Source organism: Rhinoraja longicauda, chromosome 32 (genome assembly GCF_053455715.1).
Source record: "Rhinoraja longicauda isolate Sanriku21f chromosome 32, sRhiLon1.1, whole genome shotgun sequence".
NCBI classification, from domain to species: Eukaryota; Metazoa; Chordata; class Chondrichthyes; order Rajiformes; family Arhynchobatidae; genus Rhinoraja; species Rhinoraja longicauda.
This window is the reverse complement of record NC_135984.1, coordinates 8548673-8837030: the sequence shown is the minus strand read 5'-3', so window position 1 is coordinate 8837030 and position 288358 is coordinate 8548673. Positions and strand designations below refer to the sequence as shown.

Sequence of the window (288358 nt, the reverse complement as noted above, 5' to 3'; positions counted from 1 at the left end):
TAAATTCTGATTAATCATTTAATGAAGGAATAATAATACACAAGTCAGTTAAATGTCAATTTTCAAATCTCTTACAATTCCATTGCTATGAGGGTTAGGTTTTGAGGTCCTCAGCCTGAGGTCCATATCAATAACCATATTATCTGTTAACACGGTGATTTTGTATCTACCTATACTTGCTGAGGAAGGTTATCCAGGCACAAGGTACAGAGAAACATAATGTAAATGAATGTCCATAATCTGTACACCCTGTTTTCCCATAAACCTATTGTTAGAAAGTTGCATTATCAGAAGGCTCTCTCGCCCATCCAATGTATCCCCATAATTCCAGCCCAGTAATCCTACATTCTGCACACACTTCACAGGAGTGATGCACCTCATCTCCAACGAGCTTCACGCTGGAATGGAATGGATCGTCAGGATGAGCTCCAGGACCAAGATCACCCCAGTAGCCAGAGCTGCAATATTGTGACAACACAGAGTTGTGCATGTGTTGGGTTTACTTTATTGTCACATGTACCGAGGTTCAGTGAAAAGCTTTTTGTTGTGTGCTAACCAGAGAGTCAGTTCAAACTCATTAAATATACCAGAGAACTGGCCTTCCAATTAACGTCCAAAATAAGATCCTCTACAAACGTGCCTCGCTGTTTAGCGCCAAGCACCAAACACAACAATTCGTAGCAAGGCACTAGAAAATGTCAACCACTTACCACACCTCTGGAGCCATGGTGTTCTATATTTCTAAATGCATTATGTGAATTTCCCAGCTGAACACTGATACAAAATGCCGCAGGTGTTGGGAAAAAAACTACTGAATGCACTCCACAGGTCAGGCAGCATTTGTTGAAGAGAGACAGGTGTTAACATTTCAGTTTAATGACCTTTTGTTCAGAGAAAGGAGAGCACAATTATGGATAGATGACGTTTCAAGATAGGAACTTCTTCAGACCTATCCATGTTCTCCAGAGATGTTGTCTGACTTGCTGCATTACTCCAGCACTTTGGTCTTTTTTTTTTGTAAACCAGTTTCTGTAGTTCTTCGTTTCTATGAGTTCCTACAACAGTTTGCTTTGTGGACTAAACGACGCTCATTTTGGAGCAAGCAGAAGATCTGTTCAGCACAAATCTCCAGCAGCTGTTCTCTAAAGCAGGGAGGATTTTGTCAGGAAGGTATCAACGAGAAATGCAGAAGTCTTCAGATAGGTAAATCTTCCAACAGATGATGAAATATTCACACATCTGCTGTGTTCCCAATTGTCAACGATCAACAGCCTGCATTTTACTGGATGCAAATGGTGATGGATTATAAAATTAATGCTGACCAAAGGTACAAATGGTGGTGGATTATAAAATTATTACTGACCACAGGTACTTCTTAGAAATCCTGATTATTGACCATGTTGTGGGATACATGGACCTCCATTTAAATAATTAAAGTCCTGCATTATTGTGTTCCTTTCAGGATGATCCATATTGGTTTGAAGCAATTAAGTACATTTGAGATGCAATCACATTTGGATTTAGGAAATCCAGCAGCCTAAAGAGAGCTGGAATAAACAACACTGTGATATGACACACAAACCTATTTTTCAGTGAAAGGTTTTTGGGTCATATCACAGTGTTGATGATTACAGCTCACTTTATGCTTGAGTGAGGAATCCATTTTTGGCAAGATTCCAGGGATAGCTTTTTAACTTCCATCTGAGAACGAAGATCGGGTCCCGGTTTCATTTGAAACTGACAACAACGGGGTTGAAGGGAAAGAGACACCAAACCATTTTAACTCCCCTTCCCATTCCCATACTGATCTTTCTGTCCTGGGCTTCCTTCATTGCCAGAGTGAGACTACACACAAACTGGGGCAACAACACCTCATATTACATTTGGGTAGCTTGCAACCTAATGGTATGAACACTGAATTTTCCAATTCGGCAACTAACCTCAACACCCCCTCCCCCACCCCCTTCCCTCTGCCCCACCAGGATACGCACCTATTTCTCCCATCACCCTTCCCCTTCCATCTATGTTCCTTCCTCTGGCTTTACAATTTGCACTTCTTTCATCCTTATATCACAGTTTATGTCTTTTCATCTCTGGCCTTTGACCAACCATCTGCCTATCAAAACCTCCCCTCACTTGTATCCACCTCTAACTCACAAGGCCTTGTTGTACCCCTCCTCCTTTCCAACTTTCTCCTCCCTGTTACAATCAGTCTGAAGAAGGATCCCAACCTGAAACATCATCTATCCATGTTCTCCAAAGATGCTGACTGACCCATTGAGTTACTCAGCACTTAGGGTCTTTTATTGTAAATTGGCAACTGCAGTTCCTTGTTTCTCTGTTTCACCAAACATGTTTTGTTCTTCTGGCAATGGAGGACGTGCCCGGCCTGACATACCGGCCATCTATGTTCTCACTCTCTAACTGCTCCCATTCAAGCATTCACCAGAATACCTGTTTACAGCTTATCTCCACTGTCACCCTGATTTTACCCTATCAGAATGACTCCCCCCCCCCCCCCCCACCCTCCCTGCAGTTTTACAAACTGATTTTGTCTCCGTCTCAGTTCTGACGAAGGGTGTTCCAGGTGAAATGTTAGCTGTTCCTCCTCCCATCTGTACATATGAAAATAAATTCAACTTGACTTGACTTTGAGAGATGCAGCCTGACCTGATGAGTGTTTCCAGCACTTTTTGTTTACATTTTACCTCCGACAACACTCTCATTACGGTATTAGAACATCAGCCTACAGTTTGAACTGTGGACATGCAGAACCCACTGACTCAAAGTCATTGCACTCTGACTGGCACTCGAGCCTAGTCAAGAGAGAATCCTGGCAGAAATGTTTTCAACTTGGAATGACGATGCACAGGGAGCTCTCAAAATGCAGCTGCTTAAACGGCTTGACATTGTCAATGCAAACTAACTGGTAATCTGAGAAAAAGATATTTATTCAGTTCAAGTAAACAAACTGAGATCCTTTGCTGCATCTACTTTTTCTCACCTTCTTTCAACACATCAACAAGCCTTTTTCCTGACCTGTCATTTGGAGTGGGCAACAAGGAGAGTTGTGGTGCATGGATAATGAAGGCGCGGGCAGTGCCAGATGATCAAGAAATTGACAAATGGGCCGTAATTAAATAAAATGACTTATTAAAGCAGAGCACCAAGATTGTAAACATACAGCAAGGACTGCCGTAAAAAAGATGAAAAGTACTAATGAACAAAGGGAAAGGGTGTGCCATTAACAAAGTCAGGGTAAGGACATGTTGATTGATAATAATGTTAATGGTAGCATCATTTTATTTGAGCATTTTGGTCATTACTGGTCTTGAAGTGCTTGTAATAAATGCCCCAGGGCCAGTAATGAGCATAAGACCCAGAGAAAATGATGCTGCTTGCTGTATTCATTTTCATTAAGCTGGCTTTTTTTTAAGCAGAATTCTAATATATATTAGTAATGAAAACCAACCACCAGTATATTCTACAGAACAAATCATGATAAGATATAAATATATCTAAATATCTAAAGAGCTTCAGGTATTTAACGCGTAGATTGCAGTAATGGGGATTCAAAGGACATTATAATATTTTACAGCTGGCATTTTGTAACATTAACCAAGAATTCATTAATGGAAAGCACATCACATTCTCATAACATATAATTTATACTCCTTTTTAAATGGGAAACACTTTGTGTAGTACAACATCAAACCACAGTGGATAAACGTATTTTTCATTGTACAACTCATTACCCCAGCAGAGACTGAACAAGCATCCAGGGCAATTGATTGGAGAAAGCAACGTTTCATGAACGAGCGATCCTTTTGCATTGCCACTTTATGCCCAAAAGGAGTTGAGTGTCATTAAATTAAAATGGAAGGTTGAATCAGAAGTTGGAGAGGGAGGGGGAGGGGGAGGGGGAGGGGGGAGGGGGAGAGGGAGAGGGAGAGGGAGGGGGAGAGGGAGAGGGAGGGGGAGAGAGGGGGAGAGGGAGAGAGAGAGGGAGAGGGGGAGAGGGGGAGAGAGGGAGAGAGAGAGAGAGAGAGAGAGAGAGAGAGAGAGAGAGAGAGAGAGAGAGAGAGAGAGAGAGAGAGAGAGAGAGAGAGAGAGAGAGAGAGAGAGAGAGAGAGAGAGAGAGAGAGAGAGAGAGAGAGAGATGGCTGATTAAAGATGAAATCAAATTCATGATGAGAGAGGATATGAGACTGTTTTGGTATTACAGACATTTTTCAATCATTACTGTGTGGAACTGTTGATACCTTGTTAAGTTTAAGATTATTAAACATTTAGAAGGTTAAGAGGGATATGGAATAAATGCGGGAAAATTGAACTGGCTTCTGTAGTGCATCTTGGATGGCATGCACAGACAGGTTGGGCCAAAGGGCCTGTTTCTATGCTGTACAACTTCATGATTCCATGTGCCAAGCCAGACACCATCTCACAGTCAGCTGGGAAAATCGGTGGGAAAAGTACAAAAATATAGAACTTCTTTAGAATAAGGAGCAAGCATCCTACTTGCCAAAAGAAACGTGTGATTTAAGAGGTGAGTGTCAACATAAAACTAAATGAAAAAGCACACAGGAGGCATGAAAAAGTGCAGATCCCGAGAAAGATTCAAAGATCAGCAAAAAATTATAACGTAGTAAAGGTTACAGGAAAGATATATGAAAGAAACAGCAAGGGATAACAAAATCAGCACAAAAAATGTATAAATATACATCAAAAAACTGGCTGATGGGAAACAGTCCGGTACCGATAAAAATGGATAACAATGATACTGTAAACAAAACCAAGGAATTGGTAAGAGAGCTGAATGGTTACTTTTCTCCAATATTTACATTAGGGCATGGAACTTGCAATTATCAAAATTAAAGTCAAGTCGAGTTTACTGTCGTATGTGTGATTACAGTGAAGTACAGGTACAATGAAACCCTTGCTTTATCATCACAGGCACACAGGCTGAGACAACACACATAAAATAAATTATACATGAACTTCAACAATAAACAACTCAACAGTATGAGAGAAGGACCGATTTCCAGGATGAAGTGATTTCCATCCCTGTGCTTTAAACAAAGAGGTTTTCAAAAATAATCATAATAACCAGCGGAATGCCGGCTGCTGTGCCTAGAAAACTAGATTACTCGAGGGCAGAAGCTATACGGTAGTGAAGCAGATTAGCTCACATCTGGTGTGCTGTGAACAGCTCTGTGAGGAAAAATAAAATTCCAAGAAAACGTTTTTAAATGAATGTATGTATGTATGTGTGAGAGTACAATGCATGGACTGGCAGCCCACAGTCATAACAAGTAGCCTTATACTGTTTTTCACATTTCCTCTTTCCCACATTCGCTCATGAAATGGATGAAGTTATTCAGCTCAAGAGTCGAGATGGGGCTCAGATCTCTCCCATCAAAACTACCCCCGCCCCCCCCCCCCCTCCCCCCCCTTGCTATCTCTTCCCTTTCAAGCGTTAATCAGCGATACCCTGATTTTCCCATCACCCAACTAAATGTCGAAAGAACATATCAGCGTGTCACTGGGACATGAAAGTTAATTTAATTAATTAAAATCGTTGAAAGCATTAGCGACGCAGTGGCGCTGGTTTCCGATGGGCACGGTGACAGACGCTCCACACGTCTCTGTCCTCCGTACAGCTGGCAAGCTCCTCTTGTCTCTACATCTGCGTCTTCCATCAACGCCTTCAGCATCAACGTCACAGCACAACCCTGTTCGCTGGTGTTTCTGGATGGCGGTTGCAATGACCAGCGAGCCTCATCCTTCTCGACCTGATCTTCTCGGTCAGAGGTGGAATCTCCCCGTAGAGCTGGGCGTTGGGTGGTGCGGTCCCTCCAACTGACATTTTGAACTTTTCTGAGCACTCGGGTGTAGATACCATCGAGAGACTTGGACAGTGCTCGAGTGATAAGTCCATGCCTCACACCCGTACAATAATATTGTCTCTACAGTTGCATGGAAGAATCTCAGTTTGAGACCTTTAGACATCCGAGACGTCCAGATTTTCCCCATGTTACTGAGGGCTTTCCATGCGAGCGCTTGATGTCATTCTCCGAGCTCCGCACCTGAGCTCCCAGGTACTTGAAGTCCTCCACTTTCTTGAGAGATGCACCACCACTGGTCTTAAGAGGCTCGTTTAGAAGGATGAGGGGGGGATCTTATTGAAACATATAAGATAATTAGGGGATTGGACACATTAGAGGCAGGAAACATGTTCCCAATGTTGGGGGAGTCCAGAACAAGGAGCCACAGTTTAAGAATAAGGGGTAGGCCATTTAGAACGGAGATGAGGAAGAACTTTTTCAGTCAGAGAGTGGTGAAGGTGTGGAATTCTCTGCCTCAGAAGGCGGTGGAGGCCAGTTCGTTGGATGCTTTCAAGAGAGAGCTGGATAGAGTTCTTAAGGATAGCGGAGTGAGGGGGTATGGGGAGAAGGCAGGAACGGGGTACTGATTGAGAGTGATCAGCCATGATCGCATTGAATGGCGGTGCTGGCTCGAAGGGCTGAATGGCCTACTCCTGCACCTATTGTCTATTGTCTATTGTGGTCACCACCGTTGAACGCCATGAAAGGACATCGGAGGAAACCCACACAGATACAGGGAGCATGTATAACTCCACACACTCTGCACAGGGGGGTCAGCATTGAACCTGGAGCTGCTCAGCTCCAGTAATTGGGCCACTATACTACCTTGCACCATGGATAATTTTATGGATGATTTCTTTTTTTTTTTTTACTGAATGCTGGTTTAGATCAATCCAAATAATCACCGTATAGAAAAAGACATCTGCTTTTGGTTTGGCATTTTGACCTCCAGAAATTAAAGATCAATATCCACAAAGGAATGCAGAAGTAATATCTTAATACAAAAGGTGGTGGGAAGATGGAACTCACACCCAAAGGAAGTGATTGAGCTGAAAACAATAGAACTGTGAGCCCCTGCTGCTGTTGGGGCATTGTGCAGAGTTCCCAGATTATTGGATGGCACTCCACCACACCTTTATGCCACAAAATGCTGGAGTAACTCAGCAGGTCAGGCAGCATCTCAGGAGAGAAGGAATGGGTGACGTTTCGGGTCGAGACCCATCTTCAGACTTCAGTCTGAAGAAGGGTCTCGACCTGAAACGTCACCCATTCTTTCTCTCCTGAGATGCTGCCTGACCTGCTGAGTTACTCCAGCATTTTGTGAAATAAATACCCTCGAGTTGTACCAGCATCTGCGGTTATTTTCCTACATTTTCATGCCATTTTCTTTTCCATATATTACACGGTCAGATGACAAACTGTCCCATTAAATGAGTTAAAACAAGCTGAAACAGAACAGCATTGTGGATCCCAGTTCCGACTGCAAACCTCCTCCCGTTTCTGGCATCCCACAATCCTAAGCAAACCTTGGCTCTGGCCGCATGCTCCAAACCCCCCCCGTCCACAGTCTGCACGCTCGAATCTGGACCACCTAGCTCACTTTCCGGATTAAGTAAGTAAGCCAAATAGCTAACCACCGGATTTTCTAAATACCTGGATAATGTCTTATCAGTTTTGCTGCACAGACGTATTTAGAAGGAGGTTGGACAAGTGTATGAGAGAAAGATGATTGTGGAGAATGCGAATAGATTTACGGAAAGGAAGTCAAGTGAAGGATGGATGATATTGGGGCTAAATGATTTATTTCTGTGTCACATATTAGGCTGGAAAGAGTACAGAGATTTACAAGGAGGTTGTGTGGACTCGAAGGCCTGAACTATAGGGAGAGGTTGGACAGGCTAAAACTTTATTCCTTTCAATGTAGGCGGATGTGGTAATCTTATTGAAGTGTATAAGATCATGAGGGGAATAGATACGGTGAATGCATTTTTACCCAGAGTAGGGGAATCAAAAACCAGACGACATAGGTTTACGTTGAGAGGGGAAAGATTTAATGGGAACCTGAGGGACAATTTCTTCACATAGAAGAAATTTCACATATGAAACGAGCTGCCAGAGGAGGTGGTTGAGGCAGCTACTATCACAACATTTAGAAGACATTTGGACAGGTACACGGATAGGAAAAGCATAGAGGGATATTGGCCAAATGCTAGCAGGTGGGAGTAGTGTAGGTGGGGCATCTTGGTTGGAGTGGGCAAGTTGGGCCAAAGGGCCTGTTTCCATGCTCTCTGACTCTATGGCTAATTATTCTAATGCACTTAGCCCTGTGGAAAGAATCCAGTAAGTTAAAACTACACAATTAACTGTGCAAATGCTCACGCATCAGTGAGAAAAACTATCTTTAAAACATTAAAATATGACAGTTCCAATTGTTTAAAGGATTGCAAATTTTACTTCATTCCACAAGATCAAGAAGTCGACCATCGTGAAATAGTGCAGCTTAAAGTAAATTATTCCCAATGAATTACCAACATAATTGCTTGTCTAAATTATGAAATGGCCAAACTTAAGATAGTTGACAGTAATTAATCAAAACTAAAGAGATCATCTTTCCAACGTAAATTCATGCCAGATCAGCACTAGGGGACTTGAAGCATCCCACAACAGGAAGTCATCAAGTGGTTGGGCAGCCAAACACATTTCTCATAGAGAACAAACCTGGCACACTATTAAATACCATTAAAAGGAAAGACGCAAAGCATCAGGCAGCATCAATGGGGAACAAGGATAGGTGACTTTTCAGGCCGGGCCCTGGCTTCAGACTGAGAGAGTCCTGACCCAAAACATCACCTATCCCTATTCTCTAGGGATGCAGCCTGACCCGCTAAGTTACTCCAGTATTTTTGTCTCTCCTTGGTAAACCGGCATCTGCAGTTCCTTGTCTCTACAAATACCATTCATTTAATTTATCTCTCCAAGCATTTTACAGAAAGTGAAGTAAAAATTAAAACACATGCAATCAATTAAGCCAGCTACTTCCTTATTAATACAATATCAACGAATTATTAATTTTAAAAGGAACAATTAAAAGTTCAAAATTTTACTCAATGTCAATGATATCCATAACGATAAGGTCACTTTATTCGGGGTCAGAGAGATCGTCTGCAGTCATTTTTTTTTGATACCTATATCTCATTCGATAAGACTTATTTCGTGTGAGGCAGCACTTTGACACTGCGGGTGGAACTGCCACTTCACAGCACCAGAGACCTAGGATTGATCCTGACCTCAGGTGCTGTCTGCGTGGAGTTTGCATGTTCTCCTATGACTGTGTTGGTTTCCTGCAGGTGCTCCGGTTTCCACACACATCCCAAGGAAATGTGGGTTTTAAAGGTTAATCAGTCTCTGTAAATTGCTTCCCTTCCCCCTCTGTGTCGGGAGTGGATGAGAAAGTGGGATAACATACAACTAATGTGAACAGGTGATCGATGGTCAGCATGGACTCGATGGGACGAAGGGCCTGTTTTCATGCTGTGTCTTTCAATCAATCAATCAATTTTCAGTTTTCGTAGGCAGAATATTATGTAAAAATGTGAAATCACTTATACTGTGCTGAATGCATCTGCATAAACCTCTGTGGTGAATCCTGTAGAGGAGAAGAGTATCACTCACAGAGCTTCCACCGTTAACTGTACATGTGCTGACACCAGAAGATGCTGTCAGTTCAGAGTAATGACAACAATTGCTGATAGCTTCTATGCCATTACAGCCACAAATTCGAGACCATTATTGTACTGTTTATTCCATGAGGGGGTTTTAGCACTCACCCCCATTAAATATTTTTGAATCGGACATTGTCTGCATGCCACTGAGAGGTTAATGGATTGTTCCTTATGGTGATATTAAACTGTCTTTTTAGCCCTCTATTTTACAGTGTCCTGGAGCTGAACTAAAACATCCATTTTGTCAGCTACACAGCAGGCTATCCAGTAAAGCACTAGAAGAAATTATCTTGACAATCAGCTGTGATCTACAATTAGTAGGCGTTTTAACAACTGAAATAGCACTGGGAGGACAGGGTTTGCTGTTTTATTGCTGCAGAACTGAATGTTATACAGTGATCTTGCTGATCACAGATAGCAGCAATGCTCCTCTGCTCACACACAGATGTGTGGATGTGTTAAGTGGATGGCCAGCAACGTCAGTATGCCGCGAGCGGCCACTGATCAGGTGGCTAACAAGTCATGACTACTACATGTTGGCCATCAGATGTTTCTGCATTAAGTATCAGAAGTGGCAAGAAGCCAGAACAATCAGGAACAACTGAATCTGGTGCTGAGTCTTCTCGTTTCATTTCACAGCAGTCTGGCGCCATTTGGACTCTGACTGAAACCCACGACCAGACAGTCAGCACACACGCTCCCTCCAAATGCAGCAGCTGCCAGGACAACAGTGCAAAGCAACATGCCATAGCATGCCATTTAACAGAAATGGTTCTTCACTCCTGCCCCAGAACCCCCCACCCCTCCAGAATATTGAGAGCATCTTTTTCAGAAAACCACATAAACCACGTGTTCCCTGCCTTGCCTATCTTTCTCTGGTGCCATCCTCCCAAGCCTTTTTAGGTTAGTTTAAAGATACTGCGTGGAAACAGGCCCTTCAGCCCACCGAATCCATGCTGACCATCGATCACCCATTCACACTAGTTCAATGTTATCCCACTTTCTCATCCACTCCCTACACACAAGGGGCAATTTACAGATGCCAACTAACCTACCAACCCACATGTCTTTGGGATGTGGGCGGAAACCAGAGTACCCAGCGGAAACGGGCACTGCCACAAGGAGAACGTGCAAACTCCACACAGACAGCGCCCGAGGTCAGGATGGAACCTGGGTCTCTGGTGCTGAGAGGCAGCAGCTCTACCAGCTGCACCACTGTGCCACCTTTGCTGCACATCTGGCTAAGGAGGGCACTACATGAAGATAATAAATGTTCACATTCACTCAGTGCCTCACAGTTCCCTTTCACTCATTAATCACTTATCACTTGTTACGACATCTTATTTCTATGGTCACCTAGGTGTTACCAAGGAAATTCGGTACACCGATGAATATTCATAATGAATTTCTACAGATACACAGTAAAACTATATTGACTGGTTGATTCACAGCCTTGTCCAGCAACTCAAATGCCCAAGAACAAAGGAGACTACAGAGAGTGTAGGAAAAAAACTGCAGATGCTGGTCTAAATCAAAGGTAGACACAAAATGCTGGAATAACTCAGTGGGTTGAGGCAGCATCTCGGGAGCGAAGGAATAGGTAACATTTCGGGTCGAGACCCTTCTTCAGACCCACAGTCTGAAGAAGGGTCTCGACCCGAAACGTCACCCATTCCTTCTCTACCGAGATGCTGCCTGACCCGCTGAGTTACTCCAGCATTGTGTGTCTACCTGAGACTACAGAGAGTGGTAGACGTGGCCCAGTCCACCACAAGCTTTGACCTCCCCACCATCGAAGGGATCCACAGAGGTACTGCTTCAAAAAGGCAGCCAATATCATCAAAGACCCAAAGATTCTTGATCAAAGATATCCTCACCCCTTCCATCCTCCTTTTAAATTTTGTCAAAGGGTCTCCAACCTGAAACCTTTCCTCTGTTTTCCTACAGGTGCAGCCTGAAATGCTGTCTTTTCAGCATTTTCTGTTTGGTTCAGCATAATTAGAATGTCCATGATTTTCTGATAACATGTCCCTTTGTGATGTAGGTACGGAAAAGAGGTCATTCAGGAAGGACATTCTTGCGATTGAGGGCGTGCAGCGTAGGTTTACTAGGTTAATTCATGGAATGGCAGGACTGTCGTATGTTGAAAGACTGGAGCGACTTGGCTTGTATACACTGGAATTTAGAAGGATGAAAGAGGATCTTATTGAAACATATAAGATTATTAAGGAATTGGACACTCTGGAGGCAGTAAACATGTTCCCAATGTTGGGGGAGTCCAGAACCAGGGGCCACAGTTTAAGAATAAGGGGTAGGCCATTTAGAACGGAGGTGATGAAAAACTTTTTCACTCAGAGTTGTAAATCTGTGGAATTCTCTGCCTCAGAAAGCAGTGGAGGCCAATTCTCTGGATGCTTTCAAGAGAGACTTAGATAGGGCTCTTAATGATAGCAGAGTCAGGGGGTATGGGGAGAGGGCAGGAACGGGGTACTGATTATGGATGATCAGCCATGATCACATTGAATGGCGGTGCTGGCTCGAAAGGCTGAATGGCCTACTCCTGCACCTATTGTCTATTGTCTATATTCTGACAGATCATCAAGGAATGAAAATAAATTACAGTTCAAATGTTATTTCACAGCACCTATTACATATTTTCATTTCCTAGACTGATTTGCAGTTAACAGACAATATATTACTCTGATCATTACCAAGAACATTTTCAAAATTACAGAAATTGTGTCATTGCAGCAAATAGGACCTAATCCATTTAAATAACATTTATCATTCACTTTTTTAATAGAGGTATTCATCTAATTAAATTCAAATCTTTAGACTACCTACATTAAAATAGCCAGCAGGGGACCAGCAAACGAAAACTAGGTATTGTTTCTGACTATGTAATCTTTGAAACTCTTCAAAACTGACAAATACAATCAGAGGCCTTGACATGCATAACAGTAGCAGAAGGATGGTATTCTAGTGCCCTCTGCTGAAAGAACACTGCTATCTACAAGAGAAACCATTACAGCTATTCCAGGACATCCAGAAAAGGGGAAATTGTTGAAAAAGATATTCGACGTCCTTGCAAAACTGGTAATTGTTTAAAATCAGCTTCATGCAAATAGCTTGGTTACAATAATTCTTTGCAGTGGTTACACGAGGAGCAAAGAAATGGCAGAATTATTAAGCAGGTATTTTTACTTTGACTTTACAAAGAGAATAAAAACAATTCCTTAGAAACGGCAGGAAACCAAGAGGCTAATGAACAGTAGGGATTAAAGGAAATTAGTGTTAGTAAATGAAAATGCTGGAGAAAATAATGGCGATAAATTCCCATGGAGTGAGTATCTGTATCCCAGAGGACTGTAAGGTGGATGCAATCATTGTCCTGGAGTCAGAGAGTTGCACTGTACAGAAATAGGCCCTTCGGCTCCTGGCATCCTTAGAAACATAGAAACATAAAACAATAGGTGCAGGAGTAGGCCATTCGGCCCTTCGAGCCAGCACCGCCATTCAATATGATCATGGCTGATCATCCAAATTCAGTCCCCCGTTCCTGCTTTCTCCCCATATCCCTTGATTCCGTTAGCTCTAAGAGCTAAATCTAACTCTCTCTTGAAAACATCCTTGCTGATTGTTTTAACTTCCTACACCAATCCCAATTACCCACATGGAATCAGTAGCCCATATGCTTTGGTGATTCATGTACTTGTCCAAATGCATCTTAAATCTTATGGGAGTTTCCCTCCATCACCTCTTCAGGTGGAACAGTCTGGACTCCAGCCACCCTCTGTGGGAAAAAATGTAGGATGAAAACTCCCTTAGATCTACTGTAAGCTTTCTACCCCTCACCTTAAACCTATGCCCTTTGGTCTTACATCCTTATCCCGAGAACCAGTTACACTGTCTACTCCATTCACACCACCCCCATAATTCTCTGCAGATCTATTACATTGCCTGTCAGCCTCCTCCACTATAAGAAAAACAAGTTTCTCCTTAGAAGTATAATGATCTAATTCAGGCAACATCTTTGTGAATCTCCTGCACCCTATCATCTCACAAAACTCTACAGGTTGTGGAATTTATTCATTTGTTGCTTCCAAACAGCAGGGATTCCAACTGTTTGATAAAAAGAGGGAGAGGGGAAACAGGAATAACTGACCTGACGTAAGTAATGGGGAAAATGCTAGGAAGTTAAATTTAGTTTCGAGATATAATATGGATGCATTCCATGGTCCATGCAGTCCATCGATTATCTGCTCACATTAGTTCCACATTATCCCACTTTCTCATTCATTACTCACACACTAGGATACAACTTATGGAGGTCAATTAACCTACAAACGCACATATTTTGGGAATGTGGGAGAAAATCCAAGCACTCAGAGGAAACCCACGCAGTCACAGGGAAAACATGCAAACTCCACATAGACAGCACCCGAGGTCAGGATCAAAACTGGGTTTCGTTTTAGCTTGGAGATACAGCATGGAAACAGGCCCTTCGGCTCACCGAGTCCACGCCGACCAGCACAATAGGGACACATTTCAGAAGCTAATTAACCTACAAATCTGCACGATTTGGAATGTGGGAGGAAACCATAGCACCTGGTAGGGTGGGGGGCATGCAAGAATGTGGAATTCAGATCGAGCAGCCATGATTACTTTGAATAGCAGAAGTAGGCTCAAGGAGTTGAATAGCCTAATTCTTGCATTGGTTTTTCTATGTTTATGTTTAACTTTTGCAAAATGTTTGATCTTTGTAAGCAGTGGCTATAGTGGGACTTTTATCCATGCAGCAAAAGTTCTACAAATATCATATTAAATTTGTACCCTATTCAATTCACATGAAACACAGAAATTAATTTTAAAATTATCTCTTTTCCCAAAGGCAGTCCAACCATCTATTGACAGATTGCGAGAGGTTTCTCAAGATATCTGAAGGTCGTACTAGTATAATCCAATACAACCCAGAGGGACAGTAACAATACTGAAGCGAGAGGAGGAACTAACAACTTGCGTTTATTATGCATCCCAGTGCACTTCACGTTACATAATGAGATGTGACTGTTAGGATATTATCAACAGAATGCAGGAAAATGAAATATCTAACGAGATGTTAATGAGCGCTTCACATCAGTATTCGCCAAAGAGAAGGACATGGATGATGGCGTGATTAGGGAGAGGCGTTGATATTCTAGGGCATGTCAATATTAAAAAGGAGGACATGTTGTGTGTGTTGAGAGAGTAAACATAGAACATAGAAAAATAGGTGCAGGAGTAGGCCATTCGGCCCTTCGAGCCAGCACCGCCATTCAAAATAATCATGGCTGATCATCTAAAATCAATACCCTGTTCCTGCTTTTTTCCCCACATCCCTTGATTCCTTTAGCCCTAAGAGTTAAATCTAACTCTCTCCTGAAGACGTCCAGTGAATTGGCCTCCACTGCTTTCTGTGGCAGAGAATTCCACAGATTCACAACTCTCTGGGTGAAGATTCTTTTCCTCATCTCAGTCCCAAATGGCCGACCCCCTATTTTTGAACTGTGACCCCAGGTTCTGGACTTCCCCAACGTCGGGAACATTTTTCCTACGCATAGCCTGTCCAATCCTTTAAGAATGTTATATGTTTCTATAAGATCCCCTCTCATCCTTCTAAATTCCAGTGAATACAAGCCCAGTCGAGGCCATTCTTTCATCATATGTCAGTCCCGCCATCCCGGGAATTAACCTGGTGAACCTACGCTGCACTCCCTCAATAGCAATAATGCCCTTCCTCAAATTAGGAGACCAAAATTGCACACAATACTCCAGGTGTGATCTCACCAGGGCCCTGTACAACTGCAGTAGGACCTCCTTGCTCCTAAACTCAAATCCTCTCGCAATGAAGGCCAACATGCCATTAGCTTTACACAAAAATGCTGGAGTAACTCAGCGGGACAGGAGAGGAGGAATGAGTGATGTTTCAGGTCGAGACCCTTCATCAGACTCATGCCATTAGCTTTCTTCACTGCCTGCTGTACCTGCACGCTTACTTTCAGTGACTGATGTACAAGCACACTCAGGTCTCCTCTGTCCCCTGTGACCCCTGGTTCTGGACTTCTAAAGGTGGATAAGTCCTGGGCCTGATGGAATCGACTCCTCAATACTGAAGGAGGAGATTGCTGGGGCTTTGACAGAGACCTTTTGTATCCTATTGTCTGCAGGTATTTGTATAAGAAGGGAAGTAGGAACAAACCAGGAAATTATAGGCCAAGAGGTTTACATCAATGGCAGGGAATTTATTGGAGCAGATTTTTAGGGAGGGGGTTTACAAACATTTGGAAAAACATCTGCTTATTAACGATAGTCAACGTGGCTTTAAGCCAGGGGCATCCTGAAACTTAAATTTCATTGTGTTTCTTGATGAAGTGATGAAGATGCTTAATGAGGTTAAGGCGGTGAGTGGTGTCTAAATAGACTGTGAATCATTTGACAAGCTGCCTCATTCTAAGCTGGCCCAGAACATTAAAGTCACAGGGAATCCATAGTGAGTTGACGTTGAATACAAAATTGGCCTAGTCATAGAAGACAGAGGGTGATAGTGATGTGTTTCCCTGACTGGCATTCTGTGACCAGTGGTATTCTGCAAGCATCAGAAATACCCCACATCAGTGAAAAACAGGACCATGTTAGCACTTAAAAACTTGTAACGTTGTAGTTTGCATTCAAATCCTCGTCTGCTGGCTGATATAGAAACCATAACAATCGGGCTGAAGATCCTGTGAAAAAATATCTATGTAGGTAAGTTTTGACTTACTTTACTATATTTTAAGAAAATAACTGCAGATGCTGGTACAAATCGAAGGTATTTATTCACAAAATGCTGGAGTAACTCAGCAGGTCAGGCAGCATCTCAGGAGAGAAGGAATGGGTGACGTTTCGGGTCGAGACCCTTCTTCAGACTGATGTTTACTATATTTTAATGTTTTTAATCATGAGCTATAATTTTAAGGTGCTTTAATTACAGTATATGTTTGCAGATGACAAAGCCATGGTAGGCCGGATCTCAACTGATTATGAGACGGATCACAGGAAGGAAATAAAGAGCTTAGTGGAATGATAACAATCGATCCCTCAATATTAACAAAATGAAGAAACTGGTCATGGGCTCCAGGAAGTGGGGTGGAGAACACACCCCTGGTGCTGAAGTGGAGATTGCCAAGAGCTTTCGAGGTGTAAATATCAACAATTTGGCCTGGTCCAACCCCATAGTAAGATAGCGCGCCAATGTTTCTATTTCTTCAGAAGGCTCAAGAAATTTGACAAATCTCCTGTGACGCTTAGGAATTTCTATAGAAGCACTGTAGAAGGCATCCTATCAGGATGCATCACAGCTTGGTATGGTAACTGCTCTGCCCAAGTCTGCAAGAAATTGCAGAGTTGTGAAAGCAGCCCAGTCCATCATGAAAACCGCCCGCAAACACCAGCCTTTCCCACCCACACTGTTGACTCCTTCTACACATCGCGCTGCCTCAGGAAACCTGTCAAAATAATCAAGGACCACTCACACCCCGGTCATTCGCCCTTCTTCCCTCTCCCGTTGGGCAGAAAATAAAAAAACTTTAAAGCATTCACCAACATATTCAAGAACAGGTTATTTCCTGTTGCTATTAGATTCTTGAGCATACCTCTCATGTGGTCAGGATGGATTCCTGATTTTCCAATCTTTCTCGTTGCTTTCTCCCTTCACTTTTTTTATATGCACTTCAGCGGTAATTCTGTTTCTTTATCTCCCTTGCATCTACCTTGATGTACATACGTAAGGTATGACAATAGACAATAGACAATAGACAATAGACAATAGACAATAGACAATAGACAATAGGTGCAGGAGGAGGCCATTCGGCCCTTCGAGCCAGCACCGCCATTCAATGTGATCATGGCTGATCATTCTCAAATCAGTACCCCGTTCCTGCCTTCTCCCCATACCCCCTGACTCCGCTATCCTTAAGAGCTCTATCTAGCTCTCTCTTGAATGCATTCAGATAATTGGCCTCCACTGCCTTCTGATGCAGAGAATTCCACAGATTCACTGGAATGATCTGACTGGATAGCACGCAAACAAAAAAATTCACTTTATCTCGGGACAAATGACAATAATAAACTGGTGTCAATTTCAATTTAATGTTTGAACTATTTTTAGCTTTCTCATTATTTAAATCATCAGTCGCATTTAAAAATATTACAATGACTGTTTAAAGATCCTTGAGGGCCTTGATTGGGTAGATGTTGAAGTGTTTCACTGGTAAAAGAGTCACAAACAGGGGGACATAACTGCAAGATAACGACCGGTCATTAAAACTGAGGTCACAGGGATGTCTTCGCTTCCAAAGGTGACGGATGACTGATCATTAGATATACAAAGTCAGATTGGTAAATATTTGAAAGATTGAGAAATGTTATGACGAACTGGCACGGAAAAGCAGTTGAGGCCAGCATTGATCAATCATGGTCATATTAAAGTATGGACCCATTCAGCCTTAGAGGACTAGAGACTGCAGATGCTGAAATCGTGAGCAAAATTCAAGCTGCAGGAAGAACTCAATTGGCGAATCTGTTTGATGTCTCATCTGAAAGACAACAGATCGAATGATGCAGCACTCTTTCAGCACTGTACTGGTGCCCACCTGAAACATCATCTATCCATGTTGATGGACAGTCTGAAGAAGGGTCTCGACCTGAAACGTCACCCATTCCTTCTCTCCCGAGATGCTGCCTGACCTGCTGAGTTACTCCAGCATTTTGTGAATAAATCGATTTGTACCAGCATCTGCAGTTATTTTCTTATACTATCTATCCATGTTCTCCAGAGATGCTGCCTGACCCACTGAGTTACTCCAGCACTCTGTGTCCATGTTCTCCAGAGATGCTGCCTGACCCACTGAGTTACTCCAGCACTCTGTGTTCATGTTCTCCAGAGATGCTGCCTGACCCACTGAGTTACTCCTGTACCTTGTGTCTTTTTTTTTGTAAACCAGCATCTGCAGTTTTGTGTTTCTATACTTTGTGCTCAAGTCTTTGGGTGTCATTTAAATTCATGATCCACTCAAAAGTGCGAGAGGGACTCAGCGGGTCAGGCACTGTCTGTGAATGGGTATGGATAGACAACGTTTGGGGTCGAGACCCTTCTTCAGATTGTCCTTTTCCTTTCACAGGTGCTGCCTGACATGCTGAGTTCCTCCAGAACTTTTGCTAGCTTAAGGGATAACCCATGAATACAGAGTGTCAATTATTTGGAACAGGTTAGTACAGGGAACAACTGTATCCGAGGTGATCCAGCACATTGGGAAGAATTTATATTCGCCACTGCTGAATAGTTCCTCACAAAGTAACAGCTCACGGGTGTAAACGTCACAAGAAAACAAATCACACTTGACGTGTGTACGATGGAACTGCAGATGCTGGTTTAAACCGAAGATAGACAATCACAGATAATCACACTTGACACAAGGTTGGCTGACAGTCTTACACATGCACGTGGATGAAAAATTGAAAACTAGGAGAGAGAAACTATTCATTATTCATCCCCCATGTTGAATCGGGGAACATAGGGCTAAAAAAAAAGATGTAAAATAGAACCTGCAAGAAAATATCACAGACACAGAAGAAGTAGCTTTTAAACCAAAGGATTATAAATGATTCAAGACAACATGGCCCTCTGCGTGCTTCTGGGAGAAAATGCCCTTGTTGGACCTGCAGGAGAGGTTCTGACGAAAGGAATGATGTTGAAAGACAAGGGGAAGAGGGGGGGGGAGGGATGAGCCAAGGAAAGAAATAAAGGTTGGATATTGAGGAAGTGTAATTAAAAATAGTGGAATCCTTACTGGAACTCATTGTAATACTATGTATAATGTTGCGTACGTTTTCAATTTCTTTTTCAACATTTTTGCTTGCAATATAACTTTTCAGTCCTTGAACAGCCTCAGTTTAATCCCAGTTTTTATGCTGTGTATAATTTCCAGCCATTTAGGTTGAAATCTATTTGAATAAAATTTACTTCTGATTTGGGAGTTATTTTTAAGGATCACGTAAATTATGTGCAATCATGTTTTATTTACACCATTGCTATGAATGGAATGGCACGTTTTGAAATGCTATCGAGGATATGCTTGTTTGTAAGTAAACAATTCAGATGTCAATGGCTAATCGTGGTCACAGAGCTATACAGCATGGACACAGGCCCTTTGGCCCCTTTGGCCCACCTAGCCCTTACCGACCAAGTTGCTTAACTGAGTTGGTCCCACTTGCCAGTTCCTAGCCCATATCCCTCCAAACCTTTTCTGTTCATGTACCTTGTCTAAATGTCCGTTAGATGTCATAATTATACCTGACTACCACTTCCTCTAGTAGAGCATAACATATGTGCACCACCTCTGTGTATAAAAGATGCCCCTAGGGACAATAGACAATAGGTGCAGGAGTAGGCCATTCAGCCCTTCGAGCCAGCACCGCCATTCAATGCGATCATGGCTGATCACTCTCAATCAGTACCCCGTTCCTGCCTTCTCCCCATACCCCCTCACTCTGCTATCCTTAAGAGCTCTATCCAGCTCTCTCTTGAAAGCATCCAACGAACTGGCCTCCACTGCCTTCTGAGGCAGAGAATTCTACACCTTCACCACTCTCTGACTGAAAAAGTTCTTCCTCATCTCCGTTCTAAATGGCCTACCCCTTATTCTTAAACTGTGGCCCCTTGTTCTGGACTCCCCCAACATTGGGAACATGTTTCCTGCCTCTACTGTGTCCAATCCCCTAATTATCATATGTTTCAATAAGATCCCCCCTCATCCTTCTAAATTCCAGTGTATACAAGCCTAATTGCTCCAGCCTTTCAACATACGACAGTCCTGCCATTCCGGGAATTAACCTAGTGAACCTACGCTGCACGCCCACCTACGCTGGGTCCCTGTTAAATCTTTCCCTTCTCACCTTAAACCTATTCCCTCCAGTATTTGACTTTGACTCTCCTACCCGAGAATAAAGACTGTGGCTGTTAACCTTATCTCTGCATCCCATGATTTTATATACCTCTAGTTTATATCAATCCTCAGTATCCTATGCTCCAGGGCAAAAAGGACCCAAACTATCAGGCCTCTTCTTATAGATCTACAAGGATGTTTCAAGACTTGGTAACATCCTCATACGTCTTTTTTTTGTAATATTTCCAGTTTAATATTCACAAAGCCCTAGATAAATTGGGCAAAATACAAAGTCAAATGGTGTCATTCTAAATGGACCCAGTTACCAGTGAACTAGAGAGTGATGTGTACTTTATTTATTCACAAAATGCTGGAGTAACTCAGCAGGTCAGGCAGCATCTCGGGAGAGAAGGAATGGGTGACGTTTCGGGTCGAGACCCTTCTTCAGACTTGACATTAGTCTGAAGAAGGGTCTCGACCCGAAACGTCACCCATTCCTTCTCTCCCGAGATGCTGCCTGACCTGCTGAGTTACTCCAGCATTTTGTGAATAAATACCGTTGATTTGTACCAGCATCTGCAGTTATTTTCTTATACTACGATGTGTACTTTAAAATCGCTCAGGCACTATAAAGGCTGATTGGAGAATTTTCTCTATGATGGTATCCCTTACTCAGCCTGCCATTCCCCAATCTAATAAAAGTCATTACGGTTTGACAATTTAATTTCCGGTCACATTTTTTGAACAATTATGGATAGAAAAATGGACTTGTTCTAAACATCCCATTTGGAGATTGAAAGGACAATAAAAGGTGAAGCCTTGATGCAATGCATAATCAATTTATTCTGTTTCCGTTGGGTAATGAGTGTAATCATTTATTTTTCCATGTTCCTTCAAACACAACTTCTGACAGTAGTTAATAATTTTAAGTTGGAAGTAATTTGCTATTTGGATGCTTTGCATCAACTCCTCAGAGAGTTGGCACATTTGCTGTTATGTTGGCAGTCAAAGCATTTCATTAGAATGGGAATCATTTATTCTAATAATGCTAATTGATGCTCTGATTAGAAACACTGGGGATTTGGAAAAACACAAAAACCATGAATACATTTTAAAACATGACCACAAAATTGAATTAAGATTGCAATATTCTTTTATGACTTGTTATGGGAGGGCTGAACAGTCCACAAATAAAACATTTTATTTATTTTGTTCTAAAAATTATTTTTTCATTTAAAAAGTGGTTTGCTTCAGCTTGCTCTAATCCAATTGCCAACATTGCTGGAAGTCCTGAAAACACATGACCAAAGTGAAATGTAGAAAAAACTGAAGTAAATAAATGCACAATTATGCTAGTAAAAGGATATGGCGTAGAATGCCTCGACTGCCACGATAACACTCAATCACAGAAGACATTTTCAACAATCTCGTTTCATCCTGGTGTCACTCTTTCCGGTGAACTTTGTAGAGTCACATGGATACAGGCTCTTTAGCCTGCTCAGCCTGTGTCAAGAACCCATTTACACTAATTCCCCTTTTTATTCTGCCCACATTCCCATGAATAACCCTAGATTCTGAGGTCCACCGAAACACTAGGAGCAATTCACCAGGATAAATAAACTGCTAATGCACACAACCTAGGGGCGCGGCACGGTGGCACAGCGGTAGAGTTGTTGCCTTACAGCGTTGCAACGACGGAGACCCAGGTTCGATCCCGACTACGGTGGCTGTCTGTATGGAATTTGTATGTTCTCCCCGTGACCGCTTGGGTTTTCTCCAAGATCTTCAGTTTCCTTCCACACTCCAAAGATGTACAGTATGTAGGTAAATTCCAGGAAAATAACTGCAGATGCTGGTTTAAATCGAAGGTAGACACAAAATGCTGGAGTAACTCAGCGGGTCAGGCAGCAACTCAGGAGAGAAGGAATGGGTGACGTTTCAGGTCGAGACCCTATTTCAGACTGAAACGTCACCCATTCCATCTCTTGCAGCCCAGTGGTATGAACATCGACTTCTCCAACTTTAGATAGTTCCTCTGTCCCTCCCGTCCCCTCCTCCTTCCCAGAACTCCCTCTATCTTCCTGTCTCCACCTATATCCTTCCTTTGTCCCGCCCCCCTGACATCAGTCTGAAGAAGAGTCTCGACCCGAAACGTCACCCATTCCTTCTCTCCCGAGATGTTGCCTGACCCGCAGAGGTACTCCAGCATTTTGTGTCTATGTAGGTACATTGGCTTGGTATAAGTGTAAATTGTCTCTAGTGTGTGTAGGATAGTATTAACGTGCGTGGGGATCGCTGGTTGGTGCGGACTCGGTGGGCCGAAGGGCCAGTTTCCGCGCTGTATCTCTAAAACTAAAAAACTAAACTTTGTGATGTGGGAGGACACCAAAGCACCAGGAGGAGGACCACAAAGTGACATGGAAACTCCAAGCCTGTGGTAAAGATTGAATCCTGTCACAGCAGGAACTCCAGAAGTGCCACTGTGCCACCCACATTTCATTTGTGAAATATGGTCATGGTTATTAGGCAGTGAACTGTGCACAGATAGCCACATGATAAGATTTGGCAGACCTAATTAGGAGAGAATATTAGAAAAATTGTTCAGAATGTGTGCCCTGGGATCACAGCAGACCAGGGCACACCTCACCAGACAGTTTGGGTCATACTTCCAGCAAGGTAATAGTTTCATTTTAATAGTCTGCATTCAATCCCATTTTCAAGCCTAATTGTCACTTTAAGAACTCAAAACTAACCAAATCAAAACAAGATTTTACAAAATAGACAGTTTCAATAGACAATAGACAATAGGTGCAGGAGTAGGCCATTCGGCCCTTCGAGCCAGCACCGCCATTCAATGTGATCATGACTGATCATTCTCAATCAGTACCCCGTTCCTGCCTTCTCCCCATACCCCCTGACTCCGCTATCCTTAAGAGCTCCATCTAGCTCTCTCTTGAATGCATTCAGAGAATTGGCCTCCACTGCCTTCTGAGGCAGAGAATTCCACAGATTCACAACTCTCTGACTGAAAAAGGTTTTTCCTCATCTCAGTTCTAAATGGCCTGCCCCTTATTCTTAAACTGTGGGGTAGGCCATTTAGAACTGAGATGAGGAAAAACCTTTTTCAGTCAGCGAGTTGTGAATTTGTGGAATTTTCTGCCTCAGAACATCCCCAGCATGTTGAAGAGGAAAGTAAACATTATCCAAAATCGGGTTGAACAGGTCACCTGGGAAAGCCCACAGGATCAAACTGCTGCATCGGTAAAAAAACTATCAGGTTTGTAGAAGTCAGCTGAAAGAGAGGGAGCATAATCAACTTGACTTGGGGAATGAAAACTAGGCGAAGATCTGCAGCCAAGGCACAATTTTGAATCATACATTCCTCGGAATACCATTAAAATGACAATCATTCTGCAGCCTTTGGTCCGTTTGAATATCACAGCCAAGAGGGGATATGGGATACCATTACAGTGTTTGAAAAATAAACATCTTTCAAAACTGATGGCTGATTGAGCTTGTAGGAAAGGTAACAGCACCATCTAGTGGTGAAAAATCCTGTCTGGACTTGGACATCTCTCGGCGATGCTTCGTCTTTGCTTTGTGAGTGCATGAGAAGACCATTGCCAGTAAGCTTCTCCCTACCATTCCTTGGGGAGGTTAAACAATACCGCCATCACCGCCCTCTAAAGCAACGGCCTGGAAATCAAATACCCTAACAATTAAAATGAATAATCTTTTTGGTAAAGTGTGAAATTTACAAATGATCCAGGGAAATATGAATTCTCGGGGCCAGGGAAGTAGTTTAGTGGGAATTACGCCATTAAAACCCCAGTTGCACCTCATTCAATAAACCTCCACTTTTAGTTTTTGGTTTTGGTTTAGTTTTAGAAATACAGCATGGAAACAGGCCCTTCGGCCCACCGAGTAACAATCACCCGTTCCACACGAGTTGAACAAATTGGAGGAACAGCATCTCATATTTCGCTTGAGCAGCTTACAGCCCAGTGGTATGATTAATGGTTTCTCTCACTTCAGGTAGGCCCGGCATTCCCTCTCTCTCTATCCCTCCCCCACCCAATCGCACAGGCTTCTCATTTTCACCCTACCAACAGCTTACAAGCAGGGCTGTTTTTACAGCATTATGGGCCCCTGGGCAAAGCAGTGTACTGGGGCCCCTATCGTTACTCTCCCCCACCCCCCTTTCCCTACCAGCCCCCCCCCCCCCTGTCGTGCCGGCGAAAAGCACTTAGCGATGGACTTAGGGTGCTACATTGTTGCAAAAAGCACTTACAGATCGCTGTGAGAAGCACTTAGTGACCGAAAATGTTGCGAAAAAAGCACTTATTGAACCTACATTTTTTAAGTAGTATTTATTTATTGCAAGTCACTTAACATACACAGATCAGCATGGGGCTCCTATGCTCGTGGGCCCCCGGGCAAGTGCCCATCAGGCCCATGCGTTAAGACGGCCCTGCTTACAAGGGCCTGTTTCCTTTATCATCGTTATTTTTTTGCATATCTTTCATTCATTGTTCTTTATCTCTCCACATCACCGTCTATATCTCTCGTTTCACGTATCCCTAACCAGTCTGAAGAAGGGTCTCGACCCGAAACGTCACCCATTCCTTCTCTCCAGAGATGCTGCCTGTCCCGCTGAGTTACTCCAGCTTTTTGTGTCTGTCTTCGGTTTAAACCAGCATCTGCAGTTCCTTCTTACACACAGGAGTTCTGTGTTATGCATCCAAAACCTGGATGTTTTGCATCCTACACACTTAGGGTCATTTACAGAAAACAATTATCCTACAAACCTGCACGTCTTTGGAATGTGGGAACAATCTGGAGGAAACAAAGAAAACCCACGCAGATATAAAAGTACAGATTTTTAATAGCTTTTTATGTTAAGAACTGTGCATAAAAATTAAAGTTATCACTATTTCTGTGACCTGAATTTTGTTTTTAGATGCCAGAATATAATGGTTGAAACCAGGTCATTACTTTGTACTTATTCTATCTGAATAGATGCTTATTGGTTACTAGACCAAGTGGACCCGTTGGGCCCAAACCTCTCCTGCATTGGTGCAGCACTCTGTCCTCTCCCCCCCTCCCCTCTCTCCTCAACCCCCCCTCCCCTCTCCCTTCTCCCCCACTCCCCCCTCCCTCCCTTCTCCCCTCCCCCTCCCCTCCTTTTAAACTTAAAAATGTGAATAACTTTAAAAATATAACACCGATTTCAATAAAACTACTTGCATTATCACTAAAGTGACAATGGTGAGTAAGGTGGGCCTAAAATTGTCGTGCTATCGTGTACCGTTTTGGCTGAAGTTCAGTCATAAACAAGATAACAAACGAGAGTTTTAGTATATAGATGGAGTAGACAATAGACAATAGGTGCAGGAGGAGACCATTCGGCCCTTCGAGCCAGCACCGCCATTCAATGTGATCATGGCTGATCATTCTCAATCAGTACCCCGTTCCTGCCTTCTCCCCATACCCCCTCTTATCCTTAAGAGTGTTAGCACTTAAAATCTGAACAAAGTGAGAGTGGGTGGGGACCGAATACAGGCGTCTTGGTCCAAGATGATTTAACCAATATTTGTGATATGAAATACTAGTGTCAATGCAGATAATGGATCTGGAATATGGAAGATTTTCATCTATATTGCCTGGGCAGTAACCTGGCACGTACAGTCCCCCACTGATCTAGAAGATGCTTAATTTTCAATGCAACCAAGAGAATGAAAAGTGGCAATAAAGTTGAAAATCGATGCTAGTAAAATTCCCAGCCTGCAATAAACTTTCAAATGTCAACCAGAATGGAAAGTCAAAGGGCAAAAAAAAACAGAGTTTGTTTATGTATGTCTTTTAGTTTAGTTTAGTTTAGAGATACAGCACGGAAACAGGCTCTTTCGGCCCACCGGGTCCGCGCCGACCAGCGATCCCCGCACACTAACACTATCCTACACACACTAGGGACATTTTTTATATTTACCAAGCCAATTAACCGACAAACCTGTTCTTCTTTGGAGTGTGCGAGGAAACCGAAGATCTCAGAGAAAACCCCACGCAGGTCACGGGGAGAAGGTCCAGACTCCGTACAGACCGCGCCCGGCGCTGCATTCGCTGGGAGGCAGCAACTCTACCGCCGCGCCACCGTGCCGCCCGAAAACCAGTCCTCCAGTAACCAAGCCTATTGGTTGGAAAGAAGACATTTTTTGTGGGATAACTGTACTCGTCAGACTGAAAAATTGTAGCCTGTTGGACCCTCATTCATGCCAGATGGATGGCCACAAAGGTGAAGTGTAAGAGAATGGAGAGTCAGTGTGGAACTGTAGCAAGAATCAGTGCAACAAATTAATCACTGTTTAAGCAAACAGATCTGGTGGCATGCTAACGGAGTGCTACTCAAATAGGCATGAGGTGTCAAAGCTGTGGAAGCAATGGTCGGACTTATAGACAATAGACAATAGACAATAGGTGCAGAAGTAGGCCATTCAGCCCTTCGAGCCAGCACCGCCATTCAATGCGATCATGGCTGATCACTCTCAATCAGTACCCCGTTCCTGCCTTCTCCCCATACCCCCTCACTCCGCTATCCTTAAGAGCTCTATCCAGCTCTCTCTTGAAAGCATCCAACGAACTGGCCTCCACTGCCTTCTGAGGCAGAGAATTCCACACCTTCACCACTCTCTGACTGAAAAAGTTCTTCCTCATCTCCGTTCTAAATGGCCTACCCCTTATTCTTAAACTGTGGCCCCTTGTTCTGGACTCCCCCAACATTGGGAACATGTTTCCTGCCTCTAATGTGTCCAATCCCCTAATTATCTTATATGTTTCAATAAGATCCCCCCTCATCCTTCTAAATTCCAGTGTATACAAGCCCAATCGCTCCAGCCTTTCAACATACGACAGTCCCGCCATTCCGGGAATTATCCTAGTGAACCTACGCTGCACGCCCTCCATAGCAAGAATATCTTTCCTATCTTGCACAGATACCAATATAAAATTCCTAAAGACATCCGGGTTTGTAGTTTAACTGACCTCTGCTAATCACCCCAAGTGTGTAGGGAGTGGTTGAGAAAGTAGAAACGGGTGATCAATGGTCAAGATGGACTCAGTGGGTCGATGCCCACTTCAATGCTGTATCTTTCAATCAAAAAACATTGACTGTTAATTTATTTGCACCTTTCAAACAATACATTATTGTAACTATTATTAACTAGATATTCTAACTAGAAAATTGTAAAGATTTTAAATGAAATGGTTTAAACATTCCACAGAAAAAGAACAAAAGAAAACAATGGATGTGTCATACTTAGCTTTTGTAAAACTTTATAATGACTAGACCAAAAACACAAAAAAGTTGCTGGATATGTCAGAAGGCTACATTATTACTGAACACTTTAATGAAGTTATTATAATTTTGTAAAGTGGTAAAACTTTGCACCATGTAACAAAGTATTCCTGATGACACACTATTTTTTTTTAAAACTCTGTCAAGAGCTGTCACTAGGTGTTGGATCTCCCACAGTGCAGAAAGGCACCAGTTTCACAGAGGAACAATTGTCATAAGGCTGACAGAAAGAAAATAACAGATGTTCTTGTCTGGATTTAAGAGGGTCATTAGACATGCACCTGAACCTCAAATCATCTGACAGCACAGGATGGGTTTATTGGGAGCACTTCGTCACCAGAGTTTCTGACAGTTTATTAATTACTGGAGCTTATCCTACCACGCTTGCAGATGAGCTACAAGGCTGTATTGCCCTCTGCCAACCGTCCTCTTACATTGTGGGTGGCTGAGTGGGTGCCTGAAGCTCAAACCAACATAACCCTTTGCCTTCATTGCCAAAGTACTGTCAACGTCCATCACCAGAGAAGTCTAATTATTGTGTGAAGACTAATTGTTCCCTCCATAAATAACGCAGACTACAGCCTGATTGTATTTTCTGAGAATGCAAGGTTGACAGAAGTGAAGAGGACTTGGCAAATTACTGAGGAAGCTACTCAATTAATTAAACAATAAGAAAGATCAATATGTTTGATTCTGGAGGTGCTTTGTGCATCGTATTTTTTAAAATGAGGTCCGGCTAATCACAGTTTGAATAATCTAGAATTAATCCCTTTGCAGATGAACTGGAACCACAGTCTCTGAAGAGTTGAGATTGACAATAGACAATAGACAATAGGTGCAGGAGGAGGCCATTCGGCCCTTCGAGCCGGCACCACCATTCAATGTGATCATGGCTGATCATTCTCAATCAGTACCCTGTTCCTGCCTCAAAGTGTTTAAAGTTAAAATAACAGGCTTGTACATGAATATTTTCCATGACATTAATCTCTATTTGATTGTTCTTCTCACAACTCCTGCTCTCCACATGACTAATTCTTTGCCAACACCATTGCAACTCCACCAACTGGAGTTAATATGTAGGTGCTGAGTGATGGGTCCCTTAGTATTACTCTTAATAGGTGGTCTATGGTAACATCCCTGGTATCCATATTGCTTCTCTTGAGCTGTTCCCATACACAGAATTCTGGTAAGCAGGATATAAAATGCAGTGCAACCAAAAATCAACATAATTTGGACATTCCATATTTTCAGTTTCTTATTCCAATTTCATTCAATAGGTCAAGGCAGAGTTAAATGGCTGATATCTTAAGGGGTTTATGAGTGACCATCTATTTACATCACAACTTGGCAAAAAGCTTGAAATCAATTAATTCTTTTACAGCGAATTGACTGAACCAGCTATAATCGGTGTTGCAGGAAGCAGAAGCTAAAAGCAACAAACTCAGCCATCGTCTGTGGCTCAATCAGTAGCCAAAATCCCCTTCTGTTGTGAACATACCATGAAAGGATTATGTAAGTCAAAGAGTTATATAACAAGCATCTTAAATCTGAATTATGTTAAAAAATAGTAACTGAACAAGTACCCAGCTGTATATAAAGGTTATGCGAACTGTCCTGGTGGCATTTTAGTTTACGAGAAGCATTGACGTTGAAGCCTACAATATGCCTTACACTGAGTGCACCAAAGAGTCATAGATTTTAAATTTAGATTTAGAGATACCGCGCGGAAACAGACCCTTCGGCCCACTGGGTCCGCGCCGCCCAGCGATCCCCGCACATTAACACTATCCTACACACTAGGGACAATTTTTTTACATTTGCCCAGCCAATTAACCTACATACCTGTACGTCTTTGGAGTGTGGGAGGAAACCAAAGATCTCGGAGAAAACCCACGCAGGTCACGGGGAGAACGTACAAATTCCGTACAGACGGCGCCCGTAGTCAGGATCGAACCTGAGTCTCCGGCGCTGCATTCGCTGTAAGGCAGCAACTCTACCGCTGCGCCACCGTGCCACCATAGAATCACGCAGCCCAAAAACAGGCACCAGTCCAACTGGGTCACACTGGCCAAGATGCTCCATCAAAGCTAGTCCCATTTATCCACGTTTGCCGCATATCCCTCTAAACCTTTCCTATTCATATACCTGTCCAAATGTATTTTAAATACATTAGAATTCACCCAATCTATTCCCCTCATAATTTTATACAACTCTATTCAATTACTTCTCAACCTCCTTGATTGTTGCATAGTACGACATCAACTTATTCAGTAATGGGTCCTGCACTCCGTGTTCTCCAGAGATCTGATCTGCCGAGTTAGTCCAGCACTTTGTGTCTTTTAATGAAGTAACCAGCATCTGCAGTTATTTATTTATTTATCTGAATGAACTCAGGGCATGCGTAGGTACATGAGAATGGGTATCACAAAATCCTGGAGTAACTCAGCAGGTCAGGCAGCATCTCTGGAGAGAAGGAATGGGTGACGTTTCAGGTCGAGACTCTTCTTCAGACTGAGTCTACCTTGAAGAAATTCTCCCTCAAGGTACATGAGACTGGGTTGTTGTTGGCATTATGGAGGGACAGGGCTGGCAGCTTAATATTCCAGGGTACAGGTGCTACAGGAGAGATAGACCATTGATAAACACTATGAATAAATGAGGCCCGTGCACTGATCCTCCTTAGCCCACTAGTTATAATCAGCAACACCAAAAACCTACTGTCCACTCATTATCAGTCAACTTTTTTTTTAACCATGCCAATACATTACGAGCAGTACTAAACTATTTAAGTTTGCACTTTAACTTTGAATGCATCTTTTATGGAACTTTATCAAAAGCTTTCTGTAAATCTAAATACACTTTACTGCTTCTCCCCTATCTATTCCACTAATTATATTCTCAAAAACTCTAGTTTGTCAAATATGATTTCCTTTTTGAAAATTATGTTGCATTTATATCATCTTGTTGATTTCCAAAGATCTTATTGCCGTGGCCCCAAGCATTTTCCTACCAGTGAAGTTGGTTTAACAGGTCTACAGTTCCCTGCTTTCTCTCCCGCGCTTTTTTCAAACAGATTTAGTTTGTAGATTTACAGGAAAAATCCGCATGCTGCCTGAGCTGAGCTGCCACATTTCACAAGAAGATCCAAAAAATGAAAAGCCATGGAATGTAAATGCAATACGATGCAGAAATGAATGACAGTCACCTAAATTGTACCCTTGAAGCGGGACACGAGTGTCAAGCAAAGCCAATGAAGGAGCAGGGCACGTGTCAAGCGAAGTTTTCTTTTTCTCCTCAAGCACCACACAGCTCCCCAAACCCCCAACCAGTTCAACTCCTCCTGGAACTCCGCTACCACCTGCCACTCCTCCCCATTCCAAGTTCCATGCCCGCCCCCCCCCCCCACCCCCCCCCCCACCTCCCACCCCCACCCCCCCCCCCCCACCTCCCCCCCCCCAACCGAGGGTTCACACCACGTGTGGCTCACCACCAGGGACCGGCACACCCTGGCACTTCAAACCCTTCTGCACCCTGAACAACATTGAATCAGTTCTTTATTTCCAACTATAGTGCAAACAGGCATGTTATTAATCCTCTGTCAGAGCACTAAAGACAAAGTCACCTTCTCGTGAATCATTTAAGGACATTAGAATAACCAACAATTTCCACCTTGCCTTGCACAAATCACTCTACCCAGAAGAAGCAGAATTGACCCAAGCCCTCAAAAGGAGAGAGAAAAATAATGATCACATTTATAATATATTGGGCCCAAATCTCTCCTGCATTGGTGCAGCACCCTCTCCCCCCCCCCCTCCCCCCTCCATCTCTCCCCCTCCTCCCCTTCCCACCTCCCCTCCCCTTCCCCCCTCCCTCTCTTCCCCCCCTTCCCCTCCCTGCACTTCCCCTCCCCCGTTCCCCTCCCCCACACTCCATCCCCCTCAGCCCCCGTTATCCTCCCCCCCCCTCCTTAGGAGATAGATTTAAACTTAAAAATGTGAATAACTTTAAAAATATAACACCGATTTCAATGAAACTTCTTCCATTCGCACCAAAGGGACAACGGTGAGTAAGGTGGGCCTAAAATTGTCGCGCTATCGTGTACCGTTTTGTCAGAAGTTCAGTCACAAACAAGATAACAAACGAATTTTAGTATATAGATAATAAATTTATGATAAATAATGACAATTTTCTCTCCAGAAATATAAAAGAGTACCATATGCACATGACGAGGAAAAAAAAAGTCAGAATGTTTAACTTGTTAATTAAAAAAAACCTGCAACTATTTTCTTGTCTTCGAGGCACTTTCAACCACCCATCGTCAGGACCACACCAGGTCACTAATGTCTGTATTACAATGCAGCTGCATTATTCATTGTCAGTTCATTCATCATCATTTAACAGGCTGGCTTCTGCATCGTAGTCTTGGCCCTGTGAGAACCCGACAACAGCTCTCAATAACTTTTTACTGAGTCAGTATATTTTGGTCATTGTGGATTCCTAGAAAATTCTTACTTTGCTGCAAATGTCCAAAGGTTGATTCGGTTAAAGTTTGCATTCAAGCAAATATAAAATGACTAACCAAGAATTTCTCGTGTGAGGAACGCTGTGAACAGCAGTAAGGTGTCCCCACGGAGGGAAATAAATCAGCTTTTATTCCTTCACACCCCCATTTAATTCCCTCAACAATTTTCTCCAGAATATATCAGTTAGAATGGCAGGTGAAAAGACATGGACATCTGCTATTAACTTAAATCAGGAAGGTAAGAGTCAGGCAACAAAGAATTTGTATACTTGAACCGCTGGCTTATATCACAAAAACAACAAATCATAAAATAGAATTATCATTCAAATGTTCTTTCTAATTTCAGTGCACTCGGGTTATATGAAAAGTGAAGCAACTGTTTCTGTTTCATTTTGTTCTTTTGTATTCAAACCTCGTCTGTGCAAAGCAATTCAAAGCCAAAACTAAAAATATTTTATTGCGTTTGGCCAAGCAGAAATAGATGAATAAATATTAACCCATTTTTCACAGGCTGTAACTTAATCTCGACTCTCTCTACTCTGTTATTTAGGAATGATCAAAATTTAAAATAAGCCATTTTCCTCAAAACAGTATCTCTGCTGATTCTTTACGGAAGAGCACGAGTTATTGTGAACAGAAGCTCCAGAAATGATTATTTATTTCAAAACAACAGATGACAGCTTGTTTATCATCCTTGGATCTCTGCCCTACTTCCCATCACATGACTGCTGTAGCTGTCTCCTTTCACAAGGACACCAGAAGAAATCGAAAGCAAAATCCACACACAATATTTCTGCAGAAACTAAACACAGTCACTTAAATTCTACACATGTGACTAGAGCATTCTGGGAATGAACAATAATTTAATAATTTCATATTTCCAACTCCAGCACAAACTTTTTAATGTAAAAACAAATTAAAAAGATCAGTCGGTAGATTGAACCAAATTACCTACTCATTTCTAAGGTAGCCGAACCAGAGTACCTTACAAATGGAAATCATGAATAGACTGTTGGATTATTCAGCTGCAAAAGATCCATCCAAGGACCCAAACAGTCTTTCCAGGTGAAACAGAGGTTCACCTGCACCTCCTCCAACCTCATCTATTGCATCCGCTGCTCCAGATGTCAACTTATTTACATCGGCGAAACCAAATACAGGCTCGGCGATCGCTTCGCTCAACATCTGCGTTCGGTCCGCGTTGGCCAATCTGATCTCCCGGTGGCCGAGCACTTCAACTCCCCCTCCCATTCCCAGTCTGACCTTTCTGTCATGGGCCTCCTCCAGTGGCCCACCACTGAGGCCCACCGGAAATTGGAGGAACAGCACCTCATATTTCACCTGGGCAGCTTGCAGCCCAGTGGTATGAACATCGACTTCTCCAACTTTAGATAGTTCCTCTGTCCCTCTCTTCCCCTCCCCCTTCCCAGATCTCCCCCTATCTTCCTGTCTCCACCTATATCCTTCCTTTGTCGCGCCCCCCTGACATCAGTCTAAAGAAGGGTCTCGACCCAAAATGTCACCCATTCCTTCTCTCCTGAGATGCTGCCTGACCTGCTGAGTTACTCCAGCATTTTGTGAATAAATACCTTCGATTTGTACCAGCATCTGCAGTTATTTTCTTATATAACAAAATGGGGAGATTGCTCTGGTCCCTCTTACAGCCTATGTTTGCCGAAATGCAAATGTCTACATACTCCCATTGACAGTCGCACTCCAATCACAGTCACATGCCCGAGGCAACTCACACGTCAAAGAGATCCACTCCACGGTCCCTGACTATGACTCTTGGGTGAGTCCTGAGAGGAATGGAAGGTGTGACTGAAGTGAGTGGTGGGGGTGTGGCAGCAACAGTTGGGCACACACCTGCTCCCCTGGTTCTACGGGAACAGCATAGCATGGTCTTGGCTGGTAGAGCTGCTGCCTCACATTGCCAGAGACCTGGGTTCGATCCTGGCCTTTGTGTGAGGTTTGCACGTTCTCTCTGTGACCGTGTGGGTTCCCTGCGAATGCTCTAGTTTCCTCACCTATCGCGAAGAAGCGTGGGTCCGTAGGTTAATTGTCCTCTGTTATATCGCCCCTAGTGTGTAAGGGAGCTAATTTTGAAAGTGGAATAACATAGCACTAGTGTGAACACGAGTCTGCACTGACTCAGTGGACTGAAGGCCTTGTATCTCTAAGCTTCAATAATTTCACCTGCCTCCACCGATCGGACTGCAGAACTGAGTGTGATGGCTCCAACACCTGTCCTGCTCAGCGGCTACAAATTATTTTGATGAGTTTCACCCATAAACAATTGACCCCTGATGCACATATGTGATACAGGATCAAATATATCCTCATCAGTTCTTTGAACATGTTCTGCCATTCAAGAAGTGTAAGAAAATAACTGCAGATGCTGGTACAAATCGAAGGTATTTATTTCACAAAATGCTGGAGTAACTCAGCGGGTCAGGCAGCATCTCTGGAGAGAAGGAATGGGTGACGTTTCGGGTCTCGTTTCGGGTCTCGACCCGAAACGTCACCCATTCCTTCTCTCCTGAGATGCTGCCTGACCTGCTGAGTTACTCCAGCATTTTGTGAAATAAATACCTGCCATTCAAGAAGATCATATCTGATGCACATTCTTGTACAAATTAATTGCATCAAGCATACGATAGGATATAATAAGTCAATATACATGTTGCATTGTTACCGTTTATTTATTATCATTGCACCATAATGTTTTTAGTACATTATAGAAACATAGAAAATAGGTGCAGGTGTAGGCCCATCGAGCCAGCACCGCCATTCAATATGATCATGGCTGATCTTCTAGAATTATATGTTCATTATCAAGTTTTTGACATGATTTGGCATGGACTCAACCAGTTTCTGACTTCTCATTTCTGACTTCTCATTTCAATATTACAGCTGAATTATGGCCTCGATGAGCTTCTGTCTCTTGGTACAGTTCTTTCCTTTCAGACTGTCCTTGATAATTGACCACGAATTCTCAATCGGATTCAGGTTAGATGAGTTACTAGTCCAGTCCAATTCACGTATCCCCTTCTGCTGGAAATTTTGGGTCACTAATTTTGATGTGTGGCACAGTGTAAGGTCTTGCTGGAATGTCCTAGATCCATCAGGAAGTCTTTGCCATCTCCGGCACCGTTCTTCTCTGCGATACATTGAGATTTTGAGGCGCTCTCATCATTTTGTCAACTGGGTACATCAGACCAACACCATAGCAACAAGGGTTGAAACAACCCCAGACCATCTGCTTTTCTGGATGTTTGATGAACTGGTCAATGTAGCATTTTCTCACTGGCTCCCCGACTAATCTCCAAATATGTTGGCTATGTTGGCTCTGAACCAGAAAATGGCTTTTGTCACTGAATAACACCTTGCTCCAGTCCTCACATGTCCAATTTATATATTTTAAGGCCTACTGGTATGGGTTTATCTTCATCACAGCAGTTAAAAGCTGTATTGGCCACAGGTCTTCTGGTTGTACGACTGACTTCTATGAGGTGTTGGTGCATGGTGCTTGAGCTTAGTGAGGCTCCCACTGCCTCCAAATCATTCATTACAATACAATATATCTTTATTGTCATTGTACAGGGGTACAACGAGATTGGGAATGCGCCTCCCATACGATGCAATAAATTAATTAGCTAGTCAGTATTAATTTAAACAACCCAATGAAACAAATTAGAACAGTTTTAAAACAGAACAAAGTGCAAGTAGATCTGTGCCGGTTCACTGTGCGATGTGACCATCCGGCTCAACAGGACCGGTTCATAGCAGCTATGGCCCTGGGGATGAAGCTGTTCCTGAGTCTGGAGGTGCGGGCGTAGAAGGCCTTGTATCGTCTGCCTGATGATAGAAGTTCGAACAGACTGTTGCAGGGGTGTGAAGAGTCTTTGTGGATGCTGGTGGCTTTTCTGAGGCATCGTGTGTTGTAGATGCCCTCCAAGGCTGGTAGCTGTGTTCCGATAGTCCTCTGAGCTTTTTGGACTACCCGCTGAAGGGCATTGCTTGTCTTTCCCAGATCCTCATTACTTTGCCAAATCAGCAAGGCATCATCTCTTGGAGTTGCCTCCCTGTTGTGAATGCACCTGCATGTCCTCTCAGGCAATAGTTTAGTTTAGTTTAGAGATACAGCGCGTAAACAGGCCCTTCGGCCCACCGAGTCCACACCAACCAGTGATCCCTGCACATTAACACTATTAACACTATCCTACACTAGGGACAATTTTTAAAACATTTTATACCAAGCCAATTAATCTACAAACCTGTACGCCCTTGGAGTGTGGGAGGAAACCGAAGATCTCGGAGAAAACCCACGCAGGTCACGGGGAGAACGTACAAACTCTGTACAGAGAAGCATCCATAGTCAGGATGGAACCCGAGGCTCTGGCACTGTAAGACAACAACTCCACTGCTGCGCCACCGTGCCACTCCAATAGTGATCCAATTTTGGACTCTTGCATGACAATCTCGGGAACAGAACCATGACCCACCACTGCCAACTTTGCGATCTCTCGCTGTGACATTGAGCAATGTTGATGCAAGGCTGTGATCTTTGTTTGCCTCCTTGAAGTGATATCCATTTTGTGAACTGCTTGATATTCATTTTTTTCATTTGCTTGGAGAGTTCTTCCCAAATGATGATAAACCATTGGGGGAGGTGATGCGTTACCGAAACAACACTAGTGTAAGGTTATTTTGTCCTTAGTTTATTTTGAATGCTTTTCCCAACACGTGTAATATTAGCCCTTTTGACGACTGGAAAAATAAAAAAATAGGTTTTTTTTTCAAGTTCTAGAGATTGAGGAGGAAGAGAGAGGAATCAGAATGAACACCAGTTCTGAAATGGTGTCATTGTAAAATGGGATTGTAAGCTAGCTGTAGGTACAAAATAGAGACACAATAAATTTTAGCACCTTGTGTAAAACGCAAGTATACCTTTTAACAAGATAGATTCACATGTTTTACAATTAGCTTAATTTTACATCACATGTGCAAATTCATTGATAGCAACAAAGCATTGTTGCAGATTTATGAAATGGAATCACTGACCATTTTAATCTATCCACATGTACAACATCCTGTTGTTAATCAAACCACACCAAAACATCTTCTATAGGAAAAATAACTGCAGATGCAGGTTTAAATCAAAGGCAGACACAAAATGCTGGAGTAACTGAGCGGGACAGGCAGCATCTCAGGAGAGAAGGAATGGGTGACGTTTCGGGTCGAGACCCTTCTTCAGACTGATGTCAGGGGAGGGGGCGGGACAAAGACAGGATGCAGTCGGAGACAGGAAGACTAGTGGGAGAACTGGGAATGGGGAGGGGAAGGGGAGGGGAGGGGATGGAGAGCAAAAGCAGGGACTATCTGAAGTTAGAGATGCGAGTCTGGGTTAATATAAGAAAATAACTGCAGATGCTGGTACAAATCGAAGGTATTTATTCACAAAATGCTGGAGTAACTCAGCAGGTCAGGCAGCATCTCAGGAGAGAAGGAATGGGTGACCTTTCGGGTCGAGACCCTTCTTCAGGCTGATGTCAGGGGGGCGGCACAAAGGAAACATATAGGTGGAGACAGGAAGACAGTGGGAGATCTGGGAAGGGGGAGGGGAAGAGAGGAACAGAGGAACTATCTAAAGTTGGAGAAGTCAATGTTCATACCACTGGGCTGCAAGCTACCCAGGCGAAATATGAGGTGCTGTTCCTCCAATTTCCGGTGGGACTCACTATGGCACTGGAGGAGGCCCATGACAGAAAGGTCAGACTGGGAATGGGAGGGGGAGTTGAAGTGCTCAGCCACCGGGAGATCAGATTGGTTAACGCGGACCGGGCGCAGGTGTTGAGCGAAGCGATCGCCGAGCCTGCGTTTGGTTTCGCCGATGTAAATAAGTTGACATCTGGAGCAGCGGATGCAATAGATGAGGTTGGAGGAGGTGCAGGTGAACCTCTGTCTCACCTGGAAAGACTGCTTGTGTCCTTGAATGGAGTTGAGGGGGGAGGTAAAGGTTCAGGTGTTGCATTTCGTGCGGTTGCAGGGGAAAGTGCCCGGGGATGGGGTGGTTTGGGTAGGAAGGGACGAGTGGACCAGGGAGTTATGGAGGGAACAGTCTCTGTGGAACGCAGAGAGGGGAGGGGAGGGGATGGGAAGATATGGCCAGTGGTGGGGTCCCGTTGTAGGTGACGGAAATGTTGGCGGATGTTGGGTTAAAATCTTCTAATGTGAATGATGTTTTCAACATAAACACTAGAGGGCAGGAGAGACCACCTTGCACTATTTTGAATTCAGAGCAAATCACAAAATCTCTAGTGACTTTCAGTCTGAGAATTCTGAATGGTTTGAAAGCTATCATCTTTGAGTGTACATATGTCCAGATAGGCTTAATGCAAAACCTTGATAGAGAGCTTGATTGAAAAGAAAGAATAGAATAGAGTAAGAATAGAAAGGCAGATTATTATCTGAATGGTGTCAAGTTAGGAGGAGGGGGAGTTCAACGAGATCTGGGTGTCCTAGTGCATCAGTCAATGAAAGGAAGCATGCAGGTACAGCAGGCAGTGAAGAAAGCCAATGGAATGTTGGCCTTCATAACAAGAGGAGTTGAGTATAGGAGCAAAGAGGTCCTTCTACAGTTGTACCGGGCCCTGGTGAGACCGCACCTGGAGTACTGTGTGCAGTTTTGGTCTCCAAATTTGAGGAAGGATATTCTTGCTATGGAGGGCGTGCAGCGTAGGTTCACTAGGTTAATTCCCGGAATGGCGGGCCTATCGTATGTTGAAAGGCTGGAGCGATTGGGTTTGTATACACTGGAATTTAGAAGGATGAGGGGGGATCTTATTGAAACATATAAGATAATTAGGGGATTGGACACATTAGAGGCAGGAAACATGTTCTCAATGTTGGGGGAGTCCAGAACAAGGGGCCACAGTTTAAGAATAAGGGGTAGGCCATTTAGAACGGAGATGAGGAAGAACTTTTTCAGTCAGAGAGTGGTGAAGGTGTGAATTCTCTGCCTCAGAAGGCAGTGGAGGCCAGTTCGTTGGATGCTTTCAAGAGAGAGCTGGATAGAGCTCTTAAGGATAGCGGAGTGAGGGGGTATGGGGAGAAGGCAGGAACGGGGTACTGATTGAGAGTGATCAGCCATGATCGCATTGAGCTGGCTCGAAGGGCTGAATGGCCTACTCCTGCACCTATTGTCTATTGTCTATGACTACCATAACATTAAGAATAAAGGTTCTGTGGTTCATCAAGTAAATCCTTCAAATGTCCTGTATGGTCTGTATAAAAAGCCTTTTACGTACTTTAAGTGCAATTCAGTTTCCAGTAAGTATTTTTCCAAGTTATGCACAGAAACGTCCCACAGATTGCCTGATAACAGTATAAGAAAATAACTGCAGATGCTGGTACAAATCGATTTATTCACAAAATGCTGGAGTAACTCAGCAGGTCAGGCAGCATCTCGGGAGAGAAGGAATGGGTGACGTTTCGGGTCGAGACCCTTCTTCAGATAACAGTTGCCTGATAACAGTTTTCTTTTCCCATGTGCTTGATGTCATTTATTTCCAACAAGGGCGGCACAATGGAGCAGTGGTAGAGTAGCTGCCTTACAGCGCCAGACCCAGGTTCAACCCGGACTACGGGTGCTGTCTGTATGGGGTTTTACGTTCTCCCTATGACCACATGGGTTTCCTCCATGTGCTCAAGTTTCCTCCCACACTTCAAAGACGTACAGGTTTGTAATTTAATTGGCGTAGTTGTAAAAATTGGCCCTCGTGTCTAGGATAGTGTTAGTGTACGGGGTGATCGCTGGTCGGTGCAGACTAGGTGGGCCGAAGGGCCTGTTTCCACACTGTATCTCTAAAGTCTAAAGTAAAGTCTAACGTTTTTGGATTTTTAAGTTAATTTTGATTTCAGGTTGACGATTTATTTTCACAGCAACAGAAATGAGACGGAAGTGATGTGGGGAAAAAAATTGCAAGCTGCCTATATCTCGAAAATTGATCTATCTTATCTATTGTAATTCGCCTATTGCCACAACAGGTCCATGATTGAAGCCATCTCCCTGTCCCCAGTCTCATCCCTTACATTCCAAGGACACCTACCTCAGACACCTTCATTGTCCACATCTCTGCCATCAACACCATTATTACAAATAAACTAGTTTCCAAACTCCTGGACCAAGGACTCCACATTCCTACCTCTGCAAATGGACCCTAGACATTCTGACCCAGACCACAACGAGTGGGGATAGGCGACAAAACATTCCCCATGATAATTCTCTCACCTCAGTGCTCCACAAGGTTGGATTCTCAACCTCTTAGAATACTCCATATACACTAATTGTTATTGCGTGGCCAAGTTCTGTTCAAATTCCATTTAGAAGTTTGGAGATGACCCCACCATAGTATGTCAGAGCGCAAACAATAAGGAGACGCATTAAAGGAAGGCAGTAGGGAAACTAGTAACGTGGTATCCAGACAACCTCTCCTTCATGAACACAATAGAGCTGGTGGAATACACACCCAACTCTACATCAATGGAGCTGATGTGGAGGTGGTGGAGAGTTTCATGTTCTTAGGCATAAATATCACCAACAATTTGTCCTAGTCCAATCACATTGACATTACGGCCAAGGAAGCAAACCAATCAAAACAGCACTCTGCATCAAGCACATTGCAGCTTAAAACCAAATATAGTGTTGAAGCCACCAGGCCACCAAGCCAAAATATAACACTTGGATTATCATGTTGACTGCCTGGAGAAAACTGCACTCAAAATAGATATTTACACTCAAAACTGTCTCTCTCAATGCAGATAAGTATTTTGAGTATTTTGTCAATGGAATTTAAATTGTAATTCAGGATATTTGTTGAACTGTAATCATATGGCCTGGTGATGTACAAATGCAAACTGGCCGCTTCAAGTTTCAAACTTTGCACTGTGCAAATATAGATCAGCCTGCAAAGCGTTTCAGGAAGTGGCTCATTGTCAAAAAAGGTATTGCACTGCGGTTTCCTGTTTGAAATCTAGCGATGTTCTTCTGATAAGCAATCCTTCTGTACATTGAATATATACTGCCACCTTCTTACACCCTGTACTGCCACTAAATTGTGCTCAAAGTATGGAAGCGGGCACCCCAAGCGGATCAATTTCAATGAAAACCCATGATTAAGCAGCATTCTTAACATGAGGCAATGAGAGAGTAACCAAAAGCCTAAATAAAAAAACAGGTATGAAATGCAAAGGCACAAGGGGTTGCAGATGCTGGAATCTTAAACAATAAACAAAGTTCCAGAGGAACTAAGGTGTCAAAGACCCTTCATCAAAATCCAAGATTGAGAACTTGGACCAAATGTGGCTAAAGTATCACTGTAATATATTTGTAAATAATCATGCTTTCAAGAGAGAGCTAGATAGAGCTCTTAAAGGTAGCAGAGTCAGGGGGTATGGGGAGAAGGCAGGAACGTGGTACTGATTGTGAATTATCAGCCATGATCACATTGAATGGCGGTGCTGGCTCGAAGGGCCGAATGGCTTACTCCTGCGTCTATTGTCTATTGTCTATTGTCTATACACTTTTAACAATCACACCAAAGGAGAAAGCTAATTGGCCTTTTGTGCTTTTGTTGACTCTTTGAAGAGCTATCCCACAAGCCTGTTAAACTATTTTCTGTATTCCTCATTTTGATTTATTTCTTAAAGTTATTCATGGATTCAGCTTCCCTGAACTTATCAGAAAAATAATTTCCATATCACAACAGTGAAAGTGAAAGATGTCTCTCCTTATCTTTTGCAAGATCTTCAGCCGCTGATTTTGAATTAATCACCTATCAGTCAGATTGGGAACAGTTTATCGCCCTATTAACTCGGTGTACTTAAATGTTTGTTCGCATGAAGCTCATACAGCAGACAATATAAATTATAATGATAAATATAATAATAAATCCAATGACAAGTTCAAAACAGTAAACCACTACAGAGATTGTAGTGTACCCTGTGGTGCAAAAATGAAAGTGCAAGAACGGAATAAATGAGTAAGGTAGAGTTAAGATTAAGAGTACGTGGCAGAACCTCCGGGAAGCATGTGTGATGGAGGTTGCTGGTTCAGGAGTCTGATAGCTGAGGAGAAGAACCTGTTCTTAAGTCTGGGCTTTCAAGCTCCCAGAAGGTAAAGAGAGAAAAGGGAATGGCCAGGGTAGCAGGTAGCCTTGATGATATACTGATCAGAAACTGAATAAAAGTGATCAATTCGAAATCAGCAGCAGAAGATCTAGGATGATGAGGAGAGACCACTTTCACTTTAGTTATTGGGATATGAAACTATTTTTGATAGGATTGGGGAAACCGATTCCTTGAATAGTTTTAAGAAATATGTTGGAATGAGAAAGACAGAACATAAACGTTTGCTGGCAGTGGTGGATAGCTCTTCAAAGAGGCACCAAGACCATAAAAGGTCAAACAGCCTTCCTGATGCAACACGCCGTGACGATAGACTGAATGGAAGGACTGAGCTGTGCTCACCACGCTCTGCTGGGGCAGGTAGTCAAGAACAGAGCGGTTGCCATACCATGCTAAGATGCATCCTATCAGAATATATTCAAGAGCATCCTTGTGGACATGAAGAATCCTCTCAGATGTCTAAGAAAGTTAATAAGCTGATGGCTTTCTTGTTCATCGCATCACTGCGAAGGGACCAGTTAGGTTGCTGGTAATATGAACACCTAGGAACTTGAAACTGTCAACCATCTTTACAGCAATTCTGATTATGAGGACAGAGATGTGTTCACCCCACCCTAATTTCCTTATGCCAACAACCAATGTGTTCATCTTGATGACATTAAGGGCTAGTATGTTGTTCTGACACCATGACATAAGGTTCCTGATCTCTTTGCTGTACTCCGCCTTGTCATATTTATAGACAATAGACAATAGGTGCAGGAGTAGGCCATTCGGCCCTTCGCGCCAGCACTGCCATTCACTGTGATTATGGCTGATCATCTACAATCAGTACCCCGTTCCTGCCTTCTCCCCATATCCTTTGACTCTGTTATCTTTAAGAGCTCTATCTACCTATCTACCTAAATGGGGCCCTTTCGGAATGGCAGGCAGTGACCAGTGGGGTACCGCAAGGTTCGGTGCTGGGACCCCAGCTATTTACGATATACATTAATGACTTAGACGAAGGGATTAAAAGTACCATTAGCAAATTTATCATCATATCATATATATACAGCCGGAAACAGGCCTTTTCGGCCCACCAAGTCCGTGCCGCCCAGTGATCCCCGTACATTAACACTATCCTACACCCACTAGGGACAATTTTTTTATTTTTTTTACATTTACCCAGCCAATTAACCTACATACCTGTACGTCTTGCAGATGATACTAAGTTGGGGGGTAGTGTGAATTGTGAGGAAGATGCAATAAGGCTGCAGGGTGACTTGGACAGGTTGTGTGAGTGGGCGGATACATGGCAGATGCAGTTTAATGTAGATAAGTGTGAGGTTATTCACTTTGGAAGTAAGAATAGAAAGGCAGATTATTATCTGAATGGTGTCAAGTTAGGAGGAGGGGGAGTTCAACGAGATCTGGGTGTCCTAGTGCATCAGTCAATGAAAGGAAGCATGCAGGTACAGCAGGCAGTGAAGAAAGCCAATGGAATGTTGGCCTTCGTAACAAGAGGAATTGAGTATAGGAGCAAAGAGGTCCTTCTACAGTTGTACCGGGCCCTGGTGAGACCGCACCTGGAGTACTGTGTGCAGTTTTGGTCTCCAAATTTGAGGAAGGATATTCTTGCTATGGAGGGCGTGCAGCGTAGGTTCACTAGGTTAATTCCCGGAATGGCGGGACTGTCGTATGTTGAAAGGCTGGAGCGATTGGGCTTGTATACACTGGAATTTAGAAGGATGAGGGGGGATCTTATTGAAACATATAAGATAATTAGGGGATTGGACACATTAGAGGCAGATAACATGTTCCCAATGTTGGGGGAGTCCAGAACAAGGGGCCACAGTTTAAGAATAAGGGGTAGGCCATTTAGAACGGAGATGAGGAAGAACTTTTTCAGTCAGAGGGTGGTGAAGGTGTGAAATTCTCTGCCTCAGAAGGCAGTGGAGGCCAGTTCGTTGGATGCTTTCAAGAGAGAGCTGGATAGAGCTCTTAAGGATAGCGGAGTGAGGGGGTATGGGGAGAAGGCAGGAACGGGGTACTGATTGAGAGTGATCAGCCATGATCGCATTGAATGGCGGTGCTGGCTCGAAGGGCTGAATGGCCTACTCCTGCACCTATTGTCTATTGTCTATTGAAAGCATCCAGAGAATTGGCCTCCACTGCCTTCTGAGGCAGAGAATTCCACAGATTCACAACTCTCTGGGTGAAAAAGTTTTACCTCATCTCCGATCTAAATGGCCTACCCTTTATTATATTTGTTAGTATTTCTCTCTTTCTACTCACGTTTAGAAACGTGAGTAGAAAGACTCACGTTTGACTCACGTTAGAGTTGAATACCTCTTGGGTGTTAACACTGTTCCAATGAGAACAATCTTAATTTTTCTAATGTCGCTTACTACACAAGTCTCTCATCCTTGGTAACATCCTGATAAACAACCCTCTAGGCCATTCGTTTACATACAGACAAACAAGCTTCAAAATTTTCTACCATCGCACATTGATAACCATAAAGTTTGCAACAAAAATATATTTATATATATAATAATATAATATAATAATATAATATAATAATATAATAATATAATATAATAATATAATAATATAATATAATATAATATATAATAAATATATATAAATATATTTATATCTCTGTTCGTTTACTTATTTACTTATTTATCTATTTATTCATTTCCCTATGTTCTCTAAATCTCTGTAAAGCGTCTTTGAGTATATGAAAAGTGCTATATAAATGTAATGCATTATTATTATTATTATTATTATATAAAAGCAAAGATCAGTTCTTAGTTAATGGTTTTGTATTTCAAAATATTTATGATTTTTTTCCCCTAAAACTGTGTTTTTGGGTTCTCCTATTATAAGTAAAGAATTATAAGTTCTTCTATTTTACACATTTTCCCACCAGGCTCACACTACCTAATTATAATTTGTTCCTCATAGAAACTAAAAGTTGGGTATTTCCAAAGGAGTACTGAGAAAGACGTTAAACATAATTCTAGACTTCAACGACTTTGAAACAATAAAGTTGGTCTGGAGTTTCATAAATCTCACAAGAGTGCTTGTGCACTCCGAACAATGTCATAAGAATACTAATTTCACTGATTTACCATAAAAGAGAACTATGATTTAGAATGCACCTTTAACAAAGCAAAACATCCCAAGGTGCTTCAACGGAACATCCAATTTTGAGGTGAGGAATTAGAGTTTTGGTTAAAGAGGCTGCTTTTAAGGAATATTTGAAAGAATACTTCTAAAGAGGATTCCAGAGTTTATAGATAAAGTGTTTGAATGTAGGATGGCAGAATCCTTGCAGAACGTTGGACTTCCCTGACAAAAACCTGCTCTTTATAGTTTACCTTGTTGAAGGCCTCCTCCAGTGCCATAGTGACGCCCACCGGAAATTGGAGGAACAGCACCTCATATTTCGCCTGGGCAGCTTGCAGCCCAGCGATATGAACATTGACTTCTCCAACTTTAGATAGTTCCTCTGTCCCTCTCTTTCCCTCCTCCTTCCCAGATCTCCCTCTATCTTCCTGTCTCCACCTATATCCTTCCTTTGTCCCGCCCCTTGACATCAGTCTGAAGAAGGGTCTCGACCCGAAACGCCGCCCATTCCTTCTCTCCTGAGTTGCTGCCTGACCTGCTGAGTTACTCCAGCATTTTGTGAATAAATACCTTCGATTTGTACCAGCATCTGCAGTTATTTTCTTATACTGTTCCTTTTGAAGTCAACTGGCAGACACTTAATGAGTCTGAAATTCTCCTGCTCCCCCAATGACTATTGACCACTTCCCACCAAGCAGTCGAAGCATGAGTATAAAAAGTCTCCTGGAGAACCTCCCATTGTTGCATTGAAGGAGCTTAACATTCATCTTGCCACTCTCCCTCTCCTTAAATGCCTATTATTTCCATTCCCGTTAGACCTGGGCCTGAAGTCTACCACAACATTGAAGGCTCAGTTGTTTCAAGGAAGTCGACCGCAGCTGTTTTACAGAAAATAGTTCGTAATTCAGGAAGAAATAAGAACTGCAAAACAAATACTTGTTCATTTCCAGAAGTGAAAGGTTTGCTTGCTTGCGCTCAGTAACTCATGAGATTGCATTGCGAGTTTGTTGGAATTTTTTTAACCTCCCTCTGTCACATGGAAACTGGGATGGGCTGAAGCTAAAATACAGCATGAAAACACCCGTGTCTCAATTCAATCAAGCTCACTCCTTTCGGAAGAAAATCAGGCTGTTTAATCCAGCAAGTGCAAAGTGATGTCAATGCTTCACACAGGCTTCCTCCCACGACTCCTTGTTTGGTTTGGCTTACAACTTTCTATTCCATTCTCCCTCACGCTGACCTGGCTTCCTCTTAAATGTATCTGTGCAATTCACCTCAATCGTTCCCTGTGGTAATAAGTTCTAACCAAGGTGGCTACAGAACTTCCTCCTAACTGCCATACTAGATACGTGAGGAATTATTTTATACATTTCGCCACTGCTATTAATCCAATAGCAACATCCTTTTCATCTGTGAACGGTTATTTTATACCTTCCACAGATGAAAAGGATGTTGCTATTGGATTAATAAGACTCCCATGTAATCCAGAACAAGGGGCCACCGTTTAAGAATAAGGGGTGGGCCATTTAGAACTGAGGTGAGGAAAAACTTTTTCAGTCAGAGAGTTGTGAATCTGTGGAATTCTCTGCCTCAGAAGGCAGTGGAGGCCAATTCTCTGAATGCATTCAAGAGAGAGCTAGATAGAGCTCTTAAGGATAGCGGAGTCAGGGGGTATGGGGAGAAGGCAGGAACGGGGTACTGATTGAGAATGATCAGCCATGATCATATTGAATGGCGGTGCTGGCTCGAAGGGCTGAATGGCCTCCTCCTGCACCTATTGTCTATCTTTACTCAGAAATAAGGACAATCTGTGGCATCCCACCCAACAAAAACAGCCCGACTTGATTTTTTCTTTGGGAGATTATTGGAAGTAGGAGACCTCCCCTGACCTCATCTGGAAACAATCAGACTTCTGAGTTCAATCGCAGACTTTCTCGGAGATTGAACTAAATCAGGGATTGAAAGTGTTCGTTCAGATCAGTGCAAACACTCTTCAGTTGTATCCAACTTGCTCCTCAGTGGGAATTACCTCTTTCCAACCGTCTCGCCCTAAACCACATTCGTTTCCAATACAAATTTAGTTTTGTTTAGAAACACAGCGTGGAAATAGGCCCTTCGGTCCACTGAGTGCATGCTGACCAGTGATCCCCGTAAGCTAGCAATTATCCTACACACTAGGGACAATTTACAATTTAACCTAAAAAACTTGTATGTCTTTGGAGTGTGGGAGGAACCGAAGCACCCAGGGAAAACCCACGCAGTCACGGGGAGAACGTACAAGCTCCGTACAGACAGCACCCCTAGTCAGGATCAAACCCAGGTCAGTGGCACACTACACACAACACTAACACTGCGCCACCGTGCCGCCCTTTCCATTTTAGATTAAATCAGAGGCGATTACATAATTTATCTCCACTCAAGACTCCTCTGATCTTTTCTCATCTAAATTTGTCAGCATCACCTTCTACCTTCATTCTTTAAATATATATAAACTATCCACCTCAACCACTCCCTGTAGGAGCAAGTTACACATTATCACCACTCTTTTAGATGGGTTTTCTTCTGAATTCCTTGTTGGATTTCTTAGTGACACCTTTATATTGATGTCCTCGAGTCGTGCTCTATCCTCTCAGTGGAAATGTCCTTTCTGCAACGACTCTATCAAAACCTTTAACAAAGTCATACAGCATGTAAAAAGGCCGTTCGGCCCAACCTGCCAATGCTGCTCAAGATACCACATCTGCACTAGTCCTACCTGCTCACCTTTGGCATGCCCGTTTAAACCTTTCCTATCTTTGTACCTATCAAAATTTATTTTAAATGTTGTTATCGTATCTGCCTCAACTCTGGCAGCTAGATCCATATAACCACCAACCTCTGTGAGAAAATGTCACTCGGATTCCTATTAAATCTTTCCCCTCTCACCGTAAACCTAAATCACCTGGTTCTCGGTTCCCCTATACTGGATAAAACACTGTGTTTATTCACCCTATCCCAATCATGATATTATACACCTCTACAAGATCACTCCTGAGCCTCCTTCGCTCCAAGGAATAAAGACCTAGCCTATCCATTATCTCCCCTCATATACTCTGTTATCATGCACTCATCTGCTATCTCTGCACGAATATAGACATTTCCTTTCTCTTTGTTATTGTCCTCTTATCTCTCATTTCATGAGTGTTTAGTTTATTCTTTCCTATCACCAGAATATACATTTTAAATGGTTCATGTGATTGTTCTCCATTATTATTCCAAGACTTGTTGCTCATTTTATCTTCCCAAGTTCCCCTCAGCTCTTCAAGATCAGCTTTATTAAATCTGTCAGAACAGTATTCTCATTTCTCCTTTCGTTCATCTAATAATATTTCTAAATCCATGCCTCTTGTGCCTGAGTCACAACCAAAAAGAAACAAACTTTCATTACTTATCAATCGACTGTGACTCAGTTTCTTTGCAATCATAGGTCATGGGTTGAAATCGCAGTCCACATGTGAGCACAAAAACAAGGTTGGCCTGCCATGGAGCGCAACATTGTTCATGGTTCTGCTTTCAGCTTAACTGTTAGATAGGTCCCTTTATTTCCCTAGATGGACATGAAAGAACCCACGGCACAATTTGACAAAGTAACTGGGAAGGTGGGTGGAGGTCTTCACAATGCCTTGGCCAACATTTATTCCCCCAGTCTACACACTAAATTAATGATCTGGTTGCCAATGACTCGGTTTTAAAGAAAACTTGGATGAAGGGATTAAAAGTACCATTAGCAAATTTGCAGATGATACAAAGCTGGGTGGTAGTGTGAACTGTGAGGAAGATGCTATGAGGTTGCAGGGTGACTTGGACAGGTTGTGTGAGTGGGCGGTTATCCACTTTGTGTGAGTGGGCGGTGGGTGGATAAGTGTGAGGTTATCCACTTTGGTGGTAAGAATAGGAAGGCAGAGTATTATCTGAATGGTGTCAAGTTAGGAACAGGGGACGTACAACGAGATCTGGGTGTCCTAGTGCATCAGTCACTGAAAGGAAGCATGCAGGTACAGCAGGCAGTGAAGAAAGCCAATGGAATGTTGGCCTTCATAACAAGAGGAGTTGAGTATAGGAGCAAAGAGGTCCTTCTGCAGTTGTACAGGGCCCTAGTGAGACCGCACCTGGAGTACTGTGTGCAGTTTTGGTCTCCAAATTTGAGGAAGGATATTCTTGCTATTGAGGGCGTGCAGCGTAGGTTTACTAGGTTAATTCCCGGAATGGCGGGACTATCATATGTTGAAAGACTGGAGCGACTAGGCTTGTATACACTGGAATTTAGAAGGATGAGAGGAGATCTTATCGAAACGTATAAGATTATTAAGGGGTTGGACACGTTAGAGGCAGGAAACATGTTCCCAATGTTGGGGGAGTCCAGAACAAGGGGCCACAGTTTAAGAATAAGGGGTAGGTCATTTAGAACTGACATGAGGAAAACCTTTTTCAGTCAGAGAGTTGTGAATCTGTGGAATTCTCTGCCTCAGAAGGCAGTGGAGGCCAATTCTCTGAATGCATTCAAGAGAGAGCTGGATAGAGCTCTTAAGGATAGCGGAGTCAGGTGGTATGGGGAGAAGGCAGGAACGGGGTACTGATTGAGAATTATCAGCCATGATCACATTGAATGGCGGTGCTGGCTCGAAGGGCCGAATGGCCTCCTCCTGCACCTATTGTATATTGTCTATTGTCTAAAGAAGGTTGCCACGAGCTAAATAAATACATTATTTTCATCACTATATTTCAAAAGGTACTTCATTGGACTAAAAAATTGAATATCTGGTAGTTAAGGGAGGTGCTAGAGAAATTAGTTCTTCTTCTCCACTCAAAAAGTTATTTTTAAGAAAAAAACTTTCCATATCTCCATTTTTCTAATAAAACATTTTAGCTTCTTGAAACTAATCTTCGATGTTTCTCCAGTTCTTAGAAAGAAACTCTTTGTTAAGTACATTAAGTCTTTATTAATTTGCTCAAAGAAAATTCTCAATTTATTCTATGGATGTGATTTCTCTTCCTGGAACTTTGCAAACAGTTACGTTCAAAATATTTCTCAGTTGAGGTATTTTTAACTACTACACGCAGCTTCTCCTTTTCATGTTTCTAATTGAATTGCACATCACAAGGTTGCTTTATTCCCTCAAATTTTCATTCTAGCGGGTTTTCCCATTTTCATTTCTCCCAAGTTTTGCGCTCAGTTCCTAAAACATATTCTTGTTTATCAGCAGGTCATGGAGTCAACGTTCCATTCCAGGAAATTGGGCATAGATATATCTGTTCTCACTCCAACATGGTACTGAGGTTAGTGAGTGAGGGCTGACCTTCTAGAGATGCAGGCTCTTCTCTAAACAATAGGCATGCACGATGTCCTAGCTAATATCAAGTCAGATGGTCTGGCCATTACCACATTCTGCTTGAGAAATTTCCTATGGCAGAGCAGTGATCATGTTTGAAAACTATTTCTTGATAGTACAGCATTTCATGGTAAACTGAGATCATGAAAGGTATTATGGACATTTTGGGTATGAAGTGCATGGTACAATATGAGTTCGGTAAAAGGTTAAAATGAAGGACCTCGAGGATGGTAATTTCTGGATTACTACCAGTGCCACGTGATAGCGAATGTAGCAATAGGTAGATAGGACAGATGAATGCATGGCTGACAATAGACAATAGACAATAGACAATAGGTGCAGGAGTAGGCCATTTGGCCCTTCGAGCCAGCACCGCCATTCAATGTGATCATGGCTGATCATTCTCAATCAGTACCCCGTTCCTGCTTTCTCCCCATACCCCCTGACTCCGCTATCCTTAAGAGCTCTATCTAGCTCTCTCTTGAATGTATTCAGAGAATTGGCCTCCACTGCCCTCTGGGGCAGAGAATTCCACAGATTCACAACTCTCTGACTAAAAAAGTTTTTCCTCATCTCAGTTCTAAATGGCCTACCCCTTATTCTTAAACTGTGGCCCCTGGTTCTGGACTCCCCCAACATTGGGAACATGTTTCCTGCCTCCAACGTGTCCAACCCCTTAATAATCTTATACGTTTCGATAAGATCCCCTCTCATCCTTCTAAATTCCAGTATATACAAGCCTAGTCGCTCCAGGCTGAGGAGTTGGTGCAGTGAATTTTGGACCATTTGGATCTGTTCTGCGGCCGAGTTGACCCGTCCAAGAGGGATGGATTGCACCTGAACCAGAGGGGCACCAACATCCTTGCATGGAGGTTTGCTAGTGCTACTCAGGAGGGTTTACACGAGAATGGCAAAGGGGTGAGAACCAGACCAACAGGTCAGCAAATGGAAGAGCTGATGAGAAGTGGTGGTTATGAAAAGTGTCTTAAATTATGGACAGGCGGGGAGAGGTTCATGAATATGGGAATAAAGAAGGGCTGAAGTGTGTTTACTTCAATGTAAGGAGTACTTTGGGTAAAGCTGACGAACAGAGCCTGGATCAGTGCATTTATGATGTCGTGGTCATTAATGAAACTTGGTTGCGACTGCCAGCTCAAAGTGCCTGGGTTTCCATGTTTCAAACGTGATACATAGGGAGGAAAAAGAGGTGGAGGAGTTGCTTCACTAATCAGGGAGAATATTGTGGCTTTAATAAGGGAGGACGTACTGGATTGTATGTCTACTGAGGCATTATGGGTTGAGCTAAAAAATAGGAAAGAAACAAAAAGGAAAGGATCACGATTAATTGTCTATCACAGTGCTATTTCCTGTAATAACCCTATATCCCTTTACTACTTTAATATCCAAAATCAAGAGGTCTCTGTCTTTAATGTACTCAGCATTGACCATGTAGCTGCTGGAAGAATTGTGATAGTAATCCGACTTATAATCAGTATATTGGCTAAATCAGTATGTCGGCTAAAGCTAATGTCACTATATGGCTCACTTTTCTTTTTGCAAAAGCATCCAGACACATTGTACGCAAGTGTACATCAAAATGTACAACAGGAAGCAGTCTGCTATCAAGAGGCTGCCCCCATTCATGAGTAACCCTGCAGTGATCTGCTTGAGTCTTTTTCCCTTGTGGGCTGCAAGATTGTTTAGTAAGAAGTAGACCATGTTGTGAAGCTTCATCCCACTCCTGATTTTAAACGTAGCTCTGACTCCACTACGTGGGCATCGTTTAAGGTCAGTGGTGGACAATGGTTCACACCGCCGACACTTGCATCAGTTTCAAAATTATTCTTCATGCGCTGCTGCCTTTTCTGTTTTTGTTTCCAAACCACAGACACATGTAAAACACAGTGTGGGCACTTCACTGAAGTCCGGTTTCCATGTTACGTGGGGGAAATTCTGTTAAAAAAAAATCTGAGAGCCCTCTAATTTTAGCTAGCCTCACTCATTTCCTTCCTTGTTTTGAATATTGATTGTCAAAGAATATTGGTTGAAAACCTACAGGACCCATTGCACAACCACATAGAAAAGGAATTATATATTTTTTTGTAAATATCCCCCAACTCTGGAAGGAATTAACTGGGTGTAAAAGGGGAGTGTGAAACACAGGGTTTCTTTGCTGAGTGAGGCTGGAGGAGAGGAGGAATGCTTCGGGTGCAAATGGAAGAACCATTTTAGGGGCCTGGACATTCTTGCTATTGAGGGCGTGCGGCGTAGGTTCACTAGGTTAATTCCCGGAATGGCGGGACTGTCGTATGTTGAAAGACTGGCTTGTATACGCTGGAATTTAGAAGGATGAGAAGGGATCTTATTGAAACATACAAGATTATTAATGGATTGGACACATTAGAGGCAGGAAACATGTTCCCAGTGTTGGGGGAGTCTAGAACCAGGGGCCACAGTTTAAGAATAAGGGATAGGCCGATTAGAACGGAGATGAGGAAAAACTTTTTCATTCAGAGAGTTGTAAATCTGTGGAATTCTCTGCCTCAGAAGGCAGTGAAGGCCAATTCTCTGGATGCTTTCAAGAGAGAGTTAGATAGAGCTCTTAACGATAGCGGAGTCAAGGGATATGGGGAGAAGGCAGGAACGGGGTACTGATTGTGAATGATCAGCCATGATCACATTGAATGGCGGTGCTGGCTCAAAGGGCCGAATGGCCTATTGTCTATTGACTAATGTCTATTGTCTATTGCCTGATGTTCTTTTCATCTGTAGGTATCCAGCCACCTGCTGTCCTTTCAACGAATGCTGGTCAAGTTAATCTTTTCCAAATATCCATTAGCGGAACATGCAAAACCTAACTGGGTGTAACCTAAAATACCACTGACATCCTCTAGATTTCTCTGAGATTCCTCTTGATCCTCCTAAGGTGCAGCTAATTCAGCAACAGAATTTTCAGACATGGCTGCCCACCCTCCAAAATGACTCGGTGTTTGTCCCGTTGAATCTATGCCAGGTCGAGGAGAAATCCCATCACCCTCTCTACCACATTTATTTCCTGTGACTTACTTTTTCTTTGTGTTATTGACAACTTCTTTATTGTCCGATCGCCAACCCACGCAATGGGAAATTTAGTGTGGCCAATTAACCTAGCCACCAGCAGGTCTTTGGGATGTGGAAGGAAACCAGAGCACCCATATAAAACCCACAAGGTCAATGGATTTTGCGTGCAAAAACCTGCACAAAGAACGACAAAGGTCAAGAAAAAAACAAGAGCAGCTGGAGGAATCCAGTAGGTCAGGCAGCACCTGAAAGCAAGGAAATGGACAATGGACAATTTAGGGTATGACACTTCATCTCGACCAAAAGAGTAGAGAGGGGAAGTAGCCAGTACAATGACTTGGAGGGAGAGATGATTGGTAAATAATGATAAGATGGGGGAGGCAAGGGTGAAATAGAGCAACAGAGGTGAAAGCTGCAGATCCTGGAATCTGATAGGAATAGACAATAGACAATAGACAATAGGTGCAGGAGTAGGCCATTCAGCCCTTCGAGCCAGCACCGCCATTCAATGCGATCATGGCTGATCACTATCAATCAGTACCCCGTTCCTGCCTTCTCCCCATACCCCCTCACTCCGCTATCCTTAAGAGCTCTATCCAGCTCTCTCTTGAAAGCATCCAACGAACTGGCCTCCACTGCCTTCTGAGGCAGAGAATTCCACACCTTCACCACCCTCTGACTGAAAAAGTTCTTCCTCATCTCCGTTCTAAATGGCCTACCCCTTATTCTCAAACTGTGGCCCCTTGTTCTGGACTCCCCCAACATTGGGAACATGTTATCTGCCTCTAATGTGTCCAATCCCCTAATTATCTTATATGTTTCAATAAGATCCCCCCTCATCCTTCTAAATTCCAGTGTATACAAGCCCAATCGCTCCAGCCTTTCAACATACGACAGTCCCGCCATTCCGGGAATTAATCTAGTGAACCTACGCTGCACGCCCTCCATAGCAAGAATATCCTTCCTCAAATTTGGAGACCAAAACTGCACACAGTACTCCAGGTGCGGTCTCACCAGGGCCCGGTACAACTGTAGAAGGACCTCTTTGCTCCTATACTCAACTCCTCTTGTTACGAAGGCCAACATTCCATTGGCTTTCTTCACTGCCTGCTGAACCTGCATGCTTCCTTTCATTGACTGATGCACTAGGACACCCAGATCTCGTTGAACTCCCCCTCCTCCTAACTTGACACCATTCAGATAATAATCTGCCTTTCTATTCTTACTTCCAAAGTGAATAACCTCACACTTATCTACATTAAACTGCATCTGCCATGTATCCGCCCACTCACACAACCTGTCCAGGTCACCCTGCAGCCTTATTGCATCTTCCTCACAATTCACACTACCCCCCAACTTAGTATCATCTGCAAATTTGCTAATGGTACTTTTAATCCCTTCGTCTAAGTCATTAATGTATATCGTAAATAGCTGGGGTCCCAGCACCGAACCTTGCGGTACCCCACTGGTCACTGCCTGCCATTCCGAAAGGGACCCATTTATCCCCACTCTTTGCTTTCTGTCTGTTAACCAATTTTCTATCCATGTCAGTACCCTACCCCCAATACCATGTGCCCTAATTTTGCCCACTAATCTCCTATGTGGGACCTTGTCGAAGGCTTTCTGAAAGTCGAGGTACACCACATCCACTGACTCTCCCTTGTCAATTTTCCTAGTTACATCCTCAAAAAATTCCAGTAGATTTGTCAAGCATGATTTCCCCTTCGTAAATCCATGCTGACTCGGAACGATCCCGTTACTGCTATCCAAATGCTCAGCAATTTCGTCTTTTATAATTGACTCCAGCATTTTCCCCACCACTGATGTCAGACTAACTGGTCTATAATTACCCGTTTTCTCTCTCCCTCCTTTCTTAAAAAGGGAGGGGAAGAATGACAGTGAATGGAGGGTGGTGACAGATGGGAACAACAGAGGGAGAAGAGGGTGAAAGGTTAGAAATAAGGGTCTAGAAATAAGTATCTAGTGGCTGGAGTGGGGGAGGGGGAATCAAAACAGGTTTATTTGGAGTCTGGGTGGAGAGGACAATAGACAATAGGTGCAGGAGGAGGCCATTCGGCCCTACGAGCCAGCACCACCATTCAATGTGATCATGGCTGATCATTCTCAATCAGTACCCCGTTCCTGCCTTCTCTCCATACCCCCTGACTCCGCTATCCTTAAGAGCTCTATCTAGCTCTCTCTTGAATGCATTCAGAGAATTGGCCTCCACTGCCTTCTGAGGCAGTGAATTCCACAGATTTTACAACTCTGACTGAAAAAGTTTTTCCTCATCTCCGTTCTAAATGGCCTACCCCCTATTCTTAAACTGTGGCCCCCTGTTCTGGACTCCCCCAACATTGGGAACATGTTTCCTGCCTCTAACGTGTCCAACCCCTTAATAATCTTATATATTTCGATAAGTTCCCCTCTCATCCTTCTAAATTCCACTGCATACAAGCCTAAATTCCAGTCTTTCAACATATGACAGTCCTGCCATTCCGGGAATTAACCTAGTAAACCTACGCTGCATGCCCTCAATAGCAAGAATATCCTTCCTCAAATTTGGAGACCAAAACTGCACACAGTACTCCAGGTGCAGTCTGGGTGGAGAGGGTAATAAGGTGGTGTGACGGAGGGCCGAGGTAAACAGGTGGAGAGGGTAAAGGTTAGCTGACACTGGAGAATTCAAAGGTCATGCTTCATGTTGAAGCCACCCCAGGCTGAATATGAGGTGCTCGTTACTCGGGTTTGTGTGTGGCAATGGAGGAGGCCAAGGACGTATATGTCAGGAAAGAACTGTTGTGAAAACGTCACCCATTCCTTCTCTCCAGAGATGTTGCCTGTCCCGCTGAGCTACTCCAGCATTTTGCGTCTACCTTCGAAGTATATGTCAGTGTGGGAGTGGGACGGGGAATTAAAACGGCTGGCAACTGGGAGATCTAGATGTTAACAGGGGACAGAACACAAGTTTCGGCAAAGCAATCACCTAGTCTGCATTTTCTTTTAGATTTAGATTTTTAGATTTAGAGATACAGCGCGGAAACAGGCCCTTCGGCCCACCGGGTCCGCGCCGCCCAGCGATCCCCGCACATTAACACTACCCTACACCCACTAGGGACAATTTTTTACATTTGCCCAGCCAATTAACCTACAAACCTGTACGTCTTTGGAGTGTGGGAGGAAACCGAAGATCTCGGGAAAAAAACCCACGCAGGTCACGGGGCGAACGTACAAACTCCGTACTGACGCCGCCCGTAGACGGCCGTAACTCACCGGCGCAGAGGAAGCCTCATTGGAAAGCGCCAAATGCAATAGACGAGGTTGGAGGAGATACAGGTGGGTCTCCGTCTCACCTGGAAGGCATGCTTAAGCCCCTGGATGGTGATGAAGAAGGTGTTACACATTCTACAGTTGCAGGGAAAAGTGCCTGGGGAAGGACAGGTAGGGAGAGACGAGTGAGCATGGAAGTCTCGGAGACTTCCACCAGGGAAAGCAGAAAGGGCTGGGGAGGGAAAGTTGGGTTCACGTTGTAGCTTGTGTAAATGTCAAAGAATGATGCACTGAATATGGAGGTTGGCTAGGTGAAAGGTGAGAATGAAGAGAAACTCTACTATGGGGTGGCATGGTGGCGCAGCGGTAGAGTTGCTGCCTTACAGCGAATGCAGCGCCGGAGACTCAGGTTCGATCCTGACTACGGGCGCCGTCTGTACGGAGTTTGTACGTTCTCCCCGTGACCTGCGTGGGTTTTTTCCGAGATCTTCGGTCTCCTCCCACACTCCAAAGAGGTACAGGTTTGTAGGTTAATTGACTGGGTAAATGTTTTAAAAAATTGTCCCTAGTGTGTGTAGGATAGTGTTAATGTGCGGGGATCGCTGGGCGGCGCGGACTCGGTGGGCCGAAGGGCCTGTTTCCGCGCCGTATCTCTAAAAAAATCTAAATCTACTGCTGTTCTGTCTGGGAGAAATGGGGTGAGAACAGAAGAGCGGGAAATAGAGGCGATACAAATGTGGGTTTGGTCAAACACAGTGGGGGATAGACCCGAAAAAGGAGTATCTTGCGCCTCAGATGCTACTAAAGTTTCTGAATGTGTGTTGAATATGTATGTGTGTTCGTTTCAGAACTGAGGGTACCACATGGTTTGAATTTGATATAATGATGTACCAGCCACTGATGTAGTGAGCTTTCTGCCTCAGTAAGAAACAACACAAAAAGCCCCATTAGACATTATAGTTGACAGCACTGATCCATTGCAGAAATAGTTTGTGCCAACATCCATAGGGTGCATCTGTCCTAGCTGCCTATAATTTCTTGGCAAACAGCTTAAGGGAACTTTATCATGAAGGACCTTCAATTCTTTGTGTACATTATCATGAAGACAGATGAGAAATGCTAAATATACAGCAACTGCTAGGTTCATAAAGGCCAAATAAAATGAATAACATAATAAATCCTTAGAAATGTGTTTTAAGCATAAGTGGTGGCACTAGCAATGCCTGCCTCGCCAATAGTCTGTCTGTCCCTTTCTTTCTTTGTGTTTTAATAGTATGTGTTAAATGTATGTTTTTAGTGTTCTTTAGCTTGTTTTATGTGGGGGGTGGGGGGGGGGTCAGGGGAAACTTTTTCTAATCTCTTACCTGGACGGAGATGCGTTTTTTTCCGTCCGCACTGTGGCCTAATATTGAGGAGTTGGCGGCCTTTGCTGGAGACCGACTTTTGAGAGCTCCACCGCGCGTGCCTACGGGACTTTAACATTGCGGAGCCCGCCATCCTTTGCCAGGGCTCGACCTCGGAGCTCCAACCATGGGATCGACTTCAGGAAGCAAAGCGGTACACATACCCCAGTTTGCAATGACGGTGCTGAAGTAGAGATGGTTGAAAACGTGGGTGCCTCCGGACTTAATATCGTGGAGCTCTCTGTCTAGTCAGAGCCCGACTTCGGGAACTCCAAGCCGCTGGAGCTTCGACCGGCCCGACGTGGGAGCTCCGATCGCCCCAAAGGATGGTTCGACTGCCCCGACCGCGGGAGAATGAAGAGGAAGTAGATTGGACTTTTTTGCCTTCCATCACAGTGAGGAATGTGGTGAATCCACTGCGGTGGATGCTTATGTTAACTTTTATGTAGTTGTGTGTCTTGGTTTTTTTTCCGTATGGCTGTATGGTGATTCGCATATCACTGTACCTTAACTGGTGCATGTGACAATAAAAGACCTTTGAAACCTTTGGAGGAAGTAGAGGCGTTGGTATTTATTTCACAAAATGCTGGAGTAACTCAGCAGGTCAGGCAGCATCTCAGGAGAGAAGGAATGGGTGACGTTTCAGGTCGAGACCCTTCTTCAGACTGAGACGTTGGTGTGCCTTCTTGGCCGTTGCTTCAATATGGATGGTCCAGGAAAAGTTGTTGGTGATATTGATTCCGAGGAATTAGAATTTGTATATACCCTCTACCCAAATTTCCTCAATATTTATGCTGCACATATTTTAATTTTACCATGCACGCACTGAATAACACAAGGAAAATTAGTCATGTTTTCTTAACATTGAAAATTAAATGAAAGGCATTTCATTCTTTTCAAAACAAATTACATTCAAAACGTTGTAATGTTTACGGCAGTTAATGCTTACACCACGAGGATTAAAACTAGGAAGAAGGCGTTTACTACTTATGGAGTTGTGATGTCATGGGAACCCACGTCCTGTTACTTTACTAAATACAGAAGCAGAAAGAGACCAGACAGCTATTGTTCTGTTCATAGACGAATACCATGGCTGTTCTTTCAGTACTGTGTTTTCTGGTCTTTGCTGCACTTCAAGGTAAATCAAAAGCTTTACTTAACCTCTTGGATATAAACTTGAAGTAACCTTGTTTTTAATTGTGCTGTGAAACTATTGTGTAAAATGTTTAAAGAACGCGAATTGTAGATGTACTGAGCTGACATCCTGTCTGTGGAAGTTTTACATGAAACCTTTTAGAATGAAAGCATTTGATACTCAATATTGAGAAGTTTCCAAGCTAGAGCAGATTCTCTGGAGAAATACTGTGTATAATTACTGATATTTATTCACAAAATGCTGGAGTAACTCAGCAGGTCAGGCAGCATCTCGGGAGAGAAGGAATGGGTGACGTTTCGGGTCGAGACCCTTCTTCAGACTGAGACGTTGGTGTGCCTTCTTGGCCGTTGCTGATATTTTATTGATTTCATATGCAATTCAATTATAGCCAGTGATGGTATGTTATAAAAGATCACTGATAAAACTGGGAAATCAACAAGGTTAATTGTAGTTTATCTGAATGACTGAGATAATATCCCTCAAAGAAATGCATCAAGTATTTGTAAAATCATTCAGATAGCTGAAAATGGTTTTTTTAAACATTAAATGAACAAATGCATCAATTAAAAGGTTCACAGTTGAATCTTTAGCTGGTATTCCATTTATTTATTTATTTTTAATTATATTTCATTAATGGGCATTAATGGGCATCACTGGCTTGGGCAATGTTGATGCCACTCATTGATGTCCAAACACGGAATGACTTGCCGGGTCATTTCAGAGGCCAGTTAAGAGGCAACCACATTGTGTTGGGAGTGTAGTCACATTTCGGCCAGACCAGCAGAATTGATAAGATCCAGAAACTCTAAAATAAAAAACAGAAAATGTTGGAAACACTCAACAGGTTAGGTAGAAACTATGGAGAAAAACAGAGTTGCAGCTGAAAGATATGATGAAGGAGCTTCAAACTGAAACATTCACTTTTTTCTCTCTGGCATCTTTCAGTGTTTAAATCAAAATAGTTATCTTCTTCTTCTTCTTGCGTTTGAGGCAGCAGAAGTTATGAAGCTGCTTCTGCTTCTGCTTCTGCTTCTGCTGCCTCTGTTTGTTGTCGTTCGCCTGACTGAGGCCAGTTGACCGGGCTCACCACGGGGAGGTCGGCAACGTGAGCCCCAACAGTTATCTGACTTAGTAGGAAAAAAAACTGCAGATGCTGGTTTAAATGGATGAAGGTAGACACAAAATGCTGGAGTAACTCAGCGGGTCAGGCAGCATCTCGGGAGAGAAGGAATGGGCGACGTTTCGGGTCGAGACCCTTCTAGTTGTCCGACCTCTTGGAAGCAAACTTGTGATAAAAATGTTAATTCTAGATGTATATACACCCCCAGCTGGCATGAATAGACCAGAATTCAGACCATTAATCGGGATTTCTGGTTTGTTAGTCCACTGCTATACTCACATGAGACATGGCAACACAAAAGATGTTCCGATTGGTGTATGTGCGTAAGGCAAATCAGAAACGTTAGCGGTGGTTCAAATTTCCAATTACTACCACCCTCATTAATATGTATACCAAATGAGAGTAGGATTAAATTCAGCAACCATGATGTTTCATGGAAAAATATATTGCTGGCATTCAACCCTCAGGACTTGCACTTACAGGCCTCTCCATGAGGTTCCCAAACCAATCCACAGCTCAAGGGAATGGTCCCAAATCGAAGGTATTTATTCACAAAATGTTGGAGTAACTCAGCAGGTCAGGCAGCATCTCAGGAGAGATGCCCATGCCAGTGATGCCCATATCCATTAATGAAATATAATTAAAAATAAATAAATGAAAGGAATACCAGCTAAAGATTCAAGTGCACCTCGAGGGAATGGTCCCAAAGTGAAATGCGCTAAATATAATAATCCTCATACTTTTTTGTTCAAAAACGTGAAAGCCGTGTAATAGATGGGTATTGTTTTAAACATATTAACACTTTTTTTCCATTTTACATTTTCAACAAAAACAAACGATGTTTGCCTTCAATGAAGGGGATTTATCTTTGTTGGAAAGAGCATTCAGTAACAGTTCAGCGAGATGAGATTTGGGGAGAATGACTGAGTTTACCATGTTTTTTAAATTGGTGCAGTATTTTATATTTCAATTTAATTGAAATATTTTCAATGTTTCTTCATTTGATGTGTCTTTTAAGATTATGGCAAAAGTGATCCATTTTTAAAGTCCTGCATTGAGAAGTATCTTCCACGTTTCAGACTTACATCCGGAAGCACATTTCACCTTGCATTTTCCCCCGACTTAGTCTTTGTGCTAGTTACCCCACAGGATTAATACAACAGTTCAACCAATATATCGAAGGTATTTATTCACAAATTTGAGGAAGGATATTCTTGCTATGGAGGGCGTGCAGCGTAGGTTCACTAGGTTAATTCCCGGAATGGCGGGACTGTCGTATGTTGAAAGGCTGGAGCGATTGGGCTTGTATACACTGGAATTTAGAAGGATGAGGGGGGATCTTATTGAAACATATAAGATAATTAGGGGATTGGACACATTAGAGGCAGGAAACATGTTCCCAATGTTGGGGGAGTCCAGAACAAGGGGCCACAGTTTAAGAATAAGGGGTAGGCCATTTAGAACGGAGATGAGGAAGAACTTTTTCAGTCAGAGAGTGGTGAAGGTGTGGAATTCTCTGCCTCAGAAGGCAGTGGAGGCCAGTTCGTTGGATGCTTTCAAGAGAGAGCTGGATAGAGCTCTTAAGGATAGCGCAGTGAGGGGGTATGGGGAGAAGGCAGGAACGGGGTACTGATTGAGAGTGATCAGCCATGATCGCATTGAATGGTGGTGCTGGCTCGAAGGGCTGAATGGCCTACTCCTGCACCTATTGTCTATTGTCTATTGTCTAAAATGCTGGAGTAACTCAGCAGGTCAGGCAGCATCTCAGGAGAGAAGGAATGGGTGATGTTTCGGGTCGGGACCCTTCTTCAGTCTGAAGAAGGGTCTCAACCCGAAACATCACCCATTCCTTCTCTCCTGAGATGCTGCCTGACCTGCTGAGTTACTCCAGCATTTTGTGAATAAAATACCTTCGATTTGTACCAGCATCTGCAGTTATTTTCTTACGCAACCAATATATTGAAATCGATGAATGATGTGTATTTCATGATTCCTTATTTACCTCTTTTCCTGTGAAATTAGTACCTATTCTGTAAGGACCCATCAGTTTCCATTAATTTCCTTTGTTGGCACACTGGTTGGAGTGCAATAAATGGGTGCAAGATTAAATTGATTATAACTGGTAATGGCTAACAAACTTTAATATGTATGTATGTATGCCAGATGACTTTTTATGCTTCTTGACTTACTGACGGTGGCAAGGCATTCACTTAAATAATTGTCACCTGATCATCCAGGGATTGTGAAACTTTACCTCAATATTTGGCAACAAAATCTTTAGGATATCCAAAGGTGCTTTGCAGACAACGAATAGTGTTGGAGTTTAAGGTTTATCCGTAAAATAGGAAAAAGAGCAGAACATTTAATCGTGGAGTAGCCGAATAGTGTGGTTCGAGTGTTGGTGGAAAGATAAGTAATGCCTGGAAAACCTGAGTTAGTTCCCCTTTGTCTTTTTCCTGAGATGTTTTGGGATTTTCTTTTCTCTGAAGAAAATACCTCACACCGCCATGGTTCAGTATCTCAGCTGAAAAATAGACTGTGGAGTGCAGTCACATGACCGCACTGAGCTGTCTCCCCAAACTGCATGTCATTCTGATTCAACCAAGTATGCTATTTATAGATCTATGGCAAACACAAGGGTGGAGATGAAAATTGTTTCCTAAATCTGATATATTTGTTCAGATTGTATTTTACTTTTGCAGTACTGTCTGGATGAAATTCAACTTTACTTGTGGAGCAAAACAAATGGTAGTATGTTGGGGAGAAAAGATGGCTGGATAACAAGCATCAATCTATTTTGCCCTATCTTATATTGGTCACTTCAGTTAGATACTTAGTGATGTAGTCAATCCCAACAGTATACAGAGCAGGAGATACAGTATGATTGCTCACATTTGATACAGTTACACAAACTTAAAATAAGCACAATCCTGAAGAACATAAACAATCTTAACAGTGCAGACGGTTTTATTCCTAAAGAAATGAAATGGAGAAACCATTTATTCAATCTTTAATTCAAGTTAATCAATTTACATGGTACATTAAGTGAAATTAGATTGATTTCTATGAAGCTGTAATACAAATGTTTAACTTGTATTGACAGATGTAAATATAGAGGAAACATTCTAATTCGTGGCATCATCCGACGGATTAAAGTAGATATTGTTTAATGTTTCATTGGATCTAAGCTCTCGTATAACAGTGAAAATGTTCAACTTGTCTTATTAATTAGAAAGTCATTTTTAGAATGTGTCAAAGTTCTTCCTTTAAGAACTGCAATGTCTCATTGAACAGACAGCAGGCAACATGATTCACTAAATAAGTACGAAATAAAAACAGAAAATAATGGAAACACTCAGAAGGTTAATTGCATCTGTGAAAAGCAAAACAGAGTTAATGTTTCAACTTAAAAGATCCTTCCAAGTTTTCAATCTGAAACATTAATTTTGTTTTTCTTTCCACATATACGCTTGACCTGCTGAATGTTCCCAGCAGTTTTATTTCTATAGATAATGGTTGACATAATGATGCCTAGTGCTGCCAGCAATTTTGTTTTTTGTTTGATTTTTTTATTTTCAAGATAATGATGTGGTTTCAATTTTGTTCAGTTATAGAGGAGCTATTGTTAAATTCACCATGAGTAAAATTGCTGCAAAAATAAAATTGAATAGGTTACAAATATCACTCTGTTCTCTGGTAGTTGGGCTTAACATGTCCGAAGGAAAACACTTTGTAAAAGGATGGACTTCATTCTCAGCACCTGAGATAACTAATCAGTCTTAGCTCTGAAGTCCTTCACCAACCCGACTTGCCCCCCCAGGTTCACAAAAGTTTTAATCTCCATTTTCCTTCTATTTTATGATTAACATTTAGCTGATACAGGTATGTATTGATTTTACAATGAAAATTCTATGTAATTTAGCACAGGAAAGTTTGTGTCTAAAATCCATTATGTTCAACTTCTTCCTAAATTCCAGTATCATAAGACATCAGGAAGTTTCTATCCTGTACCACCCTATACAATCGTTACATGATGACACAGGGGAAAGATTTCCTTTGATTAAAGGTCATTGACCTGAAAAATTATTTCTCTCACCACAGATGTTGGGCTTAACATGTTGAGTCTTTTCCTGGTATTTTCCTATTTATTTCAGATTTTCATCAGCTATGGTATTTTACTTAAAAAATATTTACTATCTGTTGAGTGTAACATAAACATGTTCTTTATAATCTTAACTGTTTAGCATCATTCTAATCCGTTTGGACTATCTCAAAACATTTTTCAGCCAATGAAGCACTTTTGAAGTAATGTCAATTTTGCAACATAGCGACTTACCATGTCTAACACAGAGGAGAAGGTATTTCACCAACATCTCTCCTCTGAATGTCATTATGGAGCTTTTAATTGAGTTTTATTTTTTTTATGAGGTTTATCTACATGTTTGGTTTAGATCAAATATATTGTGATTTATCTGGAAGAAAACAATGTAACAAATGTTCATTACTTTTGCATTATCAAATTTTGAACTTTTACTACAGATGGGAAGGAAGATTTATGGAAATATTACATAACTAAATATTCACACATGGTATATATAGTCAAAATTATTTAAAATACTTGTCAGAAAAATCAACAAATTCAGATTTTCCTCTCCTAGATTGGGTTATATTTTGCTGAGATGTAAAGAGTTTAATCTAATCAAGGCAGATAAGTTTGAATGTTAAGTTTTTCAAATAATTTCTCTGGCAGGTATTGGTATAAAATTGCTTCAGTCAGCTTAAATTAGTTTTTGGAGATTTTCCCCGTTCAACATTTCCTTCAAAATTAAGAAAATACTGGAAATAATTGAGTTTATAATCTTACTAGAAATACCTAAGGGAAAATCAGCAAGAACATTTTTTTTACAACAACGGAACAATATTTGTCCATGGGATCACAAAATGCTGGAGTAACTCAGCGGGTCAGGCAGCATCTCAGGAGAGAAGGAATGGGTGACATTTTGGGTCGAGACCCTTCTTAAGAGTCTCGACCCGAAACGTCACCCATTCCTTCTCTCCTGAGATGCTTTCTTCACAAAATGCTGGAGTAACTCAGCAGGTCAGGCAGCATCTCGGGAGAGAAAGAATGGGTGACGTTTCGGGTCGAGACCCTTCTCCTGAGATGCTGCCTGACCCGTAGAGTTACTCCAGCATTTTGTGAATAAATACCTTCGATTTGTACCAGCATCTGCAGTTATTTTGCTACAATATCTGTCCATGCATCAGGCCAAGATTAATCTTATTATGTTTGATCTTAAGAATTTTTCTCGCCTTTGTTCACTTGACAAAAAAAGATTATATGCTCATTAAAATTGTTAATATGAATACATTAGCTTGCTCATAAAGCATGAACGCATAAATTTGATGTATTATGTATTTGGCTAGGTTGTTTTTCTCAGAGCAAGTGTAGTATTTGAATTTGGAAATGCATTTGGGTTTCGTAGGGTAGGAGCATTTTTTACATTTATAACATTTATGAATGGGTCTTAATATACTGGGTATGAACAGGGTGGGGTGCACTGTGGCAGAACCATTGATTGGAACATCCCTTGTAGTTAACTGATATTACAGCTAAGCAATAAATCCAGTGGAACCTTTGGAAATTTATTGTTTGAGTTAATTTTATCAAAGACTCCATTGCTCCACCGTGAAGTTACTGTACGGCTTGTGGTTTACCTAGTGTTATTTATGATTCACTTACGTTAGACATTTAGCCAACAGTGAATCATCACTCGTGTTTAAAGTAGAAATGTGAATAAAGCAAGCTAAAGGCGACAGAGGTTTACTTAAGTGAAAATCTGATTAACTTTCCATAAGGGGCTTTTTAGTGAATCATGCTTTCTTGTAGTTTCCTTCACACCGGAAAGACCACTGAGGTCACAGAGTCTGGTGTGAGAGAAGAAAACACACAATACAGCAGCCAATAACATCAAAGCATTGAGTGTTACAAACCTTCTTGCACGTCTCTGTTGTCGAGGAGGTCATTGGTTGAACATTGGTCACATTAAAACTTTTCACAGGCAATCTACACCCAATACTCATACTTCCATAAAAGTCCGTTTCAGTTTTCACTTCCTCTCAATGTCTTGCAAAATTTGTACTTGGTAAAATTAGAACTTCTGCAAGTTACAGTGAATTTTGGTGCTCTGTTTAAAAACTTGGGATATCCTAAATTGATTATTCCTAAACAATCATTGGAAAATCTTCTTTCTTCTGGCATTGTTTGTAGATTAAAATAATACATAAAAACACGAAAAAAAATACCAGTTAGAAACCCACGGGCCAGCCCTGCAATTCAATAAGATCATTAAACCCACTCTGCCACCTAATCCCCAAGCCCTCTGATTTTTTTAGTATGGAGAAATGTAACATTCTCAGTCTTTCAAATTCGCAATTACTGAGGATCCAGGTGGTTAGTGGATAATTTGGAACTGCATACAGCAAAAATGAATGTTTAAAAAAATATTTTTGTTGCTGGATTATGAAAAGATTTGGAATAATCGTTTAGATTTTCAGAAACCTTAAGCAATGGGGAGGGGTGTGATGATTTCAGAACAGCTGCAGTTATCCTGTTGGTACAGCCTTCTGCAGCACCAACAGGAGAGCTTTGTCTTTGGGAATTGTTAAATGACCAAAACTCACTGTGATAAATAGCAAATCAATGCAGAACTATCTCGGCTTTCGACAATAGACAATAGACAATAGGTGCAGGAGGAGGCCATTCGGCCCTTCGAGCCAGCACCGCCATTCAATGTGATCATGGCTGATCATTCTCAATCAGTACCCCGTTCCTGCCTTCTCCCCATACCCCCTGACTCCGCTATCCTTAAGAGCTCTATCTAGCCCTTTGTAAGGAATAAAATGGTGAGATAATTTTATGATTTTTCATGAAGCAATGAATGACTGAATTTTGATTAACATTTCCTCAGAGACATGATCACGGGATAACGCATGAGTTAGATAATGGCATTATCATGAACTCTAATGACTACTGTAATATACATAAAGGGGTAGACAGAAGGATAGACAGATTATAGGTTAATTAAATATTTTCTCAGAATTGAAAGACATTTCAGGGAATCTTGCTTGAAGAATGTACTTTGACGTATCTAACCCTGTCTAAAGTCATAATATGTCGTAAATCCTCAGACCTGGGAAAAAATATGGTGTATTGAGGTGGAGACACAAAAAACTGCAGATGCTAGCATCTTGAGCAAAACACAAAGTGCTGGATGAGCAATGTGGGTCAGGCAGCATCTGTGGAGGGAGTGGACAGGTGACATTTTGGGTTGGGACCCTTGTTAGAATGAATCAAGGAAAGACAAAAAGTCACTTTCTCTGAAAATTAAGATTAATTAGTACCTTGAATGTCAGTATCTGTTCCATGTCTTCCACTACAAAATGTCATGCACTCACTCGAAACATCATTGTGAACCAAAGGAAGAAGGGGCCGAATGCTAACAACAATAAGGTGGTACACTGTGAGATGCATGCAACTGAATTCCTCATTTAATAATGTTCACAGACCATTTGTTTTTATCCTTCTAGCAAGTTCACAAAGGCTAAAGGGGAAATTTATTACTGTGCTCGAGGGAAATTCGGCAGTTCTCAATTGTACAATGAATAAATGTGAAGGATCATATATTGAATGGAAAAATCCAAAGCATCAAGTTCTATACTTTAACAAAAGAAAAGGTAAGGAAGACCTTTGCAGTCAATATACAATAGTACATTGGTCAGATCTTGAGCCAGTTCTGGGATTTATTGAGATTAGTTACCTATCTGGAAACCTCATAACAACCTTACCTCTAAAAGTCTCTCCGTTTTTTTTAATTGACACAGCAATAATAGGCTTTCTAGGAATGAATTTACACTGAATTCTATCTTGTGTGGTAATTATTGAGAGGTGTTTACCAAATGTTTGCTGATAGCTCAGGTAATGCCCAATTGTTTAACCTTATCTATCAGTTAAAAGCAATATGACCAAAAAAATCTAAATTTCCAGTGCATGTTAAATGTATTTGGTGGCTTATATATGATGGTGATCAGAGGTCAAGTCAAAGTCAAAGTCAAAGTCAACTTTATTGTCAATTTCCAGTTAGTTTACACAGACAGAAAATCGAAATACCGTTTCCCACCAATACCGTTTCCCACAATCCCGAGGAATAAAGTGCATTAAATTAAGTTAAAATTAAAAAGGCACAGCAAACAACAATCAATATAAAATATAGTCACTTCAATGAAAAAAAGATGAAGATGAATATATTACAATAAAAAAATAATGAACAGTAGTGCAAAGCCTGTCCATAGCAGTGTTAAAAAAATGTCTGGTGCTGGATGTGCGTGTGTGTGGGGTGTTAAAGTCCAGGTCCAATGGGGGCAGGGGAGAGAGGAGGGAGGGAGGGGAGAGAGTTCAGCATCCTGTATTTGGTGGCTTCTATATGATGGTGATCAGAGGTGGCATAACAAGTACTATATACTATTGAGATTGTAATTATAAATTTATTTTACCAACAGCGCTAAGGGATCACAGATACAAATTAATTGATTACTCAAACTCACGGTTAATCGTCACACTTCGCAATACCACAGTGGATGATGACGGCATCTACACCTGCTTATATTATACTCATAAAATAGTAAAGAAGCAAGTGCACCTCACTGTTTTAGGTATGTATACTGCTAAGTTAAACACTTATACAGTCGTATGGAAATAGGCCCTTCAGCCAACCTCATCCAACATTGACCATGTTGCCTAACTTACATGTAGCTAGTCCCACTTGCTGCCATTGGCCCACAATCCCTCCAAACCTTCCCTATCCATGTGTTCGTTCAAACAACCTTTAATGGTGTGATTGTACTTATCTCTACCATTTTTTTCTGTTAGCCCCTTCCATATCTGGAAACTGTTTATCTGCAAACAGACTCTCTCGAACAACTTTTGAAAATTTTAAATATCAAAATTAGTCTGGCCTCATATTCGGATTTTAAAATTAAGTTGAAAATAAGTTATTACATCTTTAATCTGAAGAAGGGTCTCGACCAGAAACGTCGCCCATTCCTTCTCTCCAGAGATGCTGCCTGTCCCGCTGAGTTACTCCAGCATTTTGTGTCTACCTTCAATTTAAACCAGCATCTGCAGTTCTTTCCTACACATTACATCTTTAATCACTGGTTGACAGAATTAAAGTCCGTGCTAAAGAATAAATGTATTTTGTATGTATCATTTCAAAACAATATGCATATTTTCTCAATGCTGCAGCACCACCTTCACCCCCTATATTGAGTATCAACAAACGTTCATTGAAAGAGAAGGTGGTCAGTTGTATCACCAAAGGAAGCAAACCAAAGCCTCAAATAACCTGGCTCCTGAACAACAGAGTGGAGTTGCATGGTGAGAACACTTTAAGCAATGCGGATTTGAATTCCTTTATGATATGTTTTTGATTTTGCATGTTTTCCATTAACATTAAGTCCAACATCTCTGTATTGGTAATGCAATGTATTGACTCATCAACACTGCATTGAACTATCAAATCATTAGATTCGTCGCTGATGTCATTAGAACAAGTTTGAACCAATCTCTTCCTGTCTCCAGAAAGTTTGTATACTACCAAACCAAGGCAGGTGTACCAATCCTAGTTAGAGTCATAGTCATACAACACAGAAATAGGTCCTTTGGCCCAACTCATCCATGCCAACCAAGATGCCCCATCTAAGCTAGTTTCATTTCCCCACAGTTGGCCCATATATCCCTCTAAACCTTTCCTATGCCCCCTTGTACCTGTGCAAGTGTTTTTTTAACTGCTGTTATAGTACCTGCCTCAACTACCTCCTCTGTCAGCTTATTGCATATACCCACCACCATCTGAGTGAAAAAGTTGCCCCTCGGGATCCTATTAAATCTTGCCCCTGCCCCCTTAAACAGATTCATCCTGTCTATTCCCCTTATGATTTTATACACCTCTATAAGATCACTCCTCAGCCTCATGCATTCCAAGGAACAAAGTCCTAGCCTGTCCAACCTCTCCTTATAGCTTAGGCCCTCCAGTCCTGGCAAATCCTCATACATCTTCTCTGCACTCTTTCCTGCTTAATTGCATCGTATCCTTCCATTGCAGGATGACCAAAACTGAACACAGTACTTCAAGTGTGGCCTATTCAATGTTTTGTACAACTGTAACATAATGTCCCAACTTCCATACTCAATATCCTGACTGATGAAGGCCAATGTACCAAAAGCCTTCTTTACCACCCTTTCTACCTGTGACAACACTTTCAGGGAACTATTATACTACTAGATTCCTCTGGTCCATGACACTTTCCAAGGCCTGCCATTCACTGTGAAGGTCCTTTAGACTTCCTAAACTGCAACATCTTGTACTTATCAGCATTAAACTCCATTAGCCATTCCTCAGCCCACTGGCCTATCTGATCAAGAGCTTTGATAACCATCTTCACTATCTACAATACCACCCACATTAGTATCATCTGCAAATGTACTAATCATGCCTTGTACATTCTCATTCAAATCGTTGATATAAATCACAAAGACCAATGAGCCCAGCACCGATCCCTGAAGCACGCCACTGGTCACAGGCCTCCAGTCTGAAAAACAACCTTCTACCACCACATTGCTTCCTTCCTTGAAGCCAAATCTGCATCCAGTTCGGCAGCTGGATCCCATGCGATCTACGCTTCCAGAGCAGCCTACCATGCAGAACCTTTTCAAAGGTCTTGCTGGTCCATATACACAATGTTTACGGCCTTGCCATCATCAACTAGTTGTTTGAATAAAAATACTGTATAATTTCAAAGAAATCTTCAATTTGCAGGGATTTTATCTGGTAACTTAAAACTATACCGATGCAGTTTTAAGTAACAACTGATATAGACGCAAATTCTCATTGGTAAAAGAAAGCCCAAATAACAAAAAAATCACACCATGGGTGGGGTCTACTACAGGTCCAACACATGGTTGCTAATAAATAGATTTTGAGTATGTTCATATTGGTTAACTGCCATTTCAGTATGTGACTGCTCTTATTGCTCTGTGCTTTTAATAACATTTATCTAACAAATCTTCTCTTTAAAAACAACATAGGGCGCACAAAATATAAACGAGAAAATAATGGTGCAAAGTATACAACAATCAGTAAATTGAAAATCAAAGGTCATAACAAGAATTCCAGAATTGATTGTTTGGTTCGACATGAAGCATTAATGAACAGAACTCTTAGAGCGACCTACAGATTTGATAACAATTGTGAGTAGAATTTTCGTTTTTATAAATGCTTTTGTGCTTTGAGGCGTATGTTTTTAAATGATAGAGACATATACTGACTACAAAAGGTAGTTGTCACTTATGGTTTAATATATTTATGAAATATTAAATATTTGCCAAATATCAAATGAGTTTTAATGAGGCTGAAGCCTGTAAATGATTTTTTTTTTGCCACAGACAATTTCTTTGGACCAACGGAATCCTACGCCCAAACTGAACGTGGTGAGTTTTAGTTTCAATCGCAGTTCTTCATCCTGTCAGTCTGACTGAACTATACTCTTTCTCTTCCACCTGTGGTAATGGGGATGTAGTTTGAAGATACATAGCTTCACATCCTCATTAAAGTGCTTATCCCACTCTGAGCTTAATGGCTCAAAGATGAAGACAACAAGAATGATGCAAGGAAAATTTCAAGCCAATCTTTTACCCTTTATTGTGACCCTAGCTGACCTTATCTTAGCTTACTTAAGCTTTTCAAAAACTCCACAAGGATGTACAAAATTATTTTTTTGCTAATTCAATTATTAGACAGGGAAAGTGCAAAAGCAGAATATTGTTAAATGAAAGCTCGATGGATCTGGTTGTCTCTGTGCATTGAATACAGAAAGCATTCAGGTCGTGTAAGTAATTAGGAAGGCAACTGGAATATTGGCCTATATTGTAAAAGAGGTGAAGAACAGAAGTAGGTAAGTCTTGAGCCAACTGCAAAGATATACTGGGCACAGTTTTGGTCCTTTTGTTTAAGGAGAGAGATAGTAACATGGAGACTGTTCAGAGAAGGTTCACCGTTTCCTGGGGAGGTTTTATGCAGAAAAATAGAGCTGATTGTGCCTTTACCTTTAAGAGTTAAGAAGCATCGGGGGTGATCTTACTGAATCAGATAAGATTCTGAGGAAATGTGAAAAAAAGGATGTTGCTCTCACCTTTTGAGGAATTAGAATTGTGGAGTATAGTTTCAGAAATAAAATGTGCTTCTTAAGATAGAGATGAATGGGAATAAATCTTTGGAATTCTCTCTTCTAGTTGTAGAGGCTGAATCATTGAATATATTTCAATAGACACTTGAACTATGGGATAATGGGAAACAGGAAAGTGAAGAGGCACCATAACCCGATTGATTACGGTGCAGGCCATAGCGTATGACATATACCTACTTCTGAGGTGCTCCACCTTGTGGTTAAACATAAGATTACCAAAAGCAAAAGTTCTACAGTAAAGAAAAAAAAAGGTTTTCTGCTCGGAGTCAGATATAAATTCCAGGAAGTACATTAATAAACTCAAAAAATTAGTCGTATGTGTCTTTTATTCAAAATCTTTTATTCAAAATCTTGTAGTCTTCCTATTGATTAGAGAATTACAGATTATCTACGAAAGGCCCATCCCCTTTCTCCAGAGATGCTGCCTGACCCGCTGAGTTACTCCAGTATTTTGTGTCTATCTTCACTGCCTTCACTCAACTGGGTTTATCAATGCACCGATGGGACATGTTAGCTAATTTTATTATGTGTACAATTCTGGTGACTGTTTATCATCCCACTTGGATTAATCCCCAAATCAAATGGTGCAGTTGCAAAAATCAAGGCCTGGTCTGCATTTACACAGCAATGTACTAGTTCGTTAACTTGATGTGTGTAAGCCTCTGCTGCGGATTTTTTTTTTTACCGACCTGTGAATAACGCTGCTTAAGCTTGACTCAGTTTGCTTCACCTTTGAATCCTTTTTTGTTTTAATGATCAGATATGGCTACAACCAGTCCAGAACCAACAGCGCACAGCGAGCAACCTGGCCTAGACAAGGAGGACTTTTACACCCGAGAAACTCCAAAAACTGAATGTGAGTATGAAGGCAATCAGCAGTTGCGCATTTGAGGAGAATGCAAAAAGAAATAAGGATTAGAAAGAATTGCTGCTGAACTTCATGACGTAAAGTGGTGGAATGCCCATCCAGGTCAAAATCATCAGCGCAGATCACAGACTGAATGTACCATAAATTATTTTATTGTGTAAACATTTCAATTACTTCGGACAGTTAAATACATACCCTGCATTTACTCCACTGATTTTAGGAATAATATCTGTAATGCCCTATACTAAATCTGCCAATTTTAAAACACTTCTAAATAAAATCTTCAACTAATCCCAGTTCTTTGCACATCTAAGGTGGTCAGATACACACCTTAACCACAAGGTGGAGCACCTCAGAAGTAGGTATATGTCATACGCTATGGCCTGCACCGTAATCAATCAGGTTATGGTGCCTCTTCACTTTCCTGTCTGTTTCCCATTATCCCATAGTTCAAGTGTCTATTGAAATATATTCAATGATTCAGCCTCTACAACATAAAGAATCCCAGTTCTTTGCACATCTAAGGTTCAGATACATAACAGTAGACACAAGAAATTGCAGATACTGGAATCTTCAGCAAAACACAAATGGCTGGAGGAACGTCTGTGGGTTTGACAACATCTGTCGAGGGTGGGAGACTCCTTGGGAGTTCCCAACATTGATTCCAACTCCATCAAATCTTATATCAGGTCAAATAAATCCCAGGAAACCATCTCCTGGTTACTAAGTACCATCTTTCCTCAACTGATGAAGTTTAGGTTGTAGACGCAGCATGGAAATGGGCCATTTGGCCCACCACGTTCACACAGACCATCAATCAACCATTCACACTAGTTCTATGTTATCCCACTTTCCCATCCACTCCTTACACACTAGGGATAATTTGCAGAGGCCAATTAACCTACAAACCTGCACGTCTTTGGGATGTGGGAGAGAAACTGTAGCACCCACCCTGTCATGGGGAGAACAAGCAAACTCCACACAGAGAGTGCCCAAGGTCAGCATCAAACCAGGGTGTCTGGCGCTGTGCGGCAGTGGCTCGATTAGCTGCACCACTGTGCCAATCCCCGTGAATTGGCATTCATTCATGGTGAACTACACTGGAAAGAAACAGTCATTGCAGCAACTATATGGAATGTATTCTGGGTGGGTTGCTTTTACGCTCATAAGCGACTTGGGAGCACTAACCTAAACTATTTAGTCGCCAGATTATTTTACAGGAAGTAGTGAGCAAACCATACGAGGGGTAAACACATTTGTCCTTGTTGACACCAATCTCACTGTGCAGATGCATCTACACATGATTGCATTAGGTGCATATAGGCAACTCCTGTTTTCAGACCAAGGATGCACTCCATCATATTGTGTGAGACTACCATCCTACTAAAGGTGATAAGACACAAAACAGATCTGACAATTCGATACTGGAGGTCCGTGAGGCACTGTGGACTGTTGGAAGTGGAAATGTTTGTTGTAACAATCTGTAACTACATCCCTCTCTCACGTGTTTCAAAAAAGCCAAGAGATCAACACTGATTTAATCAGTATGAAAAAAAACTGCAGATGCTGTTTTAAATCGAAGGTGGACACAAAATGCTGGAGTAACTCAGCGGGTCAGGCAGCACCTCGGGAGAGAAGGAATGGGTGGCCTTTCGGGAGACCTGAAACGTCACCCATTCCTTCTCTCCCGAGATGCTGCCTGACCCGCTGAGTTACTCCAGCATTTTGTGTCTACCCTAATTTAATCAGGAAAGCTAAAAGGCAAGATCTCTACTACCGGGGAGGGCAAAGCTTCAGGCACAGAGGAAGAGCGCCACCTGCAGATCCTCCAAGTCACACACCTTTACTACTTGGAAATTTATTACCATTCCTTGATCATCACTGAGTCCAACTCTGCCTTCAATAGCATTGTGCACCTTCATCCTAATATATATAAGGCGGCTCATCACCCCTTTTTCATGGACAATTAGAGATGTGATAAATATACGCCTTGCCACGATATCTAAATCCTCAAAGATATATCTATATCCAAGTTGCCTGTCAAATAAATGATATTGATGCAGGTTATACACATTCTTATTGAAATTATGTCAAATAAAATGTAAATATTCATTTTCTTCTCATTGAACAGATGATTTCCTCACATCAACAGAGGATTCAATGCTGCGTACGAATGGTAATTAATTCTGCTTAAGCTAAAAAGAGTAAATATTGGGGGATTCTCATATAAGAGATATCTAGAAAATGTACCAATTGTCCTTTATTCAATGACTGAAATAACCTAAGTCAGAAAATACCAATGCAAAATGTAGACACACAATGCTGGAGTAACTCAGCGGGTCAGGCAGCATCTCAGGAGAGAAGGAATGGGTGATGTTTTGGGTCGAGACCCTTCTTCCTAATGCAAAATGTAGGTTGTGTAGTTAAGTAATAGTATCCTTCTCCCTCAGAGAGTAGTTCATATCTGGAATGAACTGCCCAAAGAAGCTACAGTAACAGACACAGTTATGACTTTTAACAGACACCAGACATTGGCTAGGAAAGGTTTAAGGGCAATGGGCCAAATGCAGGCTAAAGGGACTAGCTTAATAAGCCAACTTGAGCAGCATGGACAAGATGGGCCAAAGGGCCTGAGTCTGTGGTGTAGCTCCATGACTCCGTGACATTCTATTCTTAAGCATTTGAAATTGCACCTGTAACTTCTACTTTACTGGACAGAAATTAGTACTGCTCTAATCTGCTTTAGAAAAGCACAACTAAAAATACAACTGTCGTTATTTAATCTTTAATCCTGTTCTTCAGGAGCAGAGTTCAAGGGAATGAAGAGATTGAAACTGAATGAAATTTGGCATAAATGGAAATAGGACACATTGATTTAAGATAAAAGTATTAGCATCATTACAGGGAACAAGGGCCAGGGAACCATCGGTTTTCAGAGGTGTGTGGAGGAAGGTTGGGTACCAGCAAAGTGATGTATGTCCTGGGGGGAAAAATCAGAATACAGGTGAAGTAAGGATGAAATCAATGGTGGCAGAGTGGGACTGTGGGATGAGGCAGGATGGTATGGATGCTTAACATCTTCAGGGGAGGAGAGATCTTATAGAGGTATACAAAATCATGAGAGGAATAGATCGGGTAGATGCACCGAGTCTTTTACCCAGCGTAGGGGAATCGAGGACCAGAGGACATAGGTTCAAGGTGAAGGGGAAAAGATTTAATAGGAATCCGAGGAATAACTTTTTCACACAAAGGGTGGTGGGTGTATGGAACAAGCTGCCAGAGGCGGTAGTTGAGGCTGGGACTATCCCATCGTTTAAGAAACAGTTGGACAGGTTCATGGGTAGGACATGTTTGGAGTGTTATGGACCAAGCGCAGGTAAGTGGGACTAGGGTAGCTGGGACATTGTTGGCCGGTGTGGGCGAGTTGGGCTGAAGGGCCCGTTTCCACACTGTATCAATCTTTAACTCTATGACCTTGGATTTGCAGAATCATGAGGAAGAGATAGGCAGCCCATCAACAGAACCCTAATTTCAACATTTTTTAACAGTACTCCAAACTGATATTCAGTCCTATTGCATGACTTTGCTCCACCTATATCCTTCCTTTGTCCCGCCCCCCCTGACATCAGTCTGAAGAAGGGTCTCGACCCGAAACGTCGCCCATTCCTTCTCTCCCGAGATGCTGCCTGACCTGCTGAGTTACTCCAGCATTTTGTGAATAAATACCTTCGATTTGTACCAGCATCTGCAGTTATTTTCTTGTACCATGACTTTGCTCAGTCATTTCCAAATCTGCACTGTCATTGCCCTTTTAATGCCACTGACTTTAATTGTTCTCTCTATTTTATTCTAATTTCTTTTCATTTGACTTCATGAGGGCATTACTCTGTCTCCTTGGTTTGATGGGCAACAAAAATGCTGGAGAGCACAGCATATCAGAAAGCAGATGGGGAATGCCTGACAAAGAGGCACAGATCCAAAACGTTGACTATTTCTCGTTCCACGGATATGGCCTAACCTGCTAACTCTTTCAAGAGTTTCCTGTTTCTTTATCCGATTTCCAACATTTGCACGATTTTTGATTTTTATTGCATACCGTATAACTGGCCTGTGGGACAGGGTGGAGGGAGTTGGGTGCATGTGCCTTGGTGATTCACATTTTTTCCTGTTTTTGCATGCTAATGTATCTCAAACAGAAATACATTTATCATGTAAAAATCGTGGGAATAATCACATTTTCAATAACTCCACCATACAAAAGCACTATGCAATGTGCCACCTCACCACTTTAATTTAACAAATGCTTTGAAACAACAGTTCTGATCATCTGAAATTGTATGCTCCTTTCTTATTAATAATTAAGAATATGCTGATGGAATTATATTACAGATGGAGAGTTCAGTTAAAGCAACAGCTAACACACGATCCTACCTTCATAAACCGCTGAAATATGAAAATGAAAGAATCAAGCATACAGACATTATTAAAAATGTTATTTCACCTCGTACATACAAAAATAATGAACGCAAACACAGGATTTGTTTGTGTAGAACATTGTTTTTATTTGGGTTAACAAATTTGAAACTTAACAAATATTCAAAGTATGATTCTTACATTATGCTTATCTTAATTGATGAAAACCTATCATTGAGAATGCAGAATAAATAGAGGGACATGGAATATTCCATAAATAAAAGAAACTGCAGTCACATTTTCCATTGAGTCATTGAGCTGTAGAGCATAAAAATGGACCCTTTGTCCCAACACATCTATGCCGACTGTATTGCCTGTCCACACAAATCCCATCCATTTTTTTAAATTAGGGCTGTATCCTTCTACTCTTTTTCAACCCACGTACCTGCCCAAGTGTCCTTTAAACATTGTTTATGCCTCTACCGCCACCTCTAGCAGCTCATTCCAGCCAACCTCCGCCCTCGGGATGAAAAACTTGTAACTGCAAAATAATTCAGAAGATAATTATTTTGTTCTGGGCTCTGTCAAAATTTAGTTTTCATATCTAAATTGAAATTGTGAACCTTCTCATTGTGTGCGGGGACAGGGAGGCTGAATATCTATTCATCGCAGCGTTTAAAGGCTATAAAGGGACAGCAGGAAAATGGTGTTGAGGTCAAGAATGGATTAGCCATCAACTTATTTCAAGAATCCAACGTTTCGAACTTTCCAGTTTGTATGCAAGATAGTTTCAGGAAGGGATTATTTATTTTGATACATTTGCTGCTTCTTTTTCAATTGACTTTTAAAATCTGGTTTTTATTTTAACCAGTGGGAAATGGCACAACATTGAATGCAAGCTCTACACCTATCATGGAGTTACCCATCACAGAAATTCAAAAAAGCACCTTCAATAGAAAAGCAGGTTCATTCATCGGTGAGTTACAAAATGCACTTCAAAATGGAAATGTATTATTTTAAAAAGCTGCCTGACCTGCTGAGTTACTCCAGCATTTTGTGAATAAATACCTTCGATTTTAAAAAGATAAATCACATGGCCACAATATATTTTAAAAATATTTTTCCTATTTTTTTCAGCATATGGTAGCACTCCACTCAATTCAAATGAAAACAGCACAGAGAGAAATGGTATGTAATCAATATTTTTTTGCAGGGATAAAATATAATTCAAAACATTTATTATGTGCATGACAAGCAGCATGCTCTGTCATTTTCAAATTGAAGTGGAACAGCAATGACAGGAATTTCTGGGAATAATCCGGAAGATGCGGGATCTTTTCATTCCAAAGAGGAAGAAAGATTCTAGGGGGAGAAAGAGGAGGCCGTGGCTGACAAGGGAAGTCGAGGACAGTATAAAACTAAAAGGGAAAGCATATAACATAGCAAAGATTAGTGGGCAGCCAGAGGATTGGGAAGTTTTTAAAGAACAACAGAGGGTAACTGAATAGACAACATGGGGAGAAAAGATGAAATACAAAGGTAAGCTAGCCAATAATATAAAAGAGGATAGCAAGAGTTTCTTCAGTTATATAAAGAGCAAGAGAGAGGCAAGAGTGGACGTTGGACCGCTGGAGAATGATGCAGAAGTGATAATGGGGAATAAAGAAATGGCAGAAGAGATGAATAACATTTTTGCATCAGTCTTCACAGTGGAAGAAGCCAGAAATGTGCCTGAAATTCAGGAGAGTCAGGGGGTTGAAGTTAGTGGAGTAGCGTGAAGCTACTTTACTTAAGTAGAAGGGTAGAATTATTTGCTTCATCTATTATCAATGACCAAAATAAAATGGACTTTTGAAAAGCAAGCACATTTACATGGGGGGAGTTGCCTCTAGTCTATGCTGAGGATTCATCTCAATTTGTTAGTTTGACAAATCCAAAAGCAAAATATTGTAGATTTTGACATTTTGAAACATACACCACTGTCGAGCCGAGTCTATCCAGTCTTTCTTCATATGAAAGTCCTGCCATCCCAGGAATCAATCTGGTGAACCTTCTCTGTACTCCCTCTATGGCAAGAATGTCTTTCCTCAGATTAGGAGACCAAAACTGTGCGCAATACTCCAGGTGTGGTCTCACCAATGCCCTGTACAACTGCAGCAGAACCTCCCTGCTCCTATACTCAAATCCCCTCGCTATGAATGCCAACATACCATTCGCTTTCTTCACTGCCTGCTGCACCTGCATGCCTACTTTCAATGACTGGTGTACCACGACACCCAGGTCTCGTTGCATCTCCCCTTCTCCTAATCGAGTCCCAGGTTCAATGCTGACGACGGGCGCTGTCTGTCTGTCAGGAGTTTCACGTTCTCCCTGTGACCTGCATGAGTTTTCTCCGGGTGCTTCAATTTTCTTCACACTCCAAAGATGTTCAGGTTTGTAGGTTAATTAGCTTAGATAAAATTGTAAATTGTGTAGAATAGTGTGGGTGTGTGGGGATTTATGGTCAGTGCAGACTCGATGGGCTTAAGGGCCCGTTTCCACGCTGTATCTCGAAACGAAATTAAACAAAATTAGTGAATTAGATAGATTTTTTACGAAAGATCAGTGTTTATGATTATCATTACTAACACTAGCTTTCCATTCCATATTTGTTTAATTACTTAAGATTAAGTTGTCTCAACTGCATTAATAAATAGTTAATCCTAATGAGCACATACCTTAAGCATAAGGACAGCTATTGTAACCCCCTTACCCCAAGCACACAATAAAGCCATGTAAGAAATCAAAACATCCATTTCATTATATAGTTTAACACTGGACTTCAGATCAAGTTATTAATTGTTTTCTCTCATGATTCAGCATAACTGAATTCTCCTCTTATAGAACATAAAAACTTCATACTATTCCATATCCAATAATCAATTATTATTTCACTTCATTATGTTCAATCTTGCATTTATGTTTCAGAAGGGATTGCATTCAATTCTACGCCTACCTGGAATAAAGCAAATACATCCATTGAAAGTGAAAATACTACATTTATAATAAAATGTAAAAACAACGTTATCCGTAAGTTTGTCTAAACTTATTCCTAAATCATGGGTAGCCTGCAATTACATTTTGGTGGGGAGGGAAGTGGGGTTGGGGGTTGCTCAAATGCAGGTGATCACCAAGGTTTGGGCTTTGGAGATTGAGTAGATCAGAAAGTTGGAGTCAAGACCATGGGGGATCCGAAGGTCAGAGTATTGGAGTAATACTCTGAGCCTTGTTGGGTAGATTACAAGGTCAGATTATTTTGAATACTGTAAGTGTAGCCAGAGCTATGAATGGCAAGTTAGAAACTGCTTTGCAAAACCTCCACTAAAGTCTCTGCATTGTTCTAAAAGGACCATGCATTACCAATAAACTCATCCCACACATGGCTGTCATAGAACTCATGACAGGTGCACAAATGTGACTCACACTGGGAAGCGGCAGTTTAATTTCTGGAGGCACAAAACATCCATGAAATGTTTAATTCAATTTGGGCAAAGTTAATTTCTAGTTGCATTGCACTGGACAAACGTTTTTGAATTTCTAAGCAAGCATTTCATACTATCCAATATATGTGACTCAGAATTTGATGTTTTATTTTGTGTTGGCCTACTTATTCTCATTGGTAGTAACGTAAAGACCAGAAAAATACTACTTGTGAGAAGTCTTCATTAATCTTGCTTATATTTCCTTCAATAGAAAATAACGGAAAACATGAGAAACAACAAATGAAGAAGAATGGAGCCCTATTACTGATACTGGTAGCTTTCCTGATTTGTGCTTTGTTCATCATCTTTCAATTATTCGTGCTAAAACTATGGAAACAGCATTTAAAGTGGAAAAAGCGTAAGCTAATTTCTTACATTATTATTAACATCTAAGATTCCCTGCTAACCCTCAGCATCAAAATACTGACTTCTTTACTGAAATAGACTTCTACTTATGGTTTCCCTGTCATATGTCTTGCTCAAAGACTCCACACTAATGTAGCTTTACCTCCCATCTTTGCGTTCTTCAAATGAGGCTTCCTTTGGGAAGGATTAACGGAGGACAGACATCTCTAACACATTGTCTTTGCACCTATTGATGCCATTTTTACATTTTTTTTTCTCATTTATTGCAGAAAAAGATGAATCTGATATAACAGGGGAAAGTAACAAATCAAATAAGTCAAGTAACGAAGAAGTTGTCCGAGCAGAAAACGATAATCAAGGTAATTTGGGGAAGAATATATCCTGGAGACCGTTTCAAACTTAACATTATTTAAGAATTATTCTATGTGCAATGCTGCTTAAGTTGATCAATTTTAAATTGGAGAATCCATCTTTGAAACTATGGAAATAGTATTAAAAATTAAAAATAATATTTATAAAAATGTTCTTAAATTCAGAAATTAGAAACAAAACCAAGATTTAATGGATGAGATACTACCAAGGTTGTAAAGCAACACAAAGTGATGATAAGGTTAAAATTCAAAAGAAGACACAAAGTGCTGAGTAACGCAGCAGGTCAGGCAGCATCCCTGGGCAGTATGAATAGATGACGTTTCGGATCAGGACCTTTCTTATAATTCAAGTGCTTCAACATTATTGAAGAAGAGTGTACCTAAATTAGTTTCAAACAATAGCAGTAGTTTATTAATAATATACACCCAGGTTATCATTTGTCCATTTCAAAAATAATCAAGTATGGAAATTACATATTAAGTGCACTGCCCTACACTTGTTGGCACTTTAGCCTTAGCAAAGATAATGAATAAATGATGACAAATTTATAATGACTAATGTTCTTGACAAAATAATTATACCTCCATTCATAATCCATACTTACTGGCAAAAAATTCTATACGATCTGCTCCGGTATAATTTACTATTTACAACTACCTTTATCAGAGTAACCAGACAGGTGAAAATCCACTCGTTTTTCAAAATTTCTTTAAATGTAGTATTCAGGTCACAACAATGTACTTCGAGTAAGTTATCTCAGCTGCTGCTTCCCATCCTTATTCCCTGTTCTCTACAGGCTGAAAGCCATGTCATGGATTTCACAAAGCTTAATGCTGGTTTTGTGAAACATATTCATGGTGCAATTAAATTCTTCCTTTGCGTCTGGGGAAAGCATTCTGAGCTGCTGTAAAACACAGATGATTTACAAATTCAACATCGGGAGTGATGGGTATAGGAACAATATGAGGCAATTAAACTGTTCTATAAGTACCACAATACTAAAGCTTGCTGGCCTAAATGAAGTCATTGCTTCAGTTTATGACTACGTCCTCCACTACTATATCCTTCCTTTGTCCCGCCCCCCTGACATCAGTCTGAAGAAGGGTCTCGACCCGAAACGTCACCCATTCCTTCTGTCCCGAGATGCTGCCTGACCTGCTGAGTTACTCCAGCATTTTGTGAATAAATACCTTCGATTTGTACCAGCATCTGCAGTTATTTTCTTATACTTAAATACTGGCTGAATATGTTTCCATGTACTGTTATCACCTGGCTTCTTGTGAATGATAGTAGCAATCAAGTCAAGTCAAGTCAGCTTTATTTGTCACATACATATACAAGATGTGCAGTGAAATAAAAGTGGCAATGCCTGCGGATTGTGCTAAAACTACAAAACAGAATAGAAAAAAAAAAAATTAATACAAAAAAAAAATTAATACAGTAAATTAAATTAGTCCTTGGTGATATGAGAGTTAACAGTCCTGATGGCCTTTGGGAAGAAACTCCGTCTCATCCTCTCTGTTTTCACAGCGTGACAGCGGAGGCGTTTGCCCGACCGTAGCAGCTGGAACAGTCTGTTGCTGGGGTGGTAGGGGTACCCCATAATGTTGCTGGCTCTGGATCTGCACCTCCTGATGTATAGGCCCTGCAGGGGGGCAAGTGTAGTTCCCATAGTGCGTTCAGCCGAACGCACTACTCTCCGCAGAGCCTTCCTGTCCTGGGGAGAGCTATTCCCAAACCAGATTATGATGTTTCCGGACAAGATGCTTTCTACAGCCCCAGAGTAGAAGCACTGAAGGATCCTCAGAGACTCTGAATTTCCTCAACTGTCTGAGGTGGTAAAGGCGCTGCCTTGCCTTACTCACCAGTGCGGCAATGTGTGTTGTCCATGTCAGATCCTCTGTGAAGTGGACTGCCAGATATTTAAAGCTGCTCACCCTATCCACAGTAATCCCATTTATCTCCCAATTGAACTCAATTTGCTCAATCACAATATTAAAACTTAAATGAGTGCTGTATTTGTCATAAAAATATAAAATGCTGGAAACACTCAGTAGGTGTGGGGGTCTGTGGGAAGAGGCCCATTGTTAATCTTTCAGATCAAAAATTAGCATGCAGCATTTTCTATTCTTATTTCAGATTTTTATCATCTTCAGTTTTTTAAATTTACATTTACTACTGAAATTATTATTTTTATTAAACATGATATGTTATAATTACAACTTTATGTTCCTTTGCAGAGTCAAATTTTCAAGTGCAATATATAGTCCATTCAAATTCCGAGGAACGAGTAAAACAGTATTGCAATGATATACCTGAAGATCAAATAAAAGAGAGCGCGGTTTAATTCATTTTATTGTCATGCAAAACAATTGAATTTTGTTGGTGTTTTTTTCATCTTTGTTACTTACCTCAACATATATTTTGAGGAAAAGTTTGTACATAAGAAAACTGAATCAGTTAACTGAATGTGAATTGGAAACGCATCTTTAAAATGTTCTTTCCAAACTGTGAAATGTATGTTTAAAAGATTTTTGTATATGAATTGCACTTATATTTATTGCTATTTGCACATTAAATACATTTTTACCCTTTTCTGAAATTTTCCTTGGAAATCAAACTGTGTATGTGTGAGGATTTTTGGTGATTCTGAGAGCAAAGTATTGTTGAATGGGAGTAGGGAACTCGGTGAGTTCATGCTTACACCTTTAACATTCCAGTTAATTTTCTTTACTGTCCCACTTTAGAGAACCAGCCACATCTCTTCTATCATTCTAGCCTTCAACGTATCATTTCTGTCTCTGCCTTTTGCCTCTCAGTACTGTCTGACTCTTCCCCAGGTTTCTTATACCACCCTGCTTTCCATCTACCCATCACTATTGTCCATTTTTTGTCTTAGTTCCAGACAATTCCTATTTCATTATTTATGCTGATGGCTAGAGAACAAGCTACTTACACTTCGGTATTGTGGGTGGAAAATGCTCCTTCATCAGCACCATCACATGGAGTCTTTGGGAGGGGGAGAAGGCAGTGGGAGAAACAATATTCACTCTGAGAAAATAATTCAGAGGTAGCAATGGATATGGAGGCGAAGAGAAGCAGTGGGAGAAAATAAAAGGATGTTCAGAGAGTTATCTGCCATTAATTAAAGAGAGGAAGAATACAGAATGTGACGTTACAGTGGTATAAAATTAATAGTAGTATATACCTGTAAATCTGGCAGTCCAGCACCATTTATATGAGCCTATATTTTATGCTTGTCTCTCTCTCTCTCGAGGGATTTCAGTAAGCACTTGCTGTATTCGTTACAAGCAAAGCCACGGCTGGCACTGATGTAGGATCCAGGAAGTGTGAGTAGTATCATAGAAAAATAGGTGCAGGAGTAGGCCATTCGGCCCTTCGAGCCAGTGCAGTAACAAAAGAATCATTAATGCAGCACAAGAACAAGGCCTTCGGCCCATAATGCCTGTGCAGCACATACCAAGATAAAGAAATCCCATCTGCCTGCACATGATTCATATACCTTCATTCCTTGCATATCTATGAGCTTACCTGAAAGCCTCTTAAATGCCACCATGTTATCTGCCTCAACCACCACCCCTGGCAGCATGTTCCAGTCATCCACCACTCTATGTAAAAAAAACTTGCCTGTCTCATCATTAAACTTTGTCATGTCCTTGCGTCTTTGACATTTCAACCTCTTGGAAAAAGAATCTGACTGTCAACCCTATCTATGCCTCATTGTTTTATATACTTTTGTCAGGTCTTCCCTTAACCTCTGGCATTCCACAGAAAACATTCCAAGATTTTCCAACCTCTTCTTCTTGTTAATGCTCTCCAATTTAAGTAGCATTCTGGTAAACCTCAACTGCACTGCCTCCAAAACCTGAGAGGGGATCTAATAGATCTCATAGCAACCTCCTCGCAGCTCACACTGCCACCCAGCTTTGTGTCATCCGCAAACTTGGAGATGTTACATTTAATTCCCTCATCTAAATCATTAATATATATTGTAAATAATTGGGGTCCCAGCACTGAGCCTTGCGGCACCCCACTAGTCACTGCCTGCCATTCTGAAAAGGACCTGTTAATTCCTACACTTTGCTTCCTGTCTGCCAACCAGTTCTCAATTCCTGTCAATACATTACCACAATACCATGTGCTCTAATTTTGCACACTAATCTGTTGGGTGGGACCTTGTTAAAGGCAAAGGCTTTTCAAAAGTTAGGAAAATTAGGGAAAACTTTTTCACCCAGAGAGTGGTGAATCTGTGGAATTCTCAGCCACAGGAGGCAGTGGAGGCTAATTCACTGGATGTTTTAAAGAGAGTTAGATTTAGCTCTTAGGGCTAACGGAATCAAGGGATATGAGGAAAAAGCAGGAACGGGCTACTGATTTTGGATGATCAGCCATGATCATATTGAATGATGGTGCTGGCCCGAAGGGCCGAATGGCCTACTCCTGCACATTTTCTGCTTCTCATATCCACCAACCACTTCCCTTTTTATATCACCTTTCCATGTAACTGCAAGAGCTGCAACCCCTGCACCTTTACCTCATTCTTTTGAACCATCCAAGGTCCAAAATTATCTTTACAGGTGGAGTAGAGATTCACCTGCATTTTTTACAATCTCGAGGACTGCATTTGGTGCATCCAGTGTGGCCTCTTCTGCATCGGAGAAACTAAATAAAGATTATGCAACTGCTTTGCGGAGCACTTTCTTCAAGTCTGCATGGGGGACCCTGGACGTCTGGTTGCCTATCCCAAAGTAAACTCAAGGACACATTTTTGACTACATCACAGCCTTCAGGACTCAATATTAAATCCAACAGCTTGTAACTAGCTTTCTCTATTTGTATCAGAACTGGGCACTTCCACGATAAGCGTCAACCTGTAATTTGAATCAGTTTCTTTTTCCACTGACACTGCTTGATTTACTGGGCATTTCTAACATTGTCCTTTCAGTTTCATTTCCCTGCGACGGCTCTCATCTGTTTTTCAGTCTTTGTTTTGTTCCTCTATTCACTGTCATTTATCATTCAGACACTTTGTAATCAGAGTATTATCATGCCAACCCTGGCCTCACCCTTTACTTTAACCATTGTTCTCCTAAACAAATTTCTCCAGCACCTGCAGGTCTATGATTTTCAATACATATATTCATTTCTTATAGTAGCTTGAGACTTGGCATTGCAGCTGATCACTACAAAGTTTTAGAATGGATGAGCGACCATTTGGTCCATTTTGCTTGTGTTAGTTCTTCAAAAGAGTTATCAATGAAGTCCCACTTGGATACTCTCATCGTATCACTGTAATTAAGAGTATACAGGATTAGGGGATGGGAAGAGGGGGAACACAAGGGGTACTATGGGTGATGTTTCAGGTCGAGGCCGTTCTTCAGACTAGTTAGGGATAAGGGAAACGAGTGATAGACGGTGATGTGGAGAGGTAGAGACCAACAAATGAAAGATGTGCAAAAAAGTAACGATGATAAACAAAACAGGCCATTGTAAGCTGTTTGAAGGGTGAAAATGAGAAGCTAGTGCGACTTGGGTAGGGGTGGGATAGAGAGGGATTGCCGGGGCTACCTGAAGTGAGAGAAACCAATATTCATACCATTGGATTGGAAGCTGCCTAAGCAAAATTAGATGTTGTTCCTCCAATTTGCATTTAGCCTCACTCAGACAATGGAGGAGACCGAGGACAGAAAGGTCTGTGTAGGAATGGGAAGAATTAAAGTGTCCAGCAACCGGGAGATCAGGTTGGTTCACGCGGGCAGAGCGAAGGTGTTCCGTGAAGTGATTGCCCAATCTGCATTTGGTCTCGCCGATGTATGAGTCCACATCTTGAACAATGGATATAGATGAGGTGCAAGTTAACCTCTGCCTATCTTGAACTCTGATCAAAGTGTGAAAACATAAACTAGTCCATTGTACTCAGGTGTAATCTGCTGCTAATGTCCTGCTTAAATACCTGTTACGGTCCATCACTCTGAGCTGCTATGTAAAATCTTGCAAGTAGAACATCCGAAAAGTAAATCCAGAGTCGAAAGAGATAATTAAAAGTTGAAATATGGATCATTCCTAAAACTGGTTTAAACAACCCGTTTGTTAATCTGCACTTTTTTTTAACCCACATACCTGCCAGATTTTGTCCATGGAGTTAAATGGTCTGATGGGACAATCAGTTATTGTTCTCTTTGTGTATCAAACTCATCAATCCTCCTTTTGGTTTAGTCAGTGAATGGCAAAGGCAGGATTAGAAGTGAAAAACCCTAAATGTGGATGTTCTTCCTGGAGTTAAAATTACAGCATTCTAAAATATTGAGATTGCAATTTACATATTGTACAATCAGGAGTATTTTAGATCATAATATCTGAAAGTCTATATGGCAAGGCTCAGTAGTCTTCAGATTTAAAGCATTTGTCACTCTGACATGGCTACCACAGTCCATTCCTCGGAGGAACTAATGGAAATCTTGAGGTGGTCTTTAACAAATAACTCAGTTTCCTGAGTATTGGCATCATATTTTCCCATCCATGTGTTACTAAAGAACTTTTTATTAAAGTGATTCTTAGTTTGGCTAATTACTGTTACATATACCGAGGTTGTGAAAAGCTTTTTGTTGGGTGCTGTCCAGTCAAAAAGACCACACAGGATTACAATCAAGCCATCCACAGTGGACAGATAAAGGGTATAATATTTAGTGCAATAGACTAAATATAAAGCAACTTAGGGTCAGGCGGCATCTCTGGAGAACAGGTGACGTTTCGGGTCAGAACCCTTCTTCGGAACTCATTTTCCTGTATCTTCTTGCAGTCATACCTTTCTATTTGATAGAACTGTGTTTGATTTTTTTCTGCTGCTTGTTGCAGAAGCATGACTCGCAGTTTATTTTACAATTCTCAAGGAACAGTAAAAACAGGTGACGGTAAGATTAACTGGGCCAAGTTAACTTAGCTTCATGTACAATCGTCTTCATTTAACAAAATAAATCCTTTCTGTTATCCGTTATATATTTACAACATAAATTTCTACTCATTTAATAGCTGGAAAAATTAAATTCAGTGAATTTGTTACGTATGTAATGGTCATCATGAAATTAATGGATAGTTCCAAGACCATTCGTCTTGAACCAAAATGTTTGAAGGAGATATGCTATACTCAATCTGCTTAACTGAAATGTGACTCCTGCAGGTTCAAAATACTTTAGCTAATTATTAATTTAGGGAAGGAAATGTAAATTGTTAACCAGTCTGTCCTATATGTGACTCCTGTAGCAATTGTGTGATTCTCTGAAATGATATAGGAAGCATCTTAGCTGCAAAACACACAATAAGTCCCAGAGACCGTCATTTTATTTCTCCAATAGTTCAGTGGTGGACACTAGTAGCTTTGTCAAAGACAGTGACAGTTAGTGAGAGTTCAGATTGCATCTTGATTTAACATTTGCACCTCTAAATATTTTTCTTGATTCCATTTTTGGAGATGTATAAAACGAAACAGTGCTAACATGAATCAGGCAAGCATTGAAGGTTTTCTTGAGAAATATAATTGAGAAAAAAAACCCTAGAAAGATGGCAAAACCACTTAAATGTTTGGATGGAAGGTAATGCATTTAGTTGTCAATTGTGCAAGAGGGGTCTTAGCAAATTAACATTGGTCACGAAAGGAAGTAGCACAAATTAGCAAGCTTATAACAAACCAAAGATTTGATTTATCTCTTGTTCAGACCCATATTACTAAAGAAGGGGGGTATATTTTGTGCAGCTTTAAACAGCCAATAATTGTTTGTGAATACAGTTAAGATTTTTTCAACTAACATTGAGACATGTTCAGATTATTTATCATGAACATTTGCCTTACTTCAATGGGAAGGTAACAAAATGTTATACTTAGGTTAGTCAGAGAAAAGAGCATCAAAGGCACAAATTGAAAAATTATTTCTGCAAACTGATGAAACATGGTTCAGTGTGAAAAATAAATCACTGGTAAAACAGGCACCTGGCCTGTTGGGCTACACAATAGTGTCAACTAAATGAATTCTTTTGGGAAAAATACTGAATTCTGCAAGAGAATAGTAGATATGTTTTTTTAATATTTTACTTTAACATTTCACCCTGAAATAGATCAGTCATGTAATGGTTAAACAGTAATTTGGCACATTCATATGGAATCAATTTGTGCCATAGCATTTTTATTTTAATTGGAAAGGGACATCTTTCCATGATGTAATCCTTTAAACCATCTAAGGATCAAAGCTGTCCTTTTTGGTAGAGGGGCACAACTGGCACAAGAGAGGATAATAAGAGACTGGGTAGGGCTAACCCTTTGCTGGAAATACTATTAAAGACAGTTTCAAACTCAAAAGTAGTTACTCAATCCAAATTGTAACCACCCTCTTAAAACTTAAGGGACAAGGTTAATTTAAAAATCTTGAAAATGATTTCAAATATCCAGACATCTTAATTTTCTAGTTTGCTACTTTTAAATTCAACCTTTAATGCAACTAATCAAATAACAGAAAATGGATTATTGTGCAAAATGACCAGTAACATGAAAATAGCAAATAGTAAACATGAATGCTCAAATTAGAGAATTAGAACTAGAAAAGTTGAGACTAGGAAGCTGCAATGTGTCTAATCAGAAGACAATACTCAAGCTTCATCCAGAACTGTACAACAGATTAGACCTCAATACCAAGTGGATAGATTTAAAATAGTATTTGCAATCTACCAAGAAAACAATGTAACATTCTGAACTAGAATTTATTTAGCCAGATGTTCACGTCTCTTTAAACTTAACACATTTAACAACAATAATGGGGGGGTTTGCATTATTACAGTACACAGCAACAGCCAGATTAGTAATACATGTGTTTTAGTCAACTTCTTCAATAGTTGGTCCAGATGTTCCTCCAGGAGCAGCACCAGCTCCAGGAAAGCCTTCTGGCATACCACCAGGCATGCCACCAGCACCTTGATACAACTTGGCCATGATTGGATTGCAGATTTTCTCAATTTCTTTTAATTGATGTTCATATTCATCCTTTTCTGCAGTCTGAAAAGATAATTGACTAATTAGCTGGTTGACAATAAACTTATATTTTGGAACAGATCAGTCAAGACTCTTGTGCCAAAATCAAGATCACTTGAAATATCAGTTATTTACCCCATTCCACAATTTCTGCACTTCCCTCTATTTCTCCCCTGAAAAACAAAAGATTGCTAATCACTTTTATTCCGTCCTTGCTTTCTAACTGAAATTTTGTTGATCCTACATTGATCAACAGGACATCATCCTTCTTGAAATCTGTTCTCAAACTCTCCTATATAATAGAAATGTCACTTAAACCTATTGTACATTAGTTTGAACACTTGTGGCTGGATGCAACTAACCCTTAAATTCCTTATTCTTCATTTACCATTTCAACCTGCACCATTTCCACTAACTAGGTACAGAAGTTCCAGAATTAAGCTCACAAGCTAATATAGGCACCGCAAATTGGTCTTGGGACTTAAGAGGCAAAAACAACATTCTCTGCTGAGTAAACTCCTGCAAACAATGCTTAAATGCAGCTGGTAAAACTGACCCATTACCTGCTTGGTAAAATATGCTATTAATGATCTAAAGTCACCCCACAAACTTACCTGGTTCTTATCTAACCAGCTGATAACTTCATTACATTTGTCCAAAACCTTCTGCTTGTCATCATCACCTATTTTGCCCTTTAGCTTCTCATCTTCAATAGTAGCTTTCATGTTGAAAGCATAAGACTCAAGAGAGTTCTTTGATGAAACTTTGTCACGCTGTTGTTCATCCTCTGCTTTGTACTTCTCAGCCTCCTGGACCATACGTTCTATATCTTCTTTGCTCAAACGACCTGTTAATTTAATCAGAATGGTTTTTCAAAACTGGAACTTGATAAATTAAAAGGAAGGGAATACTTCAAAATTAGCATGTTTCTACTAATGTTATGCAACAAAGTAGTAGCCTTTATAAGTACTTTGCATTACACTGTAGACACCCTAACACTGCCATACCATATTAGATTAATTTTCTCCACTTTCAGTAAATTTGCTGGTGGGAGGCAATCAACCAAGTAGCAAAGAGATGTCCCATGAGGAAAAGCCATTGTCCAAAGGAAAGGAATGATATTTTTTGCAGATAGTTTTTATATAACAGATCAAAGGGATTATGGAAGAGAGGCAATATCAGATTCCAAAAGGCATTTAAACCTTCAAATATAAAAAATGTCAGAGCTCGAGGCGAGATGGAACAAGTTATGCCTTCCAAAATGGCAGTTGCACAAGGAGCAATTCTGTTTCAGAGTACTGTAGCCCATTCTTGGATTTCATAGCTTCAGCCAGACATTACAACTTGGGAACCATTGAAGGTCATACATGATAGCATGTTGAGACTGGGTTAAGCAGGTTGCTAAGAATGAACATTTTTATAATGCCCAGAAGCAAGAAATATTAAGTGATTTTTAATGCATCTCTACTCTTCCCATAATGCTGAGGTTTAATCAAAAGTTGATATTAGTTCCGAAATCTATGCCATAACAAGTCTAAAGACTTAAGAACAAATTTATGAGCTATTAATGCAGAGAAAGTATTGAATAAAGCATTGAAAACCAAGTGATAACAATTTACCTTTGTCATTTGTGATGGTGATCTTGTTTTCTTTTCCAGTGCTCTTGTCCACTGCAGACACATTCAGGATACCATTGGCATCAATATCAAAAGTCACCTCAATTTGAGGCACACCCCTCGGAGCAGGTGGAATTCCAGTCAGCTCAAACTTGCCCAGCAAGTTGTTATCTTTTGTCATGGCTCTCTCACCCTCAAATACCTAAGAATACAATTTCTAGATCAGTTTAGCAAAAATTCAAAAGATCCGTATAATTAATAGTTCGCACAATAATATTAGCTTATGCATTTGTAAGATAGTGAAAAACACGCTTGTAGTTGACAATGGACATCTTAAGTCATCCAAAAACAAATCAACTAAAGGTTCACTGATATTTTCTGTAAATAAATTATATTACATTTGGTTACTGAAAACTTGCCTCTCACATTTAAAAGTACAGCTGCATCTTAAGGGACATTCTCAAATCAGTTATAATGCTGCTATTTATAGTAAATATAAGTGTACATTCAAACATTTGTGGCATGATTTTAACATTAACTGCACATAAACCACCTTCCACAGATTGATCTAATCATTAATAGAAGTCATCCATAATTTTCACACCTTCAGACAAAAATATTCTTCCAGCCAGAGTATTATCGGGGCTAATGTACATTGTCGATTCTGGCAGCCACCAATTAAAATTCCTAACTCCAAGTTTAAATGAAAACAATTCTTACCTGAATGAGCACACCAGGCTGGTTGTCAGAGTAGGTCGTAAATGTTTGTGTTTGCTTTGTTGGAATGGTAGTGTTCCGTTTGATCAAGACAGTCATTACACCACCAGCAGTCTCAATGCCCAAGGACAGCGGAGTGACATCCAATAATAGTAGATCTTGTACATTTTCTGACTTGTCACCAGCCAAGATGGCTGCCTGAACAGCTATGGTAACAGAACATAACCACAATATAGATTTGGCAGTGACTTAGATAAGCTACTTTTCATTATTGCAAGATTATGCTTCCAAAATGGACCCCTGTAGCTCCAAGTAGAGAGAGTGAATGTTTCCCAACATTAGAGTATGAACTTGTAGTTTCTACTTACTAGTTTCAATTTTATCATTTCAAGTAAAACTTTGAATTTGCTTATAAGAACCAGATATTTCCCCTACTATTAATGAACTTTGTTACCTGCACCATATGCGACCGCCTCATCAGGATTGATGCTCTTATTCAATTCCTTGCCATTGAAGAAATCTTGCAACAACCTCTGGATTTTGGGAATGCGGGTGGATCCACCAACCAGTACAATATCATGGATTTGAGCCTTGTCCATCTTAGCATCCCTCAAGGATTTCTCTACAGGGTCAAGTGTGCCACGGAAGAGGTCAGCATTGAGCTCTTCAAATCGTGCCCTAGTGATTGAGGTGTAAAAATCAATACCTTCATATAGAGAGTCAATTTCAATACTCGCTTGTGTACTGGATGATAGTGTACGCTTTGCACGTTCACAAGCAGTTCGGAGACGTCGAACAGCTCTCTTGTTATCAGTAATGTCTTTCTTGTATTTTCGTTTGAACTCAGTAATAAAATGATTAACCATACGATTGTCGAAGTCTTCACCACCAAGGTGGGTATCTCCAGCTGTAGATTTGACTTCAAAAATGCCATCTTCAATGGTCAAGATGGAGACATCAAAGGTACCACCACCCAGGTCAAAAATCAATACATTTCTTTCAGCACCAACCTATAACAAGAAAATACAAATTTTGCTAAAATGGGCGGCTTTGTTTATGTGCAGCTTGCCAGTTATATTACTGAGCTGAACTGATTTCGCTACAACTGCCCTGCCATCTACATTTAGATCTCAACTCTTTAACTTTCTGCAACCCTGTGAGCGAACTTGCAGACTCCTTTACTGCAGCACCCTACAGTCCTCAAATAACAACTGTCTCTCCCAAGGTTCCATCCTCATAGCTCTTTTAGTTTAGTTTAGAGATACAGCGTGGAACAGGTAATTCGGTCCACCTAGTCCGCGCCGACCTACGATCCCCGCACAGCAACACTATCCTACACACACTAGGGTCAATTTCCATTTATACCAAGCCAATTAACCTACAAACCTTTACATCTTTGGAGTGTGGGAGGAAACTGGTGCTTCCCAGAGAAAACCCATGCAGGTCATGGGAAGAACGTACAGACTCTGTATAGACAGTACCCGTCGTCAGAATTGAACCCGGGGCTCTGGCACTGTAAGGCAGCAACTCTACTGCTATGCCACTTTCAACAGTTAAATTTGACCGAAGCTGACAGCAAATTATCAGACATGTATACTGTTCAAGTAAAAACCATTTAGTACCTTAATTCGCTAAATTTTTCACCAGCAAAGTTGAGAACATTAGAATGAACATTTCCCCTCCCACCCGTGACCTAGCTGTCTCACTAGTCTGTTCATCTAAATTGGACTGTTTCCAACCCGTCACTCTATCCTCCCTTGCAAAGCTTGTCTCTGCTATGAAACCTGCAACCTGCCCCCTTGATCCTGCCCCCACTGCCCTTCTGAAGGATGTCATTGCAATAGCCGGTCCCAGCATCCTCTCTATTATCAACAGTTCTCTGGCCACTGGCACTGTTCCAACCTGTTTCAAGCTCGCGGTGGTCCAGCCCCTATTGAAAAAACCTAACCTAGACCCCACCTTGCCTAGCAACTACAGACCCATTTCCAAACTGCCATTCCTGTCAAAAGTCCTTGAAAAGGCAATTCTAAACCAATTAGTGCCCTAACTACACCAAAACACCATCCTGGAAAGTTTCCAGTCAGGTTTCAGAGCCCACCACAGCACAGAGTCTGCCTTGTTGAAGGTACACAATGACCTGCTTCTCGCCATCGACACAGGCGACTGTGCAATCCTGCTCCTTCTCGACCTCAGCGCAGCGTTCGATACAGTGGACCACACCATCCTTATTGACCATCTCCGGTACGCGGTTGACATTGATGGCACTGCCCTGAGCTGGTTCGCTTCCTACCTCAAAGATAGGAGTTTCGCCATCAACATAGGCAGTTATTCCTCTGCTCCAGCTAGCCTCTCCTGTGGAGTTCCACAAGGCTCCATCCTAGGCCCCATTATCTTCTCTCTATACATGCTCCCCCTTGGCCAAATCATTCAAAGGCACGGCATTTCTTTCCACTGCTATGCCGATGACACTCAGCTTTACCTCCCCCTGAAACCCAACAACCAGTCAAATTTAAACAGCCTCTTACACTGCCTTGAGGACATAAAATGTTGGATGGCAAAGAACTTCCTCCAATTAAACGAGAGCAAGTCTGAGGTCATCCTATTCGCCCCGCCCGCCCCCCCCCCCCCCCCCCCCCGACTCCATCAAATCGATAACAGGCAGTCTTGGAAGCCTATCCTGCCTAGTCAAACCGCATGTCAAAAACCTCGGCGTGATATTTGACTCTGCATTAAAATTTGACAAGCAATTTGAACGCTGTGGTAAAAGCCAGCTTCTTCCAACTTCGTACCATAGCTAAAATCAAACCTTTCCTCCAATTCGACGACACTGAAAAAATCATTCACGCTTTCATTTCCTCCCGCCTAGACTACTGCAACTCCCTATACACTGGGATCAGCCAATCTTCCCTGTCCCGCCTGCAACTGGTCCAAAACGCCGCAGCGAGACTTCTGACGGGTACCCGTAAAAGGGACCACATCACGCCGATTCTGGCCTCTCTATCCACTGGCTCCCTGTACGGTCCAGAATCAACTTCAAGCTCCTCCTATTCACGTATAAAGCCCTAAATGGACATTCCCCCCCCCCTACATCAAAAATCTTCTAACCCACCTCTCTAACTCCAGGTCCCTCAGGTCGGCCGACTTGGGGCTACTCACTATCCCGCGGTCTAGGCTTAAGCTCAGGTGTGACCGCGCTTTTGCGGTTGCAGCTCCTAGACTGTGGAACAGCATCCCTCTCCACATGAGAACTGCCCCCTCCATCGACTGCTTTAAGTCCAGGCTCAAAACCTATTCCATGGATGGCGATTGTACACACGAAGCCCTGCTTTGGCATTCTTTACTTATTTTAGAAAGACGTTCAAGAATGTTATCTTAGACCATCCTAGTGTCAAGCATAATAATTAGACAGTCCTGCAGTAAATAGAGATTGGCTCAAATACCTAGAAAAGTATGTTAAATGCACTAGGAATTAAGCCGCATGTCATTAAGATATTTTGCTATTGATATACCTTTTTATCCAAACCGTAAGCAATGGCAGCAGCAGTTGGTTCATTTATAATACGGAGAACATTAAGTCCAGAAATGGTACCAGCATCCTTTGTTGCTTGACGTTGAGAATCATTAAAATAAGCAGGAACAGTAACGACAGCATTTGTAACAGCCTGCAAGATAAATAATTTGAATTGAATGTTACCTATTGCACTGATTGTAGCACAAGCAAAGCTACTTCAAAATTTCAGAACTTGCTCCAAATTATTGATTACCAATTTTTACTGTTCTTTGAATTTCTAGAGCTTTTGAAAGCATCACCATTAAAGAATCAAACTAAATTTTCCTTGAAATACAACGACCATCTGTTCATATTGTGCAGATCAATTGGGATGGAAGTTACCAAATTGTATGACAAACACTAGTTTACTTAGTGTAGTGACTAAAATTTAGACATGCTACAATATGCATTTTATTGCAAAAATTCTTTAAAACAAGTTTGTTGTTCCCATGTTTAATCGTTTAACATTAAAATCACATGCAAACATGAATGTTCAGCATCAAATGGCAAGGTAAATCCTCATTTTAGCACAAAGTTAAAGGTTACCTACTTTTCCAAGATAGGCTTCTGCAATCTCTTTCATTTTTGTGAGCACCATTGAAGAGATTTCTTCAGGATAAAAAGATTTAGTTTCACCTTTGTAATCAACCTGAACTTTGGGACGACCACCATCATTTACTACATTGAAAGGCCAGTGCTTCATGTCAGCTTGAACAACAGTATCTTCAAATCTACGTCCAATCAGGCGTTTGGCATCTACAAAATTCACAGGATGGCGAAAATTAAGACTTACAGAAAACATTTCTCTGCTACAAAATTGTTCTAGACTTATGTTGCTCAACATCAGCATTTTCCAAGATGACCAGGACAGATGGACACAAAATGCTGGTGTAACTCAGTGGGTCAGACAGAATCTCTGGAGAAAATTATAGGTGGCTTTTCAGGTCAAAATACTTCTTCGGACCAGGACAGAAATCTACACCAACAAACCACTCAACTCGGGGTAACATAACCTCAACCAAAATGCTCACACAAGCAACAGCAAATTACTTTAAGAATGACACCTATGTCAGACCTCTATTCATAGATGACAGCTCTGCTTTCAATACCATTATCCCAACCAAAGGTATCACAAAATGTTGGAGTAACTCAGCAGGTGAGACAGCATCTAGGAGAGAGGGAATGGGCCCATTCCCTCTCACCTAGATGCTGACTCACCTGCTGAGTTACTCCAGCATTTTGTTATACCTTCGATTTGTACCAACATCTGCAGTTATTTTCCTACACATTATGCCAACCAAGCTCATCTCCGAACTCGTGGAACTTGGAGTCAGCACTCCCCTCGGCAAATGGATCCTTGACTTCCCGACTCCCCGAGGAAGTCAGGGATCCAGTAACTTTGTGGTAAAATCAGCGAGGATAGGTGACAAATCATCCTCAACAATCCCCTGCAATGGTGCCCCGCAAGGATGCATTCTCTGCCCCTACTTTCCACTCATGACTGTGCATCAAACACCAATCTAACTTAATTTACAAGTTCGCAAACGACACCACCGTAGTGGGTCTGATATTAAGTAATGAGGAGACAGAGAGTACAGGAAGGAGTTTGAGAACCTTGTAAACTGGTGTCAAGGTTACCTCTCCCTCAGTGTCAGCAAAACAAAGGAGATTGTGATTGACTTCAGGAAGAGAAGCTGTACACACACCCATTGATGGCGCCGAAATAGAAATAGTCGAAAGCTTCAAGTTCTTATGAATAAATATCACCAGCAATTTGTCCTGGACCAGCCACATTGAACTATGGCCAAAAAAGCAGAACTACTGCTTGGAAGGCTTAGGGGGTTCGGCACATTCCCAACAACCCTTACTAACTTTCTTGCGTCGTAGAAAGCATTTTATCGGGTTACATCACAGCATGGTTTGGGAACAGCTCCATCCAAGACAGCAAGAAATTGCAGAGTTGTGGAAGAAGCTTAGACCATCATGCAAACCAACTTCCCTTCCATTGACTCACGTTGCCTTGGACCTGGTCACTACTTCTCCCCTCTCCCATCAGGCAAGAAGTATAGAGGTGTGAAAACGCATACCTCCAGATTTAGGGACAGTTTCTTCCCACCTGCTATCAGGCAACTGAACCGTCCTCTCACCAGCTAGAGTGCTCCAGACCTCCCATTTATCTCATTGGAGACATTTGAACTATCTTTAATCAGATTTATCTTCCACTGAGTTGTACCATTTATCCTTGTGGATGGCATGATTGGATAGCATACATCAAAGATTTTTCACTGTACCTTACACGTGACAATAATAAACTAAACTTTAAAAGGTGCAGTATTATTAGGTTTTATTAAGTCTCTTCCCCGGGGCGCAGCTCGCCCGCGGGGCCTTCCATCGCCAGCGCGGCTCGGCTGCGGGACGTTTCAGGGCCCTGTGCGGCTCGGCTGCGGGACGTTTAAGTGCCCGGCGCGGCTCGGCTGCGGGACTTAACATCGCCAGCGCGGCTCGGCCGCGGGACGTTTCAGGGCCCGGTGCGGCTCGGCTGCGGGACGTTTCAGTGCCCGGTGCGGCTCGGCCGCTGGACTTAACATCGCCCGGTGCGGCTCGGCCGCGGGACGTTTCGGTGCCCGGTGCGGCTCGGCCGCGGGACGTTTCGGTGCCCGGTGCGGCTCGGCCGCGGGACGTTTCAGTGCCTGGCGCGGCTCGGCCGCTGGACTTAACATCGCCCGGTGCGGCCGCGGGACGTTTCGGTGCCCAGGGCGGCTCGGCCGCGGGGCCTTCCATCCCCTTGCGGGGGCTGTGCGTGTCGTTTGCCTCGGTAGGGGTCGAGCTGCCTGTCCGTGGGTGCGGGGGGAAGAGAGGGGAAGTTTTGTTACCTCCATCACAGTGAGGGGATGTTTGGAGTCACTGTGATGGATGTTTGTGTTGGGGTCGGGTGTCCTGTGTTCTTTTCTTTTTTGCTGTGTTTTGTGTGACTGCTGAAATTTCGTTCGGTGTAAAAGGCCGAGTGACAATAAAGTGTTGTTATGTTATGTTATGTATAATACCACAAAATATGGCAGTTTAGAACCTTCATTTGCATTGCAAGATCTTTAACTCACCAAAGACAGTGTTGGTTGGGTTCATGGCCACCTGATTTTTCGCTGCATCACCAATGAGCCTTTCTGTATCAGTGAAGGCAACATAGCTTGGAGTAGTGCGGTTGCCTTGGTCATTGGCAATAATTTCAACTTTACCATGCTGGAAGACACCTACGCATGAGTAGGTTGTCCCAAGATCAATTCCAACAGCTGGTCCCTTGGACATTCTGCCTGCAAAATAAATTGAGTGGTTTTAGTTTTAAAATAGCTATCAAAATAAAGATGAGCTTTATTAATTTCCAACACAATTGTTTGCAATCTATTTATTCACAAAATGCTGGAGTAACTCAGCAGGTCGGGCAGCATCTCGGGACGTTTCGGGCTGAATACAGAGCTTTATAGAGCTTTATTTGTCATTTGGTATCGAGATACCGAACGTGATTACATTTCCAGCAGTCACACAAAAAGAAACCAACAAAAAATAAACACAAGACACATGACCCCAACACAAACGTCCATCACAGTGACTCCAAACACCCCTTCACTGTGATGGAGGCAACAAAACTTCCAATCTCTTCCCCACACCCACGGACAGACAGCTCGTCCCTGACCGACCCGCAGTCCCCGCGGCCGAGCCGCACCGGACGCTGAAATGTCCCGCGGCCGAGCCGGGCGATTGAAGTCCCCGCGGCCGAGCCGTACCGGGTGCTGAAACGTCCCGTGGCCGAGCCGGGCGATGGAAGGCCCCGCGGCCGTACCGTGCGCAGCTAAGTCCCGCGGCCGAGCCGCACTATGTTAGGTCCCGCGGCCGAGCCGCGCCGGGCGATGTTAGGTCCCGCGGCCGAGCCGCACCAGCGATGTAAAGTCCCGCGGCCGAGCCGCGCCGAGCGATGGAAGGCCCCGCGGCCGAGCCACACCGGGCACTGTTAAGTCCAGCGGCCGAGCCGCACCGGGCGATGGAAGGCCCCGCGGCCGAGCCGCGCCACGAGGAAGACCTAAAAAAGAAAGGTTTCCCCCACCCCACCCCACATACACAGCCAAAAAACAAAAACAAAAACCATCCCAACACCGACACACAACAAAAAAAGGAAAAAAAGACCCGAAACGTCACCCATTCCTTCTCTCCCGAGATGCTGCCCGACCTGCTGAGTTACTCCAGCATTTTGTGAATAAATCGATTTGTACCAGCATCTGCAGTTATTTTCTTATACTACTGTTTGCAATCTAATTGCCCTTGATAAATGTGGCAAACTCCTTGCTTTGATCTGTGGTTCTTCTGGTAAACTACACCTACGGGATGGCTGAGTAGTGTTTCAGGTTATAGACCGAGTGATAAGACAAACTATTATTTAAAAAATGATATACAACTTGGGAAGAGATTCTGCAATTGTTATCTTGTTCTTCTAGGTGGTAAAAATTGCAATTGTAGTGTTGTCAAAAGTGATTATGACAAGTAACTGCAGCACATTTTGTGGGTGTTATCAGCAGCCATTGTATTGATGAGATACTGTCATTACAGTTCCTGCTTATATTAATAATTCTTAATGCCAAGCAACAAAAGTTACCGGAATATATAAGGTAGAGACGGTACCAAAACAGTGATTGGCACCATTTTGATAAACAAGTAACAGAAAGCTGGACTATGACAGAAAGAAAATCGAAATCCCACCATGGGCAGCTACGTCCAGTAACCTGAGCAGCCCTTCCAGGTGAGACAGGTAGAGATTCTCTTCCACCTGATCTCTTGCATATAGTGCAGATGGTGAAACCTAGCATAGAACAGGAAGTCCACCTAATTTTCTCCTCCCTCTGTCCATTCATCTCTCCCAATCCATTCCCCGTCTGTCCCTCATTCCCCCTCCGCTCCCCCCCAACACACTTGTGTCCACCAATCAATTGCCAGGCTTTGCCTTCTACCCTCTCCCCCCTGCAACAAATCTGAAGTAGGGTTCAACACAGAATATATTTTGTCTATTCCTGCTGCCTGACCAACTGAGTTCAAGACAAGTCAAGTTTATTTGTCCTCCTGCACTCTGCTTTTTGATCAGGATTGAACCATATGAGCCACCTGCCATCCATACCGAACATTTTCCATGACCTGCATGAGATGGGCATTGGACACTTCCTACCTGAAGGACAGATCCCACGTCAGTTTATATCAGATTAAACAGCAGTCAGCACTTGCCAACTGGAACAGCTCTATCCATCCCCAGTGGTGACCCAAATGCATCTGAGAACCGAGGGGATGAGTCATTTGAACAATAACAGGCATTCTTTAACAAATAAAAGCATCTAAGGAGCACGGCAGCTTTGTGCTAGATCTGGGCAACAATTAACGAAATGGCTTATGCAGTGGTGATTGAGGCGCCCTAAATACCGCTTGATCCCATTAACTGAAGATTAGAGGTCGACGGCTGACAGAAAGACGATGCTTAAACAGCCAGGCGATGGGTGGGAGACTGACGTGCGCCTTCACTCCCCTCCCCAAACACCGGCTCGGGGGGAATTATCCTCAACAAGGACACCTCGGGGTGCAGTGATGAGTCAGCCCAACTCCCCCGTCATAAACTGTTCCTAGGCACAGGGAGTCAGTGATGGGGACACGGGGAGGAGGATCAGTTATGGAGGGGGGGGGGTCAGCGATGTCTGAGGACGCGGTCAGTGATGGGGACACGGGGGGAGGATCAGTGATGGGGACGAGGGAGCGTCAGTAATGGGGACATGGGGTAAGGGTCAGTGATGGAGACGGGAATCAATTATGGGATAAAAGAGGGGTTCAGTGATGGAGAAGGGACGTGACGGTGATGGAGACACGCACGGGAGTCAATGATGGAGGCTAGAGGGGGCAGCCAGTGAAGGGGACACGGCGGGAAGGGTCAGTGATGGAGAAGGGACATGTCAGTGATGGCGACGCTCCGTGCATTACCGGGCCGGTACACACTCCCTGCTTCAGCAGCACCGCCGATGTCCCAGCGTCTGTCTACTGCGCCTCGCCGCTCTCGAGGTGCACTACCTAACCGGCCGCTAGAAGATTCTGGAAAGGACCGGCACCTTCCGGCCAATCAGATGCGCGTCCGCCGAGGGCTCGTCATGCAGCCCCGCCGCGCTGGCAGGCGGGCAGCCAATGGGAGCCCGGCCGGCCGCCGGCCGCAGGAGCGGCGCGCGGACTGGCGATGGAAGCGTCTGGAAGGAACTGGAACTTTCCCGATGGCGGCGGGCGGAGAGCGAGTGAGTCTCGCAGGTTAACAGGGAGAGATAGATGTCCAAAACATTCTCGCTGAGAAAGATGTCAAAAAAATATAAAACTCGCTCCTGCACCGATTCCCATCGAACTCGCCCCCAGCCAGGACACTAAATCCATATCAAAATATCACAGTGTAAGAAAATAACTGCAGATGATGGTACAAATCGAAGGTGTTTATTTCACAAAATATCACACTTCAGTATCAAACCAATTTTTTTTAAAATGAATATGAGATCAAATTGAGAAAAAATCAGTAACAAATCAAACCAATAAATAAAATCAATATGATATAAACTAATAATTTGTATCAAATCAATAATAAATCAATATATCAATCTAATAATAAATCAGTATTGAATCCAATAAATCACGATCAAACCAATAAATAAAATCTATAATATAAACTAATAATGTATCAAATCAATAACAAATCAATATCAAACTAAAATTCAAGATCAGTATTAAGTTAATATCAAATCAATAAATCAAATTAATAATGCCTCAGTATCAAATCAATAATAAATCAAGATCAAATTAAATCAATATCATATTAATAAGCCAATAAATCAATCGCACTGAAACCAAATCATTCCCTAAATGCGTTCACCCACTATATAAATTCTGCACATGCGTGACATATTCGAGGTTGAAATGTTGCTTCAAATGTCTTGCATTTATTTTTAAAACAAAAACATTTTGTTCCTGTTTTTAAGATTTCACAACAATCTTGCCCCATTCTGCTGTTATGCACTTGTCATTCTGTTTATTGTGTTTATCATCACATTAGCAGGTGTAATAATATTTGAAAGACACTTGGGTAGGTAGGTGAATAGAAAAGGTTTAGAGGGATATGGGCCAAATGAGATTGGCTTAGATTTAGTCAGCATGGGCGAGTTGGGGCGAAGGGCTTGTTTCTGTGCTGGATGAACTAGGTGTACTGTATGCTCTGCAAGCTTTATGTGAACCAGGACTTTCAGTGCACCCTGGTGTATGTGACAATAACCTGATCTGATGTAAAGCAATGGTCTTCATGCCCTGATCTTTAGGGAAAGTTTCAGAATTGACCTAAGAGATCTGCCCTCATTGCCGGACCGGGAACAGCTCAAGGTGATCCTATTTCTGGGTGCTTATCCCATTAACGGGATGAGTGTTGGGATTACTTTGTCCACGCAACGTCAGCCTGTACAATGCGATTAAGTGTGAAGCCTAAGTGTTCAATCCTGCTTAGTCTTCAGCAAACACACAGTTCCTTAGAATAAACTGCATGAATTTGGCTGCACAGATTCTTTAAAGATTCAAAAATAAACTTTATTCAAAGTAAAAAACTATACAAAATTAAAAGTGCAAAACTCTTAATACATTATTAGAATGTAGAAACAGAGTACTGCAGATGTTAGTTAATACACAAAAGAGTGCAAGAAGGGTCTTGACTCAAAATGTTACCTATTATTGAGTCTGAAGAAGGGTCTCGACCCGAAACGTCACCTATCCGTGATTTTCAGAGATGCTGCCTGACCTACTGAATTACTCCGGAACTTTGTGTCTATTTTAATACATTCTTAGTGTTGGTCTAATGAGTTAAAAAAATATATATGGTTGATTTAACATATCTCTGTTTTGTACGTACCACCATCTGACACATATGGCCTCCTGTGGTGATACCCCCTTCTTTTGTTTGAGGTATTTACCCCCTCCCCCCCCCCCCCCCCCCCCCCCCGGTCTCAGCCCCTCAATGCAGCAGAGATGCACAAGCAGGCCACTGAGTCTTTGTGCTTGTGATGCTGCTGCAAGCAAGATTTTCATTGTACCTGTATCTTGTGCATATGACAGTAAACTCGACTTGAATGCAATGACAGGGGAATATGGGTATCCTTTAAACAAGTAGCAACCTTCTGTCCATGAGGAGTAAATCACTCCTACTTCCTTTACCTCGGGTATGCAGACAAGCAGCTGCTGCCTTTGCCTAGCTGTAATGTCATGACGGACTTGCAGATGCCAGTAAGCAGAACAAAATGTCTCTAATGACACAGCTCTGCAGTTTTATTAAAGGCTACAGGCCACAGGCTACAGATTTGGGGAAAAAAAGTTAATGTGGATAAGTATTTAATAGTTGGTGCAATCACCATGCCCTATGTTTTCCATACTGTATGACTGCAAATCCTTGACGTGACAGCCGATCACAGCCAATCTCAATGCTATTGTCCTTGTAAAATAATTTTATGTACTTTGTGTGAAAGTTTCTTTACATCCTTGAATCTTTGTTCGATTGTTCAAAACCTAGACCTTCTTGGGGAAGGTATTCTTGGGGTAGGTCTAACCATTAACCAAATGAAATATCCTGTATTTATAGCAGTTGACTTTCGTTGTATCATTTATGCACTTGCAAAAAACTAATGTGAAATGTTAGAATTAATTTTGTTTTATGTGAACTGCATTTTGGATATGTGCTTAAATGTATGAAAATTGACCAAATACAATAGTATTTTATGAGAGGATGTAGGCACACTTTATTTTACACTTTATTGTAGAAAGAATAATAGCAGTGAATTCCATCTATACCCTAGACAATACTTCTGTATAATATTACAAAGTAAAATAAAAGATTGTTCTAAAATGATAGGGTTGTTAAGAAGAAAGATTGAGCAGATTGGGACAATGTTCTCTGGATCTCCTTTCCTTAGGTATTAGTAATAGATATGATTTTGAGGAGGTAACAAGATATATAATAGGATGCTCCCCCTGCTAAGGGAGTCCTTAACTAGAGCCATAGGCATAGTGTAAGGGCCTCTAAAGTTGCTATGTTATACCTATGCTATGTTAAAATTTCTTCTCATAAAGGATTGTGATGTTTAGAAATTCTGTACCCATGAGAGTGGATATTGAATCTTTAAGAATGTTCAGGAAAGGAAAGTCGAGGATCCATGAAGCTGTCTTCATCGATGGGAGGGCGGTTGAGAGAGTCAATAACTTGAAGGGCCTGTCCCACTAGGCGATATTTTAGGCCGGCAACTTTCAAAGTCGTAGCAGATCGCCAAAATTTTCTGTTACCCGACGACAATGCCGAGTCAGGTCGAGATTACAGCATCTTCGGAAACATTGCGAAATTCCCACGCTGTCAATGCTTCTCTGTGTCCTAATTTTCGCTGAAATCACTGACAAGTTGGTAAGTACTTGAGAGTTTTGAACTATAACATCTTGTATGGGTTACTTAAAAACCAAGCTTCACTGTAACAAGGCATAAACTGGATTGACTTCCAGTTTACTAATAGCTGTATTAAAATTTTTTTTTTTTTAAGTGGTTAAGTGGATTTTTGTGAAAAGTGTGTGGGCATTCTTTGAAAATGTACTGGAGATGCATATCTGGTTTCTGGGTTGCATATCTGGGTTGGGAGCCCACTTTAAATGTAATGGCTGATGGCCATAAACATCGTGAAAATTCCCACGCTTACTTGACCATCAAACTGTCGCCTCCAAACTACCTGTCAAATGTCCTGACGGTAAATAAATTGGTTAAACACAAGTATTTTATGGTATCTTGAAACGACTACTTATTTTAATATTATGTGCTTCTAAATGCTTCTAAGAGAACCTAGCAAACCTGAGGACAGCATGCAACAGCGCCCGCAATAAGCAACAAGCCAGCTGTCACAGAGAAATTTTACTCCGGTTGATTTCTCAGCGACGCGTTGAGATTCACTACGATTTTTGGAAGACTCCTCACGATCATGCCCGCCCGCGACACCCGACGAACTGTCGGCAACAGCCTAGTCGCCTTAAAATCGCCTAAAGTGGGACAGGCCCTTTAAGTTCCTCGGTGTCCATATATCCAAAGATCTGTCCTAGGCCCATCATGTTGATGAATTCACAAAAAAAGCTTATGCTGCTACTTCCTTAGCAGATAGAGGAAATTCAGTATGTCACCGTTCACTCTATTGAACTTCAACAGGAGTATGGTAGAGAACATACGTCATACCTGGTTGCGTAAGTCGAACGTCATGGATTGAAACAGGATGCAGAAAGAGCCTTTTTCAATATTGCTCAGTCCAATGACCTCCCCACCATGAAAGGGATCTTCAAGAGGTGCTGTCTCAAAAAGGCAGCTAATATCATCAAAGACCCACACCACCCAGGTCTCATTTCACAACTACCATCGGGAAGAGGGTATTGGAGCCTCAGAACTGTGACCAGCTTTTTTTTCCAGCAGTCATCAGACTCTTGAACACTGCACCACACTAATCACAACCCTACATCAGCAACTATGATCTACTGTGGACTTTGTTTTGGTTACACTACAGATTTGGGTTTTGCACCATAATAATCTGTATACCCATTACTACTGATCGTTAATGTGTTATATTATTGATCATTGTATACTTATTTGTTGTTATTGTATTAATGGGCCTGTAACGTTGTAGCCAATAAGAATGTCATTGTTCTGATGCCTCTACTTATGACAATTAAACACTCCTTGACTCTCTTTTGTTCAAAGTTGTGGGTATCAAACATGTGTACGTCTGAAGAAGGGTCTTGACCAGAAAAGTCACCCATTCCTTCTCTCCAGAGATGCTGCCTGTCCCGCTGAGTTACTCCAGCATTTTGTCTACCAGCATGTTCGGTATCAAACATGTGATGAATTATGGAGCTTTCGCTGAAGTGAGCAGCAGAAGAGACAAACTTATGATCATGCATTCAATTTATTTCAATATGCTACTTCACTCCCAATTGGCAAAAGACAAACTCTCTCCAATACTTGCGTACAAGGTTTTCTAATTGTTAAGATTGTAAATAAGTAATTTATTTAATTATCTTTTGGGAACCAGAATTGGCTGTGAGTCTCTTGTACCATTCAGTTTAGCCATGGCTGATCTGCTTCTTAATCCCATGTAACCATTTTGCTCATCAAGACAAAACCATCTTATTCGCATCTTAATCATAATCTTTCCCAGATGAATCCATTTCATTCTTCAGACCCTTCTTATAGACTATAAGGTAAAGCTTTATGGTAGAGCGAATTGAGTTTGCAATTGAGAGGAAAGATTGCCATTCATATCGTCCTGTTGTGGCTTCAAGATATCCCAAGGTAGTTAAAAAAAACAAGTATTTTTTGTAGTGTCATGACTGTTGTAATATAGGAAATGTGGCAACTAATTACCCCGAGTAAAGCTTAGTTAAACAATAGTCAGATTATCTGTTTGGCAATAAACATTGGACAAAACATCTCAAATACCCTGGTTACATGAAAATCCGCACACTTAGTTATTGTCTTCACAGAGCTTTGAACAGGATAATGAGATAAACTCTTAATTTTAAAATTAGGGATATTTAACTCCACTCAGTAGGACAATAGACAATAGACAATAGACAATAGGTGCAGGAGTAGGCCAGGAAAGATTAACTTATTATTTAAAACAAAACACCCTTAACTCTGCAACATTCTCTTAGCAATATACCAGAATCTTAAGTCAGATTTTGTGTTGATGTTTTTGGAATAAAATTCACACCACCGCTTTATGATCAAAAGAGCAACAATGATATGCGTGGTAAAGAAGCATACAGTGCTCTCCATAATGTTTGGGACCAAGACCCATCATTTATTTGCCTCTGTACTTTACAATTTGAGATTTGTAATAGAAAAAAATCACATGTGGTTAAAGTGCACATTGTCAGATTTTAATATAGGCCATTTTTATACAGCAGTACAACAGAAATTACAGCAGTGTTTATATATAGTTCCCCCATTTCAGGGCACCATAATGTTTGGGACACAGCAATGTCCTGTAAATGAAAGTAGTAATGTTTAGTATTTTTTTGCATATCCTTTGCATGCAATGGGTTCAGATCGGATGATTGACTTGGACACTCAAGAATTGACCATTTTTTAGCTTTGAAAAACTCCTTTGTTGCTTTCGCAGTATGTTTGGGATCATTGTCTTGCTGTAGAATGAACCACCGGCCAATGAGTTTTGAGGCTTTTGTTTGAACTTGAGCGGAGGATGTGTCTATACACTTCAGAATTCATTATGCTACTACCATCAGCAGTTATCATATCATATCATATATATACAGCCGGAAACAGGCCTTTTCGGCCCTCCAAGTCCGTGCCGCCCCGTGATCCCCGTACATTAACACTATCCTACACCCACTAGGGACAATTTTTACATTTACATCAATGAAGATAATGTGAGCCAGTGCCTTCAGCAGCCATACATGCCCAGGCCATAACACCCCACCACCGTGTTTCATAGATGAGGTGGTATGCTTTGGATCGTGGGCAGTTCCTTCTCTCCTTCATACTTTGCTCTTGCCATCACTCTGATATAAATTAATCTTCGTCTCATCCACAAGACCTTTTTCAAGAACTGTGGTTGCTCTTTTAAGTACTTCTTGGCAAACTGTAACCTGGCCATCCTATTTTTGCAGCTAACCAGTGGTCTGCATCTTGCAGTGTAGCCTCTGTATTTCTGTTCATGAAGTCTTCTGCGGACAGTGGTCATTGACAAATCCACACCTGACTCCTGAAGTGTTTCTGATGTGTCGGACAGGGGTTTGGAGATTTTTCTTTATTGTAGAGAGAATTCTTGTCATCAGCTGTGGAGGTCTTTGACCTGTCAGTCCCTTTGCGATTAGTAAGCCCACCAGTGCTCTTCTTAATGATGTTCCAAAAGTTGATTCTGGTAAGCCTAAGGTTTGGCTGATGTCTCTTAACAGTTTTATTCTTGTTTTTCAGTCTCAAAATGGCTTCTTTGACTTTCATTAGCACAACATTGGTCCTCATGTTGATAAACAGCAATAAAAGTTTACAAAGAAGATGGAAAGACTGGAGGAAAGACTAGGTGCTGAGAGCTCTATTATACCTGCAACATTTGTTTTAGGTATCTATTTAAACATACCTGAGCAATTACAAACACCTGTGAAGCCATGTGTCCCAAACATTATGGTGCCCTGAAATGGGGGGGACTATGTATAAACGCAGCTGTAATTTCTACATGGTGAAACCAAAATGTATAAAAAATACCGTTTAATAAAAACTGACAAAATGTGCACTTTAACCACATGTGATTTTTTCTATTACAAATCTCAAATTGTGGAGTACAGAGGCAAATAAATAAAAATGGTCTTTGTCCCAAACATTTATGGAGGACACTGTCGATAATAAACCGCGGAAGATCTGCCTGTCCGATCTCGTGGTGGCATTCTACTATTTTGAGCCTAGAGTACTGGCTCGTTATTAACATACAATGGACCGCGGTTCTCAGTCGGGAGCCCGGTGGGATGAGTAGGAAGGAACTGCAGATGCTTGTTTAAACCGAAGATAGTCAAAAAGCTGGAGTACTCGCTGAGATATTCCAGCTTATTGTGTCCATCTTCGGCTGTTAGGATGAGTGGTGTAACTGAGTGCTTCCACAAGTAATGTGTGAACAGCCGGTGTAACCCACGAGGGGGCCGCGGGTATGTGTGACCCCGGCCCGGGTCTAGGATAATCACACCGATTGTGCTCCTGTCCGGCGCCATCTCAGCTTCAGGTCTGAAGAAGGGTCTCGATCCCGAAACGGCCCCTATTCATTTTTCTCTGGAGATGCTGGCTGGCCGGCTGACTTACTGCAGCATTTTGAGCCAGTCTCACCGGCATATGAAGGTTTGTTCCTCCGCACGTCGTCCATCTTCCCGAGGGGCGGCGTGGCCCTGTCGCCGCGCAGCCAATCAGAGGCCGGCCTGCCTTCCCACCGCGCCCGTTGACGTCACCTATTGGGGCGCGGATTGGTTGGGCCCGGCGCTGACGCGCGCGACTTTCTAGAACCTTCGGGTGAGCCTTAAAAGTGCGCGGCGGGAGCGGCACGGTCTCATTGCGGCGTCGGACACGGCTAACAGCTCTCTTCCGCAACTCGGTCTCCACCATCACCACCCGACCGCACGCCAGCCAGCCAGCAAGCAACACCAGGTACGGCCTCACTCTTGCATCTTCCTCACCCACGCCGATAGTTTATATTTACGTTCTCTTTTCATCGCCTACGTCCCTTCTCGCTCAGGCCTCTCCGCACCCGGCCGCCATTTCGCTGCACACCTCGCTCGGTCCGTCTTGGCCTACGCGCCTTGGTCTCCCCGGTAGCCCACATTTTAACTCCCCCCTGCTACACTGTCCTGGGCGGCCTAGGCTAGCGCTTGCCAGCGTGAGGCCCAGCGCAAATTGGAGGAACAGCGCCTGGTATTTTGCCTGGCTGGGCAGCTTACAACCCATCGGTGTAAATATTGATTCCTCTAACTTAAAGTAACAATTACTTCCCCTCTTTTCCCCCACCCTAGTTCTCCGACTAGTTTCACTGTCCTGATTAATTTTGCTGATCGTGCCCTCAGCCAACAATGAACCATTCTATATTTGTCTTGTACGTCCTCTCGTTTTCACACCGTAGCGATCCATATCTCCCCTGTCTGAGGGAGGGTCTCGACCCGAAACGTTCACCCATTTTCTTTTAACCCAGAGATGCTGCCTGATACTGAGTTACTGCATTGTGTTACAAATACCTGCAGATGCCGGTACAAATGGAAGGTATTTATTCACAAAATACTGGTGTAACTCAGCAGGTCAGGCAGCATCTCGGGAGAGAAGGAATGGGCGACGTTTAGGGTCGAGACCCACCTTCAGGCTTCATTGTGTTTCTCATCGTTCCTACCTGCGATCATTTTCACTTCCTCCTCCCCCCCCCCCCCCCGGGGCTGCAGAAACAATGTGGGCGGGCGTACTCTGCTGCTTTGTTCCGCCTACTCTTCTGGAAGAGTCTGCGAGCGGGCGGCCGCTCCCTTCCGCCCTCCCCCCCCCCCCCCTCCGGGGTGAGTCGGTGCGGGCGGGGCTCCCGCTTCACACGTGGTATCCTGCCGCGTTACTTTTCCTTACCCCCCACGGGGGGTGGTCGTCGATTAGCCACGTGGTCGAATTTGCGGGGTATCCTTGCGGCTCTACCTATTCCAAGTGACTTTTTCACCATTCCTGCCTACCTCAGCTACTTGGCAAGATTCCACTTTCGGGAAAATCCTCTAGCCCCTTCTAAGTCTTCCCTCCCTCCTCACCTTAGACCGTGCCCTCCGGGTTTAGACTCCCCTATCCTTTTCACCTTATTCACGATTTTATAATATTCCTGGGCAAAAAAGGGCTGTGGTCCCCTGATTTACCTTGCCCTCCTTCCAAACCGTGATTCCATTATATATAATTCCTACTCCCCAATCTAGTTGCAAGAGGGGGACTTCTATCATTTGTCACCCTAGATGATCCTTATCTTGTTTAATTGTGTTTCGCCACTGTTTCTGTTTTCTGCTAACAGCTGGGCTATCTCGCGTTGACCATACAACCAATTTGCTAGCTTGTAATCTGTAGGAATCTACATTCTTATCCAAACTTAATATAAAATGAAGTGAACCAGTGCTCATTCCTGTGAGACACCATGTGTTACAAGTCTAGTCTGAAGAACAACCTACAACCTATCATTCTGTCTCCAACCTTCAGGCCCATTTTGTGTTCATTTGACTTAGCTAGCCTTGATTCTCATGTCATCTAACCTTCCAGGCCAGTGTGCCATGTGGTACATCATGGGGCATGTAGACACACTGATATTTAGGAATGAGAATTAAGGAGTTAAGAATTGGGAATGGGAAGTCCTGTAGATGTGGAAATAATCTACGGTCCAGGAGGGAGCATGAGCAACTTAATTCCCCAGCAGCAATCAGTCCCTTTCCATTGTCCTTTTGGGCAGTGGTTGCATTTTATTCTCTTTGAATGGAATACTTTAGAGAGCTACCTGGTGAGAATTGCATGTGTTGCTGGGGCTTAGAGCAGCTGTTGCTAGTTTGTGAAGTGATTGTGTAATATGTTGACTCATTGATGAGTCATTGTTTCTGACCTTATGAAGGAATTGGGTGGAGGTTTCTTTCTGGGTAGAACTGTATAATTTAGTTTAGATTTGAATCATTAACTTTATTTTTCAGGCAAAATGTCTAAGGGACCAGCAATTGGTATTGATCTTGGGACAACCTACTCTTGTGTGGGTGTCTTTCAGCATGGAAAAGTTGAGATTATTGCCAACGACCAGGGCAACCGCACCACTCCAAGCTATGTTGCCTTCACCGATACAGAGAGACTTATTGGGGATGCAGCCAAGAACCAGGTGGCCATGAACCCAACAAACACAGTTTTTGGTGAGTTACATGGTTCAAGGTGCTTTAATAGTCAAGTCTTTGCATGTAGCGGTGATATAGGTATATGTTTCACCAGATTTAATGATCTTCAACTATTCTAATTTTCTATTCGCAGATGCCAAGCGTCTCATTGGACGTAGGTTTGAGGATGCTGTTGTTCAGTCTGACATGAAGCACTGGCCATTCAAAGTTGTCAGTGATGGTGGCAGACCCAAGGTTGAAGTTGAGTACAAGGCTGAAAAGAAAACCTTTTACCCCGAGGAAGTATCATCCATGGTGCTGACTAAAATGAAAGAGATTGCAGAGGCCTACCTTGGAAAGGTATTGTTTGCAGTACAGTTGCTAAATTCCAAGTGTTTGTTGTTTTTTGATGTTTTAAGTCAAATGACAAAATGTTCATCTTGTTTAGACCATCACAAGTGCAGTGGTTACAGTACCAGCGTACTTCAATGATTCTCAACGGCAAGCTACAAAAGATGCTGGTACCATTTCTGGCCTTAATGTGTTGCGTATTATCAACGAACCAACTGCAGCGGCAATTGCTTATGGCTTGGATAAGAAGGTACGTACGTAATGCGAACAGCATCTGGTTGTATCCATTTGTAAACATTAGTACATCGAGAATTCTTAATTACAAGTTGGCCGAAGAGAAGCCTGGAACAGTGGTCAAGAGTGTCATGTACCAACAGTGGAAAAGTAACATCCTTTCTTTAGCATAATGCTCAAATAATATCACATCAATGACTGACCAGTGCAAAAAAGCCAGAAGGCCATTGTATCTCGGAAACCCCATGTGGAGAACACATAAACTACAGTCAAGTGTTCGTAGTCTGGATTGGACCCAGGTCTGACAAAGGCAGTAACTACCGCTAGGCCACAGTGCTGGCCTCGTGGAAACATCAACTTCATGTCCTTTTTATCCACTCCTTTCACTATTAGGTTTCAATGAGATTCCCCCATCCCATCCTTCTGAACTTCAGTGAGTACAAACCCAGTGATCATCATGCATTAAACCAATCATTCTTGTAAACCTCTGGACCCTCCAATGCCAGCATGTCCCTCCAATATTGGCCCCAAACCACTCGTAATAGTTTAAATGCGGTCTGACCAGTGTCATATGAAGCTTCAGCATTACATCCCCATTTTTATTTTCTAGTCTTCTCAAAACAAATGCTAACATTGCATTTGTCTTCCTTTCAACTTGCAAATTAACCTTTTGCTAATCCTTCACCAGCACCCCAAGTCACTTTGCTCATCTGTTTTCTGAATCCTCTCGCCAATTAGAAAATCTTTATGTATTTATTCCTGTTATTATGGATGACTGCACACTTTGCTATACTGTATTCCATCTGCCACTGCTTTGTCTACTCCCCAACCTGTCCTTCTGCAGAATTCCTGCTTCCTCTACAAGCTTTTTGAAAACCCTATGGATTGCAGTGTTTGATTCAATATGAAGTCAGGTCAAAGTCTAGTCTTTCTCTCTCTTCCCCCCCCCCCACCTGCATGTGCAAGTTTATTGTATGTCTGGGTGTTAACCTTTGGTTGTTGCCTTTCCTCTACAGGTTGGGTCTGAAAGAAATGTACTGATTTTTGACCTTGGTGGTGGTACTTTTGATGTCTCCATCTTGACCATTGAAGATGGAATTTTTGAAGTCAAATCTACAGCAGGCGATACCCATCTTGGTGGTGAAGACTTTGATAGTCGTATGGTCAACCATTTTATTGCTGAATTCAAAAGAAAATACAAGAAAGACATTACTGATAACAAGAGAGCTGTTCGCCGTCTCCGCACTGCTTGTGAACGTGCAAAGCGTACGCTGTCATCCAGTACACAAGCTAGCATTGAAATTGACTCTCTGTATGAAGGTGTTGATTTTTATACCTCAATCACCAGAGCACGATTTGAAGAGCTCAATGCTGACCTCTTCCGTGGCACACTTGACCCTGTAGAGAAATCCTTGAGGGATGCTAAGATGGACAAGGCTCAAATACATGATATTGTACTGGTTGGTGGATCCACCCGCATTCCCAAAATCCAGAAGTTGTTGCAAGATTTCTTCAATGGCAAGGAATTGAATAAGAGCATCAATCCTGATGAGGCAGTGGCATATGGTGCAGGTAATATTATACAAAATGTGATTTGACAATACAGTCTGATGCCTTGATTATTTTTGGTCACTAAACTAATATTTGTGTCCTTAGCTGTCCAGGCAGCTATCTTAGCTGGTGACAAATCTGAGGCTGTACAGGATCTGCTGTTGTTGGATGTTACTCCTTTGTCCCTGGGCATTGAGACGGCGGGTGGTGTCATGACAACATTAATTAAACGTAACACTACCATTCCAACAAAACAAACCCAGACCTTCACTACCTATTCTGATAACCAGCCTGGTGTGCTGATCCAGGTAAGCTCCAATTTTCAATGTCTGTTGTCCGTGTCAGTTTTGTTAAATTAGTTGGCTAGCACTTGTAGAAAGTTCTTAATCGCATGCTAGATGGTTTCTACCATTTTCCTATAATAATGAATATTTTTGTAGGTGTATGAGGGTGAAAGAGCCATGACGAAAGATAACAACTTGCTGGGCAAGTTTGAGCTGACTGGAATTCCACCTGCTCCTCGGGGTGTGCCTCAAATTGAGGTGACTTTTGATATTGATGCCAATGGTATCCTGAATGTGTCTGCAGTGGACAAGAGCACTGGAAAAGAAAACAAAATCACCATCACAAATGACAAAGGTAAAGAGCTTTTAGTATCTGGTAGCTGTTAACTTTGCCATGATGAAGGATTCCAAAAGTCATTCGTAGTTTCCACCAGAAATCGAGAGATGGATGTTGGCCCAGTACCTTCCTTGGATGTCTGAGCGATTGAAGCTAACAAGAGGTTTCCTGTTCAGTGAGAAGCTATACTATGATTTTTTAAAATTTTATTTTATAGGTCGCTTGAGCAAGGAAGATATTGAACGCATGGTTCTGGAAGCTGAGAAGTACAAGACTGAGGATGATCAGCAGCGTGAAAAAGTAACATCAAAGAATGCACTGGAATCCTATGCTTTCAACATGAAGGCTACAATTGAGGATGAAAAGCTGAAGGGCAAAGTTGGAGATGATGACAAGCAGAAGATTTTGGACAAATGCAATGAAGTCATCAGCTGGCTGGATAAGAACCAGGTAAATTTTCCAGCTGTTCATCTTCAAGGCAGCACTGAGTTAATTTCAATTCATTCGCTATGATGAAGTAAAAACCACTAACCATTCGTAGTTTCCACTGGAACCCTGTATGGGTTGTGATAGCAATCTTCCTTGGATGTCTGAGCGTTTGTGTCCTTGTCTTTGTCCTTGAAGTGTGCATTAAGGTTTGTGCAATATGAATAACTTTTTTGTTCCTTCCAGACTGCTGAAAAGGAAGAATATGAACATCAACAGAAGGAGCTAGAGAAGATCTGCAATCCAATAATCACAAAGTTGTACCAGGGAGCTGGTGGGCCACCAGGGGGCTTTCCTGGTGCTGGTGGTGCCCCCCCTAGTGCTGGTGCTGGTGCATCATCTGGCCCAACAATTGAGGAGGTTGATTAAAATGCACAGCATGTCTACTGGTAATGAGTGTACTTAATGGCTAAGTGCACGTACTATATTAAAAAGAACCAGCTTTGATTTTAAGTGCCAAGATTTGAACAATGCACTTGTACATCAATGTTTTTGATCTGAATAAAGGCTATGATCAGAGTATTAAACTTGTGTCTTTTCAATTCTGTACATTCCATGTCCAACCTAGCTGTGAAACATGTGATTAAATGGGTGGGTATTACTTGTGTCAAGTAAGAATTCTTGATTTTTGCTTAATGCCACTTATTTCCATAACATTAGATGTGCTCACTGGGTGTTAATTGGCCCCTAATCATTCCTATCTGCACAAAGGTTGGTGTGAATCTCCCTTCTGAGGGCAGGTATCACCGGAGCAAATTAATTAAATTACTTTTAATTAATTAAAATTATTGAACATTAGTGCCCCAGTGAGTGAATGAATAAGTTTATTGGCTAAGTATGCATATACAAGGAATGTGCCTTGGTGCTCTGCTCACAAATGGCAACACAAACATAGTTAATAATTAAGAATAATGCATAACCACATCAAAACAATAAGGATTAAACATGGTGAAAATAAACCAGAGCAAAAACAGACTGGTTATCGAGTAGAACTATCACTCGTGGGGGGGAAAAAAGCTGTTTTTATGTCTGGCTGTGGCTGCTTTGTCACCTTCCAGAGGGAAGTGCTTCGAAGAGTTTGTGGCCAGGGTGAGAGGGGTCAGAGATGATCGCGGGCCGCGTGGATATTGGAAGCTCGGGTGGGGGCTGACATAGGGTGCTGCGGTAGCGTCTTTGCCCACCCTGAATCGTGGGGCTTGGGTTGGCTCGCTGCGGACCATTCACCTTTCACTGAAATAGGCAAGTTTGAAGTGAAGGTGTTAACGATAAGAGTTTAGTGATAACTTTCCTGATGTTGGCTTTTTAACAAAAGAGGTACACTATTTAAACGTGTGTCACTGGAACACAAAGTCAGAACTCTGCAGCATGGAAATAGGCCATTTGACCCAACTTGTCCAAGTTGACTAAGCTGGCATTCTGGTCTAGTTCCATTTGCCTGAATTTGGGCCATAGCCCTCTTAAACCCTTCCTATCCATATATCTCCCCAAATATCTTTTGAATGCTATAATTGTATCCTTTTCTGTAGGTTCTTCTGGCATCTCATTCCAAACATAGGCTACATTTTGAGTAAAATATATTGCCCATGAGGTCCTTAAATATCTCTTCTGTCACCTTAAGCCAATGCCCTCTAGTTTTGGAATCTTCTAGTCTGGGAAAAAAGACTGAGCATTCACTTTCTCCTTGCCCCAATTTCCCCAGAAAATCACTGCATTATTATGTTACTGATCAGATTTATTAAACCTGTGATGGTAAAGTGGTTTGATATTCCTATTGATATTTTGAGAGTATCGTTCATTTGTGCATGAATCTGTTGCATAGCTTGCTTTATTCGCCACGAGGAAAAAGCTAAGGAATAGAAATTAAGGAAAAAAGTAGTTTACTAAATGTGTTTAGCAAATGTAACAACATGCACTCATCGATGCAATCAAGACTTTAAAAACATTGTCACTCACGATCAGTCCTTCACACATACTGTATAAGGAGTGTTAAATTAAGGTTACTTTATCTTAAGCATGATGAGTCAGCTTGTGAGTACTTTGAAATGGTATATTGGTCCAGTGGATAACAAATGTTGCTAAATATGACTCATTTAACCTTGACCTTGGTATCGAGAAAATCTGGTTGAACTCAGAAACTCTTCTCCGCAGTTTGAAAAGCAATGTCACAGTACATAGGACATAGACCGACAGCATAGGGATAGGCCCCTCAGACCACAATGTTTGTGCCAAACATGATGCAAAGTTAAATTCATCTTATTTGCCGGTGCATGATCTATATCCCTCTATTCCCTGCACTTCATGTGCTGATCTAAAAACATCTGAAACACCATTGTCTTATCTGCGTCCACCACCCCTGGCAATGGGTTCCAGGCCTCCACCATTCGCTGTGCAAAAAAAACCTGCCCTGCATATCTCCATTAAACTACCCCACCACATAGCTATGCCCTCTACACCCTGGGAGCAAGTTTCTGACTACCCTATCCATGCCCCTCATCATTTTATATATTCTCCAAAAGTTTCCCCTCAACCTCTGATGTTTCAGAGAAAACAATGCAAGTTTATCCAACCACTCCTGGTAGCTGAAACCCTTTAATCCAGGCAGCATTCTGGGAAACCTCTGCACCCTCTCCTTGCCTCCACCCTTCCTGTAACAGGATGACCAGCACTGAACACAATACACCAAATGGGACCTATCATAAGTTTTATAGAGCTACATCATGACTTCCTGACTCTTATATTCAATGTCCCTAGCAATGAGAACAAGCATACCATTTGCTTTCTTCACCACCATTTCTAGTTATGCTGTACCTTTATTATATTTATTATTACTTATAGTTATACCTTTAGCATATTTATTATTATTTATTATATTTAATATATTTATTATTATTTAGTGAGCTATGAATTTGGACTCTAATATCTCAGCACATCAATGCTGTTAAGGGTCATAAGTGATAGGAGTAGAATTAGGCCATTCGGCCCATCAAGTACACTCCGCCATTCATTCATGGCTGAGCTACCTCCCCCACCTAACCGCATTCTCCTGCCTTCTCCCCACAACCTCCGATACCTGTACTAATCAAGAATCTAACTATCTCAGCCTTATAAATATCCACTGACTTGACCCCCACAGCCTTCTGTGGCAAAGAATTCTTTCACTATTCTGTATGTTTCAATGAAGTACAGGCCCAGTGCCGGCAAACGCTTATCATAGGTTAACCCACTCATTCCTGGGATCATTCTTGTAAACCTCCATCGGACCCTCTAGAGAGCCAGCAAATCCTTCCTCAGATATGGTGCCCAAAACTGCTCACAATATTCCAAATGCGGCTTTACCAGCCCCTGTAGAGCCTCAGCAATACATCCCTGTTTTTGTATACAAGCCCTCTTGAAATAAATGTTAGCATTGAGTTTGCTTTCTTTACTACCGATTCAACTTGCAGATTAACTTTTTGGGAATCCTGCACCAACACTCCCAAGTCCCTTTGCACCTACAATTTCTGGATTCTCTCCTCATTTAGAAAATAGTCAATGCCTTTATTCCTACTACCAAAATGCATGACCTCACACTTTGCTACACGATATCCCACAACCCCAGCATAACTCCGCTAGTCACTGGCAGCCAATCTGGGTCCTGCCAGTAACTATATATTCTCCCCCTGACATTCAACCTCCTAAAGTACAACACCTCACACTTGCTTGGATTAAGCTCCAACTGCCATTTCTCTGCAGTTTATCTATATCGCACTGTCTTCTGACAGCCTTCCTCACTGTTTGCAATTCCTCTAATTTTGGTGTCATCAGCAGACTTACCAACCCATTTAGATTTATGTTCAGGTCATTTATATATAACACAAACAGCAGAGGTCCCAGCACAGATCCCTGCAGAACACTACTTGTCGCAGAAGAAATATTCAGAAGAATATTCCAGCCAGAATATCTTTCTTCCTCTGTCTTCTATGGCCAAGTCACTGTGAATCCCATGCACCTTACACCAAGTCATTGTGAATCCCGTGCATCCTGTACATCAACTTATATTTGTGTAAATTACCAAATATATAACGTGTCTATTAACTGTGCATGGTGTTGAAAATCCTAAAGATTAAAAATACTTTAAAAAAAGTAATTTCAGATAGTTTTGATTTAGTTTAGTTTAGAGATGCAGCATGGAGTCCACGCCGACTAGCGATCATCATACACGAGCACTATCCTTCACACTAGGGCCAATTTACGACCTTTACCGAAGCCAATTAATCTACAAATCTGCATCTTTGTAGTGTGGGAGGAAATCGGAGAACCCAGGAAAAACCCACATGGTCACAGGAAGAGTGTACAATTCGTTACAGGCAGCACCTGCATTCAGGATCTAACCAGAATCTCTGGTGCTGTAAGGCAGCAACTCTACTGCTGCGCCACTGTGCCTGTGACAATTTTGCTCTGTAAATTATGGGATATCCATAGAGTTGTCCAGAAGCATTTTCCAGTGTTTTATCACACAATCTCTAATTCCAACCAATTATCGTCATACGGCACAGAAAACCGCCCTTGACCCAACTCGTCCATACCAATCAAGATGCCCCATCCAAGCTAGTACCATTTTCCAGCGTTTTGACCATATCCTTCTAAACCCTTTCTATCCATGGACCTGTCCTTTAAATGTTATTGTACCTGCCTCAACTACCTTCCATGAAAGCTTGTTCCATATACCCACCACCCTCTGGGTGAAAATGTTGCCCCTCAGATTCTTACTCATAGCACCAACACTACCCTGAGTACAAAAAGCATGAAAGTAACAGGATTTCAGCGATATTTAATCTCCCCTTACTATATTTCATCAGATTTGCAGGCAACAGTGTTCCAGATGGTTAATATTCAATCTGAAGAAGGGCCTCAAGAGTGTTTTATTGTCATTTGTCCCAGACAGAACAAGGAAATTCTTACTTACAGCAGCACAACAGAATATGTAAACATAGTACACTGTAAACAATATAATAAATGAGAAAAAAGTTTAGTGTGTGAATATATGCACATACTCTGAAGAAGGATCTCAATGCAACGAGACCTGGGTGTGCTTGTACATCAGTCACTGAAAGTAAGCATGCAGGTACAGCAGGCAGTGAAGAAAGTTAATGGCATGTTGGCCTTCATTACGAGAGGATTTGAGTTTAGGAGCAAGGAGGTCCTACTACAGTTGTACAGGACCCTGGTGAGACTGCACCTGGAGTATTGAAAGGAGATCTTATAAATATATAAAATTCTTTAAAGGATTGGACTGGCTAGATGCAGGAAAAATGTTCCCCATGTTGGGGGAGTCCAGAACTAAGGGTTACAGTTTAAGAATAAGGGGCAGGCCATTTAGGACTGAGATGAGGAAAAACTTTTTCACCCAGAGAGTTGTGAATCTGTGGAATTCTCTGCCATAGAAGGCAGTGGAGGCCAATTCACAATGTTTTCAAGAGAGAGTTAGATTTAGCTCTCAGGGCTGAAGGAATCAAGAGACATAGGGAAAAAGCAGGAACAGGGCACTGATTTTAGATGATCAGCCATGATCAAATTGCGCAAGATAACCACTTATGAGGTGTTTGCGCAGTAATCAACTAGAATGGTGGTTGATTACTGGCTCGAAGGGCCAAATGGCCTACTCCTGCATCTACGTTTCTATGACTCGAAACATCACCCATTCTTTCTCTCCAGAAATGCTGCCTGATATGTGTGTATATATAGAAGATAGACACAAAATGTTGGAGTAACTCAGTGGGACAGGCAGCATCTCTGGAGAGGAATGGGTGATATACATTGTATGCAAATATATTTTATATATTTATAGCAGGAACGGGGCACTGATTTTACACATATATAATGTATTTTATATATATATGTATATATATATATATATATATATATAAAATGTATATACAGACAAACAAACAATAATAGTACAATAATAACAATAATAGTCTATGTAGTTAGGAGCGTATTTGAGTTTGTAGTGTTTCATGTCCTAATGTCTATAGGGAAAAAGCTGTTCCTGAACCTGGTCTTGACCTGAAAAGTCACCCATTCCTTTTCTCCAGAGATGCTGCCTGTCCTGCTGAGTGACTCCAGACGAGATGGAGAGACCAGTGGAAGTCAGCGGAACCATCTAGGCTACACCGCTACATCGGTGAACCCATGGACATCCCTGGCCAGGACCTGCCCCGAAAACAGTGGATAACACTCAATCGCTTGAGGACAGGCGTTGGACACTATGGAGTAACGATGAAGAGGTGGGGTCTTGTGGACAGTGCCTCCTGCGAGTGTGGGGACCTAACACAGACAGTGGAGCACATAGTCACCAGTTGCCCCAAATACCGGCCACCGAATGGTGAACGAGGTCTGATTGACCTGGACGATGACACGTTGGCCTGACTCGCCTCAATGGAGCTGCAGGTCTAAAAGACATACGACAGAAGAAGAAGACTCCAGCATTGTGTGTGTGTGTGTCTATCCAAGGTTAATGTTCCATCCATTTGGAGTCAGGGTTGCCAAGAAGGGTCACGACCCGAAACGTCACCCATTCCTTCTCTCCTGAGATGCTGCCTGACCCGCTGAGTTACTCCAGCATTTTGTGAATAAATATACTTCGATTTGTATCAGTATCTGCAGTTATTTTCTCACACAAGCCCTTGGTGGCTCATTGTGGTGGGTGGACTACAATGTCCAGCGTGCCCTGCGGTCACGCCGCCCACTCTCGCGAGATGTGTGGCGGGGCCGCCATTTTCTGGCCGGACGGTGAGTGCTGGTGGGGGGAGAGGCAGCGACGGTGGTGGCGGGTTTGAGGTGGGTGTTTGCGGCCACACCGAGTTGTCGGAGCGGCAGCGGGCGCTGTCAGAAGCGTTCGCCGCCCTGCAAGCGGTCCCTGCGGCCCGGTTGAAGTTTAGTTGAGGACAGCAGGAGAGCAGCCGCTGGTATCGACACCCTTTGTTGCCCCCTTCCCCTTGTATCCTCTTCTGTACCTCTTTCTCCAATATCCCTTACTTGTGCCTTCCCCAATCTCTCCCTTTCCTCAATAAGCCCCCGTCCCCCGTTCCCCAATACCCCCCATTCCCCAATAACCCCCTGCCCCCCATTCCACAATAACCCACGTCCCCCCATTCTCCAATAACCGCCCACCATTTCCCAACAACCCTCCCGTCCCCCCATTCCCCAACAACCCTCCCGTCCCCCCATTCCCCAGTAACCCCCCCCGGCCCCCCATTCCCCAGTAACCCCCCCCGGCCCTCCATTCCCCAGTAACCCCCCTGCCCCCCATTCCCCAATAACCCCCCATTCCCCAGTAACCCCCCCCGGCCTCCCGTCCCCCCATTCCCCAATAACCCACCCATCCCCCCATTCCCCAATAACCCCCCATTCCCCAGTAACCCCCCCCGGCCCCCCATTCCCCAATAACCCTCCCGTCCCCCCATTCCCCAATAACCCCCTGCCCCCCATTCCCCAATAACCCCTCCGTCCCCCAATAACCCCCCATTCCCCAATAACCCACATCCCCCCATTCTCCAATAACCGCACCCCATTCCCCAATAACCCCCCCCATTCCCCAATAACCCTCCCGTCCCCCCATTCCCCAATAACCCACCCATTCCCCTATAACCCCCCATTCCCCAGTAACCCCCCCCCCCGGCCCCCATTCCCCAATAACCCCCCGTCCCCCCATTCTCCAATAACTGCCCCTCATTCCCCAATAACCCCCCCCGCCCCCCCCATTCACCAATAACCCCCCCATCTCCCCATTCCTCAATAACCCTCCCATCCCCCCATTCCCCAATAACCCCTGTCCTCCCATTCCCCAATAACCCCCGTCCCCCCCATTCTCCAATAACTGCCCCCCATTCCCCAATAGCCCCCCCATTCCCCAATAACCCCTGTCCTCCCATTCCCCAATAACCCCCGTCCCCCCCATTCTCCAATAACTGCCCCCCATTCCCCAATAGCCCCCCCATTCCCCAATAACTCCCCATTCCCCAATACCCCCCCATCCCCCCATTCCCCAATAACTCCCCATTCCCCAATACCCCCCCATCCCCCCATTCCTCAATAACCCCCCCATTCCCCAATAACCCCCACAGCCCCCCCATTCTTTTATAACCCGACCCCCCCATACTCCAATAACCCCGCCCCCCCCATTCTCCAATAACCCCCCCCCCCCGGTTTCTCCTGTGCACTCCTCCACCAGTACCCCATCCTATGCCTTTCCGTACCCTTCCTAAAATTACCTTCCCAATAACCATTCCCTGTGCCCTCTTACCCAATAAACCTCCCCAGTGACCCTCCCCCAAAACCCATGTGCTCGCTCTCCCCTGTAACCCCTTGTCCTGAGCACAAAACACTGATCTGGCAGTGCAGCAACAGGGAAGTAGTGCACTGCTGGAGGGGCAGGGCTGAGCAAACTCTGCATCATCAGTACTGTCAACAACTCAGTCATAGGGGAATGCCACACTTGGATTTTTTGGATGATGTATTTTGAACAAGAGAAGAACACCTTGGTTTCCTAGTCAATATTTATATGTTAGTTAGCATCAGCTAATCGGAATCAGTCTGAGGAAGGGCCCCAACCCGAAACGTCGTCTATCTGTGTTCTTCCGAGATGCTGCCTGACCCGCTGAGTTATTCGGGCACTTTGTCTTTTTTCACCAATAAACCAGAATTAGGCATAGGTTTATTATTATTTACAGTTAGCATGCCATCCGATAATACTATACAGATGTACAAACAAGCCAACTCAAGTACAAGAAGTAAAGCAAAAGGGATGATGCTGAATGTAGAATATAGTTCTCAGCATTGTAGTGCATCAGTTCCATAGACAGTCCAGAAAGCGCAATGGAGTAGAGGTGATTCGGACAGTACCCTAGTTTATGGAAGGACTATTCAGAAGCCAGGTAACGGGGGAATAAGTCATTATCTTATTATTATCATATTGCTGTTTGAGAGAGAGCTTGCTCTTTGCATATTTAAACAGTGACCATGCATCAAATATACCTTGTTGCTTTTAGTAGCGATCTGAGAAGTGATAGGTATTCTATGAAATGTTATTTTTTGCAAGTCACCCAAACACCAACACCTCAGCCATCCATAGGTATGGAACAGAATATATTTTTTCAGGTCAACTATTCTATCCCTCTGCCTCCACAGAAGCTGCTTGATCTGCTGAGGTCTTTAAGCAGTTTGTTGGGGTTTTTTTAAAGCAGCATTCACATATAAGCATTAGCCTTGAGTTGTTAAGTGCCAGGGTATGTGCAAGTGTGCATGCAGCCACACGCAGGGTTAAGTTTATTTTGCATGGGGCGATAGTTAGTTGCATTTTATTTTTGTTTACATTTCAACTGCATGTTAATTTTTAAATGAGTGTGTGCCTAGCCCAGTGAAAACATGTGGGAGTTTTAATAATATTGCATGCTGAAATTGGTGATTATCTATTTTTGTTTTGTTAGGAGAAAATTGGTTGCCAGAAGGTGTTGGGAAATATTAAATGTTGAATTTTAATACTCCAGTTCCTTTATTGCAATTATGGTCCCATTGCTTTGGGTCAATGAAGAAAGTTCCACGTCTGATTCAAGTGATTTACCTAATATAGTTTCCTCTGACGAGGTAAGTCATTACGAAAGAGTAGAACTGCTTTTTTTTTAACATAAAAGTACTTTTTATTTGACAATTGGAATCTTAAATCTGTGACATTTACTGCAATATTAAAAAATAATATTGTAACATAATGACAACATTCCCACTATAAAGATCCCCCTAATCTCTGATTGTGTGGGTCACCATCCTTTTCTGAACAATCTGCAGACAACACTCTACCTACCTCGACTCCATCCTATCCCCCCTGGTCAAATCCCTCCCCACCTACGTCCAAGACACCTCACACGCTCTCCATCTCCTGGATAACTTCCGGTTCCCAGGCCCCCACTCCCTCATTTTCACCATGGATGTCCAGTCACTCTACACTTCCATCCCCCACAAGGATGGTCTCGAAGCCCTCCGTTTCTTCCTCGACCGTAGAAGCAGCCAATCCCCATCGACCAACACTCTCCTCCGCCTAGCAGAGCTGGTTCTTACCCTCAACAACTTCTCCTTTGACTCCTCCCACTTCCTCCAAACCAGAGGCGTAGCTATGGGCACTCGCATGGGCCCTAGCTACGCCTGCCTCTTTGTTGGGTACGTCGAACAATCCCTGTTCCAGACGTACACTGGCCCCATCCCCGAACTCTACCTCCGCTACATCGACGACTGCATTGGTGCTACCTCTTGCACCCATGCAGAACTCACTGACTTTATACACTTCACCTCCAATTTCCATCCTGCCCTTAAATATACCTGGACTATCTCTGACATCTCCCTCCCGTTTCTGGACCTCACCATCTCCATCACAGGAGAAAAACTAGTGACAAGCCCACCGACTCGCACAGCTATCTGGACTACACTTCTTCCCACCCGGTCCCCTGCAAAAAGTCTATCCCCTACTCCCAATTCCTCCGTCTACGCCGCATCTGCGCCCGGGATGAGGTGTTTCACACTAGGGCTTCCGAGATGTCCTCGTTTTTCCCTCCTCCATTATAGATGAGGCTCTCACTAGGGTCTCTTCTACATCCCGCAGCTCCGCTCTTGCTCCCCATCCCCACACTCGCAACAAGGACAGGATCCCCCTCGTTCTCACCTTCCATCCCACCAGCCAGCGGATCCAACATATTATCCACTAACATTTCCGTCACCTACAACAGGACCCCACCACTGGCCATATCTTCCCATCCCCTCCCCTCTCTGCGTTCCGCAGAGACCGTTCCCTCCGCAACTCCCTGGTCCACTCGTCCCTTCCTACCCAAACCACCCTAACCCCGGGCACTTGCCCTTGCAACCGCACGAGATGCAACACCTGTCCCTTTACCTCCCCCCTCAACTCCATCAAAGGACCCAAACATTCTTTCCAGGTGAGGCAGAGGTTCACCTGCACCTCCTCCAACCTCATCTATTGCATCCGCTGCTCTAGATGTCAACTTATCTATATCGGCGAGACCAAGCGCAGGCTCGGCGATCGCTTCGCTGAACACCTGCGCTCGGTCCGCATTAACGCAACTGATCTCCCGGTGGCCCAGCACTTTAACTCCCCCTCCTATTCCCAGTCTGACCTCTCTGTCATGGGCCTCCTCCAGTGCCATAGTGAGGCACGCCGGAAATTGGAGGAGCAGCACCTCATATTTCGCCTGGGCAGTTTGCGGCCCGGTGGTATGAACGTCGACTTCTCCAACTTCAGATAGCTCCTTTGTCCCTCCCTTCCCCTCCTCCTTCCCAGATCTCCCTCTATCTTCCTGTCTCCACCTATTTCCTTCCTTTGTCCCACCCCCGACATCAGTCTGAAGAAGGGTCTCGACCCGAAACGTCACCCATTCCTTCTCTCCCGAGATGCTGCCTGACCTACTGAGTTACTCCAGCATTTTGTGAATATAACAAGATTTTGGAAACTGGATTTGTTATCCCAGTGAATAAAACAACAGCTTTATATTAACAGTTTCAGATGAGTTTATTAAAACGTCTTTGCTATTTAGGATTGAAATGCTAGTGTTCCTCCAATTGTATGGAGAGTGGTACTATTTTGGAAACAGATATTTAGGTAGTGTTTGCGGAAAATAAGCCAGACCAAGAAAGTTGATAAAATTTAAATACTTTAATTACCGTTATTTGGATCTTAAGTTCAAATTGGTAGATCTTTCCTCTGTTTAACGGAAAAGGTTAAGTTCATAAAGAATCTCTTAATACAAAAAACAGATAGCCATAGATCCAGCGAACCCCTCATTTTCATGGGGGATACCAGGTGTTGTGCATGGCGAGAAAAGTTGGACGTTTGTCAATCTCTTAGTAAGATTGCAAGAAATCAAAAGCAAACCATGCTTATTTTGATAAGCTGAAACATAGTTCTTTCATCCAAAAGCTGTTATTGTCATTTTGAAGAGAATATATATTTTTATTCTCTTTAAAAAAAATCTTCTTTTAATTGTTCTTCCATTATTAACTTAATCAAAAAGACTCAAAGTTACTATTTTTTCTGGATCTCATTTGAAAGGCAAATTCCAAATGTATTGCCTATCCTTCATTTTAGTGACAAAGCTTCAAGTTACAATTAAATAAAATAAAACCCTTTGTTGTAGTGAAGATTTGTTAACTGAATGTTCATTATCCAGGTGAGACTTGCACTATCATGCACACCTCAGAGACTACTATGGAACATAACAGTAGTGGCATATTATTTGAATTTGTATATTGTTCATTATCAAAGAATTATTCCATTTGTAATTAAATACATATACAAAACATAAAGATCTGTTCATCTCAGCCTGAACGCTATCTGCTGATTGAGCATTTCCAAGCAACTAGGGTATAGATTACCAAAGTTCAACAAGGAATTTCTGCTTGTGCTCATCCTAAATGACCCAGTGCTTATTCGGAAACTAGTTTTTTTAGCCACAAAAGCAGACTATTTAAAAAAAAAAAATCTGATTCTAAAGTAAATGCTAACTTTAGTCCGATCTTGCTGGGTACATTAATCATTATTTGACATGTAATTTGGAAATCACTGATGGATTTGCTTGAATTATTACATTGTTTTTGCAGGAATCAAAACCATGGTTTCCTCCATTTAAACCACCAAAATTAAGCCTTGAAGGTAAGACAACTCGAGGAGGTGTGCCAAAATAGCAACTGGAACAAATGACAATTTGTTGATTTTAAGTTAGCTTCTTTCCTCTGCTGTGTTTTTCTCTGAGGTGAAAGAACTAAGCTAAATTGTGAGTTTAGCACTTCATAATACTGTACTAACATTCTGAATATATAAAGAGGGGGTTTTATATTTATAAAATAATAGTTATGATGATTTTTATTTTGGTTTTATTATTTGTCAGGCACTTCATTGAAATATGGAGTTAAATTCTGTCATATTTAGCCATGAAGTTGATGGGTTCTGCATATCATGTTTGATAGTTTGACTGTTTGCCATAAGAAAAGTAATAATTGTGTTAGAAAATGTCTTGAAACTAACCATGCACTGCAATAGTTTGAAAAGGCGACTGACAATGGCAGTGGGGTGGGAAAATACAGTTTTCACATTCGCTGCTATATCATTGCTATTTAGCTCAATACTACTGAGCTTTGTGTTAGCGATAAATTAGATTGGGATGTACAGCTACTGTTCTTTTTCTAAGGTCTTGTATGTTCTTAATTCCAGTTCTGATCCCCAATCAATGGTGTTACCTGACGACATCAGTTTTGGAGAGATATTGCCACATTGTAAAAATCCAGCTCTTGAGCCCTATTCTTTTTGGTCGGCCTTACAAAGATGAACTGTACAGGAATTGGCCTGTTGAAGCAAAGCTCATCCGACCCGAGGAGTAAGTTATGCAGTATATCTGGCAGCTTGGTAAACAGTAGTGGTAGAGTGGTAAAGAAGTATATTCACCTTCATTGGTCAGGGCATTGATAACGTTACGAAATTATGATGCACATCCATAAGACTGGTTAGGCTGCTTATGAGTATTGCAAGCAGTTCTGGGCGCCTCATTACAGGAGCAATGTTGAAGTTTTGGAGATGGTGCAGAAGAGGTTTACTAGAATGCTGCCTGGATTATGTGGCATTAGTACAAAGATGGTATTAGGTGATATTAGTTAATAGGATTGTTTTCTCTGGAACACCGGATGAGGGGAGACCTGACAGAAGTATATAAAATTTTGCGAGGCATTGATGGGATAAATAGCCAGAATATTTTTAAGGATGGTGGTGGAGGCAGATATGATAGTGGCATCTAAGAAATCATTAGGCACATGGATGTGCAGGGAATGGAGAAACATGGATCATAGGCAGGCAGAGGAGATTAGTTTAATTTAGTGATGTTCTGCACAGGCGTTGTAGACCAAAGGACCTATTCCTGTGCAAATGAGATCCAGAAAAAATAGTAACTTTGAGTCTTTTTAATTAGGTTAATAATGGAAGGACAAATCAAACCATGCAAACATCTATAATAGTAGCCTAATTTCAAAGTTAGCAATCCACTAGACTCTACTGTATTTGCATTCTAATCAATGATTGTTATTTTTCAGTGGAAGATTTATTTGGAAGTCAGAACAATCTAAATGAATGGTCAAACAAAAAAACGTGTTTAAAATGAGAATTGTTTTCATTTGGGCATCACAAATACCTCTCCTAGCATCTCAGATGCCCGGTTTCATTCCTTGCATGCTTGGCCATATTGAGATTCCAATTGTCAGGTCAGGTGAAAGGAGGTTGAGAATTGCAGAATCATCTGTGAAATATTTGAATTATTGTGTCTCAGGCCTTTGAATTTGGACATAACTGGTTTAATGCATTGTGGAATGAAGGGCGCCTTTTCTATTCAGAGGGTGGTGGATATATGGAATGAGTTGCAAGAGCAGGTAGTTGAGGCAGGTACAGTAATCAAACGTAAAAGACACGTGGAGAGGTATATGGACAGGTGGAATGTACATGGAAGGATATGGATCAAATGTGGGCAAATGTGATTAGGTAAGATTGGGTTGGAATGGATGAATTGGGCCAAAGGGCCATTTCCCTTGCTTTATGACTATGAATCTATGATAACTGTTTAAATGTATGGCATACGGTATTGTAAGTTTCTTCAATAGGTTCATGTAACTATTTTTCTTGTAGTTATGGTGAACTTCAAGACTTTGATCTCAAAACACTGAAGATCATAGATTTTATGGAATCTGTACATGGAATTATGCGGGTAAATGTTGTAAGTATCTAAAACTTGGCCTGGTGATATAATGTTTCATTCTGCTCTCCTAATGGGTGCCTTTTGATTTATTTTCAAATTATTTTGCAGATGGAGCGACCACTGCTGACCCAGTTTGTTCGTGTTGTTAATGAAAACCTTGTTCAGGTAAAACCAAGTTATTTTTCTAGTTTTTGTTTAACTGTTTTAAGCATGAGATAAAGTACATAATTAAGAAGCTCCTGGTAAAATGGATCAAAATGTATAATAGGTGGACAACCACAATATCCTCCACCAGGGTGTGGTCATAATCTCCAGGCATTATCCTAGTGGTCATTATTTTAATTACACCTAAGTCCATTTTCAGATGGGAAACACTTTTTCCTCTGTAACATGTAACTTCCCTGGCTATTCACAACAAACCTAAAAAAATGCTTGAGTCACAAGGAGATACTGGAATCTTGAGGAAAAGTCTAAGTGTGGGAGGAATACAGCAGTTCCGACAGGGAGAGAATAGACGTGATTGGTGTGAGGAAGGGTCCCAACATTTGTTTTTCAAAATGGCGCCACTCTGTGACAACTTTTTTCAAGCAGCACAACAACAAATAATCAAATTTAGCAGTTCTCTTGATCTGAAACATCACCTGTTCATTTCTCCACACTTTGGGCGGCACGGTGGCGCAGCTGTAGAGTTGCTGCCTTCCAGTGATTGCAGCACCAGAGACGCGGTTTGATCCCGACTACGGGTGCTGTCTGTACAGTTTGTACGTTCTCCCCGTGACCACGTGGGTTTTCTCCGAGATCTTCCCACACTCCAAAAATGTACAGGTTTGCATATTAATTGGCTTGTTATAAGTGTAAATTGTCCCTAGTGTGTGTAGGATAGTGTTAATGTGCGGGGATCGCTGGTAGGTATGGATTCGGTGGGCCAAAGGGCCTGTTTCCACACTGCATCTCTAAACTAAACTAAACTAAAAAAAAGGGTTGGACCTGTTGTGTTTCCACGCTTTGTTTTGCTAAAGAAAAAGATTCTTCACTCCTGTAAAATGAAGAATCATGGCTGTTGTGGAATACAAAGGGTTCTTTCATTCAGACTAATGTAACTAAAAATAGTGCTTTATGTCAGCAGTATATCCATTCTGAAAGAATTGACTGGTAGTGTACAGTGTATTGAATGGAACAACATGTGCTTACCATTTTTAAATGAAAGCTGATTCTCTTTTGTGTCATTATCTCCTGGAGCATATTCATTCGTAAGCTAAAGATGGTTTTATTTTCAGTGTTCCACTTTGGAAGAGGCAATCAAGGTTGTAAAGCAGCAGAAGATTTTTCGGGATGCCTTGGAAAGATATGGTATAAAAAAAATGCAAATGGCTCCAATCCTCGCACTTAGTAGCCTTCATTGTGAGTATTGCTTGGTGCTACATAATGTTATTCCCTGATCCCTCATGTATCAATACACTAAATGGATCGATTGTAATCATATATTGTGTTTCTGCTAACTGGTTAGCACGCAACAAAAAGCTTCTCACTACCTCGGTACACCTGACAATAGGCAGTTGTCAGAGGTTATGGGGAGAAGGCAAGAGAATGGGGTTAGGAGTGAGAGATAGATCAGCCATGATTGAATGGCGGAGTAGACTTGATGGGCTGAATGGCCCAATTCCACTCCTATCACATGATCTTATGATGAGTTAAACTGAAACTGAAGAATTTTGAACTCTGTTTGAAACTTCTGATTGCACATGAGGATTTATTTTTAAACCCAGATGGATCTTTGCTGAAATAAAGTTAATATAAATTTTGGTTGGCAAAATAATCTGCATGAAAACATTGGTACATTTACATCACCTCTCACTGTGTATGACTTTAGCTGTGATTTGCATTTTGTGTCTCGTGCCATGTTTTGAATTTGTATAGGAGGCCATTAGTTATTCTTCTCTGCATAGCATAGTTGGGAGAGGGACATTTGGAAGGGTTAATGAGTTGAGAAAGTGATTTGTTTTATAAAGTTCATGGATATATATACTAATCAAGGACATTTTTCATTTGCAAATTTGTTATATTCCTTTTGATTACTGTTTTATGGGTGGTACGGAGGTACACGTGCTAGTGCAGACAACTGCCCTGTCAAAGCAGGAAAAGGTAGAGCAGCAAATAATGGCCCTGGAAAGGACCAGATTGTGAAATGTGCCAGGAAATGCCAGAACACTGGTTGGAATAATCAAATTATTGGGACATGGCTTGACATTGCCTAGTCTCTTGAGACAGGTAATTTGGAAAGATGGGAGTGGGGAAAACAGATATCAAGCAGTGGTCTGTAAGTTGATTAGAAATCAATTAATGTAATGAGAAGAGAGTAGTGAGTCATAGTAACTTGTAGGCTGGTGAGGAATGGACACTTGTTCAGCTTCATTGTCCAGTTGCTCAACGAAGACTGAATCAAGACTGAAATACAAGATTGATACAACTTTTGGAATTACTGATTTGGTCCTGATTGATTGTAATTTAATTTGTTCACATGAGCTCATTAAATTATCATGGGCTAAAGAGACTCTCAACAAAAGCAATTGAGCACAGAAGCCACATCAAATGTTATGTACCGTTTTACATGTTTAAATATTCTTAGGAACATGAAAGCTAAAAGTTCCTGATATGAAAATATATATTCACATTTTTTTGTTGCAGATTTTAACTTGATAAAGCAGTATTCTATTGATCAGAATCCATTTGAGCAATTTGAAGATCAGTGCTTTCAGGAAGAGCAGGTAAGCGATTCAACTGGTCTGTGTAAAAGTGATAATTTATCCTTTTAAAGTTCATAATGTAATTTTAGAAATATATCATTTATTCGTTCCACCAACATTAGCAATGCTAATCAATTTTAAAAGAAGGTAGATTTTATTAAAATTGTGCCCAAGAAATAAAAAAGCCTATTTGAATTAATTACTTTGAACTGCATCCAAGTTGTTTACAAGTCCAAAAGGTTTGGGCCCGTTTTGAAGTTAAACTTCTCCCTTGTAAGTTCAATCCTATCATTTACAAGAGAATCAAATCTATTTCATGGATGAAGTGAAACAGGGCGGCACAGTGACGCCAAGGTAGAGTTGCTGATTGCAGCGCCAGAGACTTAGGTTTGACCCTGACTACGGGTACTGTCTGTACGGAGTTTGTACGTTCTGCCTATGACCACATGGGTTTTCTCCAGGTGCGCCAGTTTCTTCCAACACTCCAAAGATGTATAAGTTGGTAGATTAATTGGCTTGGGTAAAAAATGTAAATTATTCCTGGTGTGTAGGATAGTGTATTGCATGGGGTGATCGCTGGACAATGTGAACTCGGTGGGTCAAAGGGCCTGTTACCATGTTGTATCTCTAAAGACTAAAAATCTACAAAGTTACACAAGATGTTCTTGCCAAGAATTTCATCCCTTTTGAGCCATTGCTGTGGAATCCTGATTTGTTGCAATGTGCTGTGCTGGTTCTCCAATGTGACTGTAAAGATATCGAACTAAATTTAGAGAAAAATCTTATGAAGTTGGGTAGATTTATAGAAACTGATTTAAAAAAAAAATTTGAACGTGAAAATTACCTATTTAATTTTCAGCAAGCAAAAGTACTTCAAGAACTTTGGGAAGCAGATGTGAAAAAACAACATTATGAATTAGCGGTGAAGTCTTTAAATGAAGCAATAAGAGTTTGGTAAGAATTTCTATGCTAAGATTATGCATGGTGTAGAAAGTTTTGTCACACTTGTGAATGAGACTAATGAATTGCAGTGGTTGTACACGTATTTGGTTTCATGTGAGTTAGGATCAGGGGCATTAAACCCTTTAAGCCTGCTCTTACAGTACTACATTAGATCATGATTGATCTTTTTGCAAACTCGAACTCCACATTACCACGTACCGATAGTAATCTTTGACTCCTTTACGTATCAAGAATATCTAGTTCCAAACACCCATAACCGTCTGAGAGAATCAATCTCGCCTTATATTTGTCTTAAATGGGTTAGACCTTGTTTTTAAACAGTGGCTGCCTGGATATACATAATTTCTCATGAGAGAAACATCCTCTCCACATCTACCCTGTCAAGACCCACAAGATCTCATGTTTCAATCAATCCCTCGCTCTTCTAAATACCACCAGATACAAGCTGCGCTGTTCAATGTTTCCTCCAAAGACATCTGCATAAAGATTTTCTAAAGCAAAGTGTACAAAAATAAATGTGAAAAGATTTCATTTAGACAAAGTGGTTGTAATTTCATTAAAGTGATGTATAAATGGAGAGATTGATTACAGTGCACTTTAATCTTTTTCTGTTCTGTCTGATTAATCAACAAAACGAGGTACCACAAAATCCTGGAACTTTTTCTCTTATGTGAGATTTCCCCCAGTCCACAAAATATTTGTGGATATTGTGATTTTGTGAAAAAAAATTCATAAGACAACTAAAAACTTGGGTTATCTATTAGAACATTTACAGTTCATATAAAAATTGGCTTGTTTTCTTGCATTCATTATATGGTGCTCTATGTTAATAGAAATTCTTATGCTCTGTGAGTTATGATGCAATTTGTGTAATGTTTCAGTACTAAAAACTGATTTGTGCATATTTTTCTTTGCAGTGCATTCAATCATTTGTTGTATGAGAAAAGATCATATTGCTATTTACAATTATGTCAATACAAGTAAGTTGCTTCTGCTCTTATCTAGACATTCATTCTTTAAAATGTAATTCCATATTGCGTATTTTATTTAATATGTGGGGATGGGAAGATGTATTGGGGTATCCTTTGACGTTAAGTTGGTTATGTCTGCTGATGACAGTCTGAAGAAGGGTCTCGACCCGAAACGTCACCCATTCCTTCTCTCCTGAGATGCTGCCTGACCTGCTGAGTTACTCCAGCATTTTGTGAATAAATACCTTCGATTTGTACCAGCATCTGCAGTTATTTTCTTATATAAGGATTAAAGCAATGTGATTTAAGGTATCTCTGGTATAGGATTGCCAGGGAATTATATGACTTCATTTTTGTTTTGATCTGGTGTAATTTCAGATCTAGCCTTGTAATTTTGCTATTTTGGAACATCTTGTTTTGATACTGGTTAATTTTACATAAAACTACTGTCAAATGCATGTATATTTCTCTTTACTAAGAAACAAAGTATTCTCATTTAGGCAATTAGGAGAGTATTGGGCCTCTTATTATTTTGTTTTAGGATTTCCTTGTTCAGAGAATTTAAAAGTATTCTGTTGTTAATTTATTTGAGTAAAAATATACATAGTCAAGTCAAGTCAAGTCAATTTTATTTGTATAGCACATTTAAAAACAACCCACGTTGACCACGCTGCACATCTGATTAGGAAAAAAAAAAAGAAACATACAGTGGCAGGCAGCCAAACACAACGGCGCGGCCATCTTGAACAAAATGTTTAACTAAAGCAGAATGGTGTCCCGCGGGCGCGGCGCACCGGGCGATGGAAGGCCCCGCGGAAGAGACCTAAAAAAAGAAGAAAGATTTCCCCCACCCACACCCCCCCCCACCCCCACCCCCACCCCCCCCCACATCCCCCCCCCCCCCCACATACACAAACAAAACAAAACACCCCACCACCAACACACAAACAAAAAGGACAAAGGACAAACAGACTGCCAGCGAGAGCAAATACTGCACCTGGTCTCCGTGTCTGTCCAGGCAGTACCTAAGATTTTTCCTTCATTTAGAGTCAGAGCAGAGACTCTTTGGTCTCGACCCGAAACGTCACCCATTTAGACAATAGACAATAGACAATAGGTGCAGGAGTAGGCCATTCGGCCCTTCGAGCCAGCACCGCCATTCAATGTGATCATGGCTGATCATTCTCAATCAGTACCCCGTTCCTGCTTTCTCCCCATACCCCCTGACTCCGCTATCCTTAAGAGCTCTATCTAGCTCTCTCTTGAATGTATTCAGAGAATTGGCCTCCACTGCCCTCTGAGGCAGAGAATTCCACAGATTCACAACTCTCTGACTGAAAACATTTTTCCTCATCTCTGTTCTAAATGGCCTACCCCTTATTCTTAAACTGTGGCCCCTGGTTCTGGACTCCCCCAACATTGGGAACATGTTTCCTGCCTCTAATGTGTCCAACCCCTTAATAATCGTATACGTTTCGATAAGATCCCCTCTCATCCTTCTAAATTCCAGTGTATACAAGCCTAGTCGCTCCAGTCTTTCAACATATGACAGTCCCGCCATTCCGGGAATTAACCTAGTAAACCTATGCTGCACGCCCTCAATAGCAAGAATATCCTTCCTCAAATTTGGAGACCAAAACTGCACACAGTACTCCAGGTGCGGTCTCACTAGGGCCCAGTACAACTACAGAAGGACCTCTTTGCTCCTATACTCAACTCCTCTTGTTATGAAGGCCAACATTCCATCGGCTTTCTTCACTGCCTGCTGTGCCTGCATGCTTCCTTTCAGTGACTGATGCACTAGGACACCCAGATCACGTTGTACATCCCCTTTTCCTAACTTGACACCATTCAGATAATAATCTGCCTTCCTATTCTTACCACCAAAGTGGATAACCTCACACTTATCCACATTAAACTGCATCTGCCAAGCATCCGCCCACTCACACAACCTGTCCAAGTCACCCTGCAACCTCATAGCATCTTCCTCACAGTTCACACTGCCACCCAGCTTTGTATCATCTGCAAATTTGGTAATGGTACTTTTAATCCCTTCATCCAATTCATTGATGTATATTGTAAATAGCTGCGGTCCCAACACCGAGCCTTGCGGTACCCCACTAGTCACTGCCTGCCATTCTGAAAGGGACCCATTTATCCCCACTCTTTGCTTTCTGTCTGTCAACCAACTTTCTATCCATGTCAGTACCCTACCTCCAATACCATGTGCTCTAATTTTGCCCACCAATCTCCTATGTGGGACCTTGTCGAAGGCTTTCTGAAAGTCGAGGTACACCACATCCACCAGCTCTCCCCTGTCAATTTTCCTAGTTACATCCTCCTCTGCAGTGATGCTGCCTGTCCCGCTGAGTTACTCCAGCATTTTGAGTCTATCTTTAGTTTAAACCAGCATCTGCAGTTCCTTCCTACATGTGAAATAAATAGAGATGGTCATTATAGAGACATAGTTGCAAAGTGACCAAGATTAGAAATGGAATATTCTATGACTTTTAGAAGAGATGAATGAAATTGAAATGATATTAGAGTACCCCAGATATTAGAGAATAGGGTGAAGGCAGTAGAGAGGAAGGATCTGAGGTAAAAAAATCAAGAACTACAATCAGCAAAACGCAAAAAGGTAATGGTGGGAGCAGTACACAGGCCTCATACAGTAGTAGGAATGTTGGAACGTAGTGGGAAAACAAGAATTTTGAGGTGCACGTTACAAGGATGTTACAAAAGACTCATGGGGAACTTTGTCTACATATAGACTGAGGAAATCAAGTTAGTAGTAATAGTGTGAACGATGTGTTTTTGGAACGATGGTTTTCCAGAACCATGATCACAAAATGATAGAATTTTTAATTTAAAAAAAGTGATTTAGTTCAATCGAAAACCTGGCTCTTAAATCTGAAGAAAGAAAATTGAAGAAAGACAAAGTTGGCAATTGAAAGTTGACAAACTACATGGAGAGCATTGACAGTAACCGAACAATGGCTAACTTTTAAATAATTAATACAAAGCTTGCAAGTTATGTACATATTCCCTTAAAGCAACAAAAACAGTAACAGTGGTCCACTCATGGTTATCAAAATAAGTTTTAAATAGTATTAGATCAGGGTAAAGAACTGTGTAATAATCAACAGCATTTTTATCTTATTGTTAATTAGTAATGACAAATTTTGAAATATAGTCAGAAGAACAGTTTCATTTTCGAAATTAGAGACGATTTCCTGGAACAATGTGTTGTGAAAAAGTCAGGGACAGGCTTATGCAAGTGCCCTTGTTATCTGGCACCTGCTGCACATAAAAAGTACTTGTTAATCAAATACACTGGTTAATCAAGATTTGGCCCAAGCAATTCTCACTACCGCCCACCATTGCCCTGGGCATTACCCTTGTGGCTGCTGTCCGTTGCCCGGGTAATTTCTCAAAAATGCCATTTTCTGAAGCATGCCAGATTAATGCCTGATAATAATGCTTTACTGTCTCAAAATGGTTGTTCATTTAATGTCATTATGAATATCATCACATTGCATTTTATAAAGTTCACATTGCGTTGCTTGTTGCTTCACAGAAAAGCATGGAGTGATGCAAAGCGGTGCATTATCCTGAAACCTCATTCCATTGAGGTATGTAAACCTGGTACATTTTAATCAGTTTCAGTTGTCGGCAAAGCAAGTCCAAAGTATCAGTGATCAAGTCCAAAGTATCAGTGATGCCTCTGCTCTTCCAAACATTTGCACACTTCGATATTTGAAACTGTGTTAAAAAACGTGGAACAAATTTTTAGAAGGATCATTGACCTTCAGGGATCACTCAGTTTCCTCACCTTCGCTTTTGATGCTAAAAGACCTTAGTAACATCAGTTCCTTTTAATGTTTTATTTTCTCTTTTAGGGCAATTATCTGTTTGCCGGAGCGATGCGTGGAAAAAGATGGTATTTTCGTGCTTTGAGGGCTAATTCGATAGGTATTAAAATCTGCCAAAGGAAAGGGCTGAAAATTAAAGGTTTGATAGACCATCAAGAACTGATTCAAACTGAACAATGTCTTTCATTGCAAGGTTTGTCAAAATTCCCACACGTGATGTATTTTCATGCTGCGACAATGCTAAAGAAATGGTGGCATTTCATTTTAGAACAAAATTAACATCAAAATGAGTATTGAGAAAATTGGGAAAATAAATTTTCTCAATACTCATTTTGATGTTCATTTTGGATTGATTTTGTGATGAAAAATATGTAACATAGACTTGTGTAACATTCACTGAAACATAATATCACTTCATGTCCAATGTTCATTGGATATAGTCAAATTGTCATTGTCAGAAGAATTAAATACCTAAAATTATAATTGTGTATCTTTTACGCAAGTATACTGCATCTAATGCATATGAATGGGAGTGTGAGCCTGCCATTTGAAGATGATTTTGATACAAATAAGAGTCTAATGTGGCACAATTGACAGAACTCCATCCACTGAATAAAGAAATTTGGGATTCGTCTAATTTAGCGCCTTGACCACTAAAATATAGGTTGATAGTCCAATGCCTCACTGAGATTGTGGAATGGTAAGAAAAGCCATCCTTTGACTGGGATGTTTAAATGAGGCCATGTCTGCTCTCTCAAATGAGCATTCAACGAGTGAGAGGATTATCCCAATCTAACTAATATCCTGGAAACGTTCATCCCCCAATCAAACAATATAAAACAGATGAACTGCATATTACTGCTTTATTATTTGTATGCACTTGCTGTGAGTAAATTGCCTGCTGCATTTCCTACTTTGCATCAGTGACTGCACTTCAAAATAAAGTGCTTCACTGTAAACAATTTCAGGATGATTGGAAAGGGATGTGAAATCAGTTTATTTCTAATTGTTTATCAGCATCATGGTATTTTGCATCAGTTTAATAGACTGCAACAAAATAACTCTGTCTGGGCCACCTCCAGTCCCAAAGTGAGGCCACATACAAACTGGAAGAACAACACCTCATATTCCGCTTGGGTAGATTACAACCAGTATGACCATTGAATGCTCCAATTTCAGGGAAATAACCTACCAGCATCCTCCCTCTCCTTTTTCTCCCTCCCCCCTTCCCTATGTCCCATCTGTATTTGCACCCATTCTCCCTTCGCCCTGTCCTCTTCCAGCTATATTCTTTACCCTGGCTGCACAATTTGCACTTCTATCCATTATCTCATCCTCTTTGTCTCTTCATCTTTGACCTTTTTGTCCAACCATCTACCTATTAAAACTCCCCTCATCTGTATCCACCTATCACTTGCCAGGCTTTGTCCTGCCCCCACCTCTCTCCCCTTACCCCTCCCAACCCCACCACAATTAGTCTGAAGAAGAGTCCCAAATCCAACCTCTTGCCTATCCATGCCCTCTAGAGATGCTGCCTGATCCGCTGACTTCCTCCAGCACTTTGTGTCTTGGTCTATATATGGATCTGAAATATTTTAGTTTATTCAGGAAGAAATTATGATTGTCAGAGTAATGTTATATCCAGTAATGCACAAACTGATTAAGTTTGTGTAATTACTTACGAAGGACAAAGTAATAGCGCCTGTTTTGGAAACTGAGGTTTAATGAATAAGTGTGCCCTAATTCCACATATTTTCTCCTTTTGTCCAGAGAAACGAAGTGGGCAAACGAAGAGTGACAGGTAGAATTTTTACATTTTCTTTTCTGTTTTTTATTGTCCTAAGTTTAAAAAAATTAATTTGAAAAATGATGCCTTTTTGATTGGCTAAATCTCATAAGTAATTTATTATAATGTTCATAAATCTAGGGCCACGCAGTGGCGCAGCGGTAGAATTGCTGCCTCTCAGCACCAGCAACCCGGGCTCAATCCTGGCCATGGGTGCTCTCTGTGTGGAATTTCCACGTTTTCTACGTGACTGTGTGTTTCCTGCAGGTGCTCCAGTTTCGGCCCAAATACATGTGGTTTTGTAGGTTAATTGACCTTTCTAAATTTCCCTAGTGTGTGTAGGGAGTGTATAAGAAAATGGGTTCACATCGAACTAGTATGAATGAGCGATTGATGGTTGGCGTGGACTCGGTGGGTTGGAGCGTCTGTTCCAGTGCTGTATCTCTAAACTATACTAATGTTTGGAAACATCTCCAGTTTGTCAGAAACCACTGATACTGAGAGTTCTACATCTGAAGAGGATGATGAGGAGGGAGGTGATGAATCTAGCGAAGATGATGTGATCCCTTCAGTTGATGTTGTGGATGCATGGCTGGAAAATACTAAAGATAATGATCAGGCAGAACAGGAGCAAAATGAACATTCTCTGCCTTTTGATGTAAGTTTACATATCTCTGAGGTGTTTAGTTTAATTCAGCCGGTTACATTCCTCCCAAAAAGTGTCATCATAAAATTTAATCCTGCAGTTTTGGTCAGGTTAAGTGGCAGCTGTGAGATTTTACATCTTTATTCACCATAAATTGGTGTTTCCTACGGAGGAGTTATTTACTTCAATAACTAAAATGAGAAGGGCTGTAACAGAAATCATATCGTCTGAAGTAGGGTCCCAATGCGAAACATCACCTATCCACTTGCACCTGAGACGCTGAGTTACTGCAGCATTTTGTGTCTTTCTTTGGTATAAACCAGCATCGGCAATTCCTTTTTATTACATAAAATCATATTGTTAGTTTAATTGATCACAACCTGTCAATTTGAGCAGTGATATTCAACCATTTATTTCGTGAATAAAAGTTTAAATTAGCATTTACATGTCTCCACGCTTTCTCGATTTCTACTTGAATCAAATAGAAATTTGCAATTGTATTTTTTTGGTTCTTATTCCCAACCCTGTCAATTTAATTTCCCCATTGCCTATATTTATTTAAGGCAACAAGTATACAACATCACCTCCCAATGCATTGCCATTATCTATTTTTGTCTATGTGTCTGTGGTTCCCATGGTGAGTGCCTTGAGGGCTGCTCTTGAGTCATCTCTATTATGATTGAGACATATGGAGCTTGCTTCCCTATGTTCATATTCTTCATATAACTTCCTATGATGATGGACTATCTTAAGGGGGAATTCCAGTGGACTGCTTATTTCTGAGCTTTCGGACAGCACAGCGACAGAGCTGGTAGAGCTGCTACCTCTCAGCCCCAGAGATCCAGGTTCGATCCTGGTCTCGTTGCAGTTTGTACATTCACTCTGTGATTGCGTTTGTTTCTCCAGGTGCTCTGCTTTCATCCCACATTCCAGGCACACAAGTTTGTAGGTTAATTGGCTTTTATAAATTGCCACTAGTGTGTAGGACAGGGATCTCCAAACTATGGCCCGCGGGCCACATCCGTCCTGCCACGAGATTTTATCCGGCCCGCAGCAAGCTCTTAGGCGGCGGGGACTGGTCGGTGTGGACTGGGTAGGCCTAAGAACCAATTTCTATTCCGTAAGTCTCAGAATCTTTTTAATTCAGATACTTAAACCATGTCTGCCTTGTTTGAAGTGGCAGGGGTGCAATCTGATCTATGACATTATATATGAAATATATAAGTCAACCCAACAGGGTAGGTCCTACCAAGGTACATATCATTCAAGTTGATGGATCGAGCAGGACTTGACAGGCTAGAAATTGAGTTGATGTTTGCTGTGGCTGGACTATTCCAAAATAAAAGCTCATCTATTCAAGGCATGAGAAATGTCTTCACCAGAGGATAGTGAATCTTTGAAATGGCCGACTCAGAAAGAATCTGAACACTCAGTCATGGAGATTTGTTGATATTATCAATCTAAAGAATATGGGGAGAGTGCAGGCAAGTGATGCTGATGTTAAATATTAGCCACCGTTTGTCTGAATGGTGCAAAATGTCCTGCTCCCATGTCTATTAGTTAGATCTAACTCAATCCTCTGAAATGGCTTGTGTTAACAATACATTTTATTTAAGAGAGCATACAAGTTCCAAGTGTGACTGCTAGTAGAGTTTGTCATCCATCCCCATCTGACTTGCAAACAGATTAATGAATTACCAAATAAATATACAAAATGCTATCCTGGTAAGAAATGGTCTGCGAAGGACATAGATTAATGATCTTTTGTTGAATTAACAGATCTCAGTCATGGGATAGCTGTCGTTCGTTCAACATTTCAGCGCCCTGTTGTGTATCCATCTTCTTAATCCATGTCAGTGAGTCCAGTAAAGTTAAATGCTGCCAAATTGAGGTCTGTTCATACAAAGAAAACCCCTTTATGACAGCATTTACTTACCAAGGACCTATCTGAATTATTCAGCTGCTATCTGATCTTTCCATGTGTCTTTTTTCCCCCACCTAGGTCTGTGTCACTGCTGGTAACCACTTATGTGCATGCTGCTGTAATAGGAGTCACTTCATTGCATAAACCCCTATCTAAGCAGCATTGACACTCAAGCAGAATTTTTGCTAATATGATTTCCAACAAAGTGCTGAATAATAATTTTTTTAATGCAATGAAAAATAGTTTTTACATATTACTGATGCAAAATTTAATGGGTGATTGGGGGGATGGGGAATGGGGTGGAGGGGGGGTAGGGGGGATGGGATGGGGAGAGGGGGGGAGGGATGGGTAGGGGGGATGGGGGGAGGGGTAAATGGGATGGGGAGAGGGGGGAGGGATGGTGAAGGGGAGGGGGTAGAGGGGAGGGGGGAAGGGGATGGGGAGAAGAGGTGAAGGGGAGGGGATGGGGGGAAAGGGTGGAGGGGGAGTGGGAAGGGGGTAGGGTGAGGGGAGGAGGGGGTGCTGCACCAATGCAGGAGAGGTTTGGACCCAACGGGTCCACTTGGTCTTAAAACACTATTGAGAACGAAGAGGGCCACAGATGCTGCAAAATGCTACCATGGCAACTACTTACTCCATCATTCACCATTTTACTTAATGACACCTAAAAACAATGAGAGTCTCCCCTTCATTACCTTGAGCGGCTGGGGATGAGTAATGAATGTTCACTTTATTTTGAGTGCTATCTCCCTGGATTAACCATTTCTTTAAAATAAGCGGTGATATATTTGCAATTGCTTGCTGTCCAGGGTCCTAGTTTGATGAGCTATGTATGCCTACAGAATCATACAGAGCTCTACAGAGAATAGAAGGGGAAAATGCAAAAGAATGAAAGTTTACATTAAGTGGCTTCAATATTTTAACAAGTTTTGTGTGCAATGATATACCAGAAGAGTAGGTCAAATGGCCTCAATGTGCTCTATAAACAGCAAAACATTTGGATAAAATATTTTGCATTCATTTCATTGTTGATATTTCGTTTTTATAGCCATTCTTTCAAATACCATGTTTTGTTTTTCAGATTCCTTTCCTATCAATGAACTTCAATGGTAGCAGCTCAGATTCTGAAAATGATAACTTTGACAGATTGAACCAAGGTCATGGATCAAAGATGTTATCTGGAGGATGTACTTCTGATTCCGAGTCAGACTCCAGTTTGAAAGAAGACCAAGGAGATTTTGCAGTTCCACATAACTCTGTGGAATCCGACAACCAAGAAAAATGTATACTTGCAGTTGGTACAAAAACTCCATCGTTCCTGTGTATAGAGACTGGAAAAGATGCTTCTACACCTTCTACCGATACTGGAACAACTGCATCATCATCTCCTACTGATCCGAGAAAGGATATAAACTCCTCTGTATCTTCTGCAGCACAGCAATCACCTGATGAAAGGTAAAGCAATCAAATTAGACAAAGAACTGTGGATGCTGTAATCTTGTTTAGAGCATGGTGCTGAAGTAACCAATTGGGTCAGGAGGCATCTGCGGAGGGAATGGATAGGTGACATTTTAGGTCAGGACTCTTCTTCAGACTGTTTGTAGTAGGGGGAGAAAGCTAGCTGACCCTCTGAGTTACTCCATGCTTTGTGTTCTATTAAAACTAAGTATTTTTTATAATTATCTGCTGTCACTGGCTTCCAGATTTTAATCGAGGTTGCTAAATTATTTTGGAAGTGTGGGTGTCTACATTTTGACTGCTCGAATTGACAACTACCACTTTTTGTACATAATTTGTCCATCACACATTGCACTGCGCCTACCTTAAGTATATTTATCTTATTACCAGCATTTGTGTTTCTTTGAAATGTTCTTTTAATAAGTTGCATGTTCTTGAATCATGACATACTATTAAAAAATTTGATTTGTAGCAAATGTGACAAGCAATTATTTTATTACAGCAGGGTAATGCTCAAGGAAGTGGAACAAGTAAGTGAGAGCAAGCAGCATGTAGCTTACAACACATCCATAGAACAGCACGAAGAACCAACACTGGAAATGAGTTCAAAGGTAGGAAAAGTAAAATAAAACTAATGCTTTGCAAGAATTTGTGCAAAATTCTGAAAGTAAATGTTTGATTTGTATTTTATATCTGCAAGGCACAGCTCAGTTACGTTTTGGTTTAGTTTATTCTCACGTGTACTGAGGTACAGTGAAAAGCTTTTGTTGCATGCTAACAAGTCAGCAGAAAGACAACACCTGATTACAATCTCTGGAGAGAAGGAATAGGTGACTTTTCGGGACAAGACCCTTCTTCAGTCTGAGTCATCAATGCATTTTAATAATAATAATAATGCATTTTATTTATATAGCGCTTTTCATATACTCAAAGACGCTTTACAGAGATTTTGAGAACATAGGGAAATGAATAAATAGATAAATAAGTAAATAAATAAATGAACAGAGAAAGGAGACAGAAGGTGAGGTGACCTTCAGTGGTTGAAGGCAGTACTGAACAGGTGAGACTTCAGCGATGTTTTGAATATGGTGAGTGTGGAGGAGTCTCTAACAGTTTGGGGTAGTGAGTTCCATAGGGTGGGAGCAACGATGGAGAAAGCCCTGTCCCCCCAGGATCTGAGTTTGGTCCGGATGTGGGGGGATAGGAGATTGGCAGCGGCAGAGCGGAGGGTGCAGGTGGGAGTGTGCCTGTGGAGGAGATCGGTCAGGTAGGATGGGGCCAGGTTATGGAGGGCTTTGTAGGTTATGAGGAGGATTTTGTACTGGATTCTCTGGGGGATGGGGAGCCAGTGGAGTTTATAAAGTACGGGGGTGATATGGTCACGGATCGAGGTGTGTGTGAGTAGACGGGCAGTTTTGAATGTATTGAAGTTTATTGATGATTTTTGAGGGTGCGCCATAGAGGAGGCTGTTGCAGTAGTCCAGACGGGAGGTGATGAAGGCGTGGATGAGGGTTTCTGCAGCTGTGGAGGAGAGGGATGGACGGAGACGGGCAATGTTTTTGAGGTGGAAGAAGGCTGTCTTTGTGATGTGTTTGATGTGTTTGTCGAAGGAGAGGGTTTGATCAAGGATGATTCCAAGATTCCGGATGTGAGGTGAGGTGGATACTGGGAGACCATCAATGTTGAGGATGAAGTTTTGGGTGGATTTGGTGAGCGTTTTTGGACCAATGATGATGATTTCAGATTTGTTGCAATTGAGTTTGAGGAAGTTTGATTGAAGCCAAGATTTTATTTCAGTGATGCAGTTTGTCAGTGTAGAGTGTGTGGTGGGGGAGATTGACTTGGTGGAGATGAGGAGCTGGATATCATCGGCGAAGCAGTGGAAGTTGAGACCATGACGGTGGATTAATTGACCAAGGGGGAACAGGTAGAGGATGAAGAGGAGGGGGCCAAGGACTGAGCCTTGGGGGACACCTTGGGGGAGGGGAGCGGTGGGGGATTTACAGTTGTTAATGGAGATGAACTGGTGTCTGTCAGAGAGGTCATGATAGGGCTTTTCCGGTGATGTTAAGGGAGGTTTCAAGTCGGGTGAGGAGAATGGAGTGATTTATGGTGTCAAAGGCGCCGCTGAGGTCAAGTAGGATGAGGATGTTGAGGTTGCCAGCGTCGGAGGAGAGGAGAATGTCATTTGTGATTTTGAGGAGCGCAGTTTCAGTACAGTGGTTTGAGCGGAATCCGGATTGGAAAGTTTCATACAGGTTATTGGTAGAGAGGTGGTATTTGAGTTGGGAAGCTACAGCACGTTCCAAAACTTTGGACAGAAAGGGTAGGTTGGAGATTGGTCTGAAGTTGTTTGGGGTGTCAGGGTTTAGACCAGGTTTTTTCAGAATGGGGGTGACAGCAGCGATTTTGAGGGATGGCGGGACGATGCCAGTGGACAGGGAGGAGTTTATTGTTGCAGTGATAAGTGGAGAGAGAGCAGGAAGGCAGGCCTTGACAAAGCTGGAGGGGATGGGGTCCAGAGAGCAGGTGGCAGTTTTTATTCCTGTGAAGAGGTCAGAGAGGTGTTTACCCTAAATCAATGTTGGCTTTGCTACTACCTCAGCATTTCTCTCACTTGATTCAGCTATTGGATTAAATACAGGTGAGGTGCCGGGAAATTGGTGGGTGGCAAATGTTGTGTCTCCATTTAAATAGGGCTGCAAGGAAAATCCTGGGAACTAGAGGCCAGTGAGCCTAACATCTGTGGTCGGAAAGTTACTAGAGACTATTCGAAGGGATCAGACATTCATGTATTTAGGTGGACAAGGGCAGATTAGGGACTATCCATTGCATCTAAGGAGGTATAAGGAAGATCATAGAATCTGGGCTGTCATGGAAGAAAGTGCATTGATCACTCTCACTTCGCTGACCAGGGCAAGGGTAATCCTAACTCAATGAGTGAAAGTTGTGTGGGTGGGGGGAGGGAGGCTGTGGCCTGCAAGTAACTGTCTTAAAAAGTTGAAGCAGAGGCCCTCACCATGTTTAAAAAGTCCCTGGAAGAGCCGGGAAGCAGGGTTAACCAAAACTTAATTTTTGGCGATTATGTACCTCAAACACGGGCTGATTGGTTGGTGTAAAATTAAATTATCTTGTAGACAATTACAAATATGATGCTTAGAAAAAAAATATTTAGCAATTATTACTGATATCTTGGAGGCATTTTAAAGCGACAACAGCTGTAAATCACGTACGACATTATTTCCAATCCATTACTCTTATGAGATACTTCAGATTCACCTGATGAATGAGAAATTTTTACAGTGCATTATTAAATTAGTTACTATTCTCAAAACAAATGTGAAAGTTTGGCTTACTTGCACTGTCGAGCACGATTCTTCTGATTTCATTTGTTTGAATGTTGGAGTGGACCATATTTATAATGGAACTCCACCTACACCCTCACAATACTTGAGGCAATACGCAATTTAAAAAAAATGCATCATTGGAAAACAAATAAAAATTTGAAGTGATGCCAATTATTTTTCTCTTTCGTGAGAGGGAAGCTTTATACTCTTGCATTTTCAAATCAAAGTTGGCACTAACCTTTCAAAAAATAAGCTTTTCATCATGCTCAGTTTTTATCTTTGTGTTAATTTTTTTTAAATTTTGGTTGTTTGCCAATAGATTTTATTCCAATGAAAAGACAACATTTTGTCCGCAATTGAAGTTATAATTTAGCTTTTAAAATTTTACAAGATCTTTGCCCTCATAATTATTCCTGATGGATGGCTCCTAATAACACAACATTGTGATGATAATGCATTATATTCTAACCTTGGAATTCATAGACAACATGCGTTGGATGTGCTTTACTGCACTTTTGTGCTGGAATTGTGAGATTTAGATCAGAGATTAGCTATGTAAAGAAGTCAACCAAAATGACCTTGGCTTTGACTTCAATCATTTTTTAATTTTGGTCTTTGGGAAATAAGGGCAAGAACAGAGTTTAACAAAGGCAAACGTTTTAAATTATCCATCATTTGGCTATATATCTCAACAACTTGATGGGATTTAGTTAGGGCAGCTTCAAAGTAGTATTCCAGACATTCTAATCTAATGTATAGTTCGGAATTGCAGGACAGTTGACTTCTGTTTGACCCAATACAAATATTGCGGTTTGTTTTGTCTTCTGCTTATGCATGCATTGGTCACATCTTCCTTATCCTGTTCAGATGGAATTGTCTGATGTCTGGGTAGAGAACGAACTTGACCATCAGTTTGTTGCAAAATTCCTTCAAGAGCAAAAATATTTTATGGATAGCAACCGTAGTGTGTTAATTTATGAGAACATTAACATCCCTGAAATCGCACAACCTCTTCTTGATGAGTGCTGGGCCTGACGTCTCCATTTCAGATTCTTGGAAAAATGGCTGAGGCGAAAAAAAATCATTTGGAATCATTGTCCAGCAGATCCAACAATTAAATTCTCATGTTTCAGTCTTTTCTGAAATTAATAGAAATTATTCTGATTAAATTTAGAGGTGGTGTAACTTCTTATCCAGGAAAGAAAAGTTGCTCCAGTTGTTGAATATTACCTTACACTGAACACACAAAATAATGTGTCTGAATAATCAGTCTGAAGAAGGGTCTCGACCCGAAACGTCACCCATTCCTTCTCTCCTGAGATGCTGCCTGACCTGCTGAGTTACTCCAGCATTTTGTGAATAAATATCTTCGATTTGTACCAGCATCTGCAGTTATTTTCTTACACAAAATAATTAAGTGACCTTGGGGACCATGAGTTTCTGAATTTAACTGAGTGATTTTCAATCAGTGACTTATTGTAACTTTGTCGGCGCCAGAAACGTGGTGACTCTTGTGCATTGCCTAGGTGAAGTCTGCTTTATGATTTTACCAGGTTGATGTAAAAATAAAGCATTTCACTAGGCACATGTGACAATAAAGTATAATTGAATTGAATTCCTCCAAGTGGGAGCTGTTGATTATTTTTACAGTGGAATATCTGGGAAATTCTCAAAATCCCTTTTGTTGCCTTGCAGTAGGTATGACAACAGGATAGTTATTCTCCAACTTCTGTCTTTGGCTTACTTACAAGATTTTCTTAAATGCCTCTATGTTCTGGAAGAGGTCATGCGTATAAAAATTGAATTTTGAATTCAATTAATCCACTGGAATTGGTGTTACATAGAAAACTGTCTGGTTCTGTTTTCATGGTTGTATTTTAAGGTGACCAACATTTCACTGGGTTTTTGGCTCAGGAACATAATCACTTTACTTAGAGGCTTGTAAGGATTAGAACCATCATGTTAACATTGGAAAAATGATAAAGGTGCCATTTATAAAAGACAGCTTATTTCTTTAAACTTTTACATTGTGGATTTAGTATTCAAAAAGCATTAGCTTTGAAAACTTGCCATTTACGTAATATTATTTTGTTTGTAATATTAGCTCAGATAGCATTGTGCTGTTTTATTCCAAACATGCATTCTGTGGCATTAATGACAATGTAAAATAGCAATTTTATTAGACAGTGACACAAGAATAATCTCATTATCTACTTGTTGAGCATTTTTAAGTTATTGATTCATCTCTTTATGTTGCAGGTGGAAGAAAGGTTGCTGAAATGTAAATTGAAAGAAGCTTCTGAGGCCCTGATGGCATCTAATTTTAGAAATGCTCAGGAAAACTATCTGCATGCCCTTAAATTAATAAAAGAAAAGAAAGTAAGTTTCACTGTCAGAAATGTTTGAAATACTATTGACATATTCCTTATTTTGCCAATCCAGTCTTTGATATGAGTCTTTATCTTACTTATCCAAAGGTTAAAATCCTGGAAATAAAATACATTATTAAATACATTTTTTAATGAGTAACAGGTATTCAACTTCATTGGGAATTAGTCACTATCAGACTATACTTCGCTTAAATAAAAATTATGTAGACCAAAGCTATCAGAAAAGATTTCATTTTGAAAATTTGAGAAGTATTATGTGTTTGGTCAGTAACACATATACAGTGCTCTCCATAATGTTTGGAACAAAGATCCATCATTTATTTATTTGCTTCTGTTCTTCACAATTTGAGATTTGCAATAGAAAAAAATAAATCACATGTTACAGTGCTCTTTGTCAGATTTTAATAAAGGACATTTTTGGACATTTTGGTTTCACTACGTAGAAATTACAGCAGTGTTTACACATAGTCCCCCCATTTCAGGGCACCATAATGTTTGGGACACAACAATGTCATGTACATGAAAGTAGTCATGTTTAGTATTTTGTTGCATATCCTTTGCATGCAATGACTGCTTGAAGTCTGCGATTCATGGACATCACCAGTTGCTGGGTGTCTTCTCTGGTGATGCTCTGCATGTATTACAGCCATCTTTAGCTTATGCTTATTTTGGAGGCTAATACCCTTCAGTTTTCTCTTTAGCATATAAAAGGCATGCTCAATTGGGTTCAGATCAGGTGATTAACTTGGTTACTCAAGAATTGACCATTTTTTAGCTTTGAAAAACTTCTTTGTTACTTTAGCAGTGTGTTTCAGATAATTTTCTTGCTGTAGAATGAACTGCCGGCCAATGTTTTGAGGCATTTGTTTGAACTTGAGCAGATAGAATGTGTCTATACACTTCAGAATTCGTTATGCTACTGCCATCAGCAGTTGTATCATCAATGAAGATAAATTAGCCAGTACCTTCAGCAGCCATACATACCCAGGCCATAACACCCCCACCACCGTGTTTCACAGATGAAGTGGTGTGCTTTGGATCTTGGGGAGTTCCTTCTCTCCTCTATACTTTGCTCTTGCCTTCACTCTGATATAAGTTAATCTTCATCTCATCTATCCACAAGACCTTTTTCCAGAACTGTGATTGTTCTTTTCAGTACTTCGTGGCAAACGGTAACCTGGCCATCCTATTTTTGTGGCTAACCAGTGATTTGCATCTTGCAGTGTAGCCTCTGTATTTCTGTTCATGAAGTCTTCTGCAGACAGTGGTCATTGACAAATCCACACCTGACTCCTGTAGAGTGTTTCTGATCTGTCGGACAGGTGTTTGGGGATTTTTCTTTATTATGGAGAGAATTCTCCTGCCAGTCCCTTCGCGATTAGTAAGCTCACCAGTGTTCTCTTCTTAATGATGTTCCAAACAATTGATGTTGGTAAGCCTAAGGTTTAACTGATTTCTCTAACAGTTTTATTCTTGTTTCTCAGTCTCATAATGGCTTCTTTGACTTTCTTTGGCACAACTTTGGTCCTCATGTTGATAAACAGCAATAAACGTTTCCAAAGGTGATGGAAAGACTGGAGGAAAGATTCGGTGCTGAGAGCTCTCTTATACCTGCATTAAACACATTTGAGCAATTACAAACGCCTGTGAAGCCATGTGTCCCAAACATTATGGTGCCCTGAAACGTGGGGACTCTGTATAAGCACAGCTGTATTTTCTACATGGTGAAACCAAAATGTATAAAAATGGCCTTTAATAAAATCTGACAATGTGCACTTTAACCACCACATGTGATTTTTTTTTCTATTACACATCTCAAATTGTGGAGTGCAGAGGCAAATAAATCAATGATGGGTCTTTGACCCAAACATGGAGGGCACTCTATTGCTGCTGCTTACGGTAAACTCTTTCAAGGAAATAAGGTAATTTTACATCGCATTGCTTGGACAAAGCAGCAAATCCATTGACGTGTTCTCCTTGAATAATAGAAGTCAATTGCTCTTGTATAGGCACCAAATTTAGTTTATCTGTAAATTTCTTTGTATAGACTGCAGCTATCAGTCCCAGATTCCTTACAGATGACTGTACTTTACAATCTCTAAGCTGTACTTGGCGCTTATAGAAACAGTCATCCATAATTTATGTTTTTTCCTGATATCTGAATCTTGCTATTTTGTGGTTTTACATATTTATGTAGAAGGTCAAGTTGTCAGTCCAGACTGTTGCTACAGAGAAGAATTATTTTATTTTCTCAACATTGACTGGGTTATATCCTTCCGACAATAGTTGGAAGGAAGGAAAGTCTTTTGTGGTCATAAAAAATCTGAGACATTGTCTGAACTTTCAATCCATGAAATGTTCCCTGGAATTGATTTGATTTTAAAATGATGAAATGTGTCAAGAACATAACTTCTAATGAAGTGTCAGATGTCCACAAATTATATGCAAATGTCTCAAAAATGTATTGCCGTTTTACAGAGATCAATTTATCATGGGATACCACTCAGACATGCATTTTGCACTCTTAGCACCTCGAATCTGATTGCTGCTCATTTTTGGCTTTCTCCTTGTGCTTTTCAACTGACTTTCTCTTTGCAGCTCTTTCCACCACAGGTGACTACGCTAAAGATCCTGAGTATTTAATTAATTTGCACATTTGTTTCTGTCTCATTATTTGGTAAAATAGGCTGTACATGAAAGTGATACTGAGACCGATTTGGCAAAATAATTATTTGTTGGAAAATTAACTGGGTAGAGTTGAAAAAGAACATTGCAAGGGCAATATTACAGCTAGAATATGTAGGAAATGTTTTTTGTTGAAGAAATTTAGATTTCCTTTGGGAGGCATTCGGATTGTTAGCAAACCATAGATTATCAAGAGAGTCGAGTCAAGTGTTTGTAATTGTCATATGTACCAAAAACGGAACGATTAAATTCTTACTTGCAGCAGCGTAACAGGTCTGTAAACATTACTTATGGATAACACAACAAAAGAAATGTAAGTACATTTTTAAAAGGTTATGATGATTTTTTTTCTTGTCGGATCCTTGAAGACCTGAGTGGAGCGGTGGAAGCATGTTGGGGTGATCAAATGGTTAGATATGGGGGAGAATGATGTGTGTACAGTTTTCAATATCTTCCCTCTGCACTCACTGCTGATGCAATAACTTGACCAGAAAGGTCAATCATTCTTTTGCCTCTGCAAATGTTGCTCAACCTGCTGCCTTTTTCCGACTTTTGTTATTGCTCCAGATTTGAGCATCTGAAGTTTATTGTGTTTCTGAACAGAATATTAGATGTTTGTCTATTTATTAGTTGCATTTGATTTTCCATTGCAGGTGTACAACTTGACTACCATGGAGTACATACTCATTGAGTATGCCTGTGGCTTGGCCTTTCTGGGAAATAACTTAATTCAGGTAGGAACTTTTATTCTTTGATGATAATGGGATCAGTCTAGTCATTAAACTTTGCCTAAATGAAAGCTAGATTATAACATGCAATGCAGTTTTATATAATTTCCATTGATGACAGCACCAAGTTTCCCTCTGAATAGTGATCTATGGCCTATCATTAAAGCATTATCAAACGAAATAATAATTTGGTGAATAGAATTACTTCCCATAACCCATCTTGGCACTTCTCTCCTCCTTTAAGACTCCTTAAAGCCTATCACTGATCAAGCCATCCAGTCCAATATCTCCTTTATATGCATTGTATAAAACTTTATTTGCTATTTCTGCAGGGAATTACCCTGAGGATGTTGGAGATGCTATATATTAATACAAACTGTTCTACAGTAGTATTGCTAGATGGTATTGGAGGCTAATTTTATTTCCCATTTTTACTGGAGCCACTAGAAGGGAAATATGCCCAGCGTACATGGCAAAAAAATAATATTACTGCATTGATAAATAATTGATAAATAACTTTTGTAATAGGTTTAAGTCACTGGCTAAGAATGATACTTTGAAGCTACATCGATAAAATATACTACAGTACTTCAAGCGAACTGTTGTAGAACTACATTACCTTCTTACAGTAGAGAATAAGTTATGAAGTTGAGGGTGAGACATAATTTATTTTTTCCCCCTGAATTTATTGATGGTTTTAGGATGTTTTAGAGGCTGAACGGCACTTCAAGAACATTTTTGATGAGTTCAGTGATGAAGATTCCAGCCATTTCACCTGCCTCTCGTTTTATGGTCTAAGTCTTGTCCACATCCGATGGAACAGGTATGTGCTTCACTTATGGAAACATTTGATTTTCATTTCCAAATGGCTCATGGAACAGCTGTATCATGAAAGTCATTCATAGCACTCTGAGCAATGCATACTAATAGGTCAGATTTTAAAGACGGTCGTATATTATTGCTGTTGACTTTCCATCTTAACCAAGATCCAAATTAACTGAACTGTCATCTAATCAGAAATTCCTTTCCAAAACCAGAAAAATCAGGGATTTTTTAACAAGAATGGAGTTTTTAAAATAATGTGTGAAGGTTAATTTAGTGTTACTTTTAGGTACTATGATATGTTAATAGGAGAATCTTGTTAATCATGCAATCTTTACATTTCATGGAATTAGCAATATAGTCAGTCCAGACGGAATATAAAGGTTTCTCTTTCTTTCCCATGTAATTTTAATTGTTGAAATTTCATACTCATTGAAGGCATGCATCAGTGATGAAATTCACTATTGTCTTCATTGTGCCAGCACAACCACGAGCTGGCTGAGGAAAAGTGTGTGATTATGTCTATAGGCAGCACTGATCCCTGTCATCTGCGACAGTTAACCAGGCAACATATGTTAGGCAGCTCAAAATACTACCAATGCCCTTGCTGCAAAATCCTCCAAATCCATTAGTTTGCCTATTTTACAACATCTGCTTTCTCTCCTCAGCCAGCATCTCCTGTATTGAGGCTCTAATCACACGAGCAATTTCAGGAGCTTGCCATATTGTCTGCATACCTGACATTAAGTTCACCTTGCCATCTTACAGTAGAGAATAAGTTATGAAGTTGAGGGTGAGACATAATTTTTTTTCCCCCCTGAATTTATTGATGGTTTTAGGATGTTTTAGAGGCTGAACGGCACTTCAAGAACATTTTTGATGAGTTCAGTGATGAAGATTCCAGCTATTTCACCTGCCTCTTGTTTATCTCGCCTGTAGCTGAGTTTGTGAATCCCACATGACCTCACTAGCCGCCTCAGAATTCATGTGCAGGAAGAAACTGCAGATGCTGGTTTAAATCAAAGGTAGACACAAAATGCTGGAGTAACTCAGCGGGTCAGGCAGCATTCCTTCTCCTGAGATGCTGCCTGACCCGCTGAGTTACTCCAGCATTTTGTGTCTACCTCAGAATCCATAGAACATTGGAAGCAAGTTATCCTCAACCCAAGGAAAAAGATTAGCGGAAGAAAAAGTGAGCTTTATGAACAGTTACCACAACAATCTGACTACAAAAAATGCTTAGAGGGACAGAGGAAACACTTTAAACATTCACAGTGTCTATTTGAAAACATGTAATGTCCCCACGAGCTCATGAATCCTTTGGAAGCAGGCACTAAGATGGAAATGAACATCCAAGAAAGCACTGAGCACCTTGGCTTGTATGCTCAGGCTAAGCACAAAGAGTAGAACTATATCACAAGGTTCCAAGCAATCCACCATCTCTCCCATCACATACTTACTTCATGTGACTGGGTGTATGAGTCCTGCATAGACCTTATCAGCCACCTCCAAAACTCACAGAATAGTGGAAGCAACTTGATGAAGTATACAAGATCATGATCACTGCCTTCAACCACTGAAGGTCACCTCACCTTCTGTCTCCTTTCTCTGTTCGTTTACTTATTTATCTATTTATTCACTTCTCTATGTTCTAGAAATCCCTGTAAAGCGTCTTTGAGTGTTTGAAAAACGCTATATAAATGTAATGCATTATTATTATTATTATTATTATGATGGGCCTGGATAAAGTGAATGCTCACAGTCTTTACCTCAGGGTAGAAAACTAGAGGGCGTAAGGTTAAGGTGAGAGGAGAAAACCTTTGTAGTGTCCTCGGGTGCAGCTTTCTCACTGAGAGTAGTCCATTACTAGAATGAGTGACTAGAGGAATATGGAAGCAGATACAATTAAAACTTTCAAATGACAATTGGACATATATATGGATAGGAAGGGTTTAGAGGGATATGTTCCTTGCAGGCAAATGGAACTAGCCCAGAATGCCAACTAGGTCAGCGTGAACAAGTGGGTTGAAGGCCCGTTTCCATGCTGTATACTTGGCGACTCTAAGGCTCTATCCTCAATCCCTGGAAACTACCTAAGAGGAACTGTTAGTGAATCTTTACTAAAATCAACAGCTCAACTACCCAGAATGTAAACCTTGTTTCTCCTTTGGCCTCAGAAACACAAGAAATTGCTCATTGTTTTCTGAAAACCAGAAAGCATGCCAGAAGATTCAAATTTTGCACTAAGGCTCCAGGTGTATCTTTCAGCTATTACTACGGATTGCCATTCTATTGAATCTCAGCAGTTTGCACCTGATTAGAAGATCCAGATTTCTGCCGAATTCACCCATTTCAGTATGGATCTTTCATGGTGGGATTTGTCAATACATTTAGCAAAGTGGTTTATGGACAGTTTATGCCTCCATTGAATTCAAGATTGTCTGAAAATGTTGGAACGATGTTTTGGTTTTGTATTTTTGTCTCACAAAGGAACAGGAATACAAGAATGTTTCTGCCTTGTTACATTTAATGCCAATTTACTTCTAGATATAAAGAAGCAAGATCATCTGTGGAGGAATCTCTGAAGCTGGTTGAGAGTGATTTAGTCCCAGGGCTTCAGACTTGGCCAGGCACAGATACTGTAGTTGAAGAAACCAGAGATGGTGTACTGAAAGTAAGGAATGCCAATGTGTTTGTCCAAATAATTTTTACTCATGATAGATTTATGTAGGATTATAAAGTTTTGTACGATTCGATGGAAAAACTCCAGAAGCTGGAAAGTTGGAACCAAAATAGAAAATGCTGGAAAGATTCAACAAAGGCATGCAGTACCTGCGGAATGGTTTCTCAGTGGTTTCTTTATTTTTCGGGTCTGCAAATGACAAAGGATTGCAGACCAGTAACATAAATGTTTATCCCTCCACAGATGCTGATTGACCTGCTGAATTTTTCCAGCATATTCTGTTTTGTTTCTGAATGTAAAAAATTACATTCCCCTTTATTTTTGCTGATGCCTTTGTGGTGCACAATAATTGCAATCTAAGCTGCTGAATGAATATATTGAGTAAGTGAAAAGTTATTTTATTAAATAATGTTAAATTCTTAAATTCTTAAATGGATTTTTGGTTTTTGATATATTTTTGATGCATCAAGTTTAGTGTTCCTGTGCTTAAATATACTGAGAGCATGACTGGGTAATCAATACTTTGAGAAAAATAACGTTAGTGATGTTTAATATAACGTAGTGGTTACATCTATTTGCTGTAATGTTTGCACAGTTGCGTTTGAAAAAGATTCTAGAAAATGTTTAAAGTGTGGGATTTTTTGGAATGCTATATCTTTATGAGCTGGTTAAAAAGCAGTTGGGAATGAAATGCTTTTGCTGACCTGACAATCCAGGATTCAGAAACACTAATTTTTCATGAAAGAAAAGCACCCAGTGAGCGAGTTTGAGAGCTAAAATCATCCTGATTGGATGTGAACAAGAAAAAACACATTCATATTATTCTAAGTGACTTTTGGTTTTGGCAATTAAAGTTCAACCCTTGCTCAATGCTTGGTGGTGGAGAACATGGATATTTACAGAATGGAGATGATGCAAAGGGTGCAATGGAATATAAAACAAACTACACCACATATTCACTTTGGATGTGGGTTTATTCAGAGAGGCACCAATCAAAAGGGCAACAGTAGATAGTGACCAGCAGTTGGGCTATCCTTCCCTTGTTCCAGTGATAGCTTTTTGGTCCGAAATCCTCATTAAAATTTCAAACACTTATGGGCAGAGTGCTGTGGATAGAAGTGAATTTGGATGTTGAAACAAGGAATTGCAGTTGCTAGTTTACAAAAAAAGATGTAAAGTGCTGGAGTAACTCAGCAGGTCAGGAAGCATCTCTGGAGGACATGGATGACACAAAGTGTTTGTTCTCCAGAAATGCTGCCTGACCCGCTGAGATACTCCAGCACTTTGTGTCTGAATTCAGATGTTGATCAGGAAAGTTAATGGTGGACTTGTTCAAACATTTAGTTCATGTAATTCATAACCCAGGGGGTAAGGATTGACTGGATTTCTCTTCAGTTGTCTACTACTCTTGGGGCTTGTTTGAACAGGACAGGAATTTGCAGTTACTCAGTCCTACCCTTTGTGCAATAGATTCCTTGTTCAAGAATAAATGCTCAACATAGACCTGTTCACTGTTTGTTTACACAAGCTACATTTAAAAGAAATTCCATGACCGACATTTATAGGGTGGGACCATTTGAGAAGCAGAGGGTTTTTTTCCATTCCATCGCTATTAATTATGTGAAAAATATTGCTGCATCTCAAGGTACATTTATTTCCATTAAATGGAATAAACCGGCTACATCATCTTTACCTCCCGGAATTGACTGTTGAGACTTTGCCAGTAGGTCCAGGTGCTTTGACATCCAAGATGAAAAGTCAAATCTGCCTGAGGGGATACTATGGGCATCAGTGGCTGACACAATTATTGTTGATGAGGCCTATCGACCTCCTCTGACCAACTGTTTGGTGCTGAGTACAACACTGGTTAGGCCATAATCAGCTTTAGCTTCAGAATTCTGTTGTTCTACCAGTTGCTGCATGTCACAACCAACAAGGTTATGCATTGGTTGCTGTGAGTTTGTCCTGCTTGGGTGGAATAATTCCATTACTGGTCTGATGGCATCATTGGTTTCTGAATTATTTCATTGAAATTGGGATGTGACTGAGCAGGGATAAACCAATTTGCCATTAGACAATAGACAATAGGTGCAGGTGTAGGCCATTCAGCCCTTCGAGCCAGCACCACCATTCAATGTGATCATGGCTGATCATTCTCAATCAGTACCCCGTTCCTGCCTTCTCCCCATACCCCCTGACTCCGCTAATCTTAAGAGCTCTATCTTGCTCTCTCTCTTGAATGCATTCAGAGAATTGGCCTCCACTGTCTTCTGAGGCAGTGAATTCCACAGATTTACAACTCTCTGTCTGAAAAAGTTTTTCCTCATCTCCGTTCTAAATGGCCTACCCCTTATTCTTAAACTCTGGCCCCTGGTTCTGGACTCCCCCAACATTGGGAACATGTTTCCTGCCTCTAACGTGTCCAACCTCTTAATAATCTTATATGTTTCGATAAGATCCCCTCTCATCCTTCTAAATTCTAGTGTATACAAGCCTAGCCGCTCCAGCCTTTCAACAGTCCCGCCATTCCGGGAATTAACCTAGTAAAGCTACGTTGCACGCCCTCAATAGCAAGAATTGTCTGGGGGCTAAAAGTGTTTCCTTTAAAGGAATTCTGTTCAGTTAAATGTTTGCACAGCTGGTGCCTGTGGAAATGTGGTAATTATACTGTATTTACAGTGTCGCAGCTGATAGAGCTGCTTCCACACAACTGGTAGCTTCTGCCTCACAGAATCCCGGGTTGGATTGTGACCTTGGATGCTGTCTGTATGGAGATTGCACGTTCTCCCTGTGTTTGCGTGTGTTTCTTCTGGGTGCTCCAGTTTCCTCCCACATCCCAAAGACATTCAGATTTGTAGGTTAATTGGCTTCTATAAATTACCCTTAGTGTGTAAGGAATGGATGTGAAAGTGGGATAACATAGACTAGTGTGAACGGGTGATCGGTGGCCAGTATGGGCGGTGGGCTGAAGGGCTTGTTTCCATGCTGTAATCTCAAAACTAAGTTAAAAGCAAACATACAATAAAGAGCCCTGAGCAGATTTTTTTTTTTTTGTTGTAACAAAACGATTGCAATTTTAATTTGAATTATTTTTGTGCTAACTTACTTTGTATTTTATGATCTAGGACCTGTTGAACTCGCTTCTTAAAGAGTGTTTGTGTCCACCGAGACCTGATGCTGTTTGCCTTTATCGATTCTGTTGTACCCATACCAACAAACGTGACATTTATAGGTCCGATCCTGATTTCAAGGTAGGGTTTTTATCATTTATATGCCGGCAAATGTCAGGGATCAAGTTGATGTTCATTTGAATTGTCATAAAGTCAAATTTGTGAAATGCAGGGTTAAATTATGGTGCTGTAGACCTTTTCCAGCTTTCTTCACCCAACCCCATCCTCCCCAACAATCAGATTGAAGAAGGGTCTCAAACCAAAACATCACCTATCCATGTTCTCCAGAGATGCTGCCTGTCCCACTGAATCACTCCAGAACTTTGTGTCCTTTAGTACAGTTGTAGGCTGATTAGCAAAAATATCGCATTGTAAAATTATGCGCTTTGTGATGTCTTTCATTTTAAAATAAAATCATTAATCCTGTTCAGCTTTATTATAGTATTAAAATTGTTATTTAAAAAAAGTAGGCAGATGAGATAGAGTCTAGTACTTTATTTAAAGGTTTAAGTATACTGTCTTGTGATTTAGACATTTCTTTTCTACCAATTCTCATTCAATCAGCAATCCCCACACCCGAGGGATACTAGGTGGCTGATTACACTGTATAGAGTTATTAAAAGATGCACTTTCTTTTTCTACAGGGGTTTGTCCGAGTTCATTGCAACAATGATTGCCGTATTGAGTACCATTTATACTGCTGGAAACGCTGCAAAATTAAAGAGTTCCAAGATAAAATTGAAAAAGTGAGTATTTATAAGAGTTATACAGCATGGACATAGGCCCTTTGGCCTAACTTATCCATGCTGACCAAAATGCCTACCTAAGCTAGTCTCATTTGCCTTCATTTGACCCTTATCCCTCTAAATCTTTCCTTGTCTCTTGCAATGTTTCTCTGTTTGGAAGTAGTGCGCTAAAGGACTCAAATGATAAATCATCTATTGGCTACAGTCAGATCAGATAATTTTTCTTACAAAGATATGAGATTGAAAACAATGCTTTCAGAGGCCCATCTTGCAGGTCTGTGCTGTTATAGATTAAGGATAGCCTTATTTCCTGCTTGGTGTCATGATAAAAGTAATTGTATTTTGTGTACCTTTCACTTCTAAAACTGATTTTGCTTGAAAATGTTGCAGGATATTCTGGGTTTGGACTGCCTTACGCCTGACTGTATGGGATGTATTTGGAAGGTCGACATTTTTCAGGATTCACGGCAGAAGACTGTGAGTATCCTAGCCCTCCGGTGTCATTGAACAGTACAACACATGAACAGGCCCTTCGGCCCACAATGTCTGTGTCAGACATGATGCCAAGTTAAACTCTCAGCTGTGTCATAAACAGCTAGTGATTATTTGCAGCTGTTACTGTAAAAGGATTTGTAATTTATGATTCCATTAGTGTAGCAGCAAAGGATGAAATCGAATGGTAGAAAGTTTTTACTAGAGAAAGAAAATCATAGAACAGTTACAATAAAACAATAAAATTCCATTAAAAAAAAATCTGATTTATGTTCATTAGAAATCAAACCTGCCTTCCTCACTTCATCTTGCTCTTACTGATCCCGCATTGACTGGGTTTCATATTTATTCTTAACTACCCACTGAAGTCACTTAAGTTAGCAACTTTTACACAGTCTTTCTATATCTGTTGCAGATTGAAGGTTCCAAATCAAAAGAGAATAAAAGTGGCAGGAATACAACAAACAAACAGACTGGTAACTTGTAAGTTCAATTATTATCTTTAATTTGAGTAATTTTATAAACGTACAAATTCAGAGTACAATATTCAGAAATTATTGAAATTTGTAAACAAATAGTGGACAGAAAAATCAGGGACAAGGTCTGGGACACTATATTGTGGGCTTGTTCTTCTGCTGCCGTCTTGATTGTTGTACAACTTTGCAGGCCCCAAACTTTTGGTTCTTCTTGGTACTGATTTATTGTTGAAAATAGGGAGATTTCCCCCCCCCCCTCAAACTATTGTGAATAATGTGCGAAGCGTATTAGGAGTGGCATGGCAATGGGGAACTGGGTCCTGATGGTTTACATCACCAGCCTAAATTGCTCATCCTTCGCAATCCTGCCTTTCCTCTAATGTAGTATACACAAATTTGTCATCTGTACTTTAGTCGCTTAGCTGGATTAGTGCAATCTACTTCAATGACCTCCATTTTGCAGAGAAATTATGGTGAAACTTTGGCTACTGCAGTGAATAACTGAAAGCAACTTTCACATTTATCTATGACTGAAAACAGAAATGCAGAGGGTGGGAATGGCCCATTTGTAGGTTTTTGTCCAAATTGTACTCTGACCCCAGGCACTTCACAGAATCCATTGAGAGTCCTATGTGGTAATTGCCCATCCACCTCACCCCCACCCCGATATCACTTCCAAAGTACATATTGACAGGTCAGGGGAATGTACACTAGCTCTCTGCATTAGGGCTTAGATGCACCAGTTCTATTCAGTATTTGTGGATTGGTTTCTCTGGACTCCACGTACCTTATACCATATAATTTGGAGGCCACTGCAGATGCAAAGCCTTGGTGCAAATGATGCAGTATGGGAACAGTACAAGACCAGTCAATACTTCCTATCGTTGCCAGTGGTGAGCACTGACAGCTTGCCTTTCACCACGAATTCTGTTGGAGTAGGAGCCCTGGAGCCTCAGGGTCATTTGCCTTGGTATCAAAGACTTGTTCTGTAGGCAGGTCCAGAGAGTGGTTTTCAACATCATTCATGAACGATTTCATGTGTCCCTATGCCGAAATTCACATGTGAGGAAACACAGGAGAAATCCAAAATCAATGTAGCTGCAAAATAAAATTGCATATTTATTGAATGTGGAATCTGTTCTATGGAAGAAAGTAATTGCATCATTTTAACCTCAATAAATAGGGCGTTTTAAAGCTTTTTCAGAACCTATGGTCAATATTGCCTGTGCTTCTATGTTTAGTTTAAACTTGAAGAAGATTGCCAGAAAAAAAGAAAAGAAGCATCAAAATCCAGGAAAGCTGTCATCCAACATCCACCAGGAACAAACAGGTGAGCAATTTAACAGCAGTTACATATGTCAACAATCATCTTGACCATTCATATGCAATATCCCTTATTAACACTTTGTTAACATGGAGAACTTAATGGTTCTTAGCATGATGGCTATATGCTTTAGCCAGATTAGCATGTGAGTTGGGGGAAAGGATCAAGGGAGTGTGGAATTGACTCTGTTTAGTTTAGATTTGAGAAGTTGATTCCTTGTGACTCCTGAGAGAGTTCGGTAGATAAGTGATGTGGTACATTAAAACCATAAATTTTATAACAAAACTTTCTCTCACTGGTCATCAAGGTTTCAGCTTTGAGACGTTCACCAAAAGAAAGGTTAAAAAATAATAGGTCCATCCATTGACTTCTGTCCATTGTTGGGGGATTGAGAAACTACACTTTGGTGTTGCTGTTTAACCAAGGTAAGATGCAAATGCCAGATGGCTGCATCCTTTGCATCTTGTTGAGATGCGAATGAGCAGGAAATTGGCTGATTCCCACCGAACAGGTCAGTTTGGTCATTCAATCAGGCCAGGAGAAGTAGAGCTTGGGAAAGGGGATTGTGTACACCAACAGCAAGCCAGGGTTCTTCTGTTGTGGGTAACTGGAGCGCCACAGCTAGTTTTGAGAATAAAAAACAATTCTCTGTTGCTTTTTGAGTGGCCTTCAGTGGTCGCTTGAAGATGCAGCTTAAGCTGCAGCATCTGATACTGATGGGCTACATTGCACTGTTAACATTTTTTGTGTTTTTGTCTTTATTAACTTGAGATTCTGGGGGAAATTAAGCTCTTCAAGACCCTTAATCGGAATGACCTTGATCAACAAATTGGTTTTGTTTTGAGAATCTTGCATCATTAAAATTGTTAAAAATGTCCATGTTTTCAGCACAAATTTCTAAGTTTAAAATGAAGCAAGATCAAAGAAGAATGATGTTGATTTGATCTTCAATATTGTGGCTCTAAGAACAAGGACAATATTAGCCTGATAACCTTTGAGCATTTTTTTCTTTTTAATGTAGATGCCCCAAACAAAAAGCCTGATCAGAGTGAATTGAAGGTAAAGTGAATATCTTGTTCTAATTTAATTGTAAGAATATTACATTGAAGCTGTATTTTTCTCCCCTTTTCCTTCACTTATTTCAGAGTAGAAGTTTAAACAGCTGCAGAAATTATAAACAACACTCCAACAATGTTTAATGTTTTGGGAGTATTATGCATCCTGTGCAAAATGTATTTGTTAGCATAAAGCTTAAATTAGCGAACCGTTCATATCTCTTTTCCATCCCATTTAGTGGCATCCCCCGTGCTAATAACAGCCATGGTTCACTGTCAAATAGTTTTAATTTCTGGAAGGAAAAAAAGATCTGTGTAGCGCTAACCTCAAAATTCATAAGTTGAGATGTAGTGAAACTATAGATGTTGGCTGCAGTTGAGGGCAAAGTAAGTACTGTGAAACAGCATTATAATGAAGATGTGGTTAAAGTGTGAAAGCAGATTGTATCAGTTTCATATTATTTTTCATATTTCAGATACAGCGCGGAAACAGGCCTTTTCGGCCCACCAAGTCCGCGCCGCCCAGTGATCCCCGCACACTAACACTATTAACACCATCCTACACACACTAGGGACAATTTTTACATTTACCCAGTCAATTAACCTACATACCTGTACGTCTTTGGAGTGTGGGAGGAAACCGAAGATCTCAGAGAAAACCCACGCAGGTCACGGGGAGAACGTACAAACTCCTTACAGCACAGCACCCGTAGTCAGGATTGAACCTGAGTCTCCGGCGCTGCATTCGCTGTAAAGCAGCAACTCTACCGCTGCGCTACCGTGCCGCCCTATAGTTGATTGAAGTGCAATTATAAAGCTCACTGAAGGAAGGTGAATGTTATTTCTCTCCCTTGCGGAATGTTGGTCCTTCCACAAGCATCAGAGAAAGGGCTGTTCATAATGAGGAGAACCAATGTTATATTTGATGTTCTCAATTTTAAGCATGAGATTGGTAGTTTAAAGCACTGGATATAAATTTATAAGGCTTCTGTTTTGGCTCTCCACATTCTAAAAAAATGGAAATAACACTTGCAATTATTCACACCTTTACTTTACAACTGGGGTTCTTGCTGGCATAATTTTCAATGACAGTACATGTTCTTAAATGCAGTCTGTCAATGTCTTGTTCAATCATCAATATTCTTTAATAAAACACAGTGCTGAAGTAACTCAATGGGTCAGACTGAGGAGGACGTTTTGAGTCTTGACCCTTCTCTACTAATATTCTTTATCCAGTTTTCTTCTGAATATACTTTGTTTTTGTGATTTTCAAACAGGATGAAACACTTGGAGCCAGAAAGAAGGAAGTTAAAAACAAGGTATTTCAAGTTTTCTTTAATGTTAGACTTATCAGATTTCTGATAGTCTAAACATTAATTATAAAATATATTGATCAATTTCCTCATCGTATAATTATTGTTCAGAATAATTATGAATGAATTATGAATAACCGCACAAACAACCATATTGATATATCAATACATCTGGTTCATTCATATCCATCAAGGAAGGCCGTCTGTCATTTTTATGTGGCCTTGCCAATTGTGTGACTGCAGACCATCGAGGTTGTCTCTCAAGTGCCTTCTGAGTTGGCCACAGAAGCCACTTAACTGTAACCATCACAAACAAAAGAACGAAACTGGCAATACCTGCACCAAATCCGGACACGACAGTCACTCCACGTCCACTGAATCGTGCAAAGACCATATAAACATCTGGTGCCCAAATCGGGAAACCTCTACCTCAGAACTGTCGAGGAGCAATCTGGCATTACCATTGTCACAAAATCATAACCTTCAGGCAGTGTGTTGGACTAATCCATTACAGTCCCTGGAAAGTCTTGTCCCACCGGTAGGATAGACTCAGCAGGGGCGACTGCATTGTGGTACGCAAGTGGAAGGGAGTAACTCTTCAACTGTGGCTCCATATGCCATGAGCTCATGTGTCATTAAGCCAAATGTGATAAAGATTCCTCCTCCTGAATGATACCCAACAGGCTGCCTCAGCTCATGAACCAGTAGTTCTTTATGTCAGAAAATACATTGAAAAAGGAAGACTGAAGGTAGCAAGGGCACTTTGGCTGTGATCTTCAGGGTCCATCTCCAAGAGTGGGTTGTTGGTCCTTGGCTGCCTTTTTGAGGCAACGCCTCCGAAAGATCCATTCAATTGTGGGGAAGTTAGTACCTGTAACGGATTGGGCAGCGTTACCACTTTTTGTAATTTCCTTTGTTCATATGCGTTTGACTGCCCTTCCATCATAAGATCACAAGTGAAGATGTTCAATTCCTTTCACAACTCCTCAAATGAAGTAGTTTAAAACTGCACGCAACAAGATTGGAAATTGCACAATAGGTGGCAAGTAATATTCATGCCACAGAAGTGCTAGACGGTGACCATTACTAATTGAGTCTCAACACCTACCCTTGGCATAGTGAAAATGATAGAAATTATTAGTGGCTGCCTCGCCAACAGTCTGTCTCGTCCTTTTCCTTTGTTGTTTTATAGTATGTGTCAAATGTATGTTTTAGTGTTCTTTAGCTTGTTTTATGTGGGGGTTGGGGGAAACTTTTTAATCATCTCGACGGAGATGTGACTTTTTCTGTATCGTATCTCCATCCGTACTGCGGCCTAACATCGTGGAGTTCGTGGCCTCATGCTGGGGACTGACTTTGGGAGCTCCAACCGCGGGAGCCTGCAGACTTTAACATCGTAGAGCTCGCGGTCCCTTGGTTAGGGACCGACTTCAGGAGCTCCAGGCCGCAGGAGCTTCGACCGCCCCATCGCGGGAGCTTCGACCGCCCCGACGCGGGGGCTTCGATCGTCGGCTGTGGGAGCTTCGATCGCCCCAGCTACGGATGGTTCGACTGCCCCAGAATAAAGAGGGAAGATTAGACTTTATTGCCTTCCATCACAGTGATGGATGTGGAATCCACTGTGGTGGATGTTTATGTTAACTTTTATGTAGTTGTGTGTCTTGTTGCATTTTTTAGTATTAATTGGTACACATGACAATAAAATGCCTTTGAACCTTTGATTATTAACGACTTGGGTGCTGATATCTCAAATATTTGGAATAAAGCTGTAAAGAGTAATATAGCATAGAATAGGACCTGGCTTCTGACCAATTTAAACTGCATCTGCCTACACTTGGTCTGAATCCCTCCATTACCTGTCTCTTCGTGTGCCTGTATATACTCTCGCATTGTTTTCACTGTTTTCCCAGACATTGCATTTCAGGCACCTTATGCTGTCTGTGTAAAAGTAATAATTGTCTTGCAAACCTTTCTGCAGAAAAGCTCTTCAGTATCTTAATTGTTACATGATATAATCTGTTAATTAGACCATTCTAATTTTTATTTGTCTTTTTCCCCACTTTCAGAAAAATGTAGGTCCTCCAAATGAGTGGATAAAAAATGATAAAAGCAGGTAAGAATTTAAAGTTTGTTAAAGGATATACGGGTATTAAGTAATTCCTCTATGAGCAGTGAAGTTATAAAACAAGCTAGTGAGTGAGCATTTATGTGGCTGATGGTTGGAACAGAAATTGGCAATGGTAACTTTACGTGCTGTTCTGACACTTGTCTGCTAATGAATAAGCTGAACTGAGACAAATGCAACTCGCTGCCTATTTCTCCTGCCGACTTACGCATACCTGATATGGTTGATTGCAGTTTGTGCTTAGCTGGTGTCCCTGCAAATGACCAGAAGCACATCATGCATTTGTGAGTTTAAATGGGACTGCTGGCCATCTCTTTCTGTCCTGTTAAACTCTTAATGCAAATAGTTCTGCTGGAATGTGTTTCCTTACTGGGACTTGGATGTAACACAATTGATGAATTAGGTAACACTGCCTGTTACAATGCAGTTTTGATTGGGACCTGGAGAACTACTTAAAAGCTATTTTGGAAATTGACAAGCAGGAAAGAAAACGCTGCCCTGGAGTAAAAGTGTAAGGGGGGAATATAAATTCCTTGTAACGTTCCCGTAGCAACCTGGCAGAACAAGAAATGGTCATAGAAATTGACACGTGCAATGACACCCTATTACATAATGTAACATGCAGCCTTTAGGAATTTTAGCTTGATGTAAGAAAAAAAAACCTATAGCTACTACAAATACTGTAATTTTTTGAAAATCATGCAGGGAAAGAACCCCATTTTCCCCATTAACACAATTGTATTTACAATACAATTCTGTTAGAAAGGCAACTATAGCATTGGAGCGGAACTACCTTCGATAAGCCTAGAAACAAAAATATTGCTACATTTTACTTTCAACTCTCATTCTTTTAATTATATGGCTGGATTGTATGTATTCCAAAGCTAATTCACAAATGTGAGAATAGTATAGTTAAAATTGGCAATTTCAAGTTGGCAGGCAGTTTCTAGATTCAAGAGTGAGCTTTTATTTGATATTCAGCATTATTCTACGTAGTCTAGAATAAACTATGATAATATTTAATGTGAACTGACAGCTGAGGTAACAGCAATTCCTATTTTCAATAGTAATATTTCCCTGAAATACTTTGAGATGTGTGTGGATATATTTTAATTTGTTGGTTGAAGGGTGAGCTCTCATTTCTTTGTTAGGTTATCTGCACTTTGGATTATTCATTGAAGTTATGGTTGTTTACAGTCCGAGATAAACAACAATAAAAAATATTTTTCAGCTATTTGGAGGAGGCAGCAGCGAAAGTGCATGAAAACAGTAACCTGGATTCTAAGATGACAGAATATTGTCAATGGCTAACAAAAGAGGAAAAGATTGAAGACTTGGATGCCAACACATATGTCGATGATGTTCTTCTGGATAAACTCTCCTCATTTAATGTGAGTTCAAGTTATAATAGAAAGATTAAATGCAAACCGAAACAAAATGGAATATGCCAGAAAAACTAGGAACATCTTGTGTTGTTTGCTGAGCCTGATACATCACAGTCCGCCGTAACCTCACTGCATTCTCCATTGGCGAAATATGCCAGGAATAATTTAAATGGATAGGCACAAAATAGTTCATCACCCAATTCCTCAGTAACAAAAATATATTGAAGTCCAATGGATTTTCAGATATGAAAAGAAGCAAGATGCCTCTCATCCAAATGTGAAAGTCAGCAGAGCTGTACAATGAGCAATGTTGACAATGAGGAAATTAACTATGTCCCATATAATTCACTTGCTGCTTTAATTTTGTTGATTTGTTACAACTTGGCCATTTACCCCTCAAGCAGGTTCCCCATTCACTGTGGTAATTTTGTGATCTAAGTCATTGCATCTCTTTTCTTTCTTCCATGTCCCCGAATACATTGTTTAATTATTCACCCATGTCTGCTACAACGTTAACAGTGAACCCAGCATCATTATTTCTTTGGGGAACAAAGCTGCATGTTTAGGCCTGATGTGACTCTTAGATTCTACTACTTGGTCCTCTCCAGCTATTAGTAATGTTAAAGTTACCTGTCTTTGTGTCACATAGTGAATTGTGAAGTGTTATAATAGTGATCTTGTTGGATACTGTATATGTATATATATTGTATTAGATTTTAAAATATATTGATCAGAGGGTAAAAAAACAATTTTCTTTTGCTGATGATTGTTCTGCATCGTTATTCCTATCTAGATCCTGTGTGATTGTTTGCAGCTTTACTATGTGGTGCCAAAACTAAACCATAAATTAGTGCTGAAACTATCTAGTTTTCTGTACAGCTGCTCACTGAGTGATTTATTTTTGTCGGAAGGGCAAAAAGATGAGTTTGATGTTTCCTTCCTGAAAACGATGACTGAATCTGCTGTTTTTGGCCTTGTGCCATTTGGTTCAGGAATAACTTCTCCCTGATTACAGCACCCATCTGAATTGAGCTTAAGTATGATATCCACTTGAAGATGTGGGACCTTCCTGGCTTAATCTGTGGAATTCTCTGCCTCAGAAGGCAGTGGAGGCTAATTCTCTGGATGCTTTCAAGAGAGAGCTAGATAGAGCTCTTAATGATAGCAGAGTCAGGTGGTATGGGGAGAAGGCAGGAACGGGGTACTGATTGTGAATGATCAGCCTTAATCACATTGAATGGCGGTGCTGGCTCGAAGGGCCGAATGGCCTACTCCTGCACCTATTGTCTATTGTAATCATTATACATGGATTTTAATCGACTTAAGAAGTTGTCATTTGGCTGTTTGAAAAATTGAGCAGAAATGCCCACAACACTATATATTGCACACAATTTTAGACTGGTGAAAGGTAATTTGAATTCTGCAATAGCCAAAATGCTGTGAAACAACACGAATCAACAGTGGTTTGTACATCCTCCTCCATGTAACATCCCCAGAGCTGTGAAATTATTTATTTTAATGTATCTTAAAGTACCATGTTCAAAAACAAAAAAGGCAGACTTAAGTTATGCAGCGCCTCTAGTCTGATAGCTATTCAATAAGATTTTAGCCAGTCACATGCCCAATTGAACATTTCCCATGTGATCTGTGTATTCGCTTGATGTCCAAAAATTGTTTTACACAGTAAAAACTCATTTTGGTGAGAAGTTGATAAATGCATAGTTTGAAATACACACATTCAAATTTTGTTTAAGAAACTACAAGATTCAGAACAGAAATGCCCATGTATTTTCAATATTTCTGCGCTATTTGCCTCTAGCATTACATTGCAGCTCGTATGCTGCCTGTATCCATTTCTGTATGATTTGCAGATGATATATTGATTCCTTTTCTTTATTCCTTTCATAGAACGTAAAGACTTGTGATGCAGCAGTACTTACTGATCCAATAAAACCCTTTGAAAGCAAAGAGGTAAAATTAAAAACTTTAGGTACATCTTTTATTAAAGATTCTGCATGTTACCAGGATTCTTTTCTTGACAAACTGTATAAATATATATTTTTTATGGAATCTAGTCTTGAATTATGACAGTGTTAATGTGCTATGGTTAAACCTTCATATATTCTGTAATTGAATTAAAAAAATATGCAGGCGCTGTAAATCCAAAATAAAATTAGATAATTGTGGGTAAAATGTTGACTTCTGATGAATGGTCATAATCCTGAAACACTAACTCTGTTAATCTTTCCATTGATGAGTACCTGGAGCATTTTCTGTTTTTATTTCGGAGGTTTACTCTCAAAGACGCATTCTCTGTACAATTTTATTCCTTTAGGATAGTACAAAAGAAAAATAATGTATCATGAAAACATGGGTTGGTTCTAAATGGAAAGGACTTCCAGAAAACCAACAGAAATGATTGGCCAGAGAGTTTTAATACATTTCTAAGGTTTTGTCATTGTTTTCAAAAAGTTTATAATCTTTGTGATTAAGTCATAATCTTAGTGATGAAGTCATGAATAATGTACTTGTAATATTTTTCTATTGCATAGTAATGTGGTGAGCATCTGAACAAAATGCTAATTGTATTAATTGTACATTTTGGTGATGTTTAATTTGCAGCGAACTTTTATGATTCTATACCATGAAAAGGCTCAACTTTTGAAGAGCTATGAGAAATCACAAAATTTGTATGATACAAATTGGTCTGGTACTCAGGACGAAATCAAAACATTCAAAGAAAAGCACGAGCAGCTGTTGTTCAACGAGAAGGTAGTGTTATTGTTTTTTTAAATCTTGGTAAATAACTAGTATAAAGAGGTAACAGGGAAGGTGAGTCAAGGCCTGGTAGGTGATGGGTAGAACCAGGTGGGGTCAGGGAGGGTGGGCAGATGGAGTCAAGTTGGTGGCTGGGAGAGAGGGGGTGGTGGAAGTAGACACAGCCAGAGGCTGGAAGGTGATGTGGATCCAGATAAGGGAAGGGTGATTGGCAGAGGGATGAGATGGCGCAGGGTAAGGTTTCTAGGAAAACGATGAACAAAGGGAGAGAGAACCAGAGTGGACTGGTAGGAGCAGGAAGGAATGCCCATTTCTGCTCCTACTAATCCAACATGTTTCGCTTTCCTTTTGTTCACATTTTCCATTTCACAACAACCCCAGGTACCCTCCACAATCTGGTCCCATTTCTCTATTTGGTCTATCCTTCTTACCTCCTCCCTTCTCTAGACCCGAAACGTCACCTATTCCTTTTCTCCAGTGATGCTGTCTGACCCGCTGTGTTACTCCAGCTTTTTGAGTCTGTCTTTGGTTTAAACTAGCATCTGCAGGTCCTTCCTACACATTACCCCCTCCATTATCTGCTTTGACTTATCCCTTCATCCTCTGGCTCGATCTTCCCACTCTCCCCTCCCCACATGACTCCATCTTTTTTTTCCTCTCCTTTACTATTTTCACGTATCTCCTACCCGTCTGACTCCTCCTGGCTCTATCCATTCAGCATCCCCCACCTTACCTCGTTCCACCTGTCACCTACCAGCCCCTGCATCGTGTCGTCAAGAGTGTTTTATTGTCAGATCTACCGAAATAGCACAATTAAATTCATACCACAGGTGCCTCTTACCTTTGTACTTCCGTCTTCACTCTCTGTCACGATGCAGGGTCTCGACCCAAAACGTTAACCATCCCTTTGCCTCCACAGTAGCTGCCTGACCTACCAAATTCCTCTCGCTGTTTGTTTTTCTTTTGCTCCAGATTCCAGCTTCTTCAGTCCCTTGTATCTCCCTCTTTTTCAGGTCTAATGAAGGGTCCATGACCTGAAATGTTAACTTTTCTTTCAGCAGATGCTTCCTGACCTGATTTTTCACAGTACTTTCTGTTACAATTTCCAATTTCTGGCACTTTTTAAATTCTAATTGACTGCAAGATTTTGTAATGTGGAAAGACATTGAGCATATAGGGGAACACCAAGGTGAAGCCTATGCCTTCACAGATACTTCCAAAGTCCTCAGGAACAATTTCTAACCTAATGTCAACGTTTTGGAGAATGAATGTTTGGAATTGTGTGTAGATGATAGATACTAAATACAAAATAAAGTGTTCTTGCATTCTAACTTTTTTTCATAATAGAAACTAAGGGATGAGCTTTCAACAGTAAAGACACAGCTAGCGTCTGCAAAAGAGAAACTACGTGACAAGAGAGAAATTCAATCGCAAGAACTTGGTGTGCTACAAGAAGAACTTAAACCAGTGAAGAATAATTTAGATAGGTATGACTCCATTGTTCCTTTCTCCAAATTGCAAATTGGACAATAAATGTTCTTGCCATCATGGCTATGATCTGACACTTAAATTGTTAAAAGGTTAGGCTGCAATTTAAGATTGCTTGTTCAGATGAGCTCCAGTATATAAGCAGTGATTAACCCTGGCCTTGTTAGTCCTCCCAAATGTATCACCTCTAATTTTTCAGGATTAAATTGCATTTTACTAACTCATCAATATTGTTCTGTAGCCCATGTATCTTCCTTACTATCCACAACACCACCAATTTTCTTATCTGCAAACTTGTGAATCATACCTCCTATATCAAGAAGTGTCTCGATCCGAAACGTCACCTATCCATGTTCTCCAGAAATGCTGCCTGACCTGCTCAGGTACTCCTGCACTTTGTGTCCTTTTGCATATTAACTCGCATCAGCAGTTCCTTGTTTATATATTTCTTCACATGGATTGCTTTCTAAAAAACAGTCCTGACCCGAAATGTTGCCAATCCATGTTCTCCAGTGGTGCTAGTTGAGTTAGCAGCACTTTGTGTCTTTTTTTGTAAACCAGCATCTGCAGTTCCATGTGTCTAGATTGTTAATACAGACTAAAACTCTCTAGTCCAGCACCCAACGGTGCATGACCACAGAAATTGTCCACTGATCAGCTTCTTCTGAGCAGGAGAACTGTTATTTATAAGATGATATTCCCCGGGTCACAATAGGGTACTGAAAACCGCACATAATCTGAAGTTTCCATATTGTCAGAAAAGTCGTCAGAGAGATCACTGTCGGCTAAGATCACAAACGTTGCACTGCAAGGTTAATTTGCTGCAGATTACTAGAGATCCTAAATAATTCCAGGCCAGCCTACCATGCAGACTTTTTCCATTCTTCAGCTGAGGCTCCCACAGTGTTGTGATCGTAGCTTTGACTGCATTCCCTACATGAACATTCAGTCCCACTGTTTTCCAACATGGAAAACCATTTCCTGTGTGGAAAAGTACTCTAGGTCTAGCTTGGCTCCTTTCCTCTGCCTGGCAGTCTCCTATTCTCACTCCGTCTACTGTTCCCTTGTGCCGAGAGGTGACCGTTACGAAAAATGTAATATCCAGGTGACTCTCAGTCTCATGGACCTGCCATCAGCAGGTGTGCAAGCTCCGCAATCCAGCCCGTTTCTTCATGCCAGTGTGGCAATGCAAGACACCAAGACGCACCAAGCAAATCACACATGCTGCAGACCCCACGACACATGGGACTGAGCTAGCTCCCTGACCATGTTTTTAATTTGATGCACCTTGCAATTTATTCTAATGTAATTTGATTAAAGCAAAATGAAAGAGTAAAGATGTGAAGAATATATAGAAAATTGAAGTGTGAATTTTCTTTTCAGAAATAAGAAAACTCTACCTGAAATTGATGCCGAAATTCACAAAATAATAGGAAGAAGGTATTCTTGCTGCACAATAATTGTTTAAAGTTTTTTATATTGAAATTTGTTGTAAAAATACTTAAATAATGGAGCAGTTTTTTTAACTGAGTTGCATCTTATGCTCAGCTGCAGCCAACCATTATGAGATTTTCCTCATCAAAATGCTTATTCATTTCAGAGAAAAACAGGCCAGTGACAAGAATAAATTACAAAAATTGTGTGGCAAAGGAAAAGAAAATTGTAAAGAGTCAGCAAACAGACTCTTATCTGTTCAGGTATTTATTATTGAGAATGATTGCAAACATTGGGAATGGTTGCATATGTTGCATGGAGAATATGGTGTATATCATATACATCTGAAGTGTTGAACATTTAATATGAATTGTGTTTAAATCTAATTTCAAATATTACCCATTTTTTTTCATCTGCACTTTCTCTAACACTATAACGCTGTTACACAATATTCTGCAGTCTAGTATTTTTTCGCTTCGCACCACCTGTTGTACTTGTGTGTGGCTTGATTGTGTTCGTGTACGACGGTATGATTTGACCGGATAGCACACAAACAAGACCTTTCACTGTATCTCAGTACATGTGACACTAATAAATCAACACCAATACTATTTTAATGGTTATGTTGTTTTGAATAGCTGACCTTGAATATGCTCAGCATTATCGTGTGGAAAGTATATTTTCTTTCTCCTTTGCTCCACAAATCATCTCTCAAAAAAGCTTTAAAAAAAAAAATGTGATCCTTAATCTCTCAAACCACAGATATTTCCACAGCTATTCCTTGAAATCCCCTGGTCCTACTCATAAGTACGTCATCATGGTAGTTAAAGGAGTGGCCTGGTAGCAAACATGACCAACTTCTTTATTGAGTTGTTCCATTGGATTTTGGTCCTGAAAAGGCAATAAAGCAGTATCTCACTTTTTATGGCACACTTACAGGTTGCGACTGTTGAACTGTCAGATCAGATTTGTAGTTTCACTCCAACGCAGTGGGTGGCACAGTGACGCAGCTGGTAGAGCTGCTGTCTTATGGTGCCAGAGTGCCCAAGTTCGATCCTGACCTTGGATGCTGTCTGTGTGGAGTTTGCATGTTCTCTCTGCAACCGTGTGGGTTTCCTCCCGCATCTCAAAGATGTGCAGGGTTGTAGGTTAATTAGCCTATGCAAATTGCACTTATTGTGCAGGGAGTGAATGGGGAAGTGGGATAACATAGAATTAGTGTGGAAAGTGATTGATGTTCGGCATGGCCAAAGTCAAGTCAAGTCAATTTTATTTGTATAGCACATTTAAAAACAACCCACGTTGACCAAAGTGCTGTACATCTGATTAGGTTCCAATGGAAATAAAATGAAACATACAGTAGCACGCAAACAGTTCACAGCGCCTCCTCAATGAGCCTCAAACGCTAGGGAGTAGAAATAGGTTTTGAGCCTGGACTTAAAGGAGTCGATGGAGGGGGCAGTTCTGATGGGGAGAGGGATGCTGTTCCACAGTCTAGGAGCTGCAACCGCAAAAGCGCGGTCACCCCTGAGCTTAAGCCTAGACCGCGGGATAGTGAGTAGCCCCAAGTCGGCCGACCTGAGGGACCTGGAGTTAGAGAGGGGGGTTAGAAGATTTTTGATGTAGGGGGGGGAGTGTCCATTTAGGGCTTTATACGTGAATAGGAGGAGCTTGAAGTTGATTCTGTACCTTACAGGGAGCCAGTGGAGAGAGGCCAGAATCGGGGTGATGTGGTCCCTTTTACGGGTACCCGTCAGGAGTCTCGCTGCGGCATTTTGGACCAGTTGCAGGCGGGACAGGGAAGATTGGCTGATCCCAGTGTATAGAGAGTTGCAGTAGTCTAGGCGGGAGGAAATGAAAGCGTGAATGATTTTTTTCTGTGTCGTCGAATTGGAGGAAAGGTTTGATTTTAGCTATGGTTCGAAGTTGGAAGAAGCTGGCTTTTACCACAGCGTTGACTTGCTTATCAAATTTTAGTGCAGAGTCAAATATCATGCCGAGGTTTTTGACATGTGGTTTGACTAGGCAGGATAGACTTCCAAGACTGCCTGTTATCAATTTGATGGAGTCGGGGGGGCCGAATAGGATGACCTCAGACTTGCTCTCATTTAATTGGAGGAAGTTCTGTGCCATCCAACATTTTATGTCCTCAAGGCAGTGTGAGAGGCTGTTTAAATTTGACTGGTTGTTGGGTTTCAGGGGGAGGTAAAGCTGAGTGTCATCGGCATAGCAGTGGAAAGAAATGCCGTGCCTTTGAATGATTTGGCCAAGGGGGAGCATGTATAGAGAGAAGAGAATGGGGCCTAGGATGGAGCCTTGTGGAACTCCGCAGGAGAGGCTAGCTGGAGCAGAGGAATAACTGCCTATGTTGATGGCGAAACTCCTATCTTTGAGGTACGAAGCGAACCAGCTCAGGGCAGTGCCATCAATGCCAACCGGAGACGGTCAATAAGGATGGTGTGGTCCACTGTATCGAACGCTGCGCTGAGGTCGAGAAGGAGCAGGATTGCACAGTGCTTGTTTCCACACTGAATCGTTAAAACCGTCAAAGCTTTGCTCATGTAGACATGGCTGGGGCCTCTGCTTCCTCTTGGCAGTGCTTCTTTCCAAGTATGCCACTTTTAGGGGGGGGGAAATGTCCCTTCAAATACTCAAAATCTTTTATTCAAAACCCTAAATTTACTTCCTTTGGGTCTGGTTCTATTAGGTCTGGTCTTCCCTGTGGTGTAGTGACCAGAACTGCACAGAGTATTCCAGCTGAGTTCTGACCAATGCTGTATATTGTTGGAGCATTGCCTGTATTCCCAGCAAACATTGGGGAATTGTGGAGACCATCCAGTTGAATTTATATTATAATCGTCTTTTTTAACAAAAAAATAGATTGGTAACTTTCATTTTGAATGCAGCTCTTGTCAATTCATGGCATTCCCCTTAGAAGATTCAAGAATGTTGATGCAAAATTCGAAGTCTATCGGGATAAGTACGAAGAGACAATAAAATCAGTCCTTTGCTCTAATATTGCTTAACATTTAAAAGTGGTAACATGGACATCTATATACTTTAATTTCTTGCTACAGACTAAGATTCTGGAATGGAAGAAACACACAAAGTTGTATTTTCTCGATCGCCTGCACCAGGAGGCTGTTGAGAATGTGAAGTTTTATACAGCACAGAAAGCTCGGTAAGTTTCAGCACACATTTCACTGTTTGCAGTGTACGTTTTATTTATTTTTATTGGTAATTGTGAAAAGCATCTGTCAAATTGATTAGGCTAGATCACCTAATCTTGTCTGCTTGTCTGAACTTGGAGGTTGGGCATGCTCAGACTTCTTTGGAGCACAGGAGACTGAGGGGTGGTCTTGTAGAAGTGTATAAAATCATGAGAACAGATAGGATGAATATATAGTGTCTTTTACCCAGGATAGGGAATCAAAACCAAGAGGACATAGGTTTAAGGTGAGAGGGACAAGATTTGATGGGAACCTGAAGGGCAATTTATTTTACTGTGGATGGTGGGTATATGGAACAAGCTATCAGAGAGGGTAATGGAGGCAGCATTTAAAATACATTTGGACAGGTACATGGATAGAAAAGGTTTAAAGGAGTATGTCCCAAGTGCAAGCAAAAGGGACTATGGGGCATCATGGTCGGCATAGACAAATTAAGCCAACGTGCCTGTTTTCATGCTGTAGAATTTTTATGACTTTAGTCTTGGGATGGATCCAGAGGTTACTGTTAAAGACCTGAAAATAAGTGTAATCACAAAAAATTCAGACAACTAGCAATTAATGAAAAAAAACAGGATTAGGTAATTAGAGGCGATGTTGCTTATGCCAGTAATCCTTGACATTAAGCGGAGGCATCTAATGCACTTGCAACTGGGCCGTCTCTTCAGTATGTCAGCACTCCTTTATTTTCCTGCCTGTGCTTTGCTATGTGGAATTTAGAGACTTATGGTACACAAACTAACCCATTAACAAACACGTCAATCGTTAGTAGTCTCCACACTCAAAATAGAGATGTGCAGAACCAAACCGACAGCTCTTCATGGAATCACCAGCGACAGGAAAGTAGTGTGGAACACTATTATTTTGGTTTTCTTGGACATGTACTGCTTCTATGTTTTTCCATAGCAGAATGATGCAGTGTAAAAAGTGATAGACATACAGCATTTGATTGTATTAGGCAAGAAACCCAACTAACAGTGGGCCAGTACTTGCAAGACTAATGTCCCTTCCTTTATGTAAAAGTTATGACCATTAAATTAAGATGAATGGAATACTTGATTCTTGCTCAACTGTAAAGTGTCCCTTAATATATTTTTAAAGGAGGGCAAATTCTCCAGACGTTGTCGCTAGCTGTGGCATGTGGGAAAAAAGAATGAAAGGAATTCAAGGACAAATTACTCTAATCAAAGTGAGCTGCTTTTTTTATTTGTCAATTTTTTAATTCTTAGTTTTCATCAATAAAAGACAATTGACAGATTTGAAAGAACCAGTATAAATTGCATGGCGGTTTTAATTTTATTCTTTACTCTGACCATTATTCCTCTGCTTTTGTAATCTTATCGCTGCTGGCACCCCAGACTTGAATTGTCTCCAAGCTCTTTAACTCTGTGGTTGCAGAGTCAGTATTGTAACAGGCCCTTCGGCCCACTGTGTTCATGTTGATCATCATGCCTCACTATACTAATCCCATTTGCCTGCATCGATTGCATATTCTTCCATGCCTTGTTCATTCAAGTGCTTGTCCAGATGCCTCTTAAATGTTGTTTTGTCCCCATGACCTCCTCTGGAGGTTCTTTCAAGAAAGCAATTACTCTTTGTGTGAAACATTCACCACTCAGAAATTCTGCACAATTCTCTCAAAGGGCCATTGATTCCTATCAATATTGCTTTTTTAAAGTCGCAAATTCTTTTATCTTAACGCTTGGCACAAGTCGGTGCTAATGTCACCGCTCTTTTCAACCCCGCTAATACACTACCTTTAATAAATCCACTTTCAGACCTGTTCAGATGAAGTCTCTGCATAATGGTGTACGAGTTAGCTCATCAAATATATCTGGTATTGAAATGTTCTAAAAGATGTGCCTATCATGGTGGATTTGACAGGAGTTTAATGACTGTATTTTGCTTAGGCTGCCTCTTGGACCCAGGAGACAGGAGGAGATACTGACAGTGTACCTTACATGGACTCCAGTACATTGAAGCCATCTCCGTTCCGATCTGTGAACAAGCAGCAGGGACTGCCATCACCTCCCACAAAGGCAGAATTGGCTAAAAAAATTGGATTTGCTGGAAATTCTGCCTCTGTTGAGGCTGGTTGGCATTCACCAGGATCCAGAACTCATGGCGTTGATGCAGAAATGTCACCAAGGACACGAAAAGATGCCTACTTGCCATCTGCTTGGCCACCCAGTTGCTTAAAACCTCAAGCGGTACAGCCTGTTCCACCAAGTGATTGCAGCCGGCTTGATCTTGAACTGGAATTTGGGATGTTTACCGATCAAATGAAGCCGTTTCCTGACAGAACTCTCCAGCTGACCACCAGTGGTTTGGAAATGACAAATCCCTCAATGGAAGCAAAACCAGTAAAAATCCCAAATACATCCCTCTCTGGGTTACATACGTCACGAGTTCAAGGGAATCCACATGACAATGTTTTTGAGACTTATGGTACACAAATTAAATCCTTCAACAAACACTTTAACCATTTGCAGTCTGCACAGCCAGTTAGATATGTCAATAACGATATCCAGGCACAAAGGCCATTTGGTGGTGTTTCCGGTGCCAGCAATTCGCAGTCCGATGAGCCTCGGTCATCCTATCATACTGTAATGGAGCAACTGTTCTTCAGGTTTCCTGCAATAAGCAAGTAAGTTATTTTACTAACAACCATTAAAAAAATATCGTGCATCGTGTTGAAAGAAAGAACTTTGGATCCTTTCAGCTTCCATCTAGCAGAAATGTCATGTGACATCAAAATGAACAGTACAGATACATTCTCAGGATGCCCCATTTACGTTGCTTGCTCATTCCCAATTGCCCGTGGGTAGTTGGTGGGGAGTTGGCACCTTGAATTGCAGAGAGAGTATTTTTTTTAACTTTAGTAATCTTTTTGTAATATTAAAATTTGAAAATCTAGTTATAACTTTTTAAGAAGTGTCGGTATGCCGTACCATGCATATAATCACAGTGAAAGCACTGGGATGCACCATACATGGTGCTCAATGATTTTAATGCTTTTAAAGTTTTTAATGCTTGCATTTTGCCTGGCTGTATTTGGACTAATTGTATCTATTCTGTATTACAGAGCGGGATTGCACTTATTTATTAACAAAGTGAAAGAGGGAAATGGTGGCACCCTCTCAGGTTTATCTGTGGAGGAGCTGGTGGGACGAGTCTCGTACTATATTCACCAGGGCACTCACCCAGAACGGGTGAGTATGATTTCACTGCATTCCTAATCACATGGCAAAATCTAACACTGCACAATGCAAGAAAACAATTATGTATTACAGTTGTCATCTAACAAGATAGTTGCAAAATATAGTTTTAATTATTTTTGTTGCAGCTACTCCTTTTCCCTTTGAGCTCAATAGACAATAGACAATAGGTGCAGGAGGAGGCCATTCGGCCCTTCGAGCCAGAACCGCCATTCAATGTGATCATGGCTGATCATTCTCAATCAGTACCCCGTTCCTGCCTTCTCCCCATACCCCCTGACTCCGCTATCCTTAAGAGCTCTATCTAGCTCTCTCTTGAATGCATTCAGAGAATTGGCCTCCACTGCCTTCTGAGGCAGAGAATTCCACAGCTCATTTAATTAGTGAATCTACTGAATCACCCTTGCTTGCGACTTGTTGATCTCACCTGCAGTGATGTGCAAATACAGCCACACTATACATTGATGTCCCCTGAACTTTTCCACTGCTGCAGAATATAGTTTTTAGTCATTAATAATAGAAACAGTATTTAAACCAGCCTGGGTGTGAGTAGGCTACCATGCTGGTTGGATCATTGTCAGGTGCATTTTGTGTCAGATCCACTCATTTAGAGATAATTATAGCACCAATATAATGCTCACTCTATCGTGTTTCTCAGATTTGCAGTGTTGTAATATTAAAATATTATGGATGCCATTTTATAGAATAAAAATTACTTAAATTTTATTATCCAGGCATTATGTAATAATTGAACATTTTGATTTGATCTTTTTTAAACTGGGTAGTTTTGAGGATATTGATTCTATAACTCAAATTGCATTGATATTTTCAGGTTTTTATACATATGCAATGCATACAAAGCTGTTAGTTTTGAAACTGCACTCAGCAGCAAAGAGGGGTTGACATTCTAATGAAGGCACAAGAGACAGATGCTGGAATCTGCAGCAAAAACATTGGAGGAACATTAATACGCCAGGCAGCATCTGTGAAGGGCAATGGCACCAATTAGCAACCTATTTGATAGTTAAAACTATAGATTTATTGCTGGTTTATTGTGCTTTAATTGCTAGGAGCAGTTAAATTGAAATGTATTTTATTCTAAACAGAAATTCATAGTTATTTTATAGTGCTTGTTTGAAAACCTCCAATAAACTTAAACTCTAACGACTTGCAGTTAGTAACTTTCAATTAAACTGCTTTAAATTGATGGGCTCATTGCGCAGTTGCCATAGTTGAGCCAGCATAATTGCTTTGGGATGCATTTAAAATTGTCAACAGAATGAACTTTTGCATTTTGTCTATCTTTCAGGCATACGCATCTCGAATACATCCATTATCATTTGCGCCCATGAGCCGCGAAAATCCTTTCTTCCCCAGTCACCACGCTCCACATTCTGACCAGTCACGAACATTACCGGATGGGTTCAGCGGCCTTGCTCCAGCGAATGCATCTGCTTCAGGGTTAGAGTTACCTCTCGGAGATTTACTGGAATTGGAAGGCTGTTTCGATGAACTGTAAAACCACAGAAACAAATTCACAATCTATGTGTATTATTGTAAGTTTATGTGAATGTAGTTGGGTAGGATGTGATGTTAATCACTCAAATTATCAGTGCAACAAAGTCAAAAAGGACAGACTTTTTCCACCTGCATACAGATATTGTGAATTAAGTGAAAGTAGATGTTGATTCGCTCTCAAACGTGGTCCCGATTTCCTCTGAATTATAATTGAACTGTTCCTTTCTGTAAAGCCTGTTCTGTGGACTGTTCGTACAGAAGTCACATCCTTGGTTCTAGCAAACTTTGATTTGGTATTGATTTATTATTGTCACATGTGCCAAGATACATTAAACAACGGGTTCGTACCCAAAGTCTTTGGAAATGTTCTTGGTCAAATAGTTCTAGTGATATCCATTTATCGATGTTTCATAAACGGTAAAAAATCCAGAACTACTTTTGTCCGGATTAATGTGCGAGATAATGATCATTGGGCAATGTAGAAACAAAGATAGACAATAGACAATAGACAATAGGTGCAGGAGGAGGCCATTCGCCCCTTTGAGCCAGCACCGCCATTCAATGTGATCATGGCTGATCATTCTCAATCAGTACCCCGTTCCTGCCTTCTCCCCATACCACCTGACTCCGCTATCCTTAAGAGCTCTATCTAGCTTTCTCTTGAATGCATTCAGAGAATTGGCCTCCACTCCCTTCTGAGGCAGAGAATTCCACAGATTCACAACTCTCTGACTGAAAATGTTTTTCCTCATCTCAGTTCTAAATGGCCTACCCCTTATTCTTAAACTGTGGCCCCTTGTTCTGGACTCCCCCAACATTGGGAACATGTTTCCTGCCTCTAACGTGTCCAACCCCTTAATAATCTTATACGTTTTGATAAGATCTCCTCTCATCCTTCTAAATTCCGGTGTATACAAGCCTAGTCGCTCCAGTCTTTCAACATATGACAGTCCCGCCATTCCGGGAATTAACCTAGTAAACCTTCGCTGCACGCCCTCAATAGCAAGAATATCCTTCCTCAAATTTGGAGACCAAAACTGCACACAGTACTCCAGGTGCGGTCTCACTAGGGCCCTGTACAACTGCAGAAGGACCTCTTTGCTCCTATACTCAACTCCTCTTGTTATGAAGGCCAACATTCCATTGGCTTTCTTCACTGCCTGCTGTCCCTGCATGCTTCCTTTCAGTGACTGATGCACTAGGACACCCAGATCTCGTTGTACGTCCCCTTTTTCTAACTTGACACCATTCAGATAATACTCTGCCTTCCAATTCTTACCACCAAAGTGGATAACCTCACACTTATCCACATTAAACTGCATCTGCCATGCATCCGCCCACTCACACAACCTGTCCAAGTCACCCTGCAACCTCATAGCATCTTCCTCACAGTTCACACTACCACCCAGCTTTGTATCATCTGCAAATTTGCTAATCAGATCTGCTGATGCTGTTTTACAAATAAAAACAAAATGCTGGAGTAACTCTGGGTTAGGCCATATCACTGGGAAACATCGGGCAAGCTGGCCTTCTGAGAATGTGAAAGAACCATTTCACAGATTACAGCCAAACACATGATAAGATAGTGATGATGCTATTGGTTAGGTGGGGTCATGGGTATGGATTAATCAGATGGTCACAGTTATTTTTGTTTCATTTTTGATAGTTGAGATAAAATTATAGCAACTTGCAAGAGCTGCAAAATATAACCACCTCCTACTTCTGGCTAACTCTCATTACATGTCACTCTGGCAACCACCCAAAGGAGCTCTAATTACTACCCCTGTCAGTATCTTGCTTGCAGCTTCCCGTAAGTTTAAATGTGTACGGTTCTTTTTCATTATGAAGATAATTTCAATAATTAGCTGGAGGATTCTGTTCCCATTTGTGCAGGAAATCGGTTCTGCCTGTGGGTCTTTGCAAGTTGCCTACAGTCCAACTACCACACACATGGCAATGCGATTGATGCAATCACTCTCCACCCCCTCCAATTGTATCATCTTTATCTCTTCTTGCTGCAAATCCATGAAATGATTCCATCTCAAACATACCATCTTCTCAAGGGAAGATCATGTTTGATGCTTTATGGTAGTGTTTTAATGGAGAAAGATCTGGGGTCGCAAGCATTTTGAAAACACAGATGAACAGATTTCACTGCAACTATGTGAGCAAGTACATTTCCAAAGGGTTTGGTGGATCAAGGCTGCTATTTCCCTGTGGACAACCAAACACCGGGTTTATTTTCCTCAGCTCAGAATGTGGAAATGCCGAGCAGGTCAAGCAGTATCTGTAGAGAAAGAAACAAAGTTAATGTTTCTGGTTGAAGACTTTTAATCAGAACTCACTGACGCAGGAGTATTCTGGAGATATGATGGAAAATCTCAACTTTATTTTGGGTAACTTTGGTTTATCGACTGTATATAAATTCAAATATTTATTTCCACATCTGACTTTTTACAAACTGTTCTACAATCTTTAAATTATCCAACATAAGTATCATTGTGGTGCAATGCCAACTGCAAATGTTGAAAATATGATCTTCAAGTAAAACTCCAGACCTTCAAGTTATTCACCAATATTAATTAAAATCAGAGATAAGATCCCTGCTTCACAGCCCCTTCATGGTACTATATAAACGCCTACACATTCAGCCATCGTATGAAAATTCAGGTAAATGCTGCAAACACAATCTACAAATCATTAAGATGTATGACTTATAATTAATGGCATTGTTGTTATTTCTCATAACACTCAAATTGTAAAATGATCAAGAGTCAAGAGTACACTCAAGAATACAACATTTTGGCTAATGATATTTGAGAAAAAGTATAATTGTGGCGGCATACTATTGATTTTCGGACTCCCAGGATGACGCATTCCTGCATTGCACAGCTGATTGTTTGAAATCTCTGAAAAGATAACCCCTGGCATGTCAGTGAGATTACCAAATACCAACACAACTCATTTGGTATTTCTCTTACTGGTGTGTTCAAGGGGTGTGTGATCTAATGAGAATTTTACAACTCGCTCGCAACTAAATAACTGCTTGTGCACAATTACGTGTTTGGATTCAAAATGTTCCAGATCTGAAATAAAAAGAAATTATCATATCATATCATATCATATATATATACAGCGCAGAAACAGACCTTTTCGGCCCACCAAGTCCGCGCCGCCCAGCGATCCCCGCACATTAACACTATCCTACACACACTAGGGACAATTTTTACATTTACCCAGTCAAATTAACCTACATACCTGCACGTCTTTGGAGTGTGGGAGGAAACCGAAGATCTCGGAGAAAACCCACGCAGGTCACGGGGAGAACGTACAAACTCCTTACAGTGCAGCACCCGTAGTCAGGATCGAACCTGAGTCTCCAGCGCTGCATTCGCTGTAAAGCAGCAACTCTACCGCTGCGCTACCGTGCCGCCCTGTGTGTGGGTCTGTGTGTGTGTGTCGTGTCTGGGTCTGTGTGTGTGTGGGTCTGTGTGGGTGTTTGTGTCTGTGTGTGGGTCTGTGTCTGGGTGTGGGTCTGTGTGTGGGTCTGTGTGTGGGTGTTTGTGATCACCGTCTTTTATCTGCCCGCCCCGCCAACCTGAGGCCGAAACACTTGTCTTACACTTACCCAATAACTCTCTCTCTCCCTCTCCCCCTCTCTCTCTCTCTCTCTCTCTCTCTCTCTCTCTCTCTCTCTCTCTCTCTCTCTCCCCCCCCCCCCCTCTCTCTCTCCCTATAAGCAAATTAAGTAATTCATTGCTTCCAAAGGGACTCTTTTCAGAGCTTTATTTCATTATCTCACCTTACAAAGAGGAGGTGGGTCACGTAACATAGCCAGTTAGTTCAATAGGAGGCAGTTCTGTGGGGAATGGGGGCAGATGTGGGAGAGGTTTGGCACAAAGTCTTAAGGCGATGGCCAATAGGAAAAAATGTTCTATCCTTTCTCATTCGAAAGAGGAGTAACTCATGAATACAGATTTATTATTGTCATGTGTACCGAGACAGAATAAAAAGATCAGTGTGTTATCCAGTCAAATTATACCGTACATGAGTACAATCAAGCTACACATGAGGGACTCTTGAGCAAGAGACTAGGGTTTGGAACTGGGGATAATGTCTAGTTCATTGCTCCTATTTAGGAGTTTGTGGTGAGGATTTGCTCACGTTCACCAACTTAAAGTTTTTTTTACATTTCACAAAAACTTGCTGTTTTGGAAAACATGAAGTTTGACAATAACAAGCATATGTATGAAGAAACGTCATGTCAAAATACTTAATAAAATCCTCTCTTGCTTTGGAATGATTCCGTAAGTGAGTTGATTATGAGATGTAGGTCTGATTTTGTAATGAAAAACAGCTGAGTATCCGAACATCTAAACCTTGAAACTTGTTTTGTGGAATTTAAACAACATTCCTGTGATTGTTTCTACTTGTGTCGATTATGCCATTTCAAGTGCAAATATGCTGAGGGCAGTTTAGGGATAGTCATTAATTATATCTACCACACCCAACTGGAAATCCAAACTCTTATTAGTCATTTGAATTTCTGGGTGGATCCTGTTGTAGTGGGCGAAAGTGGCGAAGGATGATGTGCTGGATGATGAGGATTGTGGGTGAAAGGTGAGGGTCAAGGGAACTTTATTCTGCCTGGGATGTGAGAGCAGGTGACTGGGAAATGGTGGAACAAGCATCTGCGGCAGAGGGGAAGTCTTATTTCCGGTAAAGGAGTAGAAAACCTTATCTTGAAAACAGATGAGGAACTGAGTGAAAAGGATCGCATCCTTGCAGGAGACAAGGTGGGAGGTAGCCACAGGAATCAGGGTTTATAGTCAATATCAGTGGATAATTTTTCTCCTGAGATGGAGACGGGGATCCAGAAAAGAGAAATGTGGCGGAAATGCTTCAAGTAAATGTGGAGGCATGGTGTAAGCGAGTTCACAAGTTCCGCATTAGTGGAGGAAGCAGCGCGGATGCACATAGCAGAGAAAGGTGGCCAGGTTTGGAGCAAGCACTGTTTATTGTAGCCAATGAAAAGACCGATGTAGCTGGGCCCCATGCAAGTGCCCATGGCTATACCTTTAACCTGTAGAAAGTGGGAGGGATTAAAATAAGTTGTGTAAGAACAAGACGACGGGAATGATCAGCCATGATCACATTGAATGGCGGTGCTGGCTCGAAGGGTCGAATGGCCTACTCCTGCACCTATTATATCATATCATATCATATATATATACAGCGCGGAAACAGGCCTTTTCGGCCCACCAAGTCCGCGCCGCCCAGCGATCCCTGTACATTAACACTATCCTACACCCACCAGGGACAATTTTTACATTTTACCCAGCCAATTAACCTACATACCTGCATGTCTTTGGAGTGTGGGAGGAAACCGAAGATCTCTGAGAAAACCCACACAGGTCACGGGGAAAACGTACAAACTCTATTGTCTATTGTCTTAAGACATGCCAGACAAATGAGAAGGTGAACCGGTTTTGTTTGCTGCAAAAAGATGTTGCAGTCCTTGATGTAGTTGAGAAAAGATTGAACAGGGGGACATTGATTCCATCTATGTGTGAAGCGTTAAGTTCAGTGGAGCTGGAGCTGGCAGAAACTCCTGTGTTATGGTTCTTGGGGAGGAGATAGGTGTGGGTAGGAGAGCTGAAGTGATGAGATCTGCAGTGGACCAGGAGATGGTGGCCTGATGGTCCAGCTGGGATGGAAGGCAAGCCACCAGCTCAAGCACTCCCAGGTCCTTGTTCCCCTCTGGTAGAGGAACCTGTTCCAAGGTCCGCCAGGCCAGCGGGCGGCGCTGCGGATGCGGCCCCCCTGCACCATGTCCTGGTCCTCCAGGGCAGCGGGCGGCGCTGCGGATGCGCCCCCCCCCTGCACCGTCCTGGTCCTCCAGGCCAGCGGGCGGCGCTGCGGATGCGGCCCCCCTGCACCATGTCCTCTGGTCCTCCAGGCCAGCGAGCGGCGCTGCGGATGCGGCCCCCCTGCACCATGTCCTGTGGTCCTCCAGGCCAGCGGGCGGCGCGGCTGTTAAGTCGGCGGCCGACGCTCGGCGTGAAGGGCCGTGTTTTCCCGTAGTCGGGCGGCAAGGCCGCAGCTGCGGACCGCGGGGCCCCGCGGCGAGGGTGCGATGCCGGGGCCGGTCCCGGTCCAGGCTCGGCGGCAGAGCCAAACGCCGCTGGTGCTGCAGAGAAAGTGGCTGGGCCTTGGGCTGCTGCTGCTGGCCTGCCTCTTGCTCCAGCTGCTGCTCAACGTCTGGTTGCTATGCGCCTGGGTGCTGCTGCTGTTGCTAGGCGGCTGGCTAGGGTCGCAGCTGGTGCTCAGTCCCTCCAGCCTGGTGCATCTGGAGAGATTCCTCAGCCTGGAGCCCTGGCCCACCCAGCCCAACTCTGGGCAGCGTCTAGCTCTGGAGGTGGAGGGCACTATCAGCAAGATCATCAGGGACTTTGTCAGCTGCTGGTACCAGACAGTGAGCCAGGAGCCAGAGTTTGTGGAGGAGGTGCAGGCTGCCATGCGTGCCATGGCACTGGAGCTGCAGAAGAGGATGGTGGGGGTGGACAGGAAAGCGCTGGCACAGAATGTGCTCCTGCTCTCCGGCTGCCACCTGGAAGTGTACATGAGGGCAAAGAGGGCAACCTGTGAGAGGACCGCCCGCCAGGATGCTCACTCCACGTGGAAGACGTATTGCAAACTGTGCCAGCCTCACGTTGCCTTGCAGAGCCCGGCAACTGAAGCGAATTACGCACGGGGCATTGTTGATTTGCTGCTGCATGTACTGGTGCCCTTTCCCAACTTAGAAACAAGGACTGGGAGGTTTGTCGTGAGGGAGCTGATCATGTGCAATGTGCTTCTGCCCCTTATAAGAAAAATGTCAGACCCGGATTGGATAAATGGTATAATAATAGAAATATTCACAAAGTCCAGCAAAAAGACTGTTGATGTGATGGAGGAGCCTCTGCCTCTGGAGGCACCAACTTCCCTACTCTTGAAACCCCAAAAAGAGACAATTGATGAAAGATTACCATCTCCAAAAGTTACTGATTCTCTCAGTAATGATGTTGTTGATAGTTTGGAACCTAATATGGAGGAGACTAGTGCATCCGAAGATGGGATTGTGATTAAATCAAATGATAAAGTTGATAAATCTTCAGAAAATATAAGCAGTCGCTCTGATTACCAAAGACCGGATAAATTAAACCTTTTCTATTCATGTGAGGAATTTGAACCAGAATCTCCCCTTTGTGCTGTGAGAAAAAATTCCACTGAATCTTTAATATTTGCGATGACTGACGAACTGGCTGTGGACAGGTTGTCTCCAATAGAGTTAACTAATGCTTCAGATGCAGCAGAAGATGTAAGCAGTGATGAACTAGTCATTGGAGAATCCACACTTCTGGATGCAGATGCTACCTTGCCCACGTTTGACCAAAATCCAATTTCTCCGATGCTTGAGCGTGTTGTTAATGACAGTGATGTGAAAGAAGAGACTTTAGCTAAATTAGAGAACTCCACTTCCGCTCTGGCTCATGAAACTATCCGAATTCTTTCCAGACAACATTCATTTCAGGAAAAGGAACCTGTTCCAGCAGATGGTTCAACCTGCAACTCCTTAGAGGTTGTGTCTACGCTGCCTACACAGACATCATCTCCTACATCAGTGAGTCTGCCCAGTTACAGCTTTGAACCAATTTGCAGTCCGGATACACCTGTGGTAATTCACAATCTACGGATCAGTGGAACAATCACAGCAAAAGAACACAGAGGAGGGGGATTTCATCCTTACACACTATATACTATCAAGGCAAGGCCCTTTGGATGATAAAACAAATTTACGACCAAATACTGTGTTGTTATCCTGTCAACAAATTCTGTGTTGAGAGTTTGTGATTCCTGCAATACGACTGTGCTTAATTGGTCACAAAGTAATTCTGTTACTGAACTTGCAATTTCCGCTTATTCATTTATCGGATGTTACTGTTGGCAGTAAGGCTAGAATTTATCATCTATGCCTCATTTCCATTGAGCAGGTGGTGGTGAACAGCAGCTTTAAAAGTGACAAAGAGGTATAGATAGTCACAAAAAGCTGGAGTAACTCAGTGGGACAGGCAGCATTACTGGAGAGAAGGAATGGGTGATCTTTCGGGTTGAGACCTTTCTTCACACCTTCGGAGGTATAGATGGGTGAAATCAATGGACAAAGATCTGGCAAATGGAAAATAATGTGAAATTGTCCATTGTAGTAGAAGAAATAGAGGCAGCATACCATCAGAGTTCACGTGATTGCAAACCTGGGATACAGAAGCATATGAGTCCTGGTGCGTGATTTATAAAATGCTAACGTGTAGGTACAGCAAGTAATTAAGAAAGCTCACAGAATGTTATGGTTTATTGCTGGATGAATTTAATACAAAAGTAAAGAGGTTGTGCTTCATGCCGAAGGAAGGGTATCAATGAGTTGTACGCAGGTTAAGGAAGTTGTACAACTGGTGCCAGAAATGGATTGGTTATAATTTGAGGAGAAACTTGTTTCTGCTAGAGCCTTGAAGAACGAAAGGGTGTTGAAACTACTGAGATGCTGAGCGATTGTGACAGGGTGGATATACAGAGGGTATTTCCCCATGTGGGAGAATGTAGAGCTAAGTGTTGAAAAATTAAGGAGCATCTATAGAAGATGATTTTAAGATTGTAAATCTTTTGAACTCTCTTCCTCAAATGGTGGAGGAAAATAGATAGATACTTAACAGAGACACAAGAAACGAAAGATGCTGAAAACCTGATCAAAATACAAAGTGCTGGAGTATCTCAGTGGAGAGAATGGATAGACAATGTTTCGAGTTGGGACCCTTCTTCAGACTAAGTAACAAGGTTGATATGTGCTTGGTAAGCAATGATGTGATAGGTTAGATGTAAGACATCGAACAGTACAGCACAAGAACAGGCCCAACGGCCCACAATGTCTGTGTCAAACATGTTGCTAAGACCGTCATATCTAATGTGCACATAATCCACAGCCCTCCATTTCCTGTCTTTCCATCTGCCTGTGCAAAGTCTCTAAAATGCCACAATCGTATCTGGCTCAACCACCAGCCCCACCAATGCATTCCAGGTACTCACCACCCTCTGTGTAAAAAAACATTGCTCCGCACATCTCTGTTAAACTCTGCCCCTTTCACCTTAAAGCTATGCCCTCTAGTATTTGATTTTTCCATCCTGGGAAAAAGATACTGGCTGTCTACCCTATCTATGCCTCTCATAATTTTATATACTTCTATCAGCTCTCCCTGAAACCTCTGGCGTTCTAAAGAAAACAATACAAGTCTGTCCAACCTCTCCCTGTAGCTAATATCCCCTAATCCAGGCATCCTTCTGGTAAACCATTTCCAAAGCCATCCTGTAATGGGGCGACCATAACTGCATGCAATGCTCCAAATGTGGCCTAACCAAAGTTCGATAAAGTCAATCACGACTTCCTGACTGTTATACTCAATGCTCTGACTATATGAAAACAAGCATACCATATGCCTTCTTAACCACTCTATCTACTTGAGTTGCCACTTTTAGGGAGTTATGGACTTCGACCCGAAAATCATCAATGCTGTTAAGGGCCATGCCTTTTTGTTTATATTCCTCATAGGGGCTCTCTGATTCCATCCTCTTAAACCTTGCATGCACTTCCTATTTCTTTCTGACCCAATTTACAATCCCTTTGGTCATCCATAGTTCCCTTACTTTGCCATCCTTATCCATCCCCTCACTGAAACATGCTGGTTCTGTACTTTCATCAACTGGTCTTCAAATAACTATATGTCTTACCTAATAACAATTGCTCCCAGTGTACCCTCTCGAGCTCCTGCCTAGTACATTTGTAGTTTGTCGTACACCAATCTAGCATCTTCCTGCAAGGTCCAGCCTTCTTCATATTCAAAACAATTTTCAAACTTATGCAGTTGTGATCACGATCCCCAAAATGCTCTTCCACTAAAATATCAGTCACCGGTCGGGCTTATTTCCCAACACAAGGTCCAGTATGTTCCCTTCTCTATTTGGGCTTTTCAAATACTGTTACAAGAAACCTCGTGGTTACATCTCACAAATTCTGCCCCATCCAACCCTTTGGAACTGAGCAAGTCACAGTCAATATTGGGGAAGTTAAAGTCACCCACTAAGACGACCCTGTTACTTTGACATATTCCTGTAATCTGTCTACCCGCTTACTATTGGGGGCCCAATGGTAAAATCCCATTAGAGTGCTTGCATCTTTCTTATTTCTAAGCAAAACCCATATCGATCCTCCAATATGTCCTCACTGAATGCTGCAGTAACAGTCTCTGATAAGTAGCGCAACTCCTTCACCTCTTTTGCTTCTTTCTCGATCACATCTGAAACATTGAAACCCTGGAACATTGAATTGCCAGTTCTGTTCCCCTTGCAGCCATGTTTCCGCAAGGGCCACCTCATTATAGTCCCAAGCGCCGATACAGGCTCTAAGTTCATCTGTTTTCTCCACAGTGCTCCTTGCATTGAAATAAACACACTTCAGCCCATCAGCATCACCATTTATCTTCACCTCGCCCTGGCTGTGCTTCCTTTGAACTAACCGGTCCTAACCTCTACCTCCCCATCACCACTTCCTATTTCTGACCTACAACTTTGGTTCCCAGCCCCTGTGTCACAGAAAATTAGAAAATCTAAATTACTCAGTTTGGAAAAAAGCCACGAAGATAGACACAAAAAGCTGGAAAACTCCAGCATCTCTGGAGAAAAGGAATAGGTGATGTTTTGGGTCGCGAAAAGACATTTAGGAGATCGAGCTAAGTTATGATGTGTGAAATATTAAATTATATATCTTTAGTTAAAACAAAGTTATTTTGCAAAGAATGGAAGGTTAGAGGCATTAAATACCTAGCAATAAATTAATTTTTGAAAAATCATGTTGTAAGGACTTGAGTGATGGTTACAGTGACAGAATTAAATAAGCAGACCAAACTAGATAAAGAGTTTGGAAACACAATGAACTGCAGATGCTGGAACCTTAAGCAAAACACAAAGTGCTAGAGTAACTCAGCAGACCAGCCAGCACCTGTAGAGAAAGTCTCCCATTCTCTGATGCCTGATCCACTGAGTTACTCCAGCACTTTAGGTAAAGAGATGATTTTAAGTGACTATTACTAAACCCCACATCTATATAGAAAAGGAAGGTAGGCACAAAATGCTGGAATAACTCAGCAGGACAGGCAGCATCTCTGGAGAGAAGGAATGGGTAATGTTTCCGGTTGAGACCCTTCTTCAGACTGATGTCAGGGGAGAGGGCGGTACAGAGATAGAATGGAGTCGGAGACAGTAAGACTGGTTGGTGAACTGGGAAGGGGGAGGGGATGGAGAGAGAGGGAAAGCAAGGGCCACTTAAAGTTTGAGAAGTTAATGTTCATACCGGTGGGGTGTAAGCTACCCAAGCGAATTATGAGGTGCTGTTCCTCCAATTTGCACTGGGCCTCACTCTGACAATGGAGGATGTCCAGGACAGAAAGGTCAGATTGAGAATGGGAGGGGGAGTTAAAGTGCTGAGCAACCGGGACATCAGGTAGGTTTAGGCGGACTGTGCGGAGGTGTTCAGCGAAACGATCGCTGAGCCAGCGCTTGGTCTCTCCGATATACAGGAGTTGACACGGAACAGCGGATACAGTCGGTCAGATTGGAGGAGGTGCAAGTGAACTTCTGCCTCACCTGAAAAGACTTTGGGGTCCTTGGACGGAATTGAGGGGGGGATGTAAAGGGACAGGTGTTGCATCTCCTGTGGTTACAGGGGAAAGTACCTGGGGAGGGGATGGTTTGGGTGGGAAGGGATGAGTGGACCAGGGAGTTACGGAGGGAACGGTCTCTGTGGAAAGCTGAAAGGAGTGGAGATGGGACGATGTGGCCAGTAGTGGGATCCCATTGGAGGTGGCGGAAATGTCGGAGGATTATGTGCTGTATGCGACGGCTAGTGGGGTGGAAATTGAGGACAAGGGGGATTCTGTCCTTGTTACGAATGGGGGAAGGGGGAGCAAGAGTGGAGTTGCGGTATATCAAGGAGACCCTAGTGAGAGCCTCATCTATAATGGAAGAGGGGAATATGTAGAAAATGTCTACATATTTCTATATGTAGAAAAGGATATATTTTTGAAACTAGCCGATTTATTAACATGTATTAAAGTTTCATTATAGTTTAAGAATATTAAAATATATATTTGTTCTTGGTTTTCTTAAATGTGGCATTTACAGAGAATGAATTGCATTTGTGCGTGTGTGTGTGCTTGGCTGGGTGTGTCACTTGGTTGCACTGACGGATGCATTGCTATCTATTTACAGTATGAGACTGCACTGGACACTGACAATCCTGGAACCCTCCAGCAGGTGGCATATCACACAGTTAATCGACGCTACAGCGAGTTCCTGAATTTGCAAACCAGGCTGGAGGAAAAGACAGAACTTCGTAAGATCATCAAAAGTAAGAGCAATGAAGCAGGATGTCTGAATGAGCTGGTGGAGGGAGGGAACGGATCATTTTCCATATTTCATATTTCCTTATAACATAGGAGGCCAGTTTCGACCATCCATCTACACCAGGGCAATTTACAATGCTTAATTAACTTGCTAAATAGAACTGACACACCCACACACCTTTGTTTAGAGATCTTTGGCCCACTGAGTCCACACTGACCATCAGTTACCCATTCATACTAGGTCTATGTTATCCGTATGTTATCCGATTTTCTCATCCCACAGGGCTATATTTTTTAGAGGCCAATTAACCTACAAACCTATACATCTTTAGTATGTGGGAGGAAAGCAGAGCACACAGTCACAGAGAATGTGCAAACTCTACACAGACAGTGCCCATGGTCAGGATTGATCCAGAGTCTGGTGCTGTGAGGCAGCATCTCTACCAACTGCATCACTGTTCTGTTTGACTTCTGATCTTACACTCTACCAAAAGGGCGGCACGGTGGTGCAGCAGTAGAGTTGCTGCCTTACAGCACTTTCAGCGCCAGAGACTCGGGTTCGATCCCGACTACCGGTGCTGTTTGTATGGAATTTGTACTTTCTACCCGTGACCAGGTGGGTTTTCTCCAAGATCTTCGGTTTCCTCCCACACTCCAAAGGTGTGCAGGTTTGCAGGTTAATTGGCTTGATAGAAATGTAAATTGTCCCTAGTGTGTGTCGGGTAGTGTTAATGTGCGGGGATCGCTGGTCGGCGTGGACTCGGTGGGCCGAAGGGCCTGTTTCTGCGCCATATCTCTAAATATAAAACTAAATTTGTACCAGAAATATTTTAATGCCTTTAAATTGGGACATCCCAAAATACCAATGCAAATCTGACTTTCTTTTCTCTAATTTTGTCTGTGTGGTTGCTTATACTTTTGAGCAATGAGATTTTGATGCTTTTTGATTTTAACACAAGTATAATAGTTCTAAATGTCATCAATTACTATTTGCAAAATTATTAAAATTCTTTTCAATGGGGATTTTTTTTTGGTTTCCAGATATCAAAGGACCAAAGAAACTATTTCCAGATTTGCCATTTGGAAATATGGACAGTGATAAAGTTGAGGCTCGAAAAAGCCTCCTTGAGACATTTCTGAAGGTAGGAACAAACTTATACATGTATCGTCCCCAATGAGGGAAGTGTTTCCATCAGGACACCCATCAAGGCTTATACCCAGAAGATAGACACAAAATGCTGGAGTAACTCAGTGGGACAGGTAGCATCTCTTGATAGAAGGACCGGGTGAAGTTTCAGGTCGAGACCCTTCTTCAGACATACCCAGTTTCCCACAGGAATTTCTCATGCAGGCTGTGTTTAATGGTGTCGGAGAAATTGCATGGAGCATCTAAATTCGGATCACAGAACACTTTAGAATGGCCATTTTAATCAGCTCGTTAGCTATTTGGCTGAGTAAACTGGCTTACAAAAATATTACTGGAATCTGGCCTGTATCATTGCATTGCACAAATAGTAATAGTGAGAGATAGTTTCTCTTGGAATTGTTATATTGGACTCCATCCATAGAAAGATAGTCTTCCTGGAGCCAACAGTATAAATAAAACCTTTCTGCAATTATATAGAGCTTTGGTTAATATTGAACTATTATATGTATATAGAGCAGACGGAGGGGGGATTTTTATTTCTATTTTGTATTTAATTACAGCTTCCTTGCGTATCAAATTGCTTTTCATAGTTTACTTTTGTGAACATTTTTGTTTGGAACTGAAACTTAAGGAAAGGTTATATTTTCTAATTGTGGTAACGAACTTGTGTTATAATTTTTTTGTTTTATGTATGGAGAATGTAAGGAAATAAGATTTTCATCTTCTAATGCAGCAACTTTGTGCCATTCCTGAAAGTGCGTTCTCTGAGGAGATGCAGGAATTCCTGGCCCTCAACACCGATGCCAGGATTGCTTTTGTGAAGAAGTCCTTTGTGTCCAGGATTGACAAGGTAGCGTGGTTTATACTATTTGGGACCATATTTATTGATCAGCCTCTCTTCCAGAGCCCTTTTATTTATATGCTTTTAACGGAAAGCTGTGAGTTATAGGTTAGTGCGTACTTGGTTTTTTTTTTGCTGGGTCCAAACCGAACTGCTGATGTCCTTCCAGCTGGCCAGTTCTTCGTAAATGTTGTGGCATAGAGTTCAGAAACAAGATTAAGAGTGGCACAGCTGCAGTGAACCTAGGTTCGATCCAGATCTTTGGTGCTCGGTAGCAGTTTTATATGTTTTCCCTGTGATTGTGTCGGTTTCCACCGATGCTCCTGTTTCCTCCAACATCCCATAGATGTGCTGGTTTGTAGGTTTCTCCCATTATAGGCAGATGGTTAGAGAAGCAGAGGTGAATAAGAATAGGTTGCAGGGAAATAAGTGAGGCAATGGGATTGCTGTTACAGCCAGCCTAGATGGAATTACCGAGAATATTGGAAATTTGATGCAGCTCCACCACTGGATTTACTACCAAGTCCGGGGATGGAGCACTCCATACCTATGTCATTGAGTCATCCAGCAAGAAAACAGGCCCTTCAGCCCAACATGCAAATCATGACGCCGCATCTAAGATAGCCTTATTTACCCACGTTTGGCCCATATCCCTTAAACCTTTCCTATCCATGTACCTATCTGAAGTAGCAGACCAGACTCGAGGACCAGCAGTTTGGATTTACACTGAGGATGGCAGACAAATGTGTGACAACCGCATTTGAATGCAGTCACTGACCTTGACTGGTTTGTATAGTCTTCTATGTTTTATCGTAATTTTTTTTTTTTACTTAATTCCTGGTTGCTTTTAGATATTTTTGTGTAAGTTTATGTTTAATTTAAAAAACCCATCTTTATTTGATTTGTCTGTGAACATTTCCCATTATCAGATAACCAAGAACAGTCCAATGGCCATTGACAGATTGTCAAAGGCCATCGAGGCAATCCAGAGATGCAGCCTCAGGATCTGGCACATTAAGTTCATTGTTAATGGGTATAACTGCATCCCAAGGGTGGGCTGCTGCAGTCAACATCCAGCTTTCTTGCAGAACAATGAAAAGTAAATGTGGCTTTGGAGAAATCCAAAATGGTTGCTGATTGTCCGATTGGGGCATTCTCAGCATTAGGGGTTCATGCTAGTGATGAATATTAATTGTGTTGATGAGACCGTTTGCCAGGAGATTGTATTAGCATGGTCTGTCTTTCTTGCAGATTGTCGTTAGTGCAATTGTGGATACATTGAAGACAGCATTCCCCCGAACAGACCCTCAGAGTCCTACTGAGGATTTGGGAGAGTGCGAAGCAGATTGCAAGTTCCAAGGAGATGGGAAGAAAGCTAACAAGTGGGTATCTGTAAAACACATTAAAGATCCTTAATCTGGGGACTGAAGAAGAGTCCATGATCTCCAGATATGCTGCCTGACCCGCTGCTTTACTCCAGCACTTTGTGTCGTCTTTTGCAAACCAGCGTCTGCTTTTCCTTGTTTCTACAATGACCTTTTTAATATCTGCAGATTCTTGCATCTCTCAAGTGATTGTTAGTTTTTCTCATTGTTCCTACAAAAACAAACCAGAAAATGTTCTGCTTTATTGCATGAGGCAAAAGTACATTTTCATATGTCACTTAACAACCTCGATGAACCAAACAAAATATTTTATCTGTTTCGATTGTAATCTCTCATAAAATATTTCAAGCCATAAACATTTCTGTGTTAATCATGTGTGCATATTCCAGACTTTATTTTGTGCTCTAAAATATTTTTTCTAAAATATCTAAATTATTTACAAATCGTGCATGTTACTTCCTGGTTAGTTGTGAGTTTTTTCCAGTGAGATTTGCTTCCTGTCCAATTTGATGTTGAAGGCTGCAGTCAACAGACATCGTAAAGAGAAATGTGTATGAAGGAACTGCAGATGCTGGTTTACACCGAAGATAGACACAAAATGCTGGAGTAATTCAGCGAGAGAGGCAGCATCTCTGCAAAGAAGGAATGGGTGACGTTTCGGCTCGAGACCAGTCTGAAGAAAGGTCTCGACCTGAAGGGTCTCAATCCAAAACGTCAGCCGTTCCTTCTATCCAGAGATGCTGCCTGTCCCGCTGAGTTACTCCAGCATTTTGTGTCTATCTTTGGAAAGGGAAATGCTAGGTGATAGAAATTAATATTTCTAGTCGGGACTTTTCTTCAGACAAACGTTACCTGTCTTTTCCCACCATAGATGTTGCCTGTCCTGCTGAGTTCTGCACTTTGTTTTTTTGCTCAATATTCCGGCATCTGCAGATTTTTTCTGTCCTCATAGAAATTGATACTTTCCTTCCAATTGAAGTACTGTTCAATTTAATTCTTTCAGATCCCGTCTAAGGTTTGCCTCCAGTAAGATTGCTCCGGTACTAAGTGTTGGAGACATTCAAGCAAAAATCACATACTGCTACAATGAAAATGCTGTAAGTCTCCAGTTTTCTTATTTTATTTCTGCAATAAAACTGAACATTGAAAGTTGTTCATTATTTCCATATACAGTCCAAGTACGATCTGACCAAAAATAATATTATCAGTCATTTCTGGTATTTTGTTCATTTCCAGATAATGTTGCTCACTTGAATTCTGAATATACTTAAAACACACGATGTATATTTTTGTCTTGATTACCCTTTGGCTTGAAGGCTGGTCGGGCATTTTAGTGAAAAATATACCAGACTTATTATAGCTAGAGAGACTTGTGTTGTCCATTGTGTAGTCAGAACTAACCCTGAAATGTTAACTTCTTCTATTGAACCAGATGCCAAAACATTGGGATTTTTGAATTATTAGATAGCAAATACAATCAAACCCAATATTAAATCCCCAAAATGGATCAACTCAACTTTCCTTAAAAAAGGGAGGCAACATTTTTAGTTGAGGTAATGTGCATTCTCCTTTCACTCCTCTCCACTGGTAAAATGACATTGCCATTGTCCTGGGAGAAGTGTCTGCTCTGAGGGTATCAATGGTACCCTTAGCTTCAGGCTTTGTTGAGTTATAACTTAAAAGAGACATTTTCATCTAATGACATTTGCAGAAAATGGACAATAAATTAAATACCACATTTCCAGAAAGTATTTTATAAGTCTGGAATTACAGAGGGTGAGAAATGCAACTCTTAATAAGCAGACACGTTACCAAAGGGCAGTAAATATAAACTGTTTCAAAACACAAAGTGCTGGAGGAACTCAGGAGGTCAGGCAATATCTGTGGAGGGAATGGACAGGTGATGTTTTGGGTCAGGACCCCTCTTCAAATATAAACTGTTCTTCAAGACTATCACTTACACACAGGGTGTTCTACTGAGTTAGCTTTTTGAGTTTGTTACGAATGCCAAAGTAGATGTTATGCTCCATAATTCAATGAGATGATGACAATTTAAAAAAATGGCTGTGTACTTGCGTTGATTTATAAGCGCAATAGTATCGTACAAATTTATGGCACAATATGGGACTCTTCAGCCCAATGTGTCATGTCAGCCAAAGTGGTGTGATTTAGATTACTTCCACTCCCAGTTCTCACTCCATAGCCTTGTCGGATTTTGTGATGCATGTAAAGAAATGATGCACAAAATATACAGTCAAAATTCAGGCATAAATCCAATGTTCTATAACATTTCATTTGCAAAATGCAAAAAGAAAACAATCAAAGAATTGTAAAGAGGTTATATTGCTGAGGAAATAAATAGTTTGATGCATTTTTTCAGATATTGCAGCACTATTTTGAATAATCCAATGTTTCCTGAATGGATAATTGGGCTGTCTGGGTTGCAGGTGGCACTGACTTTGGATATTTTACTCCATCTGTATTCCAACTTAATTTCTCTTGCTTTCATTTCTTGTGGTATTTAGTATCTCGTTTTCACGAGCTGGCTCAAGTGGCAAAATCTGTTTGGTTTGCATTCAGAACAAATAAAGTTTTATTTGGAACTGGAAAAGTCTTCCAGTGTTTATTGTCTGCACTGGTGATGCTATTAATACAGTGTATTTATCTACAACATGCCTAATGGATAGTCCATATGCCATTCGTATTGATCTTTGGTAATATAAATTACTGGTTGGGCTAGTTTGTTTTGAGTGATTTTTGATCTGAAACATGATTTTTTATCATGTTATTCTTTATAAGTGCCTAATCACATGCTCATACATTGGGTAATGAAGATAGGTACTGTGCTCAATGACTTACATAATGCCAGCAGCAGTGCATTGCAAGGTGTGGTCAATTGTGCTGCAGCTAAGGTTAAGTTCAATAGACAACAGACGATAGGTGCAGGAGGAGGCCATTCGGCCTTTCGAGCCAGCACCACCATTCAATGTGATCATGGCTGATCATTCTCAAACAGTACCCTGTTCCTGCCTTCTCCCCATACCCCCTGACTCCGCTATCCTTAAGAACTCTATCTAGTTCTCTCTTGAATGCATTCAGAGACTTGGCCTCCACTGCCTTCTGAGGCAGTGAATTCCACAGATTTACAACTCTGACTGAAAAAGGTTTTTCCTCCTCTCCGTTCTAAATGGCCTACCCCTTATTGTTAAACTGTGGCCCCTGGTTCTGGACTCCCTCAACATTGGGAACATGTTTCCTGCCTCTAACGTGTCCAACCCCTTAATAATCTTATATGTTTCGATAAGATCCCCTCTCATCCTTCTAAATTCCAGTGTATACAAGTCTAGCCACTTCAGGTCTTTCAAAAATTAGTTTGTCGTCACAGCGCACAATGGAAATACGTTTTCATGCTGCTGTGCTTAGTAACAATGAGTTATAGATTTTTAACTGTAATTCATTGTTACTGGAAACATTATGATCAATTTGACAGTGGAACAAAGAGACTACGAAACCAGTTGGTCAGATTGATCTGTTTGTGGCATTTCATAGTAAAACGGCAGGCACCCTGGTTGATAGGAAGCATTACAAAGTAATTAAGGCACTATTTGTTGCTTGTTCAGTAGTAAATATTTAGCGTGGAAGTGTGTGTTCACATAATTTATTCCACAATGAAAAATATTTATTAACCAACACATGGGTAACGTTTGTGACCCCTCTATTCCTTATTGTTCATTATGTTCGTAACAATGCTAGAAAGAGGAATGGATCTTTTGGTTTAAAATTTAAATATGACGATTGGCTTGAGATGGAAAAAAGTTCACAGTGGAAGAGTCTTGGACCCAGTAAAAAAGGGTTGCCTGGGAAATTTACAACTCAAAATTTACATCAAACATGATGCAAATAATGCATAGTGGGCAAAAAAATCAGTTGATTGGATTGGAAATTATTTATTCCCAGAGCTCGTCTCCAGCCATTAGGAAACACTAGAAATTCATCGATTTTTGGATGATATTGTTGCCCATGAAGTTTTCCCTTTGAAACATTGTTAGGCCCCAATTTGTCAAAACGTACCTTTAATATAGTCCTCCATCTCTCTACCTCTCTAATTTTTGCCTGTAGCATATTACGCCATTCAGCAAAATATGTTATGCCACCCATAATGGAGCTCAAAAACTTTGTTCTGACCTGAACTCAGAGCAAAACTTTAGTCATGAGTCTGGTAGCTCCTTCAAGCTTAATGTCAAATTTTGCTTGGTTACTGCACTGATTAAACACCAAGGATGTTATGTCAAAGCAATGCATAGTTGTTGTCCTCTATGGTCCCAATTTAAAAGTGAAGGTTTCAAGATAATGTGGGGAATTAACAAAATTGTTTCATGATTATTTCAGCATCCAAGCACTGTCTGAAAGGCATTGAGCATTGCCATATGTAATAAAGCATTTGGAATACAAGTGAAATAAATCATTTTAACAGTCAATAAAGATCAAAAGGCAACTATAAACTGGAGGAGAGGAATCCAGCTTGTTGGCGTCAACACTGACATCACAATGGCCGCTGGATACAGTCAGGGAAAGTTCATCCATTTGAAAATCTGTCTGTGAACCTTCAGCCTTTGTAGACGATTCTGATTTATTGTTCCCACCATAGCAGGGAGAAAGGGCAATGAACACAACCCCATCCTTGTCAAAGGAGCTTTTAAAAAAAAAAGTAAATGAGGTGCAAGTGTACGTATTTTTCATGGATAAACTCAGACAATGAAATTAAATTGCTGCTACATTCCGATGCTTTATGCTGAGAATTGAATATGGCTGCAAATTGATTGGAATTGTGCAGGTTAATTCAGAATAACACCTTTATCTCTGAATTGGAAGACACGGAAATTAATTCCATTTCAGAATGTACATAGAATTTTAGGATGTGTGGTCTGGTGTGCTCTCTTTTGAATACAATGTTAAAACTAGGTTTGATCTGTGCGCTTAGATTACAACTGAATCCTGGAGTCAAGGTGATTGTCATTGACTCTAAGGTAGCATTTGACTGATTATGGCATTGAGAAGCCTTTGGTGGGTGCCTGGAACGTGCTGCCAGGTGGAGGTGGAGACAACAGTGGCATATAAGATGCTTTTAGACAGGCACATGGATATGCAGGGAATGAAGGAAATGGAACATGTGTAGGCAGATGAACTTCAAACACGACAGTGGCACTTAAGAGGCTTATAGATGGGCAGGTGGAAATGCAAGGAATTAAAATCTGTATTTTAGCAAAAGTGGAACCAAATTCTTTTATTCACAAAATGCTGGAGTAACTCAGCAGGTCAGGTTCTTTCTGGAAGGGAATATTCAGCTGTTAAGCAGTTATCATGACTCTTATTTTACAATGTACTTTTTATATGATATGATACTCAAATGGTTGCATAAGATTTTTGAATGAGCAAAGTATATTAGGTTTGAAAAACTGAATTTGCATTGCCACTTCGTAAATTTAAATTGCCCTTTATCTAGTATTTCACTCTTATTGTATACATAGACATGCTAGCATATTGCTAACATTATTGGTCACATTACATATTTTTAAAATGATATATTAAATTAACTTTTGGGAGAAATATGTTGAATAATTTTGCCAGAATGTGATCTTCTTATTATGTAACTGTGGTTTTACTCAGTTATCCGAAGGTCTTTGCGCAGCAGGTATGGAGGACTTCATCTTGGAACAGGGAAAGCTACTGGGAAGAACACACCTGAATGTGAAGGGAAGAGTGTCCAAAGGGGATACATTTAAAGAACATAATTACTCAGACAAGAGGCTGAAAAGCAGTGAGCCATCTTCCAACCAGCAATTTAATTGTGGTAAGCATTTAACCCTAACTACTCGCTGGTATTGTTTTGCATTGGCTCAACAATAGCAGCTGTTAAATAGCACCTTTAATGTAGCAAGGCATTCAAAGGTCATTCGCAAAAGCATTTTGACACATAAATAAATGGAGACATAAAGAACTGCAGATGCTGGAATCTTGAGCCAAACACAATGTGCTGAACGAGTTTAGCGGGGTGGCATCTTTGAAGGGAATGGCTATGCCATTTAGATTTTCAGCAGCTGCTCTGTTCTGCAACCAACAGTTCCAACATGCAATTTCTTGAGTCTCCAGCTTTAAATTTCTATTGCCTTGTGTGTGCGAACTAGCTCTGATATTGTTCTTCCATATTGTTTTGAACTGTAGCAAAGCCTTTAACGACAGTTTATTTTAGTTCACTCACAATTTGTACTGGCCAGATATATTTTGGGGACACAAAAGATCAGAAATGATGACACTAATTTATACCGGGACCAGTGACTCTGGGTGTAGCATTCTTGCCTCTGGGTTAGGCTCTGGATTAAGCATCAAAATTTAGACTGACATTCTGGTGATGTGCTCAGGAACTGTGGTCTTGTGTGGAAGTGAGGAATGTGCTGCTTGAGGTGTTAACTTTCAAATGAAACTTGGTTTAAAGTTGCAGTAGATGAATGTTGATCTTCTGGCAACATGTCAAAGAAGAGCAAATGGTTTGGCTGTTTTATTAACCTCTCCATTTTAATTAATTTATGTGCCAATTGCCACATTGCTATTTGACGGTAGCCATGTCACTTCTAGATTTGGATATCAGATTAGATATTAGAAGTGGCTGTCACTTCTAGATTTGAGCAGAGAGTAGACTTCAAAACTATTTCATAGGCTTTGCAACTTGAAAAAAAACTTTAACCCCCCGTCCCATTCCCAATCTGACCTTTCTGTCCTGGGCCTCCTCCATTGTCAGAGTGAGGCCCAGCACAAATTGGAAGAACAACAGCACCTCATATTTCGCTTGGGTAGCTTACACCCCAGCGGTATGAACATTGACTTTTCTAACTTCAAATAGCCCTTGCTTTCCCTCTCTCTCCATCCCCTCCCCCTTCCCAGTTCTCCCACCAGACGTACTGCCTCCGACTACATTCTGCCCACTACATCCGACTACATCCTGCCCACTCCCCTGACATCAGTCTGAAGAAGGGTCTCGACTCGAAATGTCACCCATTCCTTCTCTCCAGAGATGCTGCCTGTCCCGCTGAGTTACTCCAGCATTTTATGTCTACCTTCAATTTAAATCAGCATCTGCAGTTCTTTCCGACACATGATAAACCTCTTTGTAAGTTTTTTTGTTTGTGCTTTACAGAATCCCCCAAATACACGAATCTCCATTAGGTGGAAGTATAACACTATTCTTACCAAACTTGGCATTCAACATAACAAACCATGTCCTCAAATATTTACTCCTATTTTGTCCAAATGTTATTTATTATTCAGGAAGTTTAATAAATACATATTTTTCTACACCTAGAAAAAGATTAAAATTGCTCATTGAATGTTCACAATTTTGGATTATTTCAACACATCTTTGTCTCTCCCTCAAAAAAGGTAAATTAGGTTTAATTTATCCTTAGAATGTTTTTCCCTGCAACAGCATTCAGAAAAAGGAGCTTGCTTGACAAAATCTTTTTGAATTTTTTTCCCATTTTCAATTTTCGATGATTCATTTGTTGGGATTATGAACCCCCTAGAGAGCTGCTTTAAAATTTATCAGAAGGAAAGTATAATAGGCTTTTGGTAATAAAAAATCACTTTCATGCCTTGTACACCATATTGTTGCTTGTCCGTTTAACTTGTAACAATGCTCTATGAAAGCAAAATGAAGCATTTTAAATTAATGGGGATGTGATCTTTTAATTCATTAGTTGAAATCTTATTATTGCACATTTTATTTACAGATTGTGTTTATTATTTTATCTAAAGATAGATTTAGAAAATATTTTTAACAGGAATACATTTTATATAATACTTTATTATGGCCTTGGGATTTATCAAATGGTTTTACAGTGGGCTGGATTGTATTGGATCCAGTTTATTATTTGCCCACATTGTGGGGTTGCGCTATTATGTCAACCATATCTGATGTAAAGATGAGAGACCAGATGCAAAGTGCACCAGGATCTGAATTCAGCTCGCCTTTGACTTCCACATTTCAAAGCGCAGGCGTGTAAGTTGGAGATGAGCTGAACTACAAGGAAGATGTCTACAGTAGTTCTTAATTGAACTATCAGCCAATGGTAAGAATACCATTAAGTGGATCACTCTTGAAAGGTCCCACATTCACTTTGTCATTCATTAATGGGAAGTTATTCTTTGAGTGATGAAGATTCGAGAAGGAAGATTGCCAGGACAGGGTTCACAAAATGACTGCTGCTTTTATAATGTGTCATATAAAAATGTTCAAGGAAATAAGAATTTGGTAATAAAAAGTGATTTTTATGCCTGTAGGATCCAGTCAGTGATCTTTTATATCTGTTTAAGGTTCCATCTGAAAGCTGTAATCTGCAGTGGGAATCAGTGTAGATTATGTGCTCAAGCCTAAAGTGGGATTTGACTGACAAACTTCTGAAATCAGAAGCAAGAATAGTTCAAAATAAATGTTGATATAGACACATGACAGCATAAAATACACTTTCCTAAGTCTGAACTGGAGCCAGTGTGGATGAGCACCAAAAAGTATATTCAAACTGCATCTTCGTGACTGCTGCTATATTTTAAGACTATCTTGAGAGAGCCAGAGCATTTTACAAATCACAGAACAGTGAAGCTACTTTCCTTGGTTTGCTCAAAGCTTTGTACTCTCAATTTTGTTTCAGTCTGTGACTATTTATTCATACTAAACCCAGCTAGACAACTACTTGAGCTTGGACACACAAAATGCTGGAGTAACTCAGCGGGTCAAGCAGCATCTCTGGAGAGAAGGAATGGGTGATGTTTCGGGTCGAGACCCTTCTTCAGACTTGAGCTTGTGTTTGTGTCAAAGTCAAAAATTAGGACGTTTGTCATTAACTTTCTACCCATTTCTCATCCCACTACCATTTCTATGCTGTTAAATTCCTCATAATAACTTTGTCAAATCAAGTCCTCATTTTTTTTCACATTTCATGAACTTCACCATAAGAAACTCCAGCTCATTGAGAATCCCTACCCTTCACCACATTTGTCTTTCTAAGTTATCTATCCAGTGATACTTTCCCAGTCCACAGCAGCAGACCTTTGTGGAACTCTTTCTAAACTTCTCCACCTTATTGCATTCCCTTTTCACCTTCAAATATCTTAAAACTCTGACTGTATCTTTTGGCATCTCCTATAATACCATATTTAACACCTGCTTGGTGACCATTTGATGTGCAAAATTAAAAACAAATGCAATTTGTGTATCTCTGGTCAGAGGCCTGAATTTATTACACTTTCTGGAAGGTATTAATATGTTTTCTGTGGTCTTGACTCTCAGTCATTTCATGTTACATTCTTAGCAAGTAAATTCAATACTTGTCAGCAGACTACACATCTATTAAATGTGCCTATTAGAAGTAAGCTCTGAAAAGCTTCTTAACACTCACATTATGGTAAAAATCTTTAAATTTGTGATTTTTTATCAAAGATGTTTTTATTTATTGTGATCTTGTAAAGTGCATTTATTTTCATTTCCATTTTGGACAGGGGGTTCTGAAACAGTCTTGGCAGATATAGCACTGGATATTCTGTGCTTATTGATGAAAGACCACTGGAGCTGGATATGCAGTGAGAACATGCAAAAGTTTATCCGACTGCTGTGCGGGACCCTGATAGAAAGGTTAGTGGGTTGTTACTCTTAATAGGTTCGTGCACAAACGATAGTTATTTATGACCGCAGAAATGTGCATTATTATCAGGTTTACTTTGTGATTTATGTTGCACCTACATCAGAGGTTGCACCTACACCAAAACATGATGACCTGACATTAATCAAGGCTATTGGCCCGTAGCTCACAGGTAAGATGCTTTCATCCGTCCACCCCAAAATACTTGTGATAAATATATTAAAGCAAACATTGAATTTTGAAAAGAAATCTAGAGCTGAAATGATAGTGAATGCAAAATAGAGGGGTGACAACAAAAAGCTCATGTAATTCCCTCATACCTGGGTGTTCTCTCAATGTACTACCAGCACGTATAAGTGTATTGAATTTGAAAATTAGGTATTTTGCAGAAGATAATTTCAAAAGTTATTTTATAATTAGCTCATGAATTATTTCATAAATTATTTATGATAAAAACAAATTCTACAAAGTTTGCAGGAATCGATATTTGGTCCAAACAAATCGTGCCATAATTATTCAAACTCCAATAAACATTGAGGGCAGAATGAGGTTATATGATATCTTTCAATTGTATTCTAAATCAGATACAGATTTAATTAACAAGTGGAGAGAAAAGAGATTGAGGCTGAGGTGAGTATACTTTCCTCCAAGAATGAAGCTAAAAATGCGGTCAAGCTAGCAGAAACAATGCTTGTTTTGAAAATGTGTGCGTTTATTGTAGAAACCTGTTCCAAATCACATTTTAACAGACTTTTTCTGGTTTTAATTCAATAACAGAGAAAAGGCTATCCAGAGTGTCTTTTAACAAACTAATTTGGTCTTTAGAAATTGTAGATAAATAAAGTGCTTTATTTATACCAAGTGCACCACAAATATTCATGTTCATTGTAAAAAACTTTTGTCATGTATTGTTTACACATACTATAACTGAATGTAAGAATTTGTGGGCCTCAATTACACAAGTGGTTTATGAGGTATGGAGAGTGAGAACATTCACTGAAGTACCGGTTGCTCCCTGCCTTACGATGCTTCGACTTACGATATTACGACTTTGCGATGGTGTAAACGGCAGCGACCCCTTAGCGAGCCGCAGCTCACTTTTGGCCAAGTGATCGCGTGTATTCAATGCATTTCGACTTACGATATTTTCGGTTTCCGATGGGTTTCTCGGAGCGTAACCCCATCGTAAGTTGAGGAGCACCTGTAATGCAGTTAATGTTTTCTTTGCTTCATGTACATCCCAGTCCTTCTGGATGGACCTGCTGCTAAATAAACGTTATAGTGCCTCATCCCTCCACAAAGCCCTCTGTGAAAGTGTAAGCTCTGTGCAAGGTTGGCTGATCAATGCGAAATTAGACCAAAAAAGTGTAGAAAATGTGTGTAAACCCTGACACTTTACATGAAGGACAGTGACTGGGGACGCTGGCTTATTGTGTGGGTGAAACCTGCAGCCACGGATGGAGTATAGATCCAGCATTTCTATTCCACATTGTAATGCAGAAATGTTAAAAGCAAATATTAACCGAAAATTATTACATTGAGGTGCAAAATAAATTTCTTAATATTCGTTCCATATTAATAATAAATGCTTTGAGGGAGGAGCCATTTTCAACATCTGCTATAACTCCATTTAATTTGATAAAAGCTTTAATAAGCTCTAGATTCTATACTTAAACCTTGGGATTTAGAATGTAGTAACTTGGGAGTGAAATGTAGTAAAGAACATTTCTGGATCATTTTGTACCTCATTGAAAATTTGACTGGGTGCTTCCTGGTGTCAGTCACCCTCCCACCCCAAGCACTGTTTCCGTATTCGGGCCACAACACTTCTTGTGTAACATTACTGAGAAACTTGGACCACATTATTTTGGGAAGCCAGTATTTTGGGACTCCGTCTGAAGAAGGGTCTCAACCCAAAACGTCACCCATTCCCTCTCTCCTGGATGCTGCCTGACCTGCTGAGTTACTCCATTTTGCATTTTGTGATACCTTCGATTTGAACCAGCATCTGCAGTTATTTTCCTAGTCATTAGTAATGATCACCAAAATGACTATTAGTTTGACACAACATCTGGTTCACCGCTGCCCTTCCGGGGGGATAATCTGCAGCATCAGATCTGTACATACTTCAGACACACTCCATGTGTTGGACTTTAAATACCATCTGCCAGTTAGTGATAGTTCACCATTGGCTCCCTTAGGCAATAAATGTGCCAATGATGCCAAAATCTCAAACAATTAATAAGTTATTCTCCTGCTCTTTCTCTGTTGCCTTGTAATGTGTTACAGTGCACTTTAGGGTGTTTTGAGTCCATGGGGGTTATTATGTAAGCACAAGCCTACAATTTATGTGGTTCACATGGTGGTGGAAAAACTGTGTGTTATGGGGATTCTGTTCCTGACAAAATAATGCTCAGTATAAAGAAGCTGTGGATTGGCATATTTATGTTATGTCTCATCATTTGGCATGTGGCATTATAGTTAATAGATCCATATCAAAGTGAGAGGTTACAGTTCTTTGTAATTAAAATGTTGTATTGGATGAATTACAAGGACACAAAACACAATTAAATAAGAGCAGGAGTGGGCAACTGGTCCATCAAGACTGTTCCACCATTCAGTATGATCATGGCTGACCTCTGGCCTCAACTTAATTTTTGTGCCAGTTCCCCATATCCCTTAATTTCTCGATCTTTCTAATATTTATTTATCTCCACTGTAAATATTTCTAATGATCCAGCCTCCATCACCCCATGCGACAGAGAATTCTAGAGATTCCATACCCTCGGGGAGAAAGAGTTTCTATATACCTCAGTTTTAAAAGAGTGGTCCTAAATTTTATTCTCTTGTTCTTGACTCTCCCACCAGTGGAAACGTCTTAACATCTACCTGACAAGCCCGCTTAGGATCTTATATGTTTGAATAAGGTAACCCATCATCCTTATAAACTCCGAGGAATACTAACCAAAGTTGTCTAAAGTCTCTTGGTAGGGCAACCCTCTCATCCCAGGAATGAGTCTGGTGATTAGTCAGATACCAAGGAGAGAAATGTCTAAAACCTGGTGCATGCTGTTATCACTTTTGAATTAAACCAGTGCCATGACATAAAAAATGCCTATTGTATTCTAGTTTCATCTTTCTGCGGAGGAGACTAGTTCTGATGAGAATCATTAGAAAACTGGAGTTCCATGATTTTGGTTGAGCAGTTTTATGGTTTTACGTGGATAATCAGTTTTTCAATTAATGATGCTGGCTCAGTAGCTTTGGCAATATTTGCAGACGTTGGTTGCCGTGTAACTCTTTGCCAAGTTCAGTAAGAATTTACAATACACCAGGCATTTTACTTTATGTATGTGAAACCCTGGAAGTATTAGTATTGTGTTTACTATTTAAATTGAAAACCTTGTTAAATTAGAACCGTACTTTTTGATATTTTAATTTTTTGATACAAACTTTACCTTGGAAAAAATGTACAGTACTTCTTCAGAAAATCCAGATGTTTTTAAGTGTCCCCTATTCATTAAATCTGGTTAGAAGTGTTAATTTATCCTTACGTGTTCCTAGACAAGTTGGCTTGCCAGTTCACGTCTCTTCCCGAGACAATTCCAATTTAAAGTGCTACACTGGTACAATGTAATATAAATAGGATTCACATTGGTCTAAATAGGACCAAATGCATTAATCAATACTTTTTCACCAACTACTGCTTGATAGAATTGATTGGCTTCACTAAGACCTGAGCCTTATTCTACCCCAGAACGAGGAATTAAAAAGATCAAATGTGTCATAATTTCAGTAAATGGATTTCCAGACACGGTATAACAAACAAAGGAGGTTTGCACATACATTTCCAACAAAGCCTAATGTAAGTTCAAGGAACAGTAGCCAACTCCAATTAAACCTTTTAATTTGCAGATACCACCATTGTTGAACGAAAAACAGGTCAGGGTACAGGAGGGAGATTCATAATCTCATTGAATGGTGTCAGAACAAAAACTTTACTCTCAATCTTAACAAGGAGCTTATTGTTGATTGTAGGGTGGGGTGGGGAGGGGGGGGGGTAAACTGGGATGTCTTCATCTACGGGACTGCGTTGGAGAGAGTCAATAGCTTCAAGGTCCTCGTTGTGCATATCTCTGAAGATCTGTCCTGGGCTCACCACTATTAGTTTGGTGAAAACTTTAACGAGGAAAGCTTTTGAAGTTGCTCCATCATCCTTCGTGTGTTGCATACAAGCTGGAACCTGGCTCCATTGCAACTGGAAGCCCAGATGTAAAGGAAGAAAAAGCTTGACTTTCTGTACATGTCCTTGGGACTTCCTAAAACACTTCATAGCCAGTAACTGACTTCAAGGGTCTAGACACTGTTATTTACCAAGTGAAAAAAATGAGCAAACACAACATCAACATGAAATAAGAAATGGCCAGTTAATCTCTTTTGGAAGTGTTATTTGAGCAATAGCTGTTGGCCAGTACACAGAACTCAGTGCTCTTCCAAGTCCCCAGCAAGAGATTGAGTTTGAAGGAAGAAAATATCAACAAAGATATTGTTGATATACATTTGCAGGTCGATTTAATCACCCTCTTATGTAGCTTGGCATTAGAGTTTCATAATCCAAAGGATCACGTACAGTTGAAAAGTTTAATGACCTCAATAAACTCACCAGTGAAAATATGCTGTAAAATGCAGACACAAGATTCTGCAAATGTTTGAATCTGGAGCAAAAAATAAATTGCTGGAAGAACTCAGCAGGTCAAGCAGCACCATGGAAACAAAGGGGAGCAGTAGGGTGGGGATGTTGAGAACAATTGTGCAAGATATTGAGTAAATGCATGTGAGGGCTCTCTCTGGTGAACACATCATGTTTCCTCAAGAACATGCCAACAACATCGCGTTTGATTCCTCTCTCTCTTCCTACAGCTTCTGCCCAGGTAGAACAGAGATCGAGTTCCCTTGGTCCACACGTTTTACCCTACTCGGCTCCACATCCAACGTATCATCCTTCGCCACTTCCACCAGTTCCAACAGGATTCCACCACCAGCCACATCTTCCCTTTTCTCCTCTCCACCGCCCTGCTTTCCATGGGGATCACTCTCTCCGTGACTTCCCAATCCACTCACCCTTCCAACCCATCTCTCCTCGCTCCCTGGCACTTTTCCCCGCAATGGTTGGAGGTAGATCATTTATCCCTATAATCTCCTTCCTTGCCACCAACCAGGGACCTAAACGGCCCTTGCAGCTGAGATGGAGATTTACCTGCACCTCCTCCAACTTGGTCTATTGCACTTGGTGCTCAAGTTGTGGCCTTAGAACATAGCACAATACAGTAGAGGAATGGGCCCTTGGGCCCACAATGTTTGTGTCAAACATGATGCACAGTTAAACTGATCTCATCTGCCTGTACATGATCCATACTTCCTCTATTCTCTGTACTTCAATGTGCCTTCTATACATTGGTGAGAACAAATATAAACTAGGCAATCACTCTGTAGAGCACCTGTGCTTTGTCCGCTTTGGCCAAATAGAGCTTCTTGTTGCATGTCATTTGAATTCCCCTTACCATTCCCACACTGATTACTCTGTCTTGATGAGGCCATAGCCAAACTCAGAACAGTACCTCGTATTCTGCTTGGAATAATGTGAATGTAGAATTTTCCATTTTCAGGTAACCTACTCCCCCTGGGCTCCTTTCCCACTCCCACCAGCCCATCAGGGTTTCTCTCCCTTTGTACTCTTCCCTCCCTCATTACCTAAACTCATGACCACCCGCACCTGGTTCTATTTGCCTATCATCCATATACCTATCTACTTAGGTTTCTTTTTCTTTCGATCACCTTTTTTATCCCCTTCCCCACCAGTTTCCATCTGCACATCATCCTTCCCTTTTTTGGTTCTACCTATCACCGGTCGTCCGCCGTCTCTAGCCTTCCTCTCCCCCACCTGGCGCCAGCTAATGTTTGTACCTTATGTCTCTACCTATCACCTACCAGCCTCTGTCTCAAAATTTCCCTCCTGCCCTCCTCCACCTGTTTCCATTCTCTCCCACCCCACCTGGCTCCACCTGTCACCTACCAGCTCCAATGTCACCTCTCACTCTCACCTCTTTAAACTGCCTATCTTCCCTCGTCACTCTCAGGCCTGATGCAGTCTTGATCCGAAATTTCATAATTCATAAATGCTGCCTTTATCTTTCAGCTGATAATTTTTATGCTGCCCAATGATGAGGCCAGCAGCATTATTCCTGCTAACCATTTATCATTTTTCAGAGTCAATTATAAATCAGATAATTAATCACATTTTGTGTTCTAACTACTTTTTCCACTTCACTGTTGTATGATTCTCATAAAGACATTCCTTCTCTCCTGAGATGCTGCCTGACCTGCTGAGTTACTCCAGCATTTTGTGAATAAATACCTTCGATTTGTACCAGCATCTGCAGTTATTTTCTTATACTCATAAAGACGAGGATGAGAATGTAGTCACCAAATGGAGATTTCCTATTTTTCCTTAAAACTATGTGGTTGTCTTTTGGATTTTAATATAGTGGGCAGAACAGTATTTGGGACTGTGTTATAAAGACATCAAAATATTCAGTTCAATATTCCTGTAACATATGGTGCAGAACATTTTATAAAGGGGCCATACCCTATTGGTTTTTTTTCTCTTTCCATATATTTTACATTCCATTCATTGAGAGAGATAAGCAAATTCTTAGTGTTGATGCAGTCGAGGCAATGTATAGATTCTTGTTTTAAACTTCCACATTGATAATAATGACACACCTTTTGTATAGTTAAAATCTCATTTGTCCATGTTTGGCCCATATCCCTCCAAATCTTTCCAACCCATGTGCCTGTCCAAATGACACTCCCACATTCTTTTGTCTGAGTACTTTTGTCCCTCTCTAACTGCTCCATTTCACTCAGTAACCAGATAACCCTGTTTACAGCTAATCCCTCATGGTCACCATCACCTGCAACTTTATAAGCTTTTGTCTCATTTCCCTTCTGACGAAACGTCTAGGACTTAAAACTATTTATTTTCCACAGTTGCACCCTGACCTGCCAAGTATTTTGGTGTTTTCTGTTTTGTTTTAGATTTCCAGCATTTTCTGTTTTATTTTAAAGTTCCAGCATCTGATTTTTTAATATTTTCATGGCAGTGCCCATGCTTTGTACTGTATATTAGAAATTTGGTTTCGTCGAAGTCAATAGAACTATATTTTAGAATACAGCTTCAGTATTTTAAGATTCTACCCTGATTTTTTTAGCATATATCTGAGCTACGAAAGGAATCTTTAAAATTCCTTTAGAAACGAAATAGCAAAGTTGCTGGATCTCTGCTTACTGCAAAGATAGAGATAGTTTATTGGAAATGTAATTGCCAAGTTACTTTGTAATCTTTGAGAATCTTTATAATCTTTAAATAATATATGGTCACTCAGCTTTTTGCATGTTTTTTAATGAGGAAATGTTATGAGTAGAAGGTAAATGTCTTAACACTTCCTGTCATTATGTTAATATGGGAAGAGTCTGTTCTATTGAGCTTGGATTTGGGTATCGTGCTGTTTAATGCACAACAATTTAAATATTTAGAACTACAATTTGCCTCCAGGTTTTAAGAAGCTGATTAGTTCAGAATTTAGTTGAATTTGTTTACTATGTTAAAATAATGAACCCCAGACATTGATTTCAAGAGTCAAAAGAGTTAATTGTCATCTGTACCGAAACGGAACAATGAAATTCTTACTTGTAGCATTCAATGGCCTGGTGGTTGTTGGGAAGAAACTGTTCCTGAATCTGGAGGTGAGTTTTCACACTCCTATACCTTCTCCCCGGTGGCAAGAGTGAAGTGAGAGAGTGGCCGGGATGGTGTGGGTCCCTGATGATTCTGGCTGCCTTTTTGAGGCAGTGCCTCCTTTAGATCCGTTTGATAATGGGGAGTTCAGTAACCGTGATGGACCGGACAGTGTCCACCATTTTTTGTAATCTTGCACTTGAATTTAGCTGTTAGAATATAAGAATCGAAATAGGAGTAAGTAGTCCTTCTCACAACATGGTTCTGTGAAGCCAGCAATACAGCTCAGCTTATGTTAAGTCTGGAAAGAATGTTTGAAATCACCTCTGCTCTCAATCCGTGGCTCAGAGTTATCCATTGGACGACTGCATTTGTTAATTATTTCTTGTTATATTTAGCCGCACGAGGTTACATGTGGTGTTGATTAATGCAAGTGTTACGGCCAATGTTTTCCAGTGATATAACTTGATGTATAATTCTTGGAATTGCCTGGGCCAATTAAACTGGACTTTAAAGGGAACGTGGGGAGCAAAGGTGTGAATGTATTGTCAATCATAATCAAACAAATACCTTATGCAAAGACGTTGCATATTACAGTTGCTCCTTTATAAAAATATAAATATTGTCATTAATAATGCAAGATAAATGGGGTTTGTGTAGATAGGTATCATGGTCAGGATGGATGGGCATGGTTGTGTGCTGTTTACAGCTCTTGTGACCATCACTGATTCATTGACTGCACATTTCATGTTACACCGAAGCTTCATGATCCAGCCTCTTGCACCATTAGTTTCAATTAAACTAATGAAAATATTTAGTAGAGATTTTCTTCTGTTCAGTCACTTCTTATACTGGAGTAAACATTTTATTCGTGGGACTTTTCTCTCCTGCGCGATTGGTTTATCATTGCAGCTCCCTCATCGTTCACAAACAGGTCATGCATGGCTGGAATTGCCGTGTATATTTTTAAATACATTGTCATTTTGTTAAGGAAGGAACTGCAGATGCTGGTTTACCACGAAGATAGACACAAAATGCTGGAGTAACTTAGCGGGTCCATCTGCTGGAGTAACTTAGCGGGTCAGGCAGCATCTCTGGAGAAAAGGAATAAGTGACGTTATGGGTCGAGACCCTTCTTCAGACTGAAAGTCGGGCGAGGGAAACTAGAGGTACGTAAGGTACAGAACAGATCAGACCCGGCGCCAATGACTAATGAAAGGTGGAGCCCACAATGGTCCATTGTTGGCTGTGGAAGAAGTGATAACTAAAGGATACGAACAGTGAAAGTAGCAGTACGTAGAATGGGTGGGGGAGGGGTGGAGAGAGAGGGAATGCAAGAACTACGTGAAATTGGAGAAATCAATATTCATACCGCTGGGTTGTAAGCTACCCCAGTGAAATATGAGGTGCTGTTCCTCCAGTTTGCGTGTGGCCTCACTCTGAGAGTGGAGGAGGCCCAGGACAAAGATCAGGATGGGAATGGGAAGGGGAGTTAAAATGTTTTGGCAACCGGGGGATCGCATACGCCAAGGCAGACTGAGCGTAGGTGTTCAGCAAAACGATTGCCCAGTCTGCGCTAGGTCTCCAATATATAGGAGTCCACAATGAGAACAACGGTTACAGTAGATGAGGTTGATCTCCACTTATTGAGATCTTTGTTGGAATTGATTTTACTTCCTCTCATGAGTCAACACCGATTTATCAGCAAAGATCTCCACCTGCAGATATTCTCTGCTCAAGAAATGGTCCACCTGTTTCCTCCTTTAAGCCAAGCTTCTATCTTTATCTGTGAAGAACAAACTCACCAAGTACAGTACTTAGCAAGGTTAATCCTGCTGGAATCTTAAAGCATTTTGTCAGCTTCTAAGACTGGTCACTTTGCATCACTTTTTCAGGTCTCCTGGCAGGTCTTCACTGTGTGTCTTTTGACTTCTTTCTTGAACAGCATATTTATCTTTGTCGTATGGGAAACATACTTTTAATAAGAGCGGTATTTTGGTACCCGAATTTTAAGGTAAGAAGTTAATTGCCCCTTGGAACCATCCAAATCAAAAATATAAAAATATTTTTCCTTTGACTTCCAGAGCTGTTAGCTTCCAGCTGGGCCACATTTGTTCCTGCTAAGATCTGGTGCTCTATCCAAGTTGGCTATAATTCTTATGTCAGAATTGCTGGCAGAAGCACTGCCGAGTCCTGGTCCTATCCTAACTTGGCATTGCGATGGCTAGGGAACAGGCAATAAAATGAAAGCTGGTTGTTTCTCTGCATACAATATAAAGCTGTTTTCAGGATAGTTGGAGTAGGTGCTACTCCTGAATTAGGCTAAACTCAACTAACTCAACACACACCTGGGATACTATTTACCATTTGTGTGCTTCCAGAATTTAATGGAATTCATTAAATTAAATAGCAAACTCTTCAGTGGCACGTTACTTTGAAGTGCTGAGATGGCATCTTCTTCATTTGTATAGATCCACAATTTCCCGGTGTTATCTTGCTTATATACCACAGAAATCAGAGACTATAGGGGTGGTTCAGAAAATGGACTAGAGGCATGGTATCAGTCAGGATCTTACTAAATAGCAGACTATGTGTAGACTATTGCAGACTAAATGACAGTCACTGTGAATGGCTCGATTACAATCATGTATTGTCTTTCCATGACTGGTTAGCACACAACAAAAGCTTTTCACCGTATCTCGGCACACGTGACAATAAACTAAATTAAACTAAACTAAACTAAACTAAATTAAACTATGATTAAGTAGCCATCTAGTGCAGGTGGTGGAGCTGCTGCCTCTCAGCACCAGAAACTCGGATTTGATCCTTACCTCGGGTGCTGTCTGTGTGGAGTTTGCATGCTCAGCCTATGATCGCCTGGGTTTCCTTCGGGTGCTCCAATTACTATCCACATCCCAGAGACACATTGGTTTGTACTTAATTTGGTTCTGTAAATTGCCCCTATTGTGAAGGGAGTGGATGCAAAAGTGGGGTAACATAGAACTAGTGTGAACCGGTGATCAACAGTCGGTGTGGACTCTGCACCGATAGGCCTCTTTCCATGCTATATCTTTCAATTCAATTCAATCTAGTTATGACATTGTTTATCCTTAGCATTTTTATCAGGCAAAACATGTTCTGTTGCAATCCTGAAATAAATAGCCATGGTTCTTTGCAGTCATGGAATTAATGATTTGAAGAACATTAGCTGATTTGAATTAAATGTTATATTTTGGCTTGTGGTTTACATCATTTGAATGAACATCAGAGAGTATTGATAAGAAACAAAGACAGGCGGCAAAATATATCAAACGTAATTCATTTCTTAGATTTAGGTTTATTATTGTCACATGTGCCGAAATACAGACTAGCTTTGTTTTGCATGCTATCCAAACAGATCAGATAGTACAATACATAAATGCAAACATCAAACTCAAGTACAATAGATAGAGCAAAGGGGTAGATAGAGCAAAGGGGAAGATAGAAATTGCAGAACATAGTTCTCAACATTGCATTGTATCAGTTCTATAGACAAAGTCAATGTCTGCAATGGGGTAGAGGTGAATTAGACATTACCTTAGCTTATGGAAAGACTGTTTGAAAATCTGATAACAGAGGGGAAGAAGCTGTTCTTGAGTCTTGCAGTGCACGCTTCTTTACCTTCTGTTGAAGGGGAGCAGAGAAAAGATGGAATGAGCAGTGTTTAGCAGCTCTTTGATTATGTTGGCTACTTTTCTGAGGCAACGTAAAGTTCAGATGGAATTTGTGGTAGGAAGTCCGGTTTGTGTGGTGTGATGGACTGGGCTACATCTACAACTCTGCAATTTCTTGCGGTCTTTGGTAGAGCTTTTCCCAAACCAAGCTGTGACGTAACCCAACAGTATGATTTTTATGGTGCATCTGTAGAAGTTTGTAAGTCATTGCAGACATGTCCTCAGTCTCCTCAGGAAGTGGAGGCATTGGTGTGCCTTCTTGACTGTTGCGTCAGTGTGGCTGGTCTATGATAGATCATAGGTAATATTAATGCCAAGAAATTTGAACCTCTCAACCATCTCCACTTTGGCACCATTGATGCTGATTAGGGCATATACTCCCACCTCTCTTCCTGAGGTCAATAACTAGCTCCTTCGTCCTGCTGACATTGAGGGAGAGGTTATTGTCCTGATACGGTTACACAAATATGCCTGTTATCTTTTTGAGAAGGCACAGTTCCAATATCAATATGTGTCATCTTCACTAATTTCACTTTTAGACAGGATAAGATCCAAGCTTTACTGGGATTGCCTTCCCTGTCTATTCTCACCATCCTTGAGACCTGAAGAATGAAAAAATAGTCACATGCCATTTTGACTTGGAAATGTATCACTGTTCTTTCATTGAAGATAGGCAGAAAATGATGGAGTAACTCAGCGGGACAGGCAGCAACTCTGGAGAGAAGGAATGGGTGACTTTTCAGATTGAGACCCTTCCTCAGACTGTTCCTTCAACATTGTTGAGTCAATCCTGGAGCTTCCATCAACTGAAGACTACTTGTGTTTCACAGACTGGAATGATTCCAAGTGGTGATTCACCAGCACCTTCTCAAAAGCAGCGGACATTAAATGCTGAGCTTGATGCAATGCTCACGAGTGAATTAAAAAAATCATTAATGCTGTGAATTATCAGACATGACAAATAGTATTTTCTCAAAATTATGCCTGACTTTAACAAAATTGAAAAAGTCCTTTAAAACCAATGGGTTTATAAAGTTAATTAAAAATTAAACTGCTTGGATTTAATGGCCTAGTGGATCGAGCTCGTGCTGTTAATGTTGACCTCAAGCATACCAGACCCATCTGTCTTTGACTGTCTTGTTTTGCATAACATAAACAGTGCTATTATCTGTATCTCAGACAAACCCTGGCTGACTTACTTATAAACAGCAAACATTGTGCCAGGTAATGCCTGCCAGGATTACTTCACCTACCCAGTGCAGATGCAGACAGCCTTTCCACCTCCTCAAGGCCTGAGGGATGACTGGGCAGGCATCTTTAATGCTTTGAAATTCCTTTGACAGAGTTATAAAGGGTGTTAAATGTAGGTAAAAGCAAACACTAGTCCTGTCGACCTGTTGAGTAAATACATTAAAAAAAAAAAATTTTTAGGTTATGCATGTAGTATCTTGCTTAAGTGATTCTGCTCTGAAAGTTGGGCTTAGTGGACCCTCAGTTATTTTTTCATCTCATATTATAACATATATAACATATATAACATATATAACAACTACAGCATGGAAACAGGCCTGTCCGGCCCTACCAGTCCACGCCGACCATTCTCCCTGACCTAGTCTCATCTACCTGCACTCAGACCATAACCCTCCAATCCCCTCCTATCCATATACCTATCCAATTTACTCTTAAATAATAAAATCGAGCCAGCCTCCACCACTTCCACCGGAAGCCCATTCCATACAGCCACAACCCTCTGAGTAAAGAAGTTCCCCCTCATGTTACCCCTAAACCTTTGTCCCTCAATTCTGAAGCTATGTCCCCTTGTTGGAATCTTCCCCACTCTCAAAGGGAAAAGCCTACCCACGTCAACTCTGTCCGTCCCTCTCAAAATTTTAAAAACCTCTATCAAGTCCCCCCTCAACCTTCTACGCTCCAAAGAATAAAGACCCAACCTGTTCAACCTCTCTCTGTAGCCTAAGTGCTGAAACCCAGGCAACATTCTAGTAAATCTCCTCTGTACCCTCTCCATTTTGTCGACATCCTTCCTATAATTTGGCGACCAGAACTGCACACCATACTCCAGATTCGGCCTCACCAATGCCCTGTACAATTTCAACATTACATCCCAACTTCTATACTCGATGCTCTGATTTATAAAGGCAAGCATACCAAACGCCTTCTTCACCGCCCTATCCACATGAGATTCCACCTTCAGGGAACAATGCACAGTTATTCCCAGATCCCTCTGTTCCACTGCATTCCTCAATTCCCTACCATTTACCCTGTACGTCCTATTTTGATTTGTCCTACCAAAATGCAGCACCTCACACTTATCAGCATTAAACTCCATCTGCCATCTTTCAGCCCACCCTTCCAAAAGGCCCAAGTCTCTCTGTAGACTTTGAAAATCTACCTCACTATCAACTACTCCACCTATCTTAGTATCATCTGCATATTTACTAATCCAATTTGCCACACCATCATCCAGATCATTAATGTAAATGACAAACAACAGTGGACCCAACACAGATCCTTGGGGCACTCCACTAGACACTGGCCTCCAACCTGACATACAATTGTCAACCGTTACCCTCTGGTATCTCCCATTCAGCCATTGTTGAATCCATCTTGCAACCTCACTATTAATACCCAACGATTTAACCTTCTTAATCAACCTTCCATGTGGAACCTTGTCAAATGCCTTACTGAAGTCCATATAGACAACATCCACAGCCTTGCCCTTATCAATTTCCCTGGTAACCTCTTCAAAAAATTCAAGAAGATTAGTCAAACATGACCTTCCAGGCACAAATCCATGTTGACTGTTTCTAATCAGGCCTTGATTATCCAAATAATTATATATATTGTCCCTAAGTATCTTTTCCATTAATTTTCCCACCACAGACGTCAAACTAATAGGTCTATAATTGCTAGGTTTACTTTTAGAACCTTTTTTAAACAAAGGCACAACATGCGCAATGCGCCAATCTTCCGGCACCATCCCTGTTTCTAATGACGTTTGAAATATTTCCGTCATAGCCCCTGCTATTTCTGCACTAACTTCCCTCAATGTCCTAGGGAATATCCTATCAGGACCTGGAGACTTATCCACTTTTATATTCTTCAAAAGTGTCCGTACCTCCTCTTCTTTAATCCTCCTAATTTCCATCACTACTCTACTTGTTTCGCTTACCTCACATAATTCAATATCCTTCTCCTCGGTAAATACCGAAGAAAAGAAATTGTTTAATATCTCCCCCATTTCTTCCGGCTCAGCACATAGCTGTCCACTCTGACTCTCTAATGGACCAATTTTATCCCTCACTATCCTTTTGCTATTGACATATCTGTAGAACCCCTTGGGGTTTACTTTTACATTACTTGCCAAAGCAGCCTCATATCTTTTTTTCGCTTTTCTAATTTCCTTTTTAAGATTCCTTTTACATTCTTTATATTCCTCAAGAACCTCATTTACTCCCTGCCGCTTATATTTATTGTATATCTCCCTCTTTTTCCGAACCGTGTCCAATTTCCCTGGAAAACCACGGCTCTTTCAAATTATTATTCTTTCCTTTCCACCGAACAGGGACATAAAGACTCTGTACTCTCAAAATTTCACCTTTAAATATCCTCCATTTCTCTGCCATATTCACTGGCAAGCCTAAATTGTATATGTTATCTGGAATTTAAACTGCCATCTGTAACTTGCAGTACTATTTCATCAGCGGTCCCAACCCATTTCAAATTAACAGATTTTTGCTTGTTAAAATATCAGAATGTTACATGATTGTGATAAATGCTAATCTTATGAAATCACTGACAGTAATTTCAACCCTTTTGATCATCTGCATCCCTTTATTGGATTATGTGGCCATAAAAAGTCTAACAAACGTAATCCAGTCTGAATAGTTGAGTGATAACTAGCTTTCACTGTGAGTCCCAGACAAATTGGCTGTTCTTGTTGAAATTGCAAATGAGTGGAAATTGCTTAACTAATGCTGAAGGTATTTAATTACTTATACAATTCAACATTTGCATTATTCCAGTATTTATGTAGATTTCTTAAGGCTTTGGTTTTCACATTGGCGAGACAAACTATCCCCAAGGGCATGACGACAGGGTAAAATTTGGGCATTAACTACATCATTGAATATAATTTTTTTAATTCAATTTACAAGTTATTAAACAAATGGGGATATAGTGCTTGCAGCATTGGACATTTTATTGGAATTCAACGTGGTCATTAATTGTAAAATGGCTGTATTTCTTAGAAAGATTATTGCTTTTGTTACACTGTGAAAGAGATATCTTGCTGAAAGACTAGTCTAGATCCGCAAGTCCCTCATTTTCAAATGTTAATGCTGTTCTTAATTTGGATACGGACCTGGATTATTTTATTGTGATCATTCAAAAATGAACAATAAGGTGTACAATATATTTATCAGAAAACTAATCATGTAAAGTTCATTCCATTTTTGTGAATTGTAGTATGAAAGCTCAGTGTAATAAGAAATGGCATAATTAGATTAAAGCATTTTCTTGCATCGTTCCTGATTTACTTTAATTGACCACAATCAGAGGCAGGAAGATCAGGTTGAGGACAGTGGCGTTTTTAAACTGTTCATGAATACAATTTCAGGCTTCATTCCAAATTAGTTATTCTTATATCTTTTGAAAAATGGTCTGCAGATTTGGGCAGCAAGCATTGTGTGCACTGGAGTTTGTATAAGTGGAAGGGAATCTGATTGAAACCCGAAACTTTGGCAAGGCTAGCTTGGCTACATGCAGATAGGATGTTTGCCCTGCCTGAGGGGGCTGAGAAAGAGGGGTCCCAGTTTCAGGAGATGGGATAACAGATTTAGATGCAGACGAATGTCTTCAATAGAAGGTGGTCAACCTGTAGATGGTCTCTCACAGAGAGTGGTACGGGCCAAATTGCTGAATATATTTAGATATAAAAGCCATCGAGTATTATGGGAGAGAGCAAGAATATATTGTTTGAGGTAGAGGATAGCGTTGTGTGCTCTCTTTTGTCTGTGCTTCTGTGTAACCCCAGTAACATCTGTCCGGTGGAGACGATTGTTTACTATTGATTGCTGAGAACATGGAACATGCTCCGAAGCTCCCTAACAGATTATGAGTGAGAGGCTAGTGGATTTTGTCTCGCACAGGAGGGTTGACCTCTCTTCAAAGGTAGGGAGGGTGCAGCGCACACACTAAGATCATCAATGATGCAGTTCAGACACATCAGGCAGTTTTCGCAGCACCTGATTCTGCACTCAGATGCTGGATACAAAGTGTTGAAGTAACTCAGTGGGTCAGGCAGCATCTCTGGAGAGAAAGGATAGGTGATATTTCAGGTCAGGACTCTTCTGAAGTTTGCTGATGACCCCACTGATGGACGGAATCAAGAAACAACGATGAGATGGAGTATAGGAAGGAATAGAGAACTAATTAACATGGTGTCAGTAATTTCTCCTTCAATGTCAGCATGACGAAGGAGCTAGTTATCGACTTCAGGAAGCGTGGTGGAACACATGCCCAAGATAAACTGTTGTGGACCAACCGCATTGATGTGACAGTCAAGAAGGCACACCAACATCTCTACTTCCTGAGGAGACTAATGAAATTCGACCTGTCTCTAATCACTCTTACAACGTTTGCCAGATGCGCCACAGAAAGCATACTGTCGGGTTGTATCACAGCCTGGTTTTGGAACAGCACAGCCCAAGACCGCTAGAAATTGCAAGTTTGTACACATACCCAGTCCATCACACAGACCAGATTTCCCGCCCTTGACTCCATCTTCACTTCATGCTATCTCGGAAAAAGCAGCCAACATGATCAAAGACGTCACTCTCCCGTCCACCAGGTGGTAGAGAAGCCTGAGAGCACACACAACCAGACTCAGGAATAGCTTCTTCCTCTCTTGTTACCAGGTTTTTGAACAGTCCTTCCATATGCTGGGGTACATTCCGATTCACTCGGACATTGGATTTTAGCTGTTGAACTAATGCGCTAAAATGTTGAGAACTGTATTCTGCACTCTGTATCTTCCCCTTTGCTCTATCAATTGTACTCGGGTTTGACTTGATTGTATTCATGTCAGGTGTATCAGATTTGTTTGAATAGCATGCAAAACGAAGTTTTTCATTGTACCTTGGCACATGTGACAATAATAAACCTAAATGTCTGATGCCAGAAAAAAATTTGATAGACAATGAACATAAAAGTATATATAGAGTTGTTTGCCAACTTGCTAAACACTGTAATTCGGCAAATAACACCATATTGATGATTTTCATCTTGTAATACTTTTTATTTTCAAACTTGTCCAGACAAATATTTTGCCTGTAATGAGCTGTACTGGATGTCTGACAACATAGGCGTTGGATGGGAGATGGCTTGAAATCTAGCTGGATGTTGCCAGTGTACTGACAGAGCTGATGCTGGGTTTTTGGATGATGCTGCTTAGGGAGATTTTGTAGGTAGAACAATAGGTTTCCAAGAACCTGGAGGACTCTTGGAGGTAACAGTGTGGTGACACAGAGAAAAACTATTGCATGAGATAAGGACTTCTGTGCTCAGTTACACCTTAGACGGATCCCATTTAGAATTTTAATTGTCCTTGTAAATGTCTGAGATAACTGCTATTGTAATTTCATCATGAATATTGTGTAGATAATTTTGGAAAATGCATTTACAGATTCAGTTGGTTTTTTCACAAAATGCTGGAGTAACTCAGCAGGTCAGGCAGCATCTCGGGAGAGAAGGAATGGGTGACGTTTCGGGTCGAGACCCTTCTTCAGACAGTTGGTTTTATTTGTTTCAATTAACTGAAGGAGAGGCTGCAATCACCAGGTGGCGCCACCAGCATTGGCTGCCTCGCCAACAGTCTGTCTATCCTTCTGTTTTAATTTTTTTTTAAAGTATGTGTTAAAAGTATGTTTTAATGTTCCTTGGTTTGTTTTATGTGTGGGGGGGGGGGGTTGTGAGAAACTTTTTTCAATCTCTTACCTCGACGGAGATGCAATTTTTCTCCGTATCGTTTCTCCGTACCGTACTGTGGTCTAACATCGAGGAGTTGGCGGCCTTTCCTGGAGACCGGCCCAGCACTTCCTGCCGTGGGCGCGGCGCGAACTTTAACATCACGGAGCTGCGATCCTTTGCCGAGATCGACTGTGGAGCACTCCAACCACGGGACCTGTGGACTTTAACATCGTGAAGCCTGCGGTCCCTGGTCAGAAGAGGCCGACTCGGGAGCTCCATGCCGCAGAGAGAGTTTCAATCGTCCCGACGCCGGAGTTTCGATCATCCCGACGCGAGGGTCTCGGACAGTCAGCAGCGGCGACTGCAGATGGTTCAACAGCCCCGACCTTGGTTGAACAAAGAGGAAGATGGTTAAACTTTATTACCTTCCATCACAGTGAGGAATGTGGAATCCGCTGTGGTGGATGTTTATGTTAAATTTTATTTTATGTGGCTGTGTGTCTTGTTGCTTTTTACTTAGTCTGGCTGTATGGTAACAAATTTCACCGTACCTTCATTGGTACATATGACAATAAATTGATCTTGAAATCTATTCAATTGATCTGAATCTGTGAGAGTGGATAATCCTATTTCTTTAAAAATGCACGGCTCAGATTGGACAACTGATTACATTTATTACAACTGATTACACAGACAAACATTTAGCTGTCACATTGCTTGATTTAACAATCACTTATCTACCAAGTCCCAAAGTTTTATTCTCCAGCTGAAAGAAACTGACCCTCACCTGACAATCCTGTTTAGAATTTTGTTTGCTTCAATGAGATCAGTCATTTCCTTTAACTTTATTAAATATAAGACAGTATTTCCTCAGAGGACACCATCTTTAGAAGTTGGTAAGAGTCGTTGGAGATATGCTGAACTTTCTTTGTCTTCTGAGGAAGTAGAGGTGTTGATGTGCTTTTCTGGTGGTAGCTTCATTGTGGTTGATCCAGGACAGATTGTTGGTGATATTTATGCCATGGAACTTGAAGCTCTCGATCGTTTCCACTTCGGCAACATCGATGTTGATTGGGATGTGTCATTAACTACCTACTTTGTCTTGCTGACAATGTGGGAAAGGTTGTTGGCTTGACACCATGTTACTAAACACTCTATCTTCTTCCTGTACTCTGACTCATCATTGTTCATGTTCAGGTCCACTAAATTGGCGTTGTCTGCAAACTTTTAAATAGAGTTAGAATAGAATCTGGCTGCACAGTCTGAGTGTATAGGGAATGTAGTATGGAGCTGAGAACGTATCCTCGCGGGGCACCGGTGTTGAGAATTATTGTGGAGGATGTATTGTCACCTATCCTCACTGATAGTGGTTTATGTATCAGAAAGTCGAGGATCCAGTGGCAGAGGGGGTTGCTGACCACGAGGTACCGGAGTTTGGAGATGAGTTTAGAGGCGGTGCAGAAGTGAAACTCCCGCATGGCACCTCAGAACCGTGCAAGAGCGGACCCAGTGGCCAGCACGAACAACCGGCGACCAGCTGAGAGAGAGCCGGGCTCGCCGGCCACCAAGAACAAAGACCCAGCAGCCGGCTGAGAACGAGGACGGGCCCGATGGCCACCAAGAACAAAGACCCAATGGGGTCGTTGCCTACATGGGGAGGCTCGGAAGCCCCGAAGACACGAGAGTTGAGGAGGGAGCAGTAGGCGACGACGGATGTGTGGAGTGGGCCGGGATATTGTCTCCAGCGCTGTCAAGGTCGGAGCCAAAATATGGTAACTGCATTTGTGGGATGTGCAAAAGGTGGAGCTATAGTCAATAAATAGGAGTCTCATGTAGGAGTCCTTGTTCTCTAGGTGTTCCAGAGATGAGTTTAGGTCCAGGGAGATGGCGATTGCTGTGGACCTGTTGCAACAGTAAGCAAACTGTAGTGGATCAAGGCTGCCTGGGAGGCTGGAGTTGATGTGCATCATCACTAATCTCGGAAGCACTTCATGATGGTGGATAACAGAACCATCGGTGGCGCAGCGGCACGGTGGCGCAGCGGCACGGTGGCGCAGCGGTAGAGTTGCTGCCTTACAGCAAATGCAGCGCCGGAGACTCAGGTTCGATCCTGACTATGGGCGCCGTCTGTATGGAGTTTGTACGTTCTCCCCATGACCTGCGTGGGTTTTCTCCGATCTTCGGTTTCCTCCCACACTCCAAAGACGTACAGGTATGTAGGTTAATTGGCTGGGCAAATGTAAAAATTGTTCCTAGTGGGTGAAGGATAGTGTTAATGTGCGGGGGTCGCTGGGCGGCGCGGACCCGGTGGGCCGAAGGACCTGTTTCTGCGCTGTATCTCTAAATCTAAAAAAATCTAAAACCACTGCAGTATCATTTAGGAGATCTCTTGCTTGTCTTTGCCACCGGAATGATGGTGGTCTTCTTAAAGCAGGTGAGGACCTCAGAATGTAGTGAGAGGGTAAAGATGTCTGTGAAATGCCTGCCATCTGATCTGCGCAGATGCTGAGAATGAAGCCATGGACTCCAGTTACTATCCATGGATTCACTCTTATGAAGGCCACTCTTACCACTCTTACATCTGCTATAGTAACCGTGGGTATACAGGCGCACCCGAGGCTGACAGGCCGGGTTATGTTCCTCCACCGAACAAATTTAAACTTTTGACTTCGCAATACGAAGAAATTCAACCACATAGCCCTGCAAATGTGCCAATTTAGTTAGTATGTCATAGGTGTATTAAAATATACCAGTGTTTATAATCAAGGACACCAAAATGTTCAACAGCAGTGAAAACATTGCAGTATTGCTTGTAACATGAACAAGGAAAACAACCACAATACAACCCTGCGGTACCTCTGGTCTGCCTCATTAAACATGCAGGGTGGTGTCCTGGAGGGATCCGTGCCAATCACTTTTCTCCGTCCAGAAAGGTTCAGTGGCACGCAAGCAGGCGGCGGTGCCTGGAGAAGGAAGGGGTGAGGGAGAGATGTTTTTGATGGAGCTGAAGGTGAAGATGTGTTTTTAATTATTTTAGGCGACTTCTTTACTGAACCAGATGCTATTCAACTGCAATTAAGAATACGTGAAGAGAAGTGCTGTTGGTTGAAGCTCTATTTGCTATCACTGGCATAGCTTTCTGCTGCCTCACAATGCACTGCTACTTCTTCGATTGCCCGCTGTTGTTATAAAGCTGAAATACCCTTGTTCTACAGAAACCTGCTTCCCACCACAATTCTATTACAAGAGGAAAGACAAGTAGTGACAACAGGGGCCATTTTGTTACTGACATAAGTTTAGGGAGGAGATTCCTGCAGCATTTTCTGTCTCATTTTCTTTTACTTCTTGTAACTACATTGTTTGCTTCTGTGTGATTAAAGCACAGCACACTCTGCTCTAAGTACCAATAACAATGGTGTTACACAGTTTGCTTCAATAAGTTGTGAATTCAATCAATGATCTTGTTGATTTTCCTGCGCTACATTCCCACCTTGTTGTGTTGTGTATGCTCTTTTATTTAATCAAATGTTAATATTAGTAAGCTCAGTTTTGCATGGCCAGAAAATGATTAAATTATCTGAAATGGAGGAAAGATTTTCTCTCATTCTGACACCAGCAGATGGCGCTGTCACACCACTGGAGAAACACAAGATCTTGATCTGGCTAAACTTGGGGAAAAGATTATATTGAGCAATTTTTCAGCCATGCAACCTGTGAGATTAAACATACCATTCATGATAAGACATTAGTTTGCTTCATAATTCTTGTAATTTTATCAAAGATTAAAATTTAAAACAATTTGAATTTTACATGGGATTTACAGGTAATGTAATATACAGCAATATTGCACCATTTTAGGTGTCTGTTGATAAGCTACCTGTAAAGAAGGGCAGTTTTAATAGTTAATACAATTTTACCGGAATTCTAATGAATGGACAACGTATGTTGCCCCTCTAATTTTTCACTTGTTAAATTAATTATCAAAATTTGAGGAAGGACATTCTTGCTATTGAGGGAGTGCAGCGTAGGTTCACGAGGTTAATTCCTGGGGTGGCGGGACTGTTATATGATGAAAGAATGGAGCGACTGGGCTTGTATTCACTGCAACTTATGTATCAAATTCATCTATATCAAAAACAAGCATTTTTATTATTAGTATCAATATTGGTTTAATATTGTCATGTATATCGAGATACAGAGAAAAGCTTTGTTTTGCATACTTCCCAGGCAGATAGTACCGTACATGAGTACAACAGGGAAAATAAACGGAATGCAGAACAGAGTGTTACAGCTACAGATAAAGTGCAGATAAATATGAACAAAATGGTACTGAAAATGTTTTAAGTAGATCTAAAGCGTCAAATGGTTAGATCTAGATTAGGGCGGCACGGTAGCGCAGCGGTCGAGTTGCTGCTTTACAGCGAATGCAGCGCCGGGGACTCAGGTTCGATCCTGACTACGGGTGCTGCACTGTAAGGAGTTTGTACGTTCTCCCCGTGACCTGCGTGGGTTTTCTCCGAGATCTTCGGTTTCCTCCCACACTCCAAAGACGTACAGGTATGTAGGTTAATTGGCTGGGTATATGTAAAAAAAATTGTCCCTAGTGGGTGTAGGATAGTGTTAATGTACGGGGATCGCTGGGCGGCGCGGACTTGGTGGGCCGAAAAGGCCTGTTTCCGGCTGTATATATATATATATATATATATATATATATATATAGATCTAGAAAGGATGTAAACTTTTCTTTACAATGCAGGGTAGAAGTCTGCTCTGTTGCCTGTATAAGCATGTGATGTGGTAATGCATGTGCTTCTGAAATTCAAGAACTAAACTTCAGAACATCATGTGCAGGAATTTGGTGCATAGAATCTAGGATGAACTTCACCTCAGGATATTTACTTATTGCATGCCTAAATCAAGTCGTCATCCTGAAATAAATCTCTTGCTTCTGGTTAGATGGTAGCGTTGCAAAGTTTATGGTTTTATGTGCAAGACTGAGAAAAAATATATAATTAATCCACCTAGTATTTTAAGACATGTTTCACCAAGAACAACACATGTTGGTTGTGGTGTTAGTCAAATCTACTTACTTGAAAAGTAAGGCTGCTTTGATTTATAGTTGTGAGGCAAGATGAACTCTGAGATTGGATATTATTGCAATCTGGAGTCTGCAATTGGCAACATGATCTGGCATGTATAATATTAGCTCAAAGTCAACTGAATATATACTGGCCTCAAGTTTTAGCTGACATGAAGTCATCAGTTAATACAGCACAGTCATGCTCCCTCACATCGGGCATGCTTTTTTCAACAGATAATTCGCGCCACTGTCGGTTATTTCCTAGGGAGAGTTACTGCGGGAACATTTCTGCCATGAGGCCGTTTCTATTAATCTTGTGTGTATTTTTAGTCTCTTTGCTGCTCAAGTAATCTGTTGACCGAAAATGGTATTGTTCTGTGAAAGAGGCACTTGATGTCACTTGTTGTACAGTGGAAGCACCCCGACCAGCAGGGCAATATAAGCAACATACAACGTTTGAATACTTTGCATTTCTTTCAGCATAAAAAAAGGATTTTTGGTTTAAGGCCAAGGGTTTTATTCAGTTGTGATTTACTTTCTCCTCTTTAAAGCTGACATACTTACTGGAAGTGCACTGTTTTGCTTTAGTTTACACGTGCCTTGACCACTACAAGGTCAACCCACTCTACAACTAAACGTCATGGTTATGAAGCAACATTTCGGCATTGCTAGCCTCTTAAGGAATGGAAAATAGTTTATTTCACGATTATAATTTTTATTTGACATTTGGCAAGGATGGTAGTTAAAGAAAATTCTTACCTCCATTCCAATTTCACGCAGATGAAGTTACGTTAGCCTCCCTTATATCCATTTGACTGGCACAAAAGAAGCATTTAGATTTGGATGACGTGCTTCCTAAGTAGCATTATACTGTGTTTTGGTTTTGACAAGAGCCTTGTTATTTTTATAAGGTCGGTAAGAGTTCATAGCAACGTGATACTCTTAAAGTGAAGTTCATCTGAAATTGATGCCACGTTAATTCACCTGAAGATTGAGATGAATCCCATCTCCTGCTGAGCAGAGGCAGTGAACTCCGCAGACTGATTTACAAGCAAGAATAACCTAAATAGTTTGACAAGACATGCATATAACTCATGAAAATATCAGACATCTATGTGTCTATGACAGATGCTTTGTCTTCTATAATCTTCTAAAATCTTCAAAAGTCGTCATAAAAACTGGAAGAAAAGCAACAGTATTCTGAAACTGTGGAAATAATGGAAATTCATTTTGTAAAGACCCACTTACTTTCCACAAACAAAATGCAGCATGTGAAGTACTGAAAACCTTGGAGACACAGGTATGCAGATGACACCACTGTAGTGGAGCGGATATCGAATAATGGCAAGACTGAGTACAAAAGGAGATTGAGAACCTTGTAACTTGGTGCCAAGACAACAACCTCTCCCTTAATGTGAGCAAGACAAAGGAGATAGTGATTGATTTCACAAAGCGAAACAGTACACACACCACAGTACATTGATTGCGCTAAACTGGAGATAGTTGAAAGCTTCAATTCAAAGCTGAATAAATATATTAGCAATTTTTCCTGGACCAGCCATATCGAAGGTATGGCCAAGAAAGCACACCAATGCCAACTTATCTACTTCCTTAGAGGCTTAGGAAGTTCGGCATGTCTCCAACTCACCAATATCTACAGATGCGCTGGAGAAAGCATCTTATCAGGATGCATAACAGTCTGGTTTGGGAACAGCTCCATCCAAGACCGCAAGAGTTGTGCACGCAGCCCAGACCATCACAAAAGCCATCTCCCTTCCATTGACTTGATCCGCACTTCATGTTTCTTCAGCAAGGCCGCCAGCATAAGAACCAGTCTCACCCTGGTCACTCCCTCTGTTCCCCTAAGGCAGTAAAGCTACCAGTGTTTGGTATTGTTATCCTGAGAAACTGCTCACAATTTTGCAATTTCGAAGTTCATATTTGATACTGAAAGCCCAAAATTACTGACATAAGTTCTGAGATTGTTGCTTTGCTGCTTACTACCTTCTCCAACCAATCAAATATTTAACTAATAGTGTCCTAAAGCACTATAATTACTGACTGGCAATCTCTCTGGCTTAAAAAATATTTGTGTGTATTTTGTTCATTCCTCACATTATTTCATGTGAAGGATGAGTGAAATACACATAAAGCTATTAGCACTTTTGACAAAGAGAGGATTTCTAGGGAAGTAAATTATCCCATAGTATTAATACTGAGATTTTTTTCGATTATCGATACTACTAATTGTACAGCAGCATATAATTGTGTACACATGTTCTACATTGTTCCAGCATTTATTTCCATTGGTTTAATTAGATGCTATTCATTGATTTTCTGTGACCAAGCAATGTTGTTTATGGCAGTTGAAAGTAGGTTAGATTGGTTACATCAATACCAATGCCTTTACTTGGCATTAGTACTGATATTGCAGTGCACTCTTGAATTGGAAAGTGAGCTTCCACAATGGATGCAATTTCCTGTTGTGTGGACGTATCTTTCATTACTGTCTAAATTCATGCACTCACTACTGTGTTTTCTGTTTGGAGTTCATTTGTGTTTCATGTCCTGCATGGGATTTTCCTCTCTAAACCAAAGTATATGATGGAAAACAGGAAAGGAATTCATCTGGTGGCCTAACGTATGGAAAAATAATTTCAATCTGAACTTCCCACTTCTTTTCCCATTTGGAACTGGCTTTGACCAAATGGGTAAGGCCCAGTTTATTTTCCTAGATTCCTTCAGTAAAGTAGAACCCTCCAGGCCACTGACGCTCCAGGCAAGGACGCCCGTTGGCTGAGCAGTAAAGTAAGTGCTAATCACAGTTGAACAGGCAGTTTAAAAAGAGCGCCAAAAGGAAGCTAGTAGTCAATTTGAAAAGTCCGGGAGCAGAGCAAGGACGCCCGTTGGCTGAGCAGTAAAGTAAGTGCTAATCACAGTTGAACAGGCAGTTTAAAAAGAGCGCCAAAAGGAAGCTAGTAGTCAATTTGAAAAGTCCGGGAGCAGAGCAAGGACGCCCGTTGGCTGAGAAGAAAAGTAAGTGCTAGTTTAAGTGAGAAGTCAGGTAAATTGGACAATCAGGCAATTTAATTGGTGATATAAGCAATACTTGCAAAAGGGTGCAGCCCTGTTCGGGTGCAGCCCAGTGAGAAAAGTGCGAGCCTTTGGCTGCGAGTCTTCGGCGAGGAGGCTGAGGTGAGGAGGATACAATTGTTTTAAGCCAGAGCTGGTTATAGGCACAAGGTGATGGCGGAAAAGTTGGTGCAGTGTGTTTCCTGCAGGATGTGGGAAGACAGGGACGTCGCTGGAGCTTCTGGGAGCTACACCTGCAAGAACTGTGTCCAGGTGCAGCTCCTGAAGGGACGTGTGGTGGAGTTGGAGAGGCAGTTGGATGACCTCAGGGCCATCCGGGAATGCGAGAGTTTCCTCGACAGGACCTATTGTGAGGCTGTCACACCAAGGGTCCAGGTCGAGCGAAGGTGGGAGACTGTTTCAGGGGGGAGTGGACGTGGACGTGGACTACAGGAGACCCCAGTGGCTGTGCCTATTGCAAATAGGTATACCCTCTTGGGAACTGTCGGGGCAGAAGACGTTTCCAGTCCGAGTGGCGGACCTGTTGGCAAGGATACTCGACAGGGGAGACCGAAGTCTGGAAGAGACGTAGTGGTCGGTGACTCCATCGTCCGAGGGACGGACAGAAGATTCTGTGGCAGCAGGAGGGACTTGAGGATGGTCTGTTGCCTCCCTGGTGCCAGGGTTCAACACATCACAGACCGGCTTCAGAAAATCCTAGTGAGGGAAGGCGATCAACCTGAAGTCGTTGTGCACGTGGGCACGAATGACGTCGGGCGGAAGAGGAAGGAGGCGCTACAGCGGGAGTTTAGAGAGTTGGGAAAAACACTGAGAAGTAGGACGTCGAAGGTAGTTATCTCTGGACTGCTACCGGTACCTCGTGCTGGTGAGGCCAGGAACAGAGAGATAGAGGGTATGAATTTATGGCTGAGGGACTGGTGCAGAGAGCAGGGATTTAGATTTCTGGACCACTGGGATCTCTTCTGGGCTAGGGGTGACTTGTACAAAAGGGACGGGTTGCATCTTAACAGCAGGGGGACAAACATTCTGGCAGGCAGGTTTGCTAGTGTGACACCTGTGGCTTTAAACTAAGTAGTGGGGGGGAGGGGTTAACAAATTGTGAATATGAAGATGAGGTAAAAGGGAATACAGGAGATATTGCAAAAGACTCTCGGAAGAATGGGAACAGAAGTTCTAGAGGGGAAAAGAAATTAAGGGCAGGGCCAATTGTGAACGATGTGAGAGGGGAGGTAAATACAGAAGTTAAAGTGTTGTACTTAAATGCGCGTAGTATAAAAAATAAAGTGGATGAGCTTGAGGCTCAGTTAGTCATGGGCAAGTATGATGTTGTAGGGATCACTGAGACATGGCTACAAGAGGACCAGGGCTGGGAACTGAATATTCAGGGGTACACAACGTATAGAAAAGACAGACAGGTGGGCAGAGGGGGTGGGGTTGCTCTGATGGTAAGGAATGATATTCATTCCCTTGCAAGGGGTGACATAGAATCAGGAGATGTTGAATCAGTATGGATAGAAATGAGAAATTGTAAGGGTAAAAAGACCCTAATGGGAGTTATCTATAGGTCCCCAAACAGTAGCCTCGACATAGGGTGCAAGTTGAATCAGGAGATGGCATGTCAAAAATGTAATGCTACGGTGGTTATGGGAGATTTCAACATGCAGGTAGACTGGGAAAATCAGGTTGGAAATGGACCCCAGGAAAGAGAGTTTGTAGAGTGCCTTCGAGATGGATTCTTAGAACAGCTTGTACTGGAGCCTACCAGGGAGAAGGCAATTCTGGATTTAGTGTTGTGTAATGATCCTGATCTGATAAGGGGACTAGAGGTAAAAGAGCCATTAGGAGGCAGTGATCACAACATGATAAGTTTTACTCTGCAAATGGAAAGGCAGAAGGGAAAATCGGAAGTGTCGGTATTACAGTATAGCAAAGGGGATTACAGAGGCATGAGGCAGGAGCTGGCCAAAATTGATTGGAAGGAGGCCCTAGCAGGGAAGACGGTAGAACAGCAATGGCAGGTATTCCTGGGAATAATGCAGAGGTTGCAGGATCAATTTATTCCAAAGAGGTGGAAAGACTCTAAGGGGAGTAAGAGACACCTGTGGCTGACAAGGGAAGTCAGGGACAGCATAAAAATTAAGGAGAGGAAGTATAACATAGCAAAGAAGAGTGGGAAGACAGAGGATTGGGACTCTTTTAAAGAGCAACAAAAGTTAACTAAAAAGGCAATACGGGGAGAAAAGATGACGTACGAGGGTAAACTAGCCAATAATATAAAGGAGGATAGCAAAAGTTTTTTTAGGTACGTGAAGAGGAAAAAAATAGTCAAGGCAAATGTGGGTCCCTTGAAGACAGAAGCAGGGGAATTTATTATGGGGAACAAAGAAATGGCAGACGAGTTAAACCGTTACTTTGGATCTGTCTTCACTGAGGAAGATACACACAATCTCCCAAATGTTCTAGGGGCCGGAGAACCTAGGGTGATGGAGGAACTGAAGGAAATCCACATTAGGCAGGAAATGGTTTTGGGTAGACTGATGGGACTGAAGGCTGATAAATCCCCAGGGCCTGATGGTCTGCATCCCAGAGTACTTAAGGAGGTGGCTATAGAAATAGTGGAAGCATTGGAGATCATTTTTCAATGTTCTATAGATTCAGGATCAGTTCCTGTGGATTGGAGGATAGCAAATGTTATCCCACTTTTTAAGAAAGGAGGGAGAGAGAAAACGGGTAATTATAGACCAGTTAGTCTGACATCAGTGGTGGGGAAGATGCTGGAGTCAATTATAAAAGACGAAATTGCTGAGCATTTGGATAGCAGTAACGGGATCATTCCGAGTCAGCATGGATTTACGAAGGGGAAATCATGCTTGACAAATCTACTGGAATTTTTTGAGGATGTAACTAGGAAAATTGACAAGGGAGAGTCAGTGGATGTGGTGTACCTCGACTTTCAGAAAGCCTTCGACAAGGTCCCACATAGGAGATTAGTGGGCAAAATTAGGGCACATGGTATTGGGGGTAGGGTACTGACATGGATAGAAAATTGGTTGACAGACAGAAAGCAAAGAGTGGGGATAAATGGGTCCCTTTCGGAATGGCAGGCAGTGACCAGTGGGGTACCGCAAGGTTCGGTGCTGGGACCCCAGCTATTTACGATATACATTAATGACTTAGACGAAGGGATTAAAAGTACCATTAGCAAATTTGCAGATGATACTAAGTTGGGGGGTAGTGTGAATTGTGAGGAAGATGCAATAAGGCTGCAGGGTGACTTGGACAGGTTGTGTGAGTGGGCGGATACATGGCAGATGCAGTTTAATGTAGATAAGTGTGAGGTTATTCACTTTGGAAGTAAGAATAGAAAGGCAGATTATTATCTGAATGGTGTCAAGTTAGGAGGAGGGGGAGTTCAACGAGATCTGGGTGTCCTAGTGCATCAGTCAATGAAAGGAAGCATGCAGGTACAGCAGGCAGTGAAGAAAGCCAATGGAATGTTGGCCTTCGTAACAAGAGGAGTTGAGTATAGGAGCAAAGAGGTCCTTCTACAGTTGTACCGGGCCCTGGTGAGACCGCACCTGGAGTACTATGTGCAGTTTTGGTCTCCAAATTTGAGGAAGGATATTCTTGCTATGGAGGGCGTGCAGCGTAGGTTCACTAGGTTAATTCCCGGAATGGCGGGACTGTCGTATGTTGAAAGGCTGGAGCGATTGGGCTTGTATACACTGGAATTTAGAAGGATGAGGGGGGATCTTATTGAAACATATAAGATAATTAGGGGATTGGACACATTAGAGGCAGATAACATGTTCCCAATGTTGGGGGAGTCCAGAACAAGGGGCCACAGTTTGAGAATAAGGGGTAGGCCATTTAGAACGGTGATGAGGAAGAACTTTTTCAGTCAGAGGGTGGTGAAGGTGTGGAATTCTCTGCCTCAGAAGGCAGTGGAGGCCAGTTCGTTGGATGCTTTCAAGAGAGAGCTGGATAGAGCTCTTAAGGATAGCGGAGTGAGGGGGTATGGGGAGAAGGCAGGAACGGGGTACTGATTGAGAGTGATCAGCCATGATCGCATTGAATGGCGGTGCTGGCTCGAAGGGCTGAATGGCCTACTCCTGCACCTATTGTCTATTGTCTATAATTCAGCGAATGTTACGAATAGGATCAACGAGGTAGGCAGTGGGACTGTGGTGTGAAACAGTCCTGATCTGTTCTCCACTCATGCTAAGCGATTTACTGTATTACACTGTTCCAGTACTGGTCAAGTCTTGCATATTGAACACTGATGAGTTTGGATCTCCAACACAGTCAGGATTTAAATCTATAAAACTTTCTTGGCGTGTCCAGTGTCTTTAATTTTCAGACAAATAATTTATGCCGAGTACCATAACTTAATTTTGCACCAGAGCTGAAGATGCAAAGTAGTCTTTTATGTCACATAATTGCCCCTGGATGTGGTTGCAACTTCTGTTGTCCAACCCCAATCAGTTAGACATGCAATCATTAAAAATCAGAAAATACCTGAGTCATTTAACCTTTAATTGTAACTTTTTCAAGATCACCGTACTTAGTATATTTGAGGTATTGGCATTTCTGATAGATAGATATCTAACATTATGCAACTGATTAAATACTACAGGTAGAATCATATCAGTTTGAGATCAACAGTGTTCAGAACTGACCCGAATCCCTTAACAGTAGCGTATGATAGAACTATTGGGAAATTATAAATCTCTCCTGGTGTAATTGCAACACAGATTGTAATGCCCAGAAATGTTTTTCTTTGGCATACTATATTTGCAGTTCTTCTTCATGAGGTAATCAGATTTGTCGCGTGCTTTACTTTTATAGAAAATTATCACTAGTCCTATAATCTTTAGAGCATGAAATCCTCTGGAGCATTATTTCCATTTTTAGTCTCACTATGTTTAGATGGCAAATTGAAAGAAAGTGATGTGTATGGTTTTGTTTCCCGACAGAAGTCCTGCACACTATAAACACTGCTGTAATTTCTACACGGTGAAACCAAAATGTATAAAAATGGCCTTTATTAAAATCTGACAATGTGCACTTAAACCACATGAGATTTTTTTCTATTACAAATCTCAAATTGTGGAGTACAGAGGCAAATAAATAAATGATGGGTCTTGGTCCAAGACATTATGGAGGGCACTGTATGTGGTAAATTATTTATCACTGATGTTTTACATGCAGAACCCTGGCTGAGGCAGTGCTCCATTGTGGGTCCTAGACTTTCTAATAAAGTATTTAACTCTCCCATTGGCAGGCTGGGCTCCTCTGATTTAGATCTCTCTTTTGCTTCAGTTTCCTAGGTACCATTTGCATTAATCATCAAAACTCTAGTGCATGAGGTGTTCCAAAGACATGGTCAATGATATTCTGTTTAGTTCAACATGTACACATGTCAGTGAGAAAGAGTGGGAAGGTTTTTCAACGTTATTCATAAGAACACATATTCATCCATAAAATATGTTTCTGTAATTGGATTTCACAATGTTGCAAATATAACTGAGTAAGCATTGGATCATTTGCTAAGTGTTTAAACATTTGAGCACCATTAATGTGAAAGAGTGTTGCTGGATATAACTCTCATGGTCTGGGAAAACTGAACACATGATTTAACTTGTATTTAATGATAGTATACATTAGGTGGCAGTAGGTCATCACAATTGTGCTTTACCTTTTCAATGTAAAATTAGGTTGTGTTTCTTTTGCTGTGCAGTAGCTGTACAGTGAGAGTAAGTATGAACATTTGTGTGAGGTTTAATTTGATACTCAGCTAGATGAGGAAGAGAGAACTAGCAGCTATTCCTGTTCTTGATCACACATTCTATGAGAGCAGACTGCGCAGATCAGATACTGAAAAACTTCCAATATAGTCAAGAGTGTTTAATTGTCAAATGAATCCATCTTGGACCAATTAAATTCTTATTTGCAGCAGCTTACCAGGCCCATGCACACAATATTTATTAATAACACATAATAAAAATCAGTAAATTAATAACTAATAATGAGTGCATGTGTCAGTACCTGCTAGCTCTTTCAAAACATGAGGATAAAACAATAATAATAATAATATATTCCTTTATTCGTCCCACACCGGGGAAATTTACAGTGTTACAGCAGCAAAGTGGATAGCAAGAAATCAGTCATTATAAATAAAAGTAAAGACAAGGATAAATTGTCATCAGTTTACTGTGTATCCTTAACTGTTACAGTTGACTCGTCTGCTGGGAGCAGTGCTGGTTGTGCTGTCTCATAGCAGCGGGAAGGAAGGACCTCCTATATATCTCCTTCACGCACTTGGGGTGAAGGAGTCTGTCACTGAAGGAGCTACTCAGTGCAGTGACAGTGTCCTGCATGGGGTGGGAGTCGTTGTCCAGCAGCGATGTTAACTTTGCCATCATCCTCCTCTCATTACCGCCTGCACTGAGTCGAGGGGGCAACCCAGGACAGAGCTGGCCTTCCTGACCAGCTTGTCACATCTCTTCCCCTCTGCCGCTGAGATGCTGCTGCTCCAGCAGACCACTCCATAGAAAATGGCTGATACAACCACCGTGTTGTAGAAGGTCCTTAGGAGTGCCCCCTGCACTCCAAAGGACCTGAGTCTCCTCAGCAGATAAAGTCTGCTCTGGCCCTTTTTGTATAGCGCATTGGTGTTTTCGGTCCAGCCCAATTTATTATTGAGGTAGACACCCAGGTACTTATAAGAGTCCACCCTCCCGATGTCCATTCCCTGGATGTTCACCAGTGTCGGGGGGACCTGGCTGTGCCTGCGGAAATCTACCACCATCTCCCTGGTTTTCCCCACGTTGATCCGGAGGTGGTTCCGCTGGCACCAGTCCACAAACTCCTTGATCAGTTCTCTGTACGCCCTGTCATCGTCGCCTGTGATGAGGCGGACGATGGCAGAGTCGTCAGAGAACTTCTGTAGATCGGAGTTTGCAGAGCTGTGCCTGAAGTCCGCAGTGTACAGGGTGAACAAGAATGGAGCTAGCACTGTTCCCTGCAGAACCCCAGTGCTGCAGACCACCCTGTCCGAGACATAGTCCTTTGTCCTCACATACTGTGGTCGGTTAGTGAGGTGGTCCAGAATCCAGGATGTGAGGTGGTGATCCACTCCTGTGTGCTCCAGCTTGCCCCCCAGAAGCCCCGGCTGGATGGTATTGAATGCACAGGAGAAATCAAAAAACATGACAGTGCTATCCGACTTCTCCAGGTGCAAAAGAGTGCGAAAAACATGAAGGTTTTTATGTAAATGCTGCTTGACTACCACGGGTTCCATAAATTAAAACTAGGTAAGTTTGCGTTTTTCAAAAATGCATTAAACTAATATTTCCTTGAAAGAGTTTCATTGTTCCGTTATCGGTACATATGACAATTAAACACTCTTGACTTGACTCTTCATTCTTCATTGAAGAACTTGGTGGCATGTGGCCTTTTAAAGAGCTCTGTGAAAAGATTAAACTGCTGTTTCACATTCTGCAATCTATTCTCCTTGCTTTCTCTGCTTTAACATGGTTAGTTCCTGGCCGGCCATAATCCAAAGCTCTGTAACTCCAGGCAAAAATTAATATTAGAAAACAAGTTGAGAAGGACTTGCATCATTTAACAATTTAATGCCTGTCAGGTGTCCAGGGAACCATTGTCAATATTGACTTAACTCCCCTGCAGGGAGTAAGCCACACATGATTTACTTCCTGCTGTTTGGAAGGTGAAATGGAATATTGCTGAGATCCACTTTCAAACTATTCAGCTTCTAATATGCCTCTATTATACAGCAGCCTCCTTCCATCATAAAGCACAAAAGGACAATAAAGCACAGCACATAGATTAACGATTCCACCGTTTTTCCCAAATACCCCAAAATGACAAGTTATTATTTTTTCCACTAAAGACTTCTACTCTCTGTGTCCAAGCATTAGTGTCAGTATCCAAACAGTATACAGTATTTAATGGACTTGGCTACTAATTGAGACAGTTGTTTAAAAAAAAATAGAAGCCAGAATAATTAAAATGTTTTGAGTAATTAATGGAGAAGGATTATTACAGATTATAATCTTGAAATTTCTTTAAACTTTAAAACATTAATGCATATATGCATGTGCTATGAGTGACCCAGTGAGACATACAGATAGTTCAATGATGTTCCACATATTTCTTCAAAGCCTGTTTATTTCTTATTTTGAGGGAATTGAGATAAAAATACAATGATTATTATCTTTGCTAATCTGAAAATATGGTAGGATGAATCAAGACCTGTTGAGTCAACGCACAAATTTAAATTCCACCACGGCAGCTGGGGAATTCAAGTTCAAGTAATTGAATAAATGAAGAGTGAAAGGAAAAAAAACAGGAATAGGGGCCATGAAACAGTGTCATTAAAAACCCGACTGATTCACTACTCTTCCGCGGGGAAGGAAATTTGCCGTCTTTGCCAACTTGTGACTCCAGACTTCTGGCACACTGGTTGACTCTTAACTGCCTCCTGCAGTGGTTCAGAAAGTCGGGAGAAGTTAGGGATGGACAATAAATGCCAGAATATCCAATGAGTGGATAGGTAAAAAAATACAATAACGGAACACTGTCATGATGGGAAGCTGTCAACCTGAAGCATTAACTCTGTAAACTTTTTTTTTGTTCACTGTTACTGCCTGACTAGCTGAGGATTTCCAACATCTTCCGGTTTTATTTCATGGTGTCAAGAAAACAATATAGCCCTTAGCGTCATCAGTATGAAAGAGTTGGTTGTTAACTGAAGGAAGCTTGGAGTAGGGGTGGTGAATGCAACCCAGTTCCCATTACAGATTTGCTATAGAGAAGGTGGAAAGTTTCAGGTTCCTAGGCATCCATATTCACCAGCAACCTCATCTGCCCCCTTCACACTGCTGAGGCGTATTTACTTTCTTCAGCATCTGAAAAAAATGGACATGTCCACAAGGATTTTCTTGAACTTCCACGGATGTGCTATGGAAAGCATTCTGATGGGATGCATCTCAGTCTGGTGTGGCAACTGCTATGCTCCTGACCACCTCAACATGTTCGAGTGGTGAACGTAGCCCAGACCATCACAGGCTCGTCACTTCCTTTCATCCATTCCATCAACGGTGCATCAGGAAACCTGCTAATATCATCATGGATGCCTGCTACCCTGGCCATTCCCTTTTCCAGGCGAAGCTGCAGGAGGTTGAAATTTTGTACATCCAAACACGAACAGCTTGCTCCCTTGTGATATCAAATTCCTGAATCGGGAGTTGATATGATAATATTGTTCAGTACTTCTGTAACTTTGTCAGCGCCAAACCCTGGCAACACTTGTGTTCTGCCTAGGTTGTATGCAAAGCAAAGCATTCCACCTACGTACATGTGATAATAACATTTCATTCGTTCAGTTATGAAATGTCAATCATCATTGACCTCGTGTGCTGCCTGTGTGGAGTTTTCATGTTTTCCCTGTCACGGTGTATATTTCCTCCGGTGCTCCAGATTTCTCAGACGTGGGTTTGTGGGTAAATTGGCCTGTTTAAATTTCTCTTAGTGTGTAGGGAATGGATGAAAAAGTGGAGTAACAGAACTAATGTAAATGGGTGATCAATAGTTGGCATGAACCAAAGGACCTGTTTTCATGCAGTATCTCCAAACTAAACTAAATCAAATAGATCAGTCAGCATTCTTCTCAATTCAATACAAACTAAATTTATGCTGCCTGTCCTCATAATTTAATCTTTTAATCCGTAGAATTAATCGGAAGCATTGATTGCATCACCTCCGTGTACAATGTGGCGATAGTTTGAGAAATAACTGGCCTTTAAATTATACTTTAAATATTGTTGTATAGAATGCTTGCTCAAAATTAATCTCATTAATGTTTTTATCTTTAATATTTTCATTACCATGACAATTTTAGATGTTTTCAAATCGCTGATGTTCATCTCAGCACTTGAAGATTTTGACTTTACAAGTATTAGGAAATAATTCTGTTAACTGGGTCACAGGAATCTCAAACCTCTATTGAGTAACAGAAATTGTTTTGGTTGCCAAAATATAATTATAAATTAAGCTGTAATAAATAAAATCAAGCACAGAAATTACATTACCACATATAATAGCACAGACTGTAAGTGCATAACATTTTGAGAAGAAAAAGGAACAGGGAACTCAAAAATCCTTTGCAAAGATTCTTTTAGCAGAAGCGTATAGGGTATTGAAAGGGCCGCTCTGGCTGCAGTTCATAAAAATGACTAATTGTTAACTTGGATTTAATGAGCTTCTTATCTCACAGTTTTGGATATCTTACACCATGCCTGTCTTACAATGGTTTCACTGTACCACAATACAGCCACTGCAGTTATCCCAATTACCTGAGGGAATAGATTTCAGCTGAGGTCAAGTTCATGTGTACCTTTGTTCACTTTGGTTGCCACCTCTTTTGACCAGAAAGTCAAGTTCAAGACATTTCTCATGAAAATGGAAAAGGCATAGACAGTGTAACAGCTTACATTCTTACTTCACACTCCTACGGTTACAGATTTCACCACCGGTAGCCCATGTCTGTTTGAATGCTTACTTTATCCTCCTACAGTTACAAGTCTGATTGCCAACACTCATGTCTAGTTAAGTATTCTGTATCAGATTTAACTGTTAACCCCAGTGTTCATAGCTTGAGCGCTGAAGTGTTTGTGGCTAAAGAATTTGTGTGTGCTGCAAGAAGATCTGTTTTCAGATTTGAAGGAGCCTTACCAATAACTGACATGGGGGAAATGTGCACCACACACATCCATCTGAATGCAATATACCTTAAGGAAACATAGGATCAGGGAATAGTATCATGGGAAATGGAGCTCATTAGGGTTGAGAGGAAAACATAACTTGAATAAGGTAGTAGCAGCAGCACCCACTCAACATGATTAGAACCCTTTCTGTTCCCAGAACAAAGTAAGTTCTTCCTTTACATTTTTAGTAAAGACCAGTAAGTGTCAAAAGTGCCCTCTTCATTTGCACCAATAACACTAACATGCCCTAAAGTTGCATTGGTGCTTGTCTTAAGTAATAACATAGCAACAGTAGTAACAACTGGCAGTAATTGTGTTATTCCTCATGGGTGCTACAGCCAGAATTTCAGAAGAAAAAGGCAAAGGTGAAAGAGACAGATTGTTGCTGTCTGTGAAAATACAGCCTTGGGTTATGATAAACTGCAGTAATTTGAAGTTCTTGCAGGAAAAAAAATCAGAAAATACAAGAACACAATAAATTATGTATGGAGTATAAATAAAAGATATTGGCTTAAAGGAGCTGTAAATGTTCATCTGATAAAACTGACAGATTCAGTGAAAATTATGGTTTATCTTCCTATTTTTCTTGGGAAAGGGAAATACAGGAGAAGCTCATTGCTATCCAAAACTGACCCTACTAATCCTTTGGGTCCAATTCCTAAATCATCTTCTATTGAAAATGTTAGATATCCCAAGTTTCTTGACATTTTGCAGGGATATTGTTGGAGTACCTATCCAATTGGGTTTTGTTATGAGAGTATAGTTTTTTTTTTAACAATGCCAGTAAAGCACTTACAAATATTTTTCCTGGCACACTCGCAGACCTTAATCAGACCTACTTTAGTACTGAGGAAGTTTCAAGTGTGGTGTAGGATGAGTTTGTGCAGAATGTCTCATCTTCACATGTAGTGCTGATAATCTTGTTCTAATGAGTGAGCAAATCATTCAGCAATGCCTGGACTCTGGTCTTCTTAACTTGTCTGAGCTGTTTTGTGATACATGGTTGATAATTGTATTGAGACTTAAACCAAAATGTAAAGAGGGTTATATGAGAATTATGATTATTGGAGACTCTTTACTGAATGTGCTTGGGCAAGAGTCAGGGATCTCCCCAATCACTGCAAGTGATATCAAGATCAATGCATTCTATTTCTCTTGATTCACATTGTAATTTGAAATTAAATTCAGCTGAACTAGATCCAGTGACTGTGTTACTAGGTGGTGTTTTGAGCAATAATGATTGAATAAATTGTATACCTAAAGGTTTTAATTCAAATTCAAAGTTGTGGAAGATCTTAGCAGGTCAGGAATCTCTGGAGGAAATAAACAGAAGATGTTTTGGGTTGAGACCCTTCTTCAGTGTGCCTATCCATTCCACAGATGCTGCCTGACCCACTGAGTTCTTCCAGTACTTTTTTGGGGTTTTTTTGTCCAAGATTCTGGCATCTGCAGTTTCTTGTGGTTCCTATTCAAATTCTTCTCTATTCTCCAGTAGTACCATTTCCTGAAGTGCGATTAAATACAGGTTTTTTTTAAGTGGAATGTATGTCAAGTAAAATCCTGCACTAAAAATGTGGTAAAGAGGAGTGAACCATTGCATAGTTGGAATACTGATATTGCTGAATTAGCTTCATCTTTGTCATTGAAGTGTACTATTTGAACATCAGTGTGATCCTCACAATAACAGTTTGAAGCAAGCCAAATCTTGTCACATTTATAAACAATATATCCTGGTAATCAACTGCAGAAAAAAATCACTGAACTAGAGCAGTTACTAGAATCATTAATCCTTTTACCTGGAAATGATAACAGGTTGTGACAACAAGCAAGAATCAGCTGTTGGAAAGCAAAAACATGCCAATCCATCCCTACATGTAATAATCTCTGTATGCAGTGAGCAAGCTAAAACATGCAAATGTCTACAGTTCCAGGCAACTAAGGCTAGAATTACCCCTCTAGGAGATTGCTTTCAGAGACCTGTAACATTATAACTGTAAGTGCTCTCTCATGATGTCACTACAATTAAGCTTGCATCAAACCAAGGAACTGGTCAGTGACTCCAGGAAGTGGAGTGAAATACATGTCTCAGTCTGTATCAAGTGGAAATGGTGTAAATATCACCAACAATTTGTCCTGGTCCAACCATATTTATGCTACGGCTAAGAAAGCTCATCAACGCCTTTGAAGACAATGGAAATTCGGCACGTCTCCAATTACTATAACCAGTTTAGTTTAGAGATACAGCATGGAAACAGGCCCTTCAGCCCACTGTCCGCAGTGACTAACGATCACCTGTACACTAGTTCTGTCCTTTTTACAAGGAACAATTTACAAAAGCCAATTAACCTACAAACACATCTTTGGAATGTGGGAGGAAACCGGAGCACCCAGAGAAAACCCACTTGGTCACAGGGAGATCGTACAAACTCCGTACAGATAGTACCCGTAGTCAGGATCGAACCCGGGTCTCTGGCGATGGAAGGCAGCAATTCTGCCACTCCACCACTGTTACGCCATAAGATGCTCGATAGAAAGCATAACATTTGGATCAGTGACAGCTTGGTATAGCAACTAGACTTCCCAAGACTGCAAGAATTTGCAGCAGAGAGTTGTGAACATAGCCCAGTTCATCCAGAGGATGTAGGAGATGTTTTAAATTAATTTTTTGCATCTGTTTTTACGAGGGAGGAGGGCGATGCGGACTTAGAAATGGAGCAGGAGGGTTGTGATGTTCTTGAGCATATTGCTATTGACAGGGAGGCGGTGCTGGAGGCTCTGGCAGGCTTAAAAGTGGATAAGTCTCCGGGCCCTGACGAGATGTATCCCAGGATGCTGAGAGAGGCAAGGGAGGAGATTGCGGGGCTCTGGCACAAATTTTCAGAGCCTCTCTTGCAACAGGGGATGTACCGAAGGACTGGAGGATAGCTAATGTGGTGCCATTATTTAAAAAGGGCAGTAGGGATAAACCTGGGAACTACAGGCCGGTGGGTCTGACATCGGTGGTGGGGAAGCTGCTAGAAAAGATTCTGAGGGACAGAATCAGTCTTCACTTGGAGGATCGAGGGTTAATTAAGGATAGTCAACATGGCTTTGTTAATGGAAGGTCGTGTCTGACTAACTTGATTGAATTTTTTGAAGGGGTGACCAAGGAGGTAGATGGGGGTAGTGCAGTGGATGTGGTATACATGGATTTCAGTAAGGCTTTTGACAAGGTCCCACACAGGAGACTAGTCAAGAAGGTAAGAGCCCATGGGATCCAGGGCACCTTGGCAAAATGGATAAAAAACTGGCTTAGTGACAGAAGGCAGAGGGTGAAGGTAGAAGGTTGCTTCTGTGACTGGAGTCGGGTGTCCAGTGGGGTGCCGCAGGGATCGGTGTTGGGTCCCTTACTGTTTGTAATCTACATTAATGATCTGGATGTCAACGTACAGGGCATGATCAGCAAGTTTGCAGATGACACAAAGTTAGGGGGGGGTGGTGAATAGCGAGGAAGGGATCTGCAAGCTGCAGGAAGATATAGATGAGATGGTCAGATGGGCGGAGCAGTGGCAGATGGAATTTAATCCTGAAAAGTGCGAGGTGATGCACTTTGGCAGGAATAACTTGGAGAGGGAGTACACCATGAATGGAAGGACCCTAGGGAAGACAGGGGTACAGAGGGACCTTGGAGTACAGGTACACAAGTCCTTGAAGGCAGCAGGACAGGTGGACAGGGTGGTCAAAAAGGCATATGGGTTACTGGCCTTCATTAGCCGGGGCATCGAATATAAAAGTAGGGGGGTAATGATGGAATTGTACAGAACACTGGTGAGGCCACAGCTGGAGTATTGTGTACAGTTCTGGTCACCACATTATAGAAAGGATGTGATAGCTTTGGAGAGGGTGCAGAGGAGATTCACCAGGATGCTGCCAGGGATGAAGGGCCTCGGCTATGAGGAGAGACTGAGCAGACTGGGGTTGTTTTCCCTGGAGCAGAGAAGGCTGAGAGGGGACATGATCGAGGTGTACAAGATCATGAGGGGCATAGATAAGGTAGATGGCGGGGAACTTCTTCCACTGGTGGAAGGTTCAACAACGAGGGGACATAGATACAGGGTAAGGGGAGGGAGGTTTCGGGGGGATGTGAGAAAGAACTTTTTCACCCAGAGGGTGGTTGGAGTCTGGAACTCACTGCCTGGGATGGTGGTGGAGGCGGGAACACTCACAACGTTTAAGAGGCATTTGGATGGGCACTTGAAATGCTACAACATTCAGGGCTACGGTCCAAATGCGGGAAAATGGGATTAAAATTAGACTGTGTTTGGTAACGGGCGGCACGGACACGATGGGCCGAAGGGCCTCTTTCTGTGCTGTAGGACTCTATGACTCTATGACTCTAAGTCTCCCCACCCGCCCCAACCATCGACTCCATCTATACTTCACACTGGCGCAGGGAAAGCAGCAGCTAGCATAATCAAGGACCATTCATACCCTGGTCATTATCTCTTCTACACTCTCCTTTTGGGCAATCTGCCTCGTCGTGGCCCTTGCACTTTTTATAAATCTGCACTCTCTCTGTAGCTGTAACACTATATTCTGCACTTTCATTTTCCATCTTGCACTACCTAATCTGCTCAAGTAAGGTATAATTTGCCTAGACAGCACATAGCGTCGAGTTTCTTGCTGTATATTGGTGCAAGTGACAATAATAAACCAATATAGGACACTGCTATGTATCTATCGACCCAAGCACAACATTTGCAGCATAATATCTTAAACTACAATTCTTCTATTGACGTGTGTACATCCAGAGGCCAATGCTTATGTTGATATAGTGCTAGCGATGAACAAAAAAAATTCTCTGATTGCCTCCATTGACTTTTAGAATACTTCTGGGTCCTCATTCATTCCTCTTCATAAATCAAAATGCATGCAAATGCCCCAACTACTGCTGCTCTGTGACCCATCTGGAGATGATATTCCTCAATAATCTAAGTCTTCATCCTTTTCTTGGCATGAATAGGGCAGACAGTCAGAACATTTGTCTGAGGGTGGAAATCTCCAGCACTAGAGGGCATAGCTATAAGGTGAGGGGGAACGTTTAATGAATATGTGTGGGGCAAGTTTTTTGCACAGAAAGTGATGGGGAACTGTAATGCATTGCCATGGACGGTGGTGGAGGCAGATAAGATAGTGATGTTTAAGAGGCTTTTGGATAGGAACATGGAAGTGCAGGAAATAGAGGGATATGGATCATGTTCAGGCAGAGGAGATCAGTTTAACTTGGCATCTTGTTCAACACAAACATTGTCGTCAAAGAGCCCATTCCTGTACGGTTCTATGTTTCCCTATTGCTGCTTCGGTTTTGCACTATTATGGTAACCTAATATTATGGTGACTGTTTTATTGTATTCTTAACTATTATGTATTTATCTGTGTGTTCCTTCATCAAAAGGCAGGCAGCAGCTGTTAAACAGCAGCAAATCATTGTTCCATTGCAGATACATATGAGAATTAAACAGTCTTAACTCATTACTCTTGCTACTTCCTTTCAGTTTAGACACAAGATTGCGGTTTTGCCCATTTGACCATGTCTTGGTCTTAGACTTGGTGTTGTCCAAAACATTTTGAAGATCTTTAGCTTGTGAACTATTTTCCAGCAGTCTTCTTAAGCCCCCCTCGATCCAGTAGTATGAGCCATGTAAAACCATGCTGAGCATATTATGTTGAACTTCCTTAGCCTTATTTTCTGCACACTTGTGGCTTGTACATACCTTGTCTTCATTGTCCTGGGAGTTCCCAGCCAGAACCAAGTACTGCATTATTACTTTCATTGCACCCTGTTCAGATAACAAAAGTAAAGAAAAATGCAAATGCTGGAAGTCTGGAATATAAACAGAAAATGTTGAAAACACCCAGTAGGTTTGGTTGTAAAAAAGAAGGGAAAGAGAAAAGCAGTTCATAACTAACTTGATTTTTCCCGCTCATAGTTCTGACACAGGTTGTTCAACATGAAATGTCAACTCTGCTTTGCTTTCCATAGATGCTGTCTGACCTATTGTGTGCTTCCAGCATTTTCTGGTTTTTTTGTAGGATAGTATATCCTGCAGCAATTAAATCAGCATTTCACACCTTGCCCTCTTGCACATTGACTGTTCTAATTAAAGTGTGTTTTATTAGTATACAGTCAAATGCTGTTACATTGATTTATTTTGGCAAGGAAGGCAAGTTGGCAGAGAGGACCTTATTAATTCTTTGATGTAATTAAATGCACTGCATGGTGTGATGGTGTGATGTACATATAAATTTGAAGGTTACTTTATTGATTGCTGTCTTCTGCTGAGTTTGTAAGTCCAGGTTGTGATGGCAACGGGAATACAATAAGCAGTCTCAGCATTTTTGGCTGGAGAAGTGGGGAAAAAAGCACGGTTCCCATACTTTATGCTTACTCACGGTGGCCTGTGTGCTAGTTCTGAATAGTGGTGATATAAAATCTGATTATGATGAGCTTGCAATTGATTAGCCCATCACAATTGATATACAGGCCATGCATGCATCCCATTGTGAGCAGATACTGCAGGAGTGAAAGGATAATGAAGGTGATAAGGAGCCATGGTCACATGAGAGCCTGTTGGGAAAGGCAATGTAGCAGTGAGTGTGAAAGAACAGCACAGCAAACTTTCCACCCAAAGATAATAGTTTTGAGTTTCTTTTGTGATCAGGCCTTGACAAGTTGTGCAGTGTTTCTTGCAGATGGCTCTTGTCTGACATCAAGAGGAGAGGCTGGACAGACTAGGATTGTTTTCTTGGGAGAAGGCCGAGAGGCAATGTGATTGAGGTAAACAAAATGGAGATAACGGAAATACAGATGCAGGAACCTTGAGAAAAACACAAAGTCCATGTGTAACTCAATGAATCTGGCGTATCTGTGGAGGGAATAGATCAGCAATGTTTTAGGTCGGCACCCTTCTTCAGACCTTTGGGTTTTGCTTGAGGTATACAAAATTTTCATGAACATAGATAAGATAGTGAATAACTCTTCCCTTTCGTAGGAATGCCTGTGACCACGGGACATAGATTTTAAGTAAGGGATGGAAATTTAGAGAGGACATGAGGAAGAATTAGTTTAACCAGAGGGTGTTGAAATTGAGAATGCAAGGGAGGATGGAGCAAAAGATGTAGGTCAATGTTTTGGGTTTAGATCTTGCATGAGGACTGAGAATAAAGGCTTCTAGTATACTCAGTATACAGCGGTTTGGGATTTGGAGGGGAGGAGGACGGCTGCTGTGGGGGGCAAGCGAAATAGAGGGGGTAGCTGATAGATGCATTAGATATCGGGGATGGGAAAGATGAATGGAGGGAGAAGGAGGTGAGGTGAACAAGTGTGTGTGTGTGTGTGGGGGGGGGGGGGGGGGGAGACAAGAATACAGGGGTGTGGATTACCTGATAGTGGTAAATGCAATGTTCATACCATTGTGCTATAAGTGCCCAAGTGGAATGTAAGATGTCAATTTGCATTGGGGATCTCCTTACCAATGGAATTGGTATTGGTTTATTATTGTCACATGTACCAAGATACAGGAAAACAAATTGTTTGATTGCTATCCAATTAAGTCAGATTATACCATAAATGAATATAATCAATACATACACAAATACAACAGTTAGAGTAAAGAGGAAAATTCAGAGTGCAGAATTTATTTTTCAGCATACAGATAGAAATGCTGATAGATTTCCAAATGGAATGGAGATTTAAGATTGGAGCAATTGTATTGGATGATAGTAGATCCTATCACTTAAAGGGTTTAAAATTTAGAGATACAGCGTTGGAGCAGGCCCTTCAGCCCAATGGGTCCATGCTGACCAACAATCATTCACGCACTATTTCTATCCAATGCACCAGGGACAATTTACAAAATCCAATTACCCAACAAACCCACAATTAATCTACAGACATCTTTGGAATGTGTGAGGAAACTGGAGCCCCTGGAGAAATTCTGCATCGTCACAGGGAGAACATACAAACTCCATATCAGTGGTCAGGATCGAACCTGAGTCTCTGGCGCTGTTAGGTCGTAACTCTGCCACTGTGCCGCCCTGACACCAGGCTGTGGTTATTTTGCATAGCATGTAGACTCTGTCCGCAATGGGCATCTTCAGTTTCCAGTGACACGTTACTTTAATTCCCCTTCCTACTCCCACACCGACCTGTCAGTCCTCAGCCTTCTCCATTGCTACTGTTGCCTTGATACAAAGGCCAATCACTGTCACCTCATTTCTGGAATTCATTTCTAAATGTGGTGTTCATTTATATCGTCGTCAAATTCCCAATAAAGTCCCGTAATACCAATATGTTTCAATTTACAGCATTGTTAAATGCCTACTTTTATAGTAAATCACCTGAAAATAATATGAAGTGTTAGGTCCCCAGAAGCTACAAGTTAAACTCCTAAACATGTGATTAACCAGATGAAATGTTTGAAAGTAGTATGCTTTAACTCATTTTAAAACTATTCTACTTGCCTTTCAATTTCTATCCAGAGTCTCATGTTGGACTTTTCAAATGATTAAGCAAGGTATCGTGATCCTGCCAAGCTTTCAAAGTAATAAACGTGTTTTGTGTGTTCAATAAAAGTCTTGGCTGAAGAACAGTTTGTTTCTAAGCATGCAATAAATGTGTTTGTAGAGTAAATACAGCCATTTAAGCTATTAGAGTATATTATTTTATTGGAAAGGCTTGGAATAATAGTTGATGACCACTGTGGAGCTGCTGTGTATCTGAAATCTTAAGTATGTTTACGTTTTAGAAAGTATGCATTGGTTTAGGAGACGCCAGAGACTGCAGATGCTGGCATCTGGAGCAAAGTCAACTGTTGGAGGAACTTAGCGGGCCAAGCAGCATCTGTGGAGGGAAATGGATGGTCAATGTTTCAGACTGAGACCCTGCATAAGGACTAACAATGTAAATGGAAAATAAACAGTAGAGAGTTGAGAAGGAGGGGTGAGATAGGGGGTGATGGGTGATAGGTGGAAACAGTTGACATATGAGATAATGGGCCGATGGATGAAAGGAGGGAGAAGGTAGAGACAGGCTGGAAATAGACAAGTGGAACCAGATATGATAGGCAAATGGGACTAGACGAAAGAGGGGAATAGCAAGAGTAGACCGTGAAAGAAAAAAGTTAGGTGCATGGGTGGGTAAATGGGAAAGGTGAACAAAGGGACAGAGAACCAGGTTGGAATGGAAATGAATACAGAGGGTGTGGATTACCTAAACATGTAGGCTACCCGATTGGAATATGAGGTGATGTAGGCTTGGTTCCTGTAATGCATTTTCAGAGCTCATGCTGGAGGTTGTTCTACAATCTAATCAGATCATAGAACATAGCACAGCGGAGGAATAGGCCCACTGACCACGGTATCTGTGCCAATCTTGAATCCAAATTAAATTAATCCTATCTGCCTGCAAATGATCCATATCCTCCATTCCCTGCACATTCATATCACATGCCTATCTAAAAGCTTAAACCCCGCTACTGTGGGGTGGATCTGCATCCGCCACCATCCCAGCAGGTTATTTTAGGCACCCACCACTCTGTAAAAAAAAACTTGGTTGCACATCTCCTTTAAACTTGCCCTCTCTTACCTTAAAGCTGTGTCCTCCAGAATTTAACATTCCTACCCTAGGGCAAAACCTCTACCTCTACTCCAGCATTTTGTGTGCACCTTCGATTTAAACCAGCATCTGCAGTTCTTTCCTAAACATCTCATGGAGTCATACAGCGTGTAAACATACAACTTGCCCACACCAACCAACATGCCCCATTTACACTACTCATACCTACCCTCTAAACCTATCCTATCCATGTACCTGTCCAAATGTCTCTTAAATGTTATGATAGTGCTTTCTATTTGTTGATTATTTCTGTTTGTGGCAGTGACAAATAGACATATTGAAAAAGATAAATTGCATGTCAAAAAGCATCAGAGCAAGATCTTAAAATTCTCTCATAAATATAAAGTAAGGTATTGCAATCGCTGACTTGATAAAACTGCAATGGTGAAATCCACTGTTTTAGTATCAACATAAGTTATACCACATCAGTTAAAAAAGCCAGAAAAGACTGGCAGTAATTCCTAGTTGCTCGCGACGTGTTGCTGAGGGTACTCTGTGTGGGAGAAACGTGAGAGACATCGATGTGAAAAGGTTTAAATGGGTTGTTGCTCCTTGCTTCAGGGTTGAGATTTTAGTTAAGTGCATTCATTCTTCTTCAGTCACAGAACCTTGAGTTTGACCAGATGAGTTCAATTCAGTACAAATGTCTTACAGCAAAATGGAAAAATAACAAAAATTAACAAGTGTGCTATTACTCACAATCGCAATGTCCTCTTTGGACAATGTAACATCCAAACTAATGCATTTTTTAATGAGATCATACATTATGAGTAGATGATCAAGGAACAAATGTGCATGTTAGCCACACTTAACTTGCGAGGAAAATTAACTTGAACGATCCAAAAAAACCTCTCAACATTAAGTCATGCAACACAGAAATTTGAATGACTGCTAGCGTGCACATTTTTAACTTTACTCATTTGTCTTTTGCATGGTCAGAGAGATGATTGCACTGAAGATTGAGACATTTTTTATGTTGGGCAGCTGTGATAACATCAAACTTCTCTCCACATCTGTCTGAAAAAATGTTTCTCCATCCTCCTGCTTATTATTCATTTCCGTTCCAATCATCAAGTGCTAGGAGGCCAACAATATTTGTAGTCTTGTGCTTGAGTCCATTGAGTACAAGAAATTGATTGAAACGTTCAAAGCATATTTCCATTCGAATTCTTACAGACAACAAGCGCAGTGGACATTCATACCCAAATTATACCTCAACCACAGAACACCACAAAAGTAAAAACCTAATGTTATACATCTGATGTCTTTTAAGTTTACAACATTTGGTGGAACTTGGCATGTTGTTGATGAAAAATATTTGAACTGTCCACCATTAATGAAAGCAGCTGCCACAAAATTGCCTTGTAGTTTTCACAAGTTAGTGGGGATGGAACAGTGGACCAGGGAGTCACCAAGTGAGTGGTTTCTGCAAAATGCGGATAGGGGAGGAGAAAAGAAGATGTGACTGGTGTGGGATTATGCTGCAGCTGGTGGAAATTTCAAAAGATAATATGTTGTGTGCATAAGCTTGCTGGGTGGAAGGTGATTACCCAAGGACTCTGTCTTTGTTCTGTCATGGGGGAGAGGGGTGAGAACAGGCATGGAGGAAATAGAAGAAATGTGGTTGAGATCTCCATCCACTAGACAGAGGGAATGCAATGTTTACTTAAAGTGCAAGAGGTGAGCCTTACTGAAGAAGGGTCTCGACCCGAAACGTCACCCATTCCTTCTCTCCCGAGATGCTGCCTGACCTGCTGAGTTACTCCAGCATTTTGTGAATAAAAACCTTCGATTTGTACCAGCATCTGCAGTTATCTTCTTATTTTACTTAAAGGGCATCTGGCCAAGGTAAACCAGGTTCACCAAGTCAAGATCAGGTGGGTTTCCTTGCACCCAGCTCTGTGTTGGTGTTCTCCCTGCCCAGTGACTACTGAACACAAAGTTATCAGTCCTTTGACTGTTGATCTGCCAGCACCCTACCTTCCTGACCTTCTAACTACCCCTGTACTGAACACCATTGTCAATGTGTTGGTTGACCCAACCACCGTCACACTGATGGATACCTCAAAACCTACAAGCCCCAAACCCATGTCCTCCCCCAGAACTTTCCAGTCCGATTATTCTTTATCCCTTCCAGTTCACATCTTCTTGTATCCCTTGATTATCAGTCAGCTCCATTGATCCCTCCCACTGCCTGCAGCACCTTTGTGAAAGGTCTTTGCTTCTTCCCCATGCAGAACAGCAGTAACATGTGTTCAAGTTTTCCAAAAAAGACAAGTGCTTTGTGATGCTTCTTACAAATTCAGGTTTATTGTCATGTGCACGAGTACAGTGAGGTGCAGCTACAAAGAAAAATCTTGCAGAAGCAGCATCACAGGCACAAACAAAAACAAATTACACATAAATGGCAAAAAACAAAAAAGACCATTCAAAAACATAAGACATTAGTGCAAAAATATAATTAGAAAAAAAAGAGTCCATAACAGTGCAAGAGGTAAGCCATCGAGGTGAGATTTGGGATGTGCAGGTTGGTTCAAGAATCCGATCGTAATCAGCTGTTGCTGAATCTGATGGTGTGGTACTTCAATCTGCTGCACCTCCTGCCTGGTACTGCGAAGAGGGCATGACCCAGATAGTGGGGATCCATGATAGATGCCACCTTCTTGAGGCATCGTCTCATGTGGATGCTTTTGATAGAAGGGCTGTCTGTGCCCATGATGGACCGGGCGGAGTACACCACTCTACAGCCTCTTGCGTCCTCGGTGTTGGAATTGCCGTACCAGGCCATATAGATGCCATAGCAAGTTGTGTAGGAAAATAACTGCAGATGCTGGTACAAATCGAAGGTATCACAAATCGAAGGAAAGACATCAGTCTGAAGAAGGGTCTCGACCTGAAACGTCACCCATTCCCTCTCCCCTAGATGCTGCCTGGCCTGCTGAGTTACTCCAGCATTTTGTGATACCTTAGATGCCATAGCAATGTAAGTTTATAATTTTTTTATAACATCACACTGAAATTTTAGTTGGCACAGTTAGTCAGGGGAAGATCCGGTAAAGCTGATTTGGTGCAGTGCCGATGAATGTTATTTATTATCATGGTTGCATGAGTGCAATCAGGCATTACTACAATTATCAGCATGTTGCTTTCAGTGATTCAGGCATTCTGTGGTTGTGTTTCTCTGCCACATGCACTTAATCTAATTGATGACATGTCTGTGAAAACAATACAGCAGAGAGGAAGGTAAAGGGGAGGAATGTGACCTCTATAAATTTCATACCGAATACAACTTTCAGAACAGGTGAAACCTTTGTATGATTTAGTTTAGTTTATTTTATTTTGGAGATACAGCATGGAAACAGGCCCTTGGGCCCACCGAGTCTGCGACGACCAGCGATCGCCGCATATTAACACTATCCTACACACACTATGGACAATTTACATTTATACCAAGCCAATTAACCTACAAACCTGTACATCTTTGGAGTGTGGGAGGAAACCGATGATCTCAGAGAAAACCCACACGGTCACAGGGAGAAGGAACAAACTCTGTACAGACAGCACCCGACTGCTCTAGCGCTCTACCACAGCATCACCATGCCACCCTTAGTTTTGCACTGAATCCTAACCACGAGAGCACTCGGGTGAACATGGTGAATGATGGTGAACATGGATTTTAATACTGTCTCAGGAAGTCATGATAATAATGGAGATTTCTGTCTTCAGAATGGAAGCATCATTTAACGAATACTTGCAGAATTCATGTCATTTCAGAAATGTTAGAGGCCTCTGCACCGTCCCAACAGACAGGCATGACTGGCTTTTTGACAAACAGGTTGTTTTTTTATTGAAATATTTGGGCATTACTGATTTTAATTAGCGCTAAAGTTTAATTTAACAATTCTCTCATCCCTTTAAATTAAAAAAATGTTTGTTTTAAGCTCTAAATGGATTAAAGCTATGTAATAGCGTACTGGAGTTGATGGGGGGTTGTGTGCCGAGGAGATGGTTATGTCTGTAAAGATAGCTTCAGCTCTTAGCTTTTGCCATATGAATGAATATCTTCCTGAGAAATTCATAGGTGCAGAATGTCCAAGGAGTAGGAATGCTACCTAACCAGCCTTGGAGACACAAGGACTTTTCTTCTCCCCCTCCAGTAGTGGATTGTGGGGCTGAGAAGCCCAAAAAGTAGAGGTACGACTGGAATTAGAACCGAGGCTTGGAACCAGAAAATTCCAGAGGTTTCTGATACGACACTGAAATCAATGAGTGGTCTTTAGTATTGGAACCCAGTGAGTATTGGTAGTCAGCGTTATGGAAATTCAGACGTTCAATGGTATATTATTGTCATGCGCACCCAGATATAGTAAAAAAGTTGTTTTGCATAAAATTCAGTAAAATCATACTGTACATAAGCACAATCATAAATAAGCACAAAAGTGCAAAGATTATTGTGTAAGAATGGTAGACTTCACTGAGACAATACACAGTCACCACGCTTCCAGCACTAACTTATGCCTTCAAGTCATTCTGAACATCTTCCTTTCTACATGTATAGAAAAGTCTTCTTGACTGTTACAGAGATAAACGGTGTTGGTTCTGCTGGCTTTTTGCAGACATTTCAGCTGACTGATTCAGAAAGGGAGTAAAATACCAATCACTGAATGACAATGAATTTCTAAAGCTTTGTTTTTTATTTCAATATTTCTTTCAACAATTTAATTTTTGTTATGTTATGTTATGTAACATTGCAGTCCAGCCAGCATCCTCCTCGTGTAAAGCCATTCAATTCCATAATGTGAAAGGTTTTTGGTATTATAATACATAACTTTGGTAATATAGTTATCCCATATTTGAACTCAGCTGTTAATATAATTCTATTAATGTAGAGTGCACACGAGTTCAATGAGTTGGCAGTGCAAGTACATTAGGAATCCGTAGTTACATGGATTGCTCGTGTCAATAGTTGAAGTTGAAGTAAGCGCCAAGTGCTGATACGTTTTACATCCGGCTACCAAAATATTTGTGGTGAGAACAGTTAGACTCTTTGGCGTTGTGCACTTACCAGTTTAAAGAGGAAGCCTTCAGTCAAAAATAGTAAGTAATAAGTTAATTTTGCTGTTAGAATTTAAACATGAAGACCCAGTTAATGAACGTTGATATCTCTACACTAAGTCATTGGGTATATATTGACTTTTTAATCAGTTTATTTGGATAATTTTTGTGGGTCAGTGGGTGCCTGCAGGTCACCATTGGAATTTTCCCATCATTGAAATAAAATGAGTTTGGATTTTAACCCTGATATTGTTAAACTTTGAGATAATTTTGAATTAAACCAAATTTATGCAGTTACTTTTGAGAGCCATTCTAGACCACGTTGTAAAAACAATACATTATTTTCCGAAAGCTCCTTTGATCATTCAGGTGCTAGTCCAATATAAATTACATGAGATCGGGCTTTTGGGTGAACATTGATATCTGAGCTTTAGATCACATTTTCAATTCTTGTTTTCTTTCTCAGTAAATGCTTTTGTTTCCAGAATGAATAGTTTATTGAAATAACAAAAGCCTTATCCAATGCTACATTCATAATGATAATGCTATTACATGGCAGAGGTTTGGTCATCATTTTCCGTCTAGCCGCCTTCAAAGTAAAATTATAGCGCATGGGTGTGATAACAATGTGAGAAATCCATTTGCAGAAAAGAAAGGCAGAACTTGGCATTGATATAACAACTTATTAGGTCTCTCAAATGGAATGAAAACAGACAAGAACAATGGTTGTTCTCATGTTGCATGCAGGCAATCTAATAATAGGCCATGTCCTGGACTTGCTGATAACTTAGTGAGACTACAATAGATATTCAATACAAATTAGATATTCAATATAAATTATGAAAATCGATCTAGTTGTCACCTGCTGTTAATTGAAAACATGGTTGGTTTATGTTCCTGATTACTAATCATGAACATTTGTTATCAGATGGCATGCAGAGACATCAGATGAAGGTGAAGGACAGAATTTTTCCAACTGTGCAAATATGACTGGAAATCACTGCAACTCTACTGTGGATGTAGCACCTTTAGAAAAAGATGATGCTGATTTCCCTGTCTTTACTGTCATTTTGTTCTCTTTAGTAACATGCTTACAGATCTACTTTAGCCATCTTTTCCTAAAATACCATCATCATCTTCCTTGGAGATAACTAAAAAACAGTGGATAAAGCTTTTAGATCTTTGAAGGTTGTTGGGTATGCCTGAGTCAACTATTTTATTACCAGATGAGCAAAACTTGTTGCCTTCATTCCAACAAATTGTATTCCAGTCTTGTGCACTTGTATGGTCATCAGCACTCCATTGAAGACATGCTCTTGGCTGCTCTTATGGGGCAGACTCTCTGCTACATGCCTAATATATGTTCTCTCTGAAGATCAACATATTACCTTGCTCACCTAGCTAAGAAAAGGATGCACTTCACACTGATAGAACTTGCTTCATTCTGTAGTGTTGAGTTGTATAACCTACAGTTAGTAATATTTCTGTATTGACCAAAAAAAGTCTTGTGTAGTTTTATTTATGATTGATCAGATATTATTTGTGATGGTTATGCAATATGATTATTTATTTTCTCATTACAGGTGGCTTGAAGTTCAGATTATTAACCTGACGAGCACTCAGTACTGGGTTGTGTACCTCAAGCTTTTACAAGAGGCTATCTGGCCTGGAGGAGCTTTACCTAAATGTCCAAAACCTGCTCGAACTCAAGAGCAGAAAATGCAGACCCAGGAGCTGGCCTTACAGTGTCTCATGAAGATGCTACCAGGTTAATATATTTTTATTTTTAATAACTGCAAGTTAACCAGATTTGCCTTCTGCTAAAGAATGATGTTTTCTATACTTGCTATGTGGCTTATAAAAGGGAATAAATGTCCTGAAGGCAAATTGAATATGTTCATTGTGAATGAAACGCTTACTACAGGAGTCAGCAGCCCAAAAAAAATGCTTCATCTTAAGAGCCACAAACATGTGACTCCACTCTCCCGAACCAAGTAACAGGACAAAGATGTAGTTTATTCAAGATCAATGATGCTTATCTTTTTCATGAAGACCAGATTTACAAAGCAAGCCCCATTCAGAGGCCACTCAAGAGGAACAGGTTTTAATTGTACATGGCCAGACACTGGTATCTTTAGTTATGTTTGATCACTCAAGTGCTGTGGTTCTCATTACTCCACTCACTGTCCCCTCACGGTTCCACGCATTCTGTGCTCACTATTTCACTTACAACCACTCTGCAGCTACCTGCTACTTCCTCAGTGTCCCTTCACTGAGTCCCCGCTACCATCTTGCAACTCCCTCCGCTGCCCCATTCGCCAGACCTCTGAAATATTTCTGCAGAAAATCAGGCCAGGCAACGTTTAGGCTTATCATTGTCATGTTTACTGAGGTAAAGTGAAAACCTTTATTTTGCCTGCTCTCCAATCAGATCAGATAACTGTCTTACTTCATGTTTCTAACATCTGCAATATTTACGTTTTATACATCTTCCACGTTTAAAACCACTTGAGCTTCCTAGAGTGGCAATGAGCAAGGGTTTTTATTTGATTAATCATATTGAAATTAAAACTTAGATAACAACCAATCTGTCAATATGCAGTTGTGCTTCAAACTTATTACGAATGAGGCAACTAAAACAGAATTATAAACTAAAATTAATTTTCAGACATCATTCTATTCCTTCACTCTCTGAGACGTTATCTCAAGAAGGAGACATCTAACATAAAAGGATCCCCACACCCCGGCCCTGCCCCCTTCTTGCTGCTACCATCGAGCAGGTGGTACAGAAGCCTGAAGTCACCCCACACCACCAGTTCAGTGTTGCCACTGAAGTTTGTGAGTTTATTTTTCTATAAATACATAAAAGTACCTTATAAAGGTATATGCAGTCATGAGGATTGTAGGTTTGGTAAATATTCATAGATTTTTTCGCATGGTAGAGGTGTTTAAATCTAGAGGACATGGGTTTAAGGAGATAGGAGAAAGATTTAAAAAGAGACCTGAAGGGATAGTTTTCACATAGAAGTGGAGAGAGCTGCCAGATGAAGTGGTAGAGAAGGATACAATAACAACATCTAAAAGACATTTAGACACGTATGTGGATAGGAAAGGTTTCAAGGGAGATGGGCCAAACGCAGGCAAATGAGGCTAGCGTATTTGACTGAAGAAGGGTCTCGACCTGAAACATCACCCATTCCTTCTCTCCTGAGATGATGCCTGACCTGCTGAGTTACTCCAGCATTTTGTGAAATAAATACCTTCGATTTGTACCAGCATCTGCAGTCCACAATATAAATCAAGACAAATAAATACATTAATTCTGTCTTGTTGAGGCAGTGTAAAGAAATTGTACTGTGATCTTCAAAATGTCGGTTGGTTATACATTCTATTAATATTTGACCTAGTGTTCTACTTTTGGCTGCTTCATCAACTCTGCATCCCATCTATTAAAACAACTGCCAAGATGCACTTTTATGGTAAAGTTCATATCTCTCCACTGGTTTGCAGTTATGTAAACCATTTATACTTTAGCAACAGGAATATGATTTGCCTCATTTAGCTGTGGGGAGACTTTTACAATTAGACAAAACATATCTTGAGTTCCAAGCACTGCTTATCATTTGTTTTGGAAGGCCTGCTTTTCGTAATCTTACACAATAAACCACATTATAAATCTTCATAAAGTGCCTGCTTTTTGTAACACTTTTAAGATATTGTTTTGTTTTTTCAAGATTTGAAGGGCTTAAATGATTGAACTTGTAAGTATTAGCCTTCCAGCATTCACTTGTTAATGATAAAGCTCACTCTTTGTTATTCAACAATGCCACATTATCCAAACTTGTCAATGTAGTTTGGCTCTTAAATTATCCATTTTTGTTTGCTAAAGCAATAGTCAGTAAATGTGTACACGCTTAGTGCCTTTAGGTGGCAGTCTTGGCTCAATTGTAACGTCTCAGGGTCTGAATTACGGGCCCATGTTGCACTCCAGCGATCTGAGCACCAAACCCAGGGATAAGATGTTTTTTAAAAAAGCCCTTGGCTCGCATGAAAATAATGATCCTCCTGCAATTTGAAGAAGAGTTAGAGTAATTTCCTTGTGATTTTCCCAACTTTAATCTCCCCAATAACTCTGGAACATTACTTGGCTGCTTTTTTTACTGTTCATTTCGGGAACTCTGTGTGCTGATTAGTGGTCACGTTTTTCAGCAATAATGACTGCTAGGTATTGTTTGGTATTGTATGACAACTTGGAAGTGCACATTATTCATTTTCTTTTCCCCTCACTCCATTCTCCCTCTTTGTGTTTTGCTATTTTGATGTCCCATTCCTTGCATGTCTCATGGAGTGTCAGAGCAATTGTTATTGTGAAGTCCCATCAAAGTTGTTGCATAGATAAATGTAGCATTAATTTGCACACTTGTGCCCACAAGTAAGAATTACATTCATAGCTTTTAGAGAATAATTCAGGGAACTTCGAGGGAGGTCAGGGTTCTCACTCTATCTGAAGTGACTAAGTGACAGATGAAGCAATAACATTGACTTGTACCTGTGGCAATGGTTGCAAAATAGATTCCATATCCTTCTTAACAGCAGTTATTTACTGCAATTGGAGTTGTTCTAGTCAAAAATCTTTGAAAGAATTTAGACAAACGAACAAAATATTACGATAAACATCTCTGAAAAAAATTACAATAAACAAACTGAACTAAAACAGAAACCTTCATAATTGCATTTAACAGCTTCCTTTGCCCTCCTTTTCTATGACTGTATTTTAAACTGATTGGGACTCACACATTTGCTAACCAATTGAAAATATTTGCTTTAAGTAATATAGGGGTTGGTTGTTTTGTGCAACACATATTCTAAAGTTTAATCCTCCAAATTCATTTCGACACAACTTAATCAATTTCACTGACGATAGGGAATATTAGCACTGGGGCATAATTTTATGCAATGGCATTCTGTGGAATTAAAGTTAATTAAATATTACCCAGCATAAAATCTGGGACCATAATCTTTCTGTAATAATTTTGTTCACTTCCTAAATTCTTTAAATAAAATAAAACCTTCTGCGTCCTTTTAAAAATGTCAGTTTAATATGAGATTTTCTATATCACAGCACGGAGCCACTTCCTAAAAAGAGACTTACTATTCTGCGGCCTTTCTGTGGTTAGTGTTGGTTCTGGCTCTGCCACGTTGTAGAATTTATGTCAGAAATCATGAGAGGAACATATCAGGTAGAACTCAGAGTCTCTTGCCCAGAGTAGGTGAATTGAGGACCAGAGGACACAGGTTTAAGGTGACGGGGAAAAAAACTAATGGGTTACTTTTTCAGACAAAGGGTGGTGGGTGTATGGAACAAGCTGCCAAAGGAGGTACTTAGGACAAGGACTATCCCAACATTTAAGAAACAGTTAGACAGGTACATGATAGGACAGGTTTGGAGGGATATGAACCAAACGTAAGCAGGTGGGACTAGTGTAGCTGGGACATGTTGGCCGGAAATTAATGGGCATGTGAGATAAGCGAATAAATAGGATTGATGGGATTACTTTGAGAGCTGTCATCAATGGGCAAAGAACGGCCTCTTCTATTGTAATAAAATATCATGGGGAATTTGAGTGGTAAGAATAGTCAAGGTACAGAAAACTTTAAACCTATTAAGGGAAAATGGGATTTGTACAGATACATGTTGTGGTTGGCATGAATATGATGGACTGAAGGGTCAGTTTCTTGGCTGTGTTGAATGGTGGAGGAGGCAAATTGATTATCACTGGATAACTCTGTGATTGGACTTGATATTGCATGTTACTTGAGGGACAGCCCATCCTGAATGATCTCCAAGCCTTACAGTATCTGAGAACATTTTTTGAAGCCAAGTTACCTTAACTAATGACTAGTTCTACACCTTTTGATTAAACACTTTTTCTTCTATTTTGACAGCTCTGATTCCTGAGGTTCTTGGTGAAGAAGGTTATGAGAAAAGTTGGCAGCTAGTGTTGGAATCTCTGCAGGATCCTGTTATAAACAGGTTGGTCCACGACAGACCTTTAGATTTGCCAAGTTCAGTTTTGTACTTGGGTTCAGTTGCCACACTGAGAATCCACTCTGAATTGAAATGCCCTGCTGTGCTCACCTTCGTTAGAAGAAAATTCTTAGAATAGTATGTTCAATGAAAACTATTGCTGAACAAGAGAAGTGCACTTAATAATTCAAATCTCGCTCTAATACTTATCTATCAGCAATAGTCAAGATTTGTTCTTGGCAATGTCCTCATAGTTCACTTTTACTGTATTTTTTATATGTTTGAATAATTAGAAATTAGAAAATAATGTTTTCCACATATGGTCCAATCTTACTGAGATTTAAAGTTCATGACAGATGTGATGACCAGTAAACACACATAATTTATTTCTCATCCATTTAATAACTTGTGACAAAATAGAAGCTTCGCAATTTCTCTATTACCCAGGTTATCAGTGTGAAAACGGTAGTGATGTAAACATTTTAAAAGCTCATTCAACTCCTCGTGTTCCATCTAAAATCTGTCCATTGCTCTTTTAAAGAAACAGAATTGGTTATTGCTCACAGAACATAGACACAAAAAGCTGGAGTAACTCAGCGGGACAGGCAGCATCTCTGGAGAGAAGGAATGGGTGGCGTTCCGGGACGAGACCCTTCTTCAGACTGGTTATGGGTTAAGGGAAACGAGAGATATAGATGGTGATGTGGAGAGATAAGGAACAATGAATTAAAGATATGTAACAAAAAGTAACGATGATGAAGGAAACAGGCCATTGTTAGCTGTTTGTAGGGTGAAAACAAGAAGCTGGTACACCTTGGGTGGGGGAAGGATAGAGAGAGAGGGAATGCCAGGGTTACCTGAATTGAAATAAATCAATATTCACACCACTGGGCTGCAAGCTGGGAAGATTGAGTAGTGAATTTGTTTACTAACTAAAGCAGCAAACAGCCACCATGAGCACTGAAATTAATTACTAACAATGACAGAAATAGGATCTCAGGTGCTATCCATGTGGAGTTTGCACGTTCTCCTTATGGTCACGTGGATTTGCTCCTGGTGTTCGTTTTCTTCCCACATCCCAAAGATGTGTGGATTTGTAGGTTATTTGGCCTCTTTAAATTACCACTAGTTTGTAGGGAGTGGATGAAAACTGAATAATGTAGAACTAGTGTGAACAGGTCGGCATGAACTCAGTCGGCCAAAATGATGTATCAATGATGTATCTCTAAAATTAGATCTGTATCTCTAAAACTACATGCATCCTGCAATGGGTTAACAAGGACTGCACACAATGCTCTGAATGCAACCTAATCAAAGCTGCAACAGGACTTTCTGCCTTTGGATTTTTGCATGCAGTTCTGGTCATCCTATTGCAGGAAAGATTGTATGCAAACGTGTACAAAGAGGGTGCAGAGGAGGTTGACCAGAATTCTGCCTGGATTAGAGGGTTTCATCTACAGGGAGGTTGGATAGACTTGATGGAGTCACGGGACAAGATGGAGTCACAGATGGAGCAGAAGGACACCAGGCGCCTTTGGCAGGGGCTACGGACTATAACTAGCTACAGGTCCAGCACCCCCTCAACCGGAAGTGCCGGCTCCTCCTTAGCTGATGACCTGAACTCTTTTTACGCACGGTTTGAGACGGGTAATACCACCAGCTCGCCGTCTAAAAACAGCACCGAAGGGGCGCTGGCTAGCGAGGCTGGAGGGGGATCCACCGCCGGGGATGTGCACACATTCTCGGTGTCCGAGCATGAGGTGAGGTGGGCTCTGACGCGTGTGAACACGAGGAACGCTGGAGGCCCAGATGGTATATCTGGGCGAGTACTAAAGTCTTGTGCTACTCAGCTTGCTCCAGTGCTCACCACAATATTCAACCTCTCCTTGGCAAAGTCCGTGGTCCCTGCATGCTTCAAAAGATCCATCATTGTACCGGTGCCAAAGAATGCCTCTCCAGCGTGTTTAAATGACTACCGACCGGTGGCCCTCACCTCGGTTGTCATGAAATGCTTTGAGAGGCTAGTCAAGAAGCACATCTGCGCCCTCCTTCCTCGCAACATGGACCCACTACAGTTCGCATACCGTCCGAACAGGTCCGCGGATGATGCGGTCTCCCAGGTTCTACACACCGCTCTCTCTCATCTGGACAGCCAGGGGGGCTATGTGAGGATGCTGTTCATTGACTTTAGTTCAGCATTCAACACAATAGTCCCCAGCAGACTGGTTGAGAAGCTGCTGGAACTGGGGCTTAGCACCCCTCTGTGTGCCTGGGTCCTGGACTTTCTCACTGCCAGGCCCCAAGTGGTCAGGATGGGGGAACACACATCTAGCTCCCTCACCCTGAACATAGGATCCCCCCAGGGCTGCGTCCTTAGCCCCCTACTGTACTCCCTGTACACACATGACTGTGGGGCCAGGTTCAGCTCAAACTCCATCATCAAGTTTGCTAATGACACTGTGGTGGTGGGCCGGATCTCCAACAACGATGAGAAGGCCTACCGGGAGGAGGTGGCTGATCTGGCACTCTGGTGTCAGGACAATAGCCTCCTCTTGAATGTCACTAAAACAAAGGAGCTGATTGTGGACTTCAGAAGGGCTAAACATCCAAGGACGTACACGCCACTGGAGATAAATGGGTCTATTGTGGATAGGGTGAGCAGTTTCAAATACTTGGGAGTCCGCATCGCAGAGGATCTGACGTGGGCAACGCACATTGCCGCACTGGTGGGTAAGGCTAAGCAGCGCCTTTACCACCTTAGACAACTGAGGAAATTCAGAGTGTCGCTGAGGATCCTTCATTGCTTCTACTCTGGGGCTGTAGAGAGCATCCTGTCTGGCAACATTACAGTCTGGTTTGGGAACAGCTCTGCCCAGGACAGGATGGCCCTGCAGAGAGTAGTGCGTTCGGCAGAACGCACCATGGGAACTACACTCATCCCCCTGCAGGACCTATACATCAGGAGGTGCAGATCCAGAGCAAGCAAGATCATGAGGGACCCCTGCCACCCCAGTAACGGACTGTTTCAGATGCTACGATCAGGCAAACGCCTCCGCTGTCACGCTGTGAAAACGGAGAGGATGAGACGGAGCTTCTTCCCACAGGCCATCAGGACTGTCAACTTTTATAACCCCAGAGACTAAATTTTTGTCGACACTTTTTGTGCTATGTTTAGTAACTTATTAACTTTATTTATATGCTGTAACTGTAATTCTTTTTGTGCACAACCCGCAGGCATTGCCACTTTCATTTCACTGCACAGCGAGTATGTTTATGTGACAAATAAATTTGACTTGACTTGACTTGGATTGTTTTCTCTTGAACATCGGAGGTTGAGGGCAAACGATAGAAGTTTATAAAATTATGAGGGGCATAGATAGGGTAGACAGTCAGAACTTTTTTCCCCACGTTGGAAATGTCCAACGCTAGAGGGCATAACTATAAGATGAGAGGGGGAACGTTTAACGGAGATTTGCGGGGCAAGCCCTGAGTGTGTAGGAAGTGAATATGAAAGTGGGATAACATGGAACAAGTGGGAAGGGGTCATCGATGCTCAGTGTGGACTTAGTGATATGAAGGGCCTGTTTCCACGCTGTATCTTCCAATCAATCTATTAATCAGAGATTTAAAACTGTGTTTGCTGTTTTTTCGTTTTATATGTATGATTATTAACTTACTGCTTCCACGTAATCCCCATATTTTGACAAGTGCTCTTGACTTCTTCAGATTTGCTCAGTTGACTGCAAGCAGATGAACTGAGCAAGTGTCAGATTTTCCACCTTTCTAAGGCAACAAAGCCGCCCAACAGCTTTGGAAATGCACAATCCCTTTCTAATAGAATGTACCGTGGCATGACAGACAAAATGCTTTACATGTCTACTGGCGATATTGGGAGGATGTTCATATTGCTTCTTATACTGAAAGTTTAAGGTGAAAATTGACTGCAGAATCTCTCAGTACAGAAGTCTTGAGAAAACCCAGTCTCAGCTGTAATTAGAATTCAGTCAATATCGAATTGAATGAAAATTACTGTATGTAACTTGAACCAAATGTTTGGTAGCAATGTTGTCTAGTTTGCCAATCTTTATGAGACCAAATGAAATCTGCATTTAATTTTTTTGTAGCCTTTTTGGCTCCCAGTAGGAGCTATCAGCACAATGGTAGCATCTCACGGGATTAGAAAATGAGGGGAAAAAGCCTTGCTTTGTAGCTCAGTCTTGGAAAGTAGTGTAGGATATATTTTTTCAAGTGACCTATAGCTCATAAAACATATTAAAAAAAATCTCATACAAATGGAAAGATCTGGAGCCATTTACTTGTCACCTTTTTATTGGAAAACCTTTGTATATATTATGTTAAAAAAATGATTAGAAATCGTTTTTGGTATATTGGACACATTTTCCACATGCTGGATTGCATTTAAGCGGGGCAACTAAACCATGAATGATTTTATGTTGCTTTAAATAGTGCATTTCTTGGGGAGACTGGCTGCAGGCCACAGATTTTTAGGGTTCCTTCAAACAATTGATAGGAAATGCATTACAAATGTACGCTTTCATTCCCAAATTTGATCTAATATTTTGAGTCAAAATCCCAAGATTCCCACTTTATGCATAACCAAACAGCATTAACAAGTATTAAGTCCAAGAATTTTGTCTTTGTTGGTAACTAGGCCCCAGGATAAATCTTGACTCAGTCTATCATAAATCTAGTGTGGTCAGCAGTTGCACTTTATTCTTGACTATATTTTCTTTTCCTTTCGGACCTCAAAGCTTGCGGATTCCAACAACCTTGAATTCTAACACTTCTCCAGACCTTCTATCTCCCTTTACCTTCCTCTGTGTTCATGTCTCCCACCAGTATCTGCCATAGAAAACAGAACAGCACAGCACAGCACAGGATCAGGCCAATGTAACTAAACTCCTCTGCCTGCACATAATCCATCTCCTGCATATTCACGTGCCTATCTAAAAGCCTCTTAAACACCACTATCATATCTGCCTCCACCACCAACCCTGGGAGCATGTTCCAGGTATTATGTTTTCACCATACCTTCTGATTTTACAATTTTTGTGTCATCCATAAACTTACTAACCATGCCACCATAATATCCAAATTGTTAACATAACTAACAGACAACAGTGGACCCAGTTCTGATCTTTGCGGCACACCATTTGTTACAGGTTACCTGCCTTAACAATCCTCTCCCACCATCTTCTGTGTCCTGCCTTCAAACCAATTTTCTATCCAGTTGGCTGGTTTGTCCTGGATCAGATGCAATCTAACCTTCCAGACCAGCCTAGCATCAGGCACCTTGTCGGTCTTGCTAAAGTCCATGTAGTCAACATTTACCTTATTTTTGTTGCCTCGTCAAAAAACTCAAATTGATGAGACACAATTTCCCACTGAAATTTTGGAAGGAAGAGAGGCCCAGGGTACACAAACCTGTCTTCATCGATGGATTAGTGGTGGAGTTCAAATTCTTGGACATGCATATCTCTGAAGATGTGATCTGGAGCCAGCAAAATGATGCCTCTACATCCTTAGTAGATTGAGGAGATTTGGTATGTCAGTGAATACTCTTTGAACTTTTATGCATGTACAGTAAAGAGTAAAGAGGATATTGACTGGTTGCTCCAGGGTCTGGTTTAGTAACGTGAACATCCCAGAACGAAGGAGATTGCAAAGAGTGGTTCGCATGCAGTCCATCATGGGTCTGATTTCCCCCCCATCTATAATCTACAGGAAGCGCTGCCTAAATAAGGCAGCCAACATCACCTTGGACCCACACCACCCTGGCCAGGCTCTAATTTCACTCCTGCCATCAGGAAGAAGGTATAGGAGTCTCAAAACTAATGCCTAGGATCAGGAACAGCTTCCCTGTAACCACCAGGCTATACTCCAATTGAACTCTGGACTATGAACTGTTCTGGTTGCACGAGGGTCTTCGGACTTTGTTTTGTTCTGAACTATATTGTTTTTTTCATTTATTGAACTTTTAAAAATTTGTTTGATTATACTTTCTATAAAGTATTGTGTTTACAACTGTTGTGCTGCTGCTGCAAGAATCTCATTGTTCCGTTTCAGTACATATGACAACTAAACACTCTTGTGTCAGCATTGAGTATAATAGTCAGCAAATCATGTTACAGCTGTATAAAACTTTGTTTAGGCTACATTTGGAGTATAGTGTGTAGTTATGGTTGGTTCATTACAAGATGAATGGTGGAGGCTTTCGAGAGGGTGCTGAAGATGTTCACCAGGATTTTACTGGAATTAGAAGATATTGGTTATGAGGAAATGTTGGATAGACAGATTTTCTCTGAAGGCACTGATACGGTAGATAGTTTTTTTCCAGGGATGGGAATGTCAAATATTAGAGAGCATAGGTTTAAGGGGAGAGGGGGGACAGGCAAATAAAATGCATGGATAGGTATATAGATAGGAAGGGTTTTGAGGGCTTAGTTGGTATAACAAAGATGGACCAAAGGACCTGTTTCTGTGCTGTTCAGAACAAAGAATATACAGCACAGGAACAGTCTCTTCAGCCCACTATGTCCATGCCAAACACAATACCAGGTTAATCCTATCTCCTCTGCCTGCATGTGATCCATATCCATCCATTCCCTGCATACCCATGTGCCTGGAATAAACCTCTTAAAAGCCACTTGTATGTCTGCCTCCACCACCACCCTTGAAAGTGTGTTCCAGGCATCCACCACTCACTGTGTAAATAAAAGCCACAGCGCCCTTAAACCTTGCTCCTCTCATCTTAAATCTATGCTTCTAGTCTTTGACATTTCCACGCAGGGCAAAAAGGATCTGACTTACTACCCTATTTATGCCTCATAGTTTTATGTGCTTCTGTCAGATTTCCCCATAGACTCCGACGCTCCAGAGAAAACAATCTAAGTTTGTCCAACCTCTCCTTAGAGCTAATAATCTCTAATCCAGACATTATTCTGGTGGACCTGTTCTGCACCCTCACCAAAGCCTCTATATCCTTCCTGTGATGGACCAGTACAGCTTTACGACTGTGCATGGTAATTTTTTATTTACACAAACAGTAGGTGCTGTAAGACACTGCCAAGGGAGGGTAGTGAAAGCAGATACGATAGTGACATTTAAGAGACATTTGGACAGGCACATGAACAGGCATGGAAAGGAGGGATACTGATTATGTGCAGGTGGATTTGCTTAGTTTAGCACCATGGTTGAAATAAACATGACTGGTGGGCTGAAGGGTCTATTCCTCTGCTGTTCTATAGTGTTAATAATAGAGATATTAGTTGTTTTAGTGTTTCTTGCTGGGAAGTAGTAAACTTGGTTTCCGAAAGCTATAATAGTACGCTGGCCACGGCTAGTGAATGGAAATAATTTTGAGTATTCCCCTGTGGTTCATGTTTTTATCACTTATTCAACTTGTTTTACAGAGTAAGTAATGAATAAAATACTATTGAGCATAAAGAACATAAAATATATTCCAGATAGAAACTCATTGTGGCAATCAATGAAACCTGTTCTGGGCAAAATATTGAATACACTTGCAGTTTAAAACATTCTTTTGAAAGGACCAAGTGTCTTTATAATTTAGTTGCTTGTCCTTCACCTTCATTGTGTGCAGCAAATTGATTTCAACATTTGATTATTTCAAGTTAATCATAAAGGTTTGGTATGAAATCTTTGCAATGCATTTTTTGTACTTTGTAAGCTGAAAAGGGGACATTACTGTGTGTTATGGAAATTCCTCTTGCAGATGTATTGATACTCAGCAAGTCAAATAGTCTACCTCCATTCCTCCCTATACCTTTTATTTTTAAAGCTCATGCCTGATTTCTGACAGGGAAATTTTTGATCCATCAGAGGCTGTAAGCAAAATGTGTATGGGTGCATTGATTTCTCATCCACTACAGCCTGGTTGACATTGAGAATAAAGCCAAATTGTGTTATTCCATAAATATTGATGCCAAGGCACTCGTCTTTTTAAATCTGCAGTAAAGATAATCGACTGGAAGATAAATAGTCTTTGATTGTTATGCCTTCACTATAACTGATGTTGACACACTAGCTTGCTTAATATTAATTAATTTCATATTTTCAATCTCTGCTCCCTCGCTGATTCTCTCCCTTTCATTGAACCAGATCGATTGAATCCTCGGTGTCATATTTGACCCTAGCTTGAGCCTCAACTATTTATCTTTGCCATCACAAAGACATTAATAAAATACTGCCTGACTTTGCCTCAACCAAAGGTCAGCTGCGACTGATCCATGCTTTTCCTGCCAAGGTTTGACTGTTCCAATGCCCTGTTCCACTTTCTGTAAACGTAAGACAATCTAAGACACTGCTGCTTTTGCCCGACTCCAATTCAACCACCATCCATGTGCTTGCTGACCTTACTTGACTCAATGTTAAACAACATGTTGATGTTCAAATTCACATGTTTGCTTTAAAGTCTCTATATATTCTTACCTCTCCCTTTTTTTGTAATATTTGTCAGTCCTTTATTCTGTTGGTCATTTCCAAATATGATTGCCATTGATGATTATGTCTTCAGTTGCCATAATCCTACATTCTGGTATTCCCTCCATCACTTCTTATGAAAACGTCACGATCAAACTTTGTGGTTTGTTTCAAATTAGTTTATAATGGTCCTGTGAAGTGTCTCAGGATATTTTGCTGGGTAAAAGGCCCTTTTTGAAGAATTAATATTGTAGATGGAGTAATCATTGGCAGGGTGAGCATTCATTGTCTTGTGAAGATGAGTGGTCAGCTGTCTTCTAGTGACTATATTTTAGTAATGCTGTGGGATAGGAAGTTCCAGCGATGATGAAGGAACAACAATATATTTCCAGGTCAGGTTGGCGTGTTTGTGAACTACAGATGGTGATGTTTCAAGGTGCCTACTACCATTGGTAGTAGAGTTAGTCAGTTTGGTGGGTGCTTTCAGTGTAGCCAAAGCACGTATCTTGTGTTTTATCGATGGTGCACAATGTGCTGGTGTAAATGACAATGCTTCCACTCTGGTTTAGTAGATTCTGAGCTGCCACATATGGTGAAGGAGGTGCTTTGGGCTGGATGGGTGGTTTATGAGATGGTGCATTCCTTTAGTCATTGATGTAGGGCTTCTGTGGTGTCAGAGTTCTCAATGCCATCACAAATGATCCTTCTCCATGTTGAGTGGTCAAGCACAGGGGAATCACAGAGGTCATTTTCTTAAGGTTTTGAACACATCCTTGAACCTTTTTATTTGTCTGTCTGGTATTCCATGACAGGGTTTGGAATAAGCCATAAGGTTTGGAAGCCTGGTGTGTGTACGTGCTACCTGAAAGAAGGTTGAAAACATCATCCATCATTTTACTCGTGACTGAAAGTAAATTGATTGGGTGGACATTAACCAGATTGGATGTGTCTTGATGTTTGCGAACAGGATGTACCTGGGCAATGTTCCACATTGCTGGGTAGATATCAGTGTAAAATAAATCAGTAGAAGATGTAGTGGTTTTTCCACATAAATAAATGGTATATGTGTATATAGATTGCGTTCATGTTTAAAGTCATTTAACATTTTTATTGGATTGCATCCACTGCCTCCAGGAAGGTGATCCAAATGCCAATTAAATTGGAGTTGGACGTCATTTACAGCAAGTATTTGGCACACGATTCCAGTCACCGTATTGCATTTTAATCAAAAATACCTAAAGCTTTTATTTGGACTAAAATTGAAATTCAGCTACATTCAAAGAACTGTCAAGATTTCAAACACACCTCTGCCTTCAGTCTAACTACCATATGGTGTAAAGCTGCCTTTTGTTCCTAAGCCTTTGAGGGCATTGTGTACAGCGTTTAGAAATAATGATTGTTTCTTTTTATTTTTTTGAGAGTCCTCAAAGACGAACACATTTCGAGACTCTGTGGGTATTGCTGGATTTTTAGCATTTCAACTCAGTGCCTGAGGGACATCTCAAATTCTGCAAAACTAAAATGTACCACAGTGGGTTAGATTGCTTTTTGCATCTTCTAGATGTCATGTGTAACCACAACCTGGACTCTGGATCTAAGGTGAAGGAACACGGAGGAGCACGGTGGCACAGTGGTTGGTGCTGTTGCCACATGGCACGTCTTTGGAATTTGGGAGAAAACTAGACTGTTCGGGAGACTGTTTGGGGAGAAAACTAGACTAGTAGCTGTTGGGAGTTTGCACTTATTTCGTTAGCCATGTAGGTTCCCCCAGGTACTCCGGTTTCCTACCACATTCTTGCCTTCACACCCAAGGTCATGTTACCTGCAGTTCTGTATTTGCAGCACAACTTCACAATGCTTACCCTGAAAGCTGTTTTGAGAATATCTCTATTCCTTTATGATCATGTTGCCTAATTCTTGTTGTAACTCTGCATTCATTGCACATTCTCCATTAATAGACATCTGGTATACTGCATGTGGGATCTGCTGCTTGACTTCCTAATCCCAGAAGCGTCCAATGAGGAGTTCCAAAAGTCTCTGTTAACCTCAGCTTCAGGAAGCTCAGAGAAAATGCTGGGATGAGGTAAGTGGCTGATCTAGCAAATATTCTCATTGGCATTTTGCTTCTCTGATGTTCTAATGTCAGTGCCCATCATTTGCCTATTTTGACTATCATGAATAAATTAAATCTTCAGCATCTGTGGATGGAATGGACAGACGACGTTTCAGGTCTATTGTACAATAAATTTTCCAAATGTCTATTCTAGTTTTACTTTCTTCACATTAGCAGTTTGGAAGAAGCACATCAATAATTCTTCGGCCATGAACCCATTAGTAGATTTGTAATCAGATAATTCTTTTCTTGCATATCATTGAAAGAAAGTTCTTGGCCAACATCTACAGTTTAAAGGCTATTTAAGTTTAAAACCTGTGAAATATGTCCAGAATTGTGAAGTGGTATTTATTTATCAACAACGGAATAAAGATTTTTTTTCTGGATTTACTTATAGCTTTTTCTCTCTTGTGTAGCCAAGAACCATCTCCACCCATCAACTGAATACAAGGGAAGTGTATCTCAAGAATATTGCTGGGATGTCGTGAAAAGAGATCAGATAAATGTCGTTTTGCACAAGTGGATGGCAGATAAATTCTGAGCCTAAATTCTTTACATTTCAACATTAGTTTCACAGTAAAATGAATGCACTAAATAATGAGCTATTTATTGAAAATGTAATGCGTAAGAAATTATCTGGCACTGCGCTCAGCTTTGTTCATCAGAGGAGATCTGGATGGGTTATTTTACACTGTATTGGCCTTCAGTGGATAGAATGTGTACAGAGAAATCAAGATAATTGTAATGTTTAACGTGCAATACTGTTAAAACCAGCACGTCTCAAAAAGGTGAGTTTTAAATGGCTTCACATTCATCAGATGCCATCACCTCGGAGGTAGGTGTATACAGCAGGCTTCTCAATCATTCCTTCTCACATTTAATCCACACAAATGACTAAGCTGCTTTATTAAGGTTGTGCTGTCAAGACCAGTCCCAGTCCCAGTAAATGCACTAATTAAAAATATTTATTCAAACATTCCTAAAACCAGTGCTTTTTCTGCAATGGTACATGCTGGTATAACGTACCTCTTAAGAACTCAAACGTCATTATGTTGTTTTTCAGTCACGTGCACGCATGTTTGTTAATCGTGCGTACTGGCAACTTTTTATCTGCAAAAAGCACTGCCTAAAACAGAAATACTTGCACCATGTGCACTTACTGTTTTGCACTTTTTAGGGTACCAAGACCATGAAATTCTTCAGAATTATTTTACACAAATGCGGAAGACATTCTCTTTTCATGTTAAATGGGTTTCCGCCGCACTTTTAGCAGGGGAACAGCATTGAAGGATTTTTTAAATTACGACCCAAGCAAAAAGAAAAAAATGTGAAGCTGCAATCCATACTCAGTACAACATGGTGGCTGAGAGCCATTCCTTGTGGTCTGTCACAGTTTGGCCTTGGATAGAACAGAAGTCACCAATCTTCGCTTTGTTTTAATCAAGTTCAGAGGCGACCTATTGAATTGCCACATATTTTTTTAATTTTTGAATCGCTTGACCGACGCGCATGTTTGGCCATTGAGAGAAGCTGCCGTACGAGAACCGCTGCTTGCAGGTGTGTGACTGATGTGACATGGCAATGCTGGAAATACTCAGCAGCACTGTTAATGCTTCCATCCAGTGTCCTTTCTCCACAGCCTGACTGCTGACTGTCTCCAGCACTTAACATTTTTATTATACGTCTTGAGCATTGGCACTGTTTCAGTGAATTTGATATTTAATTAGCGGCTTTTAAAAGTATAAAAGAAAAATTGTATTTTCAGTCTCAATTAAAATTCTGATGCAGGTTAATTATTTATTAACTTGTGCTGCAGTTTCCTCATTCCCAGGTTGACATTTGTAAATAATAATTAATACAGAGCAAGATGTGCTTCCTGTCGGGATAAAACACAGTGCTGTAACTATTTGATCTTGTCCCTCTTTTTCATCTGCTGCGATGCCCATCTGCTGTGGTGGTGAATTGTTGGGTGTTGCTTCATGCAAACTGAATTACCTTGAAAATAGAAAAGGTGCCTCATATCATTCGGTATTAGATATTAAGCATTGTCTTTTGAGCTTGTATGAAAGTCTGTCTTCTACGGACAAAGACTGAAATAAGGAACAGAATCAAAGCACAAATACAAAGTTGCACCTTCCATTAAATTCTCTGTTAATCATTTTCCTCTACCTAGCTGTGCCTGCCATTTTCTTTAGAAACAGAGCAGACTTTGAGAATTTTGCATGATTTAAGTGTTATGTTGAATAATCAAACAGTTATAGAGCTAGACTACCAATTCCAGTAAGCTTTTTTCCGGGATCTTAAGCACTCATGCTAAATCCAGGGGTTTCATGCTTGTAAAGAAACACAGATTCCAAATTGTGGAGATTTAGTTCTCTTTCATGCTAATACCCCGATAGACGTAACTGGGACTCCCATGCACAATAAATCCACATACCTAAACTCAGGAAATTCAAGTTGACCCGGTCTCCCTCATATTCTCACCTGCTCCCTTTCCTAATTCCTAGCCTTTTCATCACTCATGCAGAGTCAGATACAGCCGTAAATTTTCTGAGCTGGAGGATTAATTCTTATTAAAAGACTAAATGCCTAAACCTCTTTCAGGGAACAACCTGTTCTAGCTATTAAGGTGGTACAAGAGTTGTTACTTCTTATATATGAAGTCCCTGAGGCTGGTCTCAACAAGAAGTAGTTTCATATATCAGTGCAGCTAATCATAAGCGTTATATGATTAATGTGAAAAGCAGCAGGAACCAGACATAATTGGATTAAGGGCAGGATTGGCCCAAGTAATCTGTATTACTGGTTGCATTCTCTTTCCCGTTCTCAATTCAATGGTTCAATGGTACTTTATTGTCACATGTACCTGGTTACAGTCAAATTCCTATATTTTTACAGTTCAGTAAAAATATTATTATACATAGGCACAATCATGCTCAAGTACAAGAGTGGAAGAAGAGTAGATTTCGCTGAGGCAGTAATACAAGAGTCACCACATTTTCAGAGCCATCTTGTACCCTTCAAGTTCAAAGTAGCTAAAAATGTTAGCCTTAACTTGGCCCTAAAGGCCCAATGTCCTGGTGGTGGCACTGCAGGGTCGACCTGGCCTGGCCCGGCGATTTTGTTGGTGCCCTCCACCGCCACTCCGTGCCCTTGCAGGCCGTTTCCAGTTCATGCATTCGACCACTTGGAGCAGCACTCGATTTAGTCAAGCCCCACGCTGCTGCAGGGCCTCCAACAGCCCACTCCACCAACGCAACAATCCGGGCACGTCGTCCAGCGAGCACGCCGTCCCTCGTCTCATTCGGCCAGCCTTTGTGTCCCAGGGGTCTCCTGCAGCCGATCTCAGAACACCCAGAGTGCTTCCGAGGGCGCGGGAGGTGAGCTCCCAGCCCTTTCGTCGACAGCACCCCTTTCCTCCGTTCGCTGCTGCCACCATCTTGAAGGAAAGGTTTTCTGTGTTTGTGAAATGGAGTGAATGCTCAATTGCATCTTATATGTGGAACATTGACATCCATCCACTGGGGTTAGACATTGTAGTTTTGTGGGTAAAGGAGTAAAAGGAAGAAATGGACCAGATCTTGAAGAGAAGATAGACCAGGCTTCAAAGTAGCTTTAAATAGAATTTTAAAACTTGATGCTACTGCTGATGTTCATCACAGTTGATGAGAAGCTGAAGTGCTTTACAGTGGAACCCATTGGCATGATGCAGGTTGAACATAATGGAAATCCACACTGGCAGATGCACAAGCTGCCATTTTAAGATTTCTGTTTTTCCAAAGTGACATTTCAGTTAGATGCTACTGTTTTGTGTCAGGATATTATTGGGTAACCATGGATACAGTGTATGTTTGCATAAATATGTAGTGCATGTTCAATTATAACTATTATTTGTCTCAAATGTTAAGTGTCTAGTGAGAGTTCCCAGTTGTAAAACTCAAGCCTGCTTGTGAACTTGTCAACTATGAAACATTGTCTTCCCACTAGCCTTGGAGTGACGGAGCCAGTTTTAACCATTCCCCCAAGGTGGCAACCAGTAAGTTGCTCACACATTTTACACTCTACCCAATGAAGTTAATTGAAAGGAAAATGGAGCAGAATGCTACACAGTTAATTACCCGACTGCTGATGATACCATGCAGATGGCAACAGTTAGGATCAGCTGAGATGTGTCTGTAGTTTCATGACGTGCCCTGAAAATGCATTGTTGTATGGAGAACAATGTGGTCAGGTTTTGTAATAGAGTTATAGTTTATGATGTATATTGTGCATTAAAGTTCTATAAATAAAGCTTTGAAGATGAGTGTCAGATACTCTGATCAATTTTATTCACAACCGTTGTCCAACAGCTTCACTGACTCAACACCAGAACGGGTTTCTGGGCAAAAGAAATGGTCCATCTCTGAAAATGTCTTCACGTTTCTAAACAACTTCCAAGGAAATGAAGGATCCTGACCCGAAACATCTCCTATCCATGTTCTCCATGGAAACCTACACCTTCTTTCCAATGCCAGTGGTGAAATGGGAGCATGGCCTGGGTGCTGTCAGTCCCTGATGATGCTGGCCACATTTTAGAGGCTGCACCTCCTATAGATCCCTTTAATGTTGGGGATGTCAATACCCATGATGGACTGGGCTGTATTCACCACTTTTTGCAATCTCCTTTGTTCCTGGGCATTCGAGTTACCGAACCAGACCATGATGCAATTAGTCAATATGCTCCCTGCTGTACACCTTTTAAGTTCAAGACAATATTTGTCGGCATACCGAATCTCCTCAATCTTCTAATTGGTGGCGTTGATGGGCTTTCTTTGTGATGCATCAATGTGGTAGGTCCAGGACAGATCTTCAGTTCAATGTATGCTCAGGACCTAAAGAGGGGCAATGCAAAGTTACAATTTGCAGAAGAATTAAAATTTGTTCAAAATCATTTCCTTTCGTCACCATCAAAAGCTTCATGCAAGCTGATGCTAATCCAATGGCAACAGAAAATGCTGCAAACATTTGGGAGATTGGCAGCCTCTGCAGAAAGTGAAACAAGTTTCAAGTAGAAGAAAAAGAGAGAATAGATTAGTTTTAAATTTAAATTGCAAGGAGAGTAGTGAAAAGGCAGGGAGAATATCTGTGATCGGGTGAGGAGGGAGTTGCACTGGGAATCTGAAGAAGGCTCCCAACCCAAAATGTCGCCTGTCCATTTCCCCCACAGATGCTGCCTGAACTGTTGAGTTATTCCAGCACTTTATGTCTTTTTTGTAAACCAGCTTCTACAGTTTCTTGTGTCTCCAAGTGAACGTATTGGATTGAGGCAAATTATCTTAATCGATATGAGTTTTGATTATATCTGTATTTTAAGAGAGACTTGAATTCTCTTTAATTCGTGAATCAACTCTGGGGCTTTTAGTCTTTGAAAGTGTTGACAACTCGATACCCTTTGCAACTTTCTGTTCTGATGCAGGAAAGGCAAGTACCCTTTAGTACTCTTTAACTGAATAACTGATCAGAATATTTCAGAGAGGAGTTGAGAATCAGCTGTTTTGCTGTGGATCTGATGGTCCCCGTAGACCAGGCTGGGGGAGGAGAGCAGTTATGCTTCCCAAAAGAATTTCGTATTAGTATTGGTTTATTACTGTCATGTGTACCGAAATACAGTGAAAAACTTTGCATGCTAATTAGTCAACTCATACCATACATGAGTACAATCAAGCCATGCACAGTACCAACAGGTAGAACAAAATGAAAAATACTGCAGTACAAAATAAAGTGTTATAGCGTTACATTTACAGAGAAAGTGCAGGTTTTTTTTTTTAAAGTGCAGGGGCCCCAATAAACTAGGTTAGCAGATTGGGACTACACCCTAAGCTAACTAAGTTGTGATAGAAGTGATCTCATCGAGGTACGCGAGGTATTTGCAAGCTCAATCGAATAGATTGAGAATGCTGTATCCATTAACTGAGGAAGGCCGACAATCTTACTTTAAACTTTTCTCAAATAGATCAACATTTAAAAAATGTTAACATCTTAAAATGCTAGGCTTTAATTAAAATTAACTAAAATAAATGAATCAATTATTTGATCTCTTTCGTAACAGTGGAGGTTTTTGCTGTATTCACAAAATGCTGGAGTAACTCAGCAGGTCAGGCAGCATCTCGGGAGAGAAGGAATGGGTGACGTTTTGGGTCGAGACCCTTCTTCAGACTGATGTCAGGGGGGCGGGACAAAGGAAGGATATAGGCGGAGACAGGAAGATAGAGGGAGATCTGGGAAGGGGGAGGGGAAGGGAGGGACAGAGGAACTATCTAAAGTTGGAGAAGTCGACGTTCATACCACTGGGCTGCAAACTGCCCAGGCGAAATATGAGGTGCTGTTCCTCTAATTTCCGGTGGGCCTCACTATGGCACTGGAGGAGGCCCATGACAGAAAGGTCAGACTGGGAATGGGAGGGGGAGTTGAAGTGCTCGGCCACCGGGAGATCAGTTTTGTTAATGTGGACAGAGCGCAGGTGTTCAGCGAAGCGATCGCCGAGCCTGCGCTTGGATTCGCCGATGTAAATGAGTTGACATCTAGAGCAGCGGATGCAATAGATGAGGTTGGAGGAGGTGCAGGTGAACCTTTGTCTCACCTGGAAAGACTGTGGGTCCTTGGATGGAGTTGAGGGGGGAGGTAAAGGGACAGGTGTTGCATCTCGTGCGGTTGCAGGGGAAAGTGCCCGGGGTTGGGGTGGTTTGGGTAGGAAGGTACGAGTGGACCAGGGAGTTACGGAGGGAACGGTCTCTGCGGAACGCAGAGAGGGGAGGGGATGGGAAGATATGGCCAGTGGTGGGGTCCCGTTGTAGGTGACGGAAATGTTGGTGGATGATATGTTGGATCCGCTGGCTGGTGGGGTGGAAGGTGAGAATGAGGGGGATTCTGTCCTTGTTGCGAGTGGGGGGAGGGGGAGCAAGAGTGGAGCTGCGGGATGTAGAAGAGACCTTAGTGAGAGCCTCATCTATAATGGAGGAGGGGAAGCCCCGTTTCCTGAAGATTTCCTGAAGGTTTTTGCTGTAGTGTTGAAGGTTGGGAGATGGAGGCAGAAAATTAAAGCATACCTCGATTAAACGTTTAAAAAAAAATCAGAAGTACACTATTAAAAACTTAGACTTCCATCTATGATAGTTTAATATTGCCTGTTTGGGATGTTACATATGGTCAGCAATTCGCCAATTATAATTGAGAACATCAGAGTTCCTGCATATATTTTCTCCCAAAGCTTTGCGTGGCACACTGATAATGTGAGAGTCATTATTGGTTTGAAACAAGACAGGGTGAGGAGAACATACATCATTGTATGTGTATGTACAGTGTCACAACGGCTGCTGCCTTACACAGCCAGAGACACAGGTTTGATCCTGACTGTACGGAGTGCGGTCTGGGCGTAGCTTGTATGTTCTCCCTGTGACTGCGTGGGTTTTCCCTGGGTGCTCCGGTTTTCCCCCACACTCCAAAGATGTCCACGTTGGTAGGTTAATTGGCTTTGGTAAAGATTGTAAATCGCCCCTAGTGTGTAGGGTACTGCTAGTGTATGGGGATAGCTGGTCAGCGCAGACTCGGTGGGCCGAAGGGCCTGTTTCTGCGCTGTATCTCTAAACTAAACTAAACTAAAATTGTTATTGTCCTAGTTACAAGCATTCTAACTTTGAGCATTGCATTATTAACCTGTCCAAAGTCCAAAATTAGTTTCCAATTATCGGTCTGATGTTTTTGTTTTGATGCAAGGTAGATCTTTGTAACTTCGACACATTTGTTACAAAGTCTGATTGGGTAATCATGTATAGACTTTTCCTTGATGCAAACAAAGTGTTTCACTGCACCTCGCGTTAAGTGACAAAATTAAAATAAAATAAACCTTATATAACAATTTGATGCTTGAACTTATTTCCATCTTAGGTCCTTTCTCGCCACGATTTTTTTCTTCCACTTGCAAGCCTTTATGCCTCTCTGCCACAAATGACAAGAACAGTTCAACCTTAAAACAGCATCTTTCCTTTCAGAGTGAATATTTCAATTCGGATAGATTGGATTTGCAAAGTCATATCTCAACAGCACCTGCAGGATATAATGACAATGGAGATAGTCAAAGAATGTTCTCAGAGAACACTGAAAAATAATCGTTTAGGTTGGTGCGATAAATAATATTTAAACATCAATTCAGTTACTTGTTGCTGCCAACTAAATTGCTGAAGCTTTTTTTAATTTTAAGTTATTCTATGCATCCTCATTATTAGCATGTAAATATATATAGAATCATTTCTTCCCTCTGAACAATTTTTACTGTTGTAACTCTCCAGAAATTTGCTCAAAATACTGTCCTTTCCATAACCAATTGAAAAGTAAAAGTTTTAGCACAAATTTGTAAGTTTGGCAATCTGTTTAGCCTTTTCTCTTGTGCAACCTTATATGTACACATTAATTTCACATACGTCAATTGTATTATAACTGGACATGAGAGGGAAGCATTTTATACACACAGGAAAAGTGAAAAGCATATTTCTGTAATGTTATCCACCCTTTAATGCCTCCCAAAGGAAACAAAAAAATATGAGAATACTGGCTCTACAAACATTAAGAAAGCCAACACTCTTGCGGTTTGAATCTGCACACTAGTGTAGGGGAGTGCAGTGCTAATGTTACTAAATGAATAATCCAGAGGCCAGCACTAATAGACCTGGGAATGTGAGTTCATATCCCAGCATGGCATTTTATGAATTTGAAATTGATTTAAAATTCAGCAGATAAAAAGCAGAACCAGTAAAATATTGGTCATGAAGTTCATCAAACTTGTTTAATAAAAAAAGAAAAACAGTTCATTCATACCCTTTATAAAAATATTTCTCATGTTGGGGATCGTTCAGATAAAGTGGTC

The 288358-nt window shown here is 41.4% G+C and overlaps 5 protein-coding genes across 11 annotated transcripts; 4 read left to right on the top strand and 1 right to left on the bottom strand.

Annotated features, from left to right (window-relative positions):
* Positions 1–59890: 59890 nt before the first annotated feature.
* Positions 59891–85454, top strand: crtam (cytotoxic and regulatory T cell molecule). 4 transcript variants are annotated; one of them, XM_078426747.1, is made up of 14 exons: positions 59891–59983; positions 68709–68855; positions 69678–69830; positions 70423–70554; positions 72265–72426; positions 72622–72666; positions 74182–74277; positions 76421–76465; positions 79574–79678; positions 79840–79890; positions 81673–81771; positions 82435–82581; positions 82859–82948; positions 85202–85454. In XM_078426747.1, exons 1-14 carry the CDS (start codon positions 59935–59937, stop codon positions 85306–85308), a joined length of 1428 nt encoding a protein of 475 aa, XP_078282873.1. In that variant the 5' UTR covers positions 59891–59934; the 3' UTR covers positions 85309–85454. The 4 variants fall into 4 exon arrangements, with proteins under 4 accessions (XP_078282873.1, XP_078282872.1, XP_078282874.1 ...); XM_078426746.1 differs by having other exon boundaries at positions 81670–81771; XM_078426748.1 differs by lacking the exon at positions 85202–85454 and adding an exon at positions 84492–84616 and having other exon boundaries at positions 81670–81771.
* A 4854-nt stretch (positions 85455–90308) lies between these two features.
* On the bottom strand, positions 90309–104002 carry LOC144608821 (heat shock cognate 71 kDa protein). The gene is made up of 9 exons (XM_078426979.1): positions 103885–104002; positions 100980–101189; positions 98432–98637; positions 97841–97993; positions 94786–95341; positions 94335–94537; positions 93618–93816; positions 92613–92845; positions 90309–92022 (listed from the first exon to the last, which is right to left on the bottom strand). Exons 2-9 carry the CDS (start codon positions 101182–101184, stop codon positions 91843–91845), a joined length of 1935 nt encoding a protein of 644 aa, XP_078283105.1. The 5' UTR covers positions 101185–101189; positions 103885–104002; the 3' UTR covers positions 90309–91842.
* A 7989-nt stretch (positions 104003–111991) lies between these two features.
* Positions 111992–118118, top strand: LOC144608793 (heat shock cognate 71 kDa protein-like). Its single transcript, XM_078426895.1, has 9 exons — positions 111992–112141; positions 114178–114387; positions 114503–114708; positions 114797–114949; positions 115950–116505; positions 116590–116792; positions 116925–117123; positions 117323–117555; positions 117778–118118. The coding sequence occupies exons 2-9, from the start codon at positions 114183–114185 to the stop codon at positions 117958–117960; spliced, it is 1938 nt and encodes a 645-aa protein (XP_078283021.1). The 5' UTR covers positions 111992–112141; positions 114178–114182; the 3' UTR covers positions 117961–118118.
* Positions 118119–124370: 6252 nt separating this feature from the next.
* Positions 124371–188850, top strand: LOC144608645 (uncharacterized). 4 transcript variants are annotated; one of them, XM_078426621.1, is made up of 39 exons: positions 124371–124410; positions 127059–127215; positions 130231–130282; positions 130841–131003; positions 132296–132383; positions 132474–132530; positions 133643–133766; positions 135051–135130; positions 135969–136063; positions 136990–137052; positions 140621–140675; positions 140943–141108; positions 142686–142716; positions 143179–143359; positions 146353–146726; positions 147235–147340; positions 152337–152456; positions 155806–155886; positions 156582–156703; positions 159250–159376; positions 162511–162636; positions 163200–163301; positions 163692–163778; positions 164209–164276; positions 165511–165599; positions 166615–166652; positions 167926–167967; positions 170028–170074; positions 171318–171477; positions 173380–173442; positions 174094–174243; positions 175597–175736; positions 177121–177177; positions 177338–177434; positions 180249–180352; positions 181500–181587; positions 182309–183045; positions 183484–183610; positions 184926–188850. In XM_078426621.1, exons 2-39 carry the CDS (start codon positions 127135–127137, stop codon positions 185133–185135), a joined length of 4698 nt encoding a protein of 1565 aa, XP_078282747.1. In that variant the 5' UTR covers positions 124371–124410; positions 127059–127134; the 3' UTR covers positions 185136–188850. The 4 variants fall into 4 exon arrangements, with proteins under 4 accessions (XP_078282747.1, XP_078282745.1, XP_078282746.1 ...); XM_078426619.1 differs by having other exon boundaries at positions 147232–147340; XM_078426620.1 differs by lacking the exon at positions 124371–124410 and adding an exon at positions 126459–126506 and having other exon boundaries at positions 147232–147340.
* A 2301-nt stretch (positions 188851–191151) lies between these two features.
* On the top strand, positions 191152–283762 carry LOC144608827 (sorting nexin-19-like). Its single transcript, XM_078426987.1, has 12 exons — positions 191152–192941; positions 197489–197627; positions 198664–198764; positions 199503–199619; positions 200862–200992; positions 201999–202092; positions 206663–206846; positions 210545–210677; positions 264439–264623; positions 268802–268889; positions 279305–279429; positions 279876–283762. The coding sequence occupies exons 1-11, from the start codon at positions 191271–191273 to the stop codon at positions 279426–279428; spliced, it is 2967 nt and encodes a 988-aa protein (XP_078283113.1). The 5' UTR covers positions 191152–191270; the 3' UTR covers position 279429; positions 279876–283762.
* The last annotated feature ends 4596 nt before the right edge of the window (positions 283763–288358 follow it).

What these genes read in the sequence shown, in the direction of transcription:
- LOC144608793 (XM_078426895.1), top strand. Translation starts at nt 114,183, where the DNA reads ATGTCTAAGGGACCAGCAATTGGTATTGATCTTGGGACAACCTACTCT. An exon ending in CTTATGGCTTGGATAAGAAG is followed by an intron (nt 114,950 to 115,949) that starts GTACGTACGTAA and finishes TTTCCTCTACAG; the next exon opens with GTTGGGTCTGAAAGAAATGT. An exon ending in GGCAGTGGCATATGGTGCAG is followed by an intron (nt 116,506 to 116,589) that starts GTAATATTATAC and finishes TTGTGTCCTTAG; the next exon opens with CTGTCCAGGCAGCTATCTTA.
- LOC144608821 (XM_078426979.1), bottom strand. Translation starts at nt 101,184, where the DNA reads ATGTCCAAGGGACCAGCTGTTGGAATTGATCTTGGGACAACCTACTCA. An exon ending in CCCAACCAACACTGTCTTTG is followed by an intron (nt 98,638 to 100,979) that starts GTGAGTTAAAGA and finishes TGAATTTTGTAG; the next exon opens with ATGCCAAACGCCTGATTGGA. An exon ending in GGCGGTCGCATATGGTGCAG is followed by an intron (nt 94,538 to 94,785) that starts GTAACAAAGTTC and finishes CTGTTACCATAG; the next exon opens with CTGTTCAGGCAGCCATCTTG.
- crtam (XM_078426746.1), top strand. Translation starts at nt 59,935, where the DNA reads ATGGCTGTTCTTTCAGTACTGTGTTTTCTGGTCTTTGCTGCACTTCAA. An exon ending in TTCAATGCTGCGTACGAATG is followed by an intron (nt 76,466 to 79,573) that starts GTAATTAATTCT and finishes TATTTTAACCAG; the next exon opens with TGGGAAATGGCACAACATTG. An exon ending in AGCAGAAAACGATAATCAAG is followed by an intron (nt 82,949 to 85,201) that starts GTAATTTGGGGA and finishes GTTCCTTTGCAG; the next exon opens with AGTCAAATTTTCAAGTGCAA.
- LOC144608645 (XM_078426619.1), top strand. Translation starts at nt 127,135, where the DNA reads ATGGTCCCATTGCTTTGGGTCAATGAAGAAAGTTCCACGTCTGATTCA. An exon ending in ACCAAAATTAAGCCTTGAAG is followed by an intron (nt 130,283 to 130,840) that starts GTAAGACAACTC and finishes TCTTAATTCCAG; the next exon opens with TTCTGATCCCCAATCAATGG. An exon ending in ACAGACTCTTATCTGTTCAG is followed by an intron (nt 177,435 to 180,248) that starts GTATTTATTATT and finishes TTCTTGCTACAG; the next exon opens with ACTAAGATTCTGGAATGGAA.
- LOC144608827 (XM_078426987.1), top strand. Translation starts at nt 191,271, where the DNA reads ATGCCGGGGCCGGTCCCGGTCCAGGCTCGGCGGCAGAGCCAAACGCCG. An exon ending in CAACCAGCAATTTAATTGTG is followed by an intron (nt 206,847 to 210,544) that starts GTAAGCATTTAA and finishes CATTTTGGACAG; the next exon opens with GGGGTTCTGAAACAGTCTTG. An exon ending in CAGGATCCTGTTATAAACAG is followed by an intron (nt 268,890 to 279,304) that starts GTTGGTCCACGA and finishes CTCCATTAATAG; the next exon opens with ACATCTGGTATACTGCATGT.